Source organism: Acanthopagrus latus, chromosome 6 (assembly GCF_904848185.1).
Source record: "Acanthopagrus latus isolate v.2019 chromosome 6, fAcaLat1.1, whole genome shotgun sequence".
In the NCBI taxonomy this organism is placed as follows: domain Eukaryota; kingdom Metazoa; phylum Chordata; class Actinopteri; order Spariformes; family Sparidae; genus Acanthopagrus; species Acanthopagrus latus.
In genome coordinates, this window is record NC_051044.1 from 7,141,097 (window position 1) to 7,371,560 (window position 230,464).

The 230,464-nt window shown below is 41.2% G+C and overlaps 12 protein-coding genes, 2 long non-coding RNA genes and 1 other non-coding gene across 39 annotated transcripts; 8 read left to right on the top strand and 7 right to left on the bottom strand.

Moving 5' to 3' along the window:
- The first annotated feature begins 233 nt into the window (after window positions 1-233).
- trnap-agg lies at window positions 234-305 on the top strand. Its single transcript has one exon. It is a non-coding gene; the product is annotated as a tRNA-Pro (tRNA).
- A 13,032-nt stretch (window positions 306-13,337) lies between these two features.
- Window positions 13,338-30,513, bottom strand: alpl (alkaline phosphatase, biomineralization associated). Of its 2 annotated transcripts, none has more exons than XM_037100151.1 (12): window positions 30,331-30,513; window positions 27,437-27,601; window positions 26,299-26,418; window positions 24,659-24,774; window positions 22,669-22,843; window positions 20,081-20,256; window positions 19,709-19,849; window positions 19,467-19,536; window positions 19,192-19,326; window positions 15,276-15,467; window positions 15,046-15,165; window positions 13,338-14,300 (listed from the first exon to the last, which is right to left on the bottom strand). In XM_037100151.1, the coding sequence occupies exons 2-12, from the start codon at window positions 27,549-27,551 to the stop codon at window positions 14,035-14,037; spliced, it is 1,626 nt and encodes a 541-aa protein (XP_036956046.1). In that variant the 5' UTR covers window positions 27,552-27,601; window positions 30,331-30,513; the 3' UTR covers window positions 13,338-14,034. The 2 variants fall into 2 exon arrangements, with proteins under 2 accessions (XP_036956046.1, XP_036956047.1); XM_037100152.1 differs by having other exon boundaries at window positions 30,335-30,512.
- Window positions 30,514-39,918: 9,405 nt separating this feature from the next.
- On the top strand, window positions 39,919-55,083 carry ece1 (endothelin converting enzyme 1). Its single transcript, XM_037100150.1, has 18 exons — window positions 39,919-40,047; window positions 42,359-42,497; window positions 45,404-45,616; window positions 45,749-45,873; window positions 45,995-46,141; window positions 46,586-46,651; window positions 46,974-47,162; window positions 47,364-47,506; window positions 47,624-47,738; window positions 51,255-51,365; window positions 51,467-51,565; window positions 51,728-51,805; window positions 51,904-52,007; window positions 52,341-52,451; window positions 53,107-53,174; window positions 53,327-53,517; window positions 54,109-54,204; window positions 54,907-55,083. The coding sequence occupies exons 1-18, from the start codon at window positions 39,919-39,921 to the stop codon at window positions 55,081-55,083; spliced, it is 2,301 nt and encodes a 766-aa protein (XP_036956045.1).
- Window positions 55,084-57,106: 2,023 nt separating this feature from the next.
- On the top strand, window positions 57,107-115,673 carry eif4g3a (eukaryotic translation initiation factor 4 gamma, 3a). 13 transcript variants are annotated; one of them, XM_037100190.1, is made up of 35 exons: window positions 57,107-57,735; window positions 68,224-68,296; window positions 72,181-72,348; window positions 75,185-75,277; window positions 76,987-77,019; window positions 80,693-80,713; window positions 84,642-84,821; window positions 85,781-85,892; window positions 86,048-86,208; window positions 87,039-87,173; window positions 88,493-88,697; window positions 90,862-91,638; window positions 93,660-93,748; window positions 95,611-95,899; window positions 96,023-96,147; window positions 97,666-97,785; window positions 98,708-98,863; window positions 99,289-99,486; window positions 100,499-100,645; window positions 100,740-100,976; window positions 103,058-103,162; window positions 105,118-105,256; window positions 105,543-105,673; window positions 107,182-107,272; window positions 107,962-108,079; window positions 108,208-108,431; window positions 108,988-109,100; window positions 109,510-109,682; window positions 111,013-111,138; window positions 111,604-111,685; window positions 111,945-112,043; window positions 112,137-112,283; window positions 112,791-112,872; window positions 113,013-113,159; window positions 114,632-115,673. In XM_037100190.1, the coding sequence occupies exons 1-35, from the start codon at window positions 57,572-57,574 to the stop codon at window positions 114,811-114,813; spliced, it is 5,442 nt and encodes a 1,813-aa protein (XP_036956085.1). In that variant the 5' UTR covers window positions 57,107-57,571; the 3' UTR covers window positions 114,814-115,673. The 13 variants fall into 13 exon arrangements, with proteins under 13 accessions (XP_036956085.1, XP_036956084.1, XP_036956094.1 ...); XM_037100189.1 differs by having other exon boundaries at window positions 88,496-88,697; window positions 108,205-108,431; XM_037100187.1 differs by having other exon boundaries at window positions 57,108-57,735; window positions 108,205-108,431.
- Window positions 107,414-108,324, bottom strand: LOC119020692. Its single transcript, XR_005075398.1, has 2 exons — window positions 108,186-108,324; window positions 107,414-107,688 (listed from the first exon to the last, which is right to left on the bottom strand). It is a non-coding gene; the product is annotated as an uncharacterized LOC119020692 (long non-coding RNA).
- Window positions 115,674-117,410: 1,737 nt separating the features above from the next.
- On the top strand, window positions 117,411-126,269 carry hp1bp3 (heterochromatin protein 1, binding protein 3). 3 transcript variants are annotated; one of them, XM_037100201.1, is made up of 13 exons: window positions 117,411-117,564; window positions 118,041-118,121; window positions 119,418-119,595; window positions 120,321-120,383; window positions 120,489-120,645; window positions 120,738-120,881; window positions 121,660-121,719; window positions 122,114-122,253; window positions 123,169-123,259; window positions 123,685-123,844; window positions 123,916-124,027; window positions 124,177-124,347; window positions 124,738-126,269. In XM_037100201.1, the coding sequence occupies exons 2-13, from the start codon at window positions 118,055-118,057 to the stop codon at window positions 125,285-125,287; spliced, it is 1,893 nt and encodes a 630-aa protein (XP_036956096.1). In that variant the 5' UTR covers window positions 117,411-117,564; window positions 118,041-118,054; the 3' UTR covers window positions 125,288-126,269. The 3 variants fall into 3 exon arrangements, with proteins under 3 accessions (XP_036956096.1, XP_036956098.1, XP_036956097.1); XM_037100202.1 differs by lacking the exon at window positions 117,411-117,564 and adding an exon at window positions 117,620-117,844; XM_037100203.1 differs by lacking the exon at window positions 120,321-120,383.
- A 2,054-nt stretch (window positions 126,270-128,323) lies between these two features.
- sh2d5 (SH2 domain containing 5) lies at window positions 128,324-134,559 on the top strand. Its single transcript, XM_037102279.1, has 10 exons — window positions 128,324-128,671; window positions 129,079-129,144; window positions 129,248-129,328; window positions 129,417-129,491; window positions 129,571-129,717; window positions 131,184-131,384; window positions 131,602-131,785; window positions 132,188-132,296; window positions 132,401-132,560; window positions 133,443-134,559. Exons 2-10 carry the CDS (start codon window positions 129,094-129,096, stop codon window positions 133,647-133,649), a joined length of 1,215 nt encoding a protein of 404 aa, XP_036958174.1. The 5' UTR covers window positions 128,324-128,671; window positions 129,079-129,093; the 3' UTR covers window positions 133,650-134,559.
- Window positions 134,560-135,707: 1,148 nt separating this feature from the next.
- Window positions 135,708-141,731, top strand: LOC119021929. Its single transcript, XR_005075805.1, has 3 exons — window positions 135,708-135,830; window positions 137,256-137,348; window positions 141,561-141,731. It is a non-coding gene; the product is annotated as an uncharacterized LOC119021929 (long non-coding RNA).
- A 732-nt stretch (window positions 141,732-142,463) lies between these two features.
- Window positions 142,464-151,623, top strand: kif17 (kinesin family member 17). Of its 5 annotated transcripts, none has more exons than XM_037102532.1 (14): window positions 142,464-144,492; window positions 144,730-144,876; window positions 145,077-145,178; window positions 145,418-145,607; window positions 146,800-147,252; window positions 147,356-147,450; window positions 147,553-147,754; window positions 147,864-147,961; window positions 148,073-148,188; window positions 149,066-149,294; window positions 149,612-149,870; window positions 149,966-150,024; window positions 150,114-150,234; window positions 151,077-151,623. In XM_037102532.1, exons 1-14 carry the CDS (start codon window positions 144,262-144,264, stop codon window positions 151,250-151,252), a joined length of 2,478 nt encoding a protein of 825 aa, XP_036958427.1. In that variant the 5' UTR covers window positions 142,464-144,261; the 3' UTR covers window positions 151,253-151,623. The 5 variants fall into 5 exon arrangements, with proteins under 5 accessions (XP_036958427.1, XP_036958426.1, XP_036958425.1 ...); XM_037102531.1 differs by having other exon boundaries at window positions 142,465-144,492; window positions 150,111-150,234; XM_037102530.1 differs by having other exon boundaries at window positions 142,466-144,492; window positions 149,963-150,024.
- Window positions 151,624-152,787: 1,164 nt separating this feature from the next.
- On the bottom strand, window positions 152,788-160,914 carry zgc:158258 (uncharacterized protein LOC791186 homolog). Its single transcript, XM_037100445.1, has 4 exons — window positions 160,788-160,914; window positions 156,502-156,648; window positions 156,060-156,255; window positions 152,788-155,949 (listed from the first exon to the last, which is right to left on the bottom strand). Exons 2-4 carry the CDS (start codon window positions 156,604-156,606, stop codon window positions 154,808-154,810), a joined length of 1,443 nt encoding a protein of 480 aa, XP_036956340.1. The 5' UTR covers window positions 156,607-156,648; window positions 160,788-160,914; the 3' UTR covers window positions 152,788-154,807.
- A 1,720-nt stretch (window positions 160,915-162,634) lies between these two features.
- Window positions 162,635-167,669, bottom strand: yod1 (YOD1 deubiquitinase). Its single transcript, XM_037100447.1, has 3 exons — window positions 167,527-167,669; window positions 166,036-166,248; window positions 162,635-165,667 (listed from the first exon to the last, which is right to left on the bottom strand). Exons 2-3 carry the CDS (start codon window positions 166,241-166,243, stop codon window positions 164,970-164,972), a joined length of 906 nt encoding a protein of 301 aa, XP_036956342.1. The 5' UTR covers window positions 166,244-166,248; window positions 167,527-167,669; the 3' UTR covers window positions 162,635-164,969.
- Window positions 167,670-168,691: 1,022 nt separating this feature from the next.
- On the bottom strand, window positions 168,692-184,028 carry pfkfb2b (6-phosphofructo-2-kinase/fructose-2,6-biphosphatase 2b). 4 transcript variants are annotated; one of them, XM_037100444.1, is made up of 17 exons: window positions 183,768-184,028; window positions 183,281-183,444; window positions 182,549-182,674; window positions 181,442-181,538; window positions 179,947-180,013; window positions 179,698-179,772; window positions 178,723-178,779; window positions 178,449-178,573; window positions 178,021-178,228; window positions 177,622-177,768; window positions 176,534-176,638; window positions 175,205-175,334; window positions 175,048-175,110; window positions 174,892-174,956; window positions 173,950-174,117; window positions 171,423-171,445; window positions 168,692-170,796 (listed from the first exon to the last, which is right to left on the bottom strand). In XM_037100444.1, the coding sequence occupies exons 2-17, from the start codon at window positions 183,363-183,365 to the stop codon at window positions 170,727-170,729; spliced, it is 1,611 nt and encodes a 536-aa protein (XP_036956339.1). In that variant the 5' UTR covers window positions 183,366-183,444; window positions 183,768-184,028; the 3' UTR covers window positions 168,692-170,726. The 4 variants fall into 4 exon arrangements, with proteins under 4 accessions (XP_036956339.1, XP_036956337.1, XP_036956336.1 ...); XM_037100442.1 differs by lacking the exon at window positions 173,950-174,117; XM_037100441.1 differs by lacking the exon at window positions 171,423-171,445.
- A 420-nt stretch (window positions 184,029-184,448) lies between these two features.
- Window positions 184,449-196,553, bottom strand: phtf1 (putative homeodomain transcription factor 1). The gene is made up of 17 exons (XM_037101634.1): window positions 196,261-196,553; window positions 195,896-196,021; window positions 194,673-194,729; window positions 194,506-194,575; window positions 194,025-194,183; window positions 192,327-192,507; window positions 191,998-192,118; window positions 190,917-191,114; window positions 190,583-190,828; window positions 190,197-190,325; window positions 189,697-189,966; window positions 188,238-188,369; window positions 188,050-188,136; window positions 187,656-187,811; window positions 187,399-187,494; window positions 186,685-186,810; window positions 184,449-185,904 (listed from the first exon to the last, which is right to left on the bottom strand). Exons 2-17 carry the CDS (start codon window positions 195,923-195,925, stop codon window positions 185,884-185,886), a joined length of 2,079 nt encoding a protein of 692 aa, XP_036957529.1. The 5' UTR covers window positions 195,926-196,021; window positions 196,261-196,553; the 3' UTR covers window positions 184,449-185,883.
- Window positions 196,554-196,611: 58 nt separating this feature from the next.
- LOC119021380 (olfactory receptor class A-like protein 1) lies at window positions 196,612-205,041 on the top strand. 2 transcript variants are annotated; one of them, XM_037101638.1, is made up of 2 exons: window positions 196,612-196,689; window positions 203,761-205,041. In XM_037101638.1, exon 2 carries the CDS (start codon window positions 204,079-204,081, stop codon window positions 205,039-205,041), a length of 963 nt encoding a protein of 320 aa, XP_036957533.1. In that variant the 5' UTR covers window positions 196,612-196,689; window positions 203,761-204,078. The 2 variants fall into 2 exon arrangements, with proteins under 2 accessions (XP_036957533.1, XP_036957532.1); XM_037101637.1 differs by lacking the exon at window positions 196,612-196,689 and adding an exon at window positions 202,555-202,639.
- Window positions 197,382-199,761, bottom strand: LOC119021379 (olfactory receptor class A-like protein 1). Of its 2 annotated transcripts, none has more exons than XM_037101636.1 (2): window positions 199,697-199,761; window positions 197,382-198,691 (listed from the first exon to the last, which is right to left on the bottom strand). In XM_037101636.1, the coding sequence occupies exon 2, from the start codon at window positions 198,672-198,674 to the stop codon at window positions 197,733-197,735; it is 942 nt and encodes a 313-aa protein (XP_036957531.1). In that variant the 5' UTR covers window positions 198,675-198,691; window positions 199,697-199,761; the 3' UTR covers window positions 197,382-197,732. The 2 variants fall into 2 exon arrangements, with proteins under 2 accessions (XP_036957531.1, XP_036957530.1); XM_037101635.1 differs by lacking the exon at window positions 199,697-199,761 and adding an exon at window positions 198,808-199,068.
- Window positions 205,042-230,464: the final 25,423 nt, after the last annotated feature.

Below are 230,464 nucleotides of genomic sequence, written 5' to 3' on the forward strand. Positions count from 1 at the left end.
GACCGTGCGCGCTCCCGCGGACGGAAGCCAGTTTCTGGCGGACGATCACTTTTTGGCACTTTTCACATTCAGTCTTGAGTTGGTGCTAATCACCGATAGCCTAAATTAGCTTGTTGTTGCTGCAGTTAATTGAGATGGCAACTAGATTAGAAAAGTTAGTTTGACACATGTGCAGCTGAAGTGAACCCGTGTTTAAGATTTTCTTGTGCACATTTTAGCCTTGTTGGTCACGTGGCTCGTTGGTCTAGGGGTATGATTCTCGCTTAGGGTGCGAGAGGTCCCGGGTTCAAATCCCGGACGAGCCCTCCTTTTTAAGTTATTGTGGAAGAAAGTACCTTTCAAGTATGCAACTGCTTACAGGGATGGTGCAAGCTGGTTGTAACACTCACTGTGCTTAAATACGGCGACAGAACAAACATGTAAAACCACTTACAAAGTAATCAAACAATATATACTACTCAAAAGTAGTTAGGTGTATTGTATTACTCTAGGTAATTTAGTTAAGTATCAATATCTTCCTTAAAAATGACAGTATTGACCAGCACTACAAAGTGGTTAAAATTAGCCCTATTGATACCAGCAACAACATTAAAATCTCCCCTGAACCCTTAACAATGAGAATGCTGTTATTTAACATATATTATAACTCTGCATGTGTCTTGCAATATGAGCCATTCCTTTAAAAATGGTCCTTTACTGTTGCAAATTGATATCTGATCTGTCCGGTGTGCTCATTATTCTCCATAACCACCAGAGGGCACAATTTACTTAACTATTTTTACTTCATTCTGTGGACTTCATGGTTTATAGGTAGATTATGGATGTAATCTCTATATTCAAAGATTATTTCCACACAACGCTAGTAAGACAGTTATGCACTCAAATAATTGTTGTTTTACAAAAAGCCCATTGGTTGACAGTGGCCAACAGTTACCCCAACAACACCACAGTCTACATGGCAGGGTACTGTTCGCTATATAGTAAAGAGTAAATAATTTATGAAGTTACTAATATATAGGATCATGCTTGTCTGTATCCATGTCACATTATGTTTCTTGAAACAAAACATACTCTAAAAACTTCCAAACAACTTTAAAGACACAAAATGTGCCCACGAATAGAGCTTTAAACGTCACTCTTGCAAAGTCCACGATAACCCCTTTTCCAAGGAGCCATGAGAAAGAGTGAGAATCCCACACATTTTTTAAAGTAATTTCATCCCGTTGTCTGTGGAAGAGGAGTGTTTCTTATTTTCAAGGCTTGTTTTATGTGCATAAAGGAAACAATCCCTCAATCCCTTATTTGGCTATATACTTTATCCTTTTCAGGGTCGAGCTGCTGGAGCTTTTCCGAGTACAGAGAACTATGTTGACTAGTTTCAGTTGTCAGAGCCAAGAAACATAGCCATACAAACACAATTGCATTTGTACCTAATGTTTAGAGTTTCGATCTCATCTAAAGTTCTCGCTTTGGACTTTGGGAAAATATGCCACAAAGTCCACAATGAAAGGAACCAGCTGGCGCTTTCACTTGAGAACCACAGACTGTTGTAGGGCGATAAGGGACACCAAGTAAAAAACATGTGTTCTTTGACTTTGAAGAGTGTTGGATTTGCACAGTCCTGAACCTCCACATCTCCCAATCCCCCTTTGAGGGACAGAGTATTAGATATGTTTTTTACGTGTGTGGATCCCGGGCTTTAGTCATAAACTGATGTAACTCATTTGCACCAAATCTGGTGAGACAAAGCAGAAGGTTCACCTTGACTTCAAAATTCTGTGGAAACTCCTAACATTGCTCCACTACAAGGAATTCTTCATCTGTTCTAACAGGTCATGGAAGTTGACTGTTTTTTTTTTTTTTTACTTTTACCACACTTGGCTGCTGTTACTAAACATTTTGAGCAAGCTTCCCCTTCTGTTAAGACACATTGGCAGTTTATGATGTTAATTGTAGCAGATGTTGCCTACCACTCAAAACACATTGGTATTTTTGAAACAGTGGGTCCTGCATCGTAGACGGGGGCGGTGAAAAGGCAAGCTTTTCATTTCTAGCAACTAGTTAGAAATTTCTTCCATTGAATGGAGTCATCGTATTTTTCTGCTTTTTTTGTTTTGAAAATGATTTATGACTTGAGTAATTATTCAATTGTTTCAGCTTATAAATCCTGGAAAATTACTCTTACAATCAATCTCACCAGATGATTATCAGTCTGGTTAGTACTGATGTTGCAAGTGCAACCAGGAAAGATGTAAGAGCAGGCTGTACTTCTCACTTCAAACTCTTGCCATCTTACTGATTTACTGATTTGTAAATCTAAAGTGAAAGGCCTGGTTAGTGTAGTTACATATTTGTTAAGCTATAATTGGATAATCGCTGCTTGGGGAAGGCATTTAGCAAGTAGATAAAATCCTGTTCCTGCCCACCGCGAAGTCTATTTATTTTCCAGATTAAAATCTTTGTAACACAAGCTGACCACATCAGATAAGCTGTCAGGCTTTCTTAGTCTTTAACTTTTGCTAGTCTTCGCTTGAATGCCACATGACACATCAGTTTGACTGATTCAGGCTACAAATCTCCAACTTTTTTTTTTTTTTTTTACATCATTCCCTGTAAATAACAGTATGCAAATCAGTTTCTGAATTCAGATTACTTCTTAAAACTGTCAGTGCTGCTGATCATTGTTCAACAGTGCCATATAAAGCCATATAATTTCAGTATACTTGTTTACTCTGGTGGTTGTTGCCAAAATTAGTTAGGTATTTTTATTATATGTGTTATCTTGCCATTACAGTTTTCTTGTCCCGAAACTGTGTGACCCCTGAAATAAAAGTATTGCTTCAAGTCCCCGTTGAACCTTCAGCCTACAGTCAGATGTTGATAGGGCTGCTAACAACAATTAATTTATTTTTCAATTAATTTGACGGGTGTGTTCTCCCGAAATCATTTGTCTGGAAAGCATCAGATAACTGTGGAAAATATGTGTCAGCGCCAGACCTGTTTTTTAACACATACAGTCAAAAAGATATTCAAGCAGGCAATGTTCTCAAATAACAAAAATATATATAGACATTGCAGCTAAATGTGTAAAACATAGCTACCAAATCATTGATATTACTTCATCAAAAACAAATCAGTGTGATAGTTTGAATATGAAATATGTAACATTTCCGCACTAAATGTCAAGACACATCACATTATCCCAAATGTTTCCAGCATGTCAAATCCAGAAAAATGCATTAATAAATTCAAGGTAACAGCACGTTTAATTTGGTCGAATGTTGCTTTAACTTCTTGGAAACATCGGATGCTATGTCAGAAAGTGAGCGTGTGTGCGGTGAGTGTGACTAAACATAATGTGAAAACGACTGTAACCACTCTAAACTAGCCATGAACATTTCTGCTTGAGTCATGGCAGATAGTCTTTCATTGGCAGCGGTGGTTGTTTGACAATAAAGACAACAAGTTACCATGATCCCACTTGGATGCACAATATCATCGAACTCAAACTGTTTTTTATTGTTTTGACTCAGAGGGTCCTGGTGGCAGAAGTTCCAAGCCCTTATTAGATGACTGTATGTGTCATTTCTGATAAACCTTTTTTTTTTTCAGATCAATCTGCATGTCCATACTTAGCATACACGATGGTGGTACCCAGAATTGTTTTAGTCATTTTGGTTTTTGATTGATTTTGTATCCATAATAATTATTGTTAACTTGTATTGCTAAGAATTAGACTCCTTAATTTAAAGTAAATTAAAAGTTCAACAACAGGCAACAGGCATGACTCGAAAACAAACTTAACCCAGCACATGGCTGGCATGGCTTTGTTACGTTTGGCAGGAGAAGACATCCTCCAAAGCCATAACACAAAAAAAAGTGTTTGCGTACACTTGCACGCCACTCAAGTTCTCTTTGTATAAACAGTCAGTCTCTTTTCCTGTAGAGTTTTCAATGAGAGGTTTTTTTCCCAGAACACAATGTGGCTGAGAGCTGATCTGAGATGACATAATAACACACACACACCCAGAAAAGTGAGAAGCAGAGCTTTTTTGTGCTTAACCTGAGGTGAACCCACCAATCAGACTTATAGTATCAGTATTGAGACAGGAACTGCGGCAAGAGATCTCATCTCTGTCAGGCTTTTAATCTTTCCCTTCAATGTTCTTTCTTCTTCCATTCTTTCTTTCTATCTTTCTGAAACATCTCAACAACTTTTCGATTGTACTGGCATTACATTTTGTCTAAATATTTGGGATACTAAGAGGATGAAGGCTACAGACTTACAGATGATCATCTAACTTTTCCTCTTGCACCATTATCTTTTTAATTTTTTACACTACTTTGGTGTAAGAACAGTGGAACAATGACCTAAATCACAGAGGAGCACCTTGAGTATTTCACTCACCAATTTAATGTTAATCCAGTCCAAATTGAGCTTAAGACTTGCCAAATAATTTTCCATTGCTGATACAAATTAAGTGAATTGCAAAACGTTGGTGCTTAAACTTACTTACTATTGTCTTTGAAAAAAACCCAAACAGAAATGACCAGAAAAAAGAAATACACTTTATTTTCTCTTCTTTCTGTGTATTTACTATCTTTCTATCTCAGTCTTTTGTTTGTCTTCCTACCCTGTCCTGTTTTTCCCTTTACTCAATAGTTAATCCCATTTTTTCGCCAGATGGACAGATAGGAGATCTTGGCTTCAGCAGTGTGGGATTACCTTCTGATTACCTTCTGATTATAAACATGTTTTGTAATGCCCTTTTACTTTCCACTGCACTCCAGGCATGCTTTTGTGGATGAGATGTAGATGACGAAATGCTTATAGGACGTGGAGTTGATGAGACAGAGAAAGCCTTGAAGTCTCTAAAAAAAACAATCTTGCCATTCCCACAAAAATGTAATCTTCATGGGCCAAATGTTTGAATCAAAGCAAATTTCTGCCAGAGCTTATAGAGTTTACTCGACAGAAAAATGTATGTTTGCCTCCGTTGATGGACCCTGTCAGTCGAGGGGAAAGAATGTATATGTAATGATTAACCCTCGAGGTTTGTTTAGGACTAAATGAATCCCTCCAGTCACTCATTACCACACATCAAAGAATCCTCTGTCCCAGCAGAATTACAAGCAGCCATTCATATTCTGCCATCTTGAATGAGCAAATAGGAGCTATCTGCTCTAACGACGAGTAAGTGGACCTTCTGGTAATTGCTACGTAACGAGGCAAAGGCCCCAAATATTGTGTTTTAATTGGGGGCATTATCAACAGTAGCAGCCTGTGGGAGAAGGGATTTGGGTTCAGCAATCGGGTTAATTGGATATTAACTGTACTTGGCAAGTAATTCTCTTCTGCGATCATCAGATGAATTTTGCTGTTTTGTGGCATCAGCAAGACATGGAGCTGAAGTTGGCACTGCTGCAACAAATCTAAAAAGCCAGCCATCCGGATTGTGACATGTGTGATTACTCACGAGGAAAACAGAGGTGTTTAGGGAACACTGGATGATTGGTTTCATAGGAATGCCAGTTACGTGGTAATTGTTGTGTTGATCAGTTCATAGCTCTGATCAATGTTAAGTCCTGATGAACAGTCTGCGATTTGTATGAAGCCACGTGCTGCTTTGGCTGTTTTATTAAAGCCAGATCTGGTTGTCCCATCTGACAACCTGAATGGGAAATGCCATGTGCCAGATTACAAAGATGTCCCGTTTTGGTTTATCCCTTCTAGAAACCCCAAAGGATTTTTATGGTAAAGCTGTATGAGACCAAAAGGTCACTTCATCCACAATGGAAAAAAAAACACTAATCCAGAAACCGCAGTATGTTGTCTCGATTGTTTTTAGGAGCTACAGAAGAACGTGAGAGGGTTGTTTTGCCAGCAGGCAATGACTTAATCATATCCTGTCCTATCATGTCAGATTGGTGTGGTGGAAAAATGCCTTACAGTAGAGATGGTGTTTTATAGTTTTAGTTTTGCATTTTCAGTGTTGTAGTTTATACAGTCTAGATTACAAACATGAGTGTAAGTACATTGTACTGATGTTGTGCTAACAGAAGAGCAATTATGTCTGTGAATTTTGTCGAAAACCAAGTCTGGTCTGAAGATGTGAACCTTTCCTAACAGGAAATGCTTCTTTCTGCATCTGTGATACTAAATCTTCCCAGACCTCTCATACAGGACTTTATCTGTATTGTAGCAAGTGTCATTAGGTTTTTAACTGACCTGGTTTATCAATTGCATTGACAGCCTTTTGGTTTGCAAAGCTCATTAAAGAATAGCTTGGGACCCCGTCGCCCACTGGGTTTTTCAGGGTGGGGAGGAGAAAAGCTCTACGTTCACTGTGTAGATCAACTTATGCATGCAGCTGTGGAGAAAGAGTCAAGACGTTGGGTGGGGGAGGTTCGGGAGGGCCAAAAGGAAAGGGCAGAGGGAATGTGTGGGAGACCAGGGGACTACAAAAGAGATCAGCTCTCTTTCATTCAAAGCTCTGCTCTCAGGAAATGGAGAGAGAAAGCCGGCGCAGAGCTGTAGCGTGCAAACCAAACAGCTCAATTTGAAAAAACAGTTGTCGGTTGAGTTTTGGAAATAAATTGTGACCTAAAAAGAAGTAATAATAAGAATCCATCTTTTTTTGTTGTTCAGATGTAGTTGAGAGGTTGGAAAATATGTCTGTTAGCTCCACCAAGACATCTTTTGAACATTTGCTTTTGATTAGACATGGGTGCGCAACACGACTCGTGTTACACTGGTCTTGTTACACACAAATTGTTCATTGGGGGTAGTGAAGATTTCCTGTACACTGCCTGATACTCCCTGAAGTCATTGTTTTTTGTCTATTGCCTCCCTTCTCTCTTCCAGCATATTGCTTACTGTGCAGCTTCATCTGCCTATTTTGTGTTTGCCTGTCGTAAAATGTGCATACTGCTGAAAGAGTGATGCAATATGTGCTGGCTGAATGAGGAAAGTATTGTGTAATCTTTACCGTATCTTACTTATCTCACGTCTCTTTACAGTAACCTGTGCAGAAGTAGATTTCCAATAGGATTATGTAAATATAAGTCACTGTCAAGAGAGTAGAACTGGTTTGAAAGGTTTTGTGGTTGTCTCCCAAGTAAGAAAGGATTTGAATACTGTTTTTCTGTATTTACATATGCTTATATCATACTTCTAACCACGTTAAAGCAACCCAGTACATTATCATTGAAACCCTAAACCTAGCTTTCATGCTTTTGTTTAAACATTCTGGCAGCAAAGTGGTAATCTTATATCAGAAATAGCTATCTTACTGTCTGCATGTTTAACCAGTAACCCTATGGTATCAGTGAGGGATATACAGTATGCTATACTTTGAAGAATATGACTGGTAGAAATCACATTATTTATGGCACCATCAGTACTTAGTGTACCCTGTGCAACTAGAAACTTAGTCCTTCTTACCCTCTTGTAACTGTATTTTGGATAAATAAGGATAAACTCCAGGCAAATGTTTTTCTTGTTCACTTAAACCAGTCTTTTCTTCTTGTGAATGTGGCAAACTTGTAAAGTATTCAGGTGACTTTGAAGCACGACTTTGAAAACTCTTCTTGTAATGTTACCACTCTAGTCACAGACTGTCTGCGACTCACAGCCTGAGAATAGGACCACTGGATAACATACAGTTGGTTTGTAGATTTTTCACCATCTGGTCATCTGATGGAGGCTTTCTCATCTGCTTTTGGAAAAATATGCAAGACGTCGCCTAGCAAATAGAAACAGACTTGAAGAAACACTGTCAAGCTCTGTTTTCTTCTAAATGGTTTCACTTTCATCTGCTTTGACTTTCACACTCTGTGTTCTCAATCAGAATAACATCTTGACATGTTTGACCCAACAGGAATTTCACTTTAATCTTTGCACTTCCTGTTGTTCTTACTCCTCTCTCGGCCGCACGGGTTAGTCAGTTTGAACACACATTTTGAGAAAGTAAAACTTGCTTTTATACCATATCATTTAGATGACCACAATTTGATATATTCAAAGCAAAGCTGAGGAAAAATTTTATACTTGCCCTGGTACAAAATGCAGCTACAAGGCTTCTGTTCACACCTGTCTCGATCCAGCGCTTCTGCTTCTATTTTCTGTTGTTAACGGCTATTGGCTATGTAGTGGCCCATAGCAAACAGTCAGATTCTTCTGGTACCAGTTGGTTGATGTCTTCAAGTGCAGCAGCAGGCTCTGTTAAGCTAGCTGAGTCGTCTTTGAAGTGTGAAGTAAATACGGAAAAAAACAAGCGAAAGTAAACACAGAAATCAAACTGGATTAACTATTCTGGCTAATTGCACAGGAATCATTTCTGACTCTAACTAAATAAGCTGATTGTGACACTTTCAGACTAACCGTAGTCCTACATGAAAATACACAGTACTTTCAATCATTTGAATGGCGACATCACAAAGAAAAAGTAATTTAATGAGAATCAATTTTGGCACACACAACATGATGTCATCTAGCTACATTGTCCAAACGATCATATTCCTGGCAGACTACACCATATTTCTGCTGTTAAAATCTTTCCAGGAATCCTGTCTGTGAGATTGCTCTTGTGCTGTGTTTTGGTGTATAACATGTCTTTAAACACATCAGTCGTTCACGAAAATTGGATGTCCTGGATCGCATTAAATTGTCTTGCACTTACCTCAAACTGCATGCCACAAATGTGTTGTTGAAACTGGGCTGATTGCATTCTGAAATTCTTGCTATTTATTTGTGCATGCTGAGAGAACTATGCAAGAATAAGATTACATTGGTAGGACAGTGATACCTTTTTTATTGACTGCCACTAATCATCTACATTGTAGGTTGTATTGTCTTGTGTTATCTTAACAGCCACCTTAGTTACACCTTAGCCATTGCCACCTTATCAATGGCTAACAGTCAATGAGATGCATGTGAAATGAGTTTTGGCAGACACACAGCTGATACCCCTCGGTTTCATCGAAGGCCACAGGAACAGTGACTAGCCAACATATAACACCAATATATGTCTCTTATTTTTAATCATTACACTACATTGCATTAGAATGACTGAAGAACTGCTTTTGTTTTGTGATAAGGTATAGCCAATGTGGCCTCTTTTTGTGTAATGTAAAGAGCTTGCCATAATGTGATTCAAATTATGTAAGTTTCCTGGGCACATCTCTTCCCTGACTTTACTGCAAACTTTCCTTCCATAAAATTGACCACTATGGCTGGTCTCACTCTCATTTCCCAGTTTTCAGTCCCTGCACATTCTGCAGGGCACTTTAGGCCATTATATTCCTGACAGTGAGGCTGTATGGAGGAGAATTGGAGAAACCAAATGGAAATATGTGCAGAAGTCAGAGCCTGGGCCTAAATCTTTCTGCCCTCATTAGCTTCCAAGGGATTAGACCTCATGCTGGCTGCCCTGAGAGGGCTGATGGGAGCTGGAGGGTGTAGAGAAAGGAGATTAGGACCTGTTCACCTCTTCCCAGGAGGAAACGATAAGAGACTATGAGATTATGAACAGATCTAGAAATGTGCAGAGAGAATGGCGGACATATTCAGCACTGCATCCAGAGTTAAAGCAAGAAGAACAGTAAAATATAAAACATTTAATTAAAATACATCAAAAAGTAAGTAAAGTTTTATATTCCTGTGATATACTAAGAAATAAACGTTCATCTTTACATTTATGATTGAGCACTTCACAGTGAATCAGGTTGTGGATCATTGTGGGTTTCATTAACTGCATTCAGCTGAACTAGATTACCAAAAGGAGGAGGGTCATTGACGTTTTTGCCCGGAGAAGGATCTCTGCTTTGAAAAGGGGAGAATTAGCATCTTCTTGCAGCCTCACTGCTCCTTTTATACAGCAGCCTGGAGCTGTCAGCCTTGCCTTGCTTTCTTAGTTTGATCTGTCTGAGGCTCCGAATCTCAACACGCTCCTTTTTTTCCCCTCCATTATTTAACCATACCCACAGTGAATCAAAGGGCTGGAGATCATGACATGGATTGAAGAGACGGTCCCTGATCCAGTGTCAGAGAGATTGATTGATACAAAATATCATCACTCAAAGTAAAAATTGGCCAAATCAAATTCAGGCAGAGAGATAGGAGAGCAAGAGGGGGTGAAATGAAAAGCATCGAGCTGTCACAGCACGCTGCTTGGAGAGGTTGAGGTGATGTGTTTGATGAGCGAATTGATGTCAGTGGTGTCGGGGCGAGTGATGCTTTGATGACACAGTCAGAACTTTGCAGGGTCAATCAAGATCTGTATCTACAGCAGAGCAGCTAGAGTTTTTTTTCTATTACATCCAGGCTCACACTGAAAGCTGTAACTGTGGCTCTGATGAATAACTGTCAAGAAGCATGACAGAGGCCATTACATAAGATACATTTGATATCCAAGCAACTTTTAAATCTTGATTAAAAGGAAAAGTAGCAAGGACAGAGATCATGCTAGGATGAGACAATGTAGAGATTACTTTCATCTTCCACCAAAGTCAGCTTTAAAGCTGGAGATTGGTTGTTGAGTCCATACGAGTGTATTGTATATGTTTTTATCTATATATTTTAGCCTGACATATTTGTGATCCCCTAGAATTGAAAATAGAGTCTGTGGTTTTTTTTTACTGTGTTTGGCTGCACAGCAAAAGATCGTAATGACTAAGTAACTGGCAGGTCATTGAGGTTAAAAGATAACACAGTGTTCGCTAATTGTAGCCCTTGAACTACAAATTATATATACTTTACATTTTTGCCTTTGTCAAATGCATTCGTACAGTCAAAGATTTTGGATGTATTTTTAATACAGTTTCAGAAAGTCATTTCATTTCATTTAGATGTCTGTCTTTATGGTTTGAAATGTACATTCGGACGATGTTAAATACAGCAAGATGTTAAAACCATCACAGAAGTGCAGAATTATTTGAAAAATCTGTTCCACCTCACACAGCCCAGTCGCCACAATGATATATCTGCATTGCTTGTTTTGGCAAACCAGTGATACATTTAATATGTGTGTTTCATGCCATATAGTTCGACAGTACAGGTAAAGGTTGTTCAGATGACATCTACTATTTCATTTAGAGAGGGAGGGGTTGGTTGGATGACCATTGATTGACCATTGATTGATTGATTTTGGATTTGGAGACAGAAAACATAATCCAAGGGTTAATATGTTAAAGTGAGTAACACTTATATCCAACATGGTCCTCGGTGTCAACACATAAGACACAAAGACACAAAGGAACTGTGGTAACTTCATTGCAAACCTTAAGCAAACAATAATGTATTACAAAATTCAACCAGTTCTGGCAGGGAAACCACTTAACTGCCGAGTCTGGATTGTCATTTCCTTTCAATTTTATAAATTCTCCCTGATTGGGAGGGGGTGTTGGTTTCTTTTTGGTTTGGTCCGACCAATCAGTAATGAGAGACACACTCAGTGTTTTTCACATGGATACACCTCAGTTCCACACCCATGACAAACTCACACAAGTCATTTATATTGTCTGATTTGGCGTCTGCAAACTATGCTAGACTGATGTTTCCCACGGGACGGATTTCACGTTTATTGTCGTCAGAGATATTGGAATCTATGATGACAATGCCTATTTCCACCATACCTCTAACCTCAGATGGCTTTTAATCACCCGACAGTCACTTTGTGGTTGCTCAACGCCTGTAACAGTTGTTATTGCACATTGCAAAGGTGCCTCATTTCATGCTGTAGGTATTTTCGTGGCTATTTTTCATGGGTGTAGCTATGTTCCCAGCCAGTTGTATGTGGTTTATTTCTTAATCCAGGTTTACTAAACTTTTGAATAACTAAACAAATCAGAGATGTGCAACATGATTGAGATGTCTACTCAGACTCATGGCTGCCTGGAATTGTTGAAAATCTCATGCATGCAATGTAAAAGCAGATAGTAGCAAATGAGCTAAAATCGGCACAACCACGAGTATCGTCATCGTATGAGGTCAATAGGCAAATGCTACAACTAGTTGTACACTAATTGTGGACATTGTGTACATAATGACTGGATAAAAGGCAAGATCTCATAGAAAATTACAGTGTTTCTGGTATGCAGCCGTACACATGGCTTTGTGATATGAACTCATTTGACATCACGGCTTGCCTGAGAAAATTGCACGTCTGGTGAGGCCACCTCGAGTGTTTCTAGAGACCTGAGTTGCCTCCAGCTAAGACTTGTGAGTGAAAGAGGAGGGCTTCACCAACTATTGTGCTTCATTGCAACTGCTGTTTCCCTTGTTGTCAATGAGCTGAAGAGCAAAGCTCTTGCAAGGCGAACACTTAAAAGTACCATACATTCAAGACACAGCAAAGGCCTTGCCCTGGTTTCATTATCATTTTAGAAAATCAGAGGTTTATTATTATTCAGGAAGTACTGAGAGTCATGTACAAATACACTTGAAAGCAAAAGGAAGTTGGTGGTTGAAAGCCTATTTGAATATTTATGCCATTCTCATGCAATCTGATACTGATCGTCATATCTAAATATAGAATAGAAAAGATAAAACAGGATTACAGGACAAGGATTTTTTTTCAGCCAAGAGTAGTCAAAGAAAAAAGCTTAATCAGCAAAGCAAGACTACACAAAAGCATGAAGAGGCCCTCGAGGTCCTCAGCAGCCAAATGTATGCTGATATTTTGAATGTACTAGCAGTGACAGCACGAGGAGTTCATTTCATGCCCGTTTAAACTGAACCTCCCCTTTTCATGCTTGAGCCAGCATGAGTCCTCTTCTGTTTTCCCAGTGACCACATGATGCCAAAAAATGAGTGGCTCCAGTCCATTCACATTCCACACACGCCACAATAGAGCAGATGGAAAAGTACAACATACAACATATGTCACAGCTAGAAAAAGAAGGATGTTCACTGATCGAGGATAACTGGGCAGATGTGTAACGAATCATGAATTGTGTAACGGTTAGTGATGTGAAGTATTTGTGTACTGAAAAGTTATCGCCAATTTTACACATTAAAGTGTGTTTACATGTGTTGTCAAGTTTTGAAAAGCAGTCCACGTGTCTAGCAGTGCAGTTCTATAATATAACCTGCTGTCTACATTACCCATACTGCAACAGTGGCTGAGTGACATCACTGGTCACTGTTTTTTTCACATTACATAAAGATTTGTCTGGAGCAACAAAAGACAGCTTTATACTACTACTATCAAAAATGCTGTACTATCCCCCAAGATTCATAAACACACTTTAGTGTTTACAATTGGTGGAATTACCCTCTAATGACAATGTTGGGTAACTTGGGAAAATTAAATTAAATCATACAAAGTCAATTAAGATTACCAGGAAACAAGCACATTTCCTTTATTGGTTAAGAGGTTTTACAACTTCGGTTATTGGACACAACAATGACAAGTGGGCTTCTTCAATGCTTTTTGCAAATATGCACAAAATGTATGACAAGAATTATATATCTTTTACTCTTTTGTCAATCATACATTCAGTCGCCTCTGGTTTTCGGCATTAAATTTGTCCATCGAAAATGTGTCCCTCTGAACACACCATGATTACACGAGAGATTTTTTTTTTAAGCTAGTGAGGTAGATTCTGTTAACTGCACATTTAAGAAATGAAACATATTCAAACATTGGTAAATCCAATCTATCTATTCAACTTAAAAAGTTTTACATTTAACAAAGAGGCTCAACAGGTCCCAACACCTTTAATATAAACTATTCAATAGGCAAATCACAACTGATATCTCTGATTTTGTGATGAATTCTGCAACAAATCTCCTCATTTCAGTGCATCAGGGGCATTTGATTATTTTGTAACATTTGCTTAAATAGACTAAAACTGATACATCTGTCCATTAATCATCACGTAACACGTAACACGTAACAGTCCCAAACAGTGGTCCCATTAGCAAAATAGTGACGAGTAAAACTTGAACATTTAAAAAAAAAAAAAAAACAACAAATAGAAATTTCAAACTGTGACTGTTAAAACAGCGGATGACGACGTTCAAGAGGAAGGTCAGCACAGAAGTCGGGTGACTGTGAGAAGGGTTGCGATGGTGGACAGGACGGGGTGCAGACCGGCAGTCCCACTTCTTGACAAACAGTGTTCCCTGTTCTGGCCGATACAGCCTGCATATGCCATTACATGGGGTATGTAGTTCTGCTCATGGACCCCATGTAGCAAATGAGCCATGGGACCTTTAGCAAACACAGCCACATCCTCTCCTCCATGAGTCTCCATGCTCAGAGGTACAGCTGCCTGGGCCTGGTAGTTGTTTTCCTCTGAAAGGCACAGAGACCGGATGTAAAGATATTGTTAAATGTTAACATTTATATGTTCCCTTGTGAGTTTGTGCCCTCTAGTAGTGTTATGGAGCTATTTTTCCCTGGGTGGCACCCCGTTTTGGCAAGTACACGGAAAAGCACAAGGTTCCACAAGCATGTATTTCAATGGTTTCACACTATTCCTCTTATCTAGAGGCAGCAGTAACACTCAGTAACACAAGATATGCGGCAAAGCACCATCAAACACAGAGAAGAAGGGAGACCGCTAGCAAGTAAACATGACTGCAAAAAAAAACTGATTTAAAATATTAAAATTTCAGCTTTTGAAATGTTGCAAGAAATGCATTTAATAATTCATTCCTAATATTTTTATGGTTTCAGTGTCCAAGAAAGTTTCCTTGCATGCTCCACTAAAACTTGATTACTGTCTGTTCAGTCAATCAGTCTTTATTTGTAAGGTGCCAAATCACAACAAACGTTATATTGTGACACTATTGTGACAATTTCCAACTCTTTAAATTAATTTATTCACGGAGCCTCAACATTCCTCCTATGAGCAAGCTATGAGAAAAAAATGCCTTTTAACAGGCAGAAACCTCAAGCAGAACCAGAATTAGTGGGGGGTGGCCATCTGTCTAGACCGGCTGACTTATTTCAGGTATCTCAGGTGGAGAAACAAGTATTGTCTCCCTTTCTGCATAAGATTTCTCCATAGATTTCTCACCAGCCAGATTTCACTTACGGTAGTCAATAGTTGAGACATTCTCTCTTGCTCCATTAACAACTTTGTAACCTGGTCCATTCCCGTATAGGATTGAGGTGAAGGGTTTCTGGTCAACATCACTCAACATTGGGGCCAGACCTGTGAATGGAAGCAGAGCATTAAAACCAATTATCAAAACAACAGCATTACTAAAAAGATGTTACCGCAAGATGTATACAGTACGGGATGTGCCAGTACCAGTGCCATACCAAATATTGTGTTTCCCCTGGGTGTGTAGCCTCCGAAGTTGAACATATGAGAATGGTCAGCAGTAACTATAGTCAGTGTATCGTGGCTGCTGGTCAATAGACCTGCCCGGCCAATAGCTCTGTCCATTTCCACAGCTTCATGTAGAGCTTGCTTGGCCTTGCCCTCATGGTGTCCGTGGTCAATGCGTCCGCCTGACAGTGACACAAATATTTACAGTTAATCCTCAGTCTCCTAGAGACATAGCGGGATGGTAAAAAGTTTTTTCATGTTCTAATCGTGTGTCATGTGCAAATAATCTTGCTACACTGACGCAAGCAAACACGTGAGAGATTCATAATATTTTCAACAAAAGTGGTGCGGCTGCAGATGGACCTCTAATATACATAGAAAAGGACAATCATACTAAAACACAGGATTAGCAATAAAGGTGAGGTTATTCAGAGATATTAGACATTAGAAAAGGACATTACACTCGATGGCATCAAGATACGACACTCTGGATTGAGTTGGTGCTGTGAAAATGTCTGATTTAAAGCTTAATTTGGGGGAAAATTGTTAGCGTTTTTTATTAGATTTAAACTGGTTCTATTGATTCTATACATGCAGGTGTTGTGTCCTGGTGACGATTAAAAGTGAGGTTGTGGCCCTCTCCCCGTTCATTTAGTTAGGCTCCTGACCACAAAATGATTGACTGGGAGCATTGCCAAGTTGGCTGCCAAGTGACAAGACTTGCCTGAAAGGACTTTGGGTATACTATAAAAAAAACATACATGTATAGTCTCATACAGATGCAGTTCCTCTCAATCATCACTGTTGAAGTGTGTAGCAGTGTCTGTATCTGCAGAGACCCTGCACTCTGCTGGTATTTTCGTATTATTTTGCTTTGTTGGAGATGTTCCTGGGCGTCAACCTTTAGGCAGAGGTGCGTAGCCTCCAGCTAATTAGAGAGCATAGGATGTAAGGTGAGGTCAAAACTAAAAACACAGCGACATCGCTGTCTCTCATTGTCTCCTTTGCAGGTCTTTGTGCCTGTTTGCTGGAGGGTGGAGCTGAGCTACACATAAACACACACACACAGAGCAAATAGGCACACAGTATACACAAAATCTGGAGGGTTGTGCCGATGTTCAGGCGTGTTTATTTGTGCTTCAGAACGTAATGAGCGTCTGACTCACTGCTTTGTTTTTGCTAACGCAGCTCCCTCTGGTCATTCCCTCTCACTCTCACTCTAAAACTGCTGCTCGCTCTCTCTCTCTTTCTCTCCAGGGAGGATGGGCCAAATTTGAATGGGGAGTTTACAAACAGCAACCAACAAATCCTGCATAGTATTCTTTTAAATGTACTGTTTTTAATAACTCATCTTGAACTTGGGGCAGTTTCATAAATGTATCCAATCAAATTATGTTCAGGCTGACTGGCTCCCACCATTCACAGAAAACATAAAAGTAACAGAGACCGACGATGTGATAAGTCTGATTTACAAAAAGGTCAGCCCCAACAATTCCACCATCTAAAAGTGTGGGGGCCGCCTTACTTCCTTCTTTCAGATGGTGCTCAATGATTCGATGAGACTCTGTCTGAAACATACTGATCCCTTTATTCTCGCTCAGTCTGGCTGAACATCCACTGCTATACCTGCAGGTGTTTGCTATCAACAGCCACTGACTGCAGCCATGTTTCTTTCAACAGATTCAGCCAAGGACACATAGTTATCAACAACAGCCTTCCTGTTCATCTAATGTTGTGCTGACATTGGCCATTCACAGATTCCACAGTACTTGTGCCAGAACAATACAGAATTTCTTTTGAATGGCTCTTGTTTTCTCTTCTCCTCTTACATTTACTCTTACATTTTTCAGCTTTCATAGTTGATAAACACGTTTTATTTAATTGTTGCCTCCTGCTTTTAAGTCCTTCACTGGATGTTTACTGTTTTTTATGTTTTTCATACCTATTCCTGTGAATGTAACTGAATGTGGTATCTTACTCTTTGTAGTTTATTAACTGGTGCAAAACACATTTTCCTTGAAGGGCCGATTAAGTGAAGGGAAGTTGGCAGCAAGCTAAAGGACTTAGAAAGTAGTTGCCTTTTAACAAACTGTAAAAGTGGATGCTTTGTTGAAGCTAAGTACTATTTGGTGAGGGCGGAATGTTTTCAATCAATTTCTAATGGTGTCTGAATGGATTCTCAGGCATGAACTCTGTAACAATAGCGTAATCACTCTGGGTTCAGGAGTTTTACAAAAAAGTTGAAACAATTTTGTTTAAACGTGATGCATATGAACATGATGATATTGCTGCATTGCAAACACTCAGGGCCCTTTTCTTCTGTGATACCAACATGTTAATCTAGAGATTATTTAGTTATAAGGCATGTTTTGAACAGACATATAGTCACAAGGTTGCCTACATCTTGACTATCTGAAGGAACTAAATGTATTATGATCAAGAGACTATCTTTAAACTGAGAAAATGCTGGACCTATAAATAAATCCCAAGTTTCTGAACTGGTTACTCCAGCAGAAAACTTGTACATCGTAATTAATTTACAAGGTTTTAGCGATGTTTTTCATGGATAACAAGTGAACCAATAGCTGCCAACTCAAGTTCCAAGGAGTTCATATTATTTGCCTCTTCAAGCACCCATCCTTGTCTTTGCCTTTCTTTCTCCACAACAATTTTAGAAAACCACAAACTGAGTCAGGTTTTCCTCTCTGTCGTTCATCAGCAGGTGTCATTGATTTGTTTTTGTGGAACCGTCAAAGTCACATTAGACCTTGTAAGAGAACAGCATGAATGCAGTGACTTGATAAGCTACACTAATACATTAATGTACTTTGGTGCATAAAGACTGGAGACAGGGAAACAGCTAGCAACTGGCTTTGTGCAAAGTGAAAAAAAACTCTCTAAAGTTAATTTATTAACATTTATTAACAAAATTAAAAATCTTATTATTGCCAAAAAAAAACAAAAAACAAAAAAAAACAATTTGTGGGGTTACAGTTATGTCGTGAAGAAACTATGATATAGCACTGAAGAGTTACAGTAACTATTTCTTGGGAATCCACCTGATCAGTCAATCTAATCAGTCTACTCAGTCCAAGCAGATGTGTATGCCACATTTCCTTCCTGAGGAAGTTCCTGAGAAAAAAATCAGACCAGTCCAAGTGGCTGTTTTCTTAAATTTGAAGAAAATCGAGGCTTTCCTGAGATAACCTCCATCTTGACAGTGTTTCACTTACGCTCAGGCAGTGTTAAGACTGGTCTTGATCTTTTCATCTTGGTTTCACAAAGAAAGGAAACACAGGAAGTGTCCCTCCAAAAATGTTTAGCTATCTATTTAATACTCGTAATAACCTTTTGCAGCAACCATGGACGTATCAAGAAACCTGATGTTGGAGATGGAGCCCCGTTCATTATGAAAGCTGCTCAGTAGAGCTTAAACCAGAAAAGCTTGACTTCCGCTGACCAAGCTTGCCGACGCACAGTTTAGTGCCCAGCTAACTTCAATGGAAATTAAATTATTTATTATTTATTATTATTTCAGCTCTTCTTAATTTTCCTAATTTTATTGCAGCAAATAGATCAAATTATTATAATCAAATGAACCATTTCATGGGGGTTGTGACGCTCAAAGAAATGTGTCAACCGATTTAGGGACGCTGCTTTCACAATGTAAGCTTTAGGGGAAACCGTTTTTATAGGTCACAATGCATCATCTGACAATAAAATTACACAGTTTGGCCACTATGAAAACAGACTTTGTCAAGCTGATCAGTGATGACACCTAGATCATATAATAACTACAATCAGCCCAACAATGACAGTATGTGTCCAAACCTTCAGGGACATTCACTGTCGAAAGCCTAAAACAAAAGATGACAGTCCAATGTGACCCTGATGCAACAAACTCACCTTCTACAAGCAGATAAAATCCACTGGGGTTCTTTTTCAGGATCTTGATGGCCACTTCCACCATCTCTGTCAGCGAAGGATCAGTCTCACTGTTCCTCTCCAAGTCATACGGCAAATCCCCAGGTTCAAATAGGCCTGGAATAACAGAAGGCATGGTTAAAGGAGAAAAAGGATATTACACAATGAAAATAAGCCTACAGCGAATGCACACACATATGGCTCTTCATTTACACTTCAATGAGAGTTTCATAACGACACTGAGACTGAAAACTCACCCAGTAAGTAATCCACGTTGTTAGGGTTTAGTGATAAGAGCTGCTTCTTGTTCCATACATAATGGCCTTTCTGCACAGTTTAAAAAAAAACAAAAAAAAACACAAATGTACAGCATGGTTTGAATGTTAAAAACCGCAGTTACTTTGAACTTGGAAATATGTAAATGTAATTGGAGAAGATAAAAGAGGAAGCAGGGAAAGACGAGAAGCAAAAAGAGCGAAAAGGAAAAAGACAAATTTACTTTATCCTTTGTTTTGTCAATCCACTCCTGCACCAGGTCTCTTCCGTCTTTTCGTGTGCCGCTGTGTTTCGCCACGCTAGGGTACTCTACATCCGACTTGTTTTTAGGGAACATATACTTCCTTCCTCCACCCATAATCACCTGCAGTGTCGCAGAGCATATTAAATGACATGACAGTGTCTAAGTTTAATATGATAATTTGGGTAGACAAGTGCTGCATTCACATGAGCTTCAGATGGCCACGTTTCCCGAGCTGGGGAGTCCGACTTCAGTGTGTTAATGTGCATCATGTCAGATGTAACTCTGAGGGCTGTCTAGTGACTTGCCACTCGATTATAAAGTTATATATCAGTTTTAATACTTTTGACTCACATCAATGTTGGGAATATTTTCAAAGAGTTGCCTGGCGATATCCTTGCAGCCGGCCTGCAGTGCTTCAGCTGGCATCTCATTGTCGGAGTACCAGTCTCTGTCCACGCTGTGGGCGTAGGCAGCACTGGGCGTCGCATGGTTGACGCGGGTTGTCGTCACTATTCCCACTGACTTGCCTGCAGTGGACACGCACATAAACACACATGAATTAGGGTTGAGTGAGTAATTTTCTGGTTAAAGAACACGTCAGATGTAGATAAGTAAGGCCATTTGTCTTTTCAGTTCAGATTCCGTCTTTGTGGTTTCTTCAGGCTGTGGTTTCTCACTAAGCTGCAGTGCAGGGATAGAATTATCACTCATCTCAGCTAGTCACCAACCAAAAGCTGTTGTACATAAGGGCATGTGAGTATTGTATTAAAAATAAAACAGAAAAAGTATATCTAGAGTCTATCCTTGGATCATATGAAAGCAATTGTTAATCATGTAAAAACATCTTTAGAGCACTGGATTAACAGAAACATCCACCATTAAATGGATGTACCAATATTAAGCAGCATAAATCTGCAATCAAATCTTCTGCATGTCAGAAAGTAAAAGAGTAATGAGTAAACCATCAGAGGACCGGCTTGCAAAATGACCTGATGTCAAAAACGTCATTTCTATTTGCGTTGTGCAGGAGGTCAGCTGCTGCCTGCCACGGTCCCTGAGGAATGATTGGATTTCTTATTATCTGTGACCTCTGAACCCACACGCATGCTCACACACCCACACACGCACTGACCTCCACCCACCCCTGACTTATCCCCAACACCGCCCTCTGAAAAAAAACCCTTGGTTTCACATCTCTGTCTCTTCCTTTGTGCTGCCCTTTTATTGTTTTCTATTTTAAATAACATGTCCGTGCACATTCATTATTAAGTTTTGCAGAGGTGGTCTTCTTTCAGGCAGTTGTTGAACAATGATGACAAGCTGTGGATACCTGTAGCTATATTCCAAAATCAGTAAAACTTATTAAGGGTTAAGGATCCCTAAAAATACCCAGGTATTTGTATTCCCTCCCTCAGAGAACAACTATATGAGGCAATAAGATGCAACGGTCAGTGCTCCCTAATCTCTAATGGACCATGTGAAGAGTTTAAATATGAACGTTCTGCCCAGGTTACTCCATCTTTTCCAAATTTAATTTTTCAAACAACCAAGAACAAAACGGAAAACACTACAATTAGCTAAACTCACTGTCACAGACGCTTCCAAATTTCAGCTTTTACCACACAACTGAGACCCCAAAGTATCACAGATTGAGGATTTTTCTGAAAAGGGCCTCGTCTGGTGCACTTTCAGGTATTCTGAACCTCTTGAGAGCTATTCAAACTTCATTCTGCTTAACAAAAGAAATCACATCAGTGGTTGGCGCAGGTTATCTGAAGGATTTTGCAACAAGGCATATCGTTAAAGTGGTCTGAAAATGGACTCAGTGAATTCACATTGAACAAGACACACATTCCCAACCCAGACATTTTTCTTACAACACATAAGAAATGTGAAAATCTTTCTCTCTCTCTCGATGAACACAAACGATAACTCACAAATAAAGGGGACATGGGAGGCTGCAATGAACATAGATATATTATTACTAGATGCCTGCAAAGAGATCTGCAGTTCAATGAAAGTCCAAATGGAAAGTTATAACAAGATACGTCCCGATAACTGCTAAATTAACTCCAACCAGTTCAGACATGTGCCTAAATGTGAGCCACAAAAGAGAAACCACACCCACATGTTATTTGGCCTTGTACACATGGAGTTAAGTAGTTTTATCTGAATGGAAAGTTAAACTTAAGAAAACATATTTGTTAGAAAATACTCTTGGGGGCTGTGATGAAATGTATCACGAAAGTAGATGGTGGTCATCTGAATCTCAGTCATAATTAACATCTGGATCCTGGAAGCATGGGAACTGCACACGATGGAAGAAATGACTGCCTCCTTGTACTTTCATGCACATCCTATTGTACTTGAAAGGAAACACAAACAAATCACACACTGTTTAAGATGCAGCTATGTTATGTTCTTCAGCACCACAAAGCACTTGGCATTTGAATAAAGGACATAATCTGGAAGAAATCAGGAAAAAGAAAAATGATCAAAAAACCTGACGAAACGTCGGAGCAACTGTTACCTCATAGAGATTTTTGTAAAAGGAGAGGCTAAAAGTTAGAGCATTTTTAAATGAAAACACATAAAAAAAATAATAACTTTTTGGGTCAAGCTAATGTCGATTACAAACCGCTCTGAGGAGAACTTTCAGTTCAAAGGCTGAACAGCTAAAAAAGGGAATGAGCAGAGTGGAAAAACAGAGCATCGCTTTCAAGAACACTTCAAAGTCATGGCTTTGAGCGTTCAAGTCACCCCGGTGAGTATTCCCACTTCCCATTAACACAGCAGCAACTACAACCACAATTAGGTTTCCACGGACGTGAGGCGCATGACAATTGATTGCAGGCGTCTGAAAAATTACAATTCGGCATCCCTGTAGACAGAAAACCGTCTGTGAAAGAGGCGTGCGCTGTTATTCAGTGTCACTCTACCTGCATCCTTCGCCCATCGGAGGATGGAGGTAACCTCGTTGCCCTCTGTGGTGTTACACTGGGAACGGACAGCAGCTGCGCTCACTCCAACCGTGCCCTCGTTGGCCTTGACCCCGCAGAGGTACGCTGTGGCAGTGCCGGCGCTGTCTGGCACCTGAGCGTTAGTGTTGTATGTCTGCAGAATTACAGGTCATTGACATGTGGTCAGCATTAAAATGTTGTTTAGAGCCTCGCTGATGTGCTTGTAATGGGTTTGTTTGTGTGATGTTAGTTGGTGAGACGTGACACTAGACTGGACTGGTGCTGTTCCAGTATCACAACAAGTTTTGCTGAGGATGATTCTTGTTTTCGCCAAATCCAATGAAAAGATCAAAACCGACGATGTGTTTGCCCATCTCTCAACGCTTTGCCTCAATCTTTCTGTTGCTCTAAACTATCTCTCAAGTTAACAGTTTTATCTTTTAAAAAAACCAGGCTTGAAGGGACATTTCACTCTAAAATCAAATACTTTACTCTTTCTTGTAGTGCTATTTATGGATCTACACTGTTTGTGCTTGAGTTGCAGAGTGCATCTAATCATTGAAGAGATACCAGCTAACTAAAGGCCCGTGTCCACATAGCTGTTATTTCAGCCAGAGAGGCACTGGCTGTGCAAAAAAGCGCTGCGCGTGCTTCTTGTCTCTATGACAGCAATCATTATCATGATCGACACTGCCCCTTTGCGGTTCCGTAAGGCGGCTTTGGGTGCATGACATGATCCATAGGAGCCAAGAATACGGTGAATATTACAGAGACACTGGACCAATGCTAGCTTGAAACAGGCACAAGCTTCTCCTCCATGAGTAGATACACGCTTGCTTCTGTGCAGCGATGTGGAGAGAACATGACATGGGGACTGTCCCATTAATAATTTCTTAAAACAGCCGGGCACTTCAGTTTGAAGCGTTCATTACTCAAACAGGCAGAAACATTACATTTGTTGGGGATTTTTTTTTTTTGCAATGGATTATTGCATATTAATGTTTAGAAAACAAATTTCAAATTTCTGCCATTTTATAGACTAAATAATCAGTCGATAATTAAAATAACTGAAACTATTTTGACTGCAAATGAACAATATGAGTTAAATAGCTTTAAGTGGTAGGAATATGTGCCACAGACGGTACCTTTCATTACCATTTTTCCAGTTAATATATTCTGATTATTTGTTTAGTGTTCAACATTTTTACTACAGAGTCCCCATCCTTGTTTCTAAAGTTGAACATTTGAATTTTACTTGATGCCTCGACCCTGAAGGCTGTTAATCAAAGTGTCTTTGTGCTCAGTGAGTTAGGAGACATCTCCTGTAATGTAGTTAAACTTTGGGTGTATTTGCATAATCATAGATTTGGGATTAAAATAAGGGAGAAGGAGAAGATGTAATTTAAAGGATTTTTACTAGGAAATAGAACTATTTTTAGGGGGGAAAATATCAGACACACATTATTAGTCAAAGTAGTGTTTTATATACAACCTAAAACATGTCTGAACTTTAAGACAACTCTCCAAACCCTGTTTTCTCTGGACAATCCAAACAGATTCTGTTTATCAACAGGATTAATCCAGGAAAGTCTCAGTTTACACAAGTCTTCATTATTTCTTCTATAGCATTCACAGAGGGGCTATTAATCTGCACTTGTAAATGTAGCCTGATATGACAGATACACATATGTGTATTTTTTATAGTAACAAGGAAACATGATCAGTCAGTTGTTGGTTTTGGTCTGTTTGTGGGATTTGTTTTCAGTCAGTAAAACACAGAATATAACCAGGCTTATAGTTTAACAGGCTTTTTTTTGTCTTCAGGTCTGTAACATAATGCAGCTAGTATAGCGTGACCCACTGAACGACCTTGTTTACGGTCACAGGCCTTGTCAGGAAGCCATTAATGGTCACAGCAAGATCAATACATTGTGCCATACTGTGTGGTATAATAATAAGCGAGTCAGACCTTGGCCAGAGACACAAAGGGGAACTTGTCCATCTCCAGCTGCGTCTCCTCTCCACTATGTCCGCTCAGCTGACCCTTCAGTATACGAGCAGCCGTCACAGTGGGAACGCCCATCCCTATACATCGAAAACAGGTCGACTGTTAGCGTTGGATCCACTTTCCCCTCGGGGGGGGGGCACAGAGGGAGACTGCGCATGACAAGCATAAACACTTTTTCATTCACCGCTGTGCACAGTTTGCAACACATGAGAGATGTTTTGTTTTGTTTGACATTTCAGAGCATGATGATCGCTGTTAGGCAAAAACATTTCTGAGGTACAGATTACTTTGAAAACTAAGAGGAGAAAGAAAAACATGGACAAACAAAACAGATACGTTTTATCTCACAGAAGAAAAAGACCTCTCTGTCTCTGTAGCTGATCTGTTACTTGCAGGATGATGACGACTTGCGGTTTGGATGCCTAGAATATCAAAAACTATCTGTAAAGAAATATTAGGTCACAGGAAGTGATGACCTCTTGTCTAAATCTGCCACCTTCCATTTAATTTTGAATGACTTTCTTTCCAGTGTATAGGACTTATTGGAATCTAGTGGTGTAGCTGCCAAATGCAACCAACTGAACAGTTGATTTCTCGCATTAAAGGTTCTCAGAAGTGAAGTCAGAGAGGAAATAGCGATCAAATAAAACTATCGTGCTTGAACTTTCAGCTTCACAGTCCACCATTGGACAGTCTTAAGAGACACAATGCATTCTGGGGGGGCTCATGTAGTACACGGCGCAGCAATGCAGCCAAAAAGCTGATATTTGACATCATAATTAATGTTTAAGGTATGTCAACTTGTTATTCAGAGCACAGCCTCTGTGGAAGAGGACTTGCTCCCTCTGTAGATAGAAAAGGCTCATTCTGAGGTTACTACAACACAACAATTCTTAGTTTCAGGTCAGTCCACACTGTGCGGCAAAATTAGCCCCAGGTCTAGTTTAATACCTTACAGTAATAAGTAAAGCCTGCATGAGGCTCAGAGCTACAGATAGGAAAGTCAAGTCTTGTTACTTTATCAGAATCCTGGGAATTATTCCTGGAACAAGGTAGACAATGACTGGGAAATATTTTCCATTCAGACACTCAATTCCCTGCTGTGTCATCTCGCAGGAATAAGTTGTAAAATGCTGCCTGTTAACTCACCAACTACACTAACATGACTCCATGCAGCAGTGTGCAAGAATGTCATGCTGTGCCTATAGTCCAAACAGAGAGAGCAGAGGCCCGATGGAGGATAACAGTTATTATGTGACCAATGAGCGTCCCAGCTCAAACAGAAGCCCAGTGATCTGGCAGCAGCACAGTTGTTTTGTTTGATACTATTCATTCATCTCGCATGTTAGAAAACATTTTAAAAATCTCATTCATCTTGTGCCGGATTACTGGGTCCTCTAGAACATCACTTCAGCTCCAGTAAACTTTGGCTTCAGCTGAACTGTCCACTAATAATCTGTCCATCAAAAATGTCAAATTGATGAGCTTACTGCAGATGAAATCTTCTCCGGCTAGTTTACCTTCCAACCTGAAGCGTTCAGGGACATTTCATACTCTCCTGCCTCAAATCAGCTGGTAACCATAATGATGTTGTGGCTTACCATCTCCAAGGAAGAGGATGAGATTCTGTGCTTTGTTTTTATTGAGAGCTTGCAGCGTCAGGGCGTTCTTCAGGGTCGTCTGGGCCCCAGCGTTCCAAAACTTGGGATCCTTCTCTTTTTCTGTGAATGGCAACACGGAAAGGTTACTGGGTAGATTTGGAAAGTTAAAGGAAATCATCAGATAAAATGTTAGGATGATAAAATGCCTGTGATGCAACTAATAGTCCAAAAGATATTCTGTTCACTGTCATGTTTGACAAAGAATAGGCCCGAACCCTCCGACCTGAGAGCTGATAAGATAACAATGATTCATTCAGACCAAATGGGGCAATGAACTCCACAAGGATGGCGTCCGGTTTCAAATCTTCATCTTCACATGCAACAAGCTTGCAGAGTGTTTCTCCTCCTCTTGCAGCTTGACATGTTTGAGCCAAACAATGTCATGGAAACTCTGAGCAAATTGGTCAACCTCTGAATGTGTGTCCGTATATCTTATTTGTCCCGATCTAACAACTTCCATAAAAAATGTTAAAGTAACAGGTACTATGTGTGTACTCTCACCAATACTGCTGACCAGCTGGTTTGATTGCCACCTTCTGTGATTGACCGCTGCAGTGTGACATCAGTTTGAGTTTCTTCAAAGGTCGATTACGTTTTAGCTCTGCCGTCCGCAAAACCTCAAAAAACTAACCCTTCTTCGTTGAAGACACATCATTTTCTTAATATAAGAGCAAGTTTCCAAACGAGCCGCCCTGTTTGTCCAATCAGGTACAGCCTGACCTCTCACGTCCGTAAATAAGCTCTGCGAAGATGCGACATACAGTCACTGATCACATCTTGTTATAATCTTGTGCAGACAGAGGTTGCCACACGTCACATCCATCTCCTACAGAGCAGCAGCGTGGACATTTCTGAAGAAAATGTACTCAAACAATGAAATCCTGTTATTTTGCTGGCGCCACTAAACTAAATACAGCTCCAAAAGTGTCCCGTTTTTCAAATAACAGGAAATCCAGGAGTAAAATAAACTTCCTTAAATGGCTCTAAACATTCTCCTGAAAACTCCAGTGTGTGTGCTGAACACCTGCACGGCTGTTTTTCTTTTGGTTCCCACTGACGAACAAACACAGTAGCTCACCAGGGAATTGCGGCCTCCCCGCACTCCCCACGATCAGGCAGGAGCAAGCGATGAGCAGGAGGGATGTCATCTTCATGTTGTCGTCTCCGTGTGGCTGACGCGTCGCTCTAGACATAACATGCCACTTTGAGAAGCTGAGGAAGCCGGTCTGCTGTCACCTCGCAGCTGGTGGGGCAAAGTAAAGAGCACATACACACTGGTGATTAAGTTTCTGTCATCCTGTCACACGCTGACTCTGACATCCTGGTTTAATGTACTCTGTGCTGATCTGACTAAGCAAACTTACATCAGGCAAAGAACATAGTTATTGCTCAAGCTCTACAGAGATTTTTCAATCATGTGTTTATGAAGCATTGGTTTTTAGAGTATCTCTTCCCTTTCCAAATGAAGACACAGGCAAAATAAGGCCAAAAGTAAAAAGTACAATGCCACCAACCATCTGTTTTCATGTCATCAAAGCCTCGTTAATGAAATGTTGATTATTTTCTTGATCAACTGTTCATTTGTTTGAAAGCGGTGAAAAATGTAGATCCATGTTTCCCGAAGCCAACAATGACATCCCTTCCAATTTATTGTTTTGTCCACAACCCAAAAATATATTCAGTTTACTGTCATCGAGGAATAAAGCCACAAGAACAAATTTCACTTTCGGCTCTTAATCCGGCACCGCGTCGTTTTTGGAGAAGAAATTCACTCTCAGCATTTTAACGTTTACAGTATTAATGAGGTAATAATACAAACATATATAGAATACAACAGAAATATTTATTTTTTCCATTACTACGCAAACAATCTGTTCTCAGAGTGAAAATAAGGTCCCCAGAAACAAACGTACAACGGTTTGTTTCTTCAGTTTATTCAAGAATGCCAAAGACGTTTATGGAGTTTATAAGATCTTTTTCTCTTTCTTAATTAACATTTCTTCCCCAAAACTACTAAGTGCATCTCTCAAGAACCATTAACAGCAACTAATCGATTATAGAACAATAGGCGGGTTAATCCATCAACTGTGTCCACTCTGATGAAATGTATTTCCTCTCCTGTTGAACCTGGTGTCAGCTGTAAAAAAAATAAAAAAAAATAAAAAATCTGTCACACCACCATTAGGCTTTTTTTCCAGAAGCAGAAAACAAAAAAGGAGAGCTTGGTGAAGTTAAGCTGGAGGCCTCGCTGTGAATGTAAGTAGTCACAATAGGGGCCGTTATGGGTCCTGGCCAGTCAGGCTTTCATCTATAATTATCCACACCCTCCTCCCTTTCTTCCCCACGCTTATAGTCAAGGTCATTTTAATGGGATTGAGCTCCATAGCACTGAGAGGTTTAAGGGCCATAATAAAGCCGATTAACACCAAATGATTGACTTGATACGTTCAACCGGGAGGGGAAAAAAGACTCTAAAATTTGTATCGTAAAAAACATCTTCCACATGTGCACTTCTGGCTGGAGTGTGTGTGTGTGTGTGTGTGTGTGTGTGTGTGTGTGTGTGTGTGTGTGTGGATGGGGGTTGCATCTTCCAAATTATGAGTCAAGTATAGCGTTATAGTAGTATAGCATATATCGTTAAATGGTGATCTATTGAATTCATTGTATTGTACCGCTGCTGTGACTTTCTAAAAAACAACAAAAAAAGGCATGTTATAGTTTAACTTTCCTTACTGACTTTAATTAAATTCCAACCAGCTTGCAAAAGATCACCTAGTCAACAACTCCTGGAAACCACACCAGGATCCCTCCGGGTTAATAATAAGATGAAGGCAAGTCTGAACCAACCTGAGATTCATGTAAAGAAGCCAGCCAGGCAGGAAAAAAAACAAAAAAAACAAAACAGATAGCATGAAATGTAATTAATGCAAGATGCCAAGGCAGAATCATGTTCCTCTTTACCCTTGCGGCAGTGGGCGGCAGCCTTAAAACCTGCCAGGTCCACTCAAAGGCAGAGCACCGGCCAGTCTGCAGGTAAAGAAGCAGAGCAGTGCCACCACGGCCAGCAGCAGGATGCCCCCCAGGACAGTGGTCAGTATGAAGTTAAATCCCAACACAGCCATGATGTCTGTAAATACTCAGCTGCTCTCTTGTATCCCCCCCACCCCCCCAAAAAAGAAAAACCCCAGCTGGTGTCAAACGGGGTGAGACTTCCCAACAGAAAATAAACTTCACCTCTCCTCCCTGAGCTCCTCTCTGCACCGCCGCCGGAGCCTGAAGCAAGTCATGTGTCACTCCAGCAGGTAGCAGCTCCAGAGGAAGGATTATGGGGCTCTTAATTATGCTCAGGAGTGGAGGGATAATAGACACAGGCTGCAGGAGTATTCTACTGAAACCCCTCAAAAATTCATTGTTCTGTGCCTGGTTTCCAAGACGGGCACGGATTGTGTCATCTCGTCCGTCTTCGCTTCTCTCAGATTGAAAATGAGAATGTATGTGCAGAAAAAGTGCTGCAGCTGAGACTGTGACATTAATAAGACAACAAGTGTGGATATAATGGGATTGGGGGTTTTTTTGCACCCTCTTTCACACTGTAGAGGAGAGGGAACAGGAGTGTGTGCAGGGAAACCCTTGGATCCATTACACACTTTTACAATCTCCAACTGTGTCAAGACTATCAGCTTTCTATCAAACACACAACGCATAAAAAAGAAAGAAAAAATCATGCATGACTCATTAAATACATGAATTAAAAACGTGCCCATCAAGTGAGGCAGAGCTGGTGTCGGTGCAACAGTTGTACAGAAAAAAAAAAAAAAAAAAAAAAAAAAAAAACCATTCATTCATTAAGAACAAGAATATCACGGCGACGCTCTGAGAGGAGAAGATGCAAAAACTACAACAACAAGCAAAAAAAACAACCTGTTAAATGTGAGAAAGAAAGAAAAAAGAAAAAGTTGTATCTTGTGTTACCTACTGTACGTGACGTTTTATTTCCCCGGGACACTGGTTTACATCCAAGACGTGCCCCCCGACACACAACCACCCAGGGCTTCACCTTCAAATGTGAACCCTGTCGCTGCGATCAGTCCCTTTTATAAGGCCACACTGTTTCGTCTCCAGCTCCGGGGGTCTGAGAATAGCGGTCTGTGTCCCACGAGGGGCTTAAAAAAAAAAAAAAAAAAAAAGCTCCGAAATAATGAATCCATGCTGCTGCAGGGGGAGATGTGGACCGACAGCTCCCCCTGTCGGACAGCCGGTGTATTGCAGCAAGGACCGAGCATCATAATTTAACTGTAACTGAGTACTGGAGGAAGTATCCAGATACTTTAACCCTCATGCAACTGTTGATACACTTTCATTTTGGATCAATGTGGCTGAACTAATGCATACTGCAAACACCTCAGCTCATAATGTATGTAGATGTATTTATTAAGTATGTGAAATACATGAATACATGTGTATACAAGTCTATTTTTATTTCTTACCTTTTTGTTACATTAACTATTATTTACTGTTATATTTAACTGTCCTGTGGCAGCTTTGACACGTAAATGTCCTCGTTTGTGGGACTAATAAAAGGAATTCTGTGTTTAGAATTCTAAAAATTACATTTTGTTTAGTTATTTCCACACACAAAAAAGTGGCATTGTGTAAACAAACTGTTATTCATAGGGTTAAAATCCTGAAAATTAATGGATATTTGGTGGATATTATCAGGACTGATGTTGGTTGAGTAATCTAACACATTGAAAGTTGAAAATATTGTTTATATTTAGTATTTTTATGGTAGTTTTTGGAGGAACTTTTTTTTTTGTAATTATAAGTAAATAGCTACATCTTTATTCTTGGCCTGACTCTCAGATGGAGCAGAGTTGGAGAGTACAGACTCCTTGCTGTTTACTGTGGCCTCCTTTGGATGTCACTGTGAGGCTGTTCTTGCCCCTCACAGCTGTAAACTTGTGGGATATTTTTAACTCACTGTCCTCTCCTATTAGGCTAAAGTCAACCGTGACTGACTTTGTATGCGTGAAGTCTGCCTCTGTAGTATCAATTGCTTTAAGACCCAGCTCATCTTATGTCCATTCAGAGAATTTTAAACAGTCTTTCTTCCTGGAAAGTCATTATTTAGAGAGCAGAAGCAGATCCAGTAATAATCAAAGTGAGCTCTCGCTGAGTGCAGATGATCTTCTACATTTCCCCCCTTTACTATTAACTCTTCTCCTGGGAGGTTTGGTGTATTTTAAGGTGATAATGCTGTAAATTGCTGATAGCATTGTATGTGCATGTGTATTGTACACATGTCCAAAAACAAATAAAAAAAACAAAAAAAACAATGACATTCACATTTTACAATGCCAGAGTTGATGTTATATGCATCATCTTACATTCATTTAATCACCTTAAAAGCTTTTTTGGTTTTTAATAGTTAGATAACTGTTTGCTAGCTAGGTGGTTAGCTTAGCTAGTTTATAATGTTAACTAATAGCTGTCACATAAATGTAAATAACATTATCATGAACAAAAAAAAACAACAACAAATGTATATATTAGCTAAAGTGTTGTTAACCAATTAGCAATAATTAGCAATAACAAATTCTCTCAGGCAGAGTTGTTAGCTAGCTTAGCTAACACTTGGCACATAACTCCGCTTGTTTTATTGTGGTTTTATAAATGCAGAATGAAACATAGCCAGCTAAGTGCTGGCCGTTGGGCTAACATTTAGCTAGCTCAGTGGTTTACCTCATTAATTCTTACATTAACAACTGAACATACATGGAATGGATGTCAAATTTGAACTTATAACATCTACCGTTGTTAATCGATTGTAGCTGCAGCAGAAATGTCACCACGGCAGAAAACAGTGAAGTAAAGTACCAGAACCTTTTTTAGCATCACTTAACGACCATATTTGACACAAAAGGGGCAGCTAGCAGGTCATTTAATGTATCTGTTCATATTCCTATATCGACTGTTCTGGCAGGGTGATCTTAACTGTGCTTTAAAGAGGGATATTTCTGAATTCACTGTTTATATCAGATGCCAAATAATGTGATCAGTCAACCAGTAACGTAAAATAACGACTGAGTTCATCGTTAAAATATGCTCAAAAACGAGACTGCTCGCTTGATAAGGTTTGACTCGCAGCTTAGCTCTTCTATCACAACACTGCATCTTAATTCATAGTGTTATTTTTAGAAAGTTTTTTTTTTTTTTTTTTTTTTTTAGGAGGGTGCGAGATGATTTCCGGGGTAGCGCCGTAGCGGCGAAAGTTCCAGTGGGATGTGAACTATCTTGACAGTGAAGCGCAGCCTCTTTGGTCGCTGTGAGGCTCGCGCACTGTCCCCCCCAACGGACAGAGAGAGAGAGAGAGAGCGAGAGAGAGAGAGAGAGAGCGAGAGAGAAAGCACGCCGGAGTCACGGAGCACCATCGGCGGCAGCAGCAGCAGCAGCAGCGGGGGTGTTGGACCATCTGACAGCAGGGTAAGAACGCTTCCTCTGGTCGGTCACTGTACGAAGATATGTCGAGAAACAAACCATTAAAACGCTCAATAAGAAGCGAGGTTAATGATCTGTGTGAGGATTGACAGCCTCACGTGCGTGTGATTGATTGACTACAGGCGTGTTTGTCGTTGTTTACATGAAGCTAAATGTTGTTGTTTTTTTCTAAGTTAGCTAATGTGATTCTGTGTTTCTTACATAACTACAGACTAATGTGCATTGGACCTTAGATGGAGTGACGTGACCTTACAGTAGATTCATTGTTGTTTTTTGTTGTTGTTGGTTTTTTGTTTGTTTGTTTGTTTGTTTTTTTCAAATCTTCTCTGAAATATTCCTAGAAGGACTTCAGGTTTTGCAGATGTACTTTAAGTTAACTTTTTCTGTGACTTTTTGTTTAGTACCTTGTTGCACTAACTTCCACTGTTACTCAAAGAGAACTCTGACAAAGTTTAGTTTACCCCATCTGAACTTGACATGTACTCTCAGTACTTTAAGTGAGTCGCAGAGTCAACCATCAGTTTTCCCTCCACACCCTAAAAATGTCATTCATTTGAACCTTTACACTGAATAAACTCGCCGGCCACATGGAGTCAGATCAATATTTTCTCTTACTGTCGTCAGTGTTGGCTCAGGTCTGTCTAGAAATCATTGCTCTTATGGGGACTTGGAGGAGGAGGGGGGGATTGTAAGCAACTGTGTGCTGGTGATCGTCAATCAGATTTACTTGTAAGCAAAACTAACTTTGGACCGCAACCAAACCAGCTCAGAGGATCAGCGGCAGACGTGAAATATCATCTGCTGGTTTTGTGTGTTTTCCTAAAGTAAAGCCGTCATCCTTGGCAACACAAGCGGATTCTGAAACACATAAAGAGGGATCATCTTGGTAATCAGTCGAAAATGTGAGCAAATGAAGTAGAAAACAGCTCTTGGATGGAGCGAAGGTGCTTTAGCTCGCAGCATCAGAGCCAGTTTATTGCCAAACTGTGGATTGCATCACTTTAAAGTCAGTTGAACGAGACATGAAGTCTCTTGTTAACACACGCAGACATTTCACATCTTGTTAATCTGTCGTTGCTTTTTTTTTTTTTCCCAGTCAACCGAGGATCAGTTCTGCTTTATTGTGTGTTGTTTTAAATCATGAGGCAGTTAAAGTGCCACAAACCAGCGCTACGGACTCAAAGACAATAAATAACTTGGTTTAATATTATGCGATTACTGGCTTCAGTGAGCTGCTTTCGATCACTTATTGTGCAAGCTGATGCCTGGGTGATTGATTGTGTTAATAACATTACGCGGCTCTGGGTGAGTTGCGCTCAGGGAGCTCGGTGTACTCTGTAGTTATTCATTACCTAGGTGTGATTGTTAATGTGCTGCAGGGCGCCATAACAACAGCAGGAACAGGTAATCTCCTGTTATCTGTCTGTGCCTCGGCTGAATCTCTGAATTATAAGCGAGCTTCCATGTGCTACTCCTCTAATCCTGACCTTATGCTGAAAAAAAGGGAGGAGCTCTAAAATATCACATAAAGTAATCTGGAAATATATCATCATAAACAAACATCTTGTGGAAATATACAGTGGGGCTGATTTTACGTAAGAAGTTGCCCGCTTGCAGCAGACGAAGTGTTGGGCATTGACACCAGACCTGACTGGGTGATATTTGATCATTCCACGTACGTCAGAGCACCTGAAACGTGCACAGAAGAGTGACTCCCGAGTACTCCAGCAACCAGGAATCTGAAGAATTTCAGAGCTGCAGCCTTCCTGTGAGGAAATATGCAAGCTCTTTACTTTATTTGCATGTCTAAAAATAAACCAAAAGTGTTATGATTACAGTAAACGTCCCTCTCGGCTTAGTTTAACAATCCTACTCCTGAGCAGGGGAAAGCCGATTGCCTGGGAAAGTAGCTTTTCATTTTTTTCTTCTCTTTTCTTTTTTTTTTTTTTGTGTTGTTTTTAATGCTTCACTATCAGGGTGTTTTCTCCAACGGAAACATCTCTGTGCCGTGGAAAGAAAGAGATTTCCAGAGCTGTCCTTACATCTGAGGTCAAGGAGCCACAGCCTGAGACAACTTTGTCTTATCTGCGGCCTTCAGGCAGAAACACTGGGGGCCGAGCGCGAAAAGATAAAGTGTTAGAGCCGAGGTGGCTGACGGCTTTATTTATGAATGTTGCGTCATCACCCCAGTTTGTTTGTTTGCTGCGTTTTGATATGTGACCTTACAGTCAAACGAGCACATACTGTACGTGGCACAGGGTCAGGGCCTCGCATTCGAGTCAAGGGGGAACAGTGCGCGCCATAAACAAACTCACGCGTAACACTTCCAACAGCATGTGCCGCCAGTTTACCTTCACGTGAGAAACTGATGATTCGGGTGAAAAACGTCTCGCAGCAAAGAGCGCAGTCATGTTTTCATTTGGCATCGTGGTATTTCTGGAATGTTTATCCCAGCCTCAGCGGGCTCCTTTGGGATTCACAGAAAGAGTTAACGGATTGCTTTTTTTTTTTTTACGCCTGAAGAGGAACTTCTGTTTCTCTCTGCGGTATCTGCGTTATCTCTGAATGACACACAGAGTGTACAAGAAAAAAAAAAAAAAACGCTATCAGCCAGAAGCAGAACTGAAAAGCAGAAGTTTGGTTTCTTTAAGAGAAGCGCGACTTCCAATCACGGAGGTCAAGTCACTTATCACACAGAATACGAGGATTAGATTGTCACTTAGCTTGTTTTTGGGATGCCGGTCTTTAATTACTGCTCCTCTGTGGTCTGAAACCACATCTAGGCCGAGCATCTGACTGGCTAACCGCGGCGGTTGGCCAGAGCCGCCTTTCTTCAGATGCAGAACGTGTTTACTGCCAACTTACGTCAAACACGCCTGTAAATCACCTGTAAGTCTCCTTCCTTCTTGTCGGCTCCTCTGTTTTTTTTTTGGTCTTTTTCTTCTATAAATTGTCATCCTGTTGACGCTTGTCGCCCTGAAGTGAACGCAGCACCCAATCCCAAACACAAACATGCTCCAGTTATTCTTGGAGGAATGCTCCCCCCCCCTTTTCGCGCTACAAATAATTGTCTGGTTTGCAGGATCAGTGACGAATTACTGACGCATGTTTGTGGTTTTACAGCCTCACTCGAGCGGCCGTGGCCTCGCGTCACTTCCAAGAAATCGTGGGACTGTGACCCCTCTTACTGTCAGCAATTTTCTTTGGGAGGACGTCTTCAAGCCCTGTGGGACACAGTGGCAAATTATCTTCAGATTGTCCCGAGCTGGCCTTGACCACAGGCTATTGTTATGAGCATCATTTTGTGTGTTCGCGTGGCGGCAGGTATCAGCAGGGGATCCTCAGTAGGTTCTTCAACACAGCTCCCACTCAGCAGCAGACTGATTACCTCAGATTTGAAAAATGTATATTTGTTTAATTCCTGTCTTCAGGATTATGTGGAGCAGGATACAGATGTGGAAATCTGGACTCGCTTGCATCAGGCGCAAAAACTTCATATTAGTCACCGAATATCTTAAACAGGAAGGGGAAGACGGCGTTGTCACCGAGCAGCGATCGGCTCGAGGGGGTGTTTAATCTGTGTGGCAATCACATCTGCACAGACCTCAATGCCAGGAAAGTGCTGAAAATATGTGTGCGACAACAACACGGCCTTGTGCCAGAGAGTTTACACCGCTGCACTATTTGTTGCTCCGCAGTGCGATCCAGAGCAGACCACATGAGATCCAGTTCAGTTTCATTAAAGTCAGTGAGCGTCACTTGCTTAGTTAAAAGGGAACAGCTTGAATCCTTTTCACGCGCTCTGGGTTAATTATTGATCGAGACCAAATGCTACGTTTTTGTTTGTTCAGAGAGAATGTCAATATCCCCCATTAGGCTCTTTTTTGCTTCGAGCTATGGGCCATTTGAAGCCATTTATGTAACTGAAAGCGGGACTCCTAACCCACCTCGGTCTTCTCTCCCAACAGTCCTTCTATAAGCCGATAATGTGACTTGGCTGGCCGGGTGCTGAGCTTTAACAGATTTTAAAAACACACCAGCAAGGGAATTGTTTGGTATGACTGTATTTTTATTTATTTATTTATTTTGCATTTCTGCCTTATTAAATAGTGACAGCTGAAGAGAGACAGAGAAGGCAGTGCATGGAGAGGGGATGATGTGCAGCAGAGGGCCTCACCCTGCCCTACCTGTGCCGCCCGTATCATTTTATTTCTTGTTGTTTTGGACCTGGGATAAGGTGAACGGCAGCTCCCTCCTCCTTGCGTTACTGCAGTGGATTTGCGCCATCTTGTCTGATAGCAAACAAGATTTAACAGGAATCTGCTCTCGGTTTTGCCTGGAATTCTCTGGAATGCTTGTGGTGGGAACATGTTTTTTTTTTTTTTTTTTTTTTTCCTACGGTGTGTTTACGTAAAACAAGTGTGGTGGGGAAAAAATAAGCAAGGATCTGCGACCGTGTTCCCCTTTTCTGGTTATGTTTACCAGAAAATCTAATCTGTCATTATTGCATAAATATTTGTCTTCAGTCACTTGTTTGTCTTGTGCTGCTGGAAGTTAAAAATGGGAAGGTTGCAAGCCGGAGCATTAAGTCTTAAGTCCAGAGGGAGAGAGAGTGTGACTGTGTGTTCATTGTGTTTCAGAAGGCAAAAAATGATAGCAGGATTATTTTTTCCTCACAGAGTAGTTAGTCCTGCACCAGTGTTGCGTTGTGTTGAGCAATCGGCCTGGAGTGAGCTGTGTCTCTGTCAGGCTGGCAGACAGCCTACGTTAATCATTGCTCTCTTCACCGAGCTGGAATCTGTAGAGAAGAGGAATCAGATGTAAAGATTCTCCTGTAGCGCCTCGTGTTTCAACCACGGGGCCTGTGTTTACTGTGTTTCTTTTCACATTTCATATGTTGTACCCAAAAACAGTCATTTGTTTGACCACATACATCCTAGACGTGTCATAAACAATTAAAGGTTGACTCATAGATTTTTAAAAAATGATCAACTGATCAAAATAAATGTCTTATTTACCTGTGCTTACACTCATTGCTTATGTGAACAAACATTAATAACTTCCATGAGGTTGTTGTCCATCTATTAAAAGATCTGTTTATTGGTTTTAGAGTAGGGGTCGACTCTTATGTCTTTTTCAGGGCTGATACTGATTATTAGAGATCAAGGAGACTGAAAACAGTTTAGAACAGATATGCTTTCACAGTAAATATGAAACTGGGGGAAAATTTCAATCAACCAGTGATGGAATAAACTAGGCCAGACCGATATGGATTTCTTTGGGGTTGATGTCGATACAGATAATAGTGAGTGAACAATTCCAATAACCGATTTATCATGATAAATAAACATCAAATAAACCTCAAACACTCGTGACAAACGTATGAACGATAGGCAGAACATGTTACTGTTTTAGAATACTTGTGTTGTCAAAAGATATTACAGAAACAATATTTCTTGTTTAATGGGCACAAACAGTCAATAGATGACCAATGCCTCGGCTATTGGTTGCAGGGGAACCTCTCAACATAACATAAATGAATCCGATGTGAACACAAAAAACTAAAAAACCTGGGCTAATGTTACACAAGGTTAACGTTATATGGCAAAGTGAATTTATGATCAATAAGAGTGACATGACGGTTGTTGCAGAAGAGGTAAGGATGAGGACGTTACATTATTTATTTACTTAGAGCGCTAATATTAATATTACAATATAACGAAGAGATTATCATGACTCATAAACAAGTTGCTTGAATTGAATATGGAAACTTATGGAGTCATTGTTTATTTCACAAACTACTTATACCTCCTGTCCGTGAGTTGAGCGTGACCGAGAGACTCTCCTGAGTGAGAGCGGAGTCGCAGTGCGCTCTACTGGATAAATAACGCACGGACATCATTTCTACGTAAAACCATGTCACATTTCCTGCACTTTTTTTGGAAAAATTAATTGTTGATTTACTTATCTGCAATGAAATGATATTATTATATTAACATTCAACTTTTAAACTTGTTTGTTGGATATTTGTGAGATGTTCTTCACAAACAGAATGTGTACTGAACAAGATCAGCCATACAAATTATATAGATAAGATAGATTTTAACCTTTGTCCGGGGTGGATGTCGTGTTTTTGCGTACAGGATTTTAGCAGGTTAGCTGTCACACGTGGAGCTGACTCACATTTTTTCATTCTTTTGAAGCTCATCACACAAGTTTTAATCCCATAATGAGGCGTGAAGTATTCAAAACGCAGTGTTTTGTATCATGCGGTGGAGGCCTGTGGGTGAGGGGTTAAACTGGAGAGGAAGTGACTGTCATGCCTATCAGGTAACCGGTTGCCCCGGGCAGCCACTACAAGCATGTAGTGGGAGGAGGTTGCTTTGTCCAGGCACCTCCCCCGAGCCCATCACGTCCTATAGAAAAGACACTGGGTGTGATCTACAACTGGGGGGGTTCCCTCCCTAAACCTAAGTGAAACCACATTGGGGAATGCGTGCACACACACACACACACACACACACACACACACACAATTGTACAATCACTTCCACACACCCAGTCTCATGTAAGTCGCTGCAGTCAGTGCTTCTTCCTGTTTTTCACTAGTTCCGTCTTCTCTGGTGCCATGTTTGCATAGACTGAAGGAGGAAGTCCAGAAAAAAAAAAGTTTTGCCCAGGAAGAGCCACAAAACTGTTAGGGAGGAAGACAGGGACCCACAAGGAGAGCTTCCAAGGACTTTTGTGAGGAGGCTTTTTGTTGGTGGTGGCAGCGGTGACGTTTGCCCTCTGGGGTAATCTGCCAGGCAGTATGGGGACTGTGAGAGGTGTTGTTGGGGAGAAGAGAAGTGCTTTTGAAAAGGAGAGGGCTGACACTCTCTGAAAGTTAACTCCCGTGTTCGAGTGGAAGAGCTCCAACGAGACAAACGAGATACCTCCTGATGGATTTTAAAGGGAAACCCGACCCTGAAGCCTCAGAGACCGCTGACGAATAGACGTCACACACAAACACTCTCTCGCGCACACACGTGAGTGGGAGAGAGGCGACGGGGTAGAAGGATCATGGAAGCACTGAGAGAGTCTTTTCTGCATTTAACTTTTCAGATGTCATCGTACAAGAGAGCCACGCTGGACGAGGAGGACCTGGTGGATTCCACCGCCGACGACATCTACCCATCATCACCTATGCAGGTAAACACGCAAGACCCTATACTAAAAATAAGCTAATGCGTTACTCTCAGTAGGCTATTATTATACAGTTCATAGGAAAACATAGTGTTGGCCTTCTAGGGTTTCACACTCAGTGGAAAATAACACAGCTGTCGTGTAAAAATCAGATCTTTTCAGGAAAATGTTTTGAACAGTGTCTGTGATTTCAGAACATCATTTGAAACATGGTTTGAACTGGTTTAACTGCAGCATGTTGTCATAAATCCAGAAACGTGAAAAATTGGTTAAATGCCTGTGCGTAACTGGAGGCATGTGATCCGTTGCCTAATGGATGTGATATAACGTTAAAAGTCGTCTCTCCTTCTTGCTGAAGCACAACATGTTTCTTTTTAAGCCAGAAAACTTCAGAAAGTCTCCGTAATGTGTAACAGAGTCCAACCTGTTAAACAGATGCTGCACCGTGAGGCTGCAAATATGGGATTAAACTTAACGATAGTCATGTATCAGCACTGCTGCTAATACAATAATTAATTCAGGCTTACAGATGGGTGAGATAATGAACTGAGAAGTTCAGACATTTGTACGGCAAAAAAAAACTACACTGTTACTTTTAATGCTGTTATTTTTATCAGAACCTTTCACATCGATTTTACTGAAGCGTCTTTTGTGCTTCTGCTCATATGATTTTTTTTTTTTTTTTTTTTTACCGCCCATCTGGTATGTGATTGTCTCACTGATGAGCAGTTTATGGACCTTAAAATCAGCCTAATGCTGCAGCTCAGTTTTTTGTTGAAGCGCATTAACACAGAGTCCAACTCTCCTTTCAGCAGAACTGTGTTCTGTTAACAGCAGAATACTTTTTGGTTTTTAAACCAAAACAATGTGTCTGAACAAAGTCCAAAATCAGTAACTTAGTTGTTTTACTCTAACACCTTAATGACCTTTGAGTAAGTAGTTAAGCTTTATTTATCCCAAAATTCCCACTGAGATCAAATTCTCTCTCCCTAAAAAGACCTGATGATGATTTTTACCAGGCAATTTAATCACACACAGACAAAGTCAGTTAAACCTGAAACCCTTTCTAGGGAGTTCTTGAAGTTTTAGAATAATACATTGGCGGACAAACTTGAGGTTGACACTCATTATTACTCTGTGTTAAACAGCATTACTGCACACGTCTGGGGGGATATCTCTTTTCACAATTCATACGTGTATCCTGAAGTTTACTCGCAGGGCTCAGACAGGGTTCGTGATTTTAAGACTTTAACATAATTCTCATTTTTCTGTGATTTTTCAGGCGAGTAAAATGCGGTTTTGAGGGATTGCGATAAACTGGAGATGGAAAGCGCACAGGCTTGGCAGTGGGATTCTTCTCTTAAATACACTCAGTTAAGGTCCAAACCAGCCCAACACGCTGAGCTCCTGGGATTAAGAAGCCACTGTGGCTTTGGCGTTTGATTTGGTCACATTAAGTCTGACTGTTGGACTCCCATCTAAGCTAATAATTATAAATCAGAGCCCTATAAATATACATATATATACATTCAGGGGTAATTGACTTCCACAGGATATATGTGAGGTCCAAGATCTGGCATTTATTTACAGCGGCCGGAGTGCTAAATGTGCCCTGGGAAAGATTTGTGAGTGACCCTTGGAATCATTCCTGTAGGAAATAAATTCCCTTGGCAGCCTCAACTAAAGCAACATTCAGTAGAAGAAGTGCACGAGCATGGTATGCTGGTTGAAAATCCACTACATCAATCACTGATTACCAGCCACAAAGTATGGACTTCTCTTTAGCTCATAAATTCTCCTCTGAGAGGCTTTATAGGTTTTTGGACACAGAATATCGATAAACTGGGTGCTGCCTGTTGTCCTTGGTTGACTTCCTCATGGTCTACAGGTGAAACACAAAAGCAGCAGATACGGTTCAGCTGGATTATTGTGTCTTTTCCCTATCTGGGCCAGAAGGAAAATGTCCTTTATGAGTGTATGTTGAACTAGAGATGAGGAAACAATGGAAGAATGCGTAACCTTTTCTATGTAGGAGGGTCGAAAGCGCCGTAATAGTGAGGCCATTGTGTTTTGAAACCAAACCTGTCATCATATCCATGAGAAGCTGTTTGACTACAGACAACATTTTCCACACTGTATCAGTTAAGCACAGCAAGTTTAAGAGTGTTTTCATGAGTGTTTTCATGTGGTTTAAAGCTGATTTAAAGTGTGTTGCTGTGTCTTTTAACCGTTTTAAAAATCCCAAACAATGTCAGAGTGAGTTAAATTAAGTGCTTTAAAGGTTTAATTGCGTTTGTGTGTGTTTGTGTGTGTGCAGGTGACTCTTCTGCACGGCCGCGGTCCCTCGTGTTGGCCCGACAGGACGCAGAGAGAGAAGAGGCTGCTGTTTTTGCTGTGTGTCGTGTCTGCGGGCCTGTTTATGTGTCTCATCACGACCGGCGTCTTCTACAAACGGAGTGAGTTCAAAGTTTTATTTAAACTCGGCGGTGACATAAACCGAAAACAAACAGCTGCGGTCTCTGTGAGGTAGTCTAACCAGGAGACTTCGGATTAAAACCGTTGTTTAATCCTCTTTATTCTCAGGTTTTTTCATATATAGTCAAATCAAAAACAAAGCAGCCTTTCCATGAAGAGGGGTAAGTTAAAACCCACACGAAGAGTAGATGAGGTAAAAGGGATCGTTTAGGGAAAGAGGCCTAATTGCTTTTTTGCCATGAGATAGATGAGAAGTTTGATACCATCGTGTGATACCCTTCTGACGTCTGTCCTTTGCAGTAAATCTGGAGTAATCGGGCCGCTGGTTAGCTGAGCTTGGAGCCAATACTTGTAACAAAGCCACCTACCAGCACCTCTCAGGGTACATTCAGACATAATCAGGTGGTGCGTTAAAATGCTGCAGGCTTGTGCGTAGGTGTGGTGAGTGTCACTCCACGGCTGGCTGTGTTGTTATGCTACGAGCATGCTGATTCTACTTGCGATTGTTTGTCCAAAATGACGGATTTAGTAGTAAACCACCAGGATGAGAGGCAGATCATTACAGTGTGTTTTAAACCGGGGTGCAAGACCAAACTGAGTGATCACAAGAGAGACGTCACGCTGCACAGAGAAATCTGCGTTGTCTTCCCTTTGTAGCATGTAGCCGTGCTAAATAACACGCCCTGCTACTGACCGGTTTTACAAAGCCCAACTGAGTGACGCACTACGTAACACTCAACTGTGGTTTCCAGCATTTATGCATGAAGTGTAATTGCCATCTTACGTGATTGGCCTCAGCATTGTGATTCCAGGCAGCGTTTCCTCGAAAGTTGTGTAGGTGTCAACTGTTTCGCTGCACCACCTCATATTTCTTGGACAGAAAATAGGTGGATTATAGGTTATATCTGATTCCACTGCTTTCCTTGTTAAGACAGTCCTACTCTGTGGAGAACAGATATATTGGTTTGCCAGTATTATGGGCTGATTTTGGCATATCACAAATAAATTGGTTTAAGCGTATAGGCAGCCTGATGAGAACATGAAAACTTGCATGTACAAATTCCCACTGAGGTTTACTTTTAAAATGCACAAATGCCCTGCCTCCCTTTCATATCTTTGTCACGAGTATTTGATGCCCACAAAGTTGGGATCATTGCAAAGATGTGTAATAGGCTCATATATCGTCATCAAGGTTTTTTACTTCTAGGTATCTGCTAGCTATCAGTATCACCATTAGTCAGGCGGGCTCTACTACTCTGCCTGGAGTAAGTTGCTTTTGTTGGTTGGGTGGGTGGGTCAGGTTTAAACATGAGGAGTGAGATTGTCTATGGTTAGGGTGAGAATATCATGGTAAACCAATCAGAGAAGGCAACAAGTTCAAGCCAATCAGAAGCAGAGTATTGTGGGTCCTAGCACGAAAAGCAGATGTGTAATGACGCGTGGATTAAGCATCTGTTGTTACCGTTTGCATTCTTTATGCTAAGCTACTAAGACAAATATCAATTCTTGCATTATATTCTTTGAAAATAACTTGGAAACAAAAATTCTTCTCCAGCCTTTAAGAATTAGATTTTTAGCCCGTACAAATCTCCTCTTGTGTAGGAGAGGGATGTTCTGTCGTGTCCAGGTCAAAAGCTGATGCGCACAATCTTTCCAAGCTGAATGTACACGAATCTCTTTATTTGTTCATCCAGCTGTAAATCTACAGGGCAGTGGGATTTAATACAGTATATGTGGGATATTCTTTTAAACCAAAGCCCCCACCTTCAGCTAAGCTGCCTAAAAACAACTCTAAATCTCTCCCTTGAGCTTGTTCATTATGGAAAGAGGGCTTGTGGATTTACCATCACATCCAGGCGACGTCTCATCTGCGTTGGTTTCCTCAGAATTACCATGGGAAACTTAATGCCACTTCCTCCTATTCATAGTTGCATGCCACATCACACTTTGAAATAATAAAAGGAGCGAGGATGAATTTCTCCAGGGGGCACTAACCTCATCGCTGCTCGTAAACGTGGATCCGTCTCTGTTTGATGCCGTATATGGATAGATGGGGGGAAAAAAGTCTTTACTGTAAGTTGTGCATTCGAGGTGACTTGTTCCTTGGAATTGTACTCGCGCTTACACTTCTCCAAACACTTTCTTTGGCTTTTGAGAGCTCTTCCTGTTTAACAGCTTTTGTGTTTAGACTTTGAAAAAAGCACCACAGAGCAGCCAAAAGCCACCGATCACTTCTGCTCAACAATTTTCTAGAGGTTGATGAAGGCTCTCAGTCATCCAGGATGTGGTAATTCAGAGTGCTGTTTCGTAGGCGACTAGACTGTTTCACCTCTCATCCACGAGGCTTCTTCAGTTCAGCTTCTGCAGGCTTTTAAACCCTGTGTGGGAGTGTTTGTGCAGAGGACTCTTCTCATGAACACAACACACAAAATAACGGTTCTCAGGAAAAAGTAGGAGTAACACTGACTAGCAGTGATATGAACACACTAGTCACCTTGTTAAAGGGAACATGGCCGACTTAAAATCAAGTGTTTAAACACAAAGTCAAGTCATTAATTAGTCGAAAATAAATTAACTTTTGCTTCCTACAAAGTCAATATCATCAATCAAGTTTCAGATATTTATAAAGGATTTCTACAAGGAGAAATATTCCCTCCAGGTCGTATATCTTGGCTGTTACTTTTTTACAAAATAATAGTTTCCAGATGGTCTGAAAGACCCACATGTATATTTGGATCCCCTCCTGTGAAATATTTTCAGATTCCACGGTAATCCTCAAAAAAAAAACATTGTATCTAGAGACAGTTTCCAGCAGTTGAGTGCTGATCCTAAAAGCGAACTATCTGTGAACTAAACATGTTCTCTTTAAAAATCTGCTCTCCTGCAGCTCACCCGGGCTTGTGCCTAACAGAGCCATGCATTACTGTGGCCAGTGCAGTCATGGGAGCCCTGGACCGATCCGTAGACCCCTGCCATGACTTCTACAACTTTGCCTGTGGGGGCTGGGTGAAGAGCAACCCTCTCCCCGAAGGCAAGTCCCGCTGGGGACCTTTCAGCAACCTCTGGGAGCATAACATGCTTGTAATGAAGCATTTATTAGGTAAGAGTCTTTTGTTTGAGTGCTTTTCGGTGTCTTTAAACCTGCGAAGGTGTAACGTCACCACTTTTTGGGGCTCATTTTCTGGTCTCACCTTTTCTTCATGTTTATTTATCTTATATGTTTACTGGGCAGAAAACACAACGATGAAAGGTCTGAGCAAGGCTGAGGAAAAGGCCCAGCGATATTATCAGGCCTGCATGAACGAGGCCAAGATTGAGGAATTAGGAGCTAAGCCACTACAAGAGCTAATCAGCCAGGTATGCTTCTCTCCCAAAGCGATCAAACATCAAACACTTTCATCAGTTTAATCATTTAAAAGAAGCAATTTCCTTTCAGCCAGCTGTCTCTGAGTGTCTGTCTGAACTCCGTCTGTTTCAGCTCGGAGGATGGGCCCTGACCGGGTCCTGGGACAAGGACAACTTCCAGGAAGTTTTGCGCATGGTGTCAGCCAACTACCGAACCTCACCTTTCTTCACTGTGTTTGTCAGCACCGACTCCAAAAACTCCAACAGTAACATCATCCAGGTGAGAGGTCATTGTAGATTGATTTGAACAATGAAGTATATTAGATCAGTTAGTGTGTTATTGTATGACTTTGGTCTTTAGTTTAGATCTGAACTAACATGTTGAAGTACCTCAAACTGCCCCAAAACTCCAAACTAACCCTTTAAATGCAACACAAGCAGCTTTTACAGACGTCTCTAAGGGGCCAGATTTGATCTCTGCTGATATAATGGGGACAATCCACTCATTATCACAGTGGTCTTGGTTTCACACTGATAGTTTGACTTGAGAGTCCATTCCTTTGTAGGGTGTCATAAGATCATAACAAACGGCACTGATGGTATCTTTGGCGAGCTCTTGCTTTAAGCCTCCATGCTGGGAACACAGGAATGAAAATAAAAGTCTGTGTGTGTGAAGCGAAATGGAGGGTGAAGTGGAAGTCATGAGGTTTTCTCCTAACTCCAGGTGGATCAGTCCAGCCTGGGTCTACCTTCACGGGATTACTACCTCAACAAAACAGCCAATGAAAAGGTACAGTGGATGGATCATTTACAGCATTACACTGTGAAAGCAAAAGATATTAAAGCTCAAGTCGGCTCACCCAATCAATGTTTGGCATTTTCTGAAATTCAGCAAAGGAAATACCTGAAGGCTGATTGCAGATTTCTGTAAATAAAGCTGATAAATAATGAGAGAGAAATATTTCAGCTTCAGGGGAAATACTCTGCGTAGTAGCTTGTATTTGCACAGTTTGGGATTACACACCTAAATGAATTATAAATACACTTCTTACTTTCCCAACCGCTCCCACCTCCATCGCCACCTCACTGTGCTACCGTCTTGGACTTTCCAGTATCTGACAGCATACCTCAGCTTCCTGGTGGAATTAGGGGTTCTCCTGGGCGGCTCCGAGGAGACGTCTCGATCGCTGATGGAGGAGATTGTGGACTTTGAAACCACCCTGGCCAACATCACTGTCCCTCAGGAGGAGAGGAGAGATGAGGAACTCATTTATCATAAGATGGAGGCCAAGGATCTGGCAGTAAGTGTCTCCTGTTTGTCTCCTGGTCTGCGATGACAGCATACAGCGCTTAAGAGACTCATTTTGCGCAAATCATGAGCGCTCCAGCGACTTAGCAAAAGCAAGGAACTGCTGTGCTGTGTGAAAATGGAAATCTTGATCTAAATCTTCGTGCTTGTCAGTGTTTGTTCATGTGCGTGTGTTCCATCTGCGTCTCTGCAGGGTCTGGTTCCTGCAGTGGACTGGATGCCATACCTCACAGAAGTGTTTGCTCCGGTCCCGCTCAACGAGTCAGAGCCGGTGGTTGTTTATGCCAAAGAATACCTCCAGAAAGTTTCTGACCTCATAACTAAAACAAATAAAAGGTCAGATACACCTAATAGTTTTTCCATTTCATGTCAAACAACGGATGAACTGTTCAATCAGAAAGACGATAGAAGTATGAAAGTATTCACGCTGCTCTCCTGACGTCTCCTTTTCAGCCTGCTCAACAACTATATGATAATGAAGGTGGTGAGGAAGATGGTGTCCATTTTAGACCAAAGGTTTCAGGATGCTGAGCAGCGCTTCCTGGAGGTCATGTATGGAACCAAGAAGGTAAGAGATCATTTTTACAGTCGCTTTAATCCGACATGACACAGATTTATCTTAAAACCAGGGTCGAACAAAGCAGATATAAAGTGGGATAAACGGCATTGTACTGCACATGTTTCATCTGCCAGCAGATTCTCATCCGAATAATGTATTTGTAACATGATTGTGAGCTGAATATAAGAAATATAAGCCACTATATGCCATCAGCTTTCTGCTCTTTGCATTAAAAAACAGTTTAATGTCAGTATGAATCAAGTAAATGTCTGAAAGTGGCATCAGTCGGAGTGTATGTGGGCTTTTTTAGGAGGCCGGCACATACTGGCAGAGGAAATATCCCAAAGCCAAACAGCTGGGTTTAGAGAGCTTTTCACTTGACCTCTTGTTCTTGTGTGTGACAGTTGGCAGAGGATTCATTTGTACTGAATTGCAGATAAATGGAAATTGGCACCAAGCAGAATGTTCCCTTCATCATGACAAGACTTGACACGAACTGTAAATAATCACTTGGCGCTTAATGACTTTCAACCCGCTTTCCTCCATCTTGTTTCCTTAATTGGTATCAGAGATTGAATAGAGGAATTTGCTCAACGCGACAACTTTTTCTGCTGGTGAAGCCTGATTCTTTTTGGTTTCCATGTGTAGAAGGGCGCCCAAGAAAATGTGTATGCTTGCATGTGTCCTTGCCAAAGACTCACCACATGGTGTTATCACATGGGCAGCAGTGATTATGTCGCAGCTAAAACTGAAATAAAGCAGTTGAAACAAGTTTGTTTCCTCAACTGAGAACCAGTCTTTTTGTAAAATGCAGACAGGTCTGTGCAGTAAGGACAATATATGATTTTACTCAACAGATCTCTCTAAACGTCATTATTACGTGTAAGACAGAAATATCTGATTAGTTAAAGGAAAAATCTCACAGTAGATTATTTTATAAGTACATGGAAACAGGAACATAAGCCATCGGTTTAAAAAAAAGGCTTGTAAAAGGCAAATCCCTGCAATTAATAAAAGCATTTATTCAATAACTCCTCTTTTGGTGGTAGAGCCTCAGCCCACAGAGCTCCAGTTCTCTTGGATAACCATCCACTAATCATTGGAGAGACAAGCTCCGTTCACATTTTCAAATCCAGACTGAAAACACATCTGTTTTCTGTTCGCTATGACCCTTCCTGACTTCACCAGCTGGGAACTCAAATCACTGAATGTTCTCATTTTTCAATCTTGTCAATGATACGCTGTATGATCCTTGTTTTCACCTACTCACCTACTCAACCACGTCGACTCATCGAAGTCAAGTATTTGATAACATAATAGTGAAGCTAAAGGGTCAGTTCAACCAATTTATATTGGCTTTGGCTTTTTGTACTCAAGGTTTGAGATCGGAATTTAATTTGTGACAGTCAAGACATTTACATTTGCTACAGTTACTTGCCTTGTTGCTGTTTTCACCTCTGCATGCACCACAAAAAAACACATTTTCACCCACCCAACTTTTAGTCCCAGGAATTACTTTTCAATTAACGTAAAGGTTCATTCAGTCTGTTGTTGTCTGCGTTTCCAGCATGACATAAAAACCTGTGAGGATCAAGCAAATTAATTTGCTGACATATGAAAAAAGCGATGTCTTGTCTAGTCTCTGGGTCTGAAGCAAAAAACTTAGAGATAGCTATCATATATATAATATGCAATGCTAAATGCAGCACACTTTAGATAAATGAGTAAAGATGTTTTTTGTAAATTTGGTGAACTGAGTCTTTACTCAGACTCATAGGTGAAGATATTCAGACGTGGATATAAAATTGTCTAGGCTGCAAGTTTTACTTCCTTCTCAGTGAGTTACTGACTGTGAAGACTCCGTTGACCCCCCAGACCTTATCTGAGCGAGATCCTGTTCCCTCGGTCTTGTTTTCCACCGGGGTCAGGCTGTAATAACAAACACAAAACTCTCAATGTGTGTATCTGCTTTATGTGAGAGTGCAGCTGTCTCTTTTTCCATCCGTGCCTATGTGCACAGTTTTACAACTTGCTCAGAGTTGCTCCTCATTTCCTCCCTCCGACCTTGTTTCCTCTTTATCTTAGAATACATGCAGCTCCATTTGTCGTTGTCCTTCCTTTCACCTGATAATAACTTTTTCAGTCGGGCTTCTTTTTACCCTCCGTCAGTGAATTTGCTGTTTCAGGGTGAGATTTTGATTTAAAAGAATGTGAAATAATTGTTTCAAGTCGGAAAGGAAGACAAAGGCATTGAAAGTAAAAAAAAAAAACAGAGTGAAACAAACTGCAAAACTTCCAGCTGATACTAGAAAGATAATTTGCAGTCATTGAACAACAAATAACAACTAAAATGTGTTGTTTCAAAGTTCTTGTGGGTTTAAAACACTGATTTTAAACACATTTAGAAAAAAAACAAAAAATAACCAAAATGTATATAATGTATAACTTGTGCTTATATAACTAAATATAGCAAATTAAAGGTCAGTGGAGTTGCCACAAGTTGAACTGCCCTAAACGAAACTGACCTTTCTTTCTGGCTGTCTGTCTTCAGTTTTGACTATAAATAGAATAGAGAATCCGTGAGAATGTGTCCCAATGTTGCTATTTTGTCTTAACTAAAACGTCCCCAGCATTCTGTCCTTTGGAGAGAACATGATGTCTTAGCCCACAGTGATAACAGCTCAAAAACACCGAACCCAGATGTCACAAAAAGATAACAACTGTTCTGTCTCAATTTCTGCTGGTGTCGATTCTCCGTGTTATATGAATCCTCTACGCACCACCGCCGCTGTGGATTTCTGAGCGTTTTACTACTACTACTTCAATTTGGAAGAAGTCTAAGTGTTTTGTTTTTTTTAATCAGCTGCAAGAGTTTATGTTCTGTATCCCAAAAGTCTGTGACAGTCCGACTATGATATATGATATATGATATACCTTGTGTTGATATCTTTTTTACAATATATTGTATGTTTTCTTCTCTCTTTATCCTTTTTAGCAGGTAAAACATTAAAAACAGCATGATATCCACTCCAAAATATATCAACAAACCAATACAAAAATAGAAAAAGAATAATGCAAATCATAGCAGTGTCCTCCCAAAGGTACAATAACATATGTAAGAATACAGGCAGGGTATTTGCTCTGTAAAAAGATGACAGAATTGATTTCTTAATCGCTAATTTAAACAAAAATCCCCTCTTCAAGAAAAAGGACAGCCAGGTCACCAAACTATCTCATGGCTATGCAAGAGAACTAGGCGTCTGTTAGTGGACTGTTTTATCTGTCCCGATTTGACTGTTTCACTATCACTACTGTTCTGTCAACACCTACACATGTAGCCCACAGCTGAATGAAACGAGTTCCGCCTACGAACTGGAGGGTTAGTCATGTTCAGTCTGGGAAACGTAGGAAGTGACTAATTGTATCAGACGAAACAGGTCTGTTTAAATGTTATTCAACGGTGTAAGAGAAAGCGTGGACGCGTTCCTTCTTAACGTGTCTGGATGTGTTGATTTGATGTTGCAGAGCTGCACTCCACGCTGGAAGCTGTGCGTCAGCGACACCGACAGCGCCCTGGGCTTCGCCCTCGGGGCCATGTTTGTCAAAGCCACCTTTGCGGAGGACAGCAAGGCCATTGTAAGCACTACTTCAAAGTCCTTCCCCTCACAATAACTGCTCCCACTGTGTGAGATGATGTGCCTCTGACTTCCTTCTGTCTGCTGACTCTTGTGTTTCAGGCTGAAGATATGGTTGGAGAAATTAAATGGGCCTTTGAGGAAAGCCTGAAGTATGTGGGCTGGATGGACTCAGAGACGAAAAAAGCAGCAAAAGAAAAGGTGGGAGAAAGACTCATTGGATTTCTCTCTGCCGGTTTCAGTAGACATTACCATCTGATATAAGTTCTGTTGAGCTGTGTCGTGTGCTAAGAAACCCAGCACTGCCACCTGGTGTGAAAATATGTTGTTTACAGTTTTTCTCTTTTTTCATATTTGTCACAGGCAGATGCAATATACAACATGGTGGGATATCCAGAGTTCATTATGAACTCAACAAAGCTCGACAAAGTTTTCAATGATGTAGGTAAATGTGGAACTGTGTTGTATGTTCTAACTGCTCAAACATCTAATTTTGCCTCACTAAAACGTGCAATTTTTCTATCACTTCCTCCATGTAGTTTGAGGTGGTATCAGATCTTTACTTCCAAAACGTCATGCAGTACTACAACTTCTCGGCCAGAGTGACTGCGGACCAGCTGAGGAAAACTCCCAACAGAAACCAGTGAGTCGCTCCCTCATCCCCTCCTCCCCACTTTCCAGAGAGGAGGCTGCACGCTCCGGCGGGGACACATTCCCGTTGTACTGACTCAGCAGAACGCTGCTGCCATCCACAAATGTTCCCAGGCAACAAGGCGTCTCTCCGCCAAACTGAACCTTGTCTCTAATTAGGCTGTGAGAGGGAGGGGGCATATCAGATCAGTGTTCCAGTGCCTTTCAGACTCATCTGCAGTCAGCCTGGCACGGCACCACACAGCGGGGCAGAATCGATGTATTTTATGTCACTGTGACCTTGATGCCGGCCTCACATGGTGGCTCTGTGCTCATGTTTTTGCAGGTGGAGCATGACCCCGCCGACCGTGAATGCATATTACAACCCGACCAAGAATGAGATGGTGCTGCCGGCAGGAATTCTTCAGGCTCCATTCTATAGTCGTTCATGGCCAAAGTAGGTTCTTCTGCATTCACCATCGCGTTTACTAAATAATGTTGGATGGGTTTTATTTGAACAGAAAAAGGAGCATCAAATAGAAATATTCAACATTATCCACAGAAAAGGTCATTCAGCTGCTGTTTTTAACTACTCGAGTCCTCTGGTGTGCTGCAGATGTGGTCTGATAATGGGACTGTACTGCCATTAATTAATTTTATTGGAATATTATATTTGGATTCAATTTGAATTGCTGAACAAATCTGAGACGTGGGCAGTTCTCGAGACTTGAGGGTGAGACTGCCTCTTCTGTCACTATATCGCTTTGTTGCTCTTTTTCATAATTTTCTTAGTAACTGACTTGATTTCATTGCAAATGATGGTCACCCCTTAATGATCTTTCAAATATTAAATATGTTTGAAGGAATAAATTACTTACAAAACCTCCTGTAAATCACAAACTATCAGACCTTTAGTGGTGCTGATCGGTGGATTTTTATTGTTGTTTTCAGTCTTTGTGCTCAGCTAAATTGCTACAGCTTCATATTTTATGGACAGTGTTGGTATCGATCTTTTCAGATGAATGATTAAAGCCATTGCTTTAACCAACTTCAGTACCATAAACACAAATGTTAAAAATATGTCATGTGCTACATTTTTCCATGTCTTTCAGAGCTCTTAACTTCGGTGGGATTGGAGTAGTCATGGGACATGAACTGACTCACGCTTTTGATGACCAAGGTTGGGAACAAATCTTTTAAAACATTTTTTAAACATTTACATTTCAGAGAAATATCAAAATGAACCACCCTGAGAGTAAATCATTGAAAACCTAATTATCGAAAAGCACTTTTGGCACTGAAGGCACTCATATTTCACACTTTGTATTAAAGGGAGGGAATACGACAAGGATGGAAACCTGCGTCCCTGGTGGAAGAACTCGTCTGTGGAGGCCTTTAAGAAGCAGACCCAGTGCATGGTGGAGCAGTACGGAAATTACAGCATCAACAAGGAGCCGCTGAATGGACGACACACCCTGGGGGAGAACATCGCTGACAACGGCGGACTCAAGGCCGCCTATAAGGTCTGATGTCAGATAGGAAGCATAACAAACCTCATTTATCTGCTGTACGCTGCTAAACCACAAGGGGAAATGGGATTTCTGTCTCTGATGAAAACAAGCAATCAAATGCCAAGAGAGCATTTAGATTATCACGGAAAGGTCAGACCTCTGCTGCTGTGTTTTCCGAGAGCAGCGTTGACAGATTGTACGTCTACAAGGTCGGCAACTATCGCGCGGGTCTCACATTAATCCTCTGCATTAGTTTATCGTCGAGTGGGTCACATCCATTCATCTGTATTGGAAAAAACATGTTGTGAGGTTTACAGTGAAGCCTGGAAATGCAACAGGTGGTTACGAGCGGCCTTGTCAGCCTCTGGTTACTTCTTCACATGCACACATTCTTTCCATGTAATGAAAAGGTCATGGGCTATGAAGGAGATGAGCAAATCATATAGAAGTGTAAGCAGCCTGCATAATGTGACCCGTGTTAAACAGGGTGAAATGTCTCGGTCGAGGACCTTAAGGATCTTCTTTTCCCGCTTGATGTATATCTCTATGCACTGATTCGTGAGTGTACGCGTGTGTGTAATATGATCATTTGTTCCTTCGCAGGCTTACGTGAACTGGGTCAAAAAGAATGGCGAGGAGGCGACACTGCCTGCGCTGGGAATGACGAACCATCAGCTGTTTTTTGTCGGATTTGCTCAGGTTTGGATCACTCATGTAACCCATGTTCTTTCCTCTGACTTTATCATACTGTCATATACTACTACTACACTGATACTGTCCTACACATACGAATACTACTCCTGTTCTGAAACCTCTCCTCCTGACGTGTTTTGAGACATATGAAAATTCTTGGAATAACAATTTTCCATCTACGAATATGCAAATCTCATACATTTCTCCTACTTTATTGAAAGCCAGTGTGTGTGTGTACTCGAGGTTTAAAGTTTTGTTGCGCTTGCATAAGTTGTGTAAGTGGACTGTGAATTGTGATATTACTAAATCCTGCCCGTACATTCATGGGTTAAGCTTGGATACAAAGTGATCCCAGAGGAACTTTCCATCTTAAGTAGATTGTACCTGAAGCCCTTTAGTGTCAGACCCTGGACATAAATGATTTTCCACAGTGTGGCTTAAAAGTCACCGCAAGGACCAAGAAGGAGAAAAACACAAACATATTTTTGACTGGAGGGGAAAAAACCAGCCAACAAACATGTGTATATGTGTGTGTGTGTGTGTGTGTGTATATATATATATATATATATATATATATATATATATATATATATTTATATATATATATATATATATATATATATATATATACAGTATATGTGTGTGTGTGTGTGTATAAAAACAATGAAAGCAATTCATTTTGTTCCCTTATTGTTTATATTGTTGCAGGTATGGTGCTCTGTCAGGACGCCGGAAAGCTCACACGAGGGTGTGATCACAGATCCTCACAGCCCGTCAAGATTTAGAGTCATCGGCACCATCTCCAATTCACAGGAGTTCTCGAAGCACTTTGGCTGCAAGGCAGACACTCCCATGAACCCTAAACACAAGTGTGAGCTTTGGTAATGCCTCATCGCTCGGTGCTGTTTATCAGCAGGGAGTGAAATGGACGTTTGGGGAAATGGCTCGAGATGCTTACAAAGTCTCTCCGGACAGGGAACGCGAGAACCACTGAAACTTTCACTGCCTTGCCACTTAATGCTTATCAGGACAAAATGGGCTGCTCTATTTGGAGGACTGCTATCTTAAGTGCTTCTCCACAAGGACTGCAAACAGCTTTCCCCAATTTATGAACTTAAATGTAGCTATAAATGCGCTTTTTTTTTTTGAACACTGGAAACCTGACAAATGGTTACAAATCACGGGGGAACCCCTCTCACATTTTGTAAGCTGCTTGTTCGTCACAAAGTGATGGATGAGCGATGTGACGTTTCTTTTACTCTTCACTGTGCTTGGATCTGCTCCAGTTTACTTAAACTGTATTTTATTTATGGTCACAGTTGATAAATGTCAGTTAACCAGGGACCTGCGGGATTTTTAACCTGATGGAGAAGTTGTGTCATATACACCGGTTTATTAAAAATTATTATAAATGATTTAAAGCTACAGCAGCAGTTTTGAGCCGTTGCAATGTTTCAGAAACATTTTATTTACAATCAGGTCAAACTGTGTCACATTTTGTTGTGTTTAAAAACAATGTTATTTTCAGACCAAGTGTCAAGATAGCACTGTCCCATTCCTGGTGTTTCATTTATGTAATGGGGCACGTACAAAAAACAGTAAACAGAATGAAGGAATGAAGAAGTTCAGAGCAATAAAATAAAGCTTCATCTATTTTGGTTGTATAGGCTTAAGCCATGATGTGCCATACCTGTTTTTATAATAAGAGTTTGTCACAAATTATTTTGTATAGTAAAAACAAAATCTTAAAACAGGTTTGTGTCATGTCTTTTATTTAATTCATGGTTCTTGCAGTATTTTTGGACAAAAGATGCCAAAAGGTGATTCATGTCAAGTGCATGCAGGCACGTGGGAAGTCAGTCACGGTGGAAGCTGCTGAGGGGTCAGTCTATATAAAGGTGGTAAACGTGCACTGGTGTTATGGTATTTTCTATTAATTTTAAAAGCCAGGATAACGTGCATCTAATTATTATTATTATTATTATTATTATTATTATTATTATTATTATTATTATTATTATCATCAATTATTTTAACTATTTGTGAGTGATTTGCACTACAGCAGATGGCAAACTTGCACATATCACAGGTCAAAGCAGCTGCACCAGCCACAGTCAGCAAGGAGCTGGACACGGGGACCGAAATTTCCCAGACTCCCTTTAAAAATCGCTCATTTTTGCGAGTTTCTTAATTTGGCGTAACTTTATAAACTTTGCGTAGTGCTGTCACTGACACATTCTTAATCATTTGGGCCTGCTTGTAAATTCTGCATATGTTCTAGCCCTCGTTTTCAGTTCCTGCATCATGTCTTCATGGAATATGCAATAAAAGTCAAATGAAATGTGTTGCATTATTTTTGGGGGAGCAAAAAAAATATTCACAGAAAAACAAACAAACAGGAAGCTATGTCACATAAATAAACAATCAAAGGAAACACTAAAATATCCCTAACTCATTTTGAGTAGTGCGTGTCCGATGCGAGGCAGCCAGGTGAACGCTAGGTGGCGCTAATAACACACGAGTCCATGTTGAAGTCCTGCTGCTGGTGCAGAGGACGGAGCCTTATCGATACTGTGCCTTATAAAGCGGAATACTGGATGTTAAGATTTTTTATTTATTTTTTTATTTTTATTTTTTTTTTTTGCCGTGCAGAAACTTAAATTACTACAAACATTTGTGCAGCTTTTTATAATTAAGTGTATATTATTTTTTGCAATTTTTTTAAATTATTTTTTTTAATATTCTGGTTTAATATCGTTGGTTAAATTGAAGACTGTAAAACCACATAATTTAAATAAAATAATAAATAAATAAATAAAATTTAAAAGAAAAAACTGTGTGGTAGGCACAAGGAAACACGGGCCATGCACCGTATCTGTGTTTGATAGTAGGTTAGTTGATTAGCCGAGCGAAGCCGTAACTGGCCGAGAATTGCCGAATCATCTGTCCTGCCCGGACTGCTGGAAGCGGCCGCAACGCCATGTTGGCGAAGTCTCTCATCTCTGTGAGGAAAAAATGATAGAAAACACACTTGTCGAGAAGAAAAGGTAGATCGCCGAGGGAGGCTGAAGATCGAGGCGATCGGTTTTTTTTTTTGAAAGAAACGAACCGAGCCGGATCCGCAGAGGTTCCGGACGGGCGAGGGAGGCTAACCTCCCACCGTCCCCATGAATAGCACCGCTGATCCGAACAGCGACTTTCCATGAAAAAAAAAGACGTTTGTGTTGCTATTCGAGCTTCGTTATCCCAGTTCGTTAAAGGGATTTGGGGCCTGCTTCAAGAATCTGCTACGCTCGCTCTAATGCATGCGAGCTAGGCGTTGTTTGTATCAGTATTTATTAAGGTATTGTTTTTATTTGTTGATTTTTTTGCGATGAGTTTGCCACCGAAAGTGGTCCCCAAACCCGCCACTGTCGCAGTTAGCGGACCTGGAAGTGGCCCCTCTCCGTCGAGCCAACTGCGGGCTACCCTGACCTCCGTGTCTCTGCCGCCGGGAGCCCCAACAGCTCCTCAGCCCGGCGCCGTACCACAACCTCAGTATCCTTTGACTTGGGTAACATATCTTCTTCTTCCTTTTTTATTTTTTATTTTTATTAAATGTGCATTTTAATCTCCATTGTGACAGTAGAGCACGTTTGTTGTTGTGTCGGTGATAGATAATATAGGTTGGATGCGGAGATGATGGTTTCGTTTGGAAGGAGCTGGGAGGGGAGGGGACAATTAGCTAGCTAAGTATGCTAACATTAGCTTATCAAGCCGGTTGTCAAAGCTAACGGAAATGTCAGTCTCATTTTCCAGAGTTCGCCGCACACTGCCGCCTCTAATCATATTTGTGATTAAACATAGCTTGCATGTGAGTGTGTTGGCGTTACACATTACTGAGAAGTGAGCTGACATTATTTGGTGTATTAATTCTAAGTTACCGGCGAGCTATCAGGCTCCCCGCACCGGTTACCGGCTTTGTTCAGTTATCTTTGCTTGCTAGCAAGGTGCATTAGCCTAGTTGCTGATCCAGCAGCCAGCTAGCAAGTGCACAAGTCGGTGTGTGCGACGTCGCAGAGCAGTAAAGCCCTCGTCCATTTTCAGGGCTACGACCTGTGGCTTAATAATGGGGCTAATGTTAGCGGTTGCAAGGCCTGGGGTCTGTGGGAATTGCACCTCCTGTCCAATTTCGCATCGCATTAGCCAGCTTTTGAAAACAGGGGGGTGGGTGTTCGCTGTGCACCTTGACAGGCCTGTCAGTGCCTGGTTGGGCCGGTGAGCTCTCAGGATGACAGCATGCAGAAACTGGCTGTGGGAAAGAAGCCAGCCGTGACTTACAGCTTGATATGAACGATGTCAAAGCATATATACACATTTCACCGCAAAAATTATGGTTTATGACTCCAGTTATGTCTCATCAGCCTTTGTCTTGCACTGTCATGGCCCTAAATATACCTTCTTTTTATTTTTATTTTTTTTTATTTTAATTTTAATTTATCCCTGAGTAAACACAGAACAGGCCAGTATTACTCTACCCTACTTTTGGTGGAGTGAAGTCACAGTGGTTATGTCACCTCCTGTTTTATTTACAGCATGGTGGCAGTATTGTGAGACAGAGGATTAAGTTGACATCTACTGTCTGCCAGTGGCACAGAGATGTGTCTTTTGTGATCTGACAGCCTCCGTTGTGGCTCAGCTTTGGGGTGTGATGTCTCAACCTGATATCCTGCCACCCACGATCATCACAGCCGACCCGCGTTTCTGACATCTGTTAGGGGCAGTAAGTAGCTGCTTATGGCAGGTGGCGGTGTGGAAGCCTCTCCCACTCGCTGTGTGTTGTGTTGTAATCTTTTTGAGTTTGTCTCTGAGTTACATGGGTAAATTGAACGCAGCAGAGAATGATAGTGATCTCTTAATCTCTTGTGCCATGTCCTCTTTTGACTCTCCAGGCTTGTGAAATGGCTGTTGAATTTGCTTAACCTACTTTTAGCTGTATGATCATGACTACATGTTGAATACAGAACTACACCCTCCCCGTTTACTCAATCGATGTTTTCTTTAAGCGATAGGAAAACATAACAACGGTTTGAATTGGCAAGAGGCATCACATGTATTTTTTTTTTTTTTGGTTTCTTGTGATGACTTTTGCTTTAATTCAACATTGACTCAAGTGATGAAGTTGTAGCTATTGATCCACTCATGTTGGAGTTCATGGTTGCCTGTTAAATGAACAGTGACAAGCCTGTGGCAGACAGCAATATAGAAGAGATGATGGTAACCACATAGACACATTTTTTTTGCTATAGATTGTAGATGTTGTGAAAGGGGCACTATGTCATTTTGGACCAGCAACCCAGAATTTTAATGAGGTAATAATACGGATGCAGAAATATTTATCTTTTCTGTAACTGAACAATGAAAGAACACTGTTTGAAGCTAGAAAGGTGGCATTATCCGCCAAATATAAGCAAAGCATTAAGTTGTGATGTTCTTTATGGGTCAGTTTATTTAAATCAGTTTATTAAGTCATGAAAATGGAGACAGGGAGTTAATTTATTTATTTAGGCGTTCAAAAATGTTCTATTCTGATTAATATTTCTTCCCCAACACTACATAGTGCACCTTTTTTAAAGAGTGTAGAACCAGCCTGGTTGGTTATTAGTGTTTTTAGGCAGTTGGTGATAATACCATGGACACCTGGTCAATTAAATTCAATCCAAAACTGTCAGTAAGTTGTATGTGATTGACCTGGAATATGAGGCACGAAACACTCATCCAATGCTAATTTATTAATTCAGTCCAGCGCAGCAGCTGCTCACTAACACCTGCTTTCATGGAGTTTACTTTTATCATTTTTGTTGTTGAAGGCGCGCTGAAGAGAAGTTGTTTCAACTGGTAATGTGGAGTTTATAGTTTGGTGCTGTTGAATTAAATTGGATTTTACTGACTTTTACATTTTTTAATGTCTTCTCGCACTATAATAAAATGTGATTTTTTTTTTTTTTCTTGCGTTACATAACCCATCTGAGCAGTAGGTGGGAGTTAACAGAAAGGATAAATTGTTCCGACATCAAATGAGTGAATTTGCAGGAAAATGACACCAGTTTGCTTTGTCCTGGGACCTCTGAGTGATTTCCAGCACGCCCCTGATGCTCCCTGGACCCAGTTTTAGACGGCACTGCACTGCTTTTTCACATCTATATGACGACAGACCCTCCGAGTGTCGCCACTTGTCTGACCTCTCACTCTCTCTAGATCTCAGAGGTCAGGAGTGTGGGAGCATGTTACAGACGTCTGGCCTTGGCTGCTGCTGTATGGGAATTCCCACTTGCAGGATGTTGGCGTGTGCTTTTGTCAAGTCCTCACCACCCTGCTTTTCTGAGCCCCTGTGTGTGCATGTGTGTGTGCAGTGCTGGGGGGGGGGCGGGTGCAGTTTGTTTCTGTTCCTGGTTGCCAGAGAAACACCCAGCGCATGCGTCTGCTGCTGCACTTGTCAGACAATGGCAGCGCTGCTTAGCATTCAGAGCGAGAGGCCAAGGTGGCGCTTCCCACCATCTGCCAACAAAGGCCCAGGTCACCCAGCCTGCCTCAGCCCTCCCTCATTTCCTTCCATCCCCCCACGGCTCACCTCACCCCACTGCTGGCCCAGCTGAGAAAACTAAGGGGGCTTCTCCCCTTTTTCCCCCTTCTCATCTCCCCGGGCACCCCCCTCCAATCCCCTTCGCTTTCATGGTACAGTACTTTCATCTCTCTTCGAAGAAGCCAACTGCTTTTTTCTCCTTCTCAAGTTCACACGTTTTTAAAAAAAAAATTCTTTGTCCTCATGTTTCTGTGTGGACAAAAGGATGACAGCATTTGCCAATAAAGAGCAGCAAAGTTTAACGTAACCTGTGAGAAAGATGTGCAGTTACGACATATCGTGTGTGCCCAGCTGGCAGGTCACACAGCACAGTAGTCATGTATTTCAGGACAGGTGTGTGCAGCCTGCATGAGAAGATATTCTCATGAGCATACTCACTGTGAGATGTTATAAATAAACTGCTGAGTCGTTATGAGCCAGCATGCAGAACTGTTCTTTCCAGAGAGGGAGTGGCCTGTTGAAGAAGACATTCTGCACACCGTCAGTGATCTCCCAGTGTTTCTTTATCTGAAGTCACATCAATGTGGATCGTTTTGGGTTTTTTTTTCGATGTTGAATGAGGCTAGATAAAGCTTTCCAAATACTAACAGTAACTGTTGAAAACTGCCATCTTCTGCTTATGCTCATATTGCTGTCAGCTGTTCTTACAATACTCGATATTTACAATGAACTCTGTGTTTTGAGAGCCATCCCACCCACGCTGTGAGGCTCTGAAGTCGATGGTGCAGTTGAGAACATTTACACACTCTTGTCAGCAAGTAATGTTACAACCTTGCAAAAATGTATGCTTTGCCCTATAAATGTAGATGCAATATATAATTTACTATTACACACCCTGCCACTTCAGCTAGAGATGGTTTAGCAACCGATTCTGTCAGTTGTCATTCTTCCCTTGTTCTTTCTGGTGTTGGTGAGGCTGCTTACTGCTGCTTAAGCAGGAAACTTGAACATTTCATGTCCTGATCATCTTGTCCAACATAATCGCTATTCACGAAATTATAACAATGATTATCAAAATATTCTTAATACGTTGAAAAATAAAAAGTAGAATTACACAAAAATATCTACGCGCAAGTCATGTCTTCAGCCATGGGGACAGGCTCAGGTAATTCAAAGCTAGACAGCTTTTTCATGTCATTCATGTGACACTCACAATTATCTCTACAATAAGAAATGAACCACAGTCATTTCATAGAGTGTTTTATATAGTGATCTATTATAGAATCATTTATTGTCCCATCCTTTCTATAACTAGTGCTACTACATTTTGTTGGATGATTTATTGTCCAGGAAATAACTGCAATAAACAAAATGACTGTCACTTTATGGCGCTGTCATAATGATGATATAAAAACATATTATGAATACACCCTTTCAGAGAGCAATGGACTTTTAGTTCTTTAGTTCTTAATAGTCAGACATTGGAAATGTGTACACTTATTAAAGGTGCACTATGCAGTTTAGTAAAGGGAAAAACTCCGGAAGATAACTTTTACATTAAAAATAAGTTGATAATACAAACTTATAAAGAAAACTATATCCTATATGAATAAAGCAAACAAAAAACAACATAAATATACAAAACCATACAATCAAAACAATGAATGCGAACAAATGCTCATCATAATCACAATCATCATTCTCGTAGATTCCATGCAAATTAACACAGCGGGCAACATTTAGGTCATGTACATACATTGATAAGCCGATAAGACGTGTAAGATAAGTCGATAACGCAATTATAGTGGCAGGCCTGGAGTTGGTTATTGGTTTCAGTCATCTGTTGTCACGCATATCAGAAGTCTTTTTATTCAGAGGATGATATGTAAGACTCAACATTTCATGGGAAAACTTTGCCTCGAGTGATTGGGCTCTGTTTGTTGGCACTGTTGGCTTCTATTTGTCAGCTGGGTCAGTTACCCTTGTTAGGACTAGTGGTTCAGTTCTGCTGCTGTTTCAAACACAAGTCAGTGACCTCATGATGGCGTATTCCTGGCTGCTCCTTCTGACTGTTGGCCTGTGTTTCTGCTTCCGCCGCAGGGTCTCCCAGAAAACGCTTCAGTTCTCGGTCAGAGCAATTTGGCTCATATAGTTTATCACCTGTGTCTGACTCGCACAATTCAACAACACGAGTCTTAAGTCATCAGACTAATTAATGTTTTCTTAAGTCTTGCGTTTAACAGAAGATGGCTGTCACTGCAATATGAGGACAAGGGTTACATCCACTGTGGTTACTGACTAAATAACAGGAAGTATTTTCACTTCTTTTTTTAAAAAACACCTTGGCAGTGTGTCAGAGATGCAAAACAGACTCTGCAGTATTACGGCTGCTGGTGGAGTTTCACCCTCCAACAAATAGACCCTGTAGACATGCAGTTGTAAATTCTCATACAAAGTTTGGACATTTAGACCATAATTTCCCAGAATGACACCAGCAGATTATAAACTATTAAGTCCAGCTTTCTGACAAATAGAGGAAGTTTTTGATGTACAGCCACGTGTAATGAACATGTGTAATCATCTCAGACTTCAGTGATGTGTCTTCTGTCACTCATCATCATGTCATCACGAGCAGATTAATTTTAGGAAGTTAAACCAAATGAACTTGAATGTGTATTTGCTAAGCTTACACCCATCATGATCGATATAAGTGTTTTGAAGCCTTAAGCACGGCATTGTGGCCGGCGCCATTTTGTATTTCTTTGTGGTCAGAGGCATTATATTTTTGGGTTGTCCATCCTATTCTTGTAAACGCCATATCTCAGAAACAGGGAAGGGAATTTCTTCAAATTGGGCAAAAAACATTCACTCTGACTGACAGGATAAACCGATTAGATTTTGATGGTCATAGATGAAATTATAGTTTTGTGATGGAAGTGTCCAAAGTTGAACTAGAGGGTGGAGCTACGGAGGATATCCTGATTGGATCTGACTCCAAATCAGAGGACACGATGTAGTCGCAACTTGACAGTCACAATGCAGCCACACTCTAAAGCATACCCTGCTTCATCATCAATATTACTGTCAGTGGGACCATCATTTTCAATTTGAATATCATTCTGTAAGGAAGAAGACTTGAGACTAGAGATTGAGTTCATAAACTAATTTAGAAACTATTTACTGAGGTAGTAAATCATGTGAGATATAGGGTAATTTTCTCATAAGCTTAAATACAATCTGGCTTCTTTTTGAAACCAGTGGAGTTGCCAAAGAGAAAGCAGGTTTAAACATGGAAGCTTCGTTAACTATTTATACAGTTTTGTAAGAAAGTATAGAGGTAATATTATTTACAAATTGCTAAGCATATTCTGTATTTACTTTATAATATACATCTGCCTCCTTCTTGTTGGCATAAACCAGAAACCGTTGTTGCTGAAGATTCAACTCGTTTGAGGTGAATCCACTAACCTGTCACCTATCGTTCATACTGCAGTGAAAGAGCAGCAACAGCAGGCAGTCAGTGAGAGCTTTTGTAAGCTCTGCTATTATCCAACTGTGTGTGTGTGTGTGTGTGTGTGTGTGTGTATGTGTGTGTGTTAGAGTGGTCATTGGGCCAGCAGGGAGAAGGAGGGTTTCTGTCTGGACCATCTGGACCGTCTCCACTCACTTCCTGTGCCTCCACACTGAACCCACTGCACTGAGATTTACAGGTAGCCTGTGTCATTCAAAAGAGACGTAGGCCACGTTTGTCAAGTGACAAAAAGATTTTGTTGCTGCTGTACAGAAGATCAACTATTACTGTTTGATTTAGGTGATGTTTGCCTACAAGGCTCACCTCTCACTCGCTTGGCCCTCTCTCGCCTCCCTTTTTCTTATGTATGTCCTGTGATTTATTCAAGGGTGAGGCTGCTAACCACACAGCTGTGATTCATTAATTTATTCAGATTGCAGTTTATTGAGCTGCATCATACCCCTGCTTTTTACTTGTAAGGCCGTGTTTCTCCCTGCCTTCCCTTTCCTCACCCACTTGGCACTTAATGGCTTTACAGTAAGCTAATGATGAAGCACGAGCCGCAGAAGCTTTTCCTCCTAAATGTGGCTTACAGGGCAGTGTTGGGGTTAAAGGTCAAGGGGCAGTGGCTGAAGCTACTTTGCAAAGAAGAATGATCAGCATTGGCTCGTTGTGGGCTGTGGCAGAAGATGGGAACCCTGTTTGAAATGTGTGCTGCTTTTCAAAACGTATACGTTAACTTTGACATGTGCGCTGGAGCTGCAACGATTAGTCGACTAATCAAAAGATGTGTCATTTGCTTGTCCCAGCTTGTCAAATGTAAGGATTTGCTGCTTTTGACATGTGACATGTTGACTATCAGGTGTAACGATGCGACCAATGAACATGTTTGGGTGACTTAACAGATGTTTGGGTGCATGTGCCCTAATTAAAAATGATATTTTGTTGCAGCCCTGATGTGCTGAGTTGTCGTAAGAAATCTCTAATCCCTGTCTTCAAATGTCCTTTGCCTTTTCAATATTCGGCATCCTTGAGGTACCGTTCATGTAGGATTATACACCCTCAGTCCTCCCTCATCTGCACACTCATTGCATTTCTCCTCAGTCTCAGTGAAGGTCAAATGTGAATCACTCACCATTGGTGTAATTTTGTTCACTTGGATGTTGCATGTAATATTTCAGCCACACTGACACTCTTATTCCCTGAAGCAGTGTCCCTGTTGTAAGCCTCTAAGTTGACATTGTGCTCTCTCCTGAAGCAGAAAATTAATGGCAATCAAAACTAATGACTAATGTCTAATTAGTGCGGTCGGCCACTTTCATGGTTGTTCCTGATACGTGCACTAAGGATTGACTGAAAAGTGTCTGCAACCATCTGGTTACCTGACCACCCATGTGGAGGGATCGACGTCGGGTACATCCAGAGTATTCCTCTTTTCAAAACCTGGCTGGAACCAGAAGTCATTCTGGTCCACCATGTTGCAATCATTCCCAGAGCTCTTATATCTGCTCCGATGAGCGAGGAGAGAGCCATGAACGATGAAATACAAAAGCAGCCTTTCCTGAAGACTTTTAGCTGCACACCGGGACGTATAAATACTCCACCCCCAAATGTGGCCCATTTGAATGAGATGGTGGACGTCTCATTACTCTTAAACCACATTTCCTTGTTTCTTCTCTCTTCGCATGATTTCTTTGTGTCTCTCATGCATACTCTGTGGGAGGGACTGAGACACAAGGAGAAGTGGATGTAGTTTAAGAGGCTGGGGATGTACCCATTGATGATGTTTTACCTCAGGACAGTTTGGTTTCCCAGAGTGATCGCCTGAAAATGACTGCATCAACGTTCATACCGGTGTCAGAGCATTGGCATATCTTTACTACCAGAAAGTCAATCAATTCAAGTGGTGAAAGTGCATCATATTGCCAGAATAAATGGATGGAGACTCAAATAAAACTCTGTTTTCATCTGTCATAGCCACAAAATCGGCTGATGTACACACCACGGCCGACCAATACATTAATCTCTTGTAGTTGTAAGAAGATCAGGTCTCTGCCAAAATCCCTGGAATATGTCATCCAGCAGGTTGAACCCTGTCGTAACCGATGAACATCTTGCTGCCCGCCTTCCTTCTGTTTACAGTCCCTGACATCCCGGCCAGCCAGTGGTCATGTAGAGCAGACGGATCAGGTTGCCTGTATCGTTCTCTGTCTGTCACCTATCAGGCCTGGGTCAAGAAGTATTTGCGAGCTATTTTTACTACACATTTCTACACCTATTCCGTGATTTGTGGCATTGAATGTGCCACATCAAGACTTTTCAAATCATGAAAGATAATCTGCGAATCCTCTTTCAGTGGATGTTTTTCGGTCTTTCTGGTACTCTGGGCGCATCATAACAACAGATAAAAATTGCAAATAATGTGTAGCCCAGAGCACAGTTTAATTGTGCTCTCCTCACCTAGACTATCAGGTCAGTGAGAAGAGACTGAGCCTCTAATTACTCCTAATTTCTGTATGTGATTGTGTGTGTGTGGTGGAAGGCGTGTTGTTTTTCCAAATTCCCCGACAATGAAACCGATGATGTTTCCTGCTGCGCTTCTGCTTCTTGAATCGCAGCCCCCTTCTTAAATGATTCTTTTCTTTCCTTATCTCCCTCTCGTGTTTGTCGGTTACGAGTAGCGCTGCTGGCAGGGGGCCAGGAGAGATGAGGGCCCCCGCAGGCAAGAGCAGAGTGAAGGGAGAGGGTTTTAGGGGGCAGTTTGCTCCGTCAGGATTGCTTGTTGGATGGTCGTATAACTTCCGGCTGTTTCTCTTCATGCCATGAGAACGTCCGCTGGTTTGCTTGCACTTCTCTCAGCGCTTTTCTTCTCTGTTACACACCTATTTGTGGCACTTTTCATGTGACAACACTATAAATGTCTCCCAGGAGAGACTGTTTTCTGCATATCCTTTTTTTTTGTTTTTTTAAACACCTCCTCTCTCAATCACAGCGTTGCCATTCACTATAAATATTCCTGATTTCCAGCGTGGTCGGACAATGCACCAAATGAAATACTTCTTATCTTGTATAACCCAGCCCTAAGGGGGAAAGGGAGGCGTGATTTGGGTGAAAGGAAGAAAGCCAGACGTTCGGTTTCCCATAAACCATGTGACCAGCAGTGTGTGAGTCTGTCTGTCACAGACAACTGCCTGAGCAGGTTACTAACCACAGGGCTTCCCTCTTTTATGTGGTGAATACACATTCCCTCTTTGTCTCCTTGAACATCTGAGTGTTGTCTCCAGAGTGAATCTCATTATTACATGTTTTGGAGGCCTTGAAGAAAGTTATCATCTGTTTAAACAACGCTAAGCGCTCCTAAAGCCTCGACTGTTTTTAGTGTTGTGACACGAGGGTTTTGCTGGACTTATTTTTCTACCTTGAGCATCAGAAAAGGAGAAATAATATTCAACAAAGTTTATGCTTTTTATTATTCCTTTGCAGTCGCCTAATCTGCTCTGTCTGTCCCCTCGCCTGAAACGGTCCGGTAATCCATTTCAGCTTTTCCCTTTAACACTTGCAAAAAGCAGAAGGTACATAGTGTACTCTCAGAGATGGGGCATTTTGGGAGGGGTGAGCGGTTAAGGGGATCCTTGAAATCAAACTATGCGAGCCAGTGGGGTTTGAGGAAAGCCCTTTAGATCTGAAGCAGCTAAAAGTATTACATAAAAACAGTGCTGAAGGAAGTAATTTAAGCAGAGCTGTCAGTGTATGCTGATGCAGGAAATACATACTAAATTAAGAGTCTTCATGTGGTTCAGACAGTAATATTTAGACTTAACCACGTCTCTTACATAAATATACCTGAAATATGACAGGAATCTTACCTGTTGAGTAGACACACTGTTATCTAGCTTGAACCTTCTTTGATCTGCTGGTCTCTTTAGAGTTTTCCTCAACACACTTCTTTTAGAATCCCACGGGTTCAGCCATCACTGGACGACCGAATCTTCCCCACACAGCCTGGAGTCGCTGCAGTATACAGCGTGAGTCACTGCACATACATAAACCCACCTGTATACCGCAGTGCATATGCAGAAAAACCCCACCCCAGATAAAAACACACAAAAGGCCTTATTCACAAGTATGCAGATATTTTGTAGAGTAAAGATTCTGTTTTGGCCTCTTATTCACGCATAGAGCTTTTTTTTAAAAATTTGTCCTAAATGGCAGATTTAAAAAACAAACAAACAAACAAAAACCCTGGTTTGTGTGTATTTGTGTGAATGTAAGGACTCAGACGCACCAGGCTCATGGTCAGTTACGACTAATGTCGGGTCAGCGGTGAGTTGTTTTTAACCTGGCTGAGCAAGTAGAATTGGCGGCAGAGCCCATCGGAGACGGAAAGCACTCTTATTGGCTACCGAGATTAGCAAAGTAGTGCACGAAAATATAAAACGCAAAAGAGTATTTTCTACCCTCGATTTCACCCGTTTAGTGTAGTTTCTCATTTTTCGCCTACGCGTCTTGGGCCGTGCCATTTGCAACTTTCTATCAGATATGCTCTATAAAATGTGACTAAATTAGTAGTGTGTGTTAAAATGAAAGGCAAACGCTGCTTTTATCATGACAATTGTTTATATATCTTCCAGTCTGCCTTGTGAAAAGACGAATACAGACTAATGCCACCTGATGGTTTTGCGATTGGCGGCTTGCGGTGTGTCGACGTGTATCTTTTTTGGCCGGGTACCTGTGTCCCTTAGGCAACGCAGCAGTCGGCCTTCATTGCTGCTACTTCAGTAATGTCGGTTAGGTGTGTCTGAGGCCAAACTGGGTATTTGGGAAATGATAACATCACGTGAATTCTAGGACGCCCATGGTTGCTTTATGTACTGAGCTCTTAAAACGACAACAGCAAACTACAGATTTCCCTTAGGTGCGAGTTGTTCTGCTAGTACGAATTCCAACTTTTCAACTCAACTTAATGGATTGTTTGATTTTTATAAAATAAGTTTACGATGAATGATCATAATATTCTCTCACGTTTGACAAATCCTAGACTATACTACAGAAATATTTTGTGGTATGGACAAATATCTATTTAAAAAAAATATCTGTATGTGTGGACAAAGCCTCTCGGCCACAAGAGTTAGAGAGGAAACACTGATGTAGTTGCGTACACTTTAACCATGACTGCACTGAAAATATTCAGCCATCGGTTGCCAGATAGTTAGGTACACCTGGCTACAATGAAGTGTTGTTAGAGGGGTGTTGATTCAGCTTTATGGTTGTTTTTTGGAGGCTTGTTGAACTTCTTCTCTGATGAAGATACTGAGAGTTGTCACTAAGATTTAGTCTGTCATCTTTGATAAAAACTAGGGTTGACAAAATAATAGAAACAGCTCAGTCAGAACATTATATCCATTATAATCGGCTCTACGTGCCAAAATATGTCCGCTTACTGATTGTAAATCAGAATTCCTTTATTCCTTTATCAGCCCTACAAATGGGGACATTTGGGGGAAAAAAATACACCCCAAAAATCTAAACACAAGAAGTGAATATCCTGCTATTTTTAAGTTCAGTATGGGAAAAATTCACCTGTTTCGTCCTGCGTACAGTATAACCATCAAGTTTATCCAATAAACTGGCAGCTGAATGTATGTAGAGCTCAAATATGGCACAGTGGTTTGCTACCAGGCAAGGAAACTGTCCTTTTCAAAGTGCTCAGTCCTCCTTACATTTTTATATTTTTAACACATTGTGTCACAGTAACTAGGATTTTTTTTCTTGCTAAACACTTTATCTGGAATGTGTAAACAAATCTCTGCAAGAGGTTTGAATAGCTTTTACAGGCCCAGTAAAACATCTGTTTGTGGCTTTTTTTTTTTTTCTATCACCTCAAGGAGAAGGCACGCTTGTTAAGACATTGTGCTGAGATCTGACCACAAGAAGCCTGCTGTGGAAATGTGTCACCTCAGGGGACCTTTACCATTCACTGTGTCCTTCAGGAGTTAATTAGTATTCCCTTCCCTATCTTATTATCCCTCTGTCATTATTCACATAATTCCCGGTGTTTTTATTTGAACCTTCTCAGGGCAAAAACACGTGAGTTAGGAGAATTAGACAATTATATTTAGTCTCAGAAAATTAAAAATAGAATAATTTTCTGTCCTTGGCTGAACTTAGAGGCCCTTTATTGTCTGGTTAGCAGTGACCAGCCACACCTACTGCATCTCTCTGAAGACAAAAACAAAACCGCAATTGGCATCCTCCCTTCCTCTGTGGGTCTTGTCCTGACTATCACCCTTTCCAAGTGGACGTGATGTTGTACAGCGATCCATGCTGCTCTGCTGCACCGTGCTGGGTCTCTCCTCTGATAAGTCTAATGTTCATTTACCTGCAGGGCATGGATTTATGAGAGGCTGTTTGTAGACTTTGTAAGATACTGATAGTGACAATCCTCCCATTAAAAGCACAGATAGCTCTTTGTTCACTGTTGCGCATCTTGTAAAGGAGTGTTTATTGTAGAAATTAGGAGATGGGAATATTGATTTCCTTTATCGTGTCACATTTTATTGATTTTTCTCACACTGAATGAACTAAGCTGACAAAATGGATACAGTGTGGTGCTGAGTGAGACTGCTTTATATTATACCTTAGAATTGCTTCGTTGATTATTTGACACCGCAAAGATGATGTTCGCGGTGATGAAAACATTTCTGAAAAGCGGAGGTACGGTCAAGAATAGTCACTGTTTTGAAGCTGTGCCCTTATTTATCTGCTGTAACACAACAGAACTGGAATCACTGCCGCTTGTATGAGATTTTCGAGCTCTGAAAGGCGTCAGGCTGTAACAATGATGACACTGGTGGAAATAAACTGTGCCGATGGTATGAAATATTTGTTCTGTACAATGGACGTCCCTCCCCCCCCCCCCTTAATTCTCCGCCCCATGTACAGCTCCTATACAGCCGCTTGCCTCCCATCCCCCATCCCATCACTCTGTATGTCCTCAGAATCAGTCACTCGCCTGAAGCAGAGCAGGCCCCTCCCCTGGCAACAGCAGTTAGATTAGTTGCTTTATCCGAGGTCATCTGAGGGAAGTGGGCCACACAGAGAAGATGGAGAGATGCGGAGGGGATTGGTACTATAGAAGCTGTACAGAATAGTCCCTGTTGTACCGGGTAGATTTAAACATAATCCAATTTATAGATGTTAGCTTTTAAATTGTTAGCTCTGCTTTTTTCAGTTCTTAATGGTCAGGTTGTGTAGAGAGGAAGAGAAAAGGGTCTCCAGAGAGAGAGCCCATCCTTGCAGGCTGTCTTAGTGTCTGCCTCCTGCAGTATCCTGTCTCGTTCCCTCGTGTCTCGGGCCTGCTGCAGCAACAAGCAGCACTTGCAGTGGTGCCAGCCCACAGCTGCAGCAGCCAAGGCCCATCCTGCCACACTCGGGCTGAGAGCCGAGTTAAATCTCTTCTTTTCCCGTTAATGTTTGCGCGGCTGGTGCCTACCTGGAAACCTTTCATATCGATGAGGCTTGTTCAGCATGACTCAGTTGTATCTGTTGTACCAGGTGCACTCTATCTGTCACAGATCAGTGGGATCATAATATTACTTGACCCATTTTTGCCATATGAGGCCTGGACATCCTTGCACAGTGTAGTTTGGCGCAGCAGACAATAGAAGCCAAGTCTTAGCCAACCCCAGCAGGCTTCAACACCCATGCACAGTACAAGTCTTCACCTCTGCACACATACAGGGGCTAATCCTCCAGCCTGAGCGCTTAATTTACATTCCTCAGCAGGAGGGTAGACTAATGACCTGTGGAATCCTGCCTCTGCTGTTACCTCTTACTCTCCATCAGTGTTTCTGTGTGCATCAGTCTGACATAATATCTCATTCTAACCTTTCTCTTCTCTGTGATGCAGGTACCCAGGCACGCTGGCCCTCCTTACACTGCTCACGACATCACAAAGGGACATCCTAGCTTGGCGGGCACTCCGCCCGGTCATGCCCACTCCCCGGCGCTCTCTCAGGTATCAGTACCCACAGCTTCCCCATATCGCTACCCTAAGGGCTGGGAGGCAGGTGGAGGGGTGAGTTGTCACTGTCCGCCGTCATCCTCTCTGCATATTCATGTTCCATCTGTCCATTCATCTGCTTGCTCTTTATGACTTATGTTAGGGCTGGGCGACAGTTCAACACAAGAATAAATTAGAACAGTGGTCACAGTGTTACTGTTACGTTATTGCATCTGGATTTCTTAGATCAACAGATGTTTTTCTGCCCTGTTAGCAACTGTTAGCTATATTTTCAATTTTTTAAAAAAAAGATGGAGGTCTTGATTTGAATTGAAAGCTCATTTAGATCAATTTTGTAATTAGAATGGAAATCGTGACACCCTTGGAATTTGTCATTTTTGAGTATAATCACGCCATTGCAGAATTTCACAGAATGATATTATGTTTTCTATGTAAAACTTCATTTTTTGCAAGACTTTGAACACAATAAATCATTTTTTTGTGGGATTAAAGTTCAAGAAAATAAGAGAATATTAATCAGAGCATCATTTTTTAACTTTAAGTCTAGATTTGAATAAAAACATCTGCTTAAAGATAATGCTGTGAAAAAAAACAGTGTATTAGTTCTTCAAATATTGCCTACCCCTAACCTGTATTATTTTCATTTTCCTATATCAACTTTTTACACATTTGATTTTCTTGTTTTCCCCTTTTGTCACTACTTTCATAATGCAGCAGTAAGCCATGTGTCAATTGTTTTATTGAAATCCAAATGGACCAATGTGCTGATATGCTTTAAGAGTGGATGTTGGAAAGCAGAGAACCTGGAAGAAACTCAAGGGAGCAGAGGGTTTGAGCCCAGCACCCTATCCTATCGCTGTAAGGTTGTGGTACTGACCACATGGTTACATATTCGAGTCAGATTTGTGAGCCTGAAGCAGAAAAAAGGCCCCTGCAAAGCTTCAGCATCATCAGATAAACATTTAAAAGCATTGCCTGTCCTGTTTGGACTGAGGTACTTTGGGTAAAAGCTCTGTAAAAAGTCAACGTGGGAAATAATTAATCAGGATTGGGAGTTCGTTAAAAGCGGGGTGTGGGTGTAAAATCCTGTATACTACCAGGGTTAAAGGCAGAAGCACCGTCATTAGGTCGGATTTAAGTAAGATTATTCATATTTTTAGTATTTGAGATGGTTGCGGTTAGGTAAGGGTTAAATACAGGGTGCAGAGTTTACGATTTGTCCAGCAGCCAAATGGCTAATGAATTTTCCCGGGACCTTAATAAATTACCATTGGTTTCTTTGGCAGGTGGGTGAGGCAAATCTACCTGCTGCTTGCATATTTTACAAGCATTTGGCTGGTGGCTGATGCTGAATTTGTGCCTTGATTCAATATATGGTAGAAATCTCCCAGTGACTGTGTTCTCTGTTTAGAACTACAGTGAGATCCCTACGCATGTGATGGGGATGATAAAAGGCAATGAAAGAAATCAGAGGACCAAAACACAACAGATAGAAACCAGACTGATGGGAAGGAAGATTAACTGTAAAAGGCTAATAGCTTAACCACCCAACCCTGACTCCTCTGCATTTATTTAGTTTTTTCCTGGCCTATTCTAGCAGTCAGTACAAAGTGTTCCACATCGTCTGATTCAGGAGGTTTGTTACAGCCGTTTATTATAATATTATCCTCGGCTTTTTCAGTGAAACAGATGTAATGCTACGTTTATTTAACGGACAATGTAGATGTTTTCAAAAAAGTTTAAAGAGTTGTAAGAAAGGCTATCAAATCATAACAGAGGACACTGAAGCAAGATGACACTGACTTGTCCCACAGGAATCATACTATCCCCTAAACATGAACAACAAAGGTAGCTTGGCTACAGCCATTGCCTGTTGGCCCAGAGGAAGAAACGGTGGGTTTCATTGAGCTGAGAAACTTGGCTTTACATGAGTTTTCAAAGCATATGGACAGGATTAGTCGTTCAACAGTTATTAAACATTTCAGAAGAATAGTTATTTTTAGTCGCTGGTGCCTGTGTAGGTAACTGAGGGTTAAGCGTAGAGCTTGAAAGAAAATAAAAATCCAAATATTTTGATAATCCATGAATTAAGTAATAACGTCAAACATTTGCTTTTCCAGTTTCTTAAATGTAAAGAGCTGCTGCTACTCATTATCAGCCATGATGGTAAATGACGTGTTTGTTGGACAACAGAAGCCATTTGAAGACGTCACTTTTGCCCTTTTGGAAATTGAAATGAGCATGTTTCACATTTTTTTTTTTAGGTTTTATTGACTACATGCTGAATCAATTTATCTAGAGATCATCGGTTGCGGCCCTATCAAAAGGACAGAATCACTGTGAGACTGTGACACTGCTGTGATGCTGCCATCTCTGGCCGCTCTCACTCAGAAATATGTCGACTGCGTGACTCAGCCTCTCTGGGAGAATGTGACTCTGCTTCCGAGGAATCTTGCTCTTCCTCTTTACTGCTATAGCCTAATGGCCCACTGCCTCACCCGAAAGCAGCTTTCATCTCTCCTTCTATAGATAGTCCTGTCAGCCAGCTAAAACTGAAATTATCACAGCGGCACCAGCAGCAGCTTGAGGAAGAGTAAGCAGATCTTTTTAAACCCACCTCTGCCGTGCTCCGCTGCACACTAGATGAAGAGTAAAGGAACACAGGATTTGAAGTCCTTGAGGGTACCAATTATCTGTGCGCAGAACATAAACCCCAATCGAAAACATTTTCTCCCAGCAACATCCAAAGCAAAGTAATGCTGTAATGCCTGGTGTATTGTTACTGTGAAATGTCTTAATGAAATGACTTGCCGTACAGTTTCTGGTCTGTTTTATAATGAACTTTCTTCCTATGTCTCTGTTTTTTTTTTTGCCTCTCGTCTTTTCACAGTCTCCATACAACCCTGGACAAAATGCTGGTTCTGCCCCTTTAGTGTATTCTCCCCAGACACAGCCAATGAATGCACAGCCACAAAGTCGCCCGGTGAGTGTCCCTCTGGTCTGGTAGATTTACAGCTCACCTGCTTTCAAGTACACAAACAGTTTGTGCTTTTACTGTGAAAGTTTCATTGAGTCAGTGATGGAGGGCTTTTGTGTGTGTGTGTGTTAGTGTGTGTGTGTAGAAGCAACACAATAGAGCTCCTGAAATGGTGAATGATCTCAATCTGTTCCTGGGAGTGAGGAAATATATCTAACTCACACTGTGTTTTAACAGCATATAAACACCTGATATGATGTAATGTTGGATGCTCACTGTCCGCACTGAATTTTAACTATGTTACGTCTTATAAACCAAACTCATACCTATTAGCTGTGTGCTAGAGATCAGATTGACTCAACCACTCAAGTAAAAGATGGGGGAGTTTGCGATATTAAGACTTCTCACTGGCGATCTCCCTCCAACCAGCTGGCACCTTGTTTTAGGGTCTTGTTGTCAAAGGAGACTGTAACAAATAACTCCTCAACTGGACTTTATTAATCCACTGTTCCTCATCCATGTCGCAATTTTAATGCAAGCAGAACAATTTGCCTTTTATTGCCTGCTTTTTAAAAATGATTTCCAGTGAGAAACCATGAGATGAAGCTAGTTTTTTTGCTGACAATCAGTTGTGTCACATGCAGGTAGGACCTGGTGTTACATGTTACATTTTATTTTCTTAACGAGGACTCCTTGCATGCTACTTATGAGCTAGTTGTGGTCGGTGTTTCTGTATCACTGGTGGCATATGGCGGCTTAGTTTCCTTCTGTCGAGGAGTTCAACATATAAGTTAAAATGCCTTTTGTATTATCTTACTTTTTTAAGTATGTATTTGTGTAGATCAGGTGTGTGCAGTTTTTTTCCCTTCAAGGGTCACTGAAAGGTAGCTAACACCTTTAGTGAAACATCTCCCACCACAGCAAGCCTAGCAAAAAACAAATTAATAATAAAAACCCTGATATATTATCGACTTTGCCAGCATCCTCTATACACACACATCAAGTAAACATGATTTATTAATGATGCCTGGCTCCTGCCCATCCCCCATCAGTAGATAAAGGTTAACGAGACCACGGTCAGTGTGTAAAGCTGCAGCGATTAATCGATTGATTGTCAATGATTAAATGAATCTTCAACTGTTTTAATAATCAGTTCATCTGTTTGAGGAATACTTCATGGAAGAAATAATCAGTTTCTGTTCTCCTCTGTGACAGTGAACTGAATACATTTGTGTTGTGGATTATTCAAGACATTTGGGGTCGTCACCTTTGGCTTTGGGAAACAGTGATAAACGTTTTTCACCATTTTCCAACAGTTTCTACCAACAACTAATTGATTAATCAGGGTAATGATCAGCAGGTTAATTGACAAAGAAAATGTTTAGTTGGTTGCAGCCCTAATTCCACTACAAATTGTATTCTTTTCTGTGTTTGCCAATCAGCCATCAAAATATCTATGATGTCCCACGTCAGCTCTCTTGTACTTAAAGCCAGCTGTGATTTACAAACACACACTTCGACCTGATCTGAGCGCTGCATCGTGTGCCGTGTGTCTTTAAAGCTTTGTTGCTCTGTGGTTCTGTACTGTATTTTTCAAGCATCTGCCTTCATCGCTCATCTTATCTCTGTGTCTCTCTCTTATGCTCTTTCTTCTCCCCGCTTTGCCATCACTGCTTCAAATCTCCTTGCTGGACCTCTCCTCCCTCCCCCACCAGTTTGCTACGGGCCCACGACCAACCCACCATCAGGTAATTTACCCCCGCTGAACGCCCCTCCTGCTCCCTCTCTCGCATCATCATCATCAAAGCAGTTTGCTGGTACCTGCTGGCAAAAAGGCTGTTTGTGGGGCGTCTGCTGTTCCTTAAAAAAAGACTCCGATTTGAAAAAGCCTTCAAGTATCTTGGATGTAGTTAAAGAGGTTTTAATTATCGTGGGATTTTTTTTATTTTATTTTTTTTTCCTGAGCATGCTGCTATTAAATCAAGATATACAGCCAGGTGCACGGAGCTGTTTCCTGTCGGGTGTGTTCTTGCACTATTCATGTTTATTTTTATGGTGAGACTGATCTTAGTTCATTCCAAGAATTTAATTGGTTTTTAATAGTCTTTATCAGGTTTAGATGCTGTGAAGCTCTAGGGTGTCCCGTGCTTGAGCTCTGAGTGGAAGAAGTATACTTTTGCACAGGATGTATCCTAATGTCGTTCTCCCAGGATTCCTAACAGTTTTATGTATTTCTCTGAGTGATTATTGGGGTGGAAATCTCTTGGTACCTTTCAATAGCTGCGGGCTACAATGCAATTATAAAACGATTAGTCTTGCATAGCCAGATCTATCTCCACATTACTGTTCCAGAGCTGGAACAGAAAGGACTGGCTGCTCCCATTGTTGTTCTGCTATAGAAGGAAAAAAAAAAACAAACGCTCTGGCCTGTTTGTATTTCTTTAAACCAATCACAGTGATCTTGGGCGGTGCAAACGGTGGGAAGCACAGTAGGCAGTGATGGTGGTCCTGCAAAATGGTGTCGGCAGGGGACTTGTTTAGGTAGAAGATTTGAATGTGTGGAGGTGAGCCCTGGCATTGAAATGGCTAGATAATTGCACAAGAAATGGTCAGAGCTGCTAGCTGCTTTAGGTTTGTACCATTAGCGACAAGCTTATAATAAGAGAGTAACGTGTCATTTTAACAAGTAGGTTTCTAGCTCAGAGGCTTTGCTGCTGTTTCCACATTCAGTTGGTTCAGCCACAGGGAACTTATAGCCCGGTCTTTACAGTTAACAGTTGCACAGATGTCATTTAAAACAGTAAAGTTTATTGTTAAACTGCAAAGTGTCCCACCTCCATGAGATATCTGTGTTGCAAGGGTTTGATAATCACATTTAATTCATAATTCACATTTTCACTCCCCAATATCAGTTTTGGCATCAGCCCCAAAAACAGGGTTGGGCTTTAATTAAACATGTGTCTGTGTATATATGTGTAATATGATATATGCCCCAATACTTAATGACGGTATCGCTGAAAAATTAGGAGACTCTGCCTGTAGCAACTTGTCTACACCTCCCGTTTGATCTTTTTAAAGCATTGTTGTTGTTGGCCTCATATTAATAGGTGTTCCACACAATCACAGTCGTGCTGAAGGATATTTTGCTGTATTACTTTATGTAAATAAGGGACGGTTATTTCCAGGCTTGTGTGACTCAGTCTGTCAGACTTTTTCAGTGACAACAACCTCATGAGACCGTAGTCTCATTTGTTTCTAGTAATTACACCAAGTTACTACTAATTAAATTGGCTGTTTCATTGTTTTTGAGGAGGGGGGAAACTTTATGATCTAGATTTCCTCACAACCACATCTACAAACTAAATTCCACAGGGACACAGATGCCTCTTAGAAGTAGTCTTGAGACACTGATTATTCTGTTTTCTGAAATAAGACATTTCTAAGATAAAGTTGATCACACTAGCAGTGTGTTTATTAATGGCGTTTGAAACAGGCAGCCAGCGCAACTGCAGTTTTCAGTTTCTCAAATCTGTCACGAATAAACCCTCTGCCCAAACAAATCAACATAGGATCTCTGGCTGATACTGCCTTTTAAATTTTAATGATCGAAACTGAAAGCTAATTTCGTTTCATTTTCGTTTTAGAATCAAAATCGTGACACTCGTGACAGGAATTTCTAAATGGAAAATGTGCTCCAGAGACAAACAAGACCAAGTGATAAGTGATAGTAGTCAGTTGTCAGGTAGGCTGTGATCCAGGACAGAGTCAGGAACTGGAACTGTGTGTGTGTCTGTGGCTGACACTTGAGTAGATTACACTCTGTATCCTGTCCGGCGGTTGACTCCAGTGTCATTAGATTATGAAGAGCACGTTAATGTGTTTGTGCCTGGCAGTGCAGTGTTTCTGATGCTGTTTGTGTGCTACCTGGTGGAGTCTTAGACACATCTGGCTTCTGACATTCAGTCCACGTGACTTCATGTTATGTTTATTGATTTCACGCTGTGATGATTCACACAGCTGTCGACTTTTAAGACCGACGTCTTATTCACACCTCGGGTTGCCAGATCATCCTGTGTAACTTGTTGTCTAACATGCTCACCTTCTGGACCCTTCTGTGTAGACACATTTTTAACAGACTATTAATAGAATGGTGTCAAAGTGTGTCGGGTGTGTTTGCCGACATTAGTGTCCACACACACACACACACACACATATACTCTCACACACATACAAGTGTAGCTCTGGCTGTCACAAACTGGCGCTGGGATCCTCTTGTGCCACCACGGAAGTGGAGTCGGAAAGCAGATGAAGGGGAACACTGGCCTTTTATACCAATGGAGAAAACAGCCATTGTCCCCCCTGAAACACACTCAATGCACAGCAAAGGCTACATAGAGATCAGAAAATGAATTCATTTGGCCAAAAACATAAGTCTGTCTCCAAACAAGGATCATCATTATTATGTTTTCCTCCTCCACTTATCAGTGTAACGGACTACTTTGGGTTTGAAACACAGCTTGAGTGTGTATGTGTGTGACCCAAAAGGTCAAAACCAGTGGAGATGACGATGGTGATGGAGTTGACGCTTAAACAAACAACTGTTGTTTCCTCCAGAGAACTGTTCAGAGTGTAAATAACTCTATTAATCTGAGTTTTACTCCTGAGTGTGTCCTCTGAGATGCTTAGGACTGTGGAAATGTCACACAGTCGAACGATCTTAATATATACTGTACATTTATGTGAGCATTTCCACCTTTTGAAAAACTGGACAAATCAATTAACTGACAAATCCTCACAGCCCAGATTCGAACTGCATCATGATGCTAGAAAAAAGACAAGATATAAAGACTATTTCATAAAGGATTTATTTCATCGATATGATTCAGCCGGACTATCAGGGCAGTGAAGTGACACCTATCAGCTCCTTAAGATTGAAGGATGTCTGTAACTCCCCTGGTTCAGCCCCTCAACATTCATCCCTGTGGCTAAGTCATTGTTGTAGGTGACAGCCAGTTCTCAGTGGGGCTGGAAAAAGTTAAATTGGCAAAGGTAGGCTGGCACACAGGCTGCACACTTGGAGAAAGGAAATACCTCTTGAAGTGCGTGTTAGGGGGAGAAAGTCCCATCTGCACGTGGAAATGTGTGCCACAAGTAAAATGCTGATGTGACTTTCAAGCTTTTTTTTCCGCTCTACCACCCACTCAGTGATAAATCAGCTCTCACTTCGAGGTTCTTTGCTATTGTATGAGTTATTTCAGTCAATCAAAGCAGCTCAGGAAAAGGTACTGTGTCAGGTATATGGAAATAATTGGGTAGTTTCCTGTCTTGATCTGTGTGGGTGAGCGATTGCCTGCTTGTTTCTTGTATTGAGGCTTCAGTCTCCCATTGGCTTTTCTCTCTTTCCTGCTTTCAAAACTCAAGGGAGGATTCAGGCCCATCCAGGTAACACTTCCCTCTGTGTCTCTGCAGACCTGCATGGCATGATGAGGATCACCCTCGAAATGATCCCACCCCTCCTAACTTTTACCCCTGCACACCCCCTCATTTTCACTCTGTAGAGAATTCATTAATCATCATTGCATCCCCATGTCTTCTCTCTTTATCTTAAGGATGATCATTACTGGACTTTTTAGTTTGTAGTTCACGTTTTTTTTTTGTTCCATTCATTACTCATCTTTAGCTAGCTTGCACAATTTAATGAACAGCATGCACAATGAAAGATACTGTATATTCCTCCCCAGGATATAAGTGGTTTTTAAATTCCTTTTTTTATCCGTGTGAAATGACTCTACTACCTGTTGGAAATATCCACTGGTGGCAGATGTATTCAGATCCATTACGTAAAGGTGCAAGATGTAGGATTTGGCCTTGTTCCTGACATGTTTATTGAAGTGTGTTTTACGATGCATTAACAGGGCAAATAACTTCTTCTTAGTTCTGTAAAAGAGAGAAACTCTAGAAGATTTCTCGTTGTCTTTTTCTGTTCAGTTAGTAGAACAGATGTAAGAAAATTTCCTTCTCTGACATTTTGTGAGACATTTATCTGACTTAAAAAAAAACTAGTACTTGTGAACAAGGCAAATTTATAGCTCACAAACATCTCCCAGCTGAAACTACAGCACCATCAGACTGACAGACAGAGTGGTATTAGAAAACAGGATGGATCAGGCTAGCTGGTTAGCATACTAACTTCAGTAGACATCGCTGCAATGCAACACACAAACGTCTTTAACATAACTTCAGTATTGTTGTTTCTTTTAATTTTATCACATTTTGAATGTTTTAAACCAGAATTCTGCTTCAAAACCTTACTTCATTAATTAAAAATGTATATTATCAGCAACATGTAATGAAATTATCAAATGGACAAGTACACTTTATATAATCAAATGGTTCCTGTTGGTTTTACTATTATGCCAGATGTCTTTGTATTAATAATACGGCTGCGTTAAAGGTTGTGTTGCAAGGCATGTTTAGCATCTCAACCAGCAAGTCCTGCCTGCTCAGGTCCAAAACTCAATGTAAACACCCAACACTCCCCTGGTACTCCAAGCTAACAGTCTGAACTGCTAGCTACACGGCTAACAAAGCTAACTAGTTGGCAGCAGTTATCGGTCACTCAGGTGGTCAACAGGTGGCCATTTCTTACATATTGCACCTGTGTTGTTGTTTTTTACTGCTGTAGATTTTTTAAGGTTGAGCTTATTTTAACCACTTTATATACTGTTGGGTGGTTTTATCGACAGCAGTGCATCATATTCCAGAAGATCATCATATGTTTGTAGCGTTGCTGTCCATCTCTAAAAAGTCAACTTAAGAAACACAGCCTGATTTCATCTTTCTGATGATGAATCTTCAAGATAATCAAAAGGGATTGTAAAGAGTTTATTTATCTTAAGAGGGAGAATTTTCTAAATGCATGAAGGAACACATAATCCTTCAGTTTATCCCTAAATTTGATGCATTTGAATTGTTCTATTAAACAGTTTTCACAAGGCAGAAAGGGTGTTAAAAATTGCAATCTGAAATTTAAGCTGTCAGACAAATGAAGTCGAGTAACAAGTGCAGTGCTGCTACTGAGATGCAGAAATACAAAGTGCCATAAAATGGAGATATTCAACTAAAGTACACCTATCATTGAACTTAAGTATGTATAGTAAGGATACTCAGATGCATTCCACTACTGGAAATGTGTAATTTTGGATATTATTTTGTAGATGCCCACTGGACATACCTGTGGTTTCAGTGTTGTTGCAGAAACCACATGTTGTTTTCAGTGATTGTTTCAAGCACTTTTTTGTGGACAGGGTCTAAAAGTTGTTTTGTCTGTTGACTCATATTTCTTGCTTTGCCAGCAATTAAACCGAGACAGTCTTCGGGTAGCTGGTAATGAACAGTTTCCTGGTTATTTCCCAGATTTCCACAGGGCTATTTACAATAAAAGCCCTTGAACCTGATTTATTACGGTAAAGGTGATTTCCCTCCTGGGTATTTTTAGAGGGTTTTACGGCATTGTTTATCCTGCTCTCCTGCACTGGAGCACACTGTGACTATGGTTGGGTATCCCAGCTTGAGCTCGAGGTGTTTGGAAGTCAGTCACAGCTGTTGGTAGTGGTCTTTCTTCAGGTCTCGTCTAAACACAAAACCCATCCAATATTAAACTTTGGACAAATGGTGACGCCGGCTTCATAGAAGTCATTGTAGCTGCAGTGGTTACGGGTAAGTTTTGTGCGCACTGCGGTGCACGAGAAAGGGCCATATTGCCTCCCGATGAAGAGAGCCATGCTGTGTGTCACACAGTCAGAACAAGGTTGGCCAGGCTGCTCAGGCACAAAAAGAGGTATTTGAAGTCATTCAGCAGTCCAAGAGTTTTTTTTTATTTATTACAGCTGTGGAGTCTGGTGTAGCTTTTTCACAGTGCGGACAGACTGGCCAAAATAATAAAAGGAAAGAGCTCGAATGTAGGAAAATATAAAACACAAGAAGTAATGAAATTTACACTTTGGCTAATCCTGCATAACAGTAATCAGTAACCTCTGCTCTTTGTCTTTTGAAAACACTCCAAAGTTGTTGCTTATCCAACCACAGAAAAAATGGATGAACAATCATCTCACAGAGATTCTCCTTCTAGTTAAAAGTAGCTTCAGATCCCCTTCCACACATTCATAAAACATCTCTAACATGGGTTTTGCCAGAAAAGAAGGTATAATTACCACATTACAGTCCTTAAAATGGCATCTATTCCTTCTCCCTCATTAAAAGAATCCTGGATCTGTGATTATGTAATTATATTTCATTTCAGATGTTTAACTACTTCACAGGCACACAGGCCGTTTACTTTTTAGTGGTGCGCACTGAAGGGAGTATAAAAATGGGCAGATGCATGCTGAATATTGTCTTCCAAACCATTTGTGATGACACAAATCATGCTCGTAGGTCGGCCTCTTTCAAATGAGATTTTTAATGAGCACACAAAAATTTACACTTTCATCAATGTTTGTGAAAACAGGCTTTTACTGTCATACATCATTCTACAATGTGAAGCTCAGACATTCCACCGTAGGAACAAGAAGAAAAAACACATTTTTGACCTGAAGGGGACTTAAAGTTTCAAATTATCAATCGTCAAAATTCAGAAGACATTTAAAATCCCAGTGAACACTACCTTAAACACAAAGGTCCCTTCATGACCACACAAAGGTTGTGTACCCAGACTACAGTCAGTCAGTGAAACCTTTCAAAACCAAAAACTAAAACTAAATGATCCACCACTTTGTATACATTTGTATATGAATCCCGTAAAGGCCGTTGGCTGTGAAGGTTTTGAATGTCCGGAGGAATTAAGATGGTTAACTCTTTAGTAGACTGATTACATACCACGGATTTCTGTTCAGACATAAATTACTCACTCATGCTTCTACAGCTGCTGATTAGATGTTTGTGGGCGGAAATATTTAGGACCAAAGTGTCTAAAAAAAGTGATGTCAATCATCTGATTCGTCATGTTGCCCACCAGTTACAATATAAAATCCAGATATTAGAGGTGTTCTGTGGAGGAGATTGTGGGGTGATTATAGATGGATTTGAAAGAAGTATTATTGTGCATGTCTGCCTGTAAATCATTCTGTCTTCCATCCCTCTGATTGTTTTTTATGTAATGGTCTTCATGGTCTGCAGCAATTTCTGAAGCTGCTGATAAACACGAGGGCCGTCTGTCTGTCTCTTTGTTTGTCTTCTCACTGGGAGAAATGTGTCGGTCATACGAGGAAGACATCCAAAAAAAAAACGCCACATAGTTTGTATTTTACTTCAAGCGTGGCGACTTGCATGAAAAGCGATGGCACTCAGTGTCTTTTGTTGTCGCTTTCAGTTTTTCCAGCGGACTCAGATGCAGACTGCGAGGCCCACCATCCCTACAAACACACCCTCCATACGGCCCGGCTCGCAGACCCCCACAGCGGCTGTCTACCCGACTAACCAACCAATCATGATGACCATGGCACCCATGCCTTTCCCTTCTCCACAGGCTGCACAGTACTACATCCCACAGGTGACACACACACACACTCTCAACTCAAGATGTTGTTCTGTACCTCAGTTTATTTGTGTGAGCACATAAGTTTGAATTTATTAAAATGAGCACTGATAAAATGAAATCTGAATCACGGTTTGTCTTTGTTTCAAGTTAAGCAGAAGTATTTTAATTTCAGACCTTCTTCAGCAGATGATCAGTGATCTTTTCTCTTGTAATAAATGAATACTCAGAACATGCTTCTCAGATGCAGCTGCTACTGGTTAGATGTAACGGATTAAAGAAATAATTACCAAATTTCAGGAATTCTGCATACTTGCTTTTTTGGTAAGAAGATTGATGCCACTTTTGTGTGTTAAATACGAAGCTCCAACCTGAAATATGAAGCATATATTTGGACTCTTGATTGATAGCTTGAAGTTGTGAACAAATTGTGAGCATATATACTATCTCCATCAGATAAATGGCAAACAGAATTGTGATATCACCAGGATTGTCACAGTAACACAAGAAAAATCTCCACAGCTGACGATGACCTATATTGGAAATGTCTGTTTGCGTCTGTTTACATCAAAACCATGACAACTAATGATGTACAAGAGACTTGTAGAGGTAGATTACAACTACTTACCCTTGCAACTCTGTTCTGAGGGGCAAGGAGCCACTTAAAAACACGGGATAGGGGTAAAAACTGGAAATGGGATTGAGTCCCAGTTTTGACCGGTGTCTTGTTTTCTTCTTGCGCTGAAAAACCTCAAAGAAAAACTGTGGTTGCAGCTGTGGCTCGTTAGATTTGACGGATTAGTAGAAATGCAGCACAAACACTGGCGTGGGCATCTAAAGTCTCACAGACGATCAGTTAAAATCTCTTCAATGAAACCCAAATAAACACCGCTAATCATGTGCAGTTTTTAATTGTTTTTACAGTCACTGCCTTGTCTCGCTGATGAAGTGTTAATCTGTCTCTTTACTCGCAGTATCGTCACAGTACGCCCTACGTGGGACCTCCTCAGCAGTATTCTGTTCAGCCTCCAGGGTCTGGAACCTTCTATCCTGGTCCAGGGCCGGGGGAGTACCCTACCCCATATCGTGAGTCATTAACTGAATACAGACACGCATACAGTCATACTGTTCCCACACCCAAGACACATTTAAAATCTGATTTCACCATACAGTAGCACAATGTATCCGGCTTGTGTATCAGTGTCTTCCTGACATGTGTTTTCTCCTTATATTATTTTCAGACCCCCTCAGGTACCACCCACCTGTCTCGCCCTCTGTTCCTGCTCCCGTTCCCACAGCCGGCCCGCCCTACTACCCAGGACAGACTGTGTACCCCCCCTCACCCCCCATCATAGTGCCTACACCACAGCAACCTCCACCAGCCAAGCGTGAGAAGAAAACAGTGAGTATCTTAGTAGTTTCATGGAGGCTTGCAAAGTGAAAGTAAATGTTTTGATGGTTGTAGACAAAACAAACTCGCCTTAACGCCTGCGTAATGGCAACTTTCATCAGTTGTCACAGAAATTTAGATCGGTCTCACCTCAGAGGTAATTTGGAAGCTTTCCATCATATCGTACAATATAAAAAAGACATTTGATTATTTGCAGGCTTCAGATATTTTTGGATCTCGCCACTGTTATATTTTGCAGCATAAATATAAAAGGTCATTTGATGATTTAGACATCCCACTGTGACTATTTTTTCCCCTTTTTTATCATTAAAAACTGCCATTGTCAGTGTATAGATAAAAATCTACAGAAAATTAGAGAAATCTTCAAAAGTACATTTTAAAGAACTGACCAATACTCGTATTGCTAATTGGAGGTAATGTTTGGAGCCAATACCGACTGATGTTGGGGAATGAAAATTATAGTTATATCAGTGAGCTGTTCTCTTACCCACAGATGAATACTCAGCATGACATTATACTCCACATTAGCGTGTAATCATTCAATATAAGTTTTGTTTATTTAATTAAATAATTATTATGCGTTATTATGCCCAAAACCAATCATATGATTTTACTGAGGGTCTAATTTTTTTGTTCAAATCTGGAATACAGTGCTCACATGAGGACACATTTCAGGGCACAACAGATGTTTTATTCCAAACTTAGACTCGCGTCCTGTTGGTCTATAACTCTGCTGATGAACAACTTCCACAAAATATGGCTGCGGCTGGGTCGTTCCAAGACTGGGGCGCTTTAGTGAGGTCTGTTTTTTTGTGCCATTGTCCTCCCAGATCCGTATCCGTGACCCCAATCAGGGTGGCAGGGATATCACAGAGGAGATCATGGCAGGGGGTTCAGGGAGCAGGAATTCAACGCCTCCTGTCGGTCGCCCCTCCTCTACCCCTACACCCCCACAGGTATGGCTCTCTCAACACCCGCCGCTCACCTGTAGTAGTTACACTTGAGGTAGAGTGGCATTAAGAGCAGCTGATAAGACTACAGCATCATCCAAGTAGAGGAGAAGCATCTCATGTTGCTCGGCAGCTCTGTGCTTTAATCCTTGCTGCTCCTCCACCATGTGTGTGACAGACAGGACACGGCCTCGGTGTCCTTGGTAATTCACTCTGCCATCTTACCCTCTCATAAGAAATTCATGGTGGCTCTCTGTCCTGAACATGCCTGGAGTTTTATCGCTCAGGACTTACATTTAGAAAGGAATAATGACATATGAAAAATGTTATGTTAGTAGTTTTGTGATAAATAATCTTGAGTGTTTGTTAGTGACACCAGCTTGATTTTGTCTTATGTTCGTGAGATTTCGCAAGTCGAAAGTCCCTTAGAAGATTAAACATCCAGCCCTTTTTGCTGACATGAAATACGACATGTTTGAACGTCTATGACTTTACATCTAACCACTTGAAGCCTAATTTTTTCACAGCACTTAATCTTCTTAACAGCTGTTTTAAATACTTACTCCCTCCCTATCACTCTTTCTACTCACTCACAATCTTCTACAGTAGATGCATATGTACTGTGTGTTTCTCCTTCTCCTACTCCAGAATCCATTCAAATAATGTTGTCTATCCCTTCTGTCCTTAAAAAAAAAACAACAACATTTATTTGCATTTTAGCGCAAATGCATTGCCAAGATGTTAACAAGAGAGTGTCACTGTTATTGGCATTGCAGCTCTTATTAAGAAGGATAGAATGGAAAGCAGCAGGGCTCTTGGTCGTGATATTGAAGCTGAAACAATTGATCTAACGCCATTGGCACTTTTAAATGAATGAAACGTCCAGAGCCCAAATAAGACTGCTTTCCTGGATTCTGAAGAAGGACATCGTGACTTCTTTCTCCCTGTGTCCTTCTGTGGATGTTAACAGTGTCTTTCCTCTCTTTCTCTGTCTCTTTGTGCCCCTTTTGATTTTATTTCTTTCTATCTGCCCCCTTTTCCCTACGTCCTTTTCCTCTGCATTGCTCTGAGGCGTCTCCCTTCTCCTCCCATTCCTCCCACATTGATCTTCATCCTCTGTCTCATCCTCCATTGCTGTCTTCTTAAATCTAACCACACCCCATTGGACTCCTTATTTCTGCTTAATCCTGCATTTGGGTTTGTTTGTTTTATTTTTTTGTGTGCGTGCTTGCCTACATCTCTGTGCCTATCTCTCTGGTTTTCTGTGTTGCTAGTTTTTATGGCCGCACCCTCATTATCCTCACATTTTCTACCTCAAATCGCAGCAGCTGAGCAGCAGCCAGACTCCAGAGCAGCAGCAGCAGCAGCAGCAGCAGCAGCAGCAGCCGCAGCAGCCGCAGCAGTCGCAGCCTCCTCAGCCACAACAGGCCCATCCTGGAGGCTACACGTTGGAACCGCCACAGCCACCACAGCCCCAACAGCCACAGCAGCCGCTGACAACTGGGGCTTCAGACACCAAACCAGGGCCAGGTCTGCACCAACATCCCCTTCATTTGCTCAGAATAAAGCCACTCCTAACAAGCAGGGGTCCCACATTTAACAGTTTAACCAGTTACTGCTCTGTCATTACCTGTTACGGCAGGAAGTGCCCCCCTTATGTGGAGCCGTAACCCTGAACTGAGAGAACCTTTAATTAACAGGGACCATGAATGCAAGCAGGGCAGCGTTGTGAGATACCTCACTTGGTTTTCAGAAAACTGGTGTTACCCTGGTAACAAAAAAATTCTGTTCTCTGGCTGTGCTCAGACTGCCAACACCAACCAGATATTAGGCATATCTACAGAGTGAGTTTAGGAAGTCTGCACGGCAAAAAAAAACCACATTTGACGATGGTTTTGAAATATGAAATTCAATTTCTACAGATGCGTCTCAGTCCGGATGCTCTGGCCACTCATAATCACATTTCAAAGTGTCTTGGTGTCACCCACAACGTGACAGACAATGACAACATCAAATCCAGAATCACGGAAGTGCGTCAGAGCAGCTAAACAGAATCCATGCTGCTACTAGCAGAGCGGTGGTGGAAGAAAACAGTCCATGGACTTTAGCGATGAGACAGAATTACCATGGTCTGGATGTCTGAGAATTTTCACCAACAGTTTAAGTACCGTATCATGGTAACTGGACTCGTTTCAGTAGCAATACATTGTTGTTCACAGTGAGTGATGCCTATTTTGCTACCACAGCAAAATAAACGCAGATATGCTGGTGATGATCTGATCACATGTGAATAATATGGACACTCCATCTTAAATATCTGATATGAGCAACAAATCTGATTTGCCTGCTGTCTTAGAGCAGCATTTGAAACCTTTCACACTGTGTCACTATAGGAGACCCACTCACCAATTGCACGCTCCAGCAGGCAAGCGCTCTTTTGAGCTAGCGTACAGTTAACATGAACCCACACTCAGGAATGACTGCGCCAATGAAGTCCTCATGTCCAGGTGATAAAACCAAATAAATGTGTGAAGGGATGCCCAACACGAAGCGGGTATTCACAGAAATTCTCCTGTGGCTGCACCCCTGGTGACCTAAGCCTGCAGGCTCTGCAGTAGCTACAGACCACAACTCTCAAAATCCACCACCACCCATTGTGACACACAAGAGCGAGCCAGAGCCTTCCCTGTATGAGAAGGGGGGCCAAGATACACCAAGCTGGTCACTCTTCCTAAATCCATTAGTCCTGTCCAAATAGATGCATAAGGCTCTTACAGGACAGAGTGAATTAAGAAGCCTTTCACTCCCCTGCAAGAGGCGCTGTGTAACATCTCCAGCATGGGGTGGCTAAAAGAAGATTAGCTAACATAAATCATGGGCTTGGGCAGAACACCACCTTCCAAATATCAAGGGAAAACTGCATTATCAGAGAGGCAAGGGTCAACTTTTGAGGCGATGTGGTGGTCCAGTATCCTCACTGGCATGGCGCATGCATACGTAAAAGACTTGAAGTGTACCAGCAGTGCATCCCACCCTGGGATGGTTACCACAAATTTAGCCTTGCTGCCACCACTGTTCCCCTCAGAGGATGCTGTGGTTGCCATAGCTAGCTAAAATCCTCAATTGCTAGCAGCAGTAACAGACACACAGCTCACCTCAATGGGCTAGCTTGCTCTGTTTGGACTTGGAATCGGGGAGAACGCCCGCCTGAACCAACACAAACATTTCTTGTGAGTCCAGTCATGGGCTGGGACACCAGGAGGTGCCTCCCACAATGAGACACTGAGTGAGGTTTGAAAAAGAGGCGATTCCCAAACACTCTAAGTATCTGTTTCTTTTTTCAAGAAGAGGCTGCACACTGAAAGCTTTCACTTTCATTTCACTCACAAGTCAGAGTGTTGTGTTAGCAACTTTCCAGTAATTATCTGGAACAGGTTAGCCAACAGTACTTACACAGGAACAGGTTCCAAAGAGAACGCTATGAACTGCAGTTATCCAGTAAAACTAAAGTGACCTCCACTTTAGATACTGACATGTTTCTTTACTTTCTATTTGAACATATTGTGGCATGAAGACCAAAACAAAGTTCCTTAATTAAGATGCTTTAGAGAAACATTTACAGCTATTTAAAGAAACTGTCAAAGAATAATAGCTTTTGATGACTGAATCTTTTATCTCCTCTTCATCCTTCCAGATGATACGCCAAAACTGGAGCCAGTTGTCCAGAAGTCTTCCTCGCCTGGACTCGTGCAGCCTGAAGCCCCTGTGGAGAGACTCGAGGCCAACACTCCTGTAACCGAGCCTTGTTCTACTGTTGAACCAGAGCTTCCCTTACCTGCCTCGATGACCGCCCCCGCGACTCTCCCTCTGTCAGTGGCCAACAAAAGTGAACGTCCCTCAGCCAGGGAGTCCACTGCTTCAGCCTCGTCTCCCTCCCCCTCAGTCGGGGAGCCCAAACCTTCTTTGGCGCCACCTCAGACTCCCAACACAGACAAGCCTCTTTCAGACGCCCCACGAGCTCTGGCTGCATCGCCAGCACCGACTCCGAAGGCTTTGAACGGCCTTGCAGACTCTGTGACCGAGCTCGACGCCCCGGCTCACGAGCCTTCTCTTCTGTCCTCAGCTGCACTCCAGCCCCAGGCCTCTGCTCCTGCTTATAGAGAAGCCTCCTCCTCTGAAACTTTGCCCTCTGATGTGAGGCCAGAGGTGCCCATTGCTGCTGCGCTCGCCCCCATGGCACCTGTGGCTGTAGTGCCAGTCACCCTGACCTCAAGCCCCGCCCCAGCTCTGCCACTTATGCTCCCCCCTGGCCTTCCGCCTCTGGTGCAGGCCACAACAGAGGCCGACGAGCTAAGCAAGCCCCTAGACACTAAAGACCCCCCCAGAGTAGGGACGGAGGCACATGGAGGCATTACTGACAGCAAAACAGAGTCCCAGCAACAAGCACTCACCAGGAAGAGTCCCACTACAGGTACTATATCTGCTCATTTCAATTCTAAAATCTATCGCAGCCTCGACAAAAAATGTTTCAGCCTTTTTTTTCAGTGTGACACTCCAGCTAAAAATAAAACACTGTGTTCTGACTACATTACTTTTTTCATGGTATTATGGTTTATTAGCAAAATTAAGTGCCTCTATTGTGCACTAGGGAGTTTTATGAACACCCACATAGCACTCATTACAAATAATTTCTAATCATGCACTGTGCTGACACAGTTGGTTCCCTCACAAAGAGTAAATGCTCAACATGGTCAGAGTTACATTCTTTCAGAAAACACTGAGAATTAATGACGCATGTTTTAAATATATTTAAGGCTTTTTTTCACATTTTTGGTGTTTTTATATGCTGGGGAAAAAAGGTAGATATTTGGGGTGCTTAAGAGTCTGCAGAGCAGCACCTGACGTACAAGTCATCGGTATCGACTTTCAGCCTTTAGAACCCACACAGAGATGCAGCAAGCATGTTGAACTTTTTCCTTCTTCATTCATAGTCAGATTCAGTAAACCATTTTTAGCTCATGTGCTTTATGTTTTCCCTCTACAGATTGAGGGAGCGTTGACATACATATCACTGGTTTGCTGAGTCAGAGAAATCAGAATTAGAAATACTTTATTCGTCCTCGTGGGGAAAACTGAGTTACATCACAGTTTTGAGTTAAGATATGTGCACTAAACTTGGATTTATGACAACTCTATATACGATATTTACATTGACATAGAAGTACTGCTACAAATACAAGAGATAGATAGTGACATCTGCCTCTTACTTCACATCACAGTGAAGGGCTGCACAGTATATTGTTTCAAGATCATCAGTTTAGTCACATTGCAGCGTGGGATGTACAATGTCAAGAAAGGCAAATTAACTCAAATGGCATGGAACAACTTTGCTGCTTGATGCAAAAAGAAAACTTGCACAGTTCTCATCATCCTTCACTAACCGACAAGAGAGATGTTCGTCTGATATTAAAAGAGATGTCTGTCTTATTTTGCTTGATTTAATCAGATTAATGGGTTCTTGGGAGGTTTTTGCTCATCAGTGATGAGCGACCTTGAAAATATTTATGAAACAAAGCCAGGCCTACTTTGGTTGTTTGATAAAATGCATTCCTCTAGAAAATACCTCCAATCATACAAGAATTATTTTTTTTTTTCCCAGATAGAGCTATTCAAGTTATCTGGAGAAATAAAGCTCTGTATTTCTTCATATCTCTATATATCGCAGAAAATTTAAATATTCTAATGTCAGTTTTTTCCAATATCATGCAGCTTTAATACAGTGCATATAATATTTAATAATATTGAATTAGGTAATAATTGACAATAATTTACAGTATAAGTGCCACCGTGTGATAGAGTTACTGCATAGTTGAAGAATTGCTTAAATCAATGGTAGAATTCTTTGAATTTAATTAATTGGGTTAAATGGAAAAATTGCACAAAATTGAACTATTATGTTAGATTACAGACTAACTAATGTCACTTCTTCTAGCCCTTTAAAGTCTTTGCTGAATTCAGTCTTATCAGTTCATCATGTTCTCAGTTTATGTGAATAATGGCAGATTACGTTTATGACTAAGATGTGCTCAAAGGTACCGAATTTGAAGAACCAAAGCAGGAGACGCTTGGTTAGCCGTGTCCATCATAGCAGACCAGTTATCCATCTTTTTCCACTCTGTCAAATATTATTCGCTAATATTGTTTTATTTTGGTTTGTAATTTTCAACTTGTAAGGACTATATAGAGCTCATATCCAAGTGACTTTTATGCATTTTATAGAACTATCTGGTTTACATCATCTTGAGCATAACCACCTGCAATCCGTTGCAGGCTTGAAGATTTTAATATTTTCCAGGACTGTTTTCATAGATGTGGTCGAACAGGTTCATTACACAGACAAAAACACACATTTCTTGTTTAGACCCATTGTGGTTGTGTTGTTTGCTGACTGGCTGGGGCTGATTGCCTTTTCCTGTGTTTCTTCCCTTGCAGTGAATCAGACTGCTTCTGCTATACCAAAGACCTGGAGGAAACCAAATGAAGGGATCTCTGCTGGAGACGCACCTCAAAAGGAGGAGGAGGTAACAAACAATGTCTGAAATGGATAACTTTTTTTTTTTTGTAGTCCGTTGACAAATATCCCACCTACTTTTCAACAGTTAAGTGAGGTCTTGTCACCTTTTTTTTTTTTAAAAAAACCTTTGGTGTCTATTTAAGAATGCCCATTAGGTATCAACGATTGGGTCAGAGAGGCTGAGAGAGAAAAGAGGAAAAGGCACAATGTGGGCAATAGTTCAAGTGGAAAATGTTTCCACATGTGAGGTGGAGGAAGCAGACAGAAATGACTTGGGGGTGTTGTTATCGTCCGAGAACGACAGCGAGGAGTTATCCATCATCTTCATTGCTCTCACAGCCCACTGTATGTAAAATCAGCTCGGTCCCGCTCTCATTTCCTCTCCTTTATTGTTTTGTTCGGGGGCTTATAGCTGTGGGAGAGTTTTCACACCATCGGATACTGGTGTTATTTTACGCAGAGAGACACAATTCACACAAATCCTTAAGAAATAATACAGATAATTAAAAATAAACCTCACCACTTATATTTCAGTTCCATTTTTACACAATGTGTGTAATGAAATATAAATAAAAGTCTCAAGATTTTCATTTATATTAAAGAACATTTAGCTATACAAATGTATATGTTTTTTACAACAGTTTACAACAACAACTTTTTTTTATGGTTGTTTTAGAAAACACTTTTTGAAAAACTCCTTCCAGGTTGGAGATATTGAGCAAATCTGGACAGCAGAAAACTACGATTTTTGGAAAGGAAGATACAGACACACGCATTTATCAGTTAATGTAGCCTCACTGACAAATGTGATCTCTGTGAATGTGTAATTATATTGGAGTATTTGAATTTGTACTGTGGACAGAATGGATGCTATGTTTATATTTAGAATGAGACAAACGGACATTGAAAGTACAGTGAGGGAAACGAAGGACAAAAATAGTTTTTTGAATGTTTTACTGATAAAATAGCATTATCCAGGAGGACTCTATGAAGAGCAGTCTCGCTTCACTGCCTCGTATTTTGTTTTTTTTCTGTAGCTAAACAACCAACCAGAGTACAAAATCTATTTACTGTTAATACTGCTGCATGCCTGAGATATGAGTTTTAAGGTGTGTTAGTGTGGATGGAGATTATTTCTGAAACAGTGCTAAAATGCTTGTCTAAAAGGAGATTTAAAAATATATATATTTAACAGTTTCCAAAAAGAACCATGTATGTTTGGACTAGGCCTCTGAGAAAACAAATTAAAAATGGATAAAGAAATCATATAGAATCCTTCATAAAAGGATAAATATAACCTAAGGATAATAGTCTCTGTTATTCTGTGGAGATGGTGATAATTCACATAATACTGATTTAATGACAACAGCAGTGCTGTAGATAAAATCATACCAATATAAATGTTTGTCGATCTATGCTACCAAAGACTCGGCCTACTATCACAAGCCTTTTGTGCCTCCTATCTTTCTACTTTTCTGTCTTTTGTTTTGCGCTGAACCTTCTGTCCTTACTGCATTTCATTATCTCTCTTTCATCCCCAAGTCCTAAATCTTCATTGTGTTTTTATTCCCCCATCCCCTTTTTTTTTTTTCTACTCCTGCAGTTTTACCTTTTCTTCATGCTGCAGATGATCTCCTCACAGCTTCATAACTAATAATTATAGACAGTGTTATCTGGAGAAATGGTGATGCTGCTAGTTTTTAAATGTGATGAATTATCAGATCATTCTCTTTTTTTGTACATTAAATCCCCTCAGAGAGAACTTCACGACAGCAACCATTTATTATTTGGCTAAATGATAACAAAGCGGCACATAATGCATACTGACAAATACTGATGATCTGAAAGCTGAATCTTCCCTTCACACAGGACGAGCCCAGGCCAGTGGATCCGCCTGCTGGAGACCAGGCCCCGCAGTCAGCTCCTCTGAGAAGCAGCCCGGTGGCCCTACCACCAGTCTTCACTTCCACCTGTGCTCCACCTCCGGCCAGCAGCCCCGAGGCTGACGGGAAGCCTACTGCACCGGAGGAGAACGGTGAGGCTGAGATAGAGCCCATGAGGAACGGGGCAGGCCACACTTCGGAGACTGAGAGCAGCGACAGTGGAGCAACTCCCGGAGACAAGGAGAACTCCACAGGTGCTCCGCAGGACATGGAAGGTTAGAGAGACAGATGTTAAAAGCTACTTTAGAAAAAAAAGATAAATATTTTATCTCTATAACAACGCTATAATCGCTCTTTTTCTTGTTTCTTTCCCTCTCTAATTGTGCTTGGTGGTCCAGACCTGGCCGAGTCCAGTGGGAAGCGTCAGTATGACAGGGACTTCCTGTTGGGCTTCCAGTTCATGCCCGCCTGTGTACAGAAGCCTGAGGGGCTCCCGCCCATCAGCGATGTGGTGCTGGACAAGGTGAGTGAGCCTGTTTTGAACTGCAGAGCTAACTGTACCTCACGCCATATTGATATACTTTAAAGATTATTGAACTTAAATGTACAATCAGTAGAATTTGTCCGAGCTGTTCCTCAAAACCCCACAAAGATAGGCAGGTTTAGTGTCTGATTTCCAGGTCTGCAAATACAAACAGTTTGGGTTGGTAAAGTGTCTCGAGCACAACAACATACTGGGAAAATGAGAAGATGCAGGCAGCTGCAGGATCTCTGTAGATACGAGACACTAACGTTTGTATTTCCTTACGTTCCACCTCTGCACTTTTACTTGAAAAATGACTGAAACAATTATTAGACGATCAAAATGCTTTGCAAGTAATTTTCTCTCAGTTGACTCAATTAATTGACTAATTATTGCAGCTCCAAGAACAAAGTGCCAAACATTTTGTTGTTTCAGCTTCTTGAATTGAATTAAATTTTTTGTGTGTGTATATATATATATATATATATATATATATATATATATATATATATATATATATATATATATCTATATATATATATATATATATATATATATATATATTTTTTTTTTTTTTTTTTTTTTTTTTTTTATTTTATTTTACGAGCCATTTACAAATCTCACCTCAGGCTCTTAGACATGGTGACGGCCATCATTTATCTTTCTCTGAAATTTTAAAGACTGTTTGTTTGGTAAAGCTATTAATTGATGGATTATATGAATTATTAATGAAAACAGTCATTAGTTGAAGCCCTAGTTTTGGAGAGAGCTCCTCATGAAACAGGTTTTCCTTAGCTCACAGCAACAGGCGTGTTTCACACACTGGATCAAAGATAAACCACAGAGAGTTTGGTTCATTCCTCAGATCCACACATACGTATGGGTGGAGCATATGGTCCGGCTGAAATGCTGTTTTGATTAAAATCACATTGCTATTATGTCACACTTGGCAGTGTTGAGAGTATGTGCCCCTCCCCCATCTCACCCAAAAGAACAAGCAGACCGGCGAACAGTTGATGTACAATCCCTTAGTCTCATTTTCTCTGAGGGGGAAAGTGAAATCTCTCTGGAAAAGAGTCTAGAGGAAGTCAAGGACAGCTGAAAGACAAAGAGCTGGATTTGTTCTTCTCTCCTCCCCCACAACTATCTCCCTCTCTCCTGCGTGCCTTTCCTCCTTCCTTCCTTGCTTCCTTCCTTCCTTCCACATCTGGTTCTGACTTCTCTCACTGAAAGACTGAGCGGCCCGCTGAACCCGCCAAGCACAATTTATCACCAGAACAGTAAAAATACATAAACCAGAACCTGCTAACATTGGATGACTGTGATTTACAGCGGGTCACCTTAAAGGGACCACTGGGTTAGAAATGCACACATAGGCACAGACAGACTCAGCAGGATGACTCCTTTCACCCTATTGCCACGATTATTATTGGATCACTGCTCCCCCTGCTGTTCACCTCAATTTGTGTGTCTGTGGGTGTGTTCAATAATGTGCTGTGTATGTTGTGTGTCTTACAGATAAACCAAAACAAGTTGCCATCTCGGGTGGTGGATACCAGGGCGATTTCCAGAGGACCTGATTTCACACCTGCTTTTGCAGATTTTGGCAGGCAGATGACTGGAGGAAGAGGAGCTGCAGTGAGTCACACATGAGCACACACACACACACACAAACGTGCACGCTCAAGCTGCCACAATCATTCATAAAATCACACACAGTCCTCCTGTTCTCACTTTCCATTTCTGTTCAACACCGTTCTCCACGTTTACCCCCCTGAACTAAAACCAGAAACTGTGGGCTTGTTTTTTTTTATCCTGCACCTCTATGGAACAGCACGACTGTGTTTAGAAGTAGAGAAAACTCATAAATGTTAATCTAGGGCTGTACGGCAACTTTATTTTGTAGGAATCTACATTTAATGCATTTTTCCAAGTGCCCTTTAATAGGAAAGAAATACGGGCTCCACATGCTGTACATGTTGGATAATTGACACTTTTGTTGCCATTATAACTACCTTATTTGTCCTCTCGTCCTAGCTGCTTGATAACTTGCCACTTTTAAGTGTATATTGACACTACACCTCTGTCAAAATCTTCATTATAGTTTGGGGATTAAAGGATTTTTTCATTTTAGGTTCTTGGTTCCAGTTGGTTTCAGGCGACGTCTTTAAATGTTCAGTGGCTGATTCAACTTCAGTATACCATTCTAAAGTACAATGCGGCTCTGTTTCACAGCTATCAGAGTCGAGATTTGTTGGATCAGAATTAAGCTACTCAGGTGCTGCAGCACATTAAAGTGTATCTGCTCTTGTAGATGCTGCAGAGTCACTGTTATGACTCTGCTCAAGTAGAATAGATTGCATATTTCACAACATAATGAGCAGAGCAGATATACATTATAGTGTTGCTTTGTTTTATGTTTTTGATTATATTTTGTTGTTTTTCATTACAAATAGCCACTTAAACTGTAATGGCCAATGTGTTTTTGTAACTTGTTACAGGAAAATGTGTGCAGCCTGCAACAGGAATATTGACATGTTGTATATTCTTATATTCACAGCTTATGAACATTGGGGCACGACGGCCTCCGCCCAGGAAGATCATCATGAATGTGTCGGTGAATGATGACATTCAGCTGAAAAAATCTGAGAATGCCTGGAAACCTGGCTTGAAGAGGGAGGTTCCTGCAGAGGATCCTGAGATACAAAAAACACAGGTAGGGCCAAGTAATCTTATATATAAGCACACAGACACACATACTCTTCAGTGTGAAAGTGAAAGAAATCTTTAAACTTCAACCTAATATATCACCCAAACAACCATATTCTTACATAAAGCCTTCTCGGCCCAGGACCACATACTTACCTTTATACTTACTGGCAATGCTTGATAAGGAAAAAGATGATTTTTCCCAAAACTCTCTCTTAAATTTGGTTAAAAATAATCTTGAAAAGATTTTATAAAGCATTAAATCTTCGTGTCTCATACCTGTTGACCCCCTGCAGCTATGAGGAAAAATATGCATTATATAAAATGGGAAAAGAAAATTGAATCTTTATCAAAAACGACCTATAATAGCCAGCCTTATAACAGACTAAATTTTTAATGCTGTGTCCCGTTAAAATGACTGTCTCCCCTCAGGATCTCTTCAGGAAGGTGCGCAGCATCCTGAACAAGCTGACGCCTCAGAAGTTCCACCAGCTGATGAAGCAGGTGACGGACCTGACCATCGACACAGAAGAGCGGCTCAAAGGGGTCATCGACCTGGTCTTTGAGAAGGCCATCGATGAGCCCAGCTTCTCTGTGGCCTACGGAAACATGTGCCGCTGCCTCGCCACGGTCGGTGTATCAACTTGACGATGCATGTTTGTGTTTCTAGTGTTGTTAATGGTTTAAATTATTTGACTGATCTGCAAATTAATTATCTCACCTGGACTATGGACATTGGCCTGAAAAACACGACGTGGCAACAATAACTGATGTTCTGCATTGAACATGAAACATATACAGGCTGTTCTGAGATCTGCGCAGCCTGTTAGTACAAAACATCTCATACAGTGTCAATAAATTGTTAAACTGAACTACTGTTATACAGGAAGTGACCTGGCTGGCGGTAGTGTGGTTTTGAGACTTTAAATTATTATTTATTATTTTCACGAGAGAGATTAGAATAGCAGCTTCCACTTTAGGTTCTTTATCACCCTGACGGCATTTAACGTACAGCTGAGAGTTGCTTGGTAGCTTTATTGAGCTTACTGTAGTCTGTAACTGAGCCATTTCACACAAACCCAGGGAAACGTTTCTCAGCGCGGTGCTGGGTCCAAAAAACTGAAGACACAACCCCAAAAATGAAACCATCTTGGTTTGCCTGTGACTTCCAGTCAGTCAGCCAGTAAAAAATGTGTATATATAATTCACTGCGAATCAGCTCTGTGAACAGTCCAAATACATTTTGTGTTCAATGTAGCCTGAGTGTTGGTAATATTTTCTGAATACCGCAGACTGTATGTGTTTGCCTCTAAATGTACAGTCACCTCGCTAAATGTTTAATTTGCAAACAGATCGATGGATTTAGAATCTCGTTTTTTTTCTGACTTGCAAAGAGAAATTCTAAGATGTTTATACCCGACTTATATCTTCAGTAGTGGGAAATAAAAACAAGGCCGTCTGTAAAGCATGCATACAAATTTTAGTGCTTTAGATAATCCACACATGGAAATGTAAATGCTTCTGAGTCTTATGGCCCCAGCTGAGTCATGCTAAATATTCCTAAGGGTTTGGTTCCTCACTTTACTTGTCTTTATACTTCTGTTTCTTAACTGTATATTCTATGTGTACTATTCACATACAGCTCAAAGTGCCCATGACTGACAAACCCAACACCACAGTGAACTTTCGCAAGCTGCTGCTAAACCGTTGTCAGAAGGAGTTTGAGAAAGACAAGGTGGACGACGTGGTGTTCGAGAGGAAGCAGAAAGAGCTGGACTCTGCTGCATCGGTACGTGATCAATGAATTAGTGTGATGACGGATTTCAGAATGAGTTAAACGTCAAGGCCAAGTATTTGATTCCCGTTTCCTTGGTTCTCCTCAGACGACAGAGCGTGACAGGATGCAGGAAGAGCTGGAGGACGCCAAGGACAAGGCCCGGCGGCGTTCCATCGGCAACATCAAGTTCATCGGCGAGCTCTTCAAGCTCAAGATGTTGACGGAGGCCATCATGCATGACTGTGTCGTCAAGCTGCTGAAGAACCACGATGAGGAGTCTTTGGAGTGCCTGTGCAGGCTGCTCACCACCATCGGCAAGGACCTCGACTTTGAGAAGGCCAAGGTGAGGCGGAGAAGAATTTATTACATGAACCAGAGTGGTTAATACATTCTAGGTTGTTTTTTTGTTGGTGTCATGTTTTTTTGTGATTTGAACATATTCATTGGGAGCTTTAGAGGTGTTGGTAGTTGGATTTGTTGATTTTTTTGACAGAGCCAGGCTAACCACTTGTCCCTGTTTCCAGTCTTTATGCTTAAGCTAAGCTAACTGACTGCTAACTGGAGCTTCATGAATACCACACGGATTTGAAAGTGGTCTCAGCAAGAAAGCCAATAAGTGTATTTCACACAACATCAAACGATTCCTTTAATTCATGTAGCTTCATGTGGAAAAGGCTACAGAGTTGTGAATTCCAAAGAGACTGCAGTGGCTCTGACAGCCTTCAGAATAAGCGTCTGAAGCTGTGTAGGTTGGTTAATGAAGGATATAAATCTTTTAATTAATGTGTGTAAAGGGGTCAAAAACAGTGTGTTGTCACAGATCGCAGATAAAGCGGAAAAATATTCAGCAAACTGAAATGCTGTTGGTGCTTTAGCAGTTTTTTTGCAACTGAAATTAGTTTATTAGTTCAATGTTATTATTATTATAGACTGTTGAGTGTAATTGATGATGTGGCTGCAACTTGCTGTGCCAAACAAAGTTGTTCATGAGACATTTTGAAGCTCCCGGGGGGTCAAACCATGAACAGGCTGATTTTCTTTGTCACTTGCTGTAATAAAAACTTTTTTGACAAGGGAATCATGTAATTCTGGCTGGTACTGGTGTTAAGCAACATAGCCTGTAGCCAGTTGCAGGTACTGATATTTTTTTGTTCTTGTTTTATTGTATTTTTGCTGTTGTTTATTCCACTTTTGTGCCAGGGGAAAAAAAACATATCCATATCATAAAATAATCGAAATGTTTGAAAGTCATTCAGCTCTTCATTACACTGTTTTTGAAAGAGCACACATTCAATCGCATACATTTTTGAGTCAAACTTTGATTTAACCTTCTTTCACCTTTAAAAAAAAAAAGAGAATTTATCTAAAAGGTAACTGCTTCCAAAACCTTGTTTGTGTGTATGCAACAACATACTAAATGATCGGAATTTTTCAGTACTTGCGTAGCCTTTCAAACCGAAGACGGGGACATTGTGAGTCAGAAGCTCATGAATGTGCCGCACAAAATTGATGTGAGCTCATGTGACACAGAAGATAAACATCTCACTTGCAGAAGGTGAATATCAGCTGATACTATGTTTGGGCAATAAATCAGCGCATGCTTGATTTAGACGGTGTTTGCAGTGATGAAGTCATGAGGCCAACTGTTTGTCCTTTTGACGTCAGTACAGTTGGTCGGTATGCTTCTGCTAGCGGAGGTGATTCTTATCAGCAGCAACGCAGTTTGGAGTGACATGAATGAGGAGCTTCTGGTTGGATTTGATCCCAAACCAGCTGGGTGACATTGAGAGGTGGAGGGCAAACAGTTTATGTAGGTTATGAGTGAAACAGGAATATCCCCACAGTGTGACCGCAGCTTCGTTGTGTCCGACTAGCTCTCCTCTCGACATCAGTGACTCTCAGCTAAACACAGCCAGAGTCACCACATGCTTGGAGAGACATAACTGACCCAGAGGCCTCTCTGATCTCTCTCTGCTACGCTTCGGATGTGTGGTTTGATCCTCATCATGTACCAGTCACCCTGGAAAGCCCTCTGAACTGTGTTTCCTTTTCCGGTTGCTACTAAAGGATATTTAGTAACACAGTTTTTGTACATTGAATCCAACAGAATGTGGTGATAAATCATCCACTTCATCCTTCGGATGAGTTTCATCTTGTTTAATGTGGTAATTTTTCCAAACATGGTCGTTTTAATGTCGGGCCATTACACTGAATTGGATATGTTCTTTCTGGGCTATTACAATTTTTGTACTGCTCTCTCTGAAAGATGTTCCTATTTAATTTTCAGCGGTCAGAACAGCTCCTGCTCAAAGTAATAAACTGAAATAATGTTGAAATCCCTGACACCTAGTGCATCGAATAGAGCGACTTAGAATTTAACCTTCATGTCTCAAATTAACCTTCTCACCGGCTCTCTTTCCTCAGCCTCGGATGGATCAGTATTTCAATCAGATGGAAAAAATCGTCAAGGAGAGGAAGACGTCATCTCGGATACGGTTCATGTTGCAGGACGTCATAGACCTGAGATTGGTGAGTGTTTGGTCTTAGGAAGTCCAAAGTCTTTCCATCGTGTTCAGGCTAGCTCTGTCTCAAGATTAATCCTCCCACAGAGGTTTATTTCAGATCTATATGACCTTCTGGATAATGATGGTGGATATTGTGCTTATATTCTGCTAAATGGATCTACCACTGCTCTCTTTATGGAATTTTAAACACATTTGGGTGAAATATCTATGAGAAAATACGCTGAAGAATGGTGGCAACACATGATTAAAGTTTTCACAGAGACACTACAACTCAGACATTAATTTGTAGTAAAAGCATTTAGAACATGTTTGACAGCAGAATTGTCACCATTATGCATTTTAAGATGTATAGGTTCATCCCATACAGCTTTACGCCGTTTTTACTGCCTGTGCTTCTTGACACCAGCCTGAGTTAATGATCGAGCTTTTAGGCTCGAAACCAAAAATCTGCAAACTGATCAGTCCTCTCCCCTGGCTTCACCTCTGAGAAGTCTAATCAATCTCTAATTACTGCATTTAAAAAGCTCAGATGAGTGTTTAGAGAAATTTCACACCGCCTCCCTCTTGTAAATGTGATTGCTACATTCACTATGAGCTCGCCAGCATTTTCGACAACCTGACAGTCCCGTAAACTGTCGCTGATGATCTTCACATCACAGTTCAACATCATGACTCAAGATTTTCTTTTGGCTGAAGACAACCTTTTTTCACTGTGTTTTGGAAATTATATAAATTGTTAAAAAAAAAAAAAAAAAAAGAATGAATTAAGACACATTCCCTTTTGATTCCTGCTCAATTTTCTGTGTGGGGAAAAATAAGTCCTTCACAGGTTTTTGGCATCAGGGCAACTTTTTTTTATTAACCCTGAGTCTGAACACAGTGTGGAAGCAGAATAAATGGCACTTAAACGCTGTTTAAATCAGAACTGGTTCTCACTTCATGTCCCTAATTACAACATTAGGATATTTACCCTCTGTAACAGAATGTGTTGCTCTATTGGGAAACAGTGCCACTCCTGCAATGAGTGTCAGATACATGAGATTGTTTGAATCCAAGCCCATGTTTCAGCGTATTGCTGCTGGTGTTTTCACTTGCAATTATTGTTTAACAGACATTTCAACAAGCACTGTTGTCATCTTACTTTGAAATGAAGCCACGCTGTCAGACTCGTTTCTTCTTCTCCACTGTGACTCTTTTCTCTGCCATGATGTCATTGTTTTATCACATGCAACCGTCAGAAAACCATGATGGCGTCAATATAAGGACTTGATGAGTTCTGAGGCAGTTCTAGTTCCATTTAAATATGTCAACACCTGCTGATATATTGGCCATTTAGCTTAAAGCCTTACCAGGCCTGGGGGCTCAATTTATGCTTCAGGTAGACATATAAACATCACATATGATGCATTTGTTCTCCTCACGTAACAGTATTTATCTGTATTGTCCCAGTTAAATAAGCTAACAATGTGGGGCACATGAACGTATCCTCGGCACAGCAGTTGCAAAAACAAACATGAAGAGGAACACACAGGAATACACAAACAAGAAGCAAATGACTTTATCATGACAGGAGTTATGTCAGGTGTTACTGATAGAGAGACATCTGCATTTATTAAAGTGTGATTGTCTGCTACAGTAACTCTTACCTAACACAAGCTGTTTGAGTCAATGTCATCGTCTCCTGCAAGATGCTGGAACCATCCCGCTGTGCTGCGCTGCTCAAAATCAAATTTGAAATTGAAATGAGCAAGGCTACAGAGGCAGAGCAAGGATCCACTTTGTTTAAAAACAAAACCTCCAGATTCAGCATCACAGAGCTGCACAAGTATTAACAGCTGAAGGGTTGACAAATCTGTCAACACATCTGTCTTTTAGTTATGATCATTTGGAAATTCACCAGCCTTTTCCTCTGTGCTTGACAACCAATTACATCTGAAGTGTTTCTCATTATTCTTTCAGCACAACTGGGTGTCCAGGAGAGCCGACCAGGGCCCGAAGACCATCGAGCAGATCCACAAGGAGGCGAAGATTGAAGAGCAGGAGGAGCAAAGAAAAGTGCACCAGCAGCTGCTCTCCAAGGACAGCAAGAGACGGCCAGGTCAGGCCTGCAGTCTAAATCCTCTTTAAGGCTTAGAGACACATCGACACAGCCACAGTGACTCAGGAAGCCTGCGTGCATACAGGCACACTTCCTGTCCCTATAGCCTGCAGAGACGCTATTGTGCCAAACAGCAGACAGGAAGCCCCCGACTCCCTCCCGTCTGTTAGCTGACCTATAATATTTCATCATGTAAAGCAGAAACAGTCAAAAATGTCACCACTGAATGAAAATAGTTTGATTTCCAGTTTGTTTGACCTGTCGATGTGTTTCTTTGGCCTCATAGATTCAAGAGATCAGAGAGATCAGAGAGATCAAAGAGAACAGCGCGTGCAGAGAGAAGAGACCTGGAACACTGTGCCCATGACCAAGAACAGCAGGACCATCGACCCCACCAAGATCCCAAAGATCTCCAAGGTGAGACACGCAGCTACGACTAAATACCAATTTCCCCTTTCAACTTAAGCCAAATTCACACTTTGGTTGGTCTTTGGTTATAATTGCAGAGGTAGATTGTGATCATAACCACGTCTATACCGTTGAAAGTAAAAATTCTCCTGCAAATTACATTACCATATGTGCCATTACCATATTTCACAGATGCCATGTTATGATATTAGTCCCATGTGAATCGACATATTGGCTTGTATATTTAAAAAAAAAAAAATCTTTTATATTGATGTTCAAAGTGAGTGACAGAGAAGGTTAGGAGCAATAAAAGGTTGTCACATTTAAGTGCAGCCACACATTGTCCTATACTTGATCTAAATCAGCTGCAAATGTGAATTTATGCTTGTAACACATGCAGAAATCAACATCAAGGACAGAGGGTCCACTTCTGAAACATCAGTATAACACAGAGCGTTGATCATATCATGGAACAAGCAGACGTGTGCATTTAATTTCAAAATATCATCAGGTCTCCTGGTAACACTAATCGCGTGTGAAGAGGGCTTAAGGCTGCTTTCACACCTGTAGGTTGGTTCAGGTGGACCACACAAGGGGAGGAAATTGATACATGTTGTTTTGATCTGGTTTGTGTTGACACGGACGTTTGAACTGAATGTAAGACACAACACACCTCTTAATTAGGCAGGTCACAGTCAGCAGATAGACCGGACAGGAGTGAAGTTTTCCAATCTACCGTTGTAAAATCTTGTGGTTGGTCCATACTGCAGAATCTGTTTGATTTATATATTCAACTGCCACCCTCACCAAGTGATCGATTAATCGACACCAATCGATTAATAATGGTTGTGGCTGGTACTGAGTACGAACTGGTTGCGGCTCTGAATGCTTTACAAGGGTTAAATTAAATAATACATCAAATACACAGATGAATTAAAAGTTGTTGTGATTGAAAACTGACCGAGGATCCACATTAGACCAAAAACAACCTGAGAGGCTTTGTTGCAGCGGTTTGAGTCTGTGATGATTCTCCAGTCTGTTGCGTCTGCACTGTTATTTAGTTAAACGTTTGAGGTTGTTACTCATGTCGTTACACGTCGGTCTCACCGTCATTAAGTGCTTTCCCTCATCAGTCACTAACTCTTTCACCTCACTGCCGGTCGTTGCTCTTTCTGTAGAAAAGTTTCTGTACAAAGCAGATTATTGTTTACACATCACCGAGAGGAATCCTGTGGCTCATGATGTTTACACTGTCTCTGCCCTCATCTGATCTACATTATTGTGGTTTATGTTCAGTAGTACACAGTCCACCTGCTGGATCTACGAGGTACTGCTTTGAGAAGAAAAAAAAACAACTTTATTTTTTGAGGTGCTCCACTTGCATGAGGAATTCTGCCATGTTCTCAGTGCAGAACGCCCATTTTACTGGGATTAATCATGCAATATATTACATGTGATGTAGTCTATTCTGGCACTGTGTTCTTGCAGCTTGTTCTTAAATTCTTCTTGTTCCGCAGCCTCAGATGGATGAGAAGATCCAGTTGGGCCCTCGGGCTCAAGTCACGTGGGTGAAGGGCAGCAGTGGAGGAGCCAAGGCCAGTGACTCAGGTAAGAATACACATATTAACCGACCCAGCGTGACCACAGTGGGTCGGAAACACTGCACGAGCGAAAAAATTGTTCATCAGCCAAGTGCGTTTCATCTCGTGTTTTCTCATGAAAACATCAGAGTGACTCAGAGGTGAAGAATGATTCTTCCAAACTTATTTCTTTATCCCTCACCTCTCTGAAAACTCAAAATTTGAGTACAAACAAATATGAACTTCTTTGAAATAATCTCTGTAGTTCCAAGTAGATGTACAACCGTGACACATTACGTCATCTGTGCGTTTTTGACAGGCCAGGTGTTGCAGTCAGATTGTAGCTGCAGCTGGTCTAAATGTCACAGAGTTCTTGGATCAGTATGCCAAAAATGTTGATGGCTGTCCCAAACGACCACTCTCGAAGGCGGGGACAAAATGTGTCTGCCAAAGAAAGGGACAAGACTTCATAACTGAGGGATGACGGTGCAAAACTTTGTGACAGTGACAGAAATAGTTTCATAATAAAATGAAAAAACAGACAGAGAGAGGTTAAAACCAACCTGACACAACTGACCAGTTGCTTTGTGAAGTGGAATTCAATGTTGGATTCTTTTCCTCCTTACATATTATATCTGACTGATACTTTTTAAGTTTACCAGCTGTTCAGATGGACCAAAAGTTATATTCCTGTCTCATATTTTGTCTCTATGGCAGAGCTATCACGGACAGCCGGCCTTAATCGTTACTCTGCGCTTCAGTCTACACCTTCACCTCAGCCCTCCACCACTCCTCCACAGAACCCAGACTTTGACGCCAGGAGAACTCTGGGAAGGTAAAAAACTACACCTGGCTCACATTTAGAGTTTCTATTCAATCGTTTAATCTCTGATTCTCTGATAGATAATCTCTCGCATAGAGGAACATCCTGGTCAACTTACTTGTTTTTTTTCCTCCCAGCAGTCGTAGCAGTAGTGGGAGGGAACGCAGTGAGAAGCCACTGATCTCTGCCCCTCCATCATCACGACCCGGGCCGTTCATCAGGGGAGGGAGTTCGAAGGAGCTGCTGGAGAGTCAAACCCCCGATGAGCCCCGAAGAGACCGGGAGCGAGAGGGAGCCGAGCCTCGAAGACCGAGTGTCACCGAGGAGAAAACGGAGCCGGAGCGCAGCAGAGTCAGGGAGCCTGGTGAGGAAGACAGTGCAGCACAACACAGGACATACAGGAAAATGATATACAAAAAGCCGATTCAGCCGCATTATTTATGAAACCCCAAGTTAGAGGCATACTTTGCAGGACATCAACACACAGAACTAGTGCTCTCAGTCACCGAGGAGAGATTTGTTGCAGCATCACAGAGAAACCTATGTCACATCATGCAGGAAAAGGTTTTGGGAAAGTAGCATTTTGACTCAAAAACATACATACAAAATTAAATTACAATGTTCTAATTTTACTACAAAGGAACACCACTGGGAGGCTACAGAATGATATGAAAACCTCAAACACAAAAAATAATGGATCCACCCTTTAAATATAAACTGCCTGTAGTGGCACCACTCTGATTACACAGTATAAAGTTATAGAAACAAATTTAAAATGAGAATTTATTGCTCTCTGGCTCTCAACACTGTTGTCTAAAACCAGCGGCAGCTACAAGATCGTGTTTGTTACCTTTACTCGTGGAGAGTGTTGTTCTACTCTCAGGAAGAAGTTGTTTACGCTGTTGTTGTTATGTTAACAGTGAAACCTGAGCCTGTGGTCCAGACCCCAGACAGACCTGCTCTGTCTGAAGAGGAGGTGGAGAGGAAGTCCAAGTCCATCATCGACGAGTTCCTGCACATCAATGACTACAAGGTACTGAGACTCACAATCAACAGCAGATGTCCGTTTAGGTGCAAACACTTGATTAGGAGCTTATAAGTGTGTCGATGATCAATCAATGATTGCTGCTGCTGCCACCACTGATTCATTTATCATTGAATAATTCATTTGTCTTTACGTAATTTATGATTTCAATGCCTAAATAGCTTAAGTGATGCTGTGTGACATGCCCATGTCAATTTTTAGCAAATTATATATGTATACATAGAGTTAATGAAGTATACAGCTTCAGACACTGCTCTTTAGTTACTGGGTTGATGAGATCAGAACAGTAGCAAAATCTTCCTTCTTCATCATGTCACAATAATCAGATGCAGAAGCATCTGTTGTTTTAGTTCTCCTTCTTCACTCAGTGTTGTTTTGTTGTCTGTGTTTCCTGCAGGAGGCTGTTCAGTGTGTGGACGAGCTCGAGTTGGGCTCTCAGCTGAACGTCTTTGTGCGTGTCGGCGTTGAGTCGACTCTGGAGCGCAGTCAGATCACACGGGACCACATGGGCCAGCTCCTCTTCCAGCTGGTGCAGAAGGGACTCCTGCCCAAACCCCAGTTCAACAAAGGGTCAGTTCACCTGCAACATGCACGCCGACTAAGCTAGGAGCTAATTGTGAATTTTATTAACTTAATTTTTGTTCTCAGTGTGATAATATCATCGATTACAGATTTGCATAATGACATAATTACATAGGTATGAGTAAAACATGACTAGATAAATATTGAAATAGGATTAAATGAATAATACAAAAAATTACTTAACATTTCTGCTTTCTATGGGTTGAAGAGATTTGTTTTTGGGTTTATTGTTGCATTGATCTGCCCACAATGTTAGCTGAAGTTATCACTGCATTTATTAGCTCATTATAGGATTTGTTCTTTTATAATCTTGGAAAGTAGGTCATCCGCTCCATCTCATAGATATTCCAAATCCTTTGGGAAGCCTTCCACAAATTGTACGTGGGTGGTTCAGGCTTTAACCTGTTAATTGTGTTACATTTCATTACTGTGGCTAGTAATATCTGCAATAAATAATGTGCTGCTCTTCAGCTCTTCCATGCACCTTCAGTTTTTCGCCCTGAAAAGACGATCTGCGGGTCTTGAGCGATGTTGACGGGGAAGAGCTCGATATAGCTCTTCCCAGATTGTTTTTTTGTGACCAGAATATGTTAAAATGGTGTCTTATTTGTGCTTCACAAGTTTGTTGGGCTTGTCTTTGCCATTATCTGTGGTATTCAGAAATATCTGGCAGTAACTTTCTATGTGAATTCCCTCCAACTGTTTGAGCTAGTTACCAAGTGTCCTTCACAGCACGTCACCTTCCATCCCTCCCTTGATAAGCTCTTTTCCTGGATTATTCCCCAGTTGTACATTTATCAAGAATTTATCTGCTCCTGTGGGATTGACAATTTTGTCCCAGTCTTTTTTTGTTTTGTTAGGAAAAAGTTGGTTTTAGGGTGGGAAAAAAAACATTTGTTTCAAATGACTTCATTGTTATCCTTCTGGGCAGTACACTATTTTTTGTTTATGTCTCTTTGTCTTTATACTTTTTATAGTTTGTTTTCACACTTTTACTCAGGAAACTTGAGGCTGCTTGCTCTTGTGCATTCTTTAGATATGAAGCAGAGCAAACTGTCTCATTGAGATATGACTCGATACACTGTTTTCTTTCATTGCATGTGTCCTTTGTTGGGGGAGAGTTATGTGACTGCTCCTCACCTGCGTCCTGCTTTCAAACATTTCAAAACTGTTACATTTCCTGACAAACATACATATAAAGTACATCTGAGCCTCCCCTCAGCCTCCAGCCTTGTGATAATTCTGAAATAATTTGGGCGTAAAACAATATTTTGTGTAATGAAATGATTTTAAAGGTGTGTCCTCGTTGTTTTCTCAGGTTTGCAGACACGCTGGAGCAAGCGGACGACATGGCCATCGACATTCCCCACATCTGGCTGTACCTGGCCGAGCTGCTCAGCCCTGTGCTGAAGGAAGGGGGCTTCTCTATGAGAGAGCTCTTTAGGTACTGAGGCTGCTGCACCTGAGCCACTCACTTGACACTCAGGGAGAGCATACACTAAAAATACAGTCACATCTGATGTGTTTGCTCAGGAAAAGTGACTTGTGTCAGAAGTAGTTCAGAATTCTTCCCCTGCTTTGTATTTCCACCACAATAGGCCCATTGTGATCAGCATTTTCACAGGGTTGCCGTCCTTTTGAGCCACACATTTTTAGTCAATGTTTCTCTTTCCTGTTCTCACTTCCAAGATTAATTTCAGACATTATAAGAGGCGACACACACTTACTGACTGCAGAGGAAATTGTCTGAAGTGTCTCATAGTGAAGCTGTAATTTGTTAACTTGATGCAAACTTCCTCATCTGAACAGATCTCAAGTAGAATACAAGTTGTTTTGGTTATTTATCTTCGTTATGAAGAGAAACCGTTTTGGCAAACGTTGATTTAATTCCATCTCTGTTTGTTCACAGTGAATTAAGGAAACCTTTGCTTCCTGTGGGAAGAGCCGGGATCTTAATTTCTGAAATACTGCACTTACTATGCAAACAAATGGTAAGAAAACTCCTGTACAGTTGTTGTTTGAATTTATTTTGTATACATTGATGTTTCCTGCTGTTATTATAAAGAACAAATACTGTTCTGTTCCGTTACATTGTGAGAAATGTTTTGGTCAAATGATTTTTGAATGTGAAAGAGTGAGGACAAAAGATATGATACGTATTTCACTTTTGATTTATAGCAAGTTTTGTCTAAGTTGTCAGAAAAACGAGATGTATCAGAGTGTTGACATTGTGCCGTCTTGTCTCTGCAGAGCCATAGGACTGTAGGTTCTTTGTGGAGGGACTCTGGCCTCAACTGGACGGACTTCCTGCCAGAGGGAGAGGACGTCCAGGCTTTCATCTCACAACAGGTTGGTAACAAAGGCCACCATCCTCTTTTTTTCCCCCTTCCATCCTCTTTTTTGCCACTTCCTCATCATATCGACATTGTCTCACACAAACAGAAACTCCAGTTCGTTCTGTCGGACGGCTCCGGCCCCGAGGCGGCTCTGTCTAAAAGGATCTTGTCTCCTGAGGAGCTGAGCCAGCAGCTGGAGAAACTCCTCCTGGAGGACATGGCCAGCGACGAGCAGATCTTTGACTGGGTTGAGGTATGAAAAGTGACACATTTCTCAGAGAAAAACCCCAAGACTCAAACTCTGCTAGCTAGTGTGGAAGTCTATTTATGATGACACATGGGCAGGTTATTGAATTAGAGAAGATGTTATGACAGAAGATGTTTGACAGAAATGTCTAGTAAAGGGTCTTGTCCACAGAGCTCTGTAATATGCTCACAGACAGAATGTGCTTGCTTCAGTGTTTCACACTCTGCCACTGTGGCCACCGGCTACAGTGGCAGAGCATTGGGGAAGATGAGAGCATCCAAAAATACGACACTGTGCAAAGGGAAGCTGTTGTAAACTGTTGTCCTGTTGGAGGAGAGAGAGCATCTCTTTGCTGCTCCACAATTCAGGCAAACAACACCCACTCCCACTCACATACCCTGAATACAAACATGATGCTACTAACATGTTCTTTTTTTTGTTGAAAGTGTTCCCTGAAATTAAGTGAAATTGACAAATGGTGTATCTCGATCTCCTCTGTTCTCCACCTCCCAGGCAAACCTTGATGAATCTCAGATGAGCTCGTCTCCCTTCCTGAGGGCCCTGATGACAGCTGTGTGTAAGGCAGCAGTGAAAGGTGAGCACTCCACCACCTGGTGGAGAGATTTCTCTATTCTTCTAAAAAACATCACACCTCTGATTGCAGTTTTTACTCTCTGCCAAACTGAGCGCAGTGGCTCAGCGTGCACTCACTCTGCCTCCTGCTTTACTGAACAGATGATAACACCAACTGTCGAGTGGACACGGCCATCATCCAGAGGAGATTGCCTGTATTACTCAAGTACCTTAACTCAGACACTGAGCGACAGCTGCAAGCACTTTATGCACTTCAGGCACTGATCGTCGCCCTCGATCAGCCTCCAAGTAAGTGCTGCGTCATAGTGTGCTTCTCCTAATGAACTATGAGATTTAATTTTCTTTACCTCTTTTTTTTTTCATATTTTTCATCAGGGAAGATTTAACTGTGGTCACAAGCAGCCCCTATGTTTTGTTTTCACTAATCTTGTAAGCAGCATTAAATGAGATGGTATAATCTCACCACAGACGTCCATTAAGCAGCTGGTCTGAAGCGATCACTCATGTCACATGATCTTCATCAGCAGATCTTCAAATGCAAATTTTTCAGAGCACTTAAAAAAAGACTTCTCCGCCATGTTGGATTAAAAATAAACGTAAACTTTATAAAAGTAAACGTTTCCAGGGTCAACAAGGAACTTGAATCTCAACATCACTGTACTCTGTAACTTAAACTTTATTACTTGATGAGCAGTGTTTAAACTGTGGCACTAATAATAATAAACTCACTTTACGAGTAAGAATGCATAACACTAAGCGGAGTTCATCAGCTGGCATTAAACTGGGGACATGGCATCGAGTGGAGTCAGCTTGAATGAATGAGGGAACCAGTTCACTTTATGTTCATTAAAACAAACATTAGGGACTTTGGTGAGCTCATACTATGACATTCAGTACAGTCAATAATATAAGTAAGATCATATTCAAATTCACAAAGTACCAGAAATACAAAAGCTGAAAACAAGAAGACTTTAAAGTGTGAAAGGCCAAATGGCATGAATGAAGAGAACTACAAACCAGAATGAAATGTACCTTGAAGCCAGAGGAATAGCTTTTTTAATCAAATGCCCTCAGGATATATTATTCTTTTGAACCGCCCGGATTTAAAACATGTTTCACACCTCCGCCAGAGGGCGTTTCCGGGGAATGATCTGAAGTACAGACGGTCGGGGGTTACTGCTGCAGGACAGGAAGTATTGTCAGTCACAGATAGTTAGTATAATTTGTCAGTAAAAGATACTTCCCCGATTTACCTCAAAGGAGAATCTAGTCCTGTGCACATTTTTCTTAATTTTCGACTGCAATATCAACAATATGATGAATGTGAAGAATCAAAAATTGTCATGTTATGTTAAATACAGCACATATAACAAGCGATGATTGGACCGATATTAGAAATTTTATATAATAATCTATTTATTGGTATCAATGAAATTATAGTTGAGTGTGGCATCCTCACACTCTGATGCAGTAGGTGGCGATATGCATCCGTTGGTTTGTGATCCAGCACTAAACTCGGAAAGAGAGGAAGGACAAACCAAAAAAAAAAAAAAAATCACATTGTGCATCCCTAGAAATAAGAAGTTTAAAGGTCAACGATGAGTCTACTCCAATAATATGCTGCCCCCTATCTGTGTAAAGTATGACTATGACAGGTGGCCATTTTTTTTTTCATATTTAACCTTCAGCAGCCAAATATCACTTTGCATTTCCATATCACAACCAAAAATAAACTGCTTGATGTTTCTTTGCTCTTCCAGACCTTCTGCGGATGTTCTTTGACTGTCTGTATGACGAGGACGTCATCTCGGAGGACGCTTTCTACAAGTGGGAGTCGAGCAAAGACCCCGCCGAGCAGCATGGTAAGGGTGTGGCCCTCAAGTCCGTCACGGCCTTCTTCACCTGGCTGCGGGAGGCGGAGGAGGAGTCGGAAGACAATTGACGAGGGAGACATCCGGGGGACATGACGTAGAGTTAGAACTGCATTCTTACGGCAGACCAAACATTCAAAATGGATGTGTGGGCAGGACGACATGTTTACGGCTGGAATTTTTTTCTGCGGTACGGTTCTGAAACATGCCGCCATTTTGAGTTTGGATTCCAACGGCGGAAGCACTAAATACCTGTATTATACATAGAAAATATTTTTGTTTTAAATTTTAACTTACTTTTCTTTTGTTACTTTTTAAGAAGAGACTTAAAAGATACATAGGTTCTGGACTCTTTAATTTATTATTTTTTTAAGGACTGCAAATATGAAAGTTATTTAACATTTGCAGATGCTCACAAACGAGAACGTGACGACAGAAATAACAATATAATTAATTATAATAACAAAATAATAATTGTGAAATAAATAGCCTCCCTGGATTCCACACTGTTTGGTTTAAAACAGGGTAAAACAAAACTATTTTGGGATGAAGGGGAAGCAGTGATAAAAAGGAGTGGATGCACAGAAGCTATTAACGTTGTCCGTGTATGACGTTCGAGGTCAACGGTTATCTCTTCATAACCAGGAAGTGTTTCCCTCAGCCTTGGCTTGCTCTACGTTGATCATGTACATACGCCTCACGAGAGGCAGAGGTATGCATTCAAGAAGCGATGCAAGTCAGTCCACAGAACTGTCAAAACAAACGCAGACGAACAACCAGGATACATTCAAATGAAATGAGCAAAAATGCAACTTTAAAAAGTAAATGGCCAGGGTCGCTGAACATGACATGCTTGTAATACTTCAGACCTACAGAGCAGATTAAATGCTTGTAAATACATTAAAGACAAAAAAGGTATTTAAAAAAAAAATGCTGATTCTCATCATTTGTTCTATTGGTGGGTGGTGTTTGGAGATGTGAGATTATTTTTCTGTTATGACCTTTGTGTTGTGTGTTCAACAGGGGCAATGTTTCCATTTGTTCTTATTATGAAGAAGAAGCTGTATGATTTGAACAGCAGAAGCCGCCGGAGCCACTGAAGCATCAACAATCATTATGAATTAACTCGCAATCAATGCCTTGGTTTTAAAATTGATGCAGCAGTTCATTTGTTGCTTGTATTTAACCACAAGTTTTATATTTTTGTGTCTAGATCCGGTTGTGGTGTCAATGTGGTCGTCCAGGTCACATCATGCTTATCTGATCACTAAATGTTGCCTGTGTAATTAGATCTCAGTGACGCTTTCACTTGTCTTTACAGCTGTTCACCCAAAAGGTTGTTATCAAGGAGACTGGAGCTGATTAGATAAATTTACTAGACACAGCATTTTAATTATGAGGATTTCATGTTTTTTCTCTTGAAAGTCATTGTTTACTTTTTTCGTTTGGAACTGTGTCGGACAAAAAAAGAAAAGCATAATTTACATGCATTTTAAAGATCAAACTATTTTACTTTTGATCAAGAAACCAAACTGCAGATTAATCAAAGGTGAAAATGATTGTTAGTCATGTCGCTAAAGTGGCTTGTGGTGAAATAGTCAGAATTTAAACAACACTTGATGCAGCAGGGGTGTGATTAAGAAAAGACGAGGAACCGTGAGACTGAAAATACAACATTTGCGTAGAAACACAGATATGTCTGTGATGTTTGTGTAAATATTAAGTGCTCATTTTGCATGGGGTAGTCTTCAGTTGTGTGTATTTCATCACTCTTTCCAGAAAGCTCAAATGTTTCTAATGATTTCTGTCTATATTTTACACTTAAAGGAGAACCTAAAATTATTAATCAAACACAATTTTGAACATTTAGTATTTGCTCATAATGCTGGTTCAGTTAAAGGATAAGTTCACCAAAAAATAAAACTTTGTAGCATCCACCAAACAACTGGAATAGCTGAGGACTTGTTCTAAACAAAAAACAAAACACAATCCAAGTCTTCAGAAGCCCCAACATCACACTTTACATCACACTTTTAGATTGGGTCCATGCTAACACTTTTAGCTTAGCAACTACAGTAAAGATCTGGCTTAACAAAAGGTGGAACTGGTGTCTTTTCAAATCAATGTACGATCTCTCACTTTCCATCAGCATGGGGCTGAGTGGATGTGGACTGAATTTTTATTTTTTGGGGTGGGCTTATCCTTTAACCAGTCTGAAAAAGTTGCTTTTCCTTGCTAGCATAAGTCAACTACAGCTCCCATTAGCCTTTGCCATTGACTCCCAAACAAAACATCTTGAGAGTTGTAGTTTATGAATGCTTATACAGTAAACATTGATTTTTATCTTGGTTAAAATGCTGATGGGCTCAAATTGTATTGAGCTGTAAGGGAAGAAGACATCGAGAAAAACTAAAAATGAGGATAGAAAGCCTCTGTATATCCTGTTTTTTTAAGAAAAAGAGGAAAAAGAGGACATTGGAAGAAATGGGAAGAAGTCTTTGTGGTGAACAGTTTTGCTTGTTAGCTTCTTCTTCTCTCTATCCGCTAAAGCTCAACAAAGGCGGTGACAGCGATACTCTTGACTTTAAGTATATTTAGCTCTGGTGTGTTTTTATGTGATGCTTCCAACGTCATGAGGAAATTAATAAAGATTTGAACGGTTGGTGTCGGCGGCCATGACAGTGGGATTCCTTCGACGTACCGTGTGACGCGGCGACGTGACCAACGGTCCTAATGGGGCGGGGCTCTTAAACAGAAATCTAAATAAAGGATCGTGCAGAAATTTACCCCAAAGTAACTCACTTTTTCGGGACAAGTACAAGGTAAGTTTCATTCGCGTTGTGTTACGCCATGAGCTGAATGTGTGGTTGCACGCACGGGATGCTGGAGGGGAGCACGGGCCGGCCGTTTGTACTCCATGCAACTGAAAAGAATTTAATCTGCCTTGTGCGACGCCATCACTGTGTGTAAAAGCCAACAGACAAAATGGCGAAATTGCCGAAATTTTCTGGCAACTCATGTCCTGGCGTCTGCGAAAATGATCCAGAGGTGTCGGTGAATGCGGGCGGCTGAGCCAGAGCGGCGTGCACGGCGCAGGATGTGGTTTGTTCTGAGCTAATTCCCGTTACAAGTGCACCTTTTCCCTTTCTGCTTGACGATAATGGGCCTCAATGAATGAAGTGGGTTTGGCAGATTCGCCATTTCTAACCACGCACGTACACAGAACGGGCCCCCACACCGGTAAGGTTGCAAAACGTGCTTTCCCGGTGTTCAGATACGTCTTATTTCCTCCATACAGGTAAATCTCGTGTGATGCCGATTCGCCGAGCAGCAGCGACTCCGACCCAGGAGAAGGCCCCCTCCGCTGCAGCAGAGAAAGGTTAGGCCAGGGGTGCCTTAAACTAAGGACCCGTGAACGCACCATCATCTCTGACACAGGTTCCACTGTGGTCACAGGACCCATTAACAGCCCAGGCTGTCTGTGGAGTCTGGAGATGGATGTGTGGGCATGCAAAGTTTGTGTTTACATGCCTCCTCCACAGAAACACCTTCTATAGACCCTTTAAAACACTGTCAGAATCAACTACTGCAACATCCTGAGCACTTGCAAATCGAAAGAGCAATATAATCTGCAGGATAACAGCTGTCACATGGCCAAACAGTGTATCACTATGTTGTTATCAGACATAACACGACTAAAGTCAGTTGCAGGAATAGGAGAACAATTGGCATTGACCTTTAAGCTCTCCTTGAAGATGGGGAAGTCCTGTAAATTCTGCTATCTCAGTGGCTAAGGTGCATATCATGCAACCGCAGCACCTCGAGTTAGATTTTATATCCAGTGTTTGCCCTCAAGTGTGTCCTAAACTACTTCCAAATGAGCCTGAATATGTTGGGGAATCTTTACTTGTGGATGCTAACATAATGACCCAAGTTGCTCGCCAAACTGCATATAACCATTAACATTTTTTCCCAGACCAGAACAAACAAAAATTGAAAACAGCAAAGGACAGTTTCCATAGTGGAGAAGTCAGTCATCAGTGGTTTTCAGCTTGGTGTTTAAAGGAGCACGACCGATATATCGGCAGGCTGATACTGTCCTACGATTGATCAGAATCGGCGAATGTGTTGTCGATGTCAGCTGACACGAAAACTTCTTGGTTTAAAGAATACAGTGCAGGAATTGATGCTTGCGATGATTTGTGATTAGAACATTTAGTGTGTTAACTGTTTCTGTTCGCTGTTGTTTTAGACACAGTTTAAACTGTAGAATATCCTGCCTTCATAACATACGTTTGTCAAGAGTGTTTGATAACCACATTTGAGTATAACAGCAGAGATATATATCGTGATGTTTTACTCACTTATGTAATATATACTAAACTGTATATTCAGTAGTTTAAATATCTACGGGGCAGTCTATACTTACATGAGATGATCCAGTGAACCTGACTTGTTAACATCTATTCCTGTATAGAAAGTAGTTCAGTGTTAATATTACAGTATTTAATTACACATTCATTGGTCCTTAGGGCCAGCTGCTCTTCAGCTCTGGGTACCCAGATAAAAAAAAGTTTTCTCTTCTACATTGTCATCTATGAAGAAAAATAACATAATTTGCACTGTCCTTGTGTGTTTCTGATTTAACTTGATTCCATTGGCTCTCTCCTCTCAGAGCCTGAAGCCTCCTCCGAGGAGTCGCCCTCTGCTGACGAGGAGCAGGCTGCGTCTTCGGCCGCCACAGCGGAGGTCAAGGGGGCCGAGGCCACGGGTGAGACGGAGCCCACAGAGAATGGAGAGAAGGCTGAAGGAGCCGCAGAGGAGAAGGGAGGAGAGGGGGCGGATAAGAAAGAGTGAGTCTCACCAGAGAGCGAGTCTGCAACTCCGAGAACATTGCGATATTTCACTCTGATAGCACTTTTATCTGTTTATATTATCCTTACCTCTGCTGGATAACAGCAGACTGCCCCTCCCATGGCTGTCGTGTTGCATATCCAAAAGATGTGACCTGTCACAGTCATATTCAGTAGGAAGATATCAGACAGATGGACCAGTCCCTCTGTCCGCAGTCTTGGGGGAGACCAGGAGGAGAGGCCGCTGTCGTCATGAAAGTCTGATGATTTATTAGCAGCTTAGCTCATATCTGAAAATACAGAGCAGCGTTATGTACTACAAGCTACAGACAGTCAGAACAATGTTTTTAAAAGATTTTTTTTTTTGTTTTTCCCACATATGAAAATATAAATTTAGACCAAATCTTTACCCAAATTTTAGGAAAAAGCCCTGCAGTTAAATGTGGGTGATCCAGTTGTTTGGACTTCATCATGAGGCTCATGTACAAACGTTTGTCATGAGAAAGTAACAACCTTTGTTTTGACCCATAACTCTGTAATCTTTGTAATGTCTCCTCCTTCCCTTCCCCCAGACCTTGACAAAGACCTTGACAAACTTTTAACTTTTTTTTGCATCTAGTTTAGTACAGTAGCAGTTCAGTCAGGGTCAAATGACCATGGTGATCACTAAGACAGACGTTCTAAATCTTCATTTTGTCTTTCCCATCGGTGACAAATGGACAAAGTGACAAATGCAAGGACTGCGCGGCTGGACAGTGCGCAACACACTGCTATGTTCTCCTACTAAGGTGAGGATGTGATAAAGATAAGGGTGGTAACGATCATAGTGAAATATCGCTTCTAAAGAAACGACGCACTTCACTGAACTTGTGTCTTGCTCCTTTCGGCGACAGGTTGAAGGACGGCTACAAGTACGAGAAGTCCAAATCCAAGAAGGTGAAACGGACGATTCCTGCTTGGGCTAGCGTCACTGCCAGCAAAAAAGTTCCCGTTACCAACTTTGCAGGCACTCAGCACAGAGTGGATAGTATCATCATCGAAGCTATTCAGGTGTGTGCAGACTCTCAACACAGCAGTCACGTTTTGTTTTTTGTTTTAAAAAAACAAGCGGTGTGACTTCTTGTTTACTTTTTTCTTTGCAGGATTGTAACGACAGAACTGGAGTTTCATACAAGTCCGTCCTGAAATATATTGTGAAAAAGTACCCGGGGATGGAGATTAGTAAGAAGAAGTTCCTCATAAGGAAAGCAATGAAGAAACATTTGGAGAAGGGCAACATCAGACAGGTAATCATCTTTAATTATCATGTATGGTTCTTGTTTCAGTTGAACATAATGTAAATTGTAATAGAATGATCTTTATGGTCCACTCCCCTTAGTTACTGTTGCTACGTCAGTCAAACTGCACTTTACAACAGAGGTTGTGTTAGACTTCCTTGTTGTCTGTCATGCTGATGGACAGCGTGGGAAAAATAAGTCGACAGTAAATCCAGAATGGGTCATGAACCCCAGTGTTCTGGGTGCTGTGATTGACCCATAAAACTACCATGACCTGCACCCCAGTCACACTCTGTTGCTCCATTATAACGATGGGTTTGAAACAACATTAATTATGATGGTGAAGAAGCAGCATCGTTATCAGACCGACAGTGGAGAGGAGTGTTCACAGACGCTGGTGTTGTCACGACGCTGGAACTCCTGACTTTGATTCAATACCTGGAAAATATCTATGTTTGATACCACAGGGCAAATTTAAACAATATGGAGACCGTTAAACTGTTGATGTATTTTTTTTTTTTTGAAAAAACAGCTTGTGTGTAAAGAACAACAGTATCTGAGTTGATTTATATCTGGAGGAGGTGGGGCTGTGAGGGCAATGTGGTGACAAATTAGTATTGAAACCTTCTCAAATAATCAGAATTGTGATAGAAAAGCAGAGCTTTGATTGGATGATCTGTGTCAGGTTGAGGGTTTTATGAACAGTATAGGTCACAGATCTTGTTTAGGAGCTCAGGAAATGAGCGAGGTCTGCTTACTCTTGTTTTTTTCTCCGTCTCTCTCATAGCTGAAGGGTAAAGGCCTCTCAGGAACCTTTGCCATTGGGAGGCAGTCCACGTCGTCTAAGGTATGTTACAGCAGAGGGAGCCAGTGCGTTGTGTATTTTCTTGTCAGGGAGCATCAACTTCCCTGTTTCTAGTCTCTGAGATAAGCAAAGCTACAGCTTTTAAAGTCGTATTGATCTTCTCATTTAACTTTCGGCAAGAAAGCACAGAAGTGCATTTCCCAAAATAACGGACTGTTCCTTTAAGTCATGAGTTAAGATTCAGTCCTGTCCATCTTAGTTTGGACTTAAGTGTTTCTTCATTGATTTGTGCTCAACAGTAGGACATCACAGTACATTATGTAACAGATCTAAAGCTTATGTTATATAGTCAACAGTTTCCTTTTCCCATTTTCCCCTATGAGACTGGGATGTGTTTGGTTGTAATCGTCATGTCTGTAAATGGATGGTGTTTTAGAAAGCTGCCCCGAAGTCTGAGTCTCTGGGAGATGCTCTTCCACTCATCATCACTCGGCTCTGTGAGCCCAAAGAGGCGTCCTACTACTTGATCAAGAAATACCTTGAGCAGCACTTCCCCAGCCTCAACATCGAAAACAGGTACAGACGTCACATTTACCTTTTCCCTATGGAATGTTGTTTGATGTACGGGAATGTCATTGTTGATTCACCGGATATTTAAGTGTCATAAGTGTCCAGAAAAAAAACAAAATATTGAACTATTTAATGACGTTAACTAGAGTAGATGCAAGCAACTGTGTTGCATCTGGGAAGCCTGAAGCTGAAATGGCAGATTTCCTTAGAAATAGAAGACCATCAACCCCTGATCAAAATTGGAGAAAAATAGAGGTCAAACACTACAGTAACAGCAGCCATTCAAAATGTAACAACCAAAGATAAAAACTGCAGCAGTAATGTGTTTAGTGAGTTTTCAGAAAGGTAAACTCCAAGATGACACTCAAGAAAACCGAGATACTGGGTTAGTCCGACTATGATCGGATTTTTAAGATGCATGCATACACCTTAGTCTGACTAACATCGGACCGGATCAGATTTCTCATAGACTGATTAATACACCTAGATTATTCGATTGATAGTCGCATTACTCTTGCATGTATACGTTCCATCAGATTTTGAGACGTAGCTTCGTATCGCTCTTCGTACACCATCTTTCTCGAATGCCGAGGCAGAGTTTGTTGTTGCTGGTGATGTATAGAGGTCAGCTGGAGGTGGCTCTGTTACCTCTAGTTGAAATGGTTACAGCGCCACCCATCATACCGGGGTATGACATGCTTCGGCCAATAATTTTCTAACCAGCATGTGTACTCAGACAATTGCTATTGTCTAATTGAGTAGCATAGTCTGAACTATGGCTGTAATCCGGCTAAGCTGTGAATATAAACGTACTGACAGTCACACATAGTTTTATGAGTTCCCCGAGTATCTGTGGCTCAGCTGTCTAAAGTTGTCTCTATTTAATATATTAGTGATTTATTAACTCTGGTTGGTCTTCAGGCCAGAAGTCCTGAAGTCAGCCCTGGCGAAGGCAGTGGAGAGAGGACAGCTGGGACAAATCACCGGGAAAGGAGCCACAGGGACTTTTCAGGTAAAGCTCTTTGTAACACTGCTCTTTTCATTTTTCTTCCAAATTGATTCACATCTTTAGACTCACCTGGTTGCACATTTTGTCCAACTCTGGGGAAGAGAAATTCTCTTCATTATCTGTGCATTTGTGTGAGGAACTGCTTTGTTTCCAGCCCTGACAAAGGTCCACACTGCTAGCTCGGCCATTGTTGTATTACACAGCTTCAGTAGAATAAGATACTGTAAGATAAAGATTCCAGGAAATACTCTCTGTAAAACATTAAACCTGGGGAGGAATTATTGTTTGTCAAGTGCCTATGTTGGGTCTACTGTCCTCCTGTCATAGTGGCAGCATTAAAAACATGATTTCATGTTGAGAAGCTACAGTTTCAGTGTAGTGAAAAGATGACCCAGTATCCTGAAAATGTTCATCTCTGTCCCTCACAGCTGAAGCGAACTGGTAACCAGATCCTGCTGAAGGGCGGCGACCTGGAGGACGCCATCACAGCCGCCATCACAGCCATGAATGAACCTAAAACCTGCAGCTTCACAACTCTACGCAGATACCTAGTAGACGCCAACAAGGATAGAAAGGAGTACCAGTTAGGTAAGATTCCCTCTCTCTGCTGCTGACTACTGACTGGTTAACGATAATTAAAGTTTAACTCTCTTCTTTAGTGGCCAATCTCAGGAGGACCCTGACGAAGTGTAAAGTACTCGGCTGGATGGAGCAGATCACCGGTCACGGCTTCACAGGCACCTACCAGCTCTCGTTCCCTTTCTACCCCAGGTACACCCGCAGCTTCTGGATAAAGTTCCATTATTTAATTGTTTAATACCTGAAATATAATTTCAGGTCTAAGCCAGGCTTATAAAGGCCAAACTCACAGCTCATAAACGTCTTTTTGTTTTTGTTTTTGTTTTTGTTGTTCTCCTAAGCCCAACCACCCTGTACCCAGACAAGTTCAAAAAGCTTCAGAACAAAACCACTGGGCCTCCACCCAAGCGGAGGCGGGCGGCCGATTCTTCTGACGAGGAAGAAGAAGAGGAGGAGGAGGAAGAGGAGGAGGAGGAGGAGGAGTCTGAAGATGATGCACCCTCACCTAGGAGGTGGGTGTGGTTAGCCTGCAGTTACTCCACAAGCGTAGTGTTGTTTTAAATAATGAAGAGTATCAGATGGAGGGTCTCAGCCAGCAGTAGACCTAGATTGGTCATTTTTAGCTATTTCTTTTCTTTTCTTCTGAATGCATGATTGTTGAGGTGACTGATGAGGACCCAGGTAAAAATCTGGATCCAATACCAGATATGTCAGATAGTACAGATGTGTCTTTGTCTTTGGAGAAGCAGATTATTTATGTAATGTTGTCTGTACAGATAAATCTGTGCAGGTGTTACTATAAACATTGATGTCGTTTTCAAATAGCCTTGCACCCATTTATGATTTGTATGTAATAATTCTTCTTCCACTCAGTAACAGCCGCCTGTTTAATTCACTTCTAGGAAGAAGAGGCCTCCACCCAAAGTGCGTCGCCCTCCGCCAGCCAAGAAGTCTCGGAGCGCCAGTCAGTCAAAAGCTAGAGGGAGGGGACGCCCGTCAAAGAAGTCTCCAGCCAAGAAAGCAGTCTCTTCAGCTATTATGTCGGCGAGGAAAAAGACAGCTTCTAAGAAGAAATCTGCGCAAACGCCATCTAAATCCACGCCTGTCAAGAGAGGAGCTCCTGCAAAAAAGCCCAAAACACCAGAGGTGAAAAAGATGACCAAAAGAGGGGCCAAGCGACCGGTGTACAGAGAGTCATCGGGGGAGGAGGAGGGTGGGGAGGAGGGGGAGGAGGAGTCTGAAGACGCAAAGGAGACGATAAAGAGGGGGTCCAAGCGATCGAAGTCTGCAGAGTTGTCCAATGAGGACGAGCCTGCACCTAAAAAGCCAGCGACCAAAAGTAGGTCCAGGCAGGCAAAACCTGAAGGGTCATCCGGGGATGAAGCCGTAGTCAAAAAGGAGGCAAAGAGCAACAAGAAGTCCACTCGTAAGTCCAACAGAGGGAAAAACTGAGCCCGGAGAGCGGCTGCCACGGACTGGGCCGCTCTGAATATGCAGCAGTCTGCCGCTTTTTGTTTCAGTGCTCTCTCTCTTTATATCATTGTTTTCTCCCTTTTTAACGGGGCAGTAGTTTATTTTTATTTTTTATTTCTACTGTAGAATAAGAACGTTATCCTTACCGGTTAAGTTTACTGTACGTTGAGAGTTTCTGAACCTCCTTTTTATTCACCACGTGTAGAAAAAGCTCAGTTAGTGTTGCCGTCTAAAAACAGATGTGAGACCTGCTGCCAGATCAGGAAAGCATAGCAAGATCCAACAAACTGTAACTAGAGCCATGTAGTGACTTCCGTTTTTATATCTGTTCCTCATCAGATCTTTTAGGTGTTGGAAGCACACGTTCCTAATATCACATGAAGCAAAGTATCAGTGTTACGGGGGGTTGAAAACGATGTCCCTTTTTAAGTTAAATTATGGGTTGAAAAGGTTAAACCGTTATTAATAATATTAATGTTTTATAAAATGCAGATTTTAAGGTTATTACAATGTTTTGGTCATGCAGCACTGCACCAGAATTTGAATTTATATCCATGTGTGTCCTCATTGAATAACGCCGATTGATATTTGTTTATTTAAAACGTTTAAAAATGCCCTGAGAATAAGATTAGGTGACCTGCAGGTGACAGGTTGACATATTAACAGAGGATAAAACACTATGTCAGTATCGATTTTAAAAACAAGTTGCCTTGGGGGGGAAAAAAGTGTCTCTTTTTGATATATGTGTGTGTGTGTGTGTGTAAAAGGAAAAAAAAAAACAGCATATACATAAATCGATTTAATTGCTTCACAACTGTAATTCAGTACCAAACTGTAAGAAATGTGTGTTGTGAATAAGACAAAGGAGGATACTAGCTCATACATACCCTGCATGCATGTATTCCTTGTGTTGTTAAGCTGTTTTTTTCAAGTCATTAATAAAATGGCTATATTTGTAAAATCTTGTTTTATTTTTTATTATTTATTTTTAATTGTGCACAGGAAGAGCGTTGACCAAAAAAAATGTAATGGCACATTTTGTTTTTCATTCCAGAACATAAAGTAGTGTCGGGTATTTATTTTCGATGTGTTTATCAGTCGTAAGTGATTCATTTGGTACGTGGAGGTTTTTGGTCGCTGCTCTCTAACAGGGTTTCTGGGACAGGCAGGTGTCCTCAGGTGTGTAAATGATTGACTGAGCGATACAAATGATTCACCTGATTTTAATTGTTAAACGTCTCTAAAGTTTCATTTTTAACACTAATGAAAACCAAGGAGATGTTTTCATGAAAATGCTGTGTTTCATTTTATGAGGAAGTTTAAAAGTTTAGAATCACATTTCTTCAAATTGTGGGGACAAAATTTTGCAACATTAATTGATAAAGTTCCTTTTTGCATATTTGTATCTGAAACAGGGACATTTTCCAGTTTTCAGTCTACTTTTTTTTTTTTTTTTTTAAATATCCAGTGTTATTATCTATGAATTAAAGAGAGGGAGGACATTCTGTGATAAATTATAATAACTTTTATTGTAATGAACTGGTGCATGTTTAAAGTTAAGCTAATTTGAATGACTTATTATGCTGTTGGGCAGTTTAATCTACATGGATGCATGTTATTATATGAGATCATCAAACGTGTGGCTGTCCTTCTAAAATCAACATTTCATGGTGTCAGAAAAAGTGTTGCCAGCTTTGAGACAATGCATTCTCCAGCTAATCCAAGAGGATTTATAAAGAGTTTTATTCAGTTTAAGAAGTTCTCGACACTTGAAGGCAACAAAAAATGTTAAATTTGAAAGGTAGATGGTCACTGAAGCTGTCAGGTTAATGTGTTGTTGTACTTTGTTAGGAGTAGGAGTAGAAAGTTGGATAAACACAGTAACAACAGGGACAGTTCCAGCCGGGGACAGGACACCAGAAACAGGGACCGCTCCTGGACGACGTGGTTGAGGAACGATCGGCACCGGCTCCATGTGGCTCTGACGTTTTACCCTGATGTCGTCTCTGTGTTTGACCGACAGTGATTCTAATATTCTCCGACAGTAAACACGTGCAGCCTACACACACACACACACACAACTGGTTTCTGTTCCATCATGGTGTGAATGACTGAACGATCCTGAGCTGATATCAGTGTGTTTCATGCTCAAAGCTCCAGGATTGAGGATTGATTTCTGCATGTGGCTGCAGATGAAAGAAGGATTAACTCCATGATGTTTTGTTTTGTTTTTTTTTTTTAAATTTTTACTTTCACTGTTTTAAAATCTAGACTGCCACAAGTTTTATTTATTATCAAAGGCAGCTACTTTTTAATTTGTGCATATATAGTTCTGTATTGCTACTCTATTTCTGTTTATTGAAGTCTACTTCTTTTATGTCATAAATGCACCAAAACATGAAATAATTGAAAATGGAAATACAAAGTTAAGTAGTTGACTTGCACAGTTGCCGCACCATGTGAAATAATTAATGAATGTTCATTTAAGCCTTTTGATAAACTTTATAGGCTGATGTAAACTTTTTAGGCTGTTTTACCTTCATTATGAGACACAAATATGTTTTGCAGCTCCAGACAGTGTGTTTATCTATCTATTTATTTATTTATTTATTTATTTTCATTTTTATTTTTTCTCTTCTGACCCCTCTCCTAGTTTATACATTACATACATCTAAATATATGTATAATTTACTTTGACTTGTTTGATACTTGGAAACATTTGATATCAGATACTTTAAGACTTATTAAAGTGTGCCTTTCACTTTAATATACTAATATATACTGTATACTAATATCTTCACTTTTACATTTACATACAGGAGATATTTTTAACTTTAGGGCTGAACACTTGAATACTGACGACACTCAAATTGTGACGTTTCACTCTGTTGTTTTGACTCTTTTCCCACACCACTGGACGCGTGACGTCACCCACCGCGGGATGAATTGCGCAATGTGCAGGAATGTGCGGAGCTGGAAGAAAGTGTGTGTGTGTGTGTGCAGAGACGACAGCAGGGGGAGGGTGCAGATTCAACGCTTTATCTTCCGCTGACATTCACATCTGAGGGAGGAAAGAGTTCATATCGCTCTTCACCTTCCTCCTCCTCTTCCTCCTCTTCCTCTCAGGAATCCGCTCCCTCGAGCCCCGCCTCGAGCCACCACGAGCGGCAGCAGCGGCACACCTGGTCCACGGAGCGGCAGCAGGTAAAGGTGAGGAGGTCCGCGGCGTCAATTACGGGGCGTGAAGTCGTAAAAGAAGAAGAAGTGGGAGAAGGAGAAGGAGAAGGAGACGGAGACGACGCCTGGGCGGAGGAGGAGGTTGTGTGTGTTTGAGTGTGTGTGGAGGCTCTCCGACTGTGAAAAGTGAGTTTCTCTGATTTTGTTTGAAAGTTGTTTGTCACGTTGTGACTCCAGGTTGAGACTTGAGGTGAACTGCGGAAATGTCGTGAAAAGGTTTGTGTCCCGCCGGCTGTCAGGCTGGACGTGGACGGACAGACGGGACAAGTTTCCCCGGGGATTAACTTTGACTCTGACGCGTTCACGGCGCTGAAAAAAATGTTGCATTTACAGACAAAAGCACTCAGTGAATCATGTTCCTGTGGGCTCAACACCGACACAAACTGATTGAACAGTGCATTTCACTTTACTGAGCCCACTGTATCAATACTATTGTGTCTCCTCCTCGTGTGTGCATGTTTTGACAATGTGTCCTCCAGTTTTTTTTTTAGTTTCCTTTTTGCTCTAATGATATTTTTATTGTTTTTTTACAGAGATAATCAGGCAGCATGGGTGAGGCACCGGTCAGAGAGGATGGTACAGTGACACGATCAGCAGAGGTAACTCCAAAACAAGTCATGTGTATTATTTACTGTAGTGTCTTTTTTTTTAATGTTTATGTTTTGGTTAAACTCATCTCTCTCTCTCTCTCTTCCTGTGAAGTATGTGGGCTCATTTCCTGTCGATGACCGCTGTCTGGATGACCAGATAGAGCGACTGCACACTCAGCTCAAGTCTCTCAAAGTGAGTCCAGAGCCTCGTGACGGAAGTCAAAATGATCTGTTGAAGCAGCAGCTCGTTCCTGTTTTCACTGTATGTTGTCTTCAATCAGACGTGCAGGAGGAGGAGGCCCGTATCCATCAAGTTCTCCATCAAGGGGGTGAAACTGTACAATGAGGACGAAACTGTGAGTCTGGTAGTCGATGCTCTCGGCTCCCCTCTGAGTGAGTTTTCAGATCGCTGATCTTGCTCCTGTTTGTCTGCAGACGCTCCTGATGGCTCACGCCCTGCGCAGGGTCTCCCTCTCCACCGCCCGGCCCGTCGATGCCCAGTTTGCCTTCGTCTCCCACAACCCAGGCAGCGTCGACGCCCAGCTGTACTGCCATGTCTTTCAAGCGAGGCACGCCAGGGCGGTAAGATGTGTAGCTGGTCTCGTTGTTCTTTTAAAAGGAAAACAAGGTCTGAAAGTTTCAGCTCTGATTATAAAAAGATCGCTTCAACAAATCTGTGTTTCCATCTGGGTTTTCTCCTGTCATAATCTTACGCATCAAAGAGAAAGGGAGGACATTTAAATTTGCACCTCGATGAACTTTTCCTCCGCAGGAATTTATCCCAGCCGCTGAAACTTGCTGAGATCGTCCACAATACACACAGAAATTATTACTGTATATTGTTATATTTTTAAAAAAAAGCCACACAGGTGTTCAGAATTACCAGGTTAAGCTGTCAGACCCTAAGAGGTACAACGAGAGCGTGTCAGTCCTTTAGAAGAGGTCTGTTTAGACATCGTGAGTGAAAACACATGCCTGGGTGGACTGTGTGTGTGTGTGTGTGTGTGTGTGTGTGTGTGTGTGTGTGCAGAGACTTTAATGTAACAATCGCAACACCCTACAATCAACACAAGAGAGAAACCCTCGTAAGACCACACACTTTCAGGAGCAGTGACATGCTTGTAAATATACTCCGATCTCTTGTAATTAGAGGCAGAGACAGAAGCCGTTCTTACCCCCAAACTTAACCATTTCAAACTCTGATCCAACCCCAACCGCCTCTAATCTTAAATTAAACATTTAAACATCAGAAACTTGCTGCTTGGCGCAGATAATCCAGCGTCTGCCCACGACCAAGACAACATTCAGTCATTTTGTAAGTGAGATTTGTTACAGACAGTTTGAGGGATGACAGATGACTATAAAGTTGCTCTGCTCGGAGATATTTCCTCTTCACTGTTTGTGCCTGCTGCGAGGGCTTGGGCATTGTATGTTATTCAAGATTCAGATTTCATGTAATTGTCGTTTCACAACACAGGGTTGTCCGATGAAACCCAAGTTGTAGTCCCTTGGTGCTACACATGGTGGAGAGTTGAGGACGAGTTCAGAAGCAAAGGAGCTGAAATGATCGGACACTTCTGTATCTTTTGCCAGACGGCAGCGCGGTGAACAGAGAAGACTGTGCAGACGACGTCAGTGATATTCTGGGTGGTTTTAATCATCCGCTGTATCGCCACGAGCCCTGACAGTTTGTTAGCTTTAAACTGGACAACATCTGTCAAACAAGGCCACCAGATCTTTTAGCGAAGAGTCTGGTTTATCAATAGAAGAGTAGAACCCTTAAAATGTCCGCAGGGAGCTCAAGTACCCCAAAAGCAAACTAAGTGCTAGCGCTGGTTCATAGTTGGTTCAACCTGTTAGTATTTTGAAGAGCAGGTTTTCTTTTCCAGGGGCGTGACAGACACTGTAGAGTCACATCATTCAGTCACTGCATCATTGCTAGAAACAACTAAGATGGACGTCATCAACTCTTTACAGGCTCTCATGTGGATGTTGTGGCTGATCGGTGTAACTGTTTGGTTATCCACTCCCACTGTTCTCTCTTGCAGGCTCAGTTCCTGAACCTGCTGCTTTGCCGCTGTTTCCAGCTGTATTACTTAGAGAAACACCCAGAAGAGGCCCAGGAAGACTCTGTTGGCTCGCTGCCTCGTCGCAACCCCTCCCTGCTGAACCACGGCTTCCCGCTCAGTGTCAGCGCCCTGGTGTCCTTCAGAAGAGCCCCTTTCCGAGGGCTGTTGCCAGGGACTAAGGTTTGGACTGGAATCTTTTCTTCTGTTCACTCTTACAGCATATTACTGCTTCAACCTCAGAGAGTTCGCCTTTTAGTTTGCAGCCTACTCTTAAATGGCTCCTAAGGGAGTCCTCAGAGGGCCCATGAGGTTGAAGACGAACCGTCCTGCTGATTAAACTTCCTCCAGGCCAATTTTTGATACTTGAACAGCATTTTCTTTTTCCTCCCATCTGTAGAAGAGTCAGAAGGCTTCCGATGAGCCGCCCAGCAGCCAAGACGAAGTCTTCCCCACCTCCTCGCCATCGCTGGTGCGCAAGAAAGCCATCCGCACTAAAGCGCTGCGCTCCGGGGCCTACCGCTCCTTCACTTTCACACCACTCAAACAGCGAAATGTTCAGGAGCGACTGAGTGCGTCACAAGGTGGGCCAAGTGTTCACAGAGCACTTTCCAGAGTCAAAGAGTTGATTAGGTAAAGCAAACCCCTCAGTGTTGGGTGATGGGCAGTCACTCACTGTCTGTTGTGGTGTCAGAAGGTAGTTTTTTTTTATTTGATAAGGTGATGGATACTGTTTTTTATGTCTCACGTGGGTCATTTATGTTCTTAATATTTCACTGTTGAGCTTCTCCCACTGTTGTTTACTTATCAGCTTTAACACAGTGAAACTCAAGTTTTGGTTTAATGGGTCATTTCATTAGCACTTTGTATTCCCTTCACTGGGTTGGGATAAAATTTGAATGTTCCCCTTCAATTCTTCTCCACTTTTGGACTTTTTTAAATGTAAGTGTACCTGAATTCCCAGTGATTTGTCTTCTAACGTGCAGCTGGAAAGGACCAAGACAAGACGCAGGGGAGGAGATCTCGCGCTCCAAGTTTGGCCGAAACCGAAGAAGCACTTGCTCAGGCAGTGTGGTGCTGGGCCGGTATCGCAACGTGAGTGTCACTTATGTAGTTAACACACTTTAGACCGCTGCATGTCGAGTGTGTGTGTGTGTGTGTGTGAGCGGTTTTCTAATGGCGTATCTTATTTATTTCAGTGACAGCAGCTATTCCCTGCTAGCCGACGATGTTCTGGGATCGTACCTCCTGTGTCCACATCCGAAAAAACCCAAATGTGGCTCCCTGATCATCCGCTTCCCCTCCGGCCTGATCACTCACCTCATAGAAAACACTCGGAAAGGGAAGTTCCTGCTGGAGGTAACTGTTTTGTTGAGTTTTTTAAATAACTAATTAACAGCAGACACTGAAGACTTCCAGGTTGTATTTGCTTAGATTAGTGGAAAAAAACTGAGCTGCAGAGGAAGTTGTTGACTCACCAGAAATGTATGTTTGACTTATGCCTCATCTAGATGCTTCATTTATTTTATGAAGTATCTTGTATTTCAGATAAATATTAACCCATTGAAGTCTTCATCCTGGTTCGATTAAAGGTCTTCCACAGTAAAATACAGAATATTTTCTATCTGCTTGCAAGTAAAACAAAACACAAAGACATAGTTTTTTCAGGGCTGCATAATCATATTAATTTAAGGAGTTTAAGTCTCCTGTGGATTCATATTTCTTTGCATTTCTGTGTTATTTAGAATATCAGTGTTTTCAAAGTCTCATACTTTTGTATCCAGTGCTTTAAGTGGTTTGAAGCTCTGATACTGTTAATCATGGTTAAAAGGCTACTTACACACCAGGCACTAGGCATGTGGGTAGGTTTTTTTGTTTTGTTGGCTAGATTATAATGTTTAATTTCTAATTTCATTTATCTAGCTGTGGTGGTTGTGTTCTTACATTGGGTGTCCACCCCTCCTTAGTGAATATAGAAGAAACACTGATTATTTAGAAGCTTTGGGATCCAGGATAGTATTTAAAAGTCTCTTGACCGTCAAAACTAAGTGTGATGGTTTGTGCTAATTAATAATTTTTCACTCTTTATGCTAAAATATTTCAACTATTTGGACTTCTTCAGCATGCAAGGCCTATAAAACAGCACTGAGACATTCATATTAAGTCTAAAACTGCTCTAAAAACAAACTGATGACTCTGTATGACCCCGATTTCTTTTCCTTTCCTTTGTCTTTGTGGCAGAAATGCAAGACTGAATTCAGTTCTCTAGCCGAGCTGGTTGAACACTACACAGAGACTCAGGAGGAGCTGCCGTGTTCCCTGAGCTGCGCCCGGGTGAACCACTGTTACGAGTGGGAGGAACACACCAGCATGCAGCTCGCTGTGAAGCCTCGCAAGAGCCCGACCAAAACCAAAACCAAAAGTACCCACAGAAAGGAATGGGTTTAAACCCCTGGACACTGCAACTTGTGGACTGCCAACTTCAGAGCATCCAGAATGAATGACGTTTTCTCTCTCTATTTCTTTTGGTTTTTTTTGCACATTGGTATATCTTTTACCTTTAAATCACATCAGGTGTTATGGGGAGGTTTTGCAAACTATATAACACAATGCACCTATTAACAATGTTGGCACTTATGGTACACAAGTCATTTCTTCAAAAGGTACTTTGTCAAAGTTTTAATATTTTGTGCCTGTTGCTTTTATGTTTTTCAATATAACTTTTAAATAATATTTTATTTGTGCCCTTTTAAGGTATCAGTTGAGTTTATTATTGTTTTTAAGATGTGAAACAAACAACCTGACACTTGTGCAGAATCTGCTCCTGCTCCTGATGGCAAAGCTGTTTTTTTTTTGTTTTTTTTTCATGCTTTCTAAATTTGTTGCATATTAATCCTGCTTACACGTTACTCTTTATGTGTTTTCGGCTTTAGACTTGGAAGGAGATGTAAGCAGTAAAGATAAAAATCTAATCTAGACTCAAATATTTTCTACATCTTGCCACCGAGTGTGCTTGTATCATGGCCACTAATGCATGAAAGGTTGGCTGTGTGTGCAGTCGGACTGGTTATGTTTGTTCTACTGGTAATTATAACAGGTAATGTTGTTCGCACATTAATATATTTCTTGCACACTGATTTTAACAGTGGTATGAAAATACATCTGCCCTGTGATTTTATTTTTTGTGTTTTTTTATAAGATTTGTTTTCCGGTCTAAGAGGCAAGAGGTGTTACGTATTCGTTCTTTGGCACTTTGTACCGACTTTTTCTTCCACATTAGACCGACAAACAAGTTTTATATTGTTGGCCTCAGTTTGAGATTAAATGACAGGTGTTTTTCAGCGCACAACTTTCAAAAGTTTTGTCTTCCTTCGCTTCCTACAACGTCACCTGCAGTTTTGATATTCAGGATTTCTGCCAGTTCATCAGGTGCACCTAACTAAAACTAATGAAATGAATGAAACAGGAGTCTGGCAATGAATTTGACCTTTTATGGTGGTTGTATTGTTCCATTCTTGTTGAAACTGCACCCGGTTCTAGGCATGGGCACGGGGGGGCAATGCCCCCCTCCAAATGCTTCGGCTGCCCCACCAAACTGACTCCGCTTCATTCCGAAAAAAAAAAAAAAGTATATTTAAATATATAGTATTATTATTTATTCCCTTAAATTCTGCTCAGAGTAATCACAGAGCACGGCTCCTCTGCCAACAGAGCCGGGTCTCTCTCTGGAGGTGCCACCTGTCCCGTTTTTCCCAGAATTTTCTCTTTTTTTTTTCAACAGCTCCACAACAAACGTGAGATATAAGAAACATTTTCTTATTTATGACTGATTAGAATATCACGTCACTGACCTCCCTATGCAATTCCCATGAGCGTGATTGAATCAGAATTTCTTTATTGGTCCTAACAGCCTAATCAATACACATAAAAAAAATATACAAAATAAACGATATCTAATAAAAAGGTAAGCAATAGATTCTTACATACTGGTGCCCCGCCCCTTTCTGTGACATCATCCCCATGAAGTCATCATTCACATTTAATTTAATTCATTTTATATAGTACAGAACAGAAATCAATAAGACTTTAGCTGAGGTGTCCAAATTACCTGAATGTACCTAATTACAATATACAATATTAAAGTAATGTAACTTTATTTCAATCAGTTGATTTTGGATTAATAAGAAATGAAGACCAGAGAAATTAAATATCAATTTAAAAAAGTAGTTTTTGTGTATCCTGTTATCAAGTGTTTATCTGTGTTTGTTCTATTGATTTTTATCTTAACATTTGACAAGATAAGTTACAGTAAATATGATGCAGTTGAGTTTATCCGGCAGGGACTCGAACTCAGGATAAAAGCAGATTCTCAGACCACAGAGCTCCTACTCTACAGACAGAGCTAAACAACCCTGAAGGGCTATGGAAGTCTCTGGTTGAAATGACGTAAACCACGTCAAATAAGTCCAGCCCACAGGTTTTCTGACGAATCCATGTCGTGCGCGCCAAAAGGGGCGGTCTTTCTCGTTTCCCGCGTGAAATTAGCGCATTTCCCTCCAAAAAGTTAGATGTGTATATATTCAGCTGACTGATCATCACTCTGGTCTCTTCTCTGAGGACACGAACACGGTGAGTAAACTGTTCTGTACGAATCTGCTTTGTGTGTCCACTTACCTGCTCAGTACAGGTGTATTCATGTCTGTGTGGGAGGTGTACAGATAGTTAATACTTATTGATATTAGGTAATAAACCCAGGTGATGTGCCTTAACATATCAGCAGCTCCACATAGTAACTACCTTCATGTTGTCTCAGCCCATTATGTGCGAGTTAAAATGGAGCCAGCCTCCCTGTCTGTGAGATTTGTTTCTACCTCAAATGTTTCTGAAATAACACTGAACAGAAACCGAAGATGTCTCATTTAACTGTTCAGTAATGAGATAAATTCGGCTGGAACATAATCCTTTAATTACAGCCAGTTAAATCCTTGATGGACGTTGTGTTTTGTTCCATGCACCAAACTCCATTGTGATTTTGGTCGTTTTTATCTCCGCCGCATTAATTACACGAATAATGCACATTTAACTAAACTTTGGTCACTATCGATAAACAAGATCGTAGTTTCGGTAAAGTCGGCGTGAAGTATTTTTTTAATTTAGTCATTAGCTAGCACAGCATGAAAGCTGTTTAGCTAATGTTATACTGGTCACTGTACGTGAGTGCTAATGTTATGTTAGCTAGCTAGCTGACTTTAAAGTTGTTGCAGATGCACTGCATGGTTTGGGAAACATGTTAGCAGCGGCTCAGCTGCCTTTATTAACGGCTACTGACACTATAACCAGCTTATAAAGACGTCTGAGTCATTTAATCGTCGTGTTTTTACAGACAGGTTTGCATGTTAGCTAACATGTGTGTCTGTTGGAGAGTGTTAGCTTGAAGGCATTATCCTGCTGTGTGATGTTAATTTGTTAAAACTAGCATCTTTACAGCTGAATAATTCAGTACAGCACAGTTAGCTAATGTCTGAGTATGTTAGTATGTCAGCATCTAGAAGGTAATTTTGAGCAGCTAAAGTAGTTCATACACACAATATGCAGCCTCATTGTAATCTGCACAGAATGTATTCAGTGTGTTTGTCTCAGCTCTGGTTTAATGTGGTACTTAAATCACTGCACTGACTCCCTGTCTGTCAAAAGATATATTTTAAAATCATATTGCTTGTCTATAAAGCACTAAATGTTTTCAGGATTTAATACATTTGGTTTACTTTCGGTTTACCTTAAAAAAAAAACGCATTTATTAAATCAGATTATATCAGATTTTATAGTGCAGAGTGACGTGAGACTCCTGAAGTGATGTCATGCACATGGTTACAGACTGATATACCATTCTTTATTATGAAATGATAATCCTGTAAGAAATTCCCTTTTTGCCAGTTGTGTCTGTAATATGATTACATCTTCTTTTTTACTGCTATAATCAGAGTATATATACGCAAACACACACATATGCATGTAGTCATCATGTTATACTAAAGCTCTTCCTCCTCTCTCCAGGTGAACAGTGGGACTTGTCTTCAGCTTCAGGTGGAACAGGTCTGACCTGGACGGTGATCAGCACTGGAGAGGAGAGACACCTGGTCCAACAAGGTCAGTGCAGTGTAGGTGCAAAAGTTAAAGGCAGAAAGTGTGAGATTTGCCAGTTGCTGTTCATTAATACTCTAGGATCAGTAAATGATTCTAGAGGGTAGTCGAGTCTCATTCACAGGTCGGTGAATACCGACAGTTTGGGTTGGTAGAAGCCACTATAGTGTCTCTGTTAGGACACTACTCTTTAAATTTAGTAGTATTTTAAATGTTTTTTGTTTACTAAGAGGAAATATAAACAGTGTGTTTAGAACGCCTGCATTTATTTGATCTCATTTATATATAATATAAATGATATAATCATATTTTATTTAACATGTATATCTACACTGTTCAGCCACAACATTAAAACAGCTGACAAGTGAAGTGAGCATTGATCATCTTGTTACAATCAAATGTTCTGCTGGGAAACTTTGATTTCTGTCATTTCTGTGGATCCTCTTTGACAAACACCAGCCACCCAAACACCGTTGCAGACCAACTGCACCCCCTCATGGCAAAGATCCCAAGGCCTCAAACTGGCCTCCTCATCCTCCAGATCCCAATCCAGCTGAGCATCTGTTGGATGCGCCAGAACCAACTCCTATCCATGTTGGGGCCCCCATGGATCGTTCTTGGCTCTGACTGCATCCAGTGGAAGCTCAGTTGGATTGAGATCTGGGGAATCTGGAGGCCAGGTTGACACCTTGAGCTCTTCCCCACATTCCTCAGGTCGTTCCTGAGTAGCTTTTGCAGTGTTGCAGGTGCGTTGTCCTGCTGGGGGGGCACTGCCACCAAGGAGTGCTGCTGCCATGAGGGGGTGTACTTGGTCAGCAGCTGTGTTTGGGTGACTGGTGTCTGTCAAAGAGACATCCACATGAATGCTAGGACTCATGGCTTCACAGCCGAACATGACATTGGAACATCATGGTCCATGTTATTCATTTCACCTGTCACTGGTTCTAATGTTGTGACTCTCAGTGTATACACATGTTAAATACTTTATGAATTAGATCAAATAAATGCATTTAGGCACTGTAACCAGACTTGTTTATGTTTCCTCTAAATAAAACAAAACTTGTTTAAATGACTTCCTCTTCCTTTGAACCCTGTGGGTTTTGAGCTAAGACTTATACATTTTAAATGGACAGCTTCATTTATGTAGATTCAACATTAAGATAAGCCTCGGCCTTTTCGACCAGCAGGCCACTAATAAGGATCATATTCAGTTTCTGATGTGCAACTGTGTGGTAGTGAAGTTTTTGGTTTAGACGCGGTTCTTGTGGTCTCATTCATGGTAGAGGTGCAGCAAACTGAGCTTCAAACACCAGCAGAATGACCAGAGACATGTTAATTTCTGTCAGCCTGTGTAAGGTTTTGCTTGAGCAGTTGTAAGTTTGTCTATGTCCTTCTGAGTGTATAAACTATGATGAGCAGAGCCTGGTGTTAACATTGGTGTTCTTATTCGTGGTAGAAGTGCAGTGAAGTGAGAGCTACAACACCAGCAGAACTGAATGGAGACGTGTTGTTTTGGAGGTCTTGTGGTGTAGAGCTGTTTAGGGACAAAAGTTCAGTGACAGTAATACAGTTGTTAGTGGTCTGACAGGCAAACCTGGTGTTATTGTAATTTATAGTTTAACTTGACCGGACTTCAACTATCTTCAATGGCAAATGCCCGAGTGCAGTCCATCGGAGCTGTAAGCAGTGGTTTCCATGAATGGCAGTAGTCAGGCCTTTGATCAGCCGCTGGTATTGGTAATAGCGTATCTTACGAGCCCTTGTGCGATCCCGCCAACTTACAGGTCCCTCATGTTCAGACACCTATGGTATGGTAGAAGCGTGCACAAAGTGTGCGTGTTTAGCTTGGGCCTCGGCCTGGCTAGGGACATGCTCAGGGCCACGGTAGAAGCTAGCCTGACGCCACTAAAGCGGCTTGGATCTCTGCCCTCATCTGTCCATGACGATTCCCCTCGCGAGTTCAGTGTGTATGGGCGCGATGCCTTTGCTTGAACATAATGTTGAACTCTGTGATAAAACAAATTTTTAAAAAAAACTGCAGGAATTCAATTTCTTTGCAACTGTGTAACAGCATCCTGCTTGATAACACCAAGCAGAGAACATTAAAAAGCTGTTACAGGGCCCTCGGCCTCACTGCCCTGCAGACCACTAATAACAGTCTGATTGTGCTGTGGTAAAGTTTTTTGTTTGGAAGCCGTTGTTGTGGTCATGTTCATGGTAGTAGTGCAGTGAACTGATAGCTACAAACAGCTTGAGCGGTTGTTAGTTTGTTTGCATCCTTCTGATTGTATTGAAGGGTTGTTTTCAGTTCAGGTACGTCTCCACTCGAGCACACAAATTCAGAAAGTGCATGATAAGCTTTATGAAGCCCTGGAAGTTGTTGTTTTGCTGGAGAAGCATCGTGGTATAAAGCTTTTCAAGCTAACAGTGTTAGCTAAACAATGTTGAGCGCAGTAAGCTACAATAACTAGTTCACCACCACAGAGTTCTAGGCACAAAAGTTCAGTAAGAGCAATCCAGTTGTTAGTAGTCTGTTAGGCAAACCAGGCTTGTGTGAACTGACCAGCCAGAGCAGACTGAGGCCCCGCCTCAAAACCCACAGGATTCAAGGAATGTTTTTCCAGCTACTGGATATAAAAAAATATATATCTTGAAATAAAATGTCCTCCATATGCACACTGGCTCTCAACTTTCTGCTTTTAATGCTGGATAATTTAATCTATGATAATACAACATGTTTGATCAGCAAATATTTAATATTGATTATATGAATGCAAAGTAACAAGTAACTAAAGCTGTTAGACAAAGTGCAGTGACAGTATGAATAATATAGTTAAAAACTCAATTTATGCAAAAAATGAAAAGTATTTAACATGTATATCTACACTGTTCAGCCACAACATTAAAACAGCTGACAAGTGAAGTGAGCATTGATCATCTTGTTACAATCAAATGTTCTGCTGAGAAACTTTGACTTCTGTCATTTCTGTGGATCCTCTTTGACAAACACCAGCCACCCAAACACCGTTCAGACCAACTGCACCCCCTCATGGCAAAGAACCCACGGTGTCACACTGGCCTCCTCATCCTCCAGATCCCAATCCAGTTGAGCATCTGTTGGATGCGCCAGAACCAACTCCTATCCATGTTGGGGCCCCCATGGATCGTTCTTGGCTCTGACTGCATCCAGTGGAAGCTCAGTTGGATTGAGATCTGGGGAATCTGGAGGCCAGGTTGACACTTTGAGCTCTTTCCCATGTTCCTCGGGTCGTTCCTGAGTGGGGGGGCACTGCCATCAAGGAGTGCTGCTGCCATGAGGGGGTGTACTTGGTCTGCAGCTGTGTTTGGGTGACTGGTGTCTGTCAAAGAGACATCCACATGAATGCTAGGACTCATGGTTTCACAGCCGAACATGACATTGGAACATTATGGTCCATGTTATTCATTTCACCTGTCACTGGTTCTAATGTTGTGACTCTCAGTATTTACACATGTTAAATACTTTATAAATTAGATAAAATAAATACATTTAGGCACTGTAACCAGACTTGTTTATGTTTCCTCTCAGTAAAACAAAACCTGTAAATGTTGATTTACTGATGATGATTTATTTCTGAGTTAATTAAATTAAAACTCCATGTAAATAAATTATGAAAAGTGATTTCAGGTTAAATACAACTGAGTTAGAGACTCAAACCTCCACAGGGAGACTCAAAACTCATCAAAAATAGACCCAGGTCTCTTTGTGGAGGACAAACAACTGCCACAAAAACAAAACCTCGACACACAAACAAAACCTCTAAAAACCAACATACAAAACCCCTAAAACAAACAAAAACCTCTAAGCCCTAAAACAAACACACAATATCCCTAAAAACAAACAAAAACCTCTAAAAACAAACACACAAAACCTCTAAAAATGACACAAAAACCTCTAAAAACAAACACACAAAACCTCTAAAAATGACACAAAAACCTCTAAAAACAAACACACAAAACCTCTAAAAACAAACAAAAACCTCTAAAAACAACACAAAAACCTCTAAAAACAAACACACAAAAACCTCTAAAAACAACACAAAAACCTCTAAAAACAACACAAAAACCTCTAAAAACAAACACACAAAACCTCTAAAAACAAACAAACAAACATAAAACAACACAAAACCTCCACAAAGTGACATCAAACTACCACTGCTCTTCTTTCTCTTCCTGCAGGTGACGGACGAGCCGCCGCAGGACCTGAAGCAGGAAAACTGAGTATCCGTCTTCTGATGAAACTCCTTCAGGTCCTGCAGTTGTTTGCTGACTCTGGTTTCACCTGCTCAGACAGTGAGCACTGTTGTCTTTGCTGGTTATTTACATAATAAAACCTTTTTTTGAATTACACTCTATTGTGTTTTTTATAGATTTTTAAAGCATGTGTTGAGTCTTTTGATGGAGTCCAACGTCTCCTCTCAGTGGCATTTTCAAAGCTTTAACTATATTTGATGTATACATTTTCTTTCTGTAGTGGAGAGCAGGGCTTCCATTACCTTCATTATCTATTCATATTCTGGGAATGACTGATTTAGAAACCATTTGTTGTTCAATAATGTCTGAGTAAGTTATCCTCTCTCCATCTCTTATCACATGAACAAAGCTCACAGCAGCTCAGTGAGAGGTTTATAACATTTTACCAACAGCTGATATGAAATATATCTGAAGTGCTGCCTGTGATATCACCAAGCAGACAGATAAAGGGTCATTTTGAGCAGCTACAGTAGTTTGTATGATCATTATGCAGCCTCATTGTTGTCTGCAATCATATTACTAGTCTGGTCTGGTTACTAAATGTTCTCAGGACTGAACACATTTGGTTTACTTGTACGGGGATCAGGAGGGTATTTAAAATGTTTGTTCTGATACAGTTACTTGTTTAAAAGTAGTCAGTAATGTAATTTAAGTAAAACTGTCATTCAGATTTTTCTCTGAATACTTTTTTTCCTCTCTCATTTCCCCTGTTTGTTTTCAGCTAATTCAGTCCGACCCTAAATATGCTTTCTGAACTTGTTTATGTTTTTAATGTGATCACAGCAAAAGAAAAAGTGTGTGTGTGCGGCTTGTGGTTTTACTCTATGAACAATCTGAACTTACAGAAACTATATGGTCCTTGCACAGATAGTACTCGGGCCCTTAAAATCAAGTGCAGCTTCAGCGAGGAGAGGTAGACATGGATAACGAATGATGGCAAGACGTTTTTATTATGGAACGGCTGGCTTTTGATGTGTCCATGTTTTGGTGCAGGTGATTATAGCATCACTGGGGCTATCAAAGGTGTGTGTTGTTTCTGTGCGTCAAAAGTTCTATCTGCCAGTTGTGCAATATTTAGGGTTAGATTCCATTTGATATTAGATAACTAACTATAATTGGGCATTGATAAAGTTGTCTTCCTACAACGGAGAGGTGGAGGTTGGTTTAAAATTTAAAATGCCACTTACATTGTAGCCTTAAATTTAAATAGAAAATATGTTAGTATATGCCAATGTCAGCTTAAAAAAAGAGTGTATCTTTCCAAAACTGTTGCAACAAAAATGAAAGTGTAACCTTCCTGGAGTTAGGATTTATTACAGGACTGCTTTGTTACTGTTTTAGTTTTAGCTAGATTCACCCAATGAACTTGTGACTGGGTATAGTCCACTCCTCACTGTCAATCATTACACTACTGAAGAGTTTAATGACACTATTGACAATCAAGACTGACAGGGATGACAAAATGAGTAACCAAGGTGATGTTTAAATGAAAAGTTCACCCAAAAATGAAGATTCAGTCCTTATTTACTCACCTGATGGAAAGCTAGGTGACAGTTTCTAGCCCACAAAACATTTCTGGAGCTTCACAGTGAATCATTGCAGCATTCTCCTGAACAACTGCGACAGTTGAGGACTTGTCTTTAAATGTAAAAAAAATATAAAAATGGCTCCATAGCACTCATCTGGCTTTATTCACGTCTCAAGAAGGCCTGAGATCCTAAATAGATTAGAAAAGAGACTGTTCACACCGTTGTTAAAGCTGAATTCTTCACATAAACTAAGCTCGGGGTGTTAGTGTGCACTCCGTCTGTAGCGGGTGCACAAACTCAGTTGTGCCTTCAAGATGTAAATGTCTTTTTAAATCACTTGGGTTCTCACGGCTTCTGGAGACTTTGTTGTTTGTAATCCTCTATATAGTGTATATACAGTTCTCATAAGTCAAATTATAACAAATAAAAAATTTAGGGTCTATTTTATTCCCCTCAGCACAATGCATGATTGTATGCAATGTCTGGCCAGTGACCCATCAGTTGAGCACTACTTTTCACAGTGCATTGTGGGATATTTTGACAATATAAGGTATAATAGATCTCACTATACATTTGAACAGCACTACAAAACTGTATATACAATTCATGATTTTGTAGTATGATGTAAAGATAGCAAATATTTGTATTCTCTTCCACTCACTGTGTGAGCCTGCCAGCTTCGACCTCACTCCGTCCTCATCAAAATGGCCGTCGGTGTGGGGCCTTTTCTCCCTCAGCGGTTGTTTGTGGTTGCTAGGCAACTTCAAAACGCTGTGGCAGGAGCAGCTGAATGACAGAGGACCTGTAAGGACACCTGATGAGGACGATCGCCAACTTGTCGGGGAGTGTGTCCGCCTCCTGAGCTTGATTTTTTAAAAATCTGAGTATTTTCTGTCTTCTTGTTTGATTTCTTCTTTCTCAGCTTTTCTCTGAAGACTTGAACCAGGATGTGAGCTGTTAGTTAGCCAGCCGGCAGAGCTGATGAGGATCCTGCTGCTGCTGCTCAGCTCTGTAGACATGCATTTATAAATCTAAGTGGGATCATTTTTTATTGACTTTTGTGTGTCATCCAAATTCTGCGGGGTGAAACCTGAGTCATGGGCTCCGAGGCTGTGAAGGTGGTGGTCAGGTGCAGGCCCCTGAACGACAGGGAGAAGGCTCTCAGCTCTAAGATGGTGCTGTCCATGGACCTGCAGCGCTGCCAGTGCTTCATAGAGAAGCCCGGAGCAGCAGATGAGCCGCCCAAACAGTTCACCTTCGATGGGACCTACTTCATCGATCAGACCACCGAGCAGATGTACAATGAGATTGCCTATCCGCTGGTGGAGGTAGGCTGCTCGAAAACACTTGTGATTCTGTGTTTGGGTTGGAGATCTGTGCATTACAGGAGCAGCACGCTGGTCACTGGACACCCTCAGGCCAACAGCAGGCTATATCTTATTGCCTCATTATTTACTTAACAGTCTGCTGTCAGTCACTCACAGAGGTCAGCAGGATCTCCATCATTTAAAGAAACTTTAATGCAAAAAGGTCATCAATGCCATGTTTAATGTATTTTCCTACAGGGTGTCACTGAGGGATACAACGGCACGATTTTTGCATATGGACAAACTGGGAGTGGGAAGTCTTTCACCATGCAGGGAGTGCCCGAGCCTGCAGCCCAGCGGGGAGTCATCCCACGAGCCTTTGAGCACGTCTTTGAGAGCATTCAGGTACGTTCAACACCTGCTTTTAATTGTGCAACATGTCTATAACCACACGTGTGCATAACTCAGTGATATTCAGACTTGCTTCACATCAGTCTGGTGGTTCTGCTCTCTGTCTGGGCTTGTTTAAGCTTTGTTGTATTTCCAGAAAACTATTTTTACAAGTGGGATGTGTGTGTGTGTGTGTGTGCGTGTGTGCAAGCTAGTGTGCAGAAAATACAAAATTCCTGGTGAGGGCGTCCTACTTGGAGATTTACAATGAAGAAATCCGAGACCTTTTGGGCAGCGACACCAAGCAGAGATTGGAGGTGAGTTGTTGCTTCAGATCAACAGATCGTGGCCACACTGTGAAACATTAGGAGCCGACAGTATCACTGTGCTTTACAAAACCTGTTTCTCGGACCATTCTCTCGGTGCTTATGCATCAAGTTGCCATGGTGACTTTAAAGCACTGTACTTACATGACTCCCTTGAAGGTCAAGGTGTTTGAACAGGCAGACAGATTTGGATGATGCTGCGTTTCTTTGTGCGGCTGATGAATGTTCAGCTGAAAGAGCATCCGGAGCGAGGGGTGTATGTGCGGGACCTCTCCATGCACACGGTGCACAGCGTCGGCGAGTGTGAGAGGATCATAGAGCAGGGCTGGAGGAACCGGGCAGTGGGCTACACGCTGATGAACAAAGACTCCTCCCGCTCACACTCCATCTTCACCATCCACCTGGAGATCTGCAGCACAGGTGGACACACAAACAGACGCAGACACACTCAAACACACGCACACACACACAAAGTGACAAAAGATCGGCTGCAACAGGTTGAAACTGATCTGTAATCTGTTTGATAAACTGGTGCTTGTAGGAGTTTGTGATCTGATCCTTTTACAGAGAAGTTACAAATATAATCTAATAAAAAACACTAAATGAATAAATAAAAGAGGGAGGACTGATAATTATGGAACTAATGTAGAGACAAAACTAACTTAAAGGTCCAACTAGGGACACAAGTTGTAAATTATTGTCCGTATTTAAGCTGTCATTTGTCAGATGATTTTATTTCATGTCTCATTCACAATTCGTCATACGCTGATGCTAAAGGATGTCGGCCTTCTCAACCTGCAGTCTCAAAGCGCCAGTATTTGATGAGTTGGGAATGAAACTCAAAAATAGATGTTTGTACGTGAAACCTTTTAAATACCAACAAAGAGAAATCCAAGGTGCTTTTGACCAGTTTTTGTATTTCAGGGATGATTTGTTTGCTTAAAGGTCAGTTTAATTTAGCAGTGCAAATTGCAACCAACTGAATACCTCTCGCCTCACCATCCCCTACAGTGGCCCAAAAAGCACAACAAAACACTGAAAACACCTCTTTGTAGTGCAAGTTTGTCCATTCTAGGCTTCTGTAGAAATGTAACAGTGCCACATGGAGGACCTGGAGGACTGTAGATATATAAGACTCTTTCTAAGGTAACAAAAACACAATGATTATTAGTTACAGTTGATTTCAAACTGATTTAAACATAACCATGATTTTTACATTTCATTTTTGCCAGCAACCCCCCTAAATCCTACACAAGGGACCTTTAATGGAACATAGTTTTGATGTGAACATTTTTTTTTTCTTTCTGTATGATTTGCAGGTAAAAAGTTACCTGTCAATACTATAGCATAACAGAATATCAAGACTCTAATAGACAGGTAAACAAACAATAAAAAAAATTAGCAACAACAAACAGACAGTAATGCCAAATACAAAATAAATGACCTTCTCTTGGTTCATTTATGACTTATTATATTAATCACAATACAGCCGAGCCATACAATCGTGACAAGAACAGGAACGGATGCAGAAAAATGACAATAACAAATATTTATATTGTGTTTCTAGATGGTTGAGCAACAGGATTTAATGTTTGTCACCTCACTTTCTCAGATGCAGCTGGTCAGGATCACCTACGAGCGGGTAAACTCAACCTCGTCGACCTGGCAGGAAGTGAGCGTCAGTCCAAAACCGGCGCTACCGGGGAGCGACTCCGTGAGGCCACGAAGATCAACCTCTCCCTGTCGGCCCTGGGAAACGTCATCTCCGCTCTGGTGGACGGACGCTCCAAGTACATCCCCTACCGGGACTCCAAGCTCACCAGGCTGCTGCAGGACTCTCTGGGAGGAAACACGCGCACCTTGATGATCGCCTGTCTCTCCCCTGCTGACAACAACTATGAGGAAACCCTGAGCACTCTGCGCTACGCCAACCGGGCCAAGAGCATCCAGAACAGGCCCCGCATCAACGAGGACCCCAAGGATGCTCTGCTCCGAGAGTATCAGGAGGAGATCAAAAACCTGAAGGCCCTCATCTCAGGCCAGCTCGGATCTGCTGACATAGCCTGTAAGTGTAGAAATCTTTAATTCGCTTCTTTGTTGAATGATTTTTAGTACAAGTTTTGCTTGAAAGAAACCACCTTTTGTTGGTTGTTTCGTTTGTGCTGCAGCTCTGCTGGCTGCTCAGTCGTTTGAAGATCCCCCTGCAGCTCCTTCAAGGCCACAGTCCAGCACCACAGAAGCAGAGAAGGAGAAGATTAAAGAGGCAACTCCGGGCCCTCCCCACAGCAATACATCACCTCACATCTCTACATGCACTGAATAAGAACCAGGTGATTTATGTGTCTGTGTTCGGCTCCCTCCACAGGAGTACGAAGAGAGGCTTTCCAAGTTGCAAGCTGAGTACAATGCGGAGCAGGAGTCCAAGGCAAAGCTGCAGGAGGACATCGCTGCCCTGCGATCCTCCTATGAATCCAAGCTGTCCAATCTGGAGAAGGCTCGCTCCAGCAGGGGGAGCTCTGTCCTAAAGAATGGCAGCAGAAAACCATCTGTACAAAACAAAGAGCCATGTAAGTAGAATACAGATGAGACTCTGCAGCTTATCATTCTGTCAAAAAACTCACTCATGTTCTTGTAATTCAACCCCTGTATACTGACACTGCTGGTCTTACTTCTCAGCTCCGGTGAGCTCCAGCTGCATGAAACAGGTCGCTGAAGAAGAGCTCCACCACAACACTGATCCCAGGTGCCTCAGTGGAGACGCTTCCCTGACTGAGGTACTGTTCACTCACATCTGTCGCCGTCAACTACTGATCATCCAAAATGTGTTATAGTTGCTGGAATGAAGGATTATTACTGGGTTTTATCTCCTCATGTTGGCGAACCAGCCTGCAGTAACTGGTGCAGCAGCCGGTGTCCAAGAAGACCCAGACCGAGGCGGGCCCGTAGACTCATCTGATCTCAACTCTGCTGGGTCTCTGGACCAGCAACATGTCTTGGAAAGGTGTGTGTGAAGTCCCTGGAAGCCCTGAGATCTCAAATTGATTTGAAGAAATGATTTTTACACCCTTTTAAAGCTAAAATATGTTAAGCTAAAAGTTCACACTCCTTCTGAATCAGGTGCACAAGCTGGACCTAACATCCAAAGTTTAAGTATTGCCTTTTAAAATCTGATTGGGATCTCTGGACTCTTGCAGACTTGAATTAGGAGCAACTTTAAGTTTTTTGGGTTGTTTTTTCCTGCGATGGACTGGCGACCTGTCCAGGGTGTCCCCTGCCTTCGCCCTAAGTCAGCTGGGATAGGCTCCAGCCCCCCCGCGACCCTGCAGAGGATTAAGCGGCGTACATAGAATATGTACAGATGATGGATGGATGGGTTGTTTTTTCACTACTTTAGTTGTTTGGGAGTATCTAGAACAGATTAAAGGTGTGATATGTAAGAATTTTAGTGTCAAACAAACAATTTTACATCATGCCACATGTATCTCATCAACTAATTACACCACCTGTCAACCTGTATCGCTGAAAATCCAAACTTTCCCATAAAATTCACCTCGTTTACCAACATGATAACTGAGCTGGCTAATGGTAGCAATTTGTTTGGAGTATGAATTCGACAGGTGGCCAATTCTTACATATTCCACCTTTAACAACAACACAAAATAACTAAGGCTGATACTTTTCTACTAGATTTTAAGATATTTATATCAGTTTCGCCCTCAGAAACCCAGTGATAGTTGTGTTGTTGCTGACATCATCCGATAAACTCCATAATCTGATGATATGACTTTTAGTTTTCAGCAGGCGGCTCGAGGGCCTTTAGACTTATAGTTTGAGATCCACATGCAGCGCTCCTAACCATCCACCTGTCTCTCCCTCAGACTGCAGCAGCTGGAGCAGGAGGTGGTGGGAGGAGAGCAGGCCAGGAACAAAGAGTTACAGCAGAGGCACTGGCAGAGGAAGAACCTCGCCGACCAGAGGAAAGTCCAACTCATCCGCGCCCTGTCAGAGAACGGCGAGGACAGCGAGAATGTGCTGCTGAACGTCTACAACTCCATCCAGGAGGAGGTCCACGCCAAAAACCAAGTACTGGTCAAAGTCCAGGGAAAGGTACCTCAAAGTGTTGTGTCAGTCCTAATGGGTCCAAAATTCAAAGCAAGTCATTAGCTTTTACATAGAGATTAAGAAAACACCTGTCTTCTTTTGGAATAACAGATTTGAGATGTACGACTGTTGCTTTCTGCACAACAAAGCCTGAATATGATGCATATTCAACAACTAGCGTTCAGGCTGTGCAGTATAAAATACAACAGGAATCACTGCTGGATGCTGTGGAATCAGAATTGCAGGCTGTCAAAACTTTCTGCATATTTCTGAGTATTCCCTCTGCCCTCCGGCCGTTAAACCTCATCCACCTGTTGCGACAGCTGAAAGCAGCCCGACTGGAGATCCGTGACCTGCAGGCGGAGTTCGAGGTGGAGAGGAACGACTACCTGGCCACGATCCGGCGGCTGGAGAGGGAGGGTCAGCTACTGAACAGCCTGCTGGAGCGCATGGTGCCCCTGGTGCGCCGCGACTGCAACTACAGCAACCTGGACCGCCTGAAGAAAGAGGCCGTGTGGGACGAGGACAGCGCCACCTGGAGGCTGCCCGACGTGATGGTGCAGAAAACGACACTGCCATCAGGTGATAGAGAAAATTGAGTTACAGTAAAAGCAGTTCATAGCAATGATGTTGCTTGTCTTTAAATATTATCTCGCTGTCTTCCTCTCTCGCAGCAGTGGCTCCAAAACTTTCAGCTCGCAGAGGTTCCACGACTGACGCTGGCGAACCGCCCATGGTGTGTTTCATGAATCATCCACGCGTCATCTTTCCTCACAGACACAGAAACCACGTCACACAGCCTCACTCCTGGGTGTTTTTCAGCAGGTGGAGGAGGACAGGTACAAGGAAATGCTGGACCGCAGCGACAGTGAGAACATCGCCAACACCTACTTCAAGTCTAAGAGGGCGAGCCAGCTGCTGGGACGTGACGCCACCACGGGACACAGTAAGACGAGCACACGTCCCCACTGAACAGTGACTCAACAATCCAACACATTAGAGACCACCAGTCATTCAAAGAGTACAAATTCGATCACACAAACTCATTAATCACCCTTTAAAAAAAGCTCTTTTTTTGACAGGAGAAAGAATCTTTTTTTTAATAACTCCCTGTATACAACTGACATGACAAAAAATAAAAACATTTACATTGACAGTTAAATAACCTTACAAACTTTATATTCTGAGGTGTCTTTTGTGAGGAACAGTGTTGTTTCTGGGGGGGGGGGGGGGCAACAGGGGCTAGTCTAGACCCCCCCGTGGCCCCCCGAGCGATGAGTCTGCATCAATAATGACAGTTTTTTTGCCATGATTTTGTACTGCAGGGAAAGGAGGAAATAAACTGTCTCAGCAGTTTATTACCCAATTAAAAATGTTGAAATTGTAAACACTGTTTTAAGTCTGAATGAGGCATTTGTCTTTGTTTTTCCGGGGTTGTATGCGCCAATCTAACAAAAAAGCCGGCCCCAAGCTGGCCCCCTTATTAAAACCGGTCTAGAACTGCCACTGGTGAGGAAGTGGCTTTGATGATGGAGCAATTAATCAATCTGAGTTCAGATAAAGAAAAATGGTCCAAAAGCAATCATGTTCAGATCGTAAAAAGTAAAAAGAGAAAATTGAAAGAGTCAATAATGTATCGCTCACTCAACATCCATATTCACATTTTATCTGAAAGATGCAACTTAAATTGAAAGTTAAAATTTTGACGGCTGCAGCTGAGTCGACTTCCTGCAGCCGTCACAGTGTCACACCTGATCTGACCCACCTGACGGAGCTCTCCTCCTGCAGACGTCCACTCTCCTCCCCTGGTCAACGGGCCGGCTCACCTCACAGTGAGCGCCTCCGCCATGAACCCACCCGTCAGCTCGCGACCCTTCCGCCTGGAGTCGTTGGACGTCCCGGTGTCCAACGGTAAGGTGAAGCGCAGAAAGAGCAAATCTCACAGCCACACTGAGGGGATTTAGAAAAAAAGACTGTGAATCACTGACATACGGTTTTTCATTTACTTGTTGTGTGCGCTGTGATCCATCACATACAGTGTAAATTAAACCATGAAATACGATTTTTTTGATAACCACTGCTGACCAGAAATGTACAGTTGAAACTTGAACGCTTGCTCTGAAAAAATAATGCTACCTACAGTATGATACTACCCTCGAATTCCTGCACTAAACCTAAAAACATGTGATTCGTGCACTGAGACTCTAATATTTAACCTCTCATGTGTTTTAATGCTGCTGCTTGTAATCCTGAACTTTAACCTGTTCCTCATCTATCATGTAAAACTCTCTCTGTTGTTTCTGAATATATCCAATAAAATAATAAATACACTTCACGGCTACTGTCATCTACTTTATAACATCCATTTAAACTTGGCTTAGGTGGAGTTTTATGAACAGCAGTAAGGAATAGGATCTCAGTCGCCAACATGTCAGACCAGTTTGTAGTGTTATGCAAAATTGATGGCTCACATGTGGGTCAGGGGGAGCTGTTGTCGAGTCAGCGGCGACAGGTATCTCGTGTTACCTCTGACCTCCGGGATCAGCAGTATGGATTTTTTTTTTTTTTTGCATGACTTTACAGAAGACTAATGAAGATAAGACAACCCTTAACTTCTGCTTGGGAATCTGCGGTTCATGAAAATGTCACGACGGGGTCCGTAACTCTAGTAGAAAGACTTCCAGCAGAAGCACAAATTGCCGTCTGTGTTGCATCATCTGTATCTCCATAATAACCTCAATCCTTTCTGCAGCTCACTCCTCTGCCTGCGTATCACATGTCTAACTTCGGCTCCGGCCTGATTTCTTCACCCATTGTTTAATATTACTTGACCGGCAGAGAGCCGTGTCAGTTTCAAAATTTGACACCCTTTATTCGACACACGAGACACAGATACTGGCCCCATTAGGCGAGCCCCTTGCCTCACTGAGAGATAACGCAATAGAGGGAAACTGTAATCGCTTTCTTACACACTTATTCAATAGCTTCAAGACTGTTGCGTAACAGAAGCCGAGCCATTCTCATAAGTCAGTGGCGGGAATTAGAAGTCTTACATGCGAAGGGATACTGAGACAACAGGGAGAAAAGGAAAAGAACGGCACGCTAACTTCACACCGAGGTGGGGCTCAAGATAATCGGATAATGGAAGAACAGCTGAGCTGGCTTTCTCGTTGCTCGAGTGGCGTGTAAGATGAGTAGTATGACTGATAGTCTATTCTGTGAGTGGAGTGTTGGATGGAGCAAGTCAGCAGGCAGGAAGCTTTGACTGAACAACCTCACTTCTTTCAGCTCAGTACAAAAAGGCAAATCACGAAGATCTCACTTGAATCTCATTTCAAATCACAAGTCAAAGCGTTTACTTGGAGATGGAACTATTTCAGAAACTGAGCGTCTTAAATAGAAAACTGGCTCTATTTAACACTTCTACAGAAAGACACGGATGTAAATTTTAATAATATATTTAAAGGTTTGAGGGGAAAATATAACAGCATGCAGTATGTCAGATGCGAACGTCTTTATTTTCACAGATAGAATGGGTAAAAATAGTCACATTATCATCGTTTTTTCATTCTGTATGAACATCTCCAGTTTTCAGACAGTGAAGGCAGCCACATATTTGTCAAACATCTTCAAAACCACCTGAACTACACGTGCTGTATAAAAGAGTAGAAAGAAATCGGTGAGCTAACAAAATATTGGATCTCAATAATCATGTGCATTAACAATTTATATTAAGATCCTTGTAGGAAAGAATTACTTAACAGGTGATCAGGCCCTTTTAAGTACGTGGACTAATAACATCATAAACACATGTTAGATTACAAACAATCATCAGTCCTCATAAAAACATTTTAAAAAACGGATTATAGAATGCTAAGAAACAAATTGTAGTTTCTGTTAAAAAATGTAAATTTACAAACAGAATATGAAGACAGAAGGAGACAAACCATTAAGCCCCTCAAGAACCATTTTGTACCTTCAGAATCCCGGAGCTAGCTCCGAGCTCCTAGCCCCTGTAGAGTCTGCTAATAGCTGAGCTTACTGGCTAACAGCAGCTACAGTTAGCATTAGTTAGCAGCCATGTTTGGAGTTGTCTGGAGTATGGATTCGACAGATGGCCAATTCTTACAAATCATCATTGCACACACATTTATTGAACTGACTAACTGTGTCACTGCTTACTGTTGCAAACTATAGCTTCTGTCAGATAGTTGGCTCAGGTAGCCGTTCAGCTAGCAGTCCGGACTGGGAGTTGAGAGAACAGGAGGGGTGATGGTGTTTACACCAATAGCACGGGCGCTTTAGACTGGGACCCGCTGGAGCTAGCTGGTTAGCATGCTAACTTCAGTCCATATCTTACACATTTTCAGAAAACACAAGAACTGTTATTAATGATCTGTTGATAACTTTTGTTAATTTTGAATGTTTTTAACTGAAATTCGTACTTATTGTACCTTCATCTTAATTATTATTAATTATGTCAGTCAGCTGTATGTTAGTTGTACCTTTACTGAGCTCTTCTTTGTTACTTAAAGATGAATGCATACTTTATTACACATTTATTAACAGTTAAGGATGTTTCTTGCAGCTGCCACATCTGAAGCAATGCCTTAATGAATCCTTAATTAGGCTCATATATGTTATATAAACATGTTTATTATGCCATTATTAACACTGAAATAGCCTCATTTATGTTAATAAGCATTTTATAAGGATGTATTATGGCCATGTTACCCATTAACTAATGCATATTACAAGAACAACAATATAAAGTGTTACCTAATGAACTGCTGGTAGCTACTAAAGATTAGAAAACACTGAAAAATCACCCCAAAACACTTTCAGAATTTTGTTTTACAATAATTATGAGCTGCATAAACTGATTGCTCCAAGGACTGTACTACACAATCCACTTACAGGCACATCTGTGAATTATGAAATGGTCAGTATCGTCAAAACTCAGCTAATTTGTGTTGATGTTTCCTTTAAGTAGGAGTACAGAGGAGCAGTGTGTTCTGTACATTATAATGAGGAGGGAACAAGATTAGTAGAAAACCTGAGTATGGCTTGTTTCATGCACACTGAGGCTTCTTACTCAATATATTGATATTTGAAGTGCTTCTTTATGCCATATGAATCACTTGGGCTGATCTGGTGATCTATCAAGTCATATCTGACTGTAATTTGTTCAAGCAAACAGATTCTGATTAGATTTAATATAATTACCATACAATAGAGCCTCAAGGGTTTGTAGGGTGCCTTTTCAGATACTTGTGTAACCTACAGAAGAACAATAGGTGAAGAGAAACTGCCCGCATGTAAGTAAGTCACGGCGACCTACATTAAAAGTGCTGGAATAGCCCTTCTCCTGTTTTTTTTCTTCCTCCTCTGCTTGTGTTTGCCAAAGTGCCGAGTGCCAAGTCCCCGCTTAATGCTCTAACGCTCTCTAAGCTGATGGTACACTTGAACTCTTTCCAAGCTCTGCATTCACACAGCCAAACTTCTGCTGTTCATCTGTTTCAGTCTTTGAGCAGTCCAAGCTTTCTAAGCGCTTCCTTTCGATCGGCTCCCATCCCGGGCACCACCATCACAGTGTATCCAACTGAGTTTGAGGATTTGTTGGGTGCAGGCTGAGCTGCAGTGGTGGTTTTCACTGGCTTGGAGGTTGCGATGTGTTGCTGCTCAGGACAGTGTCCACCGTTTATGTGGCCGTCCAGGGTAGCAGATCGCTCTAGACCAGCTGGCTTCAACCCGTTGGATTGAGCGGGATGTGATGCAGACACAGGGTGTTGGTCACGTCTGGAGTAGTGATGGAAACTGGCACTGCTCTGCAGAGGCTTGTTCTTGGGCTCTGAGGACACTTGAGAATAGCAAAATGATGGGCTTCTTGATGGATTTACATTCGATGGGCCTCTTGTATATCTGTTTGGTGGTGGATCCAAAGAGGAGTGAGATTTACGGGGAGCCAGTGGGGCTACTGTATCATTTTCTGGCTCTTGGTCTGTCAGAAGGCCCAGCTTGTGCAAAGCTTCCAGTCTAACAACCTTGGGATCTTTTGCATTCTTGATACTGTATGAAGAATCTGAGGTTATGGATGCTTTGGTTTGTGTTGTGCCAGATATGTTGGCAGGAATCCTTTTGGGTTTGGGGGCCACAGCTGGAGGAGCCTCTGAGTTGTATCTGTCAGGTCTTGGTGGATTGCTGAGGTTTGGGCCTTTCACTGCACCTGGAAGGTGCTTGTCTGAGTCTATAGTATGATCAATTTTGGGACACAGAGGTGTTTTCTTTGAAGAGGCACTCCTCCGCAGGTGAACAAGTGCATCATAGGATAGAGGTCCTCTAGGTAAAGAACCTTCAGGAGACTTATTTGAATAATCCCTGGGTTTGATGGGAGGAGGTATCACAACATTAACCTCTAAAGGTACTCGAGGTGGAGTCGGTTTCTGGTCGTGTTTGTGCCCCGGTACTTGGCTCAGTGATTGAGGCTGAGAGCTGAGGTTTTTGTCTGATGGGACACCCGGCTTAGCACTGGGCACAGAACAAGGAGAGCCGTTTGCCACAACAAGAGGTGTAGGAACCAGGTAGCTCTGCTTAAGTTTGGTGTCAACATTTTCCTTGGTGGGTTCCTTGGTGGGTTCCTTGGAGGCATGTTTCTTTGGACCTGAAAGACAAACAAGCACATGTTCGTGACTACAGATTCAAAACAACTCTCTTACAAGTCTTCCACTGACTACTTGCTAATTCGGCATCTGTGCGCAGAGATTAACTCACTGTTGAGCTTGTTTTTGCTCATGGAGGCTGACAGGTCAGCCAGTTTGTTAGCAATATTGCCAGGGCAGGGCAGTTGGTCAGGTTCGTCATTAGACAAGCCACTATCTTCCTCTGTGTCCAAAGACTCAATAGTCTCCTCCAGAAACATGAGACAGGCCTTCTCTTCAGCAGACAGGTGCTCCAGACTATCATCACTCTGTAATACACAAAAGTAGGGCTTTCATTACGACAAACCTTTCAAAGTAAGTATTAGTAAGTATTTCAAAAGTGACTTAAACTCTTAGACATCAGCAGAACAATTGGCGTGACTTTTAAGATGGACATATTTAAGCCTTACACCCATCCTTCAGCTCCTATGTTTCAACTATCAGTTACCTAGATGGTTTTGTCTTGATGTCTTGATAACATTTTTAGGTTCAAGAGGCTAAAGTCAGGAACTTACATAGCCAGAATTGCCACTGACAACGCTGTCACAGCTGCCAGCGCTGTCCATGCTGGTCATCGCCTCCAGTCCAATGCCACCTGGCCAGGTATCGCTTTTGGGCATCTTTGGGCGCTACTTTAGCGTTAAAGATTGTTGTCTTTCAACCTATGGAAAGAGAATATATGTTGTGTTTAAATAACAGTTTAAATTGTTCATCAAAAAACTTGGCAGTGCAACACTGTTCTAAAAAATAAAAGAATTCAGGGATTATTTTTGTTGTTTCATATATTTTAATCACATTATTGGAGCCATTAATTTGCATTCTTGCTTGTGCAGTACAGAATCTAATGGACTGCATTGGGAATTTTCTTAAAAATTCTTTCTATAGACTGAATCGCCATGATGATAGCGTTTCTGTTACAGAGTGCTAAACTTATGCAGCACTTTCTAATTGGCATTAAAGTGCAGATAAATCAGAAACTGCCCCCCAAATGTTTTTTAGAGTTAATTGGACACATGGACTTCGATGAGAGTTGGAAGCTAATAGCATTTACATGTACAAGTCTGTTTGAAGGTTTGCAAAAAAACATGCTAGATACTCATCATGTCAGATCTCTGTTACAAAAATAAACAGATGTCCAACTAAAAAAAAAAAACTGGACTGTCTGTAAAAGCATCAACCAAATTTGGCACTTTAGGAACTTTAACCACATCTGATTTATTGACAATAGCTGTAAAGATATTTAGACTTTGGCTTGATCTTTGATTATGTAATTAATAGATAGATATCAGTACAATGTGCACTGACTCTGATTAATACTATCTGACTTCCAATCAAGTTGTTTCCAGTGGAGGATGGAAAATCCTGTGTGTGTGAACTGTAATCAGCACCACTTGAACTGGACAGCTCCGGATGAGGCTGACCTGTGTTTACTATTAGCTCAGGATTAAATGTAAAACAGTCAAACATGTAGAGCTAAATTTAACCCTGAGTTATGTCAACCCAGGATTCAAATTAGAAATGGGTTAGATTAATGTCATTAACCTTTACGGTAAATAGGGCCTACACTGTGGTTGGATATTTTGAAAGAGTTATAACATGTTGCCCAAGAATCCGTCTTTCGTAACACATTTATAATACTGCGGCATGACTTGGGCGAGAGTGCACAACAGTAGACTTCGTACTTAATCATGCCATTAAATGACCACAAATGGGTCCAATGGTTGGCACAGGATTATTATATGCAGATACTCAGGAAACTCAAAACTATTTCAAGGCAATTCAAGTGAAGTGAAGTGAATTTTAAAAAATCCCATTACAGAGAAAGATTGATTATCCTCCCCAGGTTGTCAAATAACGACTGTCTCGGCCGGAGCCACCAACTCAGTCATCAGTATTTGATGACCTGTTGATGAAACTCAAAAATCTTCTTTCTTTCTCCAGATTCGCTTGCTGCACTTTGAAGTTACAAGTAAAAATGTCTTCTTTACTCAAAGAAAGCTGTAGAAAAGTAAAGTTACTGATGCATTTAATTGTTTCCTTGTTTCATTTTTTTAAGCGTAAATCTTCGGACATAAAAAGTAATTATGCTCAAAAACTGCACTGCTGTAATGTACCTTTTGAAAGAAAGGACAATAGGTTGGCTAGTAAGGTGGCTAAATGTTAACTATGATGGATTTAATGAACGTCTAACACTTTTCTGGTGTGTTTTCTAGTGGCTGCCTTGAAATCCTTCTAAAAGACTACAGTATAATTGGCAAATGATTCATGATAATGTAAAGTACACATACAAAACAACCCCAATGACCCTTAGAAGCTGCATGTGTTAAGGTGGACATGTATGATTTGTCAGGATACTTTTCTAGTTTTCTAAATTGCTCAGTGTCACACACAGACCTGTCTGAATATCATCTCATCAACAGACAACCCTGTGGTGTGTTTTACACGAACACTGGCCCTCTGATGAGAGAGAATGACAGGGTATCATAGCTTGGAGTGTGTTTCTGACAGATATCGAACTAGTCCTCTTACTGCATGTGACTCAGATTACAGCACACATGCCACTCCTAATCTTCCTCAACCGGATCAGTTTCAGAGGGAGTGCAGGGCAGCAGCAATGATCTCCTGCAAGCTATATGATATCCAGTTTGACCACGTTGTCTTACTGTAACAGTCTAGACTATTAATTTGGAGTGTATTAGTTTTAGCTGGTGAAAATTAAAGAGTATGTAAATGATTAGGGTTTGGTGTCCTGTGGATGCTAAAATGTAGGCACTATTCTGTCAATGTGACACACTTTAGAAAGAACCATCTTCCTAGAAATTGTAGTAGTTGTCTAACATCAATTTAATACATTTTAGAGAAAAAATACTAGTAATTGTAGAAACAGAGTTAGAAGTTTAGTATAAAGGCACCTCTGTCTGATCCTGGTGAAAAGAAATGTACTTTTTGGATAAGTTTCACCACCCGAGAGGGAAGGACTGTTAGATAGGCCAAGAGAGGCACAAAAGCAGTCCTGTTCACTGTTAAAGCTTTGCCATGTCATCCCATCCCTGTAAAATTTTAGAGCCCCTATCACCATCCCATTATGTAAATACCCCCATCTGTCCTGCTGTCTGCAGGTCAGGATATGAATCTGTAAAACAGTGGAAAGTCTGAGATAAAGTTTATTGTGTTTTAACCCGACACAATTTGCGTTGATCACATGCAAATAAAAAGAGGAGCTGCCGTTACCTGGAGGCAACTGAACAGAAAACACTTGGCAGAACATTCATCAAAATGTTTTAAGTATCAAATAGTTCTTGTGCTGTCAGGTCTGTAGTCAGACTTGGGATTTTTTCCTTTGTCATAACAAAACCTCTGAAGAATTACACTGTGGTTAGTCATTAACCCTCACAGACCGTTTCAAGTGAAAGGACATCTTCTTAACCAGTGAAAATAATCATTAACATTATCTCCATATAGATACAACTATCAACACAGGGGCAACAGACACAAAAGACAGTATGATGTAGAGGTTGGGGTCATAAAACTAACTGCCATTTGACATTCTTTGGAACAACAACCTCTGGTTCCAGTTTTGTTTTGATTGTGGCTATAAAAGTGCATCAAGCCAAGGTTTTATTATACTTACTTATGTAACTTGGTTTAATTACCACAGTTTTTTCCCACGTTCTTTTTGTAATCCTCAATACCTGCCCTTCAACCCTCTACCTTCAGGTTCCTCAGGCACATATAATAAAGATTATATATCCGAATATAGGCTCTACAAAACATGCACTGATCAAAAAGTGTATGCTTTAGACCAGGGGTCACCAACCTTTTTGAAACTGAGAGCTACTTCATGGGTACTGAGTCGTATGAAGGGCTACCAGTTTGATACACTCTTCTGAAATAACAAATCTGCTCAGTTTGCCTTTAGTTATATGTGATTATTAATATTAATCATACTCATCTATGTGAAGACACTGATCACATTAATGATCTCTCACAATAATTATCAGCAATGACTTAACAAGTTGGGAAACAGATAACATCAATATTCAATTTTCATTTTTAGAACAGGCCTGAGGGCTACTCATGTGGTCCTTGGGGGCTACCTGGTGCCCACGGGCACCGTGTTGGTGACCCCTGCTTTAGACTTTTGCTTCCCTAAAACAGCTAAACCCAGCCTGCAAAACATACATAAACTTCTTAATCTTAAAATCTGCAAACACAAATGCAAATTTAAAACGTTTATAAAATTAGTTGAATTTTATGGGAAAGTTTGGATTATCAGCATACAGGTTGACAGGTGGTGTAATTACCACATATCATACCTTACATATGGCACCTTTACACTGTTATAGATTCTCCTGAACAACTAAGGTAGTAGGGGACAATTTAAAAAAAATTAAAGTCTCCAGAAGCCCAAAGATCCCAAATAGATTTTAAAAGGCAATATTTAAACTTTGTATGTTAGGTCCAGCTTGTGCACATACATAAACTAACGTTAGCTTAAAATCTGCAAACACATGTAAATTTAAAACATTCAGCTAGACTATATTACACATTAGATAAACAGAGAAGAAGTAGGAGACCATAGTGTTGTGACAAAATAAACTTTCATCAGTACATAAAAATAGATAAAAACCGCTAAAACGTACGTTGACACCACTGACTCTCTGTAAGCAAACGTTATGGATTCACGAGACAAACACGACTTTAACTGAACTTTTCTAACACAAATGGTTGTTTAAACTCTCTATCAGTCGATTCAACTGAGCATTAAGTTAAAGTTGTCAGTAAAAAAATGACCACATACCTGTTTGAACCTTCCTACACTGATCAGTTATCCATCATCTGCCTCCTCGTCTTCGTGTGAAGACGCGGTCAGTGAGTGTGAGAGTGGGCGAGCGGCTCTGTGACACCTGCACGAAGGACTTTGTGCTCTAAGCCCTCAGCCAATCAGAGGGCAGCGTTCTCCTTAAGACGCACGAGCCCCGTTGTCATGGTAGCTACAACTTGCACTTGTAGTAATCTGCTGAATCAGTATCCGAGTATCAGACTCCCCTCTGCTCACACAGCGACATGTAACTAATACCTACTGTTAAAGGAAATGTAGGCGGACTACATATTACTCTGCAGGAGGTAATTACTTCCAGATTAGACGATGTGTTGTCAAGAGTACCCAAATGTTAGACTAGAGTAAAGTTTTTTTGTGTGTGAAAATGGTACTTTGGTAAAAGTGAAAGTCACCCATTGGCAGTAAATTTAATGGAAAATACTTTTACTCAAGTACCAAAACTCATTTTCTGATAATAGATGTAGGTAAAGGTGCAATAAATTCCTAAGATATAAGAATTTCCCACCTGTCAAATTCACTCTAGCTAGTTAGCTTAGTTAGCCATGAAGCTAGCAGTCGTTATCTTACATCTGGACACATTTGGAGCCCAGTTTGCTCCAATAAAAGCTGCTCAGTGGCACTTTGAAACCAAAAAAATGTAGAATTCCAGGATATGAAAATACCGGAATCTTCTGTGTTGTGGGGTCCATAGAGAGTGCATACCAGAGACTTGACTGAGGTGGATAACATCCAGTTTAGCACCTGGCTAACTTAGAAATAGAATCAAATAATTGAATATTGTGGCTCTTGTAGACTTTCCAAATTTCACTGGACCGAATGGGTCCAGTAATGACAGTCCATGTTAAGTTCAGTTGATATCTCTTCAACATATGTAGACGTAATAACATCAGTAGTGTTATTTCTTCACATTATTATTTAATTTGAGAGAATTCTCAACCAAAATTCTTACTTATTGCACCTTTAAATTGTTTAAAGCTGCTGGACTGTGGATTTCTTGCACTGTTAAATCTGACAAATTGAATTCACTTAAAAAAACTGAAGGAAACTGATTACTTAAAACTTTCTTTTCTTAAACATTTGAGCTTGCACAACTTTCATTTTGTAGTCTACCTGGTAATTCTGAGGGTAATTTTTTTGTATTCATGTGTGAAACATTTTTTTTCATACAGGATTTTTTTTCCCTTAATTTTTTTTTTTAACCGACCACTTCTCAGGTCATAATGGCTGGAGAGAAAATGATGAAGTGATTGTCAAAACTGTTGATCTGTTATCTATTGACAGGTCATACATTTTAATGGAGACCTTGGTAAGTCAGTAAATAGATAAAATGAAGACCATAAAACCATCTGTGAGCTGGTGGCACTTTTGGCTAACATAGGGAAAAAAACACTTGTGTAACCAATTACACCCAACTCAGCTAAGAGGGCCTTGAAACTAGTACACCTAGATACAATAAGGCTGTTATTAAAGTTATTAATTACCCCCTCTGTAAGTCTTATCTTGTACTAGCAGTGGTAGCTGCTACAGTTGGTCATCCAGCTCGTGGACAAATGTTAGATCCTATTAAGACTGGTTAGATGTTTCTTAAAATAACATGTAGGTAGTGTAATCCCACTACGATGGCACAGGATCAGTGTTGTTTTGCCAACAAGGGTTTATTTCCAGTAGCAACGGGCTGTCAATAGGGGTTAGAAATAGATATAAATGTAATGACTTACTAAAAAGTAGTTTGAGCAGAATTATAACAATGACTACAGACATAAAAAAAATGAAATAACTGACACAAAAGGACTCGTACACAACAATGTTGGCTATAACTTTTAATTGTGACACCACATTGAAAAAAATCAAGTAAATCCAGTTATTCTGTAGTGCTCTGTGTGCAACATTCATGGTTATTGTCCTTGAAGAGTCATGAGAACTTGGTAAATACAAAATACAACAAAGCCATTTCATAGTTTCACTTTTATGCAAGCCTATTAAATCCATAATCACTGTTAAAATAAACTACCTAAAGTATCCAAAAAGGAAAAAAAAACACTAATTCACATTCACACAGACATAATTGGACATTTTTGCTTTGCCTTTCATTTGTTCCCAACACGATCTCTGAGTCTGAACCAATAACAATGTGACATCACTCTCAATCCTATTATTTTTGGCAACAACTCAGTACCAATATAACCCTCACATATACTGGTTCTGAACAACACCAGCACACAATAATCCAGGCTACAAGAAAAAAAAGTAATCCAATGCATATCTTTATGGCCTCCTCCAATTGAATGTTTCTGAGCTGTGTTTGTACGTACGTTTTTTATCCTTGTACCCAGTGAATATCAAAGCAATTAGCAAAGAGATAATGCCTGACTTTAGCTGAAAATGTGAGAACATGCTCCAATTGTGCAAAAACATTTAACACTGTGCATTAAATATTAAACCAAAGTGGACTATGTTTACTCGTAGTTTCCAAAAGTTACTTAACAACCGCATATGTGGGAAGGAATACTGAAATTGCAAAGCTAAATGGCTGATAAACATTACACCTGCACAATTAATTGGTTGAAAGAAAATGAATCGCCATCTATTTTCATGATTGATTTCATTCTTGAGGCAAAAAAGTTTAAATATTTGCTGCTTTATAGCTTCTTAAATGTTCAAATTTCTGCTTTTCTTTGCCATTTATGATACTAAATGAAGAATCTTTGGATTTTGACCTGCTGAAGCAAATTTAAGACGACTGGGAAATTGCAAATAGCATTTTTTCCTATTGTGACATTTTAGACTTAATGATTAATCATAACAACAAAAATCTGCATATAAATCAATGCTGAAAATAACTTAATTGCAGCCCTATACTGATTAGCAAAGCACATAGTGTAAAGACTATACCTGAACAGTAAATGCATTAAGTGGAAAAGGATTGATCTCTGACATACAGAATTTCTTCCACTTAAGATTTCTAGTCATTACGCCACCTTCTCACCATGATTTGTGTTCTGTCATCCGACGCCCCATCAAGCTTAAAATGAAAATCAAAAATATGCAGCGATATAAAACAAAAACACTGTATTTTAAAAAAAGAGTAGTTCCTACAACATGAGGACATTTGAAAAATCACACACTAGAATTAAAAATGACACTCCTGAAAAACGTACCCATGAGGAAAAACAAAGAGCTACAGATTTTGTAAAATGTTGTTTTCAGCACCATATTTCAATCTACTTTAAAAACAGCCTCACTGGTAAACCATGTTGCAACATCAAAAAAGGAAAAAAAGAAATGAAGGATTAAGTCTCCTAAGTAATTAGGCTAATTTTGTGTTTTTAAATCACAATTTGCGTTTCCAAATGCATAACCTCAATCTCAAACCCCAATTTCAACAGCCACTACACAGTAAATTCAAAAATGTCACGAATAGCATGTTTGTAACAAGACAAATCCAGCTTAGCATTGACACAGAACTGTGCTGAATAATTCTGACATCTAAAGTTAACCAAATGATCAGTTCTTAGTATTTAGCTTCTGACACCTGTCAACAAGGGAAATAAAAAAGAACATGCTACATAACCAACATGATGAATAACAGTCAAACTTTGTGTGCTGCGCTTAAGACAACAGTGAATCAGATCACATCATACGTAGTGCAAAAAATTCTCAGTAGTTGTTTTAATTCTTTCCAGAGCCAGATGGTGGATTTAAAAAAAAAAAGAAAAAAAAGCAGTCACAGGAAAGTGTTGGCAATTTGGTGCATTTGTTGCACTATTTGTTTTGTTATCAGTACAATCCAGCCATCGAGTACTCCAAACAGAATAAAACAAATGCTAAGAATAATTTGCTTATTGTACTTGACCCAGTTAACCAGATATGAAACCATCCCAAACAGACTAAACGATGGTTTAATGACATCGGAGCACTGCAGTAGTGTTTCTGACTTTGAGAACTCACAGCAGTTAAAGAGTAATACTGAACTGGTTAGAGGCTGAACACAGTGTCTGCAGATTCTCCATAGATGTCGCTGGACAATGTGAGGTAGAGGATCACACAAGCAGATTGACAGATAGACCAACAGTTGCCAGACATGGGGCACGGGGTTGGTGGTGGTTTTATTTGTGAGAAGGAGGAAAGACAAAACGATGCTCACACTTCTCCAAAATTGGTGTGGCCTGTCTCCTTGGCATGCTCACGAGCTTCCTTTTGTCCCACCAGGCCTGTCTGGCACACCATGCAGCGCAATGCAAAGCGGTTAACGTCCGTGAACTGCCGCTTGCGGCGGGCTTCATCTGCCAACTCGAGGGCCTGGGCCAGGATTATGTCGTCTGTTGTGGAGAAGATAGTCTGGGGCGGGGTGTCGGAGCCAGGTGTTTCTTTCTGCAGCGGGTCATAGTGGATGCCGTCGTAGATGAGCAGCACACGTTTGTGGTAGCCGGCGTCCTCCCCAAAGCGATCCACTCGGACAGTCTGAGTGTCCACCACACAGATCTCACACTGGTAAAACTTGGACAGGATAGACACCTCGATGGCGCCTCCCCAGGTGTCGTCACGTCTTATCCAAGTGCAGTATTCCTCGTTGGTCTTTCCAAGTACCGCTTCCGAGTACGCTGTCGGGTCACTTGACACAATCTGGGCGATGAGGCCTCGCATCTCTGGGGCACAAGCAGGGTCATACACACCACCTTCCACCACATAATACACACTGGTGAAGAGGCAGGAGTTATCAGCTGGGACGACTCGACGCGCCAGCATGGGTGAGGCTTCCAGGCGTGGTACTTTAGTCACAGTGGGATGAGCCTGAGTCTTTGGCTTGTTTTTCTCTTCCTCAACAATGAGTGTGTCTCCTGCAGAGGATGACAACACACCACAGATCAGCCTGGTCAGTCTTTGGTAACAAGAATTTTTTTAAATAAAAACAGTTTTGCAAATATGTGAAGTGAGATGCAACTATTCCAGTTTTCTTGGCTGAGAAATACAACATTAAATGCTGACTTTTAAGTAAAATCTTCTGTCACTCTCACTTAAATAAATCTCAAAATAGAGTGCTCTGTTACTTGGCAGAAAACTGAAAATGATTTGCAGTAGACCCCAATTTATCTCATCAATATGTTGTAAGCCATTTTAATGAGTGGCCTGTTGACAAGTTGGCCGCTCACAAACCATAAATAGAGGGATTTCAGTTCATGTCATCTATGTATGTTTGACAACATACCTGATTTGATGGGATAGTCTTTAAGGTGAGCATCTCCATTTCGAAGATCAAGGCTGGAAGGTGGATAACCAACCATGATTTTCTGCACATCACAAGGGATACCAGTGAGCTCCTCCACCTTAGTCTTCAGCTCTTGCACACAGGACTGATGAGTCAAGCCCTGCATTATGTGGCTCCCATTTTTGGTCTTACAGCGAAGCCGCAACATCCTGCCTGCAATAACATGTTAATAACACAGTAAGTATTTGTTGCCACTATGTATTTGTCCTTATTTTATACAAGACTCCTATGATTTATGATTACTTATTTAAAGTTCTTAATTATTTTTGACATAAAACGATGTCTATCCTATCTGTGATAGAATAAAAACACTTCTTTCCTAACTAAAAAGGTAAGATTAAAGTTATTCAAATATATTCACGTGCAATTTTAGTTTTGTTCAAAGTTTAAAGTCAATACAAATGAACTATTTCAAGATCAGGCATCATCCATTTCTTGAGTCAATGATGGACTTTCTATTCTAATTGCAATTTCGTCCCCAAAACTACATAGTGCACCTATATGAAATGAAATAACCATTTCATTCAAACGTTTCAAATGTAAAACTAGTGATTATGCGTGAGGTACAAACAGGACCGATTCTTTTCAATCACTGCTATGCTGTGAAAGTTTAAAAAGTGCCAACTCTGACTTACAAACAATTTGAAAAGTTTAGTTGTCTATTAACCTTGACTGAAACACTAGCATCTTGTTGAGGGGCTCTGGAATCACTCGAACATGATTTAATTATTTCAGTTGTATGCGTGTAGCCCTGATTATTGCCTGCTCGAGTTGGTTATGAAATGTACTTCATTAGCACCTTCATGTCATGGTCAATTAAGTTAGCTAGCTAGGCTAGCTCGCAAATTAGCCTGCTGCTTCATCAGCTATAATAGCTAGCATCGGCTAAATTAGCCAATGGAACACAGAAAGAAACAGGACTATGCTGGTTGTTATGGACCCGGCAAAACAATGAAAGTGCTGATGATCAGCAGGACGACAGTGAGGCGCATGACAGCGACACTGCTTTGTTTTATTTTCTTTGTTCTGTTATCGTTGACGATAGTGACAGATAGTGGGGCTGAGCTAACCAGAAACTCCTTGCCAAGCAAGAAAAAAGCTGCATTACGTGGAGCCAATTTTCAAATCTCTCGAAATGTAGGTATCTTTAAAGTGTGTACATTCAACACAGCTACTTCCCCGAACAAACAAACAAACAACAAACAAACAAGCAAACGTTCATGTTAGCTGCGTTAGCTGTACCATGTAACGTTATCACCTGCTAACTTAAGCATGCTAACCTGGCCACTGACTTTGCGTTAACTGGACAGTTTCTCAGGGCATTTCAGTTGTAGTTAAACTTCGGTAAATTCTGTCACCTGTTAGCTAACAAATCTATACACGACAGGGTTTCATTTATTGACATGACGAGTAGTTATTTTGCTTTCTTACCTGCTGTTGACTGCAGCCCTACCTCAAACAATAAACATCCAGTGAGTGACTGATGTGTAGAACGTCACCTTACGTCCATATGACGGCATCACGCTCTCTGCCTGTTGGCTTGTACCGTACATTCCCTAATAGATACAGGAGCCGAGGTAAGAAACCCTCATCAACAAATTGATAAAGATCGCGTCATATGTTTTGATAATAACTTTTTGTTTGCTCACCATCTGTATTTAAGTTATTTACCTATAAAAACTATTTTAATGTGAAACCAGGTGACAAAAAACCAATCACTTTGATCCATACTTTGAATTTTTCCTATCTCATGAAATCAACATCCCCTGAAGACATACGTATATTAACCTATGTACAGTCTTTACATAAAGTTTTATTTTTTCACCAATGAAAAATTCACAAATTATTATTATTATTATTTATCCTGCAAAAATATTTACTTGGTTCCACGCATGGTTTGGTTTTTGTAGGTTGTTTTTATTTTATTTTTTTATTTTTTATTTTTTTGTATGTAGTTCAGCACATGGATTAAAAAAAAACAAACAAAACACTTGGTTCCACACATGGATACTTTTTTTTGTTTGGTTTTGTTTTCTTTTGCAGTTTCACACATGGAAAACATATCCTGTAAAGTTTTATTTACTCTTACAGTTTTACATTTGGCAAATAAAATCATCAAAAATCAAATTTTTTTTCTCAGTTTGTACTCAATTCAGCACATAGATTTAAAAAAATCACTAATTTTCACGCAAAATAAATGTCACTTTTTTTTTTGCAGTTTCACAAGTGGCAAATCAAATCAGTTGGTTTCACACATTATTATCACATTACATCCTGAAAATGTAAAAAATACTTTTTTTAAAATCTGGTTCCACACATGGAAAGTTCAGAAAAAAAGCCTCTCCGGGCTTCTGCATCAGACCCAGAGAATAAAACAAAATGTTCAGGTATGAGACTTAAATACATCAGTTTCCATTTCTTTAAAAAGTAATCTATGTTTTCCTTGAATAATAATAATGATTTGGTGTTTAGAGTTTGACTCCAGTGTGAAAAGCAGGATGTTCCCAGAACACCCGATCCTTCCAAAATCACCACCTGTAATATCTTTGATCTTATCTCTCTGATACCTAATACTTATCAAAAAAGGCAAAAAGAGTTTTTCCATTGAGTTCTTTAATAAGTTTGACACAATGTTGCATTAAACAAGGAACAATTCAATGAAGATCACATAGTAAAATAACTTGTAACAGATTTGGAGCACTCAGTTCAAAAGACGTCATGTGCAAGAGAGATCCTTGTGCGTCTCCTCCATCATCAAAAATGATCTCGCTTCAAAATTCACCTTTATTGTCTGCTGAAAAGGCACAAGAGGCTGCTTTGAGCAGGGCAATAACATACCGACAGTCAAAGATTACATAGTCATAGAAACCTGTGCCACCGTTTCTTATTAAATTAGATCAAAGGATTTTCCGAGTCAAACATGGCTGACGTGGGAGAGAGTCTCAGCAGTTAAGATACATTTGCGGGGCCAGAATGACATCATGAACATGGAAAATCGAGAAATAGTTCAAATAGTATCAACATGTTTTGCTTTTGTTTGTTTTTGCACAATATCCCTTTCTAGAACACACGGGCAAGAAGAAGAGTGGACTAAAAGATGAACATTCAGGATGTTCTAGTTGTGACAGATTACACCAGTTTAATACAGCAGGCATGTGAACGGCAGATTGTTACAGAAAATAAAATCTTTATTTTTTAAATCTGCTGCTGGTTTACAAGTACGTCCAGCAATGTGGTGTATTTTTCTAACAACACATAAAACATGTAATATTTCAAAAACAGAAGAAAGAAACTCAAGACGGTATTTGAATTCCCTTCAGAAACGATTTACACATTCTCTCAAATCCAAAACAAATCAGTAACATAAGACATAACAGATGATGGCTTTTTTTAATGTGAGCAACAACTGTAGCTTGGTTGTGCGGACGATATGGGTTTGGGTAACATTTTATTTTACAGATCTATCATTTTCATGATAAGTAGGTGGTAATTACAAGTAACATATTTAAAATTTGTTTGAAACTACCCCCAAATCCCCCAAATAATTACGAAAAAAAATGTTGTGAAAATCACCCTTACATAATTTAATAATAATATTCTGCTATGTAACTTCTTGCTGCTTAACGTCTGCTGCTCATGGCATTTTAATTTCCCAAATAGTTTCTATCTAACTTCTTAATTTCTAACTAGTGAAGACACAGTTTTTTTTCTAGAGGTCCAAAAAAATACATTCAGAGGACAAAAAATTTAAAAAAAAAAAAAAAAAAAAAAAAAATTATGAAACTAAGTGAAAAAAATGGATCGCCAGAAAAAAAAAAAAAAAATCCTTTCGGGGGCTTCTGTAAACTTCCCCTCAGCTGGCCACTGCACTGAAGTGAGTTGCTGCAGCTTAATTTCCAACAAGTTTCTACCCAAGTTGTGCAGGTCAGTAAATTGAAGAACTTCTTATTTTTTTATTTTTTAACTCTCAGGGGAAGTTAGACAGAAATTGGCCTGAAATCAAAATGATCAGCAGAAGTTAAGCAGTTTTAAGCAGAAGTTTCCTGGAAATGTATTAAAGAAATTGCCAGCTACAACTTGCTATATGAAAATAACAGAATATTATCAACATTTCAACACATTTTGAGGTAATTATTGTGGTAATTCTGAAGATACTTTAAACATGTTACTTGGTAATTACCACATTCTTACCATGAAGTTTCTGGACTTGTAAAATAAAAATAAAAAGCGTTAGCTGGCTTGTACTATAACAATATTATAAGAACATCTACTTGATGTCATATTGTATTTGTAATAGTGTAAATTAATCATAGTGTATAACCTGTGGTAGTTACATTCAGTGGAGCATACAGAGCTAAATCTACTGCTAGACTGAGAGTTCAGTAAGGCATCACAGCATTTACACTGAGGATTAGTTGCCAGTTTGTTCTTTTGGTTGAGTTTGGCGCACATGCAGACGTGCTTAACGATAAGGCTTCCAGTTCACAGCCTCAACATGCAGAGTAAAGTTAAAACAGACCAAAACATGTAAAATGAACCGACTGTTATGTGACTTCATCCGACATTTAACTTGACCCTCGTTTCCATCAGAATGTGTTTTGTGCCACGAAGAACGGAAGACGCGTCCGTCCTCACTCAGAAGCGGACACAGCCACTAGTTTCTTCGGGGCTGTCAAAGTCGATTCCTTCGCACAGGGACTCCTTCAAGGAGAAAAGAAAATGTCACTGACTTTCACAAATGAATGCCTCATAGCAGCAAAATCCTATTTGAGGACACTAATAACCTCGCAGGGGGAAGAGGAGTCTTTAAGTTCCTACTTGAAAGATATAGGTCATCATGTGAAGTGCGCTAAAACTGCCACATTAGTTGGAAACTTATCTTATCACACTTTCAAGAGGTAATAACAATGAATCACAGTCTGACACCTGGCTATAAATAATAATCAAGTACACTTCATTGTATGCAGTAACAAGGAAACACACTCTCTTAACCCTGAGCTTTCTGAGGTTCATTTATGTACAGTAGCGTCACTATTTTCCCAGTTTGAATAATACAGAATATAGCAACACATACTGACTATAAGAGTTTTATTGAAGCATTCTTTAAACTACCAAATCATCAGCGTCTGACAGCGTACTAGATAAGCAGATAAGGTCGTTCTAATAAAGTGCAAAGGCAATGGAAGGTTAGAGGAACCCAAAGACTGGAAACCATAAAAATACACCACCTTGACGACATGATGACATGGGTTACAATGACATGAGTTGAACTATGGGAAAGAAAATGAAGGGGCTGGTTAAATGTGCCGAGTCTCCAAAATACTCACAGACAGCCGCTTCCTATCCGAGGCTGTAAGACAGAGTTAAAGACAGTGGAGAAAGAGAGAGAGAGAGAGAGATAGAAATGTGGAGAAGGACTGAAGCACTGAACCCACAACAAGGCAAGGCCAACAAATACACAACACCCACAAGTATGAATATGCATTTTTCAACTTAAACTGTTTTTTTTTTAAAGTTTGAAATCCGTCACTTTGAGTTATTTCAAATGGGATAGTTTTTTTTTTGTTTTTTTTTAAATGTAATCGTCAGTGTGGATGTATAAAGGTTATGTTTAACTAATACTGTGATCATTATTTATTGTGACAAAAAATTGTGAACAGGGCTGCAATGATTTATTGATTAGCTGTCAACTAATAAATAAATAAATAAATTTTTAAATTGTATTTCCATTTTTTTCTTTTTTTTTTTTAACTTTCCAGGGGAACTTTTTTTTAAAAATTTGTGTTTTGTTCTCTTGTTATTTTCCATGTGCTAAATCGAGTGAAAAAATTTTTTTTCAGTAGAAAATTTTTAAACCAAGCGATTGTATTGCCAAATGTGAAACTGTTTCAGAATTATTTTTTTTCCATGTGTGAAATTGTGAAAAAAGAAGAGGAAAATCAGGAACTTTTTTTTTTTTTTTTTTAACTTTCCAGGAGAATGTTCTTTTTTTCTTTTTTTCTTTTTCAATTTTGTGTAAAACTGAGTGAAATGTTTGTCTTTTCCCGTGTGCTAAATAGAGTGCAAAAAGTTTTTTTTAGGAGAATCTTTTTGAACCAACAGATTTCATTTTCCAAATGTGAAACTGTAAAAAAAAAAAACAAAAGAAAAAACAAAAACATTTTTTCCATGTGTGAAATCTGGAAAATCATCAGACAAAAAAAATGTAATCTCCGAAATTTTGTGATTTTTTTTCATGTGTGAAGAAGTTTTTTCCTTTTTTTCTAAACAAGTGGAAAAAATAATTCACATATGAGACCAAGTGATTTTATTTGCCATGTGTGAAACTGCAAAAAAAAAAAAAAAAAAGAAAAGAAAAGAAAAGAAGATGTTTTTTTTCTTTCATGGGGAAAAAGTTCAAGGAGATTTTCTTTATATAATTTGTGAAACTGAGTGAATTTTCTTATTATTATTCATGTGTGAAATCAAGTGAAGATCATCTGCAGTGTGAAACTGTAAAAAAAAATAAAAAAAATCTATTTTCTGCCAGTTTTTTGGTCCTTAATCCCCTTCAATCCTACACACTGGACCTCAAAATGTGAATATTTTCTGGTTTGTTTCTTCCTCTATGACAGTAAACTGAATATCTTTGGGTTGTAATCAGAACAAGACATTTGAAGACGTCATCTTTGGTTTTAGCAAACACTGATCAAGACTTTTAAACATAAATCTAATGATCTAACGATTTATAAAACAAATGAGTGACAGATAAATATACAACCAAATCAACTATTTGTTGCAGCCGTGAAATTAAAAGATGTCTTTGGTGTTTGTGTGTCTCTTATATCTTATAAACTCCTGAGCAGCTTTCCTCAGAAAAAAAAAGGATTCATGCTGTTCTGCATATTCAAGCCGGGAACAGCCCAGTGTTGAAGCAGGAGGTCATGCAAGACAAAATGTCTGACTTTTGGAAACAGACTCAGGCAAAGTGTTAAAGTGAAACTCTCGCCAAAAAGCAACCAAGGCTTCATTCGTGAATGTATATGAGTCAAACCTTTGTGTGAAAGCAAAATTATGACAAAAGAGGCACTTTTAAGATTTACCGTAGTTTCCTTTTCTGGCAAGCTAATTTTTAATGGAGTGCACGGGACACTCATTTTTAAAACACTAAGAAGGCTCGACACAACGTGAAACTTTGCTCGTAGTATCACCAGGGTCTCTACACATCAACACGAGCATTGAGAACGTTGTTTGTGTACACGGAGTTTATTAAAAAGAGAGTTTTTTTCAACACTTTTTGTCTGCCATGACGGCGGCGTGCCAAAGATACAGCTGTCAACGTGAGTTGTTCAAAAACTCTCTTTTTAGTAAAAACTCTGTGTACACAAACAATGTTTCCAATGCTTGTGTGCATGCATAGAGACCCTGGTGATACTACAAGCAAAGTTTCATGTTGTGTCGAGCCTCCTTATTGTTTTAAAAATAGCGGTTTTGATGCTAGCGTACGAGTGCCCGTAGCACTACCATTGAAAATGAGCTTGCCCGAGAACGAAACTACACCTCCTTCGTCATAATTATGCTTTCTGACTCACACACATTCACAAACAAAGCCTAGGTTGCTTTTTGGCGAGAGTTGCACTTTAAAAGAAGGGGAGCAACGCAGTCAAGATCCACAACATGCCCTGAGATAGAAAGAAAGACAGACAGAGAGATGGATTCCATGATCGTCATCTTCAACACACACACACACACACCCTAAATCATCGGGAGGATCTGAGGGAATGCCAAACACAGGGTTACAACTGTGGTGGGGGGTGACTGATTACAGTTGACGGTGACTGATTTAGAGGGGGAGCCTGTGACTCTGGCACTAACTTGGCTTTGCCGTCCCTCGGGCATCAGAGCTGATGGGGTGGGGGCGAGCGGTAGCCAGGGCTGGTTGCCTGCGCTGTAGAGCCTGGGACGCTTGACCTGGTCGTGACTGGACAAGGGAGTGTAACTATTCCGCCGGTGTATGAGAGTAGAGTCCTTCGGGATTTTACCCTGGTAGGAGATGAAATACCGCAAGTGTTAAGGAAAAAAAAGATGAGGGAACATGCAAACACCCGCGTTGTGGGGGGAGGAGGGAGAACACCTGACCAGACGCTGCCAAAGCAAACAAGACGTCGTCTCCAAAATGGATCCACAGCGACAGGGAAGACGGCTCAAGGTGTTTTTTTTGTTTGTTTGTTTTGTTTAGTGACAGGAAATGTTTCAACCATGTCATTCCACCACACAACACGAAACATTAATGACGACAAACAACTGCTTCGATTAAGACAGAAACAAGGGAGCAGCAGGTTTTCACAATCTGAATGTATCAGGATGCAAACCAGAGCAAACGGTAACGATTAGATCAGCCATGTGAGGGAACATGATCAGCCATTGCCGACTAATAAATACCAAATCAATGACTGACTTCACATTCATCAGCTCGCAGCTCAGGCCAGGCTGATTAATTAGGGATTAAGGATAAAAGGGACGTAACAAAAACAGGCATGTAAGAGGAAGAAGGAGTCGAGGGAGCGAAGCCTCACACACAGGGGATGAAGAGGGATTGCATTCAGCTAGCAGACACAACAAAGACAAGGAGCCCGTTAGACTTTGGATTAGACGTTTGAGACTCACTGATACGTTTAGAATTATTATCACATAATTTTTTTCTCAGGGTTTCTGGTCACATCTGAGGCTGTAATGCGACAATGCTGAATGCACATTTATGCAAAGACGGGATTTTATTTTATTTTATTTTTTTCAGCTGGTTTCAGGGCGACTTACAAGAGGCCGGTCTCGGTGCGTGTTTACTGCCTCCACGTTAAGATAAAACATTTCCACTTTACAACCTAGAAGATAATAGATAAAAATACGTTTACATAAAACACGACATCATGAGACTTAATTCAGTCTTGCGGTTTAGAGAGAGATCCGACCTACCGTATGCGACAGGGGTGAGCTTGAGGACTGTGTGGAGCGGACACTTCATGTACGGTAGATCCTCTGCGGGATCGAAGGAAAGAGTAGACGACATCTTATCATCCGATGGGTGTGATCTAGTTGGTGTGTAAGTGTCGGGAGCTTGTGGTTGTCTGACCTGCACTCTTGTCCAGGAAGTAAGCGAGCAGGCAGCGCATCACGGCCTGGTGACAGATGACCAGCACGTTGCCCTGTCGCTCTAACTCCATGATGACGGGCTCCAGACGCTGAACGAGGTCCTGGTAGGACTGGAGGAAGAGGAGAGAAGAAGCTGTGTTAACCTCACCGCAGGGGGCCACGTTTGGTTAAAGGGTACCTCCATCAGATTAACACATGAAAGTGAGTCCACAGGTTTTGAGGAGTGCTGCTGCATATGTGAAGAGGCAGTGTAAAGGCTTTTTTTGTGGCTACAGAGGAAGCTGCATGTAATAATTTGTACGTTGGTGAACGGAGAGAGACACATAATGTTTTGATCCCGTCTGTATTGTGTCATGAACTACACATATGATGGTCGTCAATTCAAAAGGGAAGTTTTCATCTTGAGAAAGTTGAAGTTTGTCATAAAAGTAATGAAATTTAACTCAGTGAAAATACGTTATTATAAAAACACCACAGCCAACAGCTGCATAAGTTACATCGTCTTGTTGAACAGTCAACAAAACCCGCAACTTAAACATTGTAGAGAACCACCCATTCACATACTGTAGTTCTCAATATGAGCAAATTTATTGTGATTTTCCTCTTTTAAGCACCTTTTCTGTGCCAAGTTGGCGGCCATGTTGGTGTTGGTGACGTGTGTGGAGCAAGACGATGTAGTTCACTGAGCGGTTTAACATAAAACCAGATAATATTTTACTTTCTTTATGACAAACTATGACTTTCTTGACTTGGAAAATTATCTTTTAAATAAATAAACATCATATGTGTGATTCATGACACAACTCAAGCAGGGTCAAAACATTTTTTGTCTCTCTCTCTCTCACTATTACCGAAAATTTTTCCCCCAAAATAAGGTTCCCTGGAGTTTGACTGAAAGGGGCGTGGCTTCGGCTCGCTGATAAAGTGGCTGAGTTGCATTCTGGGTAATGTAGTCATACAGTTTTTGCAAAACAGTCCACTGTTGGACTCATTATGGACCATTTAAAAACAAAAACAACCAAACTTGATGCAGCAGAACCGGACACACTGCCTTTCCTTTGTAGTACCTGGCATCTGGATCAGGACCCTGAAACCAACGCAGCTCATGAAAACTCAGCCGTCATTAATTAATTTAAACAATTTCCCCCCCGGGTATAGATAAAATATTCTGATTCTGATGATTCTGAATTCGATTATCTACACCTGTGTTTTCCCACATGTCTACGTGTCATGAGAAGGACCTTTTAAGATTCATCCTGTTTACTGAAACACAGCTTGACTGTGTTATGGAAGCGGTGTGTCGGGTCACCTCTCCTCCTGGGTAGCGGTAGTGGTACTTGTCCTGGTCCCTCAAAGCAAACTCCTCTGGGAATGTCTTCTGGATCATCTCGTAAGTCATCTCCTCACACACACCCTGGACAAGGACAGCAAAATAATTGTCTTCATGTCAAATGCACAAACAGGTGACAGGACGAACTTTTACTGCACAGAAGAAAAGTTAATTTCTGGAACTCATAGTGACGACCGAGGCCCAGTCAGGTACTGCAGGTGGGCAGCAGGAGGTCTTTCATAATAAAAAGATAAAATTGTTTTTATTTCCAATGTTTTGATATCAAAATTATGGCAAAATATATATGATTGGTACAGTTACTTGGTACAGTTAAAAACAAAGTTAATAAAGATTAAATACATGTTATTCATTTATCTGACCTATTTTTATTTGGACATTGAAACGTATCTTATCGTGTCTCTGATGGTGAATTGTACCTACATGTGTTATCGTAAAGATAGCTTAAAGATATTAACGTTTACAAACTGTTCCATGTGGATTATCAATTCATACTGCATTGCGTTGGACCCACGTTCACATTCTATTTACGAAAAAATTGGGAAAGTTTAATGAAATACTGAATTACAGTCTTGTGTGCTGCAGCATCCTTAAGTTTGGTTGCTGCTGTATTCTTTACGTTGACTAAACATCAGTCTGGTTGATTATCTGATTTTAGGAATCAGTGTTTTCTTTCTGCTGATTGCTGATAAAAAAATTAATTAATTTCTGCAAAGTAACTAAAGTTATTTAAGAAAAATGCAGTGCCATATGATGTGTCTAATGTGTTATTTTGGTCTGTTCGCAAAGAAAAACAATAAAATAACCACTGATCATAAAAAAGAAAGCTTCAGTATAACTTCTCCTCTGTTTCCTCTTTTCAGTCACCAGTATCAAGTGAAACTTTAGTTTTTTTCACGCCTTTTGTTTCTTTTGCTTTCCTTTATTTCCCCCTGCTGATCTAAAGTGTCTCAGAACAATATAGTTGCTGTCTCTCTGAACCGGAGCTCCATGAATCTGGGAAAAAAATAAATAAAAAATGTGAGAGGTTAGATGACAGTCGTACTGACAGCGTCAATCTCGTTGAGTATCTTCCATTGTTCGTAGGGAACCCCGAGCTCCTCGGCTGTCTGGATGGTTCGCCTCAGCTGGCTCGTCCACACCTTCAAATCCGACAGTTTGTGCTCCTCGATGAAATTTTGCAGGGCGTGGGCGAACTGTGATATGAGAGAGAGATGCAGAGACATTTTCTATTTGTTTCTGTTTCATTAGATTCATGTTCAGTTGACAGGGAGACAAGAAAAGTGGAGATGGAGAGATTAAGTGTGATAAAGGTCATGACTCAGGCGTTCATAACATTGCAGCTAAGTACACCTGATCCGGCTCCCCGAGAGAGGCTTGTAATTGGGTTTTTTCAGGAGACTCTGGCTTTACAGTTCATAAAAGGAGGATTACGAGGGCGACAGCACCTGTTTCCCTCGAGGAGAAAGTTCTGCGTCTCCTCCGATGCGGCCCTCGACATTGTGGTTGCTCTCTCCGTGCCGGCACAGGTAGATGGAGTGCGAGTGCACGTGGATGTTCATGAGGTAGTAGACGATCTTACTCTGGATGTAGTCCTGCACCCGGTTCACCAGGAAGCGCCGGCCCACGTTCATCACCTTGATGAAAGAAAGGTCCCTGTGTGTTCCAGAGAGTCATGCAGGTGAATCAAACGGTTGTGAACTGTCACCATCTAGTGCCGATTCTCTGAACTGCAACTGAAATTCCACACAATTATGTATAAGATGCAAATGCTTTGATAAAAAACACCCCAAAGTAAGTTCAACAGGGATAATCTAGTATTTTTCAACAGTATTAACTCCACAAATACAATCAACGGGATTTGATCAGCTCTTACTTGTCGTAGTCATCAGGATCTAACGGTTGGTACGTGACCTTGTAGCACTCGATCCGTTTGAGGAAGTCATCCATGACTCTCTCTCTGTGTCGCTCAGGGTAATCGGGACTGGACACTTTCACTTCCTGTCACAGGTTTGCAGCACATTCAAACAGTGTGAGCAGAGCTAGGTTAGTCCCTTTACGTAACACTGTAGATAGTGTGAATATTAATAGATTACGAGTTTGACCCAGGCAAGAGAAGCCACGGTCTGACTGGTGGCGTGAGATCATACCAGAATATTAGCAGCGATGACCTCTGGGTCGTCACACACGGACTCCACGAAGAACACCTGTTGGAAAGAGCGCGGGCTCAGAGCGTCGACATGCAAAAGCTTTCTGAAGTTGTTCCACTGAAACAGCAGCGCTACACAGTGTCAGTATCTGCACACCAAATGTTGTGAGTGTGTTTCCTTCCACATGAAATTTGTGTATATTTCCTGGTGCGTTATATTGTTTAACACCTGTGATAACAGGGAGGAAATACAGTCAAATCATTGTGCCAATAATGCTCAAAAGCTATCGATGCTAATGAGCACTTTTCTCATCCTGCTCCTGTTACGGCACCAACGTCTTAAAAGCATCTGACTCTAATAATAATTTCCATTATCGATGGATCTGCTGATTATTTTTAGTACACTGCAATTTCCCAGAGTCCAAAGTGACGTCTTCAAATTGCTTATTTGTTCAACTCACAGTCCAAAACATAAAGACTCTTCATTCACTATCATATTTTACAAACAGCTACATTTAAAAGGTGCAAGCTGGTCAACATGCTTCTTCAGAAGATACTTTAGTGACACAGCAGCAAACTTTGAAATGTTGAATATTTAGAACTTAATTTCTCACATATTGCTCCTTTAAGAAGCTAGAACCAACAAATATTTGACATTTATGCTTGAAAAATGACTGAAACTGTTCATGGGATAGTAGAAACAATTGGACATTTGTTTTCCTTTGATAGACTAATCCATTAATCGACTAATCCTCACAGGTCTAGACACTTAATATAAAGTGTGTCAAGTGTGTCATTGTCTTCTAACCACTCGAAGCCACAGTGGACGCTGGTCAGTATAGTTTTGCTCCCATAAACTGAACCGTGGTGTGTGTTTGAATATCAACGTCCAAATTCCACCACCACCAAGACCAAGAGGAAAACAGCTGAAATAATGTTCAAAGTATAAATATATTATAAATTCAGACGATCTTACCTTGAACGCGTTTTCCTTCACAAAAGCTAGAATGAGGTCTCGCCGTTCTCTTGTCGTGTTCGTCGCATCAAACACCTGATTAAATCGACACGCGGGACGAAAGAGTCAGTATCTCTCATGTTTAATTCGGGCTCCCTGTGTCGAAATGTTTGCAGGACAGTTTGGGATTAATTTCTGTTTTTGGAAATGATCCAACAGCGAGACAGCAGACACAGAGACAGATGGATTAAAAGGTTAGAGAGGACTCACCGCGATCTGACCTCCCTCCCTCGTCAGGTAGGCCTTCACATCCTGCAGAGCCACCAGAGCACACTGCCTGCCGAGGAGAACGGGAAATCATGTCCACGTTTAGAGCCCCATTCATTAAAATCCACGGTTATCCAAATTCACATTGAATGTGTGATGTGTAAACGACACGGAAGATGTCAGAAAACAGGAACTATTATTAGTATCATATTGTAGATATCATGTAGGATGTGTCTCTGAGTGCTTTTTCTCATTTTTTTTTTTTTTCAAACTCTCACCCTTTTCCTGTCAAACAGACCAGTAAATACAAAAATAGTTGAGAGATGCCTGTGGTACCTGGTTAAGAGTCAGTCTGACATCACAAAAACTATTTTCCCATCTCCCCCTCGTGATCTTTAACCACTGAGACAGTTCAGGTTTTGCGAGCAAGATTGTGAGATATCCACGTCTGAGATTTTCTGCTGTCGACCAAATAAAACTGAAGTATGTCAAACAATATCTATAAAACAATTCGTGCACCTCAAAGCGTAGAGGAAAAACCTTGAAAAGCAATTTTTAACATACAATATCTTGTTAAAGTTTTTGATAATAGACTTTACTGTGCACAGTTTTCTTTATTTCATTATTCTTTTGACACAAAAGTCGTATATTTGGGGCTGATTTATTCCACCTTGGGCTGCAGGTGGATGGTATTTACTCAACAGAGCAAGAGTAAATTGCTTCATCGAGTTACAGAAGCAGACTGATACTTTGGGACATGCTCTTACTTGTTTCCTTGAAAAGAAAATGCAGCCTGGAACCAGGCAGACTCACTCTAAGCTTCACCACATTGAGTACCTTTTCATGTAGAAAGAGTGATGCTTATATGAAAAGGGAAACAGGATATCTTTGGGGACCATTTACTTAAAAAAAGAGCTTGTCTATTCCTTTAACATCCACCCAGCTGATACTTCCAATAGCAAAAAAAAAGACAAACTCTCTGATTTATTTACAGCTGCTGTTTGACTGAGATTGAAACACACCGCGGAGAGCTTAAGTCGGCTTCAGAGTGACAGCGGCAGCTTGTTTAATATCTAGGTCACAATACAGCGCTGGGACGCTGTCAACAGCCTGTCGCATTTTCAGTAAAGCCATGATCTGCAAAGACCCAGTTCAGTGACTACTTCAGTGATATCATTTCTTTTTAGACTTCGAGGTGAAATCTGATGTAATTAACAGTGTGCACATTGAGTTCAGGTCACTGCCAGCTGAAGGCAGGTCGAACACTGTGCTGACCCGGTCTGTGTATCGACTGCTGGCAGAAACAGAAACAGCTTAGTCACCGATGCAGCAGTGGAGGCTGCAGAATAACAAACAGAGTCATGTTGACTGGAGGAAATGCTACACCCAGGAAGGAGAGATGCTCCAGCTTCCATTGAAGTGAGATAGATCTGTGAATGTCCTGTGTGGTGACTGAATAAAGGAGGAGGATGAGAACATTTGCAAAAGTGGAACTCACTTCCTTATTTTCATGGCCTCTTCATTGTCGTGGCGGAAGAAATCATAGGACTTGTAAGCTCTGACGGCCTCTCTGCGGTACACGCCCAGGTTAAACACTGCAAATGGAACAAAGATATTAACAGTGTGTCATCGCTGTGTTTGCTTAAAGCCACCAGGAGGTCGTTTTGGACGCAATTACAACTATTGCAGTTGAATTGATGCTAAATTTAGTCTCCTGTTATGAGAAAGTCTGACATACTTTCATATGTAGAGGTCAGTCAGGGTGAGGAGGTGGTGGCTGCTGCACACAACAGTAAAAATTTTAATTTTGATTTAAACTTTATAACATGAGCTACAGTTTGTATCTGAAAAACGTTCCGAACATTTGAGTTAAATATGGCATACGTACGGTAAAGGAATGTTCAAGATAAGATAGTGATTTATATTCAGTTAGAATTTGTGCAGAGAACTATCTGATCTGATAATTTGCCTCAAGTGACGTCACACAGTGGACAAGGTGCATTGTGGGTAATGTAGGCACGTTGCTGCAGTTCAATTCAACCGTTCAAGTCCATCAAGTGGTTGCCAGTTTGTGTGCCAGCTAATATGGCTAACGCTAGGAAGCTAATGGTATCTTTGCTAGCTATGTTAGTCCAAAATCCAAAGACATTTAGTTTACTGTCATTGAGGCATAAAGAAAACCAGAAAAAGTATTTTAAAGTATTTAAATAAAGTATTCCTGATCCGATTCTGAAAATATTCACATTTAAGAACTGTAATCAGAGAATTTAGAATTTAAAGAATTAGAATTTCAATGCAAGGCTCTTTTAAATCTGACAACATGGCAGGAATAAATAATCACCAGGATGTTATTCAATGATATTAAACAATAAATGTTTCATAAGTCAGTGGAACACACGCTGGGCAGTGACGTCAGGAGTTCAGCTCTCTGTCAGAAAGATAAAACTTCATTAGTGTTTAACAAGAGTCGAGATAACAATCTGAGGAGTTTGTCCTCTCAGTGGGCTGATAAATAAACTGCTGGTGCAACTTTAGTCTCTGCGTTTGGTTCATAACATATGTATATATAAAACAGCTGACAGTTTCTCCAGTCGTGTGCTGCTACCTTTGGTTGGTACTCCGATCCAGTTGAGGTAACGTGTGAGTTTCTTTGACATGTAGGTCTTCCCTCTTGCAGGCAGGCCGATCATCACGATGACGGTGGGAGAGTTAGTCATGTAGGACGCCCACGCTAGAGGACAGACAAATAAGATATGAATCAAAGCTGTGTGGAAACAATATTTGATCATCTGGGTGATAAAATTATAAGACAAAATGCTGCATAATCAGGCAGAGCGAATGAGTTAAATGACGATGAGAACGAGAATGAGGCTTTATCTCTACGTAACTGACAGCTACTGAATGAAGATACTGCATCTAAAATTGCTTTTTGATGCTATTTTGACGCTCTCCTAATCTAATATCTAGGGCATGTGTGCACTGGACAGAAATAAGTGTCTCTTCAGACAAAGATGTCTTCTGTGGACTTGGGGGTCAAAGGCTGGATGTGAAGAAAATAGAAGAAGAAACATCCTGGGAGAGAGAAAAAAAAGTTAATTTGAAACCACAGAAGGTGTCACAAATACTGTTCTCCACTGTTTAATGCCTGCAGACTTCCACTTTCCCATTTCAGGGAGATGATTTTACAGAAAAAAAAAAAAACGACTCTTCCAGAGCGAACAATGCAAGGTGTTGTGTTCCAAAGTGCACCTGTGGACTCTTAACCGAAGCAGTCACGCAGAAGAACCAACTCGCTCCAAATGTAATGAGTGTGATGGGAACTTGGGACTCTACTTACAGCATTTCTTCTCATTCATTCTCACGTCTGTTTTCTTTGCTTCTGCTGAGTTTGCAGAGCCATTGTCCATCTGAGTGCTTGACATGTTGAATTGTGCTCGCTCTCTCTCTCTCTCTCTCTCTCTCCCTCACCGGCTCTGTCTTCCTGCAGACGTCCAGGCTGGTCTGAAAACAGAGGAGGAATCAGGCACATTGCAGCTTCAGTATCTGGCTTTCATTTTTTCTTCTTCTTACACTATGTTAAGAATGCGGCTTTTTTTTTCCTGTAACCGTGGTGACAGCAGGAAAGATGCAACCACAGGAGGGAAGGACAGAGATGAAAGTCGCTGCCACATCATCTGCTGGCTGAGCAGCACTGTGTTTATAAAAACCGCATAGGACGATCCGGCGGTGGCTTCCTCCTCCGACCGGGGTGACTGAGTTCATGCGACACAACATCATCTATAGCAGGATTTATCACACTCATTTGGTTATGGATTAAAAATTACCTGATCGATTAGGGGAAGGGGGGTTGAAATAATGATGAGTCAGTCACGGGCAGCTACTCCGGACGCACCGTCGGGTCCACGGAGCTCGGCCGGACCGAGAGTCTGCGCCCGGCGGAGGAGCCAGTCTGGTCGGCCTGTCCTTGGTGCAGCTGAGGTGCCTCCTCGGCCGGCTGGTGTCCTTCCAAGCTGGAGGTGTGCCTGTACGTCATAGGCCACCACCCCCTTACCGTAATGTTGAGAATAGATCGCCCACTCACAAATCAGGAGAATGTAAAACAAAACAAAACAAAACAAAACAAAAAACAGAGGCAACACTGATGCCATTCATGATAAACATTTATTTTCTTTGAAAAATGCATTATGTAAATTTTCACCAGAAGGGAAAGAATTTCATTAATTGATTTTTATTTATTTATGCCTTAACAAACTAAATATCTCCCTTTGTTGTTCTTTAAGGTCAGTTTGTTTATTAACAGTTTCAACCTGCTTTACTTGGTTTATACTTGGCGGACCCTGCCATCTTTCTAACTCCAAACAGTGCAAGAACAGCTTCTTTATCTTTTTCACTTGTGGACAAAAGTAATATTTCAGAGTGTGTTTAATATGGTAAATATTACAGTTCTGTGTTTGACTTTCCTCTACAGAAACCACACAGTGTCCCTTCAAGCACAACAATACTCATTTTGCATAATATTTTCTTTATTCACAATATGGTCCTCAATACAAAAGGCAGATAGTGGTCATGACATACAGGTACCATTACAAAATGAAGCGCTAAAACAGAACCCCAAATAAATAAAGCCCACTTACAATCACAATATTTTCTCCTTAAACGGTAAAAAAGATTCAAAGTCTTTGAACACAGGTCAATTTAATTAAAGAGTGTAGTTTGTAAGAAATGACCAGAGCTGCTAACTGATGCCCGCTGAGTAAGAGTCAGCATTCCTGCACTTCCTGTTCCCTCGTCACAACGTCAGTTAGTTTATAGAATGGGGTTTGAGTTAAATGCCTGAAATGATTAAGGTGATTTTTACGTTTTGTTCTCTGACATAAAATGCGTCAGTGAAAACCCCAGTTTGAGTTTCAAAGCGTTTGTGTCTCAGACAAGGCGGGTGCTAAGAAGTGGCTTTACTGGTGGACGTTCGTTGCAAATTACTGTGACTCTAACTTAACACCTTCAACACTGATTCATTAATAGTTAAGTATGTATTGAAGGAATAGTAAAACGTTTAGTGGCGGTGATGCTGTTGTCATGCGACACTGATGTACAGCCTAACGTTAGATTTTTACTTCATTTCATTTATGCTTCAAAATCATAAAACAGGTGTTCATTTGTTAAGATCGTCTGGCTGAACAAAGTATGTACGTATCATAAGCATGTTGTTAGCAAGTAGCTCAGTTAGCCACAGATGCCCTAGCTGACGGGAGTCTGCCTGCACTGCTAGCTTAGCGTGCTAACATCAGTTGACATTTCTGAAACACAATCCAAATACATCTTTAAAGTAACTTAACACTGTTGTTTCTTCACATTCTGGTGAAATATTAGTTTTCTATATTAGTCTTTGAACATTTTAATCTAAAATGTTGGTCACATCTTACAAATTGCCCCTTTAACACAGCTGGACACTCATTTGACACCTGTTTTACAGTTAATTGTACTAATGTACTGATGAGGAACATCAGCCAATAAAACTAAAAGAAAAAATATCTACATCATCATCGTCTGCATTTGACTCATTTACATCTTTCACTTTGTGTCGACACATCTGTACAAGTCACACGAGGAAATCTGGATGCCACAGAAGCCTGAAATGATCTCAGGCCTGAGCTCACCGCTATATTTAACCACATACTGAGGAACATTCTGGCGTCAAAGGTTAGGCACTGGGCACCTGCAGAGGCACCAGTAATGGTGTGTGAGCGATTGTCAGAGCATCTCAGGCTTGTGAATGACTGCTGAAACTTAAGGAACACAAGTTTCCGTCTGAAGGCACGGACAATGATGAATCTGTCAGTAGGTTCGCACTTTTTTTTTGTAGATGAGAGGCTTTCTGCAGCAGACGAGGGGAGCATCTGGTCTCCAGTGTCCGACTGTTAGTGGTTTACTTTTTTCACATTAAGACTTGATTTTCCACAGCTGGAATTTAAGAAATAGAGAAAAAGAAAATACATTACCCTCATTGCACCGACATCTTGCAAAACAACACAAACACATCGATATTAAACTAATGTCTGTGAGAATGGAGCGAGAGTCAGGAGACTCTTAAAGTAGCTCTAAAGACCACTGACTAACAATGTAACTCATTTGTTAAACTCATTCACCAATAGAGAAGTAAATAAAGTCAGGGTTAATTAGAGGTGCTTGTCGGCATATATGCGAGCTTTAGGACAGCCACGCCAGCAGTTTACCCCTGCTTCCAGTCTTTATGCTAAGCTAAGCTAACAGCTACATACTTCTTTCAGACATGAAGTAGATCTTTTATTCTAACTCTCATCAAGAAGGCAAATGAGGCCATTTCTCAAAATGTCCAGCTAATATTCAAAACATTTCCTGCCATAATTAAGGGCACTTCGACGTGTGCCAGCATAAAATAAATGTAATTAAAGGCTCTCTTTAGATCATTGTGTTCATCAGTCATATCCTGTTTTTTTTGCGCGATGCCATCTTAAAGCAAGAAGCCTTCTCTAAGATATCACTGCAGGTTCTTAAAACCAAAAACAGCTAGAGCCGAAAATGCAACAATATATGGAAAAGGTCTAAGTTAAATCTAACTTTAGAACTTATAGCTCAGCAGTTGACATTAAACGACTGTTCTCACAGTGCTTTATATTAAGTGACGTGTCCTTTTCATCTATCTCGTTCTGTCTTCTCGCAACAAGGGGTTTTACTTTTGACATTTAGCGGAAAGACTCTCACTCTGATGTTGAAGCCCAACAGGTCACTGACCACAGCTGACACAGCGGACAGGATGACCACCCTGGTGATGTTGTAGATCAGAGGGTTCACAGTCAGACCCAGCAGTCTGAATGGAGTATCCAGCTCCTGTGGGAGGTCAGCGAGAAGATAATGTTATGATGACATTTGGTTAAATGCTGTGTGCAGCTGGAGATGAAGTTGAGTATAAACAGTGGTTTGAGACACAGTATCAATGAATTCTCATTATCAAAAAATAATTCTAATTAGTATAAAAACTCTGCCTGTATTGTTCTTTGACTGGATTAAAATAATTTATATACAAGTATACAAAATATTTTACACTCTGAAAACAATCAAACGTAAAAAGGTTTTGGCTCTGCTGGTGGAAAACAGTAATTATTTCTTATCTATAGGTGTGGAATATTTTAAAAGTAGGGAAAAAAGGGTAAGATATTAAGTAGTATTTTCTAAGAAAAGAAAAAGAAAAATCCTCTGAATTCAGCATCTTAAATGTGATTGTTTTCTTTTTTCTTTATGGCAGTAAATCAAATATCTTCGACTGGTGGAAAAAACAGACATCATCCTAGCCTTTGGGAAACACTGATCTACATTTTTTCATGTTTTTTTTTTTTATTTTTTTTTTTAACTAAACCATGAATTGCTTAATCGAGAAAACATAATAATTAAAAAATGTAAGCGATATTTTAGGCTTACCTTCATCAGTTTTGTTGCAAGTTTCAAAACGTTGTTCACTATATTGAGTTCCTCTTTCTTATTGGGCTTTTTCTCCATCTTGAGATACAAGTTAATCTACAACAAACAACAGTTTCACATTTTGTAAATCACAACATAGTAATTCATTTTAACCTGCATTAAATGATTAAACTGATCATGAAACAGCTGGTGGTGTTTCCCATCGTGCTGAACCCACTGAGAAATAACCAGTGGCTCCATGTTTTGCAGACGGTTACCTGCTCAGTGAGCAGCACTGAGGAGTTGCTGTATTTGGAGTTGGTCTCTGAGCCCAGTGTAGCCAGCCGCAGCAGAAAGAGGATGAGGGAGGAGGCCCACACCATCATCTCCCAGTTTATCAGAGGCTCTAGGAATGTCTTGTGGTTGTGCAGAAGCTGAGGAAGAGCACAAGCAACTCTATTTATAGTCTCTGCTGCTGTGAAAATGAGGATAAAATATATTTTATCTGACCTCTCAGGCTTATCTTCAGTCAGGTAATATGATTACATGCTAACATGTTTGCTGCTGCCTTGCTGTTATTTCATATCTATTCAACGCTCACACAATTTGAACAAGGATATTAAATTTGTGCTCTATAAGCAGATCAGATCTGTTCCAGCGGATATGACTGACCTGGGCGCAAATGATGAATGAAAAGGAAAGCGCCAACAGGAAGATAGTGGAGACGATGACGTCAACGGAGCGCTGTGGCCCTCGTCTCTGCAGAGAAACAAGCAAGTTAATGAATACACGTAAATGACGACCCCCCCCCAGTGGTGAAACAATGTAAAGTAATTAAAGAACAGCAGCAGAATACAAACCCTGAGGAAAGAGCGTAGTGACAACCACATCTTTATGTTCTGGACTTTCTTCAGCCTGAAATGAGGGATCTCTGATTTCTTAGCCTTGCGTGCTGAAGTGATGTGGCTGAAGAACTTGGCAAATAAGAGTCTCTGTGGGGAGGAAACATGGACGTACACTGTCAGAGATACAAAGCACAACACGGAATTTAACAGTCCTGCAAAGAAAGCGTCTCGTGGGTGATTCTCGTACAGATTGTAGACACCACCTCACAACTGCCACTAGAGGGAACACCAGCTTGAGTGACTGAATGGTGAGTGAGGATGAAGCGGCATCTTAGATTAAAAAAAACCCTACAATTAATAATTCATGTTCTTTAACCCTAGATGTTCTTGATGAGTCTGGCTAGGCATCACAAACTGCATTGTACTGTCTTGTTCATTTCAGAAAAAGTGGTTTACGTTTTTTGACACTATGTCCGCACATTTTCTGTATTAACACTTCATGCCAAGTTCATGGTTAATTACACTTTGGCAATAGCTGAGGTTATGAGGAAAATGTATATATTGTTTTAGCCAGTTTCTAGGAGGGAGTTTTATTTGAAGGCGTTCATCTCCAATTCCAAAAAACACAAATGCAATCACCTGCAAACCAAATGTTTGTAGACAGTGTTTCTGAGCACATGTAGTAATATCCTTTACACAATACCACAAAGTGGTAAACCTTGCCCTGTCCTTGCTGATGAAGCAGAAAAGCACATTTTATAGACAGTCATGATACTATCACCTGACACAAACAAACCTGTTTACTTGTGGAAATTAACAAACAAGCATTTGTGGAACATTCAACAACTTTCCCAGTCTTCAGTTGCTCTTGTTCCACCTTGTTTGAAATATGATGCTGGTATCAAATTTAGGAAAAAGCATACATTTACAAGTATCAATAAAGTTAATGAGGTTAGTTAGGGATACTGGGATATGGACGCATATCTGCATGTGCATCGATGTGCAACAAAAGTCAAATAAAATGTGTCGCATTATTATTAGGGAACAAAAACATTCACCAAACACACAATATAAATTTGGATGTCACAGAATAAATAACACTAAAATACCCCATTATTCCCTAACTAGTTTTGAGTAGTGTTCTGTCTTTGAACTGTTGAGCTGAACTGATTTCACATGAGTGTGTGGAAAAAGGATAAACAATATCACATTCTGCTTTATTTATGTTTCACACAGTGTCCCAACCTTTTCGTAATCAGGGATGTAAATTAAGCTGAATCTGTGGGTTTGTATCAGGTTATGGCTCTGATGAAAAACTGCAATGTTCAATGGGTTAAAACAGAAGCCATTTTAAAGTACAGCTGTACATTGGTAGGTAAGTAAAATCTCAGTTTTGTTGTTCCTTCTTTACCAGCGATGTGGAAGGATGTAAAGAGTGAGACCACGATTTGAACAACATGATTTCAAAGCTCACCTGTTTGTACGTTCTCTCAGCTACACACATCATGAAGAAGAACAGTCCAGTGAGGCAGACTCTCTGCACCGTTGTGATGAGGAAAAAGGCATAGGCCCTGGCATCAGGAGGCCCCATCGCCATCTCTAAGAACTCTGCGAGAGACAAAGAGCCGAGGCTCAACACGTCCAGATGCTGAGCCAGGCGGAAACCAAAGGGAAGCAGCGCCAGGGTGGCTGTCATCAGCCCACCAAGCACAAGATAACCCATACCCTGCTCCACCAACTTCACCTGAGAATAAGAAGCATAAGACAGGAGACATGTCATTATGATGCACCATTTTTATGCTGATAACAGCAACAACAGAAATAAAGTGATAGTAAGATGTAAGAAAATAAGTAGGTGTAAATACGACACTTGTACTACGTACTACAATATTTTGGCTTTAATCTCCTGTGTTACGTTACTCCAAGCAATCTTACCCACAAGAATAAGACCAATATAAAGAGGATAATGCGCACCCGTGTGAGGATGATCCCACTGATCTCCAATACTGACATGTCTGCTTTCTTACACTCGCCCTGCTCCCATATTATGGCGCTGACACGGTCTCTGGATGGGTGACATGCCTGAAGCCAAGACATCTGGTTCTAAAACAAAAACAATAAATAACATCCAGTTTATTGCTCGTTTCCGATGTGGAATAAATGCAGCGTTGACTTCTGCAATGGGCTTAAACTAGCAACAGCTGTTTTTGCTGTCTGCCACCAAGAACAGAAATCTCACGGGAAAAATGAGGGCTGACTGGCAATGTATCAATACAGTTTACCGACATGCTGACTCTGGATATCATTAAGTACAATGTAACATAAGAACAGTCGAGAAAGACCATTTAAGATTTTCTTACTCCGGTGATTCCCTGCTGTAGACTCTCATCATCACTGCTCAGAGTGGTGGTTTGTGGGATTGCCATACCAGCGTTGTACCTTCCGTTCCCCTCACTGTCACTGCTCCCCGTCGAGGCGGTGTCAGGCCCTTGGAGAAGCTCCTCCCACATTGTGTCGTCAGTGTCGGAGGCAGGACGAGGGTTGACGTTTGGCCTGAGGCGCTCCACCTCTCGAGGCTTCGCCTTGATGGATGGCCCACTCCCTTCCTGTTTCCATCAAACAACTTATGTAGCACACATCTAACTCCAGCTTATTTACTGTAGTGTAAACTTTAGCTCTGCAATACTTTTTTACCTGAAGTCTTACTGTGGGTTTGGGGTTAGGCTTTTGATTTCTCTTCCTAACAGTGGACACTGGGCCAGTCGTCGGCAGGGTTGCAGCAGGGTGTCTCTCCTGATGAGGTATTGGATGAGTTACTTCCACTAGTTGTACTCCCTCCTCTTCCTCACTGGAGAGCTCGTCTGATGCCCCAAATCCTGACTTCCTTTTGTTCTGTGAGAGAACATCAAGACACATATGCATCTTAACAATGGCTATGTTTACCTGCACAGTAATTCTCCAATATTATTCACAATATGACAATATTGAGAATTTGATACGGGTCATGTAAACCCCATAGGGCATTTGGATATTCCAAACTAGTCCTTATTGAATGTTGCATTTTCTGATTAAGACATGTGGGATAAGCTGGTATTATTCTTGTTTTAGGAGCATTCTCTGTACAAACAGCGCCTAAGTTTGGGTTGTTACAGCAGTGTGCGATGCACAGCCTCTTGCTTGTTAGCGATATGCTCTGTGCGTTTCTTTTAAACATTATGAAATACTTGGAAATCAACAGGTTTATGAATAAGAGCAAATATCACAATGTCAACATTTCCAAAAAGGCTGTTGAAATAATCAAAGAATGTGGCACTACCGGCAGGATACTTAAAATAAACATATTTTTCCACATCTACATTTTGCTGTGATTAACAACATGTTAGGGCACATTTACACAAAATATCAATAGACTTTTCATTTTCATTAGCCATGTAAACAGCTTTATTATAGGAATGTTGTCTTTTTTAGAATATGAGATATAAAACTGAATATTTTGTATTCAACAATATGCACAATGTGCTTTTATCGATGTTGGTGTCATTTGTCTCCTGTATTCACACAAATTCAAGTTAGAATAAATCTGCCTTTCTATGGATATCAAGAGCACATAAACAAAACAAAACATTTGAAGACATAACAGATTAGGACAAATAATGCTCAAATTGTTGATATGGAAATTAAACTACTTGTCCAAAACAGCCAAACTGTCTGTACTGACAGTTCCCATTTTGCTTCATGCCACAGTTCTGATAGTGACAAGTTTGAGTGACTGTACCCTCCTCTCTTCGTTCCTGTATAATCGCTGGCTTTCTTCAAACTGCCAGGACCCCTGCTGCTCTGTGTCCCCGCTGTCATTCTTTTCTTCGGATTTTTTCAGCCCTCTGCCCTTCCTCGGCCTGAAGGAGACAGAGTAAAAATAACATTCAATAACGAGAGACTGTAGATACAGCATTATAAAATGAAAGTTTCAGCGAGGCTGAAGTGTGGAGAATAACAATAGGTTGATTAAAGGTCTATTTGCGTTTTGTAATGTAATGTGCCAAGAGGTGAGAGTGTGTTGGTGAAGGCAAATGAGTGTGCAGTGCCTAACAATGAGACAACCACCTCCTCCTGCGCGCAGGGCTGGTGGTGCAGCTGGCAGCTGGACTGCCCGAGGGCCACCGGCTGGACTCGGTCGACACAATCTGGCAGTGAACAGTACCCAGCAGCAGCATCAGACACATGGGTCCAAACACCTCGCTGGCACTCGCCCCAGGGACCTCCAAGTACAGCACCACTGCTGCCACTGAGGGGAGCAAAACATTTGCCAACAGCAAACAAAACGGTCTCTTAGGGGAGCCATTATAACAGAATTCATGCTCACTAATGAGGTCTTTCTGTGGTGAGCAGGTGTGATTGGTTACATGTTTATCGTTGCACATAACTGAATGTACACTGTGACAATTATGATGCTAAATATACAACATATCAACAACCATGTACTGTATTTTTTTTTCATTTTTCATTTTGTTTCCGATAGTTAGCAAAATCAAAAGAGAAAATCCAAAAACCCTTCAGCATCCATCGGAAGGATTTTTTTTACTGGAATTGCAGTAATGTTTGAATTGTAGAATTACACACACTCAGAATATAACTGTGCAATAAAAGTCTTTTAAACAGGAGCCACAGTGTTTAACGTGTGCAGACTCTCTTTCTGCTGGCGTTAAGACCATGACTTTGTGTGCATCCTGTTTCTTAATACCATATTCATTCATGCAACCTTTGTTTAAGCATCTATGTAACGGGGATCTATGTAACAATTTGTAGCAACACATTTTTAATGACCATATGAGAGCAGACTGCAATGTAATGTGAAAAATGAAACCTTCCCCATCTCTCAGTTGTCTATACAAGCCTGTGGATGATTTGTTGACCGGCTGAGGGGTCAGATTTTCACTATAAGCACGTTTTCCAGTGCCTTATCTCAGTGCCTCTCTCTCCTCCAACATAAACTAACAGTTGGCTTCCAGCACAGTGCATAGGTTTAGCAGGACAAATAGTAAAAACAATCTTTCCAGTCACTGGAGTTAAAAACTGACCAGGGTTCCAATGTAACATAGATGTAATAAAAGAGGGGAATTTTCCGATCAGGGCTTCAAAGATGAACGGATAGTAATGATTATTACATCTCTCAGACTGAGAGGGCTAACTGACCTTATCAGTGAGGCGGCAGTGCTGAGTATTGTAGCTGTCACCAGTACTAAGTCTCAGGACTGAGTTGTAGACAGAATCTGTCTGAGTGTCTGGAAATTACGTCACCATAATCCAAGATAGCCAGAAAAATTATTCAACAACTTCTTCCTATAAAACAAGGATCAATGAATTTATTTCTAAAAGAAAAATAAATTTGTTTGTCAAAATATACAGCTAGATTACTGATGTGGAATTTAGATCAAAAACTTGAATTCAGTAGCTCTTCCTATATGTGATCTTGACAATTTAGAGTTTGAGATTACAACAATCTACTTTTACTAATCTTAAGAAAACCATAAATGTAGTTCTATTCCCATTGAGTTTCATTTTGTGGATTTAAAAACACAGGACTGATTGGTACAGAGACACAGTAGAAGCTCGTGAACAGATTCTATCAAAGCTCAAACAATAAGCAGAACTAAATCTTGAATATGAATGATGTCAAGACAACGCAGCAAAGGCTGGTTTATAACGTGCAGCCTGTAACTTGTACCCTGGTTCTTGTCATTATGCAAATGTTTACATTTTCATATTCAGAAACTAACAACCCCAGTGTAAACAGAAACTAACCTTGCATGAAGTACAGCATGAGGATACATGAGGAGACGGACTTGGAGGTCACCTGGATCCACCACTGGAAGAAGAAAGGGAACAGCAGCACCCTGACCAGACCTTTCCTAGTCAGAGCCGTCCAGGGACTCTGTGGTTTGGCTTTGCTGAACGTTGATCCTGAGGGGAGGAATGAGAAAGTCTCTTACACAGCTCCAACAAAACCAATAGAAACTTTTATCTATAACTACTGTTTGTTTTGTTGCTGTTTGTTATTTTACTTTTGTTATTTTACTTCTTTAAAGGAACTATTGAGGGACAAAACAAACAAGGTTATATCACAGAAATTACAGAAAGTAAAGATACAAACAGGGACAAATTACATACTAGGGTGGTGTGGTACGTTCTGAAGACGGAGGCAGAAAATGTATTTGTTATTGTCTAACGGTTTGTACACAAGTGTAGTAAACAGATGGAGAAACTACTCTTCATCGGCCCTCACCTCTTACTAAGTCGACATCGATGAGGTCTGGTTTGATGTGACCCGTTCTCTTTGGTTTGCTGTCCAAACCCTACAGGAATGGAGAGAAGCATTGCTCGATTCAACGGTAAAGCACAACAAAATTAAGTAAATATATATTTCTTTACAGAGGTTTGTAGGTGTCTTACATTTAGATCGGTCTGCACCAGAGATTTCTCCCAGACTTGTTGATCGTAGGCCCCGATCTGTGACAAAGCACACATTTTATCAATCAATTACCCTCATTAACAATGACTTTGAGGCAAACAAAACAGAGCAGAGAAAAAGCAATAACAAGGAAAAATGCTGACAAAGTAAAAGCAGCCCCGTAAAAGGCTAGTAAGAACCCAGGGCTATTAAACACATTGGATCATTTGAAGATAATTCAAAAAATGTGAAATAACATTCAAAATGCAGTTATAAAATAGTCAAACAGTCACAATTAAATCATTGAGTACTTCCATGTTCCAACCTGACTTGTGGAACTAGCATGAGCCACACAGTAGAGCGGTTCTGATAAAGCCTGTCGGAGAGATGAAGCATGTCTGACGGATAATGTGGTAACTTTTCAGTAAGGGCTTTAAATATAAAAAAAGATACAAGTGAATATCACCAGTTATTTTCTTAATTATTATTTTTTTTTTTAGGGAAGACCACCCAACCTTTTCATATATCATATAATACAACTATGTGTACCACTGGGGGTCAAACTCAGTCAAACTGAGGTTGTTTATCCGAGTGTCTCAATAAATACATGGAGCTTTATGGCAGTAAAACCTGCTTCAATTAAAACGGGTAATTAAAATGAATGATTTAAAACTGACAACAGATTGGACTTAGTAGTGTAACAGTTCGGCAGCAGAAAACACCTTCTTTTGTGCTGCTGCTCAAACGTGTCGCACATGACTCAAATGAGAATCAGACGAAACGCCTCAGGGCTCATAAGATGAATTAAAAACTGAATCAGGGTTTGGCTCTAATGACAGTCTTGAGCACTGACAGGCTTTTAAAAACCTAGGTACATGTTTACACATCTGGTCAACCCACTTAACAGGTTAGGACGTGTTTGTTTTCATCAAGTTCATTTGCTCTGTGTACAGCAAATCACAGAAAGGTAAACAGGGAAAAAAGGGGGGGAAAGGCCTCAGGATGACAGGGAAGATAACAAGTGCGTAATAAAGTAAACTATTACAGCTCAATCTTGAACATGTGCACGTTTTCTTTTCTCTGAAAACATGACGATTAAACCTCAGTCCTTCAGAATACAAATACATCAATCCCTTAGCATTTCATACGTCTAGATGTTCCTGTGTAAATATCACAATATATCTCTTTAGAAACGTAGAAAAACATGTGTGTCTTTCTGCCTCACCTTCTCTTGGTACCAGGCTATTCTGGCCATTGTGATCCGATGCTGGAACCAGTGAAGTGGGACTCAGGTCATTTCACACACAGCGCAGGGCAGACAGAGGACTGGGCAGAAATCCAGATTTGTTCACTAAACAACGAGGGACACGGACACATTGACTCTGAGAGAAAAGCCACACAACTAGAACAACGATTAACAAATACCAACTGAACATAAAGTCGACTTTACACGAATTATCACGGACTAGTTTAGCCATGAAACAACTAACGCTAAACAAAAAAATCTGTTGACGTTAAACCAAACAGTTGTAGCCGAGCACGGGCTAGCTAACAATAGCAGCCTGTTAGCAAGAGGAAAATATAACTTACCTGATATAAAACAGTCGATTTGGCACAAACTGCAGAACACCTCTACTAATCATCACAAATCGTTCGTTAAATACTCGGTCATCACTTTCAGGGGCGTTGCAGCAGCGTCTTGTTGTCAGATTGAGCGGAGTTCTCAACAGACGTTAGCTACGCGCTTTACGTCAACGGCTGCTTTTCGACGCGCTGAACGGCATTTAAACGCCACATTTAATAAACTCAAGCTTCTCACGATAATGTCTAGTTACTAGTTACTTTTATTTGAGGTGGTCTGAACTCCTCTAACTTCACTGTTGTTTAACATTTGGCTCAGTCTTCCGCTTCCCTTTTCCGGGATTTGTTGTGCCTATTGGAGGTTAGTTTTTCCCTACGCACTGTCTCTCAGGCGGAGGTTGCGCTCGCCCAGGCCGCATTGAGAGGCATTTTCCGGAGGTAAAACGGACACACAATAAAGTACTACCATTGTCTTGTATGTTAAATCGATAATTCATGCCGACATTTTTTAAAACATTTGACTGATGGAGCTTGTTACATACTCTTAAAGAGAAAGTGCTACCTGACAGGCAAGTATGAGGACAAAAAATACCCATAAGTGTTTTCCTGAAGTTATTCCCAACATTTCAGCCAATCAGAGCGCAGCAATAGAGGCCGAGAGAAGCAGTTCAGATTTAGGGCTGGAAATAATAATTACTTTAATTATTAATTTATTCTGCCCATTTAATTTATTTTCACAATTAAGTGATTGATCTATATCCTATATTTGATCTATATCCTAAAGACCAAAGGGTCATCTTTAAATCTGGGACTGTAGTTAAGATTTTAGACACATTATGTCTAACCATGTGCCAAAATAAACGTTTCATCTTTTATCTTAGTTTTAATTTTACATTGTTAGTATAATGATCAAACTTCCAAAATATATTCCCACATAGTATCCTGAACAGCTGCACTCCCACCATGCAAAGAATACAATTCTGGTTGATGGAAAGAAAAAAGAAAGAAAAAATCACATTTTTTTTCAATACATTGTTTTTTCAAACACAGACACAGTTTCAATATACACACATGACCCACAGATATGCAGTTGTTTCAGAGAAATATCAAAGATATGCCACATAGTCAGGTTATGTGCCTTGCTCAAGGGCACTTCTCAAGCTGGAAAGATGGGATGTTTGGAAAAATTACTTAAATTAATTCTAAAATTCAGATTCTGATAATTGACTAATTTTTTTATTTTATTTTTTGCCTGCATACAAAATGACCATAAACCCCATGGCAGATGCATGTATATATATATACAGAGAAAACCCTGTTACATCATCGCAAGTCTCTACAGTCTCTGACTACTTTCTAAAGGGTCCATTGCGTAGCTAAATGACAGGGATTTGTGCAACAGCGCTCAAAATAATGAAGTCTGAGAGTACGACTCTGCTGTCTTGCAGGTCAGTTGACAGCCTGTCAAGATAGAAAAGGACTCATTTGTCACTCGACTCCTGATTGTCTGCTGACGGTTGGTCTTGCTCGGCTGCACACACGATCTTCGCCTTGACCTTCTTGTTGGAGGAGATGATGAAATAGGGGCTGAGAGAGGCGTAGCAGGAGGAGAAGAACACCCTCATATCAGCCACCACTGGCGACACCTTCGCCACCGTCAGCATGTAGATCCAGATCACGTTATCAATCCCGAAGAAGACCACGTAGAGAACCACCAAGGTGACGACTGTTTTGGCAGCCCTGGTCTCTGCCCCGGCACCCTGGGAGCGACGGATCCCTCTCACCTGCCGGCTGTGGCGGTGGAGAAGCAGCAGGATGTAACCGCTCGAGCCTAACATCAGAGCCACGAAGGCAAAGTCCCTTCCAGAGACGGCCACCCCATTGATCACATAGGACAGGTTGTCTCTGAAGTCTACATGACAGAAGCCCAGGTTGAGAGTAAAAGCAGGGACGGTGCCGTTTCTTGGAGCCATAGAGAAGAAAGGAGCTGCGATGCATATGGCCATGTTGAGAAGCCACAGCCCTGCAAACGTGGGGAGGACCAGGGAGGGAAGTGCAGGCTTCAGCCTCGACAAACGAGGCCCAGCTGGGGCGATGGTCACCGCCTGAAACACACTGAGCATGCAGGTGATGCAGACTGACAGAGCCCGGCCGATGCGGTAGGCGTAGATCACCACCTTACAGCCGGGGTCGTTCAGCAGGTCCTTCAGCCCAAACACAGTCATCGTCTGGGGGACGCAGCGGGTCAGAAGCAGCATCAGGTTGGCGAAGGCCAGGTGGCACAGGATCATGTCCACAGGAAGGAGCTTGGGCTCGGTGTAAATGATGTGGGCGTACGCCAGCAGCACCACGGTGTTCCCCAAAATGCCCATACCTGTTTGCAGGAGGAAGGAGACCCCTTTGATGGTCACACACAGATCCATGACATCGAGGCCTGCACCTGGGATGACGTTCAAACAAGACAGAGAATCAAACGTTATAAAAACACTGCACACAAGAAACATCAAGCGCGAAACCTTTTGACCACGACAGCCGAACAGTGTATAAAATGCTCACCTGAAGTTACAAGTCCTTTGTGCATTAGCTGTTTAACAGCCTGTGTAATTGCAATTTATAGCCTTTAATGCCCCTCGAGATCACTGGCCAATGTTGCAGCGTTCAGCCCACAGTTCAGTTTGGCAAATTAAAGCAACAAACTAAATCCGACTCAGATGGTCTCTGAGGGGCAGCACTGCAAAGGCAGCACGGTACCTCTGAAGGATACACTCAAACTTTCACGTTCCTCTTAAAAACAACAGCCAGGCACACATATGAGAGTTGAACTCCCTTTTCTTGCTGTAATCATCTTAACGTCCACACTGACTGTGAGGAGATAAACCTCCCACAATGTTTTCGAGGGAAGAGGTGGACGATGAAATCCACAGTCCGGTTGTGTACAGAGATGTATACCAAAGTTATTCTGGAGATATGAGGCCTTTAAAGTTTCAAGTCTTTTGAGTGTGAAATTCTCTTTGTGTTTCCCGGAATGTGTTTCCTTACTGTGCCGCTGCAGAGGGTTCACAACTCAAAGAAGGAATTACTGATTACTGGAATTACTTACTCTGAATATTGCCTTTTTTTTGTTGAAGAAGGTGTTTTTACTAATAATGCAGAAAAGCCCCAACATAGCAGTAATCAATGAACCAAGATCCAGAACAAATAACCCCACCCTCCCCTCAACATACAAGAACACATAAAGAGAGGGAGATACTTAAAGAATACAAATGAATTAATTAACATGCGTGACACAAGGAGGGCAGCAGAGTGTAATTCACTACAAGGTAAAATGATTTCCAGGTGGCGAAGGAATAAAATGAAGATCTCTTGATGAAACAGGGGATCTTCTTCAATTGTTAACAGTACATAGTATCATTAATCCATCCATCCATTCCCCAAAACAACATACCTGAAACATAGGATGACCCTTCTGGCAAGGTGTGAGCATATTTAAAACAATATCGGTCTGGGCTCTGCTTAGGTCGACACCTGGAAGAGTTTATCCAAATATCGCCATGGGCACAGATCTACTGCAGAGGGGATGAACATGGGGTTTGAAACGACAGTCAGTGTACTTAACAATTGGATTTGTTCTGAAGACACAGATTGGGAAAGTGGCAAAGATAAAGAAGTAGACTGGATAGTGGAGTCAGTTCTCTTTCCGCCATGACTGTTGTTTGATGGCAGACTTTAGAAATCCTTCAAGTTTTAATGTGAAATCCTTATATCTGTCACAATAGGACATTAATTTGTTGAAATCTCTTTTCTGAGGGAGACCTGGCCAAGATGCAAGTTACAGGATATTAAAAAAAGGTCAAAGACAGAGGGACATGGGAGAGCAGTGGGGAATTACAGAAGATACAGATACAGAAGCAGAAGCATGACGATCAAACTTTAAACACTCATGGCATGAGCCTGCAAATAACCCCTCTCTTCTCATATGAATGAAGGTGCTCCAGGCTGAACATCAACACGGCACTTCAGATCACTTTTTACGCTTTAATGTTGCTCATCATCATAAAAGTAATGGAGCTTGCCTCAGCTCACATCAATAACATACTGTATGTGAAACCTTGTGTGGATCCTAAACTTGAGTGGTTTTCTAATTCCTACACGTCAGCTGTCAGTTTCTTTAGACAGAAAGACTGAAAGTCAGTCCTCTGAAATATTATAATGCTTTTCCCTGGCGGAGTTATAAAATAGAGTTGAACAACCCCCCCGGAGACAACAGTGTGCGGTTATTGTTGATGCAGAAGCAGCCTGATGATGCCTTGAATGAGCCATCAAGAGGCTTTTACATGCACAGCTGGTGCTTTCGCCTGCACTCTTCTCCTCCTTCATGTCCTGGGAGCGTGTTAAAAGACACAGAGGAGCAAGACAATTAGCCGTATAACAATGCATGTTTGTACTAATTGGGGGCAGAGGGACAATCAGCCAATATTCATTTATGCTCTTAAACTCTAAGCACCGACATATGCTACAGCATGAGTTTAACTCGCTTTTCAACAGCATCCACATGAACTTACATTAAAAGTGCTTTAACCTTTTTGCTCTAGGTTGCAAAATTCACACTGCATTTGGAAACAGTGCTGTTAGAGAAGCTTGTTTTTCTCCTGGGAGTGTGCTTTGGAATAAAGCATCATCAGATGTGTTATTTCCCTGTGTGTGTGTGTGTGTTTTCTTTTTCTTTTTTTTTTCTTTTTTTTTTTTTACATGTTTACATGTTCAGAGAGCTAATTAAAATGGCAAGTTCAAGCATGTCTTTCTCTGGGGACTGCATCATATACTGTGTGCTGCATGCCAAGTTTAAAAATCTTATTTTTTTTCTCCCTCCCCTGACATGTTTTTTGTTTAAGGCTGATGTAAATTGTTTTCGCCTTTTGCATTAATTCCATCTCAATTTAACATTAACTAATTCCATTAAAATGATATCATTAAACAAAAAGTTTACATCTATATGACATAATACCAATGTTGTAAAATACCCGAAGGTCTTGCTTTAGTTCAATAACTTTAACCATTTTAAAAAGTAATCTGTGCCTACACCAATCAAGATTATTGCTCTGTGAATGTTTTTTTTTTTGAATGTTTTTAATTTCTTTGCTTTTACCTCCACTGTGGACTCAATATGTGTACAGAATTTTAATCCAAGTGAATTTCCATACTGGGACAATAAAGTTTATTGTTGGTATCATATACTTTCATATCCTATCATTTCCTATTTCATCAGAGCCTGTCACTTCATTTCGTGTCATATCGTATCGTATCGTATCGTATCGTATCGTATCGTATCGTATCGTATCGTATCGTATCGTATCGTGTTGTGTCTTATCGTATCAAATCGCATCGTAAAGGTTAAGATAATAAAAGTCCTTTTGTAAAAGTGAGAGTCACTAATACAAATAGCACTGGAGTAAAAGCCTTTGGGTAGCTGTATGTATTTTAGTATCGAAAGCATTCGTAAAGGTAAATATGCATATATACTCTACTGGTCAACTGTTTAGCAGCCTAGCTGATTATTGAATTTAATATTTCTGATACAGCATGAAATCAAATAAAACTATTGGAGTAAAAAGTAAAATATTGGCCTCCAACATGTAATAGCATGGAAATATAAGGTGACAGAACATTCAAATATTCAAGTAAATACGTCAACATCGTACTGAGGTTCTTGTACTTGAATGTCATAAAAACTAAAAGCACAATGTTTTGGAGTTTTTTTGCAAGAAAAATGTGACACATCAAATTGAAAGAAACCTGACACAAGAAAAACAATCCTGTCTGCTACATAACTGAACTTGTGACATAATGTGTAGGATCATCTGAAATCGGGTCATTTCTCAAGTGTTTAAGTTCGCTGTTTGCATGTAACTTGAGTTAGTTCAGAGATATGTCACTTTTTAACCTTTTGCTGGTGAGGGCAACGGCTTTGGCTGGTGAAAAGGGAATATTCAGCGCACCCCTGACTGCGCTGGTTAATCTGTCCCACAGCAAAAATGTGGTTTAAGAGGCTTTTGGCTTAGCAGTCTCCTGTCTGATATTGACGGGCCTCCGACACTTTATTTGTATTGAAGGGGAGGGGAGTAGAATTGACCTTGTATCACCTTAAGAGTTTCACTCCATTTCTACAGGATGCAAACTTACTTTTTCTACATTTCTCTATAATGCTCAGTCGAAGTGCCTTCCCCATCACGCCAGATCATTCATCAGTTTATGTATCATCAGTTTCCTCCTTTAATAGTGTTTGTTTACTGTTGTTTGAGGACTACCCTCAAGACTGTTTACCATCCGTTTCACTAAATATCCCTTTGAGGACAATTAAGTTCAGTTTGAGGCGATATAAACTGTGAAGGTAAAGTACAGCTGTGCAGGAAGGAGTTTGCTTCTCTATACTGGAGTCAAATTAGCAATATCACCATTTAAAATATTCCATTACGAGTACATGTCCTGCTTTAAAAGAGTAAATGTACGTACACAGCTTAAAAATAACTGTGTATATTAAATATCACTGTGTATATCATATAATTGGAATATATTAGCATCATTGTACTGTTTGTACAACTGCTTTATTTTAAAATTGGTGAAAGTGTAAAAGTGTCGTATCTTATATGATCATATGTTTTTGTAAAGAAACTATAACCATTTAAAATAATTGTGGTGCAGTGGAAACTACAACCTTGTCCTCTGAAAAGTTGTAGAGTTGAAGTATAAATCAGCATAAAACTGAAACACTCCAGTCGAGTACCTCAAATTTGCACAGTTATTAATGCGATCCACGGCTGAATTAAGCATTTATAACCCAACTTTCAAAACCTGACACCCTTGAATATAAATCTAATGAGGTTATTTCACATGTTACTAATGCCGTTAATGGCCATACTGATGCATTTCCTCTTCTCACTGGAGGATGTGTCTCATCATGTACTCAGGCTTAATATTCATTACCAAGTCCCTGCTGTCGGACAGTTAAATCACGCAGCCCGCCTGCACTGATGTGCCCTTACAACATCCTCGCAGTTTTGGTTTAATTCCATTTTAAGAACTTTTTATTGCTTTGCATGAATTACACAATCATAAATTGGATGCTAAGTCACCCTCTACGAACGGAACTGTGGGTGATCCATCATGCCAGCTGAGTGGAACGTCCTCTGGCTCTCACTTTGTTTCAACTCTCTCCACTGGAGGACACTGTGGTGTTGGTGTTTGACTAACCAACACGAGACAGGTCTCTTTAATAGGTAGTGGCTTATCAGAATTGATTGCAGAAATGAAAAATACAAAAATAATGTCACGGGTATTATAAGGAAATCTAAATTTAGGCGAGGTAATTATAAAAAGGTATTCAACGGTCTCCAAAAAAATGACACTGAGAAAGTCTTTTAATCTTTTAGTATAAACACGAGTATAATAGATATTATCTGCTCATTAACTCCACTTTCTCTGTCCGCCGGTTGGATCTTAATCCAAACACAGCTTTCTCCGTGTTATCCTGTCGAAATCCAGCGAGGGGACAGAGGCAGTCATCTGGATTGATCTCAAGTAATTGGAGGCCGATGGGAAGAGAAGTCAATGGAGCATGAAAAACAAATCCAACAACTGCTACCTGCTTGCAAGTATAAGAACACAAACAACCTGACTGCTTCAGCAGAGAGGGATCAGGGAGAGGGTCCACTTCAGACCTTGATGGTTTTGACTCTTGTCAGGTAGGAGCATGAATGTCTGTCCTGATATCATTTTGAATGGCAGAGACAAATAAATACTTAGTTTTTTAAATGTTCTACTCCTGCAGGGATGGCATCAGATGAAGTTATCCGCGGGATGCTCTATCTGTCCCTCACCATTGTGGGAGTCCCAGGTAACGCTGCGGTCATCCTGGCGTTCCTCCTCCTGGTCTACCACGAGAACCGCCTCCTCCCAGCTGATGCCATCGTCCTGCACCTGGCCTGCGTCAACCTGCTGGTGGTGGCCGTTCGCTGTCTGCTGGAGACCCTGGCCTCCTTCCGCCTGGCCAGCATTTTCGGAGACTTGGGCTGCAAGGCTGTGATCTTCATCTACAGAACGTCTCGTTCCCTCTCCATCTGGCTCACCTTTGTCCTGAGTGCCTACCAGTGCCTGAGCATCGCCCCTCCTGGCTCACGCTGGGCCTCCTTCCGCGCCCTGGTATCCCACTATCTGGGCTTTGTGTTCCTCCTCCTCTGGCTCATCAACACCTGCATGAGCTCGGCGGGCATCCTCTTCTCCTTCGGCACCCAGACCAACTCAACCCTTATACACCATGCCATCAATGTACAATTCTGCTTCGTTCACTTTCCCTCGAAGTTATCAAGAGACGCAAACGGGGCAACTCAGGTGGGCAGAGACGTGGTGCCCATGGCCCTCATGACTCTCGCCAGTCTGATCATCCTGGTCTTCCTCTACAAGCACAGCCAGCAGGTGAAGGGGCTCCGCAGCAGCAGCGGTGGCGCAGCAAGCGGGGGGGCCGAGCAACGAGCTGCCAAGGCCGTGGTGGCGCTTGTGACCCTGTATGTGATCCTCTACGGGGTCGACAACGGTCTGTGGGTGTACACCCTCACCGAGGGGAAGACCATGAAATCTGCGCTGATCTCTGACCTGCGCATATTCTTCTCCTCGCTCTACGCAGCACTCAGCCCCGTGGTCATCATCGTGTCCAACAGGAAGGTGAACGGCAGGCTGAGGTGCACAGCGCAAGAGAAGCCGGTTCAGGAGAGAGCCACGAGCCTCTCGACTATGTGAGGCCTGGTGGGTTGGCTGGTTATTGACAGGGCAGCAGAGGAGGATGATGCAGACTGGGTCATGTATGGGTCCATCTGTGTTTGTGTGTATTGGGGCGGGAGTTGCAGGGGGAGACTCTTTTTTTTTCTGTGTTCGGAGTGGTTGTTAATTCATGATAATCAAATATTTATTAAAATATTTCATTTATGAGACAGGCATGTTGTGAAATTACTGATGAGGGTTCAGCACCTGCAGCTCAGGATGACTCTTTTCTCATAATTAAGGAAGAAAACTGTCATAACAACCCCGTTTCTCTACACAGGTCTGCATGAATTCCAGGCCGATCTGCCGCCATTGCTGCTTTGTTTGTTTATTCGTTATGTTCTCTCCATCTTAATTGGACGGAAGAATTATAGCCGGGGATGACTCTGTAGCTGTCAAATGACTTCCAGCTGCCCATTTAACTATAATTAAGGCTTTGAATAGGATCTGGGAAATGTCCCGTGCTAATGAGGCAGGTTAATTGTCCCAGAGAGAATTGGTTAAAAAACCTGATGGGGAAACTATATTCTTTAGAGGAAAAAAAATGATGAAAAAGAAGCTATTACTCAATACTGAATCACTCAATACAATGCCGACTATGTGTGCGTAATAGTTCCGTGGGGGACTTTAGGGACACAAAGACTCAGTTTTTTTTTTGGCACAAGCCCCGAAAAGGTTTGCTGTAGATGTGGCAATGTGGGAATTTAGGAGTCATTATGTAATTGCCATGTCTTGGAGAAGCAAGGGCGGGAAGACAGGGCGAGGACATAACAACCTCTGTGAGTGACAGTCCAAAAGACATAAAAGTGGGGCTGCCAGCACTCCGTGATCCAGCAATAACTTTAAAGTGCAATCAATGTGACGCTATTCAACTGCTGTCGCAGTGCAGGTGAGGAGGAGGAGGAGGAGGAAGAGGAAGAGAAGCCCCCTTTCTGTCTGTGCTTGTGCAGAACTGTTGCATTCAACATCAATGCATATCAAAGTGCATAAAATCAGGTTTTGACAATAAGCAAACATGCATTTTTATTGTAAAGGAAGATTGCATTAAAAACCCTCCACGTTGTTTGGAAAGCTCCCTCCAGACGACTAATTCCATGTGTCTTACTCTTCACGCCACTGAAATCTGATTGGCACTTTACACAGACTCCGGTGGAATGAAGGATAGAATACATGGATGGTTTCATTAGAGCAGCGAGTGTGCAGGCGCCTCCGGTGAGGAGTCACTGGGAGCTAAAAATCTGTTGACACCACTGATTCCCCTCAACGCTCTCGGTGATGTCATCCTCTCTTTTTCTGTCGGGAGAAAAAGAGAAGCGGCTGATTAGTTAAAAGGAAGGAACACATGAAAAACAGGTTCCATCTGTGTCTTGTGTTCACGTCTCTGAGCTGTGTGTGAGAGAAGGGTGCGCCAGGCAGGCCTCCGCCTGCACAAGACAGGACCTGTCTTTACTGCTCTCCGTCCCTCTAGAAGCTTTTGAGCCCAGCAAGTGCAGGGTGCTGTTAAACACGTAGAGACCAAACCCTCGCAAATGTAACCATCTATTACTGACTCACTCTCAGATCACCTTCAGCTCACACCGTTTCCCTGCACAAGTCTTAAATCTGCAGCTAGAAGAAGAACTTGCAAAAGCTGATGAATGTACCTTGTTGTGATCTGTTAAAGCCTCCAACTGCAGCTCACCTGCTCAGGAGAAAAAATAACACAACAAAGCATTGTTTACCTAAGAAATAAAGCTACAAATGCTGGTGTGTTTTTTTTTTTTTATCCATAGTTTGACAAAAAAGCACAACACAAACCTGTACAGAAGTCAAACACAGAAAAGCTCTCAACTTGTCCATAATGGTCGGCTAAAGAAGTCGAAGGGTTGCAGTAAATCCTGCCAGCCGCCAGCCGATCAACCCCTGCTGTTCCTGATGTCAGTGTGTTTACCTGCACCAGGTACAGGCATTTTTGTCCCCGTGTCCACCAATGGCGACGCAGCAACGCTGCTAAACCTCGCCCCTTTTTCCTGCCTTGAAGCCAGTCCACACCCTAATCCAAATGTCCTTTTTCACTCAGGAGCTGCATGCTAACCCTCTCCTCCCCCGCACAAAACTTTTACACAATTACACAAACACCAGGAACTGAATCACTGCAATCACTGTGTGTGAAACGTGAAGAAATGTGCGACGCACGGGGGGCAAACGGACAACCGACATGCAAACAGTGTCAACAAGCATAATTCAACCTCTCAGAATGAGACATTAAATAATTTTTAAATCATCATTAACCTGTTTGCATCTAAATCACCTATTAAATCTTAAGTTATTATTGTTATTAATTCCATAAACATTCTCTGTGATGTTTTTTTTTCACAGTTAAGAAGAGTTCTGGCTGACTATGGCAAGTGGAAACTTTGGTGAAAATGTAATAAACACATCCTGCGGTACTTTCAAAATCCCAATTTTATGGAAATGACGGACGTAATAAGCCCTTTTTTATGTTTGCTGATACCGTCTTTGCCTTTCCTTCAAAGGGATGTTTCTCGAGGCGTGTTGTTTAGAGGATTTATTCCCTGTTTGAGTGAAGCTACTGATGGAGAATGCCATAGAAGAACTGTACTCTTAAGTAAAGCTCATTTAAAATATATATATATATATATATATATATATATATATATATATATATATATATATATATATATATATATACTGTATATTTTTTTTAAAGTGCAGGACTGATTGTAAAAAAGTGCCAGAAGTGGGTTTCACTCACATTTATGGTGTTCCAGTGGACGGCAATAAAGAAAATATCTGAATTATGTAAAGGCGACGTGCTCTGAACTCTACCTCAGAAAACCTGCCGAGAGGTGACACAAGTCTAACGTGACTTTTTTGTCATTTTTTTGCACTCTTAAGTTACAGAGTTGTGTGTGTGTGACCCATTTCCATGCATCCACCCAGTTTAACTGATTCCCTCAGACAGAGAACAAACACAGTCGTGTCTCAGCTTGCCTGGAATGCTGCGCTGCACGGCAGCAAGGAGCTCCCAGTTCAAGATGGTGAGAAGGAGTCTCGCAAAAATTGAGGTGAACGTTTGGCCTGTTCCGTCTTGATAAATAGTTCAGTTTAGTTGCACAAATAGAAAATGTTAGAACAGAGCGCAGGACAGGTCGCGAGCCAAAAATGCCTTATGGTGAAACTCCCAATATGAACACCAATAATCACGCTGAAAAGAAAGAAAAGTGACGATAACGCAGCGAAACAAGACTGAAAGGGGCAATTTACACCCAAGGTTGCTATCTTTTCAAGTTGAGATGCGTTACAGTGAAATCCATGAATTGTTAAGTATAATTCTTTGCTAATTAGAGTCATTTTCAGATGTCTTTTAAATAAAGATAAGGTAGACGTTGCTTGTAGTGATGAAAGGAGAGTGTTTTAACATTACATTACAGCGAATATTGATTAAAGACACTACTGAAGAAGAAAGCCTTGTGAAGTATGAATGGACGTCCCAGGAAAACTTCTGGACAGTACGAGACAAATCACGAGTTAGGTGAACAAAAGTAGACATGAATACACAAGTCTGGCAAAAATGTCCACACAAAGAGATGATTTGAAGTTTGTATCATCTGAGAAGAGGAGAGAATGAGAAGAAAACGTCTCCCGAATTAAGAGAATCTTACTGAGATAAGTGGAACATGTGGTGCCTCAAACAGTGATACAGCAGACAAAACCAGAATGGCCCTCAGTAGAGTGCACACCTCCGCAAAAGCCAAACAGTTCCTGTTAATTCAATGAGGTCTAAATCGAATAAATACACCAGATTAGATACAGTTAACGAGAATGATGAAAAATGCCCCATCTCACGATCTTAAAGAACGTGAGAAAAAAAACTCTTAGATCCGTCCCTTTATCTTAGTCCTCCATCGAAGTTTCGTGGCTGACAGGACACGAGCAAAGACACAACATGCTGGGGAATCAGTCACTGAAGAAAATCCTGAGATTCCACTTTAATGTCTGCATAAATCTGCAGGTTCTGGTGTTGATGTACGTGATTTTACCACTCCAGGAAAAATCTGACATTTTGGGAAATACAGCATACTGATTGAAATACGATGACAAAATCGATACCACTCCCATTTTGCAGGCCAGCTAGAGTCAGGAGGAGTTAGCTTTGCCCTGTTCAGGGGAAACAACAAATCTCTTCACTAATCAAAGTGTCGTACCTGGTTTGTTTGATCTGTACAAAAAAACTGCAGTGTGATAATTCATGTGTGATGCGGTTTAACAGACAGTTTAGTTCGGACAGAGCCAGGCTAGCTCTTTCTTATTTGACAGTAATTATGCTAAGCTAAACTAAGGTTGATATGTGCTAGAAAGTGAATACGCTTGTGACCTTTTCCTTTAAATGTAATCTAGATTCAGTTTGGTTTATAGAAAGGTTACAAGACAAGGAGAGAAAATATTAAATGCAGGTCGCAGTCCAGATAAATAGGAGCGGTGAAGCTAATCTACTATGGCAACGGCTGCATAAATCTATGACAGGGAGGCTGTTTAGCCATTTACGCCCATTTCCAGTGTGCCAGTGAGGACATGGACCACAATGAAGGGGGATGGGGTGGGGTGGGGTTTAAGGCTCTGAGGCCCCGGGGGCAGCAGCCTGCTGCAACTCCACCACTCTCAGGTAAGATATGCATTGCTGTGCTGAGACTTGAAAGACATTCAAGATGCACTGCTCCCTATCCAGAAGTGAATCACCGTATAAGCAAAAGAAAAAAAAAAAAAGGAAAAAGAGAGGAGGGAGTGGAAAAGACAAGGCTGCCGAGTTACGAGAAAAAAAACAAACTCCATAAACAGGCATGGAAATGTTGTCATGTGAACCTCTGAGAAACAAGTGAATATTAATACTCCTTTCACCAAAAAGACGGGAGCCACAGTTCGAATTGGCTGATGTGAAACCAGAAACCTGCCCCGACCTGAACCAAGTATCAGTATGTGCTTCGTCAGTACTCTAAATATGTGGCTTATAATTTATTACTCCGGGGTGAATGAGTTTTTGTTTTATCTTTATTCAGGTTGTCTCGCTGAGATCAAGATCTCTTATTTGAAGGAGAAAGATACATTTCAAGGGAGAAATAAATGTATATCAGGAAGGAAAGGGCTTCATTGGCATGTCAGTTTGCAGAGATTTATCCTTTGATGAACCAATCCAGCGTCCCTCAGGGACACTGATTCATGCTGAATGCCGTGTGAATGCATAAACCCAGGACCCAGATTGTAATCTCTTTAAATGATAGCAGTTAAAAGGCAGCAGGCGCATCGGGGCTCAAACCGGGGGTTTGAAAGTTGCATTAAACTCCAGGAATAATTGTGAAGCTCTGTCTGGCGACTGCCGGCTCAGTTTGTTTCTTTATTTTTGAAAAGAATGCCTGAAAAGAAATGGAAAAAAAGGGCAAAACTCACGGTTTCCTCACTCAAAGACATCCCCAAACGTCATGCAACACCCTGACACTGTGACATCAACCAGGTCTCTACATACATGATCGGGATATTTACATCATGTGTACGAATAACGCTGAATTATTGATGTTCTGAGTCGTACCGTATATGTGAGAGTCCCGTTTTTGCATTTGTGGAGGTTACTGGCTCTCAGTTGAATACTGCATGCGTTACAGATACGGAGAGCTTCCTCTCACCTGAGGGGAAATAACACACACACTGTACCTGTGAAATATCTTTGGAATAAAGTCAACAGTGAAGGTTTGCTGTTTTTCCAAGTGTTGCATGGGAGGATCGATACCACTCTCATGTCTGTATGGTGAATATGACGCAGGAGTTAGCAGCCAGTTCGCCAGCATCGCATTAACTAGCCTGACTCTTCAAAAAAAAAAAAAAAATCAAATGTAAATGAATTATTTTAAAACTTACACCCTGGTTTCAAACTTATTAAACAAAACAGATCAATTATGTTAAGATGGGAGCTCTGCAGTTCTTCTGGGCTCAAGTCGGGACTGTGCTTTGAGTACGTTGAAAATTCGCTCATATTCCGCCCTTCTCAGGTGCGATGCTATGGAGACCGTTGAAGTCAAGGCTGCTGGTTTATTCATCATTTTTCATCCCTCTCTTTTCGAGCAGCACTGGATCACATCACTAAGTCAAATCTGAGTTTGAAGAGAGACTGAAGTAAAAGATGTTAAAAAAGTAACCGTCTCGACCGCGTCAGGTGCTTCCTCATCACTTAACGACGTCCTGATTGGTACTGGGCACGTGCAGCTCTCAGCGGAGATGAGACAGCTGCCAGATGTTTCGCTACTTAGCTACTCCCGTCATCAGTTCCGGATAAAAAGATGTGTCTGATTCAATACCTCTGTGAAACAAGTTTAACGTCTTCTATCTGATCTGTTTCTTTCTACCGTTCCTTGTTTCTGCAGCAGCGCCTTCGTGATCACGAGCGATAAAAAACTAAACAAAAACAGACTCAACGGCAAACGGCAACCTCGATTCCTGGAAATGGGAAAACAGTCAATCACCCATTTTCTTTCAAACGACCTACCCGTTTGTAAAAAAACCTGCATATACACGCTAATTTTGGTGTAAAAGTGGTAATGGAGTGCATGCACAATGTGTTCAAATGTCTTTAAACACAATGTTTCATGAAACTGTCTTCACATCTGGCAGGCTAACGCTTATGATCCACGCGCATATCAAAACAGAGGACACGGGTTTCTATCTCATGCTGAGTTTCCATCCATCTGTAAAAGAATTGCAATTCCTTGCATTGTAAATGAGGGGCCTACGTCTGTAATTATGGACACAAAACAAAAGCGTGTGGAAACGAGGCTGACTGGACTGAGCCTGACAAGCTGTTTCCCCCTGTTACCATGTGTTGGCTAAGCTATGAGGCAGGCGCAGCTCTTTTCTGTCTTGCTCTCAGCAAAGCAATAGGGCACGTTTCTTTATACCATTCCTTTGCTTCCTGAGTATTTCCATCCCTCACTGGTTTTAAATTGGTTATAAATCAGGCGGCGGACCCAACAACGACCTTTAATCAACAAGTAACATAACCTTCTTCATGTCAAATCCACACTGCAGCTGTAACAAGGATCCTGCCCTTTATCTTTCCCATCACGCCCCCCCCCCCCGCCAAATGCCACAAAGCTGGAATTTTCCACTAGCCACTTCCCCGTGTGTGCTGCGGAATGCAGGCAAGATGGAGCAAGTCTGTAGATCTCAGCAGTAACAGTATGTCGAGGTGTTTAGCCTTGTGCACAACACGTCCACCTCCTTAACTCTGCCTTCAGGGGGTTTGTTAAGCTTTTACTCAAAATGTAGCCGTGTCCTGTGGTGATGGGAGTTGTCACACAGCCTTGGACATCCTCTGATTTTTTTTTTTTTCTTCCAGTGTCTAGTTCATATAGACGTTCATCATTTATTCTGCTTAAGGACTTTGGTGCATTAGGTAACTTCGGTGCCTCACTCGATGATGTTCGTGCACCTCCAGTAAGAAAAACTCTCACAAAAAAAGCCGCCAAAGCGGCAGGATGTTTTCACACGAACCCCTAAATTCAGAGCTGTTGGAGACATTTACGACCGCTCTATTAAACAGTCGTAGATTGCTATCTGTGCCTCAGAGCAACAGACCTTGTAAAGTTATACAACGTGGGCATGTGCTGACATAACAGCCATACATATTTCATCTTGTCCCTACCGCCGCTCACACAGGTGAAGGAGGTGCAGAACAATACCTGGAGAAACACGACAGGAACACCTCGCCTCTTCGGTGCCAGAGTTACTGTCTCTTACAGAGCACTTGTGCACATATACAGCACAGTCCTACACTATTAATGGGATGTATATAATTTGACAAATTGCCCAGGAGGTGGGGAGTTGTTGGCATAGTGATGCTGGAGTAAGGAGCGTTACTACATACCATGAAAAATTGAGCCTCCTTGTGCCATTTTTATTTTATTTTTTTTCCAGAACAAGTGGTGTCACTCCACCCACTTAAAGCTGAATAATAGATCTGATGGATCCTCTGCGTATCATACTGCTGCTGTCGGAGTAATTACAAAAGACAAGAGTGGAGCACTCACGCTGCCAAATCAGAGTTTATATCAGTCACCCGTTTGCTATCCACAGTCTGCTGAGTTGGACCGCTGCAGGAATTAAAGACGAGCTCACTGGTTTGGTTGAAAGCTGCCCCAAAGTGAAAAAACGTCCAACCAGCTCCAGTTTGGAGATTTTGTTCACTTTTTTTGGGAGGACATTTTGGGAGTTTGGGTCACTGTTGGGTGCTATATGTTACCTTCAGGTGTTTGGAAATGGGGGAGGAGAGAGTGCCACCTGTCGGTTCTTAACGTTACTACAACGACGGGGCAACTTTAGATCATGCCAGTGCAGTTGTGTAGTCTGGCACAATGTCACATCTGCATGAAGTTAAACTGCTGAGTTTATTTTGTGCATTTCATGTGAGGAAACTTAAGTTCATACATGCAAAAACAGAAACATCTTGTGAGGTTTCAATGATGTCCAAACAATTCTGCACACTGTTACTCACTTTGAGTCTAGTCACAAAGCTTTGTCACCAACATTGAGACTCTAAAAATAGGGAGGATTTTGAAACCAAAGCACGTCTCAGGGTCGCCGTCAGGACACGTTTGAGTTTTAGAGATTTTGTCCCCCCTGCAAAAATGACTTTAAAGAATGGAATAACAATATAAATGCACTTCCGTGTCATTTTTACGTTGAATACTTTAAATTTGACTTTTATTTCTCAGGAAGGAATAATAAATAATACACCCCTGCCCTTCAAATCATCAGCAGTCCACCACCCCATGTCTGATGTTTGGTTTCATCAGCCTCTCGATGGTCACTGGAGTGATTTTTTTTTCATGACATCTGAAATTTGAGTATTTCTTTCTCTTTTCCATTTCTCTGTCCATCTCCAGGTGCAACAGAACAGCAGAAAACATGCTGTAGAGTGCCAGAAACAGGTTGTTACAGCTAAAAGATGGGAACATTTGTCAAAAAACAGGACGATTGTAACCATGGGAGAAAACTGGGAGAGTGCAATGAAAGACGGAAGTCTCCAAGGAAAATTGGGAGGGTTGGCAAGAATGATCGTACCAAAGGATCGAAGCTGAGCAGCAGCCGGGGTTCAAATCTGGTGCAAAGCTCTGAGCTACATGTCATCCCCTCTCTGTCTCCACTGCCCCTTTTCTGTCTCTCTCTACTATCACCATGGAATAAAGCAGAGATGCCAAGAAAGGATATAAAAAAAAGCTTTGTTCCACGGATCTCCATCAGGTATAATGTGTGTCAACAAACAAATCTAACAGCATATTCATGTAATGAACGAGGAGAAACCTCATTGAGCTTAATACTTCAGTCCAAGCGAGTACAAGCGATTGACAGAGTATTGCAGAATATGTGGAGTCCTTGTTCCGCTTGATACGCTCTGAAAGACTTTGTTGTACAAGAACTTTGTACCACCGATTTTAGCAAATGATATCACCAGATGCTTCGAATTAACTTGCTTCAAATTGCTGTTGATCCCCTGCGACCTCCCAGTTCCCATCAAGTACACTGCACACAACACACTATAGATGGCAGCTTTATTATATTTTGCATCCAGAGAGACCTAGAAACACAACGGCAGCGCTCGTGTGCTGGACTGCATCCTGGTTTTCTCTGAGCTGGTTTGCTGGGATTTGATGAAACACATTTTAATACAGTAATATAAACCATGTGAGCAGAATATTAACGACGAAGTTTTAGGACTACAGGGTCTGCAAGATTAGTTTTATAAGAGCCCAGCTGCCAGAATGAAATCCTCCTACAGTTACTGTTCCTGAAAACCACTGATGCATTCACATTTGTGTGTGTGTCAAATCACGTTCACATTACACCTTTCTGACCTGGCTTTTATGTTGGACACTGAAGGCTGCTGAGCCAGTGACCACAGTTCAGGACTGTGTTTTAACATTTGTGAGCAAGAAACCACTGGATACATTTTAGGAGACCTTGGGACAATTTGCAGCGGTGTGTTGCAGCGTGTTGTCGTAACATGAGATCTGAATCTAAAGTAACGTAAAATTGCAACATAAAGGCAATATGAACGTATCAGTTGTTTGCAGAAAGATACATTGGCCACGTTAATTTTGCCTTATGTGTTTATATTAAAAAACAAGAGATGAGATTACCTAAAAAGCGACTGTCACACAGTGCACCTGGGACTTTGGAGACCCCTGGAGGTCCGGGGGCAGTTCCCTGTTCTGCCCTTTTGATAAACCAGCCTCGCTTTAGTGTCGAGTATTGGTTTGATTTGCATATTACTGTCTCTGCCTTCACTTACATATATTCATAGTAACGTAGATAAAGCAGCTCGAAAGAAAAAAACAGATTAATTTCTTGGATTCTTGTCATTTTAAAGAAAAAGTTTGACAGCTAGTTAAAGGAGTCCTCCTGACAGAACTTTTTCTTCTCCATAATATATTGTACATCTTCAAAGCTGTTTAAGCTTTTGTACAATTCTTACATATTAAGCTGTTGCACTTGTCACACATTCACATTCTCTGACAGGCCGACTGAAACCGGTCACGACTGGACTCCTAATTGGTCTCGCTCACCAAACAAATGCTAAAATACTTCCAAATCAAGGTTCTTTTTCTTTGTAGCCGTGTCACCGACACACTTCAGTGACAACCGAGTAACAATCTTGTCAAGTCAAAAACAAGTTTATGTTAATAAGACTGAGGAACGTGAGAGCATTTTTACGACAATCACTCAGTCATGTTTACGCCATACATGTGATGTTGTGAACAAATAATAATCAGCAGTGTACACACATGTTAAAATACTGTTTTTTTTAACAGATGTATCTACACAACAGGCTTGTGCTGAAATCATACGCATGCACCGGCTTACAGTGTGGTGGTGTCTCACACATAAATAGTTAAAGACCGCTCCTGCACCCTAACACGTCTGTGAATCCAAAGCCATTTTAAAATCAATACAAGTGAGAGCAGAGCAGATTGCAGATTTCTGGATGCGTTCGTGATAATGAAGATATTTTTGGCAAGTAGGCAGCAGAGGCCACTATTCTCCAGTAGTGACACAGGTTTTGTAGAAAGTCTCAATGCACTGAATAATGTATTGACTCATTTGTCTGGAGGAGCGCCACAGTAAGCTGGGCGATCAATGGCACAGCAGCAGTGCCAAATTAGCCTTTATAGAACTGCCAGTTTTCTTTTTTTTTTTCTCTAAATTTCAGGCGCAGTCTTGTCTGTTGTAGCATTAGAACACTATTCTGATGATAATTCCTGAATTCATGCCTACAGGGAGTGTTGATGGGCAGGCAGGTGCTGGTCAGCGACGGTGTCCCTCTCAGTTTCTAACAGCACAAAGGAATGTCTGCTTTATATCTGCAGGAGCACAGCGCTGCTAGATAAACACAGCAGCGCACTGCTTTACTGTCACGGCAGGTTAGTGCAGCCCAGTCGCTTGGATAAAATGCAAACCATGGACACATTCGCATTTGTGCGTGACATAGGCTCACTATCATATTGGCATTTCTATAATATCTGTCATTAGACGTTCACATTGCACGTTTAAGACTTTCATAACAGTAGTTGGAGAGGAGTTACAGATGAGAAGGCTGTGATTCCAGTAGCTGCAGTTCAAGACTGTGTTTCAACAAATGTGAGCGTGAAACCACCGGATATATAAAAGGAGACATCAGACATCATTTGCATATGTTTTTTCTGCATTGCTGCAAAATATTTGATAATGAAAATGTAATCCCAAAATGTGGCATGATGATCATTTCAGATTATTCCTGTGTTTGGTTAAATTGAATGATTCTACGGCCACGCTAGCTAGTGGCCTTGTGATACTGTTCTCACTAATAACCACAATACAGTAGTACTTTGAGCTAAATGCCAAAATAAGCATGCTTACTTTCTCCCAATGACACTGAAAACACGCTGATGTTTAGTAGGTGCAGCTCAATTCTCACACGTTCGCCACAGTTTGCTAATTAGCACCAAATGCTAAAATATATCTGAGCCGAACCAGCGAATGATTAGAAAATAAATGTGATGTGATGTGAAAAATCTTGTGCTTTTTGTCAAACCTCACCACAGATCTGACTTCAGAGATCAGAGAAGACCTTGGCTCAGTTTCATGGACACATAAACATTGAGTCATATGTAACGTTACATTTGCTCAGCTTTATACAGTATAACCTGCGTCATCATAGAACAAGACAGGAGGCCGACAATGTGTGCGTGTTTGTGTCACTTGGAAAAATAGACAAGGTCGGTATCTTTTCTTCCAACCAGCCTGGAGAGAGAGCCTGTTTACACAAGTACACCAAAGTCTGAAGGACAGTGAGGCTAACTAACCATGCTGATCCCTCGAGCCATGCAAGAGGTTCCAAACTGTTTTCCAAAACACAAAAGAGTTTGTCGGCGTTTCTGCCGTTAACTTCTCAGATCACCTGCTAAGATGTTAAGGCTCGTGCCGTTAGCGAACAGATTGGTGTTGCGGGCTGGCCGCACTGGCTGCTCGTGTGGTGCGTGGTAGCTGAGCTGCTGCTGCTCACTGTGTGTTCACTTGAGTGTGCCTTTCAAAATTTCAATAGATATGATGACATGATTTTCCTTCACTCCCGTTCAAAGAGTGAGAAAAAGAGAGGGTGGAAAGAGAAGGAAGGAGGGGGGGCGAGAGACAGAGAGTGAGCAGGAAATACATTTCTCTTCACCTGTTGTGTGTATTCTCTCCATCTCTGTGACAAATTCTGCAGATACAGACAATAAAACTGGAATAAAACTATGGTTTGATGTTGATAATTCATATCAACATCATACCAGCGCTTTACTACAGCTGACTACAGTCTACAGGGCGCTTTCAGGTCTATTTTTGCTGACAAATAAAATAAAAATAGGTGAGCCTCATTTGATCTATGCACATATAATAAAAAATCTGTACATGTGCCAGTATTTTATATCTCAGTTTACACAGGCCATCTAATTATATGGAACTCGAGTTATATCAAGGCAGTAAATACTGCTGTCAATTCATGTGACTGAACCCAACCCTGAACCCAGACATCAATACTAAATTTCTCTCTGACTTTAGAGCTCAGATACCCGACCCGAGCCCGTCGAGACCCACGGGCACAGTGCAAATTACAAACTGACAATCCTTGACATCATCTCAAGTATTTAGACGACGACAAATCTAATCCGTTAAACCAGCTCACGGGATATGTAGCACATAAAGACTTTTGTCAGCACCAACAAGGTATTCAGAGAAAAAACTGCGAGGAACTCTGAAAGGAAGGAAAGTTTGGGGTTTCTGGAATTGTATTCAAAAATTCTTAAAGGACTGAATTTAGGAAATGCAGATATTCAAAATTACATGGAAGAAGGGTATGGAGCCTAAATGATTTAACCCAAACCATCCTGTTGATTTGACTTCTTTTGTGGGGTCCAAGTTTTAATTGAGGGGTCAGACATTACCAATTGTTACCAACTGTATCCGTAATTTGAACGCTGCCCATTGGACCTGTAACTATATAACACTGTGCGATAACATGGACAAATAAAAAACAAGTTAAAGTTTTTTGTTTTGGCCGAGTCTTCCTCCACTTCTCCACACTGTATCCATTCACTTTCACTTTTTATTGATAGCAGTGTTGATACCTGGTTGCTGAGACAGGTGTCAGAAGAGAACAGAACCTCTCCATCTCGCTTAGCTTAAATCAATAAACCGAGGAATCGTTTGCTGCAAATGATTACAAGGCAGGGATCTTTGACACTAATGCTCATGTAAGCTGACATGTTTCTAGTCCATCAAAATACAAAACCCCTCCTCCTCCTCTGCCTCCCCCACACCGCCAGCCTCCCTTTAGCCTTCAGCGCAAACACAAAATAAAAACACACAACACATCTGGCCCATTTTTGCTGGATGGTGTGAGACCCTTTCACCTCGAGCTCTCCGCGGAACCTCTTACCCCCCCACGGTCCTTCAAGATACTCTCATTAACAGTAGAGGGCATTGGACACATCACCTCATCACCTCCCCACAGGACCGAGGCCCTCCACCTGACCTTGGAAAACGTCCAAGCCAGCAGCCCGTCGGTCCTCAGGAGGGGAGAGAGGTTCGGGTTATGAGATGAAGGTCAGCATGTTGCAGCCCTGCTGCATGCTGAAGAGCTCTGCTGCTTTTGAGACAGGATGCGTTTAAAAAAAAATTGTTTTCTCTCGCTCCATCTTTGGCAGAGAAAGGTGACCTCTGAGGATAGATCCACTCTGACTGACAGGTCAAACATTTTGCATTCAGATCTTCAGACTTCGGTTCGGCCGAGGTTCATAATTGAACCCGATCTGTTAATGAGATATCATCAGTGTGACATTGACATTGTTTTCCCCCGAGATGCGCCCGCATTTAGATCATAAAGCAAGACCACTATTCACCGAGATTTTCATCTGATATACGATCCTTCTGCTCTCTTGAAACACGGAGTAGGCGGAGGCAGAAAAAGAAAAGTCCATGAATAAGGCAGATGGAGTCTAATGTGGAATCGACCAGAGGGTCTTTTAATGATTACTAGCCGTCCATTGATCAAGCACTCCAAGACAAGGAACAAAGAGAGCTTTGAGGGGGACCAACTCTCTGCCTCTGCTTCACACATCAGCAATCGAGCCTTTGAGACTCTGATGTCTATTGTTGGTTTTAAAATAAAAGGAAAGGTCTCATCGATAATGCTGTATGAATGTTTGGCCAATGATACTATAGAATTTAAATATGATAATCCACCACGAACGCTGGATTCATTATGTTATTTTTTTCTTAAAATCTCTTAGCATATAACTGTTTGTGCATCGTACATTTATTGTGTCATTTATTCTGCTGCTGTTGTTGGGATGGTAATGTTGGTCAGCTTGTTGGTCCAGATTTAAATATCCCAGCAACCAACAGGTTCGTTATCACAAAGAGCACGTGGTCATATTCTCCAGAGAACGAACCTCACTGACTTTGCTGATCCCCCAACATTCATCTGCACCATGGGTTTAATGACAATTAGCGGACACCAGTAGATCTACACTGACATGACACAAAGCATGCTAGACGAAGACGGTTAACATGATAAACATTAAACTGACTGAACTGTAATTAGGCACCACTATACTTTACTACAGCCTCACAGGGCTCATGTTATCTTAAATTTGAAAATGATTTTTACGTCACTTCTTCCGCTAGGGGGCTTTGAATCTGCTCTGATCCGGAGCCATTTACCGGCGGTGAGAGAGATCAGAGATTTAAAAAAAAAGCGAATTTATCCTCCCTCCTGTTTATCAACCTGACTGCAGCAGCTATCCGCAAAGGTGACACTTCATTATCGGGTGTTTATGTCGGCTGGATTCTGCAGTTCATCTCAGCTTTATCTGAAGCAGCACTTCATGTAAACCGACTCTATGCAAACGGCAACTAGCTGGTGAACACAGTGCAGGATTTCACAGCTAAAGAAACAGAGATTTTTGTTAGGAGTTAGTAGAGACAAAAACAGAGCTAATTGACATTAAAATTAAAGGAACTCCTAAGAGCTGCTTCCATCAGGACGGAGGTACAGGGCACCACCATTGTGCACAGAGATCCTTCATATCTTCCAGCATGGCTATGTTAAGCAAATCTTTGTGATATGACAGGCACGTCTCTTGCATTTTATTGTACTTAGTTCTTGACTGATGAGCACTTTTGAGGAGCACTCAGCAGTGAAATATCTCTAAAACTATAATGTCTTTTGTTGTGGTTGTAACTGTCACAGACGGGAAGGGAATAACCGAAAGAGTAATAAACAAAAGTATATGACAAACTTGCTAATTAACCCTCTAAAACAAAAACAAAACAAAGAACTTTACTGAAAGTTTAATTACGTTATTGTCTCGACATTATGATCGGAGGGTGTACGGATAAAAAGCTCATCTACGACGTCGTTAGCCCATCAAGGAAAAAACTCATTTTTTTACAAGGATGCCATAACTATAAGTCTCTCACAAAGATTTACTCATGCAGGCTGCAGCACAAGCGCGACAGCTATTGATTGGAACATATGAGTCTGCTGGAGTCTTGTTAGGTCTGGCGCCAAAATATGTTTCCCCATGTGTTTATCTGCCAGTGTGTCCTTATTTTTGACCTCTGGATTTGTTGTTGTTCCTCCATGGCAAGCCTTTTTTTTTTCTTAAAATAATGATTCTCAGATTGAAAAGAAAAAGCAAAAAAGCAAGAAAATAACCTGCAAAATTGACATTACTTAGCTATTTTCCTCCCGGGAGTAAGATCAAGGTAAAGACACACCAGGAGAAAACACATTTTTAGGTGCACTTACTGATATATTGCGCGGATTTTAGGAGATTGCAGGGGTCCTGTCACACATCAGAGTTAAAAGTCACATCGATGATGATGTAGCGCGGAGGAATTTAAAAGACGTGTGCACTTTCAAGAACACCAAAACCACGGCCTGATTCTACACTGCTGGGGCTGCTCCTCGGTCAGAATCTGCTAAGAAAGCATAATGGATTGCAGAGCAGCACAAAAGTGACACCTGCCAAATTTGAATGTATATGCTCTGGTTTGTCTGCAATATGTCACATTTGCAATACGTTACATTGTTCGCCGTCAGCCCTCCCGGAGAAAAACAAGCTGTTCCTTGCTACAGTGCATTATGAAAGGTTGCAAATGGGCTAATTTGCAGCTTTGACAGCGCCAGCCTCAGCAAGGGCGGGCAGTAATAGGTTTTGAGGTGCCGCTTCAGCGACTGCTGTGATGGGAACGCTGTGGCTGGAAGTAGGCATAGGTCAGGCTTCTCTGGAAAGTCTGACAAATTAAAAACAGAAAACCTTTGACATTTATCATGCTAGGAGTCTGCAAAGGTCATCGGCTGTACTTGCTGCTTTCATTTTCCTCTCCCGTCCCCTCTGGACATGTTTTGCTGTGATTGCTTATAGCCTGCTGGAGCTGCAGCCGGGGGGGAATCAGGAGCTGTGATTTGAGAGAAATACTCATGCGATGACAACATTTCTCATACGAGGAGCAGATATATGGAGTAAACAGAAATGTAAACTTATTGAGTCTCTCTCTCTCTCTCTCTCTCTGCTGCTGCTGCTCTCCTCTTATTTATTCACCTCACCAGTGATAGGCCCGGTGTCTTAATGGGCCTATCATGATGATTAGTTATCACATCAGTTTCATCGGGATGCTATTTGGAAGTAAACCGCTGTTGTGTAAGGAACAACCGTGGGCATGTAATAACACACTAAAATTCATTTTCTGATTCCCGCGCGATACATCATTCCACACCATAAACACTGAAAACTTGTAATCCCGCCGGACCATGACTGTCTCATTTAAATGTTAATATAATTCCCATCGTTCATAATTTAACGCGCGCCGTGGCATTTTCCGTTCATCTCGTTAATGCTATCTTACGTGACAAGCCAATTTACTGCCGGAGTTGACCAAATTGCCTTAGCATTGTGATGCTAACACCGTAATAAATCCTTTGACGTACTGTTCCTCCTCAGGTAATGGAAAAAAAAAAAAAAAAGAAAGTAACACACGCTCGCAGTGAAACGCTTTTTTTTTGTCATTGATTTCCCCGGCGTCACACACACACACACACACACACACACACACACACACACACACAGCGGGAGATTGTGCCTTTAAGATGGTGCGGCTGGAGGAACATTACATCTGAGATATGTGTCAGAGATTGCCCTTTTTGCCCTCTCGTTGTCAGAGGTGGCATTAGTGGGGCTCAGAGCAGCGTGAGAGATGACACAAGCGATGCTAGGAAGACGAATCAGACAGATTATGGGTCTGAGGGGAGAGAGAGGAGGGAGAGCAGGGGCTGGCTTTAATGCAGCTAGGTGTCATCTTGTGTGACCTTTGTGGGAATTACCACTGTGCATGACCCAGAGCAGGCCTGCTTGTCACCGAGACGGTCTGGGGGCTTCTGTCGCTGTTTCTCTCCCCCGTCCTTCCTCGGACAGACATCGCGGTCCAGCTCCTCCTGACGCCCGACTACCTTCCAATTGACCCGATCGCGGCCAATAACTCGAATAATCCCTAACTTCTCATTAGCTCCCTCACAGAACTTGAACTCAAATTTGAATTCTACAGGCTCCCTCTGTGTCTGCGAGGTAGCTTAACCTTTGATAATATGTCGGCACGTCTTAGCAGAGAAAACCCGGGATTAGTCGACTCGTGGAAGCTATTGTGGGAGAAAAGCAGCATCAGAAGTTGATCGTCGTTTAGGTGGGGGAATATGAATGTGGATTCACCCAAGATACAGGCAGTCGGAGCTTGAAATCCCGTGATTAAGACGTGTAATCCTATGTTAATTGTAGAATCACTCACTGGAACATGCGTGCTATTTCCAACCAGGCATACCAAATGTACTTTAAAGGATGAGTCTGGTGACATTCTATATTTTTCTTTTAGTCAACAAACGGCATGAAAGCAGCGAAATTATAAATACGTCCAACTTATCATGTGTGAGGCACTCACGCCCGTCGGTCCCTCAAACTGGATTAAATGGTGCATTTTTAGGAGACAATTTTCAGCTGCAGATTAACACTTATTTACTGCCAGGGTGTGTATTTAAGGCGGCAGGAGAGTGAGGAAGAGTGCCCATGTTCAATGAAATAAAAGCACAATGCAGATGGAGTGACTGAATTTCAGCTGTTTTTGGGAAATGATGAATAACTACTACTTACAACTAATTCAGACTTTTTCTGCAAGGACAATACTCGTGCTAACTGGACAGAGTGATTGTTGATTTTTGGACTTTTATTGGAATTCAATGACGATAAGAAAAATACAGAATTCCGGCGACCTTCTTCTTTGCAGTAGTGGTCAACATTTTGTGGAATGAGCTCATTTGGTTACTCACAGGCGGTTCAGTTCGTCCTCAGCAGAAAAAAATCTTTACATTTATTGTTGATGCTGTGAGTGGGTAGTTTGTACCAGCTACCGACCCAAAGCAACCTGGGCGTGAGACTCAACAACCAACCATCTTACCATCTGCCCATTTGAGACAGGAAAGGAGGAAATCAGGTGATCTAGTAGAAAGAACAACAAAGTCTGCAAAGGGAGGAGGAGCGGTGCAGTCGTTGGGTAAAACTCACCCAGGAGAACACAGTTCATGACCCGTATCAAACCAAATGTCAGTGTTGAGTTATTTCATCTTACTAACGCAGTGAACTGACATCAGGCACACAATGCGACTTAAGTTACTTAAATAACGTACATACCAATGAAAGTTACATTATGTAAGTCTTTCTTATTTGAACCGAAACTGCCATTTTTTCCAAAACCCAACCAAACTGTGAATGAAGGTCACATACACAGTCATATTGTTTGGAAACATGGAATATGATGTTTTGGGATCCACTGGCTATTTAGTAATTTACATAGGTTATGTAGGTTTCAGCAAAAAAAACTACAAAAACACTTGGTTAGGGTCAGAGAAAGACCAATCTTTTGGTTAAACAAAGCTGTTTTGGTTGCCACAAACATGTTGTGATGTTCTGAGGTCTCATCACAAACACCGCCACCTGTCGCCGCATGTGTTGCAGGAAATTGGTGTCACTCTTACAAAAGCTGAAACCCAGTCTGGTACAGCTGTCACAGACTCGGCAACGTTTACTGCCACCATTTTATTGGGTATGAGGGTTGCAAACACTCATGTTTTTATGATCTGTGTGAAGATTGTTAAGATGTTGTATTCTCTTATGTTTTATTACCTTTGGACAAAGTCAGGCTAGCTTTTTCCACTGTTTTAATCTTTGTGCCAGGCTAAGATAATCAGTTGCGAGCTCCAGCATCGTATTTACTCTACAGACATGAGTGTGATTGCTTATCAAACTTTTATTTTAGTCCTGTGCAAGAAAATAAGTATAATAAGTATGTAACATAATAAGATTTTGTATTTGTATTAGTCAGCTCGGTTGCCAGAGTAAAATGTTGTCTTTGACAGGAAGTCGGGACACCCTAGGTGTGTTTGTGGTGATGAAACCAGGTATTTTAAACCAAAGCAAGATATTTTCTTAACCCTAACCAGGAGTTTTTTGTACCTTAACCTAACCAGACCATAAGCACAGCATTGTCACTACATAATAAAGTGAACTGAACATAAAAAAACAGAAAGTTGCAGCGTAAACAAATGTGAAGTTTCAAGACATCCTTGGTTTGCAGAAAGTTACTCTGCCGAAATGAATTCTGCTGATTGGGTTGTAACAGTACATTAAATTTTAATCCACCCACAATGACAACAAACCCTGAACATTCATGACTATTTTAAAGCAATGAGGAGCCAGGCTGGAGTGGAAGAGTGGAGGGGGGGCCTTGTCTAATAATACGTCCCACTGAGCAGAGCTACAACTAAACCAGATTGAGCTGCAGCCAACGTGCTCACAGGGAGCCACCGTCACAAGCAGAAATAAAATCACTCAGCTCGCAAGGAACGAGGTGCAATTACCTCAAGGTCCTAATTAAAATAAATTAAGCGAAATGTGTGATACGGAGAGAGACACAGAGGGAGAGACAAAGAGGGAACAGTGCTGCAAAGTTAAATTGTCATTTTTCTTGAATAATGCCTGTGGACACGCTTCCATCCCCGAGAAAAAAAAAAAAATCTTTGAAGACGTCCAACACAAATACATTTTCTTCCTCTCAACATGTTTCTCCCCGCAGAGGGTTTTCTTGTATTCATGACAGCTCTGAGTCTGTATTTTCTCCTCCCTTCACATCCCTGTCTGTATTTGATGTCCTCCACAACCCAGCCTTTGGACACAGTGTGTTTTGAGAGAGAGATGAGAGGAAATGATTCATTCATCAGACAAGGCCCGGGATACAAATCCCAGCTGACCCGCTGATCAGTTGGTTGATATTGCAGATCTTCCCCCGGTGCGGGTGTCGGGCTGCGCTTATTAGGGCTTTCAGTGGAGCACGGTGAGCGGGTCATCATCTCTCCCGTAGTGACTCTGCGTGACAGCAAACACAAGCTCGCCTCACCTCGGAAAAGATGTGCACATCGCACCACCTAATTCAAATGTCAAACCAGATAAGGAACTGCAGGGATGATAGTATGATATGAAGGCTGGACTCGCCTGTCAGAGCGGTAATTATTTTACTCCGACTGGAGGTATGGATTTTGCCTCAGGTGTGCGTTTTCTTGTTTCTGCAGGTGAATGTGTCACATCAGAACTTTGCGGAGGGAGATATACACTCATCAAAACTTTTGTGATTGCTTTGGACTGGCAATTTCAAAACGCAGCGCGGAGGAAGATGACTGAGTGCAGCTGTCCGTGGTGCTGAAATTGACACAAAAAAAGACTTGTGTGTGTTTGCCCCCCTCCCCCATCTATATGTTTGACACTGACAGACTCTAAATTATATCGAATAAAGTAATTATTCAGGGGTGATTTAGCCCAATAAAAGCCTGATCAACACAGTTTCCATCAGAGGGATTTTAAATTGAAGAGCATTTGTGGCAAAAGTGCTGCATTTTTTTAAAAGCACGACAGACGGCGGATGAAAAAAACACCCGCTATCATGCTTCTGATGTACTTTTATTACTTTTATCATAAAACCATTTTTCATTTCAGATTCATCAGCACCCAGAGATGCCTTTTGAGTGCAGTCACACACAAAGATGAGACATTTTTTTCTCCCACAATTTTCTCGAGTGTTGTTTTCTCTCCAATGCCTTCTCTCACCGGCGGGAGAGACAGGACGAGACTGATGAATTGTAACGACAGGTCATTCGGGTACATTTGTGCATCATGTGACGTGTTTTTTTTTCTTTTTTCTTTCCACGATGCTAATTAAAATTTCATTCATCTGACGTGATGCCTTCCTCACATCACAGCCTTTTATTGTTATTATGATTAAGCGAGCGCGGAGATAACAAGTTCATTAGACCTCATTTCATCTCAAGCTTGTGCGGTAGAACTGGATTTTCGTATGAAGACCGAATATTATCTCCATTGCTTGTTGTTGGTGCAAAAAAACAAAACAAAACAATGAAATCTCAATTCTACTGAAGCACGGGTATGAAAATATTTTCTGCAAAATGGTATGAAAAGTAAAAGCACTAATCCTGCAGACAAGATGGCCCTTTTTATAGACACTCTCCTGAGCTTCTTACGTGGTTGTGGACTCTTACACCCTTTGTACACAGGAGGTGCAACGTGAGCAGCCTCTTCAGTCAGCAGCAGCTTCAGTCCTCCATCTGTGTCTACACAGGATGAATTCAGACGCAGTACTGAGTGCAGGTCGCCTGTGTTCAGAGCCCAACGCATGATGGTTGTGCGCGTAGCGTGGAAGATAATAGGCTTCAGGTTTCAAACTCAGCTCCACCTCTCGAAACAGTATAAAATCTGCAGTCTAGCTGCGTGATAAAAATATGAGGTAATTTGAAGTTTAGACGTGAAACCTTTGCTCTGCCTCATTTTTAGATAATAATTCTGACGACGAAACCGACATGATTCCTCAAATCCCCTCCAAAAACCAGGGATTGATGCTGAAGCACACTCTCTTCCTCTGCCTCGCTTCCTTTTATTTGCTCAACCACTGTGCAATGATTTCCTGTGCCAAGGTGGAGGCACCGCACATTAAAACTCTATTCTGAGCGCAGGCTCCATCCTCCCCGTGTATTGTGAAAGAATCCAATAATAAGGCTGAAAGTGAGAGAAACCCTGCCGAGATCTAATCAGAGCCACACATTGTACTGAGCCAGTGTCCAATGTATGCTGGAGCCAGGCTCATCAGCGGCCATTTTCAGAAGCCAATTTAAGAATTATCATCACTCAAGGTCTGTGATACATTTCTTACAGCACAAATTAAACCGAAATCAGCTCCGTCGTTTGTGCTGAGGTTTTTATTAGGCGACCCCCCCCCCCCCAGAACATCTGCAGAGGGGCGCTTTTGAAATCTGGCTGAGCTGGTGGTTAAACGGCAGTGATAGACAGTTTTTTTCATCACTTCTTCATTTTTCCTATTTCCGCTCAGCGACCGTGCACCCCCTGCCCCTTTCTGACCACACCGACTCGCTCCAGCTTACACTTAAGAACCCAATTTCATATTTCACCACATTAATTTGCAGCCCCAGGGAAGGTTTCAGTCTATTCCTGCTGAATATTTACACATGCAGTATCTTCCTCTGACAAGAAAATGCCAATTTACGGGGCACACACATTTGCTTTCATCCAATAAGCCAGATGCAAATGAATTCCAGTAAAGAAGGTCAAACGTATTCAAGATTGTCTGAGCCCTCTTTAATAAAAAGGGTCTGATGTTGGTCTAAATATGGAAGTGCTTTTTAAAAATATGATGCACACACAGCTCTGAGCGCCGGCTTGTAAAACATTCCTAATAGCCTTCGACGTTCCTCCTTGACAACAAAATACAGGATCTCTTAAGTTCTCTTTAAAATCGTTAAAAAAATCTAATCAACTTCAGAAAGAAAGAAAAAAAAAAAACTGGCTTGACATTTTCTGTCATGCCATGCGCAGGACTCAAATGTGTGCAGTGGGCAGGCTACCAGAGCGATTTGGCGTAACGAGAGCATCCTGCTCCACAGGGTACGTGTGGCGGGGAAATGCTGAGCTAGCTGATCAAGTTCTGTCCACCTGTTCGCAGAGGGAATGACCTCCAGGAAACAGGTAGACATCGCAGCAGGGTAAGTTCATGCTCAAGCCAAGCAGGCAGGCAGGCAGGCAGGCAGGCAATGCACAGTGGAGTGATGAAGCCATAATGTCAGGGTGGAAGTGGGGAGCGAACTCAAACCCAAAAACTGTAGTTTGGAAGCAGAGGCGTGTCAGGAAGTGAGCTGGAGAGAAAACACCCCGAAACGTTGGAGAGACAAGGTGCCATCTGGTGTTTTTGGGCAAAACTGAATATTCTATGAAATAGAGTGAGAACCGGAAAAGGGCACGTCAGGATTGGCTGAAATGAACAGAGGTCATATCAAACATCATTCTATTCAAGCACGACATTGTTTTGAGTGGAAGGTAAGATGCTTGTGTTTCAAGGTTGTCCTGATCCCTAAACACTTTTCTCTTCTTAAAGTGACAGAGAGAACTGTGTCGCTTGTGTAAGTATGTTTGGTTTTTTATGGCATCATGAACACATGTTGTGTTTTCTGAGAAAAAAACAAAAACAAAAAATCCCCACAGCATTACAGAAAACACAACATGTATTTTCTGTAACGCTGTTGTTTTTTGTTTTGTTTTTTTTTACCCTCAGGGCCGCTTTAAAAACCGCTCAATGGTTTTATAAGAAAAAAATGACATTTTTAAGGATAATATTGTGCTGTAATACCATGTAGTACTAACTGCTGCGCCTTATCTTCGGTCGTTGACTTTCGGCATGCTGCTGTTACAGCTTTTAGGACGACACCACGTGTGTTGACATCCTGTACATGTTTGAAACACTCTTGCAAGAGTTCCTATATGTTAAAAAACAAGTCCACTGGAAAACATTTAAAACGTGAGCTCAATCAACCCGCTGAGCTTTAGTGTTACCATTAGCGAGCCCGAGCTAATAAAATCTGCCGGCGACAGCTCTTGATTCAGCCTATTAAGTCTACAGTCGACAGCTAAAAATGAGAAGTCTGCTTTTGCCCAAGTGTGTCTGAAATCAAAGACCCATTGTTCAAAATCTATTGCTACTTTTTAGTGGCAGTGTGATTATTGTGGACTATGTACAGAACGGCACGTGCTGTGGAAACGGGGAAAGCTTGACAGATGCAGCAATGTATGTATCCTGTGCACTATTAACTGTATTAGCTCTTATTTTATCTCTCATATCAACATCGACAGCTCAACGGTGATTATGTTGATCCATAACCAGCCATCGAACGTGTGCGTCAGAGTTTGTTTGTGTCTCATTCTCTCTTTTATGTGGAGAGAAGCTTCTATTGTCCATCCTCACTCCGAGTCTTGTCCCATGCTAGCCTGAAAGGTGCCATAGTTTAACTTGAGCACTAGTTTCTTTGACAAAGTCTTTTTTGTTGCAATGTGTGTTTATCTAGTGGTTTTGATGCTGTTCTGACTACAGTATGTGCCTCAAAATACCTCACGATTTAAAAAGAAAGAAAGATTTGTTGAATGTATGTTCGCCTTGTGATACGTTACAATGATAACTCTACACAAACATCTTTTATATGTATTGCCATTAATGTTTTTGTGTGAATGTTCTATTTTACATTGGTACTCTTACCCTCACTTGTACGTCTCTTGCAGCTCATTGTTTTAGGTTTTATTTTCTACTCTTTGTGACAGTGGGTTATAATCGTGTAACTCTTGCTTGTCCTCGTTGTATCAGTGTAAACGAGGCACCAAGCACT

Coding starts and splice junctions, on each gene's coding strand:
- phtf1 (XM_037101634.1), bottom strand. CDS start 195,925: ATGGCCAGAATAGCCTGGTACCAAGAGAAG. Junction 190,829..190,916: donor AACCCACAGTAAGACTTCAG/GTAAAAAAGTAT, acceptor TGATGGAAACAG/GAAGGGAGTGGGCCATCCAT. Junction 185,905..186,684: donor TGTTGGGCTTCAACATCAGA/GTGAGAGTCTTT, acceptor CTTAAATTCCAG/CTGTGGAAAATCAAGTCTTA.
- LOC119021380 (XM_037101638.1), top strand. CDS start 204,079: ATGGCATCAGATGAAGTTATCCGCGGGATGCTCTATCTGTCCCTCACC.
- sh2d5 (XM_037102279.1), top strand. CDS start 129,094: ATGGGTGAGGCACCGGTCAGAGAGGATGGTACAGTGACACGATCAGCA. Junction 129,145..129,247: donor CAGTGACACGATCAGCAGAG/GTAACTCCAAAA, acceptor CTTCCTGTGAAG/TATGTGGGCTCATTTCCTGT. Junction 129,492..129,570: donor TGTACAATGAGGACGAAACT/GTGAGTCTGGTA, acceptor GTTTGTCTGCAG/ACGCTCCTGATGGCTCACGC.
- zgc:158258 (XM_037100445.1), bottom strand. CDS start 156,606: ATGCCCAAAAGCGATACCTGGCCAGGTGGCATTGGACTGGAGGCGATG. Junction 156,256..156,501: donor TCAGTGGCAATTCTGGCTAT/GTAAGTTCCTGA, acceptor TGTGTATTACAG/AGTGATGATAGTCTGGAGCA. Junction 155,950..156,059: donor GAGCAAAAACAAGCTCAACA/GTGAGTTAATCT, acceptor TTTGTCTTTCAG/GTCCAAAGAAACATGCCTCC.
- yod1 (XM_037100447.1), bottom strand. CDS start 166,243: ATGTTGCGGCTTCGCTGTAAGACCAAAAATGGGAGCCACATAATGCAG. Junction 165,668..166,035: donor AGACTATCCCATCAAATCAG/GTATGTTGTCAA, acceptor CATCCTCTGCAG/GAGACACACTCATTGTTGAG.
- ece1 (XM_037100150.1), top strand. CDS start 39,919: ATGGAAGCACTGAGAGAGTCTTTTCTGCATTTAACTTTTCAGATGTCA. Junction 46,142..46,585: donor CCAACAGTAACATCATCCAG/GTGAGAGGTCAT, acceptor TCCTAACTCCAG/GTGGATCAGTCCAGCCTGGG. Junction 51,566..51,727: donor AAAAAGCAGCAAAAGAAAAG/GTGGGAGAAAGA, acceptor TATTTGTCACAG/GCAGATGCAATATACAACAT.
- kif17 (XM_037102529.1), top strand. CDS start 144,262: ATGGGCTCCGAGGCTGTGAAGGTGGTGGTCAGGTGCAGGCCCCTGAAC. Junction 147,755..147,863: donor TGTACAAAACAAAGAGCCAT/GTAAGTAGAATA, acceptor CTTACTTCTCAG/CTCCGGTGAGCTCCAGCTGC. Junction 147,962..148,072: donor GAGACGCTTCCCTGACTGAG/GTACTGTTCACT, acceptor TTGGCGAACCAG/CCTGCAGTAACTGGTGCAGC.
- eif4g3a (XM_037100187.1), top strand. CDS start 57,572: ATGAGTTTGCCACCGAAAGTGGTCCCCAAACCCGCCACTGTCGCAGTT. Junction 95,900..96,022: donor TGCTCCGCAGGACATGGAAG/GTTAGAGAGACA, acceptor TTGGTGGTCCAG/ACCTGGCCGAGTCCAGTGGG. Junction 108,432..108,987: donor CAGCAGAGTCAGGGAGCCTG/GTGAGGAAGACA, acceptor TTATGTTAACAG/TGAAACCTGAGCCTGTGGTC.
- alpl (XM_037100151.1), bottom strand. CDS start 27,551: ATGTCTAGAGCGACGCGTCAGCCACACGGAGACGACAACATGAAGATG. Junction 20,257..22,668: donor CCGATGGGCGAAGGATGCAG/GTAGAGTGACAC, acceptor TGTCCACTGCAG/GCAAGTCAGTGGGAATAGTG. Junction 15,166..15,275: donor CAGGGGAAACACAATATTTG/GTATGGCACTGG, acceptor TTCCATTCACAG/GTCTGGCCCCAATGTTGAGT.
- pfkfb2b (XM_037100444.1), bottom strand. CDS start 183,365: ATGTCAAGCACTCAGATGGACAATGGCTCTGCAAACTCAGCAGAAGCA. Junction 179,773..179,946: donor GGGAGGGAGGTCAGATCGCG/GTGAGTCCTCTC, acceptor CGATTTAATCAG/GTGTTTGATGCGACGAACAC. Junction 174,957..175,047: donor GCTCACCCCTGTCGCATACG/GTAGGTCGGATC, acceptor ATTATCTTCTAG/GTTGTAAAGTGGAAATGTTT.
- hp1bp3 (XM_037100201.1), top strand. CDS start 118,055: ATGCCGATTCGCCGAGCAGCAGCGACTCCGACCCAGGAGAAGGCCCCC. Junction 120,646..120,737: donor TCATCATCGAAGCTATTCAG/GTGTGTGCAGAC, acceptor TTTTCTTTGCAG/GATTGTAACGACAGAACTGG. Junction 121,720..122,113: donor GGCAGTCCACGTCGTCTAAG/GTATGTTACAGC, acceptor ATGGTGTTTTAG/AAAGCTGCCCCGAAGTCTGA.
- LOC119021379 (XM_037101635.1), bottom strand. CDS start 198,832: ATGCACAAAGGACTTGTAACTTCAG. Junction 198,692..198,807: donor CAAAGGACTTGTAACTTCAG/GTGAGCATTTTA, acceptor ACGTCATCCCAG/GTGCAGGCCTCGATGTCATG.